This window comes from Thamnophis sirtalis, unplaced genomic scaffold, assembly GCF_051295495.1.
Source record: "Thamnophis sirtalis isolate CommonGarterSnake01/CBP01778 unplaced genomic scaffold, rThaSir2_p1.2 scaffold_13, whole genome shotgun sequence".
Lineage (NCBI taxonomy): Eukaryota > Metazoa > Chordata > Lepidosauria > Squamata > Natricidae > Thamnophis > Thamnophis sirtalis.
In genome coordinates this window covers 25,167,569-25,399,943 of record NW_028261393.1, presented here as the reverse complement: position 1 = coordinate 25,399,943, position 232,375 = coordinate 25,167,569, and the positions used below count along the sequence as shown (strand labels likewise).

Below are 232,375 nucleotides of genomic sequence, written 5' to 3'. Positions count from 1 at the left end.
TAAATGACTCCTAAATGGATCAGAACTCAAAGAAGAATAGAAGGACAGATCCCAAAACAATGAGGGTGTATATAATTTTTTTCTGGGTTTTAAATGGCTTGCTGAGTAGTCGCCTGCCCAAACATAGTGCCACTGATATCAAGTAAACGGCATTTATATTCCTGTTTCAGGAATTGTTTGGAGGGTGTGCTGCAGCGATGGGCTCCTACTGGTTTGGACTGGTTCGGCTGAATCGGTAGTGGTTTGGCAGGCTGGATTGCTGGAACCGTCCATAACCCAGCCCTGCCACGCCCTCAAACCGGTTCTCCGTGCGGAGCCATAGGTGCCGCCATCTTGTTTTTCAGTTCTGCCCATGCGCAGAACAATTTTAATTGCACACATTTAATTCCTCTGCCCATTTTTAAACTTTTTGCACATGCCCAGACCTATTTATGGTCAACTGTGCGCACGCGCGGAGCGCAACAAAATTATGAGCACACGGAACCGGCAGTCACGCTGGCAGCAACCCACCCCTGAGGTGCTGCCTACAACTATCCAGTTCTGTTTCAGAGGCCCTAATCTCTAAAACAGGGGTTCTCAAACTTTTTAAACAGGGGGCCAAGTCACGGTTCCTCAGAGTGTTGGGGGGGGGGACATATCGGCTGGGTGGGTGTGGCTAGGTGGTCATGTGACTGGGTGCATGTGGCTAAATATAGTAGTCTATTTAACAATAGACTAAGGTGACCAGATTTTCAGATTGGAAAAGAGGGACGCCCTTGACCAGGGGGGGGGGGGGGGCCTTGATTAAAAAAAAATTTTTTTTTTGTCAAAAGGTCACCCCAGGACACTGAAACCAGCATAAATACGAATCTGTTGCCAAACAAAATTTTGATCACGTGACCATGAGGATGCTGCAACGGTCGCTAAGTGTGAAAAATGGTCGCAACGGTCGCTAAGTGTGAAAAATGGTCATCAGTCACTTTTTTCAATGCCATTGTATCTTCCTGATTATTAAAAGTGCAAATTCACTCAGTGTCAATCATGACTCCTGAGTCCATTTCAAAGTATTGTGCATAGAAATTTTAAAAATGGCTTGTTTCAATTTATTTTGGATAGAATCTTTTTTTAAATAGTTTAAGACAATTTAAAAAAAGAATCAACACAGAATAACACTATTTTTAAAAATCATATGCACAATAAATAAAATATTATTTTAAAATACATTAAAAAAATAAAAGAAAAAACCCAGCTCACTTACCAGCAGGCAGGCAGAGTCAGCAGATCTTCGTAGGGATGGATGGAAGCACACAGGGAGCCTATATATACGCAACTGCAGTAACAATGACAATGATGAAGGACTGGATTGAGTTAAAGAATAAAAGAATTCTGATCTTAGAAGGCCATGACCTGCAGGCAGGCTGGCATAATTTCTTATGGAATGAATGACAAACATAAAACGCACAAATACTTTCAAAATCATTTAATTAGAACTTTACTTGCAACAATGGCTCAAAATAAAAAAAATCCACTATGTGAAAACCCCAAATTGGCTATCACCAACAGAAAGAACGACACACCCAAATTTTACAGATTGGAACAAAATTCTAAGATACAGAGATCTAATTGACAGACAGGGAAATTTAAAAACAATTGAAGAATTGGCAGATCAGAATATGAAAGGTGATTGGCTAACCTACCTCCAAATTAAAACTAAATACAATAAAGACACTAAAATATATGGTATTGAAACAGAACCACACAAATTGAATAAAATTATTCAAAGTCTGGACAGAAAGATGATAGGGAAAATATACAAATTCCTCTTGAAGTATCAAATGGAAGAGGAAATTGGAAACTGTAAAAGAACCAATGATAAAATGGGCACAGAACTTTGGCTATAACATTGAACTGGACAAATGGGAAAAATTTTGGGGAATAAATTTAAGAATGACACTATCAATCCCATACAAGGAAAACCTTGTTCTTTCAATCCTTCCAATATTTTTTTCCTTCATTCCCTTGTCTGTTTCAATATTAAGTACATTTCTTCCTTTCTTCCTATAATTTTTTCCATTTTCTTCCTTATATTCTTTTCCATTTCAACATTGTCTTCCTTTTTTCCTTCCTTCCTTCCTTCCTATACGTCTTTCCATTTTCTTCCTTATATTATCTTTTCTGTTTCAACAGTCTTTGTTTCTTCCTTCCTTCCCTTCCTTCCTATACTTCTTCTTTCATTCATTATATTTTCTTTTCCATTTCAATATTAAGTGTAATTCTTTGTTCCTCCTTCCTTCTTTCAATCCTTCCAATACTTTTTCCTTCATTCTCTTTTCCTTCAATATTAAGTGCAATTCATTCCTTCCTTCCTTCCTTCCTTCCTTCCTTCCTTCCTTCCTTCCTTCCTTCCTTCCTTCCTTCCTTCCTTCCTTCCTAAGTTATTTCCATTTTCTTCCTTATATAATATTTTCTGTTTCAACATAAAGTGCCTTCCTTCCTTCCCTCCCTCCCATCCCTTTCTTTGTTTTCTTCATGCTTTCTTTTCTTTTTCCTCTGCTCTTTTTAAATCCCCCCCCTTCTTCTCCTCCTCTACATTTAGGTTGGATTAGTTTGTACAACGGTCATCAAACTTCTGAAGTAAAAATAAATAAATAAATCATATTTAAGAAGAAGAAGAAAAAGGAAGACGTTTTTAGTTAAGTCAAACGTTTTAATAAAAGTTTCATCTTTTAAGATTCGTCCAACACATCCAATTGTAACCTTAACAGAATCCCATTGATTCACGAACGGACTCCACGGAAGGAGGAGAGGTTGGGACAGCAGCGGGAGCCCCAGAAGCCAGAGGACGTTCTCTGCTGGCGTCTGCCGCTCCCCCGACCTCTCTTCCTTCCGCAGCGAATCCCATTGATTCACGAACGGACTCCACGGAAGGAGGAGAGGTCTGGGCAGCAGCGGGAGCCCCAGAAGCCAGAGGACGTTCTCTGCTGGCGTCTGCCGCTGCCACGACCTCTCTTCCTTCCGCGGCGAATCCCATTGATTCACGAACGGACTCCACGGAAGGAGGAGAGGTTGGGACAGCAGCGGGAGCCCCAGAAGCCAGAGGACGTTCTCTGCTGGCGTCTGCCGCTGCCACGACCTCTCTTCCTTCCGCGGCGAATCCCATTGATTCACGAACGGACTCCACGGAAGGAGGAGAGGTTGGGACAGCAGCGGGAGCCCCAGAAGCCAGAGGACATTCTCTGCTGGCGTCTGCCGCTGCCATGACCTCTCTTCCTTCCGCGGCGAATCCCATTGATTCACGAACGGACTCCACGGAAGGAGGAGAGGTCGGGACAGCAGCGGGAGCCCCAGAAGCCAGAGGACGTTCTCTGCTGGCGTCTGCCGCTGCCACGACCTCTCTTCCTTCCGTGGCGAATCCCATTGATTCACGAACGGACTCCACGGAAGGAGGAGAGGTTGGGACAGCAGCGGGAGCCCCAGAAGCGAGAGGACGTTCTCTGCTGGCGTCTGCCGCTGCCACGACCTCTCCTCCTTCCACGGCGAATCCCATTGATTCACGAACGGACTCCACGGAAGGAGGAGAGGTTGGGACAGCAGCGGAAGCCCCAGAAGCGAGAGGACGTTCTCTGCTGGCGTCTGCCGCTGCCACGACCTCTCCTTCTTCCGCGGCGAATCCCATTGATTCACGAACGGACTCCACGGAAGGAGGAGAGGTCGGGACAGCAGCGGGAGCCCCAGAAGTGAGAGGACGTTCTCTGCTGGTGTCTGCCGCTGCCACGACCTCTCCTCCTTCCGTGGCGAATCACATTGATTCACGAACGGACTCCACGGAAGGAGGAGAGGTCGGGGCAGCGGCAGACGCCAGCAGAGAACTTCTGCCTGGCGGCTGCCAGCGCTCCCACCCTCTCCTCCTGCCGCGGCGAGCGGAAAATTCTCTGATTAGATTAGATTATCATTACTCACCAACAAGCGCAGCTGCAACCCCAAAAGATGAAAGGAAAATGGAGACTCGCGCAGGCGTCCTCAGGCTAAGGAGTCCAGCCAATCAGTGAGCTGGTTGGGATGGAAAATTTTCCATCCCAGCCAGCTCACTGATTGGCTGGAGTCCTGGCCAATTAAATCAGTGAGCGGCAGGCTGGGCTGGCTTAAATTTGTAGGTAGCAGATAGAACAGAACGATGAGCCAGCCCAGCAAGCTAGCAGCTGATGGGCGGGAGCTGCGAGCGCCAAAAAAAGCGTGCTTTTTAAAAAAGCATGCGGGACGCGGGAAAATGCATTAAAAAGCGGGGGTGTCCCGCCAAAAGCGGGACGTCTGGTCACCTTACAATAGACGCAAATTAAACTTTAATTTGTTATGCTCCTTGGGGTGGAAAGCAGGTTAGTTAAGAGATGTGGCTGCTTTTTTTGGGGGGGGGCTGTGAGGGACTTCTGTTTGTGTCTGTCTGTCTGTCTCTCTCTCTCCCTCCCTCCCTCCATCTATCTGTATCTCTGGAGGCAGGGAGCAAGGGTGAAATCCAGCAAGTTCTGACAGGTTCTTGAGAACCAGTAGCGGAAATTTTGAGTAGTTTGGAGAACCAGCAAAGGCCATTGCTGGCTGGCCCCAGAGTGGAGTAGGAATGAAGATTTTTGCAGTATCCTTCCCCTGCCATGCCTGTTGAGGACTCATAAAGTCCTCGTAGTTACGACCGGGAGGCCAGCAACAGACCAGGCTGCGCCCTGATTGGCTGGGGCGCAGCATAGCCTTTGGCTAGCCGCCCGAGCCATCCTGATTGGTCGGGGCGCAGCGTCAGCAGTTGCCAGACGCTTGCTGAGCGCCCATTGGTCCGTCTGTTCTTGTTGCCTGTATAAATACAATGTCAAGCGGAGGATACATTTGAATCGCTGTCAAACTAGTTTACAATAAACCTGTTCTGTTGAAGTCCTGGCTCTCGCGTCTTCTCTACCCTTGATCTTCTAAAATGCCCACCAAGCCATGTCCACTAAGCCACACCATGCCCACCAAGCCATGTCCACAGAACCTGTAGTAAAAATAATTCAATTTCATCACTGGCAGGGAGGCCAAAAACAGGCTTCCTGAAGGTGGGGTGATGTGAGTGGGGCAGCCTCGTGGTCCCACACGGGCCGGATGAATGACTTTGGCAGGCCATATCCGGCCCCCGGGCCTTAGTTTGAGGACCCCTGCTCTAAAACAAGATTGAGGAATGAGGGTTACCAGGAGATAAATAAAGGCCCATTGGTAAAATAATGTCAGCTTTCAGGACCAAGGAAGGATGCTTTCCCTGTTGCAGCAGCTGCCTTCTGGAACAGCCTCCCCCAAGAGACGTGGCTGGCTCCCACCCTAATGATGCTCATACTGGCTGTTCTCTCAGCCCTTCAGGCAGAGTGTTGGGTGACCTCCTGATGCCAGAGGCTGTTATACAGAGTTTGCCTTCTGGGTTGTCATTGTGGTGTCGTCCTCCTTGCAATGTTTTTTTCTTTTCATGCAACCTGCCCAGAGTTATCTGGAGTCAGAGAGCCTCTGACTTGGATATACGTAAATAATTAGGAGGCAACTAACTTGATGAAAGTAGGGAGAGGCATTTCATTAAAGTGGGACAGGGCTTGGTTTTCCAGATTTGGGGGGTTGACTCGGAAGGAAGGAAAGAAGTCCCCGTGGATTTTATTCCACTGGTCATTTCTGATTATAGAGGTGTTTTTTTTTACTCATCTCTGTTTTAAGGCCATTGAGCCTGCACTGTCCAAAGATGTTCCTATGGTCATTGGCCAGTAATGTTTCCACCCCATTGAAGTGATACCTATTTATTCACATTTGCATGCTTTCAAGCTGCTAGATGGGCAGAAGCCGGGCAAAGACAGGTGCGCACCCTGTTGCATGATGCTTGGGGCTCAAAGTGGTTAAGTATCTTAACCGCTGAGCCATCACGCCACTACTTGGAAATTTGTTTTTATAATCATCATCATCATCATCTTGGTCGATACCTCGGATGCTGGCATCAACCCGTACCCATTAGCACCAGTCAATGGTATTTGTGTCATATTTTTAAATGTTCAGTTGACAGCTTCATGTTTAATGAATAAAATATATACTATAATAATATGGCATACCTATATCTAAAAAGTCATGGGAGCACAAAGTAGAAAAAGTTACCAAAAATGAGAAGGTGAAGATCTTGTGGGACTTTCGAATACAGACAGTTCATCATTTGGAATGTGACACGTCAGATATCACAGTTGTTGAAAACTGAAGTGTACAGTTTATTGATATCACTGTACCAGGAGATGCCAGAGTGGAAGAAAAAGAACTGGAAAGAATCACAAAATATTGCAATCTGGCCCTCAAAACTACAGTACATGGCTATGGATGAAGCGTGTAACAGTGATACTCATTGTCATTGGGGCACTTGGTATCATGTCCAAGAATTTTATAAAACACATAAAGAAATTGCAGCTTCCTGCAATAACACCAGTGGAACTGCAAAAAACTGTGCTACTAGGAACATCATATATTTTAAGAAGATATCTGGTTGATACCTAAGATGCTGGCAGCAACCCGTATCACCATTAGCATCAGTCAATGGTATTTGTGATGCATTTTTGAATGTTCAGTTGACTGAGTTTCATGTTTAATGAATAAATGAAATAATAATAATAACAAGAAGAAGCTTCTTTCAGTGCATGCATAATCATTTGTAGGAAGATAAGTGGGAAGCCGTGCTACCCATGTCTACAGGAATCTCTGGGTGATGTCCAAAGAAGGAGCCCCTGGAACCCCAAATGGACAACAGCTCTAAGGCTCATTTTTGAAAGCACATCGCTTCTGTAATACCACATCTAAACAGAAGGACATCCCTAAGGTGCTTTGTTTTTGTTGTGCAATTCGGAGCATCCTAAATGCTTCAAATAAGAGCCAGTTGGGTGTAGTGGTTAGGGCAGTGTTTCACAAACTTGGCATCTTGAAGATGGCTGGCTAGGGAATTCTGGGAGTTGAAGTCCACACATCTTCAAGTTGCCAAAGTTGAGAAATACTGGGCTAAGGCATCAGGCTAGAAACTGGGAGACTGTGAGTTCTAGTCCCACCTTGGGCACAAAGCCAGCTGGGTGACCTTGAGCCAGTCACTTTCTGTCAGCCCAAGGAAGGAGACAATAACAAACCCTTCTGAAAAACCTTTGTCAAGAAGTTTGCAGGAAATTATCCAGGTCGCCTCTGAAAAATTGACATATAACTAACAGAAGGGGGGAATGCTTCAGACAGAAGATGCTTGACACAGTCAAAAGATTTTTCATGTTTTTCTTCTAAATGGATTTAGGTGTATTTTTGTTTCTGCTAAGGAAAATAAAAATTGAAACACAGAGGGTTTCGGGTAGAAGATGACATCTTCTGGCACCGTCAGAAAAATACTGTGAATCAGTAGCGCAATGGCTTAAAAAACTTCTCTGGATGCCCAAATCCTGATAAATCATGGTCTATTTAAGCTGGTGGATGGTTGAACAAGGCACAAACAGAAGGGCTGAATTTGCACGCCACACTGAGCCCAAACTAACTTCTTCGTGGTCAGTGAGATGAGTGACTTTCCTTTTTGACTTTCAAGGTGGGTTCAGACAACAATATCAGCCCAAGGGTGATTTTCCCCCTGCAGCTGATCACTTGCATCTCTGACCCCCAGGCACAAGCCTACCTCCCCTATACCAAGAAGAAAAGAAAGTGGCACTGGGTTGGTGTGCCAGGCTGAATCAGGTGGTCACTTAGCATGCCCATCAGCTACAGACACAGACTTCAGTGGATAATCAGAACTGCAGAAAAAACAATGGCTACCAACCTGCCTTCCATTGAGGACCTGGACACTGCACAAGTCAAAAAGGGGGCTGTGAAAATATTTACAGACCCCTCACATCCTGAACATAAAGTATTTCAACTTCTACCCTCAAAATGATGCTATAGAGCACTGCACACCAAGACAGCTAGACACAAGGACAGTTTTTTTCTCTAAAACCATCACTCTGCTAAACAAAAAAATCCCTCAAAAATGTCAAACTATTCATTAAGGCTGCATTACTATTACTATTAGTCTTCCCATCGTTCCTATCACCCATCTCCTCCCACTTATGACTGCAGGACTGTAACTTTGTTGCTTGTATCCTTATGATTTATATTGATATTATTTCCTAATTGTTTATTTGTACCCTATGACTTATCATTAACTGTTGTACCTTATGATTCTTGATGAATGTAGCTTGTATTTTGAGAGCATCTGCACCAAAGACAAATTCCTTGTGTGTCCAATCACACTTTTCCAATAAAGAATTCTATTCCATTCCATTCCAATTCCAATTCCAATTCCAATTCCAATTCCAATTCTATTCTGTTCTATTCTATTCACATAACATCCTAAAAACGCAGCGCGAAGTGTCAACCTGGGCTTCGCATCTGGTCTGAGGCGCGGCGCAGAGCCCTTTCCCGGGTCCGCTCCAGCCAGCCGCGGGAGGGCAGCTCAGGTGCGGGTGGGCACCGGAGTTGCAGCCGCCCCCACTTCCCCTCCCCGGCGTGGCCCAGCCCTTCTCCAGCCCGGCTTCTCTGGCCGCCGCCCCGGCTGCGGAGGCTGGGCCGCCTGCGGGAGAGGCCAGGGTCGGTCCCCACCCCGCGCGCTTAAAGCTGCCAGCCGAGCGCCTAGCAGCATCTTTCTCCGCGGCTGGCCAGGGCGCCGGGTGGGCGGATGCAGGAGGCCGCGGGGAGCAGCTCGGCGCCGCTGCCGCCGGCGGGAGCCCAGCGGCGGGAGGTGAGTCAGCGGCTCCGGCCGTTCTCCAGGAAGGCAGCCGCTCGGTCCGTCTCGGGGCACCAGCTTGGCCGGGAAGCGGGAAGAAGCAGCTCTTGGTTGGAAGCCTTCCCTGACCCCCCTGAAAGAGCTAAAGCCCCTCTCCAACCCAGCGCCTTCTCGGGACCCCCGAGCCCATCGCCCATAGCGCGCGAAGGCTAGTCTGGGGTGCGATGCGCTACGATTTCGCCCGGGGGAGGGGGCGGGGGGCTAAAGCCGGTTAAGACTGACGGGCTTTTTCCTCCGTTATGCTCCCTTCTCCCCGTTTCCCGCTGGCTCGGGCGATCCGTGTCATTCGCACTGAAACGACCGGGGAGCCGCCAATCATACTTTAGTTCAGCGGGTTGTGTGTGGATGCTGCACATCTGTTCCATTTAGTGCCCTCTCCCTCGCGCCGACCCTAAAAAGAAAATGGCAATCATTTTTTTAGGAACCCTGGCTGAATTCAAACTGGGTGTGCGCTTTGGACAATCGCAGACCTCTCGCTCTTCTTTTTTTCTTGACTGGGCTTTTATCACTTTCGCAGCAGAAAGAAGCGAGTGCACAATTGCAGCCTCACACGTAATTAGCGGGACCCTCGTTTATTCTATTAGCCTTTATTTGCTGGTTCTGCCTTAAGCCGGCTCTTCCATAAGTGAACGGCTCGCCTGAATTTGCTTGGAATTGGCTAAGATGAAATAAGGTCGATCGGTTTATGCAAGATTTACCGAGCTGGTTACACATCTTTTTATGGCATTCATCTACTGAGTTGAGCTAACATTTTACCTGGGGTTGATTTCGGGTGACTTAAACTGTTGAGTGACCCACAGTTTGCTTAGATAGTTTAGGGCTCAATGTAATGTGCAAGATGGCTTCATACAATAACCAAGTTAAAACTGTTGTGTGAATGTTGTCTACTTTTAGCTATGTACCCTATTTTTATTGTGCCTGAAAAAAATGCTTTAGCTAGGCTTTTCAGGGTGGGGGTCTGTGGCGATTGTTGCAAGTACTGAATTGGACACAACTTAAATATAGTCCAATCATAATTAGCTATTCTGGAGCTCTAAATCCCCTTTAATTTTCCAAGATAAGAATAATCAATCATGGTACTTAACTCAGTATTTACAACATTAAATATTGAATTGCATTTTCCTGTTTCAACAATAAACAAGTTAATGTTCAGAGTAAAAGGTAGTGATTTCATGGGAATGTGGTTAGAGAGGATGGCTGAATTGAGGGGTGGGGTTTTAAGTTCATTGGTCAGTCTTAAATAAAGGCCTGGATTTCACCTGTTTCTTGTCCAAAACTCCAGCAATACCTTCTGTTTAATTTTCTTGTCTTGACTGTTAAGAATTGTGATCGTTATATTTATGTAGCTCATTATCTTTGCTAGGAGCATGACTTTTAAACACCATTGAATGCTAATTGGTTTTAAAAGTAGTTGAAAAGTGGTGTGTTTTTTTTAAATGCCCCAGATTCTGTAAATTCAGTGTAATCTAGTTTTACATGTATCACTACTGTGTAACTGTTTATTTTATTTGACTTGGATGTCTGGGGAACTCAGTCTGAAAAAAACAAAAACAAATATACAATAAAAAATAGAGCATTCCCCTGCTGTCATTACAAAATGCTTGTTCAGATTCTGATCAAGTTCTAAGCCTAGGTAGATATACTCTTTTTAAGAAGAGATAAGCATAATTTAAATAAATAAAACAGTAAAGATCTCGGTAGTGAAAAGGTTCAACCTTCCATTTATTGTAGCTTCTATTAAGGACTAAAGGAGAAGGCTTTTTATTTATTTTAATCCCATCTTTATTATTTTTTTAATAAATAACTCAAGTTGGCAAACATATCTAATCCTCCTTCCTCCTCTTATTTTTTCCACAACAACCCTGTGAGGTAGGTTGGGCTGAGAGAGAGGGGGGGACTGGCCCAAAATCACCCAACCAGCTTTCACTCTAAGGCGGGACTAGAATTCACCGTCTCCTAGTGATTGGCCCAAAGACTCCCAGCCAGCCTAAGGTGGGACTAGAACTCTTGGTTTTCTGGTTTCTAGCATGGTGTTTTAATCACAAATCCAAACTGGCTGAATCATGGATTCAGTAGTGCTTTCTTATGTGGCACCTTCCAGATGAGCTGGGAAACAGTTATGAATTCCCAGCTATGGGAAGACAAGTGATCCTTGATTTACAACCACAACTGAGCCCAACATTTCCACTGATGAACACAACAGTTGTTAAGTGAATTCCCCCCTCCCTTACTTTACGGTCTTTCTTGCCACAGTTGTTAAGTGAATCATTGCAGCTATTAAATTAGTATCACGGTTGTTAATGGATCTGGCTTCCTCATTGATTTTGCTTGTCAGAAAGTGGCAAAAGGTGGATGCAAGTCATTAAGTGTGAAAAATAGTCATGTCACTTTTTTTCGGCACTGTGTGAACTTTGAACAGTCACTACACAATTGGCTGTAAGTGGATAAATATCTCTGGCATCCCAGCTAGAGAAGTGGAAAATATCTTTGCAGGATTCAAATCGGCACTGGAGAAAAATACTTTTTCAAATCATCCCTGGATTTGAATCCTATATTAAAAGAACTGCCCAACTCACACACAGTGATTCTGGATAACTTACACTGGCGGTCTCCAAACTTTCTGGTTTGGCAGACTGCTGCTGCAGCAGTGGGAGCGGGGGAGAGAAAAGGGATGGTTTTGTGCATGTGTGTGTTCACCCATCACTTCCATGGCCCAGTTTTGAACAGGCTGCACCTGGCACTGGGCTGCGGCCTAGCAGTTGGAGACCTCTGGCTTACACTATTTCACAATATAAAAAATAACCTACTTCCCCCCTCCACTGCCACCTCAGCGATGGCAGCAAACACAATCATACTACTCACTTGATGGCCTTTCTGTTAATCTGGGGTCCTCAGCAGAGGTGGTATTCAGCAGGTTCTGACCAGTTCTGGAGTTGGGAGGGAATAGAGATTTTGCAGTATCCTTCCCCTGGAGTTGGGAGGGAATAGAGATTTTGCAGTATCCTTCCCCTGGAGTTGGGAGGGAATAGAGATTTTGCAGTATCCTTCCCCTCGAGTGGGGAGGGAATGGGGATTTTGCAGTATCTTTTCTCTGGAGTGGGGAGGGAATGGAGATATTGCAGTATCCTTCCTCTGCGACGCCCACCAAGCCACACCCACAGAACAAGTAGTAAAAGATTTTGAAACCCACCGCTGGTCCTTAGGCTCGTTGGCAGAACCATGTATTCAGGGCTTTCTGGAAAAATATCCATGCAGGGACCATTCTTATATCTTGGGAGAATGATTTTCCAGAGGAAGGGAGCCACCACATAGAAGGCCTTTCTTTTAGTTCTCACTGGTTAGATGACACCTGTAACCTATCCCGCCTGTCCTCTCTGATGGGCCAGGTAGCTGTACCTGGGGCAAGGGGTCCTTCATACAACTTGGCCACAAGCCATGTAGGCCTTTAAAAGTAATAACCAGCGCACTGAATGGCACCCAGAAGCAAACCCATCATTGCAAATGAAGCAGTGGTGGGATTGAATTTTTTTTACTACCGGTTCTGTAGGCGTGGCTTGGTGAGTGTAGCTTGGTGAAAGATACTGCAAAATCCCCATTTCTTCCCGATCAGCTGGGACTCAGGAGGCAGAGAATAGATGGGGCGGGGCCAGCCAGAGATGGTATTTGCCGGTTCTCCAAACTACTCAAAATTTCCACTACCGGTTTTCCAGAAATGGTCCAAACCGGCTGAATCCCACCTCTACAAGCGAAGTCATGAGCTTCAGAAGGGCAATGTTCAGTCAATGCACTCAATTCGGTTCCTGAATTAATCCATTTTTTAAATGGCTTCGCCCAATGTGTGGAACCAGGCAAGGGGTGGGTTTACACAATGCATCAATCCTGACAACTAAATTGAATCAAAGGTCTTTTTTATATACCCTGGTGCACAAAATGCAACTGCTCAGTTTCCAACTGACTTGGTTAAACATGTTGAGCGAATGCAACCAGTGTGTTTTCTGGAAAATGTGTTACCAGACTGAGGTTGTCTGCCTTTGTCCAAGGGAGGGTGTGGCATGCAACAGGCCAGGATTGTCAGGGAAAAATGAAAAGCGAGGCTCTTTTGCAAAAGCCTGGCCAGCCAAGGGTTAACATGTTACCTTTAGACACCAGAAGTTCCCTTCCAATTAGCTGTAATAAGGCTGTGGCAGGAGTCCCTTTGGGGATATGTGGCCAGAACTATCTGATGGCAAGCTGAAACGGTTTGCCCTGTTGCTGGGATCTTAAAACCAAACTGGAAGGAGGGACGGAAGAAGGAAGGAAAGAAAATGTTGGAAGAAAGAGCCAAGAATGAATGCTGGAAGGTTTCTGTGCTCTAACTGGCACCTTCTTTCTCTGGCAGGGTTTTTGAGGCCTGCAAACGGTTGCATAAATGGCAAGAATCCAATAGGTTGAGCTGTCACCTCTCCAGCGCTTCCTGGACTGTTGCACATCTTGCCTAAGAATGTGTCTTTCTAGGTTTAATTGCTCGAAAGAGAAATGCTGGAAAATTTAGCCTCACTGAGTGGTTGGTAGGGAAAGCAAAAGCGTTCCATATATTTTAGAGTTAGTAGAGCATAAACCCTCTGTACAGGGGTGAAATTCAGCAGGTTCTGACAGGTACTGAAGAACCGCTAGCGGAAACTTTGAGTAGTTTGGAGAACCGGCAAATACCACCTCTGGCTGGCCCCAGAGTGGGGAGGGAATGGAGATTTTGCAAAATTCTTCCTCTGCCATGCCCAACCAAATTTTTGATTTTCACCACTGCCTCTGTATATTCTCCAGGAGGGACACGGTAACTCAGTGGCTAAGACGCTGAGCTTGTCGATCAGAAAGATCGGCAGTATGGCAGTTTGAATTCTTAGCACCTCATAACGGAGTGAGCTCCCTCTACTTGTCCCAGCTTCTGCCAATCTAGCCGTTCGAAAGCACTTTAAAAATGCAAGTAGAAAAATAGGAACCACCTTTGGTGGGAAGATCACACCGTTCCATGCGCCTTCAGCATTGAGTCATGCCGGCCACATGACCACGGAGATGTCTTCGGACAGCGCTGGCTCTTCAGCTTTGAAACGGAGATGAGCACTGCCCCCGAGAGTTGGGAACGAGTAGCACATATGTGTGAATGGAACCTTATCTTTATCTTTATATTCTCCAGGGCACTGCTGGCTGAGCTTTACACGTTCCAACATGGGCCATATAGGTCTGAATTTCGGAGTTCAGGATCTTAAGCCATGCAACCCTTTCAAGGGTGTTCCTCTTTAGATACTTGACTCACTCGGCCAGAACAGCTGCCCTGTGTCAGCCTCCGCGTTGCCTCTTTCAGACATTGAGTGAGTATTCAGGAAATGAATGCAATTCTGGTCGATTAATGTTGAGCAGGCTTGGTGAAAGCTGTATCTTTTGCTCAAACGGCAGGGAAGATTCACTTGCTGTGAGCCTCCTTGCCTATGTTTTGAAATGCATGGAGACCCTTGGAAAATGGATCTTGCTGAAAAGGGTCTTCTTCAGCGTGTGTCCTCCAAGGGGGTTGGGCTTCAGGAGGGCCTGCCCTCTCCCCAGCCACTCTTAATGGCTGGCTGTGAAGTGATGGGAATCAGTCCCGGGGAGGCAGATAGATTTGCAATGCTTCTTCCAAGCTCTGCTAAACAAGCAATTAGCCGAGTGCTGGCTTACATCACCCGCTGCCCTGGGAGAGGATCTTGTGAGTCCAGAGTGGCTGATTTCATTAGCAGCAGAGCAAGGTTGTGGCATGACATCTCCCAGTTATGCTGCTGCCGCTGCTGCTGCTGCTTTCTTTTCTTTCAAAGCTAACCTATCCAGTTCAGCAGATACAAATGGAAGTAGAAAAAAGCCAGAATCTGGGTGACACAATGTCTGAAATTCTGATTTACTTAACCGCAATTTGTTCAGTGAGCCAGAAGTATTACTTACTGTACAATGAACTACTTAAGAACTACTTACTGTTGCTTCATAGAGCAACAAGCTCTGGATTACAGATCAGTCTGGTTGGGTTGATACAAGAAGCTACACCAGAACTGATCAAGTGGAATCCAGTTGGTGGAATCCAATTCAGAAGAAAACGCCAGAAACAGGAATAAATAATTTGTACTGAAGATCATTAGAAGCCTGTAAATTATTTCAGCAATGGAAGCAGCTCAAAAACATGTACAATTCATAGAAATAGGGTTGAAAAACCTTTATTTCACTGTCATTCCTGCCAAATGTAAAACAAAAAAAAATTACTTGCACCCTTTTTAGAAGAGGGTGTACCCATTCTAATGGTGTGAGATCTCTTGCGGGAAAGCCAGGATCTTCTGTAGAATAGTCACCTTTAGATGGTCCCTCATAGGATAGGTGAACCACTACACAGCGGGGGTGAAATGCTACTGGTTTGGGCCAGTTCGCCTGAACCGGTAGTAAAAAATACTAAAAAAAGTTTTTTTTAAAAACGTTCTGACGCACAGCTGATTTTCAGAACTTTTTTTAAAAAACGTTTTAAGCATTTTTTTTTTTTACTACAGGTTCTCCAGAAACACGGGGGTGGGGGGGTGTGGAGAAAGAAAGAAAGGAAAAAAAAGAAAGAAGAAAGGAAGGAAGGAAGGAAGGAAGGAAGGAAGGAAGGAAGGAAAGAAAGAAAGAAAGAAAGAAAGAAAGAAAGAAAGAAAGAAAGAAAGAAAGAGGGAGGAAAAAAGGAGAGGAAGGAAGGATTACAAACCTGGCACTAGATGCAGGTTCAGAGGATAATCCAGGGCTGGAAGGTATCTGGAGGTCATCTAGTCCAACCCTGCTCCAGCAGGACATTGTTAAAGTGGGTTTCTGTCTTTTGAGCCACAGTAACATGACTACATAGCCACACCCACCCAGTCACATGACACCCACCAAGCCACACCCATGAAGCCACGCCCACCGAACCAGTGGTAAAAAAAAATAGGTTTCACCACTGCTACACAGGATCCTAATTTGCCCGAACCTCTGACATCCGTTGCTTTGGAAGCCTTCAGGTGATAGTTTACCTATTAAGACATGAACCTTTTCCTCCATTGTTGAGGCTGATGTTCTTTTCTTGGATTTGAGCTTCTGTCACTAGGCCTCCACCTGCTGGGTACAAGCAAGTTCTTGCCCACTGCCCAGTGTCTTTCTTAGCCATTTTTTTTTAAACTGAATTGCATGCCTTCTTGCTGGGGAAATCCAGCCTCGTAGGGTTTTGTGCTAAGCCAAAATGGGTTTTGGCTTTATGCGGTTCATGAAGACTACAGCTAGTCTTCAACGTACAACCACAGTTGTAACCAGAATGCAGTGGTCAAGTGAGCTGTGCCTAATTTTATGACCTTTTTGCCAGGGTTGGTAAGTGAATCACCCGGATGTTAAGTAAATCTGGCTTCCCCTGTTGAAAGAAATGCCCATCTGGGTTCAGTTCCAAGTGGGGAGAAAGACACTGGAAACATGGAGGGATGGTTTAATGGTGGACAGGATCACATGGTTTGAGATCCTGGGGAAAAATGGGGATCACATACCTTGAAGATCTTGAAGAAAAAAAGGGCAGAGATGCTTAGAATCCCTTGGTTTTATACCCCCCCCCCCTTGGAGTTTCCTGTTCCTGTGTAAGAAATGTATTCTGATTGGTGGTCAGACTCCACCAATCAGAATCAGGGGTCTTAGCTAACTATAGGCTGTCTGTCTCCCAGTCTTGGTTGAGCTGTTGCTGGGTGATGGTGTAATGAAAGGGCTTTGGGATTCCTACTATGGCTCTGCTTGAAGGAGGTAGATCTTTGTTATGCAGAATAGATTGGCTCAGGCCTTAATGGTCCATTGACAAAGGTGGGGGAGCTATTAAGAGTGAGTCTGTTTCCTGCCTAAAAACATGTTTCTCTGGCTCAGGCCTTAATGGCCCTTTGACAAAGGTGGGGGAATAAGTTTCTGCCTCCCTTTTAGAGGGAATATTCTGTCCTTTTTAATATTTCCTAAAATATTTCATTTTTCTAGGAGAGGGGTGGGTGCTAACTTCCTACACCCCCATGGACTTTGCTTGTCGGAAGCTGGCTGGGAAGGTCGCAAATGAGGGTCATGTGACCCCGTGATGCTGCCGGCTGCCAAGTGCTCAAATCACAATCAAGTGATCATGGGGATGCTACGGATGGCCATATTAAGTACAAGGACGAGTTACAAGTTACTTTTTTCAGTGCTGTCTTATCTTTGAATGGTTTCTAAATGAATGATTGTAAAACAAGGACTACACATAATCCAGGATTAATGATAGTATATGCATTTTGTATTTTTGTATTTTATTGTCACTTATAGGCCGCCCTTTTCCCTGAGGGGACTCAGGGCGGCTTACAACTCATGGGAAGGGGGTGCAAGACAGAACGTAAAATAATATGTGAGTACAAATAATAATAGCAATAAAACACAACATTCATTCAACATTCGGGTGGGGTGTATGAAGATCTTATCCCCAGGCCTGACGGGATAGCCAGATCTTAAGGGCTGTGCGGAAGCTCTGGACTGTGGTGAGGGTGCGAATCTCTACGGGGAGATCGTTCCAAAGGGTCGGAGCTGCTACTGAGAAGGCTCTCCTCCGCGTAGTTGCCAGTCGGCACTGACTGGCGGATGGAACTCGGAGGAGGCCCACTCTGTGCGATCTGATGGGACGAAGGGAGGTAATCGGCAGAAGGCGGTCTCTCAAGTACTCAGATCCACTACCATGAAGGGCTTTATGGGTGGTAAGTAGCACCTTGAAGCGCACCCGGAGATAGCAATAGCAATAGCAGTAGACTTATATACCGCTTCATAGGGCTTTCAGCCCTCTCTAAGCGGTTTACAGAGAGTCAGCATATTGCCCCCAACAATCCGGGTCCTCATTTTACCCACCTCGGAAGGATGGAAGGCTGAGTCAACCCTGAGCCGGTGAGATTTGAACCGCTGAACTGCTGATCTAGCAGTAGCCTGCAGTGCTGCACTTAACCACTGCGCCACCTCGGATCAACAGGTAGCCAGCGCAGCTCGCGGAGGATGGGTGTTATGTGGGCGTACCGCGGTGCGCCCACTATCACTCGCGCGGCCGCATTCTGGACTAGCTGAAGTCACCGGATGCTCTTCAAGGGCAGCCCCATGTAGAGCACATTGCAGTATTCCAGCCTGGAGATCACAAGGGCTCGAGTGACTGTTGTGAGAGCCTCCCGGTTCAGGTAGGGTCGCAACTGGCGTACCAGGCGAACCTGGGCAAATGCCCCCCTGGTCACAGCCGACAGATGATGGTCAAAAGTCAGCTGTGGGTCCAGGAGGACTCCCAAGTTGCGAACCCTATCTGAGGGGTGTAGAATTTGACCCCCCAGCCTGAGCGATGGAACACTGGCCAAATTATTGGGAGGGAAACACAACAGCCATTCGGTCTTGTCTGGGTTGAGTACCAGTTTGTTAGCTCTCATCCAGTTCTTAACGGCCTCAAGACCCTGGCTCATCACGTCCACCGCTTCATTGAGTTGGCACGGGGCGGACAGATACAACTGCATATCGTCCGCGTATTGATGGTATCTTATCCCGTGCCTCCGAATGATCTCGCCCAGCGGTTTCATGTATATGTTAAATAGTAAGGGGGATAAGACCGAACCCTGCGTCACCCCACAAGTTAGGGGCCTCAGGGACGATCTCTGCCCCCCAACCAACACCGACTGCGACCTGTCCGAGAGGTAGGAGGAGAACCACCGCAGAACAGTGCCTCCCACTCCCACCTCCCGCAGTCGTCGCAGAAGGATACCATGGTCGATGGTATCGAAAGCCGCCGAGAGGTCAAGGAGAACCAGGATGGACGCATGGCCTCCATCCCTGGCTCTCCAGAGATCATCGGTCAATGCGACCAAAGCGGTTTCTGTGCTGTAACCAGGTCTGAAGCCGGACTGGAAGGGGTCAAGATAACTTGCTTCCTCCAAGGTCCGTTGGAGCTGGAAGGCCACCACCTTCTCAACAACCTTCCCAAGAAAGAGGAGGTTGGAGACTGGACGGTAGTTGTTAAGAACGGCTGGATCCAAAGATGGTTTCTTCAGGAGGGGTCTCACCACCGCCGCTTTAAGTGCGGCGGGGAAGTGCCCCTCCCGAAGGGAGGCGGTTACAACCGCCTGGATCCAGCCTCGTGTCACCTCACTGCTGTTGGCAACCAGCCAGGAGGGACATGGGTCCAGTATACAGGTGGAGGCACTCACAGCTCGTATGGCCTTGTCCACATCCCCAGAGGCAACATCCTGAAACTCAACCCAGAGATGGTCTGCCAAGCTCTCCCCCTGTGTCTCGGCTGGATCTGCAGAGATGGAGTCCAAGTCCGACCGAAACCGAGCAATTTTGTCCGCCAAGAATTGGACATATTCCTCAGCCTTACCCTGTAGGGGTTCGCCCGCGTCCCTCCTATTTAGGAGGGAGCGGGTTATCCTAAACAGGGCGGCTGGGCGTGACTCGGCGGACGCAACCAAGGTGGCAATATGTGATCTTTTAGCTGTCCTTAATGCCCTGATATATTCCTTGGTGCATGTTGTCAGGAGTGCTCGGTTCGATTCGGACTTATCGGACCTCCATAGGTGCTCTAGGCGTCTCCTCCGGCGCTTCTTCTCCCGGAGCTCCTCGGTGAACCAAGGAGGTCTCTGGGATCCGCTGACCCGGAGGGGCCGTAGTGGCGCAATTCGGTCAAGGGACTCCGATGCCGCCGAGTGCCAGGCAGCAACCAGAGTCTCCGCCGAACTGTGGGTGAGAGTATCAGGAATAACCCCAAGCTCTGTCTGGAACCTTAAGGGGTCCATGAGATGCCTGGGGCGGAAACACCTGGTCGGTTCCTCCTCCCTACAGTGGGGGTTTGGCCTCCGGAAGTCTAGCCTCAGTAGGCAGTGGTCTGACCACGACAGGGGTATGATCTCACTTCCCCTCAGACCAAGATCACAAGTCCACTGCTCCGAGAGGAATATGAGGTCGAGCGTGTGACCCGCTAAGTGGGTTGGGCCCCGAATTACCTGGGTCAAGCCCATGGCTGTCATGGAAGCCATGAACTCCTGCGCTCCATCAGAGTGTTCACCGAGCGATGGCAAATTGAAGTCCCCCAGAACCATGAGCCTGGGGAACTCAATTGCCAGCTCGGCTACCGACTCGAGGAGCAAGGGGAGGGCTGCTGCAACGCTGTTGGGAGGCAGGTACGTTAGCAGCAGACCCACTTGACCCTTGAGGTCCAGCTTCACCAGCAGGGACTCACACCCGACAAGCTCCGGAGCAGGGATCCTACGAGGTGCTAAAGACTCCCGGATAACAATAGCCACACCGCCACCCCTTCTCTGGGCTCTCGGCTGATGCAGCACCTGAAACCCGTCTGGGCACATCTCAACAAGGGGGACTCCTCCCTCCGTGCCCAGCCATGTCTCAGTAATACATGCCAGGTCAAAGGCAGTCCTGTTTGGCTCCTGAATATTAATGTGTTTTCCCCAAAATAAGACAGGGTCTTATATTCTTTTGAGCCCCGAAATAAACTCTTGGCCTTATTTTTGGGGAGGTCTTATTATTTTTGAGGTACAGGAGGCCCCTTAACCTCAGTCTGTGGTCCACGGATCCAGAGATGGCCAGACGCTCAGTTTCTGTTTCTGGCACATTCTTGCCAGCCCTAGCGTCGCTGGGCACGCCACTCTTTTTTCAGCTGCCACTAAGAAAAGGGGCGCGGTAGCCGGGGTGTCAGGCCGCAGCCATATTCCTTTTGGATCTTTGGCCTGCCACATTTTCTATTATTCTATTATGCCATTTCTATTGTGGGAAAATGGGAGGGAGGATTGTAGGAGTGAGATGCGATTTAGCCATAACAAAATTCTTTCTAGGAAGCTAAGGTCATCCCTTGTCTCTGCATCTCTGCACCTGACTGGAATTGCCAGCATGGCAGTGGAAGATTGGGCCATGTAATGGACTTCTGTGTGTGGGGGCAAGATCTTGAACTTTCAACTGGGTGGGGAAAACCAGGAAGCTTCCGATTCAGATTTTCCCAGATGTGCCAACATGGCTCTCTTAATAAATTGGAACTTTGAGAAATACTCTGCCTTGGACTCTGATTTAATTTTGAATGCTATTTGGAACCCTGACACAGGTTTTGCAGGAGCGGCCTCTAAGAGGCCATTCCGCGTGAATGATAGGTGCATGCAGGGCATGTGGGGCATGTCCCCCCCCCAGGAAATGGCGGGGACCGGCTGTGCATGCGTTTAAATATTTTTGGGGAGGGCTTATTTTCAAGGAAGGGCTTATTTTAGTGCATGTGCTCAAAAGCCCGATTGGACTTATTGTCTGGGAAGGTCTTATTTTCAGGGAAACAGGGTAGCGATATTTGGCAGTAAATCTCCTGTATTCTCCATCCAGCACAACCATTGATCTGGGCTAGTTGCAGTATCGCATATCAGGATGTAAAGCAATTAGTGGCACTAATTGCCTCTGGATTGTGGTGGGAGGTGTCCCCTGGAGCTCTTTCTTTTTAATGCTTTCATATGATCCTGATCACCAGAGTGTTTCCTGGCAGAGCTTTTCTTGGCCTCATTCAAAACATTTTAGAAGGGGAAACTCAGATAGCGAGCTCTTCTCTTCGTAGCCTACTCAATTTTCCCATAATCACTTCTGGCTCCCCCTCCCCCACTAATATAAATAATCCATTAAGCAGAAGAAGATGAAAAAAGCCTGTAATACCTGCTGGTATGGAAACACCTTTCAGCGTCTAATCCATTAAACAGCAGCAATCAATTAAGGCTGGAGAGATCCATCCCCCTGTACGAATATTCTTTTTTTTCCTGTACCAGTTCTTGTGAATGCGAAGGAAACCTCTCATCCACGCATTCTTTCCAATGAGAGGGAGGGGAGGTTCTTTCAGGTGTGCTGCAAAAAATTCTCTGGTGCATAATTCGTAACCAAAGTGGCCAAAAAAGGTTATGAAAATCTTGCTTTACCTTGAAGAATTGGTTTTTCCTGTGGTCTTCGGCCTCCTTAGATGTCCACACTCAAAAGACTTCTAGGGAAAAAAAATGATTTCCACAAATTTGAGAGAGGATTTTGAAAGGCTGTTTGTGGCTAGCGGTAACTGGAACTGAATGAGAATAACAGAGTAATTGAGTTGGAAGGGACCTTCGAGGCCTTCAAATCCAACCCTTGCTCAAGCAGCAGACCCTATTCCAGTGATGGGGAACCTTTTCCTTATAGCGTGCCAAAATTATGTGTGTGTGCTCTATCATGCGCGCACGTGTGACCACACCAATTCAACCCTCCCTGCCCACCTGTGCATGTGTGCGCCATCCCCCCAGCGCATGTGCACACGACCCCTTTCCTAAGTTCTGGAAGCTTTCCTGAAGCCTGGGAGAGGGAAAACACCCCCGCCCTTCGGAAGGCCAAAAATCAGCCAGCCAGCGTGCGCATGTGTGCCGGAGCTAACTGCTGTTGTGCCCACAAATATGGCTCTGCATGCATGCATGCCATAGATTCCCCATCATAGCCCTATACAATTTCGGGCAAGTGGCTGTCCAGTCTCTTCTTAAAGTGGCGCAGTGGTTAGAGTGCAGTACTACAGGATACTCCAGCTGACTGCTAGCTGCAGTTCAGCAGTTCAAATCCCACCAGGCTCAAGGTTGACTCAGCCTTCCATCCTTTCGAGGTGGGTAAAATGAGGACCCAGATTGTTGAGGGCAAGAGGCTGACTCTGTAAACCACTTAGAGAGGGCTGTAAAGCACTGTGAAGTGGTATATGTCTAGGTGCTAATGCTATTAATAGCTCCCATTGATGGAGCACCAACAACGTCAGAAGCAAGCTGTTCCATTGGTTAATTGTTCTCATTGTTAGCAAATTTCTTCTTTGTTCTAAGTTGTCTCTCTCTTTTATTAGTTTCCATCCATTGCTTCTTATTCTGCCTTCTGGTCTTTTGGAAATCCAGTTGACCCCCCTCTTCTTTGCGGTAGCCATTCAAACATTGGGACACTGCTATCATGTCACCTCTGGTCCTTCTTTTCATTCGACTAGACATACAAATTTCTGTAACCGTTCTTCGTATGTTTTAGCCTTTAGGCCCCAGTCATCTTCGTTGCTTGTCACAACCCAGTGCACTTTGGTATTAAAATGAGGATCAGATCTATGCCACTGAAAGGTACTCTGCAACAGAAAAATTAAGAGGCACAGTTTTGCCATGTGTACAGCCTGCCAGAAGAATTTAATTATCATATTTTTCAGAGTTTAAGTGCTCCGGAATATAAGACACACCTTAATTTGGGGGGAGGAAAATAAGAAAAAGTAAATTCTGCCTCCGCCTACCAAGATCCATTGGTATTCATCTGCCTAGCGTCCTTGCAGCAAATGGCTTGGTCAGCTTCATCACATTAGCCTGATTCAGCACTAGCAGTTTGAGAGGCTGCCTTTGCAAATGGAGCTTTTGGAGGCTGTTTGAGAGGCTCTCTGTTCGAGCGGCTGCCTTTGCAGCCTCCAAAAGCACCATTTGAGAGGACATGTGGAGGCCGAAGGGTGGGGAACGGTGGGTGGATGGTCAGGGCTACATTTGTAGTATAAGACGCACCCAAATTTTCACCCTCTTTTCGGGGGGAAGTGTGTCTTATACTCTGAAAAATATGGTATATCTTTCAGGGTTTCCACCTAGCCAAGCCATGGAGAATAAGGGGAGTTATATTCTGGCAAATGTCCAAGAATTGAAGCTTCTGCAGAATGTGAATCGGGTAATTGGCACTTAATTTGGAAGCAGAAGTTTCTGTAAAAATGTATTAAAAGAAAGTGTCCCCTACCTCTTTGAAGAAGTAGACTTAGTGCACTGTGCTAAACCGTGTATTGGTTTCTCTGATTTTGGGTTAGCATGATATGTGAAACTATAGATATATCCTGAAGAATGATTGATTATATGACTGCTGCACTTTTCTTGACTTATAAAGTCACTGCTTCAGTTCATTCAATCCCTAAGCTGTACTGTGGCTGATTACATTGCACTCTCTTGTGTGTTGTATGAATCCAGGCAATTAGGAGAAGTCAAACTAGGAGTAAGCATGTTGCGTGAACCAATTTATGTCTCTCTCTCACCCACAAACACACCGACCTTTCTATTGTTTGTAATACACACCATCTCCTCTAGGGTTTTGTGCCAATCTCTTTAGAGGCCTCCCAAAGGAAAGATTTCACTCTCATTGGTGAGGTTGCATTGGCCTAATGAAACTTGGGAAAGTTTTTTTTTTTTTAGAAGATCAGCCAGATGCTTCAGAAGTAGGCATCAAACAACAAAAATACTGATTGAAAATCTCGTGCAGGACCTAATCCGGCTTTCTGGACTGTCCAGTAGATCCACAGTTTGATAGATGAGGCTCTGTAATGGAGATGAGCACTGCTCTCTAGATTTGGGAATAACTAGCACATACGTGGGAGGGGAACCTTTACCTTATGATGAAAACAGTTTGGGTTGAATTAGGAATTCGTGGAGTTGTACTCAACATCCCTGACAGATTCTGTTTTGGCGAAAATTGTTTATTCATGGATGAATTTCATCTTCCGCTATATAGGGAGAGTGACAGCTTGGGTGAGTAAGTCTTGCCATCCGTGCCAAACAGAAAGTCAAATATGACCATTTAGATGCATACAAGGATGTGCATGTAAGTGGAAAACCAAGGAAATCCAAGTATTCTTTTTTTGCGATAAGCCGATGGACAAATAACATCCTATCCTCCAAGCACACATTAAGATATTGATAGACCTCATTTTCTTCTCATTTTTCTGTGTCCCTCTCTTCCTTTTTCTCCCCCTGAAAATAAGACCCCCAGAGGCCCCCTCTTTACACCTTGTAAAAATGTTTCCCTTTGAGCAGCAGTGGGGTTCACTTATTTTTACCACTGGTTCACCGAACGCGCATAGCTTCCACACATGCACCCAGCTCTCTGTGTATGCACTTTGCTCACGCAAGTGCCCGGTCTCAAAAACATGGCTAAATAGGCAGTCTCACCCACGATCTCCGCTACTGGTTTGCTTGAACGGGTTCAAACCAGTTGAATACTACCTCTGCCTTTGAGACAGTAGAGAAGATCAGATGGTATGATGATCCAACATGGCCAGAACAACAAAGGCCTTGTAAAAGTAATTCAGTTATCTGGAAGTCCCCAATTCTTGTTGTTAGTTGCGAAGTTGTGTCCGACCCATCCTGACCCCATGGACAACATTCCTCCAGGCCTTCTTGTCCTCTACTATCCTCTGGAGTCCATTTAAGCTCACACCTACTGGCTTAATTGCTCGAGCTGCACTTTTGACTGGGTTCCTGATAGACCCTTCCAATTCCAGTAATAAAATCAGCCAATTCTCAGAATTTGTGCTCAAACCTTCTCTTCTGTTGGTCTTAAGCCATCTGATTCATGAAGTGGAGGTGCAGGATGGTGGCCAAGCCTCATAGCATGTTCCCAACATAGTTGAATGTCATTGGCACACTAGAGCCAGGGAGTTAGAACAACCTGATACCTCCCTGCCTTCCCCTTTTCTATTCCCCAAATATTATTGCAACAATATAAAATGCAGCCTCATGAAAGTGCCATCATCTGAATTAAGGGTGGAATCACCTGATGTATGGATGATAGTCAAGCAAGCCGCTGGCTGCCTCTTCCCCTCCCTTCTTTCCCCTCCCACGAAATTTGGGGGCATGCCCCCCCTGCTTTCAAAACCTCCCTCATTTGCATGCTTCTCTGTGATTGGGCATCCGATGCTGCAGAGTACGAGCAGATGGCAGTTCGGTGAGAGCCGGTCAATTGCAGCATCTATTCTGGTTCCCATGTCCAAATTTTCCCACCTTCTTTATGTACCTCCCAGTTGGAGTGTCCAAGACCTCTTTGAGCATGTACATCCCAGAGAAATTGCTTCTGGCTGTCGTTTCTGTTGTTAACTGGATTAGGAAAGTTAATCAGCCATTTCATAAAAGCCTCTGCCTTTTCTGCTCCTGGGATTAAGGAAACTACTGGCAGAGATGGCAATCCCTGCTCGGACATCACAACTGTTGTTTAGCTGCAGTTCTTCCAATCTCTTTCTCTTATTTTTTACTTTCCTTTCTGTCTTCCTTCTGGTGGGAACAATTTCATTTCTGGAGGGAGAAAGAACCATGGAAGAAATTATATTGTTTCAGGGGTATTCAGTGACGGATTAGTATTCTTGTTTGACTGTATTGTGTTGGGCTGCCATTTTTAATTGGATTGATAAAATCACTGCTATTTAATGTTTGAGAGGCTGAAATCTGGAACCTGACCAATGTACAAATGTATATAAATAATAAATTTATAAACAGATTTAACAGACTAACAGAGTTTCAAGGGACTTTACAGGTCATTTAGTCCAATGGTGGGTTGCAGGCGGTACGCCCCGGTACGAGCATACCAGTGCCTGCCCGGAGCACTGGGTACTGTTCCAGTATGGTGCTCTGGAGTGCCTGCCTGCATGCCCGAGCTCCTTACCTGTATTTCAGCTTTTCGGAGCTTTCGCGCATGGAGTGCATGGCACCTGCACGATGCTCTGCTGAGCAGTTGGAGCATCATGGAGGTGTTGCAAGAGGTAACAATACATGCATGCGCTGTGCACGTGTGCGCGGGCACTACGCCCGTTCATGTGGTGGACACCGGGCCCCATTGCAACGGGGCTAAAATATGAAGAACAGTTTCAGGAACTGGGCATGGCTAGTCTAATGAAGAGAAGGACCAGGGGAGACAGGATAGCAGTCTTCCAATATTTGAGGGGCTGCCACAGAGAGGAGAGGGGTCAAACTATTTTTCCAAAGCATGTGAAGTCCAGACACGAAATAATGGATGGAAACTGACCAAGGAGAGATTCAACCTGGAAACAAGGAGGAACTTTCTGACAGTGAGAACAATCAATCAATGGAACAGAAGTTGCCTTCAGAAGTTATGGGAGCTCCATCACTTGAGACTTTCAAAAAAGATTGGACTGCCATCGGTCAGAAATGGTGTAGGATCTCCTGCTTGGGCAGGGGGAGGGGGTTGGACTAGATGATCTATAAGGTCCCTTTCAACTCTGTTAGTCTGTTAAATCTGTTTATAAATTTATTATTTATATACATTTGTACACCGTCCAAGTTCTAAGATTTCAGTCTGTCAAACATTAAATACCAGTGATATTATCAATGCAATTAAAAATGGCAGGCCAATACAATACAGTCGAACAAGAATATTAATTAGGTTGAATGTCTCCTTGTTCAGTTTCCATCCATTATTCCTTGTCTGGCCTTCATGTGCTTTGTAAGATAGCTTGACCCCCTCCTCTCTGTGGCAGCTCCTCAAATATTGGAAGACTGCTCTCATGTTTTCCCTGGTCCTTCTCTTCACTAGACAAGCCATGCCCAATTCCTGCAACCATTCAGGTCTTGTTTGTCCAATGAAATTCACATCTAGTGTCTCATTGATTTTTTATTTGGGGGTGTTTTTGAGCTGCTGGCTGGCTCTGTTTGCCAAATCAGTTACAAATTTAATGTCTCCATTTACACAACAGAACTACACACAGAGAGTTTCTTGTGGCTTAATATGTTGCCCGAAACCAACCTGTTTGGTTAGTTTATTGTGCAAACTGAGAAAAATGGGTCAGTTCAGGACATAGCAAGAATTAAAGCAACAACTTTCCACTTTACTGAATAAGCTCAAAAGACTCCAACATTTTGCTAAGCTTTTTTTTATTTTTAAGCGTTTTGTGTGAACTCAGCTTTGTAAACTACGGTTTAGATCTTAAAACTTTATGTAAGGCAAGAAAATTTAGTGGGTTCAGTAAATTATTGCTAAAAGAACCAAATGTCTTAGTAATGTGCAAAATCAGCCATTTTGTGCAATGATTAAAACATTGTACTCTCTGAGTAGGGATACAATGGACGATCATCAGTATTTTGCTTCAGGTTGCTTGATTTCATTAACACAGAGAAAGAATGCAGAATCTCATGCACCTGGTGTCCCCCAAAACTTCCCTTTGATGCAGTGGTGGGATTCAAATTTTTTTACTACCATTTCTGTGGGCGTGGCTTGGTGGGTGTGGCGTGGCTTGGTGGGTGTGGGAGGGGAAAGGATACTGCAAAATCTCCATTCCCTCCCCACTTCAGGGGAAAGATACTGTAAAATGTCCATTTCTTCCCCAATCCAGGGGAAGGATCCTGCAAAATCTCCATTCCTTCCCCTCTTCAGGCGAAGAATACTGCAAAATCCCCATTCTCTCCCCACTCCAGGGGAAAGACACTGGAAAATCTCCATTCCTTCCCGACTCCAGGGGAAAGATTCTGTAAAATGTCCATTTCTTCCCCAATCCAGGGGAAGGATACTGCAAAATTCCCATTCCCTCCCCACTCCAGGGGAAGGATACTGCAAAATCCCCATTCCCTCCCCACTCCAGGGGAAGGATACTGCAAAATCCCCATTCCTTCCCTACTCCAGGGGAAGGATCCTGCAAAATCTCCATTCCTTCCCTACTCCAGGGGAAGGATCCTGCAAAATCTCCATTCCTTCCCCACTCCAGGGGAAGAATAGTGTAAAATCTCCCCACTCCAGGGGAAGAATACTGCAAAATTCCAATTCCCTCCTGATCAGCTGGGACTCGGGAGGCAGAGAATAGATCGGGTGGGGCCCATCAGAGGTGGCATTTGCTTCGTAGTCTATAAGCTTAAATTTAAGGAAAGATACAAGATGTGATCAAAACTAGCAGCAAACAGTGCCTTCAAAATGGACTTTTAGCAGTTGCTGGAGTCGAATGCGAAGAGCCTAAGAAAAGAGGGTGCAGAAAGGATCAGGCACAGAAGAAGAGAGGGGTCTGATTTTTCTTCTCCAGGGAACAAAGTGTGCTTGAGTTACTGAGAGATTATGTCAGTCCAAAAACTCTGTCCCTGGCATTGAACCTGTCATTCTTGGTTCATACCCAAGAAATCTGCCTGATGTAGTCATAGTTAAAAGATGCACATTTATGAATCAAAGCAATTTGTCCATTTGACCCAGGCGTGGCTGTCATGGTGGCATCTCTCCAGGGTTTCAGGAGCCAAGATTTCCCTTCTAGGAGAGGACAGGCTTTCCGCAGACATTTTCCTTACCCCAAATTCTAGGTATAACTCCACACCAATAGTACTTAGTGTTGTAGATTCCTTGGTGCTCTCTTGGTTACTCCCTTGCTGAGGCTTCATTACCCAACTAGGTAACGTCATCAGTTACCTTGGTAACTTGAGCACTGATGATATTACTTAGTTGGGTAATGACACATCCACAAGAAAACAACGAAGATTAGGGAGCATCAAGGACTCCACAGTTCAAGCTACAAATATTCTCTTCTATTGGTACTTAATGCTCTGTTTGGAAACTGACTTGAAATATGCCCCTTTATTTTTGAAACATCTGGCCTGATGTGTGAGCTTCTTGATTCTTCCCATCTCTGGCTTTTGGTTATCATTGTGCATGGCCAAGAATTCTGGAGAACTCAGAAACATGCAGGCTCTTTTAGAATATAGAATAACAGAGTTGGAAAGGACCTTGAAGGTCTTCTAGTCCAACCCTCTGCTTAGGTAGGAAACTTCAGACAAATGGTTATCCAAAATTTTCTTTAAAACATGCAGTGTTGGAGTATTCACAACTTCTGGAGGCAAGTTGTTCCACTGATTAATTGTTCTGTCAGGAAATTTCTCCTTAGTTCTAAGTTGCTTCTCTCTTTGATTAGTTTCCACCCATTGCTTTTTGTCCTACCCTCAGGTGCCTTGGAGAATAGTTTGATTCCCTCTTCTTTGTGGCAACCCCTGAGATATTGGAACACTGCTATCATGTATTCCTTGTCCTTCTTTTCATCAAACTTGACATACCCAGTTCCTGCAACTGTTCTTCATCTGTTTTAGCCTCCAGTCCCCTAATCATCTCGGTTGCTCTTCTCTGCTCTCTTTCTAGAATCTCAACATCTTTTTTACATTGTGGCAACCAAAACTGGATGCAGTATTCTAAGTGTGGCCTTACCAAGGCATTCTTTCTCTTTCATTAGTTCTAATGAAAGTCTCACCCTATGGATTTCGGGGGTGGAAGCTTCCCCTCTTGAGGATCACAATTCCTATGATTACATTATTATGCTGTAATTTAATCAAGAAATTATTCCTAATACCGGAAGCCAGACTAAGCTTCTCTTTCAGATATAATGGCGATGTTGCCGTACTCGTTCCAATTTCCTGGAATTGCCCTCCAAATTAGTTGACCGGACCTCTTGTTATTCCCTCCAGTGGGGCCCTAAAGACTCGACACATTTGGAGGACATTAGACTGTGCAAGATGGCTGTCTATTCCTTCCCCCTCAACTCAGAGGAAGGGCCACTGGGCACCATGGAAGAAAGCTTTGTTTGCTTGCTCCTGGATGCTGCTTCTTCCGCCGTGCCCACTCTGTTCTTCCTGTCTGTCTTATTTTCTGCCACTTCTATGTCCTCCCTCCCCATCTCTCTGCTTTTGGGTGTGAGAAAAACTGGGTCAGGGAAGTAACCATGGCAATGCTTAAGCAAAGACAGTCTCCCTTATCATCCACTCCCCCCCCCACCCGTTCGCCTGCCTGCTTTCTCTCCCTGCTCTCGCCATCCAGAAGAAACCTTGATTGTTGCAGATGAAACTAGAGTCATCAGGCTGAAGATCTGAGTCCCAGTCCTGGGTGTAGGAGCAAAGCACTGCCTGACTGCTTCAGCCTGGGAGGTGTGTCGGTGGTGGAGGCCTGGTGGATGAGTCCATTCCATGCCTCCTCGGCTGCTGCGTGTCTTGGTAAGGAGAAACTTCCTTCTCTCGTAGCAGTGGTTGATCTTCTCCAGGGTTGGGTGAATGATGGAGGGGGGGGGGAGGAGGCAAAGGACCCATACTCTGGGTCTTCATCCTTGCCAGAAACCTTCCTGGACTGACAGGACATGGTGAAAATAACAGGTTTATCACGCAAGGATCAATTAAGTTGTTTCTTGTTGCTAAAGCCTTGCATTCTTGCCAGAGCATTACGTTCTTGTTGCTAGAGCATTGTTGTTTGTGTGCTGCATGTTGCTATCACGATGAGGAGGGAGGAGAATTTCTGTGCACCCCCCTTTCTCTCTCTCTACTTTTTAGAAGAATATCCAAGTGACTCCCACCGATGTAAAGACAGGTTTAATATCATCATATTTCCAAAAGAATATCTGGCATTACCATCTTCAACCTTGTTTAAGCATCCAGGAATGTGTCCCCCAGAGGGACGCGGTGACTCAGTGGCTGACACTGAGCTTGTCGATCAGAAAAGTCAGCATTTTGGCGGTTCGAATCCCTAGTGCCACGTAACAGAGTGAGCTCCCATTACTTGTCCCAGCTTCTGCAGTTTGAAAGCATGTAAAAATGCAAGTAAAAAAAGGAATAGCATTCCGTGCACCTTCGGCATTTAGTCATGCTGGCCACATGACTACGGTGAGCGCTGGCTTTTCAGCTTTGAAACGGAGATGAGCACCGCCTTCTAGAGTCGGGAACTACTAGCACATATATGCGAGGAGAACCTTTACCTTTACCTTACCTTTAGTCCCAGGAAGGTTACTCAATGGGGGATAATCTCAGGCATTTATATAGGATGAAATTAATCATTGGAAATGTAGGCAAATCAAAGAACGTATTACCATATGTGGTGGTTATGCCCAAGGCTAAACAATATTGGAATAGAATAAGCAAATGACTCGAAGAAATTACTAAACAGCAAATAGATATGGAACCAGAATTATTTCTATTGGAAATACCTACTTGATAGGATGAAATTAGTCGTTTAGCCATTTGTGAACCCAGCTGTGAATCCATTGCCTCCTCCACTCCTGAAATAAGATCTTAGCTGCTGGCAAGATGATGTCCTCCAGATGTGTTGGATGGCTATTCCCACCATGTTACAGCTTCGGCCATCCTGCCTGGGGCTGATGGGGATTGTCCTCAAGCACATCTAATGAGGAACAAATCGGAAAAGGCTTAGTGTTGCACCACAGAAATGGACAGATGGTACTACCTGGAGGAAGAAACAGACACAGAACTGAGACCGTGCTGAATTTACCAACTCTCACCTTCTACCTGGAGCAATCTCAATCTTGTGGACTTTGATGTGTGTGGACTTCAACTCCCAGAATTCCCTAGTCATTGAATACTGGGAATTGAAGTCTGTACATCTTCAAGTGGCCGAGGTTGAGAAACACAGCACAGATGGATGGATTCCTACTTTGATACACCTCTACTGCAATCTAGCTGATGCATATTCCCAATTTTGACTGCATTCATAATTTAATATTATTAATAATCTAGCTTGTAATTAAATTTCACCATTAAATAATAATTTTATTCATAATTAAGCAGGCAGGGAAGTCTAGGACTTAGAGTCCACATAACTTCAACTGCCAAAGTTGAGAAATACTTCTCCAAAGACACCCATCCAATGTTACTTTGTTGAACACAGCTTGTACACTGCAAAAATTCATGCACATTGGCGTGAGCAATATCTTTAAGCATTTGAAGCTTATCTTAAGTTCACATCTAAAGTTGGGTGACATGTCAAGCTCATTTCCCCTTAAAAACATGCAGGGAAAAATCTAGTTTTCTCCAGGAATATTGTTCACACAACCCTGTGATTCTCTTGAAAACGGTATAGGGCCCAGAGGTGGGTTGCTTCTGGTTCGGCCCTGTGAAGGGTGGGCAAAGCAAACCAGTAGTAAAACCGGGAGAAACCCACCTCTGATAGGGCTGTATTGGTGAACCTATGGCACGCATGCCACAGATGGCACACGGAGTCATCTCTGCAGGCATGCAAACTGATATCCTATGTTAGCTCCATTGCGCATGCGCGTGCCAAACAGCTGGTTTTCAACCTCTCCGGAGGGCCGGGGGAGGCCGTTTTTGTCTTCTCCAGGCTCCAGGAAAGCCTCTGGAGCTTCTGGTAGGTCCCTTTTTCACCCTCTCCAGGCTCCAGAGGCTTTTCTGGATCCTGGGGAGGGTGAAAACATCCTCCCCTGGTCCCCCAGAGGTAATACCAAGCTCAGCTTGGTATTGGTGAGCAGTGCACCAGCAGTGTGTCGCGCGTGGGGGAGAAGTGTGTGTGTGGTGTTGTGCACGCTTTGCATTATGGGTGCTGGCACATGCGCACATTATCTCCTGCGCGTGCTGACATTTTTGGCACCCAACAACAAAAAGGTTAGCAATCAGTGGTATAGGGCAATGGTGTTTAATCTTGGAAGCTTTAAGACTTCGGTGTCCACAATTTCCTAGCCAGCTTGGGGAATTCTTGGCTGGCTGGGCAATACTGGGAATTGAAATCCACAAGTCTTAAAGTTGCCAAGTTTGGACACCCCGATACAGAGGGAGAATATCTCTATTGCTGCTTCCTGGATATATTCTTTAACTTCCCAGTATTGCCTACAACCCAGGGATTTTCTGATAGCTTCTTGTTCAAATGCTAACTAGATCTGATCTGACCATATGTAAGTTTTCAAGCTGAACCAAGATTGGTGCTAACTCCTCGAAATGATTCATGGCTTAAATTCCCTTTGTGTATAAAAGCTGCTAAAAGGTTTGCACTTTTAAAATCCGCTCAAGAGCTTTTTCTCCCTAAAGGACTTCAGACACTATAGCTCTGAGATGGGATAAAGGACTTGCTAACAGAGAATCCTCCATGCTTTTTCTAAGCTAAAATATCTACCTCTGTCTCTGCAACTACAGCAGGCAAAAGCCCTGCAAAACCAATGGATGCATATGTGACGGAACAACGATTAAGGCAGTGCTGGCTGGGGAATTCTGGGAGTTGAAGTCCAGACGGTCACCAAGATTGAGCCCGCTGATGTAAGGGGCAACTATAGATGGGGGGGTGCAGGTCATGTTAAGTGGTTGAGCTTGGATATAGGAAATTTGGGCTCAAATTCTCACTTGATGATAGAGTTCCTTGGGTGATCTTGAGCCAGTCATTCATTCACTCTGTCCCACTTACCGTATTTTTGGAGTATAAGATGCACCTTTTTCCTTTAAAAAGGGTGAAAATCTGGGTGCGTCTTATACACTGAATACATCATTTTTGGCCTCCCAAAACCCCACCCCCTTTGCAAAAATGGCCATTCATAGCCTTTAGGAGGCTTTCAGAGTGCTCCTGGGGAAGGCGTTTTTGCCCCACCACCCAGTAGCACTCTACAAGCCTCCTAAAGGCTATGCATGGCCATTTTTGCAAAGGGGGTGGGGTTTCAGAAGGCCAAACATCCCATTTTTGTGAAAAAGGCCCATTTTTGGGAGGTCTGCAGAGTGCAAAACTTTTTTATTTTATTTTGCCTCTTCAAAATCTTGGTGCATCTTATACTCTGGTGCATCTTATACTCTGAAAAATATGGTACATTATAGGCTTTTGCTGTAGGGAAACCTGGTTATAAACGGAGGAAGTCATCCATGGATTGCTGCCACATCCTGAAAAGATATTTGGACTTTGTTGTTCCATCACTAAGTCGTGTCTGACTCTTCATGACCCGATAGATATAGCCCAGACAGGCCCCCCTATCCTCCACTGTCTCCTGGAGTCTGCCCAAATTCATGCTCATTGCGTCAATGATGCTATCTAATCATCTCAGCCTCTGCCGTCCCCTTCTCTTCAGTATGCTTGGAGCAAAGTTCTTCCATTTGTTTATTTATTTATAGAAATTTCATATTGCCGTCTACTTGCACACAGTGACTCAAGGTGGCTAAACAAAGATATAAAAACAGCATGTAAAAGAAATGAGAAATAATAAAAAGAAAAATAATGAAATAACCCTCCACCACCACCACCTACCCTGGTGACAAGACACATTCATACTAACCATTGAATGGGCTTCATCCTGCTCTGGGTTCCCCAGGCCAATTGACAGAACCACATCTTCAAGGGCCTTCCGAAAGAGGGGGGGGGAGCCATTCTAATCTCTGGGGAAATGATGTTCCAGAAACAGGGAGCCACCACGGAGAAGGCCTTTCTTCTGGGTCCCGCTAGATGTATCTCACAGGACCTGCAATGTTCCTTTCCTCCCTGCTCTAGTGGGTTATTGTTTTGGTTTAACTTGTACTCAGTGGTGAAATTCATTTTTTTTTACTACCGGTTCTGTGGGCATGGCTTGGTGGGCGTGGTGTGGCTTGGTGGGCATGGCAGGGGAAGGATACTGTACAACCCCCATTCCCTCCCCTCTCCAGGGGAAGGTTACTGCAAAATCTCCATTCCCTCCTGATCAGCTGGGGCTTGGGAGGCAGAGAATAGTTGCGGGTGGGCCAGCCAGAGGTGGTATTTATCAGTTCTCCGAACTACTCAAAATTTCCTCTACTGGTTCTCCAGAACCTGTCAGAATCTGCTGGATTTCACCCCTGCTTGTACTTAATCCTTCTATCTTATACACCTTTGTTGATATTTTAGCATGGGAAGCTAATTTAGACATGGTAGATTAATCAAAAACCAATAATATTCTCACCAGCTGTGGTTTCTTCATTTTTTTTAAACATGCCCTTGTATCAGTGTTGCCTTCTGGCATGGATGAGTCTCTGCAGTTTTCTTAGCAAGTGTTTTTTGGGAGGGTGGGGAGTCGTTTGCCCTTGCCTCCTTTGTAAGGTTGCAAGAAAACGATTGGCCCAAGATCATCTAGTTGGCTTTGGGCTTAAGGTAGGAGTAGAATTCAGGGTCTCTTGCTCTCTAGCCTGATGCCTTAATCACTACGCCAAACTAGCGATGGTTGAATAAGCTGTGGTATGAGCCAGGTTTCCAAAGGGATATGGTGGCTCAGCGGCTAAGACACTGAGTTTGTTGATTAGAAAGGTCGGCAGTTCAGAATGAGCTCCCGTTACTTGTCCCAGCTTCTGCCAAACCTAGCAGTTCGAAAGCACATAAAAAATGCAAGTAGAAAAATAGGAACCACCTTTGGTGGGAAGGTAACAGCGTTCTGTGCACCTTTGGTGTTTGGTCATGCCAGCCAAATGACCACGAGATGTCTTTGAATAGTGCTGGCTCTTCGGCTTTGAAACGGAGATGAGCACTGCCCCCTAGAATCAGGAATGACTAGCACATGTGTGCGAGGGGAACCATTACATTTACCTTTATGAACCAGGTCTATGTTTTCCTGTTATTGTTTTGTACAGAAGATGCCTTCTTGATTTAACCACAGCCTTATTGAGCTTGACTGCTGTCAAAAGTGTAGACTACAACTCCCATCACGCCATGCTAGTTGTGGTTCTTGAGAACTGAAATTTACTAATGGGGTAGTTCAGTCTGAGGAAACCTATTTCACACCTTCCTACTTGTCTGTGCCTTTAAACCCACTTTGCTGAATGGCTAAGTGGCCCGGGGGAATGAGATGGATGCCAAAAATCTGCCAATTACGTTTAAATGAAAACCAACATACTTCTTTCAACACAGAGCAGGCAGAAAAGTGAAGGGCCTTATTATTTGTGTTACTCTTTAATTTGTACCACTGTGCTAAGTATTGCTTTGACATTTGCCATTGGTGTGGTGAAAGAAACCCCTGCCTTGTGGTTTTTCAGAGAAAAGAAACAGTGCCTGCTAACCTATTTTGTTGCTGCTTAACCCTCTGAAGTCTTTTGTTTAAAAGCCTGGCAGGAAAGGTCTGTTGGTACAGATTTCCTGGAGAACGGCTGATTTGCCAGCTTAATTGAGGCTGGGGTGGCATTGGCAAGGATGGCATTTCCACATAGGCAGTGGTGGGTTTCAAAAAATTTTAGAACCTCTTCTGTAGGTATGGCCTGTTTTGTGGGAGTGGCTTGCCAGCCATGTGACTGGGTGGGAGTGGCTTGCCAGCCATGTGACTGAGTGGGAGTGGCTTGGCAGTCATGTGACTGGGTGGGCGTGACCAACTAGTAAAATGTGGTGAAACTCACTTAACAACGCTCTTGCTTAGCAACCAAAATGTTGGCTCAGAAACTCTGGCATTGAAGTGTGCAAGTCTTAAAGCTGTCAACTTACAAGACCCTTGCACCCCTAACCCTTTAGAAAAAAACCCCCAGGGGTGTTCAAACTTGACAGCTTTAAGACTTTAAGGTTTAGATAGGACTCTTAGAGGAGGGTGGGGCGATTGGTGAGCCAGCCAATCAGTGAGCGGCAGGTGGGGCAAGCGTGGTGTGGACAGGTAGGGGGATGGAGCTGGAACCAGTTCTAAATGGCACAGTAGATTTGTGGAACCTCTTCTATAGAAGAGGTTAGAACTGGCAGAAACCCACCCCTGCACATAGGTTTTCCTAATCCTTTTAGGAAAAGGGAAAAAAGATTGTTAGCCCACAATGTGGAGCCAGTGCAGGCAAGCGACAAAGGACATGTTCTGACCGAGGCTTCCTGATACAGTTAAAAGCACATGCTTAATCCCCAAAATCCTCTTTTTATTTCAAAGGCTGTGAATTATGCTCATTCACAGCCCGCAATGAGTCACAAATAGTTTGTAAAGAGTCTGACAGTAGGCTGCCAAAGTCTTTTCGGATAAAGCTGATAAGCACCCACCTTTATCTTCCTTGAAACACTGCCAAAGACAATTGGCAATTAGCTTGGCAAGGCCACATGGAGCAAAGAGTCAAAACGGAGTTTCAGAAGGTAAAGTGACCAGCATGAACAAAGTTGCTTCCTGCAAAGACTCACGTGCCTTTGCTCCTCCTTTATGTCCTTTGGCAGAGGCCAATCACCTCCAAGCCTTACTCCCAAGTCCTCCCTTTTGTCTTGCCTTCTGGCAGCTCTGCGCATGGGCGCACTGGGAACAGGGTCCCCCTGTTTCTCTGCCTTGCTGATGTTCAACTCTGGAGATTCCAGAGGCAGCACATGACTCCTAGATGGCCCTGCCCCCCCCTCTCTGCCTCCGACACAGAGCCCTCATTCCCCAGACTCCAGGATTGGCCCATGCTCCTCCCGAACCACCTCACTGTTCAACTCTGCTGACAGCTCCACAGGCCACCGCCGGACCACAACAGGACATTCTAGTTTTATGTCCCAAGTGAAGAAAATATTAATTCTGTATCTTGGATAAAGGATGCCAATCAGGTAAAATGGATTTGCCTCAAATAGCGGGGGAAGGAAAGATCCCGTGGCCCCAATGCTGGGGGCAGTCACGGCCAACTTTCCAAAAGCATTTGCCAAGCATAATTTGAACTGCTGCCTAAAGTGACTTGATGCAGAATTTATTTCTAACAGAAAAATCATTTCTGGCTTTTTAAACAAGATTGTATTAAAATTTATTATAGGATAAACTACAAATAACAGATAGTCCTTGACTTACAACCATTTGTTTAGAGACTCTTCAAAGTTATAATGGCACTAACAAAAGTGACTTATGACCAGTTTTCAAACTCAATGACCTTTGTAACATTCCCATGGTCACATGATCAAAATTCAGGGATTTGTGGGTGCTTCACAGTGGTGGGATTCAAATAATATAACAACCGGTCAAGTTACCTTGACCCCTTCCAGTCGGGCTTCAGACCTGGTTACAGCACAGAAACCGCTTTGGTCGCATTGACCGATGATCTCTGGAGAGCCAGAGATGGAGGCCATGCGTCCATCCTGGTTCTCCTTGACCTCTCGGCGGCTTTCGATACCATCGACCATGGTATCCTTCTGCGACGACTGCGGGAGGTGGGGGTGGGAGGCACTGTTTTGCAGTGGTTCTCCTCCTATCTCTCGGACAGGTCGCAGTCGGTGTTAGTTGGGGGGCAGAGATCGACCCCTAGGCCCCTAACATACGGGGTGCCGCAGGGTTCGGTCTTATCCCCCCTACTATTTAACATCTACATGAAACTGCTGGGCGAGATCATTCGGAGGCACGGGATAAGATACCATCAATATGCGGACGATACCCAGCTGTATCTGTCCGCCCCGTGCCAACTCAATGAAGCGGTGGACGTGATGAACCGGGGTCTTGAAGCCGTTAGGGACTGGATGAGGGCTAACAAGCTTGTACTCAACCCGGAGAAGACCGAGTGGCTGTTGTGTTTCCCTCCCAATAATTCGGCTAGTATTCCAACACTCAGGCTGGGGGGTCAAATTTTACACCCCTCAGACAGGGTTCGCAACTTGGGAGTCCTCCTGGACCCACAGCTGACCTTCGACCATCATCTGACGGCTGTGACCAGGGGGGCATTTGCCCAGGTTCGCCTGGTGCGCCAGTTGCGACCCTACCTGAACCGGGAGGCCCTCACAACAGTCACTCGGGCCCTTGTGACCTCTAGGCTGGAATACTGCAACGTGCTCTACATGGGGCTGCCCTTGAAGAGCATCCGGTGACTTCAGCTAGTCCAGAATGCGGCCGCGCGAGTGATTGTGGGTGCACCTCGGTTTGCCCACATAACACCTATCCTCCGCGAGCTGCGCTGGCTACCTGTTGATCTCCGGCTGCGCTTCAAGGTGCTACTTACCACCCATAAAGCCCTTCATGGTAGTGGATCTGCGTACTTGAGAGACCGCCTCCTGCCAATTACCTCCCTGCGACCTATTAGATCGCATAGATTAGGCCTCCTCCGAGTTCCATCTGCCAGTCAGTGTCAGTGTCGACTGGCAACAGTGTCAGTGTCGACTGGCAACCACGCGGAGGAGAGCCTTTTCAGTAGTAGCTCCGACCCTTTGGAACGACCTCCCCGTGGAGATTCGTACCCTCACCACCGTCCAGACCTTCCGCACAGCCCTCAAGTCCTGGCTATCCCGTCAGGCCTGGGGATAAAGATTGTAATCTGTCCCCACCCGAATGATGAATGAATGTTGTGTATTATTTTTACTCATGTATTGTTTCATGTTTACTGTTTTGTACCCCCTTCCCTATATTTTGTAAGCCGCCCTGAGTCCCCTCAGGGAAAAGGGCGGCCTATAAATAATAATAAAACTCTAAACTCTAAACTCTAAACCGGTTCTGTGCCCTAATGACCAGCTGGATAGGTGGGGCTCGGTAGTCATGTGCCTGTGTGGGGGTGGCCAACTCAATAGCACTCAGGTCGATGGGTGCTTTACCTTAGCTGTTACAATGTAATAAAGGTTAACCAGAGAGGCAGTTTCTGTAAGCAGATCAATAAAGATCAGGCTAGAAGCAACACCAAAATGTTTCCTTCCTGCTTTCCTTACAGGATTAGCCCTGGAAAGTGGGGAAAAACCAAAAGGAGATTTCTTCCAACAACTGATTCTCCCAACTATTTAGAATGTTAACAACCGGTTCTCCTGGATAAGTGCGAACTGGCTGAATCCCACCACTGGTGCTTGGAGAAGAGGAGATTGGACATCTATTGGTCTGAAATGGTATAGGATTGGACTAGAAGACCTCCAAGGTCCCTTCCAGCTCTGTTGTTCTATTATTTAGCCTTGGCCAATTAAAGATGCATGTATCAGGCCTGGAAGCCATCTTTTGCATTGGGCCTTCCAGCCTGCCACATCCAATGCTGTGGGAAAATGGGAGGGGGGATTATATGGAGTAGGGGAGATACATAGTCATAATAACATTCCTTTTTCAAAGAGTCAAGGACATCTTGCCCTGCACCTGGAGGGGTGTGACTGGGAGGCATCTCCAGTTGGGATGGTGCCTGATTGGGCCATGTGATGGATATGTGGGTGATGGACAGGGAGTTGGACTTTCACTTGGTGGGGAAAACCTGGAAGTTTTCAGATTCGGGTTTTCCCAGATGTGCCAATATGACATTTCTAATAAAATGGAACTTCAAGGAACTTCAAGCCCCGGAGTTTTATTTCATTGGGGGTGTTACTTGGGACCCTGATAGCATGGCCTTCAACTCCCAGCAAGCTGGCTGGAGAATTCTGGGAGTTGAAGTCTACACATCTTCAAGTTGCCAAGGTTGAGAAACACAGATCTATTGGAAAAGATTTATTGCATAAGCTCATGTAAAATAGATGGGAGAAATTCATGCCCTCAACTGAACTGTTGCTGTTAGATTCAGCAGCTAATGAGAAGGATATTTGTCCTTCATTCACAGTTCGGTTTAGAACCAGAACTTTTCCTCTTAGGATGAATAGACCAAAAAAAAAAAAAAGGAAGATTATTTCAATATAGGCTTACTGGAAAGCAATTCAGTGATGGAAAGGTTGACACTACCCACTATGGAGGAATGGTCAGTGAAACTGACTAATTTTGCTGAAATTGAAAGTTAGATTAGAGAAATAATAGATTATAGAAACAAGATTAGTATATAACTTTAGAGAGGTTAAATATTTGTACTTATAATTGCTATGAAGACTATCATAAGCCACTTCTTTATATCTTTTTTCTTTTTGCACTCTGCTTTTCTTTGCTCTCTTTCTCTGTCTTCTTTCTTTATTTTATATTAGTTTGTAAAAAGTCTCTTTTTAAACATTTAATTATGCAAGACACACATGTCAGGTTAGTGTTTTTTACCATGCTGTGAAAATAAACACAATTGAGATGGCACTGACACCACACACAATAAATGAAGTTATCTGGAGTTCTGAAAGGCTGTTTGGCTTTCTTTCTAGAATCTCATTGGAGCAGGTCTGCAAAGAGAAGCTGGCTGTTTTGTACCCAAGTAAAACAAACGGGGGATTTTCTCGCTTCATATTTATTTATGTGTTTGTAAAATTTATTAGCCAACCATCTTGGCATACAGTAACCCTGGGCAGCGTACTATATTTTCTTTCTAAAACCTTTCTCTACAATCAGAATCTTTTGAGGCAACTTCCTTGTGTGTTGAATCACACTTGGCCAGTAAGTAGCTGTTCTGTTCTGTTCTGTTCTATTCCTGGCAAAGCAGTTAATAGGAATATTATATTTTGATAAAATTAATAAAATTTGATATAAAAAACAGGAATAATATAATAGTAATAACAAAAAAACAACCACCATAGGCATTGACAAATTTGCCATCAGTCAATTGCAGAAGGCAGCTTTACTTTGAACTGCTTCCATCCTGCAACAATATCTGTAACACCACCCAACATCCAAATTTGCCTATCCCTGACTGATGGTGATTTTGTCAATTTTTAACTGTTTTAAATGTAATTCCAGTGCTTTTGGAATAGCACCCAGCGTGCCAATTACCACTGGAATTACCACTGCTGGTTTGTGCCATAGTCGTTGAATTTCAATTTTTAAGTCCTGGTATCTTGCAATTTTTTCATGTTCCTTCTCGGCGACCCTGCTATCATCTGGTATTGCGATGTCTATGATTGTGACCTTATTTTTCTCAACCAGTGTGATGTCTGGTGTATTATGCGCCAGTATTTTGTCTGTTTGTATGCGAAAATCCCACAAGATCTTGACCATCTGATTTTCGGTGACTTTTTCAGGCTGATGTTCCCACCAGTTTGTTGCTGTTTTAATATTGTAATTTTTGCACAAATTCCAATGGATCATTTGTGCTACTGAATTGTGCTGCAATTTATAATCAGTCTGCGTGATTTTTTTACAGCAGCTGAGTATGTGATCAACATTATTATTATTAATAATAATAATAATAAAAAAATTTCAGCTGCTGTAAAAAATCACGCAGACTGATTATAAATTGCGGCACAATTCAGTAGCACAAATGATCCATTGGAATTTGTGCAAAAATTATAATATTACAACAGCAACAAACTGGTGGGAACATCAGCCTGAAAAAGTCACCAAAAATCAGATGGTCAAGATGGAGAGTTGGCAGAACAAAGCACTGCATGGCCAATTTCTGGAAAAAATAATAGATAAAGTGGACAGTGAAAAAACTTGGTTATGGTTAAGAGCAGGTACATTAAAGAAAGAAACAGAGTCACTAATCCTGGCTGCGCAAGAACAAGCTATCCGCACAAATGCCATTAAGGCCAAAATAAAAAATGCACAAATGCCATTAAGGCCAAAATAAAAAATCCTCTGATGATGCCAAATGCAGAGTTTGCAAAGAAGCTGATGAAACTGTTGATCACATACTCAGCTGCTGTAAAAAAATTGTGCAGACTGATTATAAATTGCGGCACAATTCAGTAACACAAATTATCCATTGGAATTCGTGTAAAAAATTATAATATTAAAACAGCAACAAACTGGTGGGAACATAAGCCTGAAAAAGTCACTGAAAATCAGATGGTCAAGGTCTTGTGGGATTTTTGCATACAAACAGATGAAATCCTGGCTCATAATACACCAGACATCACACTGGTTGAGAAAAATAAGGTTACAATCATAGACATCGCAATCAGGCTGGGGGGGCAAAATTTATACCCCTCAGACAGGGTCCGCAACTTGGGAGTCCTCCTGGATCCACAGCTGAGTTTTGACCATCACTTATCGGCTGTGACCAGGGGGGCATTTGCCCAGGTTCGCCTGGTGCGCCAGTTGCGGCCCTACCTGGACCGGGAGGCTCTCACAACAGTCACTCGAGCCCTTGTGATCTCTAGGCTGGAATACTGCAATGTGCTCTACATGGGGCTGCCCTTGAAGAGCATCCGGCGACTTCAGCTAGTTCAGAACGCGGCCGCGCGAGTGATCATGGGCGCACCACGGTTCGCCCATATAACACCAATCCTCCGTGAGCTGCGCTGGCTACCTGTTGATCGTCGGGTGCACTTCAAGGTCTTACTTACCACCTATAAAGCGCTCCATGGTAGTGGATCTGACTATTTGAGAGACCGCCTTCTGCCAATTACCTCCCTGCGTCCCATCAGATCGCACAGAGTAGGCCTCCTCCGTATTCCATCCGCCAGTCAGTGCCGACTGGCGATTACGCGGAGGAGAGCCTTCTCAGTTGCAGCTCCGACATTATGGAACAACCTCCCCGTGGAGATCCGTACCCTCGCCACAGTCCAGGCCTTCCGCACAGCCCTCAAGATCTGGCTATCCCGTCAGGCCTGGGGATAGGATTACTCTCACCCCGCCCGAATGTTGAGTGAATGTTGTGTTTTATGGATAATTTTCTTTTATTCACGATTCTTTTTCTTTTTAAGTCTTGTCTTGCACTCCCTTCCCCTGATTGTTGTGAGCCGCCCTGAGTCCCCTTAGGGAAAAGGGCGGCATACAAATACTCAATAAATACAAATAAATACAAAATACAATACCAGGTGATAGCAGGGTCGACAAGAAGGAATATGAAAACATCACGAAATACCAGGACTTAAAAATCAAAAATCAACGACTATGGCACCAACCAGCAGTGGTAATTCCAGTGGTAATTGGCACACTGGGTGCTATTCCAAAAGCACTGGAATTACATTTAAAACAGTTAAAAATTGACAAAATCACCATCAGTCAAATGCAAAAAGCCGCACTGCTTGGATCTGCACGCATATTACGAAAATACGTTACAACCTCCTAGGCCCCTGGGTGGGCCCGACTAGTAACCAATGCCAAATCCGGTGAAACAACTGGCCGCTGTGATACAATTGTATAATAATAATAATAATAATACAAAAGCAAAACAAAGTGCTTTTTCTAAAAAAGGGGGGGACAACAAAGAAGTGGATTGTGGAACAAATGTGTTCCTCGCATGATACACGTAAGAAGTCCCACCTATGAAAAATGGTCTTTCTCTTTAGAAATGGAGAGAGCTCTTCCGACACTTGTGATTCAGAATGGGCATCCTGAGACTTTGGCGGGGGAAACAGCTGTGGTCTGATTTCTACTGATGGCTCTCAATTGACCCATCTCTGACTTGGACACTTTGGCTTGGCTTGGAGAAATGAATTGATTTCCCCAGCCGCTACTTGGAGATCAAAATAACATCCGTTCCCTAAAAGAAAAGCCCTAGAAGTTGCAAGGGAAGAGAAGGAAAAGTTGCTCCCTGTTTCATTCTGACCCTCTACAGTTTGCTGAATGCCACTGTTTGGTTCTCGTTTGACAAGCTGGTGTAAAGTGTGCCATTTACTGCTCAGCAGCCAAGAGGGGTGATTTTTCTCTCTTCTTTTCCTTTTTCCTCTCTGCTTCCTCCATCTCTTTTTGTCTCTCTCTTCCTTTTTCATCTCAGTGGTGTTCCGGGAAACATTTTCCCAGGTGTTGCCAATACTGTTTCCCTCCATTGTTGCAAAGTGGCTGGGAATGAATAATTTAGCTTCCTCAGGAAGAAGGAGGTGTCCATCGCCCTGGAAGGCTGAATTATTCATAGCAAGGGGGGGGGGCGGACCCAAAGCTAGTAAGTAATCCAGCTGGGCATTTCACACCTTTTCTGGCAGTGCCCCAAATCAGAAGTCTGTTTTGAAAGACCAAGGTCCTAGGCTGACCCAAAAGCAGAAATGGTCCAAGGAATGCTCTGATTTTGGAATCTGGAGGTGGGGGAGGAAGGGGGCAAGTTTCCTCAAGGTCCCAAGATGCAACTTGTAGCATCTGCACTCTGCCAAGGTACCAGATAGAGAAGTTGAAATCTAAGGAACAAAGGAAGATGTAGGGATGCTTTAACATTCCTGTTCTCCAAGCAAATACAAATATTTGAAAAAGCAGTGTATGCATTTTGTAATGATGTCTTTGTTTTTATTCTTGACCTTAAAGATATACCTAAATAACTATCACTTGATTATTCAAAAAGGATACAAAAAGTTGTTGCATTACATTAAAGGCTGATGTTGTTAGTTGTGAAGTTGTGTCTGACCCATCATGACCCCTGGACAACGTTCCTCCAGGCCTTCCTGTCCTCTACCATCCCCCATGGTCTATTTAAGTTCACACCTACTGCTTCGGTGACTCCATCCAGCCACCTCGTTCTCTGCTGTCCCCTTCTTCTTTTGCCTTCAGTCTTTCCCAGCATTAGGCTCTTCTCAGGGAGTCCTTCCTTCTCATTAGGTGGCCAAAGTACTTGAGTTTCCTCTTCAGGCTCTGGCCTTTTAAAGAGCAGTCAGGGTTGATCTCCTCTAGGACCAATCGGTTGCATCGCCCTGCAGTCCAATAGACTAGCAGGAGTCTTCTCCAGTACCATAGCTCAAAGGCTTCCATTCTTTGGCGCTTAGCCTTTCTTATGGTTCAGCCTCCATAGCCATACATTGCAATTGAGAAAACCATAGTCTTGACTATGTGCATTTTGGTTGGCAGGATGACTCTCTGCTTTTTTGTGTGCTGTCTAGAAGGGTAACTTTTAGTTAAAGGCTAAGTTAAAGGCTTACTTTTGGGAAATCTTTCCAAAGGTGCTTTTTCAAAAGACAACTGGACTTTGTTTTTCCTTAAAGATGTTTTGCTTCCCATCCAAGAACTGAAGAAGCTTCTTGGATGAGAAGTGAAACATCTTCAAGGAAAAACAAAGAAAGTCCACTTACCTTTTGGAAAAGCATCTTTGGGACAACCATGTCCTGGATGACTGAGTATCTCCATAGACTTCCAAGAAATATGAATCTTTTAAAAAAATCTCAATAGTTGACTGCGGAATTCTGCAAGTTGAAATTCACCCAGCTGAAAATTGCTGAGATTAAGAAACACTGGTTATAAGATTTCATGAAAATTTATTCTGGAAGATTCATAGAACATCTACAGAATGCCAATTTTGCACTGGAAATAGAAATGTTGCAACTCTCTCCATTTTGCCATTTTCCAGCAAACATTTTAATAATATTGAGGCATCTTGGGAGAATGCTTGTAGCATGACGTTGGTGTTGTTTTGAAAAAAAAAAGCAGCTTTGGCTTCACAATTAAGAAGTGAATAATGCGGGAAATATGATGTTTGAGTTTTCTTCCTTTCAGTTGCCTTTGATCACATACATACCTTGTCAAAAAATGCCCCGCTGAGCTGCTTTTGTGATGTTTTCTCAATCAAAGTCTGGGTTTAGCTAATATGTAACTCCTTTTTCAGCCAGTCTATACAAGTTGAACTATGAATCTGGATTCACATAACATGCTAAAGGATAAAATAAAAAAGAAATGCAGGTTAACCTTAGCTGGACTGTGGGTAATGTGATTCTGCAGCTAACAGAAGTAGAACTGACCTGATTTAAGTGTATCATGTGAATCAATCGGTATATATTTCTTGAATAGATTTTGCCCTCTACGTGATCTCTAGTTGTGTTGGGATACAAGTCTCAGAACTTGTACATTTAAAGCAGTGTTTTTCAACCTTGGTAACTTGAAGATGTGTGGACTTCAACTCCCAGAATTCCCTTGCCAGCTATGCTGGCTGGAGAAATCTGGGAGTCGAAGTCCACATATCTTCAAGCTGCCAAGATTGAGAAAGTCTTGAGAAAGGAGATATTAGTAAAGCATCATTTGTTGTTGTTAGTTGCGAAGTCATGTCTGACCCATCGTGACCCCATGGACAATGTTCCTCCAGGCCTTCCTGTCCTCTACCATCTTCTGGAGTCCATTTACTCTCACGCCTACTGCTTTGGTGACTCCATCCAGCCACCTCATTCTCTGCCACCCTCTTCTTTTGCCCTCAGTCTTTCCCAGCATTCGGCTCTTCTCCAGTGAATCTTTCCTTCTGATTAGGTGGCCAAAGTATTTGAGTTTCCTCTTCAGGCTCTGGCTTTCTAAAGAGCAGTCAGGGTTGATCTCCTCTAAGGCTGACTAGTTTGATTGCCTTGCGATCCAAGGGACTCACAGGAGTCTTCTTCAGCACCAGAGTTCAAAGGCCTCCATTTTTTGGCGCTCAATCTTTCTTATGGTACATTGCAATTGGGAAAACCATAGCCAAAGCATCCGTAATGAAGGAAAATATGGACAAGATTGAGAAGATAAATACTTACATTAAATGCTTTTGAAGGGAGGGAAGATGTTTCTTAGAAAAAATGTAATCAGACCCAAAATTGTGACAGAGGAATATACAGAAATAGGGGCATTTTTAGCTCTAGATCTAGCAAAGCTGCACCAAATGCATTTATGGCAATGTTACTGCTTGTTATCTCAATAACTGAGTCATCTGGATATGCTAGCTCTGTTAGTTTTCGGTTTCAGGCTGCCTGGCTAAGTTTGCATAATATTTGAAGTTCAAAGCTTTTAACAAAATGAACAAATTTATTGCTCCTGCTAGCAGGATTCATTTCTCCAAAGCCACAAAAACAGCAATCGTTGAGACAAAAAAAGTAGGGTCACTCAGAGAATGAGATAGCCAGTACCTAAATTTGATAAATAATTAAACAAACAATGCAACAAAATAAGTCTTTTTCAGCTAAAGCAGGGGTGTCAAATTCAAGTCCAAGGGATATTTTAAGGCTGAGATTGTTTTTCCACCCATCCTCTTAATACCAAGAGAATTAAGGTGGAACCAATTTAAGTTTCTAATATTCTCTTCCTGTCCCAGGCTTAACTGAGGTAAGATACTCCCAGGAAAGAAGGAGTGCATTTCAGAGGAACAAGAGACAACTCAGATAGCTTGTGTGAGAGACAGAGGATGAAGACAGCTCCTCCGTAATAGTGTAGAAGGCTGGTAATTTGCTTTAGTTTGGCAAGATTCTGTCTATAAGTGAGGAACAATAAAGAAACCTGCTTCGAAGAATAGCAATAGTACTTACACTTCTATACCACTTTATAGTGCTTAACAGCCTTCTCTAAGCAGTTTACAGAGTGAGCCTCTTGCCCCCAACAATCGGAGTCTTCGCCTTGGAAGGATGGAAGGATGAGTCAACGTTGAGCCTGGTGAGATTTGAACTACAGGCAGCCAACAGTCAGCAGAAGTAGCCTGCAGTACTGCACTCTAACCACTGTGCCACCATGGCTCATAGAATAACAGTGTGTTTTTCTTAGTTTGTGGAGGCTGATAACAAGCGTTCTGGGATTAGAAGAACTGATTCTGGAGTACATATTATGACTTCCAGGAAGGTATTCTGCCACCCACTGAGCTGTTACAAGACAGGTCCTCCTGAATTCATTCTGAGAATTTTGGATGTCAATCACTTCTTCCTGAAGCAGTGCAGAATATTTACCGTTTCTACTCTTGCATCCTAGAAAGCCCCCTTTGAACATTAAATATCGTTTAGATCTCCAGCAGGGCAAGGATTGGCTTTCACTGTATCCAGGGGTGGGCTGCTGGAGGTCTGCACTGGTTTAGTTAGTTGGTTTACTTTATTGTCATTGCACCTTGTACAACGAAATTAAATGCAATCTTCAGTGTACAATGACAGTTGGGCAATCCTCTAGCTAGGATTCTGCCCAGTTCGGCAAACCCCCAAATGCCACCCTTGGCTGACCACGCCTGCCATTCCCCTCTTACCCCTCCACCCCAGGAATCTCCACACAGCCCTTTCACCATGCCAGATAAGTGCAGGGCCCCATGCAGAGACTCAGGGAGTGGGGAAATGAGCCTACCGGAGGTTCTGGAAATTCAAAAACGGGCCTGCTTCTGGCCTCTGGAGAGCTTCTGGAGCCTGGGGGAAGCAGTTTTCGCCCTTCCAGAGGCTCGAGGAAAGCCTCTGGAGCCTGGGGAGGGTGAAAAACACCTTCCTCCTGATAGGCCACACCCACCATGGCCACGCCCACCCAGCAACGGGGCAGCAAACCCATTGCTGCTATTTTTGAAGCCCACCCCTGACTGTATCTGGTGGTTGGTATTGGTCATCCAACAGTACAAATAGAACGCTCTGACATGAACTTTAACAAGCAGAAAGGGTTGGCATTTATAAACCCTAATTATTTTTAATGAAACAAAAAACAAACAAACCAATAAAAATTCACCAGCAAAAGCATCCAGGATGTATCTTCAGTAATGGGCATTTTGACCTTTTCTAAAATTCAGGCAATCCCTTGTTCATTTTATCCTTCTGGAACAGAACAGAAAGCAACAGACACCTTCCTGCCAGGCAGAGTCAACTTCTGGGGGAAATAATTGTATTATAAACATTGTGTGCCAGTTTATTGTGGTGTAATGCCATTGTGGTGTGGTGGTACAGGGGTTGAACCAGGAGTGGAGAGACCAAGATGCATGTCAAACTCGTAAAGCATCTCCATGTCTGTTATTGAGTTGCCATGTGAGGAAAGGGGGGGGGGAGCACATTCCACACATACCTTTGGCTAGAGTCAGATTTCAGATTACCACAGCAGGCTTGTGAGGCGTGGAATTCCTCAGCCTGCTGGAGCACTTGGTTGGATAATGTGATTTATGACACAGACTGAAGGGAGGGGGAAAACAGGGGCAAAGTTCAGCTGTAACTTACATGAGGTCAGATCTGACTCCACTTGGGTATTGCCGAAATGTTGTTCCTAATAAATGGCTGAATTTCTTTCGAAACTTGGCTCGAGGCTCATGAATTAATTAGGGCATCTTTTGGAAACCTCCCTCAACCATGAAAACTCCCTAGAAAAGTTGGCATTAGTTACACATTACTGGGTTGTCGTTGTAAGAATAAAAAAATGGGAAATGTCCCTTGCTTCCTCCTCTCCCAACTTATCTACAAAGCTTCCATGAGGAATAGTCTAGTCTTCCGCTGGATAAAGACACTTGGATCTCATCTAAATTAGGCTCTGACTGGGCAGGTTCAGTTGAGTTGGTTTTTTCCTGTTGCCTGGAAAGTGTCTTACAGAAGTGGACAGGATCTTCACAATTGTTACTTGGTCCACCTCCTTATTAGATCCATGACCCTCCTGGTTAATTAAGGCCTCCCAGGTGATGATGTATGATGCATCCATGATGGTAAATTCATGCCCAAGAGATGAAATGATTCTTCCTCCAGCACTGCAAGGGTGTTGGTGGTGGAACCTCAAGAAAGCATTGCTGGATCTAACAGTTCTGGAGAATTTTCATTCAGTCTCCATTCCTCCTTGTCCAGGTATATATTAAGAACCATGGTGGCACAGTGGTTAGAACGCAGTACTGCAGACTATTTCTTCTGATCACTGGCTGCCAGCAGTTCGGCAGTTCGGGTCTCACTGGCTCAAGGTTGACTCATCCTTCCATCCTTCCAAGGTGGGTAAAATAAGGACCCCGATTGTTGGGGGCAATACAGTAGAACCTCTAGTCACAACCATAATTTGTTCCATAACTTTGGTCGCAAACCAATTAGGTTGTGAACTGAACCTAATTTTGGAAATTTGGCACTTACAAAAAAAATGGCACAGAAGGGGAAATCAGTTGCAGGAAAAAAATTGTGAATTTTTTAGTCAGAACCCAATTTGGTCGTGGTCAGAAGCGTTCATGATCAGAGGTTCTACTGTATGCTAATTCTGTAAACCATTTAGAGAGGGCTGTAAAGCACTGTGAAGTATATAAGTCCAAGTGCTATGGCTGTAGTTCCAGGGAGTTAGCTGGACCCATGTTGATACGGCTTCAGGTCAGAGCATATAGTATATAGTAATATATACTATAAGTATATAGCAATAGCACTTAGACCAGTGATGGCTAACCTTTTTGGCATGGAGTGCCGAAAGCGCATGTGCACCCATAATGAAATGCATGTGTGATGCCCCCGTGCATGTGCGCATGACCCACACACACTCCTGCACCCGCACATGCATGCATGACCCCCTGCATATGCCTCCCCATGCATGCACTCTCCCTCTCCGCATGCACATGCATTTCCCGCATGCGTGGCAGAGACCCAAAAACCAGTTGGCCAGCAGGAGGCATGCACGCATGCGCAGCAGAGCTGAGCTAGGGCAACAGTTTGTGGGCCTGCAGAGGGGGCTCTGCATGCCACCTGTGGCACACGTGCCATAGGTTCACCATCACAGAGTTAGACTTATATACCGCTTCACAGTGCTTTACAGCCCTTCTCTAAGTGGTTTACAGAGTTAGCATTTTGCCTCCAACAATCTGGGTCCTCATTTGACCCACCTCAGAAGGATGGAAGGCTGAGTCAACTTTGAGCCTGGTGAGACTTGAACTGCTGAACTGCAGCTAGCAGGCAGCTGGAGTATCCTACAGTACTGCACTCTAACCACTGCAGCCACTGCGGCTCAGAGAGATCTCAGTATAGAGAGTACTGATCACATTATTTTTCAGCCCAAAGCACTTTCCCTGCCTCTGTTGTTAACAGAGGGACCAACTTCTCCTCCTTCATGTCTCCTGCTCTTCTCTTGCAGCTTCTCCCATCTGGTCCGCAGCCAGTGAGGTCTACCCAGGTGGCCATGCTGAATGGGGAGACGAGCAGCTCTGCAGCCAGGAATGTGGTCCGCAGCTCCAGCATCAGTGGAGAAATGTACAACATAGAGAAGAGCAATGGTGGCAATTCCGATTCGGCCAGTCTCTCCTCCACTAAGAAGCGGCGATCCAGCCTGGGGGCCAAGATGGTGGCTATTGTGGGGCTGTCCCAGTGGAGCAAGAGTACTATGCAGCTCAATCACCCTGGTAAGAAACGTCATGATATGACTGAGCCTTCCTTGTACTGCTCTGCAACTGTCACTTGGTTGCTCCGCAAGTCTTTGGTTGGGTTGGTTGACCCAAGAACTGGAATCCCATGTAAACTCCAGCCATAATGACCTTGGCTTGGCTTTGGCTTTGGCCAAAGTTAATGAAGCTTTGATTAACTTGGTCAAGCTTTGACCAAGTTAATCTGGGATGTAAATTCTGGAACCTCTGAAGCAGAGGTGGGTTGCTCCCAGTTCGGGAGAAGCAGTAGTGGTAATTGGGCGTGGCTGGCCATGCCCCTGAACTGGCTTGCTCCGACGCTTGCCCTGCCTCGTCTTCGCCATGTGCATCCACACAACTGCCTCCTAATGCCTACACACAGCTAAGCAGCATGGGCTGCTTAGGGAGCCCTGAGACTTCGCAACCACCGCTTCCTAAGTGGGATCAAGCCTCCCCACCACGTCGATGCACAGAGGCAGGTGGCAGCAGTTTCGTTTGCTGCCTGCGAGCTCTGGGGGGGGTGTGGATGGGTGGGTGAGCAGCCAAACAAGCATGCCAAGATCTGCCGGCTGCCTCTAATCTGCAGTTTGCTCGTGAGCAAGTTTACTCATCAGCAGGGTACTGTCAGCTGTCAGATTTCTGGCTTGCTTGATCAGCTGCTGCCCCCCTTCCTCCTGCAGCTGACAGGCAGTGAACAAAACCACACACTCTTCAGACCCTCCAGTTCTCCTGTGTTCAACTCAGCGTGGCTCAGGTTGCTGCTTTCTTTGGCCTTTTTTTAAAAAAAGTTTTACAGTATATTTTATTTCCCATCTCCAATCTGAAACATAAATTTGCCAAGCCATGCCCACAAAATAAGCCACGCCCACAGAACTGCTAGTAAAAAACAATTTTTATTTATTTATTTCTACATCAAACTTTTAAACTTTTTCATTTAATTTTGACTCCTGTACTTCACTCTCTGATATAAAAGAAAAAGAAAAAAAATGAGCAAGAGAATGCTCGATTCACATCAAAAGGTTTTAGGCAGAAAGGCTGAATAAATGTAATGGGTTTTGAACACATCTCAATTGTTAATTGATAAGGTACTTATAATCTGTCTCATGTGCATCCTGTATCTGTATAAACATTCTTCTCTTCATTTCCTCCCTTCCCCCCTTTAAATCCTACATCAGTTTAGCCACTTTATACATGTGATCAAATGAGCTGCAGCTCAAGAAAGCTTTAACCCATTTAATGAGTTAGCTGGAAAAGGGGCTACGCTCTGATATTTTTTTGTCCCCATAGACCAACTAAGTTCTCCTCCTACAAGGCAAACATAAACTCCTATTCTCCAAAGCACCTGGGATATGACAGGAAGCAATGGATGGAAATTTCCTGACAGTTAGAAACAATTGACCAGTGGAACAACTTGCCTCCAGAAGTTGTGAACGCTCCAACACTGGACGTTTTTAAGAAGATGTTGGATAATTATTTGTCTGAAGTGGTGTAGGGTTTCCTGCCTAAGCAGGGGGTTGGACTAGAAGACCTCTAAGGTCCTTCCAACTCTGTTATTGTATTCTCTTCTCTTCTCTTCTAAATTCTATTCTACTCTACTCTAATCGTATGATTTTAAAGGTAAATTATTATTAAAGGGAGAAAAGCTTTCTTTCTTTGAAGTAACTCCTCTATAAGCAATGGATTCTACAGGTGAAATGACAGTGAGATTCAGAAGATATTTGGTTATTAAACTCATTAAGTTTTTAATGGTCTCATTTGTATTGCTTATGGCCAGAGATTGTATTGTTTGGTTTATGACAGTACAATTATTTTTGGTATTTGGGTCTTGATTACAGTTGAGAGCAGACCTTTCAATCTAACTCCCAATACTGGCCATAAAAATAGTGCCCCATTTGAAAAGCTAGGATAATGCAGAATCAACAATGAAAGCCACCAGCAGCACATTGGAGGAGAGAAGAGGACGACTCGAATGAAAAGAGAAATATCTTTACATTTCCCAGGAAAATCACTCCAGAAGCAGAAATACCTCGGCCTGGATCAGGGGTGTCAAAGGGGTGTTAAGATCTGGCCCACAGGATCGCCCGGAAACAGTGCGTGTGGCCCTCCCGAGCTGTGTTTTCGCTGGCAGGGGGTTGCAGGCAGCCAAAGATGGAGCTTGGGTGCCCTTTTTTTACTGGCAGAGCACTAGGGCCACCACAGTAGAGGTGGTATTCAGCAGGTTCTGACCAGTTCTGGAGAACCGGTAGCGGAAATTTTGAGTAGCTTGGAGAACCAGCAAACCCCACCTCTGGCTGGCCCCACCCCCATCTATTCTCTGCCTCCTGAGTCCTGGCTGATTGGAAGGAAATGGGGATTTTGCAGTATCCTTCCCCTGCTACATCCACAGAACCGGTAGTAAAAAAATGTGAATTCCACCACTGGTAGTGCCCATTATTTGCATTGGAGGGATGCCAAACTCACCACACCAAATATAATTTTAAAAATCACATAATTATTGGTAGAAAAGAGGCAGCCAACATATACAAAACAGTTGATCTTTAGGCTTGGAAATGAGATGAGACATACCGTATATTAATGCAATTCTGTACGATAGAATTTGTATTTGTATTTTGTATTTCCTTTTCATACTAACAGAACATTCTTTGCATGTTTGGGTCAAATACAAATTTTGGGGCCATGGCTCAGGTTTCACACTCTGACGGGCCAACCTATCACATTCTGCTGCTCTACAACTCATCTGTCCTTTTCTTAACTCTGTTTGCATTTTGTCCCCTTTCCCTCCCCCCACGTGCAATGATTCTCCTTGAGAAAAAAAAATCCATCCTGCTGTTTTCTATCCAGCAGACCCTGAAGGTGTTTTTGTTCTTGCTGAGTGGTGAGCATCGGGATCAACTGACGCTAGTTGGCACCTTGCTTGGCAAGCCACTGCTTTCTCCCAGGGTATTTGGAAGAGTTGGAAGGTTAATTGACACCTCATGTTCCCTCCATCACCTGCACTTCTCTTGCCAGAAGAGCGATCAAATTATGATCATCCAAGGAATGGGATCCCATTGCTCTTGTAGCCACCAGAATTTGATAGTTAACCTCCAAAAACAATATTTCTATGGCTGATTTTGTGTGTTTAACCAGTTGTCACCTGCCCATCCTGAAGAGGAAACTCAAGTACTTTGGCCACCTAATGAGAAGAACCTGGAGAAGAGCCTCATGCTGGGAAAGACTGAGGGCAAAAGTACAAGGAGACAACAGAGAATAAGGTGGCTGGGTGGAGTTACCGAAGCAGTTGGTGTGAGCTTAAATGGACTCCAGAGGATGGTAGAGGAGAGGAAGGCCTGGAGGAACATTATCCATGTGGTCGTGATGGGTCCGATGCAACTTCGCGATTAACAACAACAACCACCTGCCCAAAGTTTTTGTGGCTAGGCAGGCAAAAAACACAAATAAAATGAATTTCAGAGCAGGAATAGGGGCAGTGTAATTACACAACTATCCTGAATGATTTATTAAGAGAAACAGAAGGCCTCTCATGCACCCAAAAAGGTACATCACTGTCCAAATCGGCTACCGGCTCTGCTGGCTGCTGGCAGGCCACAACAGCTGTTTACCTCATGACTGGGGTATTCCCTTAGTAACTGGGGTGTTTGTACTTATGACTGTGGCATTCATATATATGACCACAGCATTGTAAAATTGAGTCAGTCACATGTTTTATGAGGGTCACATGACATACAACCATAATGGGCAGGCTCCATTATGACCATTGTATGTTGAGGACTATAAAAAAAAAGAATAGCCAATATTCTTTTGTGAATCAGTCTTCCATACAGGTAGGCCTTGACCAGTGGTTGGTTCCGGATGCTGTTCCAACCGGTACGGTTGGAATGGGCCCAGCATCACCCAATGGACAAGCATGACGCATACGTCATACTTGCCTGCAACACCTCCTCATGCCTCCGCAATGCTCCAGCTGCTCGGTAGAACGTTGCACAGGCGCCGTACGTGCCATGCACATGCATGGAAGTGCCAAAGGCTTCAAGGACAGGTAAAGAGCGAGGGCAGGCGGCAGAGGTGGGTTCCTGCCAGTTCTTACCTCTTCTATAGAAGAAATTCCACAAATCTACAGTGCCGTTTAGAACCGGTTCCAGCTCCCTCCCTCCGCCCGTCTGCACATCATCAAGATGAAGAGCGAGAGGAGAAATTCTGGGAGTTGAAGTCCACAAGTCTTAAAGCTGCCAAGTTTGAACACCCCTGAATTTTTTTTCTAAAGGGTTAGGGGTGCAAAGGTCTTATAACATGACAGCTTTAAGACTTGCGTGCTTCAAATGCCAGAGGTCCTGAGCCAACATTTTGGTTGCTAAGCAAGAGCATTGTTAAGTGAGTTTCACCACATTTTACAAGTTGGCCATGCCCACCCAGTCACATGACTGCAAAGCCACTCCCACTCGGTCACATGGCTGGCAAGCCACTCCCACCCGGTCACATGGCCAGCAAGCCACTCCAACCCAGTCACATGGCTGGCAAGCCACTCCCACAAAGCAGGCCACACCTACAGAAGAGGTTCTAAAAATTTTTGAAACCCACCACTGATGGGCAGGTTGGCCTCCGGAGCATTATACCAGAACGGTACCCGGTGCTCCGGGCAGGCTCCAGTATGACTGTACCGGGGCGTACCCCCTGCAACCCACCACTGGCCTTGACTTACAGCAGTTCATTCTGTGACTGCTCAAAGTTACAACGGCACTGAAAAAAGTTACATGACCATTTTTCACACATGACCATTGCACCATCCCCGTCACAGTTTTTGTGACCTTCTGAAAATCAACGGGGAAGCCAGATTTGCTTAACAATCGTGTTACTTACTTAAAAACTGCAATGATTCACTTAACCACAGTGGCAAGAAAAGTCGCAAAACCCACTTAACAAATGTTTTACTCGGTAACATACATTTTGGGCTCAAGTGTGGTGATAAGTCGAGGACTACTTATATTTCATATTATTAATCTACAAAAGAAATCTTTAAATAGAACTACTGAAGGGGTTTGGGAAATGCTTTTCCAAAACTAAAAAGGTTTGTCAGCTGTGGATGCTGGAGGAAAAATTTATGTGCCCAAGGGGGGAAAAAAAACCTCCTCAGTATGAAGAGACAATTATAATCTTGGTGACTCGCCTTGCATTATTTTGTTCTGGTTCTGGTAGGCATTTTATGGCTCAGCTGCTATTTGAAAAGAAGTTTATTTGGAGCCCTATTAGACTCTTGCGTTTGAGATGTTCCAAAAAGGTTGTAATTATGTTCAGAAAAGCTAAGAAAAGAAATAGGGGGAAATCATAAATAGAGAGGTGGGAAATAATAAGAATCCATGCTAATTCAGCTATATAATAACACTGGAGAAGATTTTGGGATATTAACAAACAAATAAAAAAAACCCTTTGAACCATCGTGACTGCACAGAAGAAAGAACAGAGAAGGCTGCTATTTTTCATGTATAGAGATTTTATTAAAAGTTTTAAAGGGAACATAAAATGTAACAAAACTCTATGTAGAATAAAGAAAGAAAAAGAGGGAGAGAAAGGAAAAAGTGCAGAGAGAAAAGATAAAAAGAAATAGAAAAAAGCTTCCAATTTTCTTTGTGGGAAAGTATGATTGTAAAGGTTCCTTACTGTGTGAATACAAAAACCCTCACTTTTTCTATTATGTATTTTTTTCTAATAATCAAAACCACAAGTTTTGTTCCATCTTGAAAGTCTGGAATAGTTATAAAGTAAGAATGGCTCCTAAAATTCCTTTATGTTTGCAGGCCTGAAAATAATTTCTATAAAAAAGGCATTTTTAGAACAGAAATGACACAAACTTGGTTTATGTATTCTGATTTATTGACTTTCTCTGAAAGTAAACCTTAACATGATTGTTAAGTTGTATAAATTCCTCTTGCAAATGAATATGGAGGAGAACGGAGGAGATGATTAGGCTGATGTTTGATCAATAGGAGTATATGTTGGGTAAAAACTGAAATTTACATTGAAGTATAACTTAAAAGAGAATTTTGAAAAAATGATGTACCACTGGCATATAGCACCTGATAAAGGTGATTATACTAGGGATGCGGTGGCTGTGACTAAGACGCTGAGCTTGTTGATCAGAAAGGTCAGCAGTTTGGTGGTTTGAATCCCTAGTGAGCTCCCATTACTTGTCCCAGTTTCTGCCAACCTAGCAGTTCAAAAACATGTAAAAATGCAAGTAGAAAAATAGGAACCACTTTGGTGGGAAGGTAACAGCGTTTCATGTGCCTTCAGCATCTAGTCATGCCGGCCACATGACCATGGGGACGTCTTCAGACAGTGCTGGCTCTTTGGCTTTGAAACGGAGATGATCACCGCCCCCTAGAGACGAGAACGACTAGCACATATATGCGAGAGGAATCTTTACCTTTAAATTGTCAGAGCTGTATGCAGATGTGTCAAATGTATGTTGGAAAGATATACAGTCTGAAGGGTGTTTTTATCTAGTGGACATATAAGAAAGACTCACACATATTCACAATGCAAGAATGGATGGTGAAAATGAATGGAGTTTGGGTGGAGGTGGCAAAATTGACTCTTTTGATTAAAAAAAAAGACTTCATCCAGCTTCGTTTCTATTTGCAAACATTTTTGGAACTGGAATAAATGAAATTTTCACCTTGTTTACGATGATAGAAAGGCTGTTTGTTATAGTTTATTCCAGTTCAAAGGGTTGTTGATTTTTAGATTTCTATCTGTACGGAAGAAAGTCAAGGTTATTTTTTTCAATAACTTCCCCCCTTTTTTGTTTGCTGTTGCTTTTTTCCTACCTCTTTCTTTTTTCCATTTAATTTTTTTTCTGTGCCTTTTTGCATTTTATTCTCTTTTTTTGAAAAATCTGAAAGGGGTTTCCAGGCAGCCATAAATGTGGAAATTGTCTTTTCTTTAATCAAGGAAAACCATTTAGCCATCTTGGCAAGCTTTATCAACTTCACCAACCATTCCTGTATTGTGGGTTGTGTTGAACTTTTCCACTTTTGAACATATTGTAATTGCGGTTGTCATATATAAAAACAGAATTTTGCCTGTCCATTAATCCCAACAGAAAAATCTCTGATTTTGTTCATCCTCAAAAGGATTATAATTAGGGCATAATCATCCATCTGGTCCATCCACCTTTCCTGTTTACTCTTTTTAATAGCTTTCAAAATTTCTTGTTATAGTTCATTGTTTGTCTTGTATTTCTGTAAACCTTGGTAGATTGTGTTTTCTGAGATATTGCTCTCTCCCCCCCCCCCCGAAATATCATGCCCTCTGTATAAATTAGACTGATGATAAAATATTTAATATACCCACATCAGGTGTTAGTTTACTATTTCCCTCTGGTAATTTCAATATGATTTTCTTTTTGTAATTTATAAGTGGGCCACTTAAATGGTTTATTAGAAAATTCAAAACCAATTTGTTTCGCATAATTCAATTTTGTTCCTATTTTTCTTATTGTCGTTGATAGCTGTTGCTGTAAAATCTTAATTTGTTGAGAATACTTGTGTTCCCTGCAAAGTCTTTAATTCTTCTTTTCTTTTTATCTCAGCCAAGGAAGCTTTTTACTATCTGATGTATATTTTGCAGCTAGTGCTTTTTACAACAGACATGTATTCATTACAGCAAGTAGAAACCCCTACAGTAACTGAAAAAGCTAGAGGAGGCTGCTTAAAAAAAATCAGAAAATCCAGGGCTTTACGCTGAAGAGAAGAATTGCGGAGTGGGGGGAAGAGAAATGCAGAATAATACAATGGTAAACCAGTTCCATACTGTAGAGTTACGGTAGAACTGTTAGCAGAGTTGTTAAGACATAATAAAAGAGAAATAAAAATGATAATAATAAAATTATATTAAATTAATAAATATTTTTAATTTTTATAATTAGAGATGTTAAGACTATTGTAGTGCCAATAAGAGACAAGAAACATATGTCATACATTGAATGACATAAACAAGTAGCTGGCACTGTGCACAGGATATGGTCTATAGAGTCTACTAAATACAAATAGGAGATTCCACAGAAGGTTGTGGAACAAAGGTGGGCTAAGATCCTGTGGGATTTCTAGATCCAGATGGACAGGTGGGTAACTAGCCAATCAACCAGACATTGTAGTAGTAGATAAAGAGCAGAAGACAGCAGTGGTAATAGCTGTAGCAGAGCCAAGCAAAAGCAACATCAGGAAGATGATATATGAGAACCTGGAGAAGGTTATCAACTGCTGTGATTCACTTAACAACTGTGGCACAAAAAGGCATAACATGTGGCAATGTTCACTTAACAAATGTTTTGCTTAGCAACAACAATTTTGGCCTTGTAAGTTGAGGACTATCTAAATATACTTGGGACTCAATGGAACTCTTCTGATCCCTTAACTGTGTCAATTGATCCATTTTAATATTCTCATGACACGTCTCTACTTGAGTCAGCTAAGGAGGTCTGGGAAAAGGGCCAGAGTCTCTCAGAAAGCTTGCCAAACAGGTAATGTTCATACAACACAGTCAACTTGGTGATTGATTGATTGATTGATTGATTGATTGAATGACTAGATTGAATCAGTCCAATTTCTTGTTCATAATGAGCTGATTAGTCCAATGTTAATAGTTGCCAAGTTTGGCATGTTAAAGCTTTCTCAGTGTACATCAGTCCTTGAGGCTACTCCACCTTATATACAGAATCAGGGTGAAGAATCCAAGGCCTTCAGGCTGGTAAGCCCCCCCCCCCCACCAAACACTTCACTGCATCCTCTATTCATTTTCCCATTATGTGCTTTTTAACAAATGGTTAAACCTCAGCAGAATACTTTCCCACCTTCTAATATCTCATTTTAATTTTCAGTTGTAGATGGATTAATTCACGGATCCCTTATAGCTCCCCAGCTCCAATTTGGTGACTTCAGAGACCCTCTAGATTGCTTTGCTAAAACTCAGTAGCCAAATTGCTGATTTTCAGCTGCCCAGCTCAGCAATCTGTCTTGGGGAGAAGAGGCGTACAAGGTCCCAAATAAGTGGCAATAACATATTTTGTGGCGATGTGGTAGAATTCAGTTGGAAGGAAGAGAACGGAGAAGAATCCGGGTTCAAGCAATATCCAAAAGGACTGTTGTAATGAACACAGAAGGTCTTAATTAGCAATAGCACTTATATGCAATCCCATATCTCCTTATAACACTCTCTGAGTCCTCATTTTACCAGCCTTGGAAGGATGGAAGGATGAGTCAACCTTGAGCCAGTCAAGACAAACTCTGGGCTGTGGGCAGAATTAGCCTGCAAAACTGCATCCCAACCACTGTGTCACCAGGGCTCTTGGCAATTAATCTTCCAGCTCTACCCCAATGTTCGTATACCTCCATTTGGGATGTTCAGCACCATGGACAGGGCAGTAGACAGCCCAATTGAAAAATGACTGGGGAGATGAGTAAAAAATGCATAAGATGATGGGAGTTCAAAACTGTTGTCTGGCTCCATCTCAAAGGGACCCCCACCCCTCACCTTCACAGCCCACTGAATTGGCAGATTCAAAATATCTGCAGCTTATAGGCACAGCGGGAACTGAATGATATCATAGATCTTATCCAGAGGTTTGGTAACTGACGTACAGTAGTACATGAGAATAAAGATTGAATATACATGATACTAAGCATCCAGGGATTTTACTTCCAAACTGAGCTTTCAAATCTGTCTAAGCTATAGCCATCTTTTTTCATGACAGCAGAAGAATTATGTATTACAAAATCTCCTTTGGTATTTATATATATTCTTGTTGAAGGCAGCAGTTTTGCTGTTGAACGGCATAACCCCATAAAAGATTGTTGTTGTTAGTTGCGAAGTTGTGTCCGACCCATCATCACCCCATGGACAACGTTCCTCCAGGCCTTCCTGTCTTCTACCATCCTCCGGAGTCCATTTAAACTCACACCGACTGCTTCAGTGACTCCATCCAGCCACCTCATTCTCTGTCGCTCCCTTCTTCTTTTGCCCTCAATCTTTTCCAGCATGAGGCTCTTCTCCAGTGAGTCCTTCCTTCTCATTAGGTGGCCAAAGTATTTGAGTTTCATCTTCAGGATCTGGCCTTCTAAAGAGCATTCAGGGTTGATCTCCTCTAGGATGGACCGATTTGATTGTCTTGCAGTCCAAGGGACTCGCAGGATCTTCTCCAGCACCAGAGTCCAAAGGCCTCCATTCTTTGGCGCTCAGCCTTCCTTATGGTCCAACTTTCACAGCCATCCATTACAACTGGGAAAACCATAGCCTTGACTATGCGCACTTTTGTTGGCAGGGCGATGTCTCTGCTTTTTCGTGTGTTGCCTAGCTTTCCCATAAAAGAAGCAGCCCACCAATCCAGGACCAAATGAAGGCTGATTTCCCCCCGAGATTAAAAAAAAAACCCACAAAGAAAGCCTCGTGTACTTTAGGGCAAGTGGTTGATTAGAAGACACAGTGATGCTCGGCAAGGTTGAGGGAAGTCAAAGAAAAGCAAGGCAGGTGAATGGACAGGATCAAAGAGATGATGAGAATGTCTTTGGAAAGAACTGTGAGTTATTATCAAAGGAAGGTCAAGAAGGTGAGCGTTGATCTTTGCAGTCACTGAGTGTCAAGTACAATGCCATGGCATCGAAGCCAAACAGATCAAGTTGGTTTGCTGCCTTTGAGAGACATTCTGTGTTTATTGTTTTTTTAAACCCTTGTTTTAGAGAGCCAGTTTGATATAGTGGGTAAGGCTTCAGGCTAGAAGCCAGGAGACTCTGCGTTCTAGTCCTGCCTCAGGCGTGAAAGCCAGCTGGGTGACTGTGGGCCAGTCCCTTTCTTTCAGCCCAATCCACGTCACAAGGTTATTGTTATTGAGGGCGGAAATAGGATCAGAAAGGAGTATTAATTACGTTCACCACCTTGAGTTATTTATAAAAATAATAAAAGGTGGGATTAAACATGAATGAATTTATCACCTAGGACAGTGATGGCCAACCTTTTAGGCACCGAGTGCCCAAACTGTGCATGCATGCCCAAACTGAAAGGTGCATGTGCGAACGCGTGCATGCATGAATGTCTGCCCACATGTGCAGACATGAGTGAACATGCACATGCACGGACATGGATGGTGCATGTGTGGACCTGCACATATGTGCATGCACGCGTAGACATGTGCGCATCCACAGCAGAGACCCAAAGACCCGCTGGCTGGTGGCAGGTGGTACATCTCAACACCAGCAGCGTGGCAAGAGGTAAGATCTTTTTCTTTTGTGAGCTTCTGTTTCGTCGTTTGCATGGAAACAGAAGCTCACGAAAGAAACACCATGGAGATCTGACCTGGGGCGACAGCGCATGTGCCATAGGTTGGCCATCATAGACTGAGAATGTCTCTCTCCTTGGCTGTAAAAATATTTTTAAAAAACGTACAATATTGATTGCTGTATTTCTGTTATCTCCCAAACTGCTCCCTTATTTCTGTGAATTGTCCCCAATAAATATCTAATGGGTTATTATAGCTTACTCAGTGAGTTATATTATGCTGTTGTAAACTGCACTGTATTTATAAAATTTAAAAGAATGAACATTGGGTGCAGACAGAGGCGGAGTACAGGAGGAGAAGTTAAATCTGCTTATCAGAATTTTGCTTTGCTTCTGTGTATTTTGATATAGGTTATACGGATGCATTGGTCCAGTGATGGCTTCTGAATTTTTAAAAAACAGAATTCTGTGCCTATTTATTTATTTTGTTTTAGGCACTGCCCAATTCCCAAGCAACTCTGGCCAACTTGTATGATCAATATTCTTGGCAGGCCTACCATTCCCAAAATAAGCATTTTTGCAGGTTACCTGTGTAGTATATAAATGAACTAACTAGTCTGCCATTGCCTTAGCATTCTCTTTGCAGTGTGACTCACAGTCTGAAGGGCACTGTTGTTCAGTGTACGATCAATGAAGATGAGTCACCATTCAGAAAGCTGGAGGAGATGCCATGTCAGATTAGTCTACTGGCCTCTCTTGTGGTCTTCATAGACATTTGCTTTAGGATCAACAAAACTGTTGTTGCTGTTCCATAGAGCTGTTTGCTTTAGTGCTATAAAAAGTAGAGTGAAACTGATCCACTGCCAGCAGGTCCCTACTTGACCTTCAAACCCATCAAAAGCCTGACCTGCTGTGATGTTCTAGCTGGACATTTTCCAAAAATGTTCTTCACAGGACTGTAGATCCAACCAGGGAAAGAAACAAGAACATGAATTTTGGACATGAGGTATTATGCTTGAGGATTCACATGACCATAGCTACTATTTTGTGCAAAACAAAAGTTTCTGTCTATAGGTCAGTGACCCCCAATTTGGAATCCCCAGGGAAATTCAGCTACAGCCAATGTCATCTGCATAGGCCTTTTGCAACCATGTCAGATTGAGACAAAGGATTTTCATTTTGGTTGACAATGCTTATCGCGTAGAAGAACATCAAATGGCTTCTGGAGACCTCCTGAATGGGTCAAACTGTGGAATGATATTGTGAAGGCAGCTTTATGTAACAAGACATTGAAAAAGAGGATCTTTTTTAAAAAAGTGTTAATTAACTGGGATGTTAATGTCCTTATTCATAAATTATGATTGAACAGCATTATATGAAAGCTTGGATGGACCACAGCCAAGATGACCAAGGTATAAATAATTCATAGGCCTGCAAATAATCGGGAGCCAATGAGACCTGTGTTGTTAAAGCGGCATATAAATTTAATAAATAATAATAATAATAAAAATAATAACAGTTGTCAAGATTTTATTGTAAACACCACTGACGGACTAAAATGTCTCTGCTACTTATCAGGCCAGGTCAGGAAACAGCCAGGATTACAGGAATTCTACTTTATTGTTATAGGGTATGATAAAAGAAATGTAAAAGCTCACCAGTAATTCCAAGGGTGAGCTTCAAAAATTTCAGCAACAGGTTGTCTGCCTGGTTGCTGGGTGGGCGTGGCCATGGTGGGTGTGGCCTAGGTGGGTGTGTCCTAGTCAGCCTCCTGCACCACATGGGGGTGCTGTTTTTGCCCTCCAGAGGCTCCAGAGCTTTCCAGAGGGGGGGAACTGCCTCCACTGGGCTCTGGAGGCCCTCTGGAGGCTGGAAATGGGCCTGTTTCCAGCCTTCTGAAACTTCTGGGAGGCCCATTTTTCCCCCTCCCCAATCCTCCACGCAGGCCCTGCATTTACCTCGCATCAAAAACGGATCACATGGAGACTCCTGGGAGAGGTGGGAGGGGTGGGGCAGAATGGGTGGGGCCAGCCAGGGGTGGAATTTGAAGGTTCTCTGAGCCGGCCATAATGTTAGCTATGGATTCTCCTGAACTCAGGTGAACCCATAGCAGCCAACAGCTCCCCCATCCCTTGAGTGTTTCCTCAAGCCCAGTCCCCCTCTTATGCCAGACAAAATCAAGCTGGGTCTATTTTGAGTTTCATCTCATGTTTTCCCAGAACAGAGTTATTGTTTTTTTCCTTAATGGTTTATCCATTCTTTCTCCAAGGTTATCGCCATATTTCCCTCCCCCAAAATATGGATGAACCATTGAATATGGAATGTTTTTGCCATCTTCTTGAGAGTTAGCAGTGGCCTTGGTCTGCTTTATCATGATTTATTGAAATGGCTCTTCAGAAACCATGGTTCTGAATTAACAGTTCGGTCGGGACTCTCACATGAAGGTTTCATATGAACCTGAATCCTGAGAAGTTGAAAAGGAAGGAGGATGTTTTGTAGATGTTAAGAGTTGCAATAGATTTTAGATTAGAAAGCTGATGAATTGGACAGACTTAAGTCAGCTTGAATCCCTCTATCTTTGAGTAGTCAGCTGCCGCTTCTGTAGCTCCCACTCCTAATCTATGGCTTATCTTCAAATGTCGTGATTTCTGACCATTTCAGTAGATCAGTGTTTCTCAACTTTGGCAAAGTTTGAGTAGATTTCAACATGCTGGTTGGGGAATTCTGGGATTGAAGTCCAGTCCTTTAAAAGTCCTTGTGGTTGACAAAAAATACAGTAGGTAGATGTTATAGGTACGTGATGGCGACCTATGGCACGTGGAGCCATATCTGAGGGCACCTGAGGCATTGCCTTATGTCAGCTCCAGCGCGCATGCGCACGCTGCCCAGCTGATTTTTGGCCTTCTGGAGGGCAGGGAGAGGCCGTTTTCATCATTCCCAGGCTTCAGGGCCATGGCCCAATGGGCTACCGGAGGTCCAGAGGCTTCAGTGAGGCCTGCGCTCATGTTGGGGGGGAGTGCAGGGGGGTTGTGTGTGCATGCACAGGGGATAGGGCGTTGCATTATGGGTGTAGGCACGCACACGCACCCGAGCAGAAAAACATTTGCCATCACTTTTATAGGGACTCCTCAACTTATGACTGGTTGATTAATGACTGTTTGAGGTTATGATGGACAAACCCAAAAGGTACCGTACTTGTGACCTGGTTCCAAAGTTCTGACAGCTGCTCCCTCCCTGCAGTCACATGACTGCATTTTGGGCACTGGGCCTGTGTCTACGGACCCTCAGCAGTCTCCTGCCCTTATAGGACAATTTATGGTATTTTTGTCGAAAACCAGTATTTCCTCCCAGGTTTTAGCAAAAGCACTGCACCCCTTAGAGAAGGATGGGTTGACTTGTCAATTGCAGCAGTTGTCTACCGTATTTTTCGGGGTATAAGATGCACCTTTTTCCCTCAAAAAAAGGCTGAAAATCTGGGTGTGTCTTATACACTGAATACAGCATTTTTTTGCCTCCCGAAACCTCAACCCCTTCACAAAAATGGCCGTACATAGCAGTTAGGGGGCTTTCAGAGTGCTCCTGGGGGCTGGGGAGGGCAGAAATGAGTGAAAAACGGACCGTTTTTTGCTCAATTCCCCCCCCAAGCCCACAGGAGCACTCTATAAGCCTCCTAAAGGCTATCCATGCCCCTTTTTTGACAAAAAATGGGCCAATTTTTGCAAAAAGCGGGCCGTTTTGGGAGGTCTGCAGAGCGCAAAAACTTTTTTTTTAAAATTTGCCTCTTCAAAACCTTGGTGCGTCTTATACTCCGGTACATCTTATACTATGAAAAATACAGTAATTGGCATGGATTCACTTCTCAATCATGTTGATTTCTTAATGATCACCACAAAAAGGTTGTAAAATCCCGAGTGAAAAACAATAAAGGAAACTATTCTTAAGTACCGTATTTTTCAGAGTATAAGATCACCTTCCCCCCCCCCGCAAAAAAGAGCGTGGAAATGTGTGTATTATACACCAAATACAGCCATTTTTGGCCTCCTGAAGCCCCGCCCCCGCATCCCATTTTTGCAAAAAAAATCAGCTGATTTTTGCAAAAGCTGAGGCTTTTTTGCCTTCCTTCAGCCCCTAGCAGCCCTCTGCAGGCTTTAGCAGGACTGGAGGAAGGCAAATATGCCCCCGTTTTTATAAAAAAATGGGCAGTTTTTCACAAAAACAGAGGCTTCTTTTGCCTTCCCTCAGCCCCCCCCCCCAGCAGCACTCTGCGGGCTTCAGCAAGGCTGGGGCAAGGCAGAAACGGGGGCGTGTTTGCCTCCCCCCAGTCCTGCTGAAGCCTGCAGAGGGCTGCTGGGGGCTGAGGGAAGGCAACATCTTTTTTTCTTACTTACCTTTTCAAAATCTTGGTGCGTCTTATACACCGGTGCATCTTATAGTCTGAAAAATATGGTAACTCCATGTGTCATTCTTGGTTCTTGGGGCCTGACAATCCAGGAGTGAAGGAATAAATATAAGGTTTCCTTCCAGCAGAATCCCATATTTTCCATGCTTCTCTCTTCAGATTCCAGGTTGATCCCCCTTGCTTTGTTTCTCCTCATCCACTTCCTTGCTTTTTAGAGTCAGATGTGATTTCATAAATTGAAGGTCTGTCGTTGATGTCGCTCTCTCTCTCTCTTTCTCTCTCTCTTTCTCTCTCTCCTCTCCCTCTCCCTCCCTCTCTCTCTCTCTCTCTCTGGGTGGTATCTGGCCCTTCAAATCTGCAGCCCACGCCCTCTCTCTGGGCAGTAGGAGCTCTGCCAGATCTCTTTCCTGTCCCTGGGGTCTGACCTGCTGGAGGATGCAGGCACACAAATTAGTATAAGTGATGGGAAGACAAAGCTCAAGGCTGGTTTTGCAAAAAGGACAGAAAGAAGATATGGTTTTGGGAGAAGGGGAGGGAAGAGGAGGAAGAGTTGCCATGGTGACCTGTGAATGAGACACCATGGCGCATGTGAAGCGTTGATTAGGAAAGAAATTGAGTGCTGAAAGGAGCTAAAATGATATTACCAATTGCTTTCTTTAAGGCTATATCGCTTTCTTTCTTTCAAAGTTGTTCCACATTGGACGGCATGTGTGAAGTCTTGTGCCTTTGGAAATCAACCAAAAATGCTCAACTTCACCTGCTAAATTCTTAACGAAGTAATGCTCAGGAATGAGTCTGTATGTGTGTAAAAGAAGGGCCATGGGGAATCAACCCACCTGGCCAGATCTCCCAGGGACCTTTTTTAATTCTAAGCTAGGTAGTACTATGCATGCCAAATATGGAGTGTAAATCTCAGAGAAGGTTTGTTAGTGTAAGAAGGGTGCCGAAAGTCATGGAATGGATGCTTCGATTGGTGGAAGATTGACAAGATTGTGCCCCTGAAAACCATAAGACTCGCTGCTTGAGAGAATGCACTGGTTGGGAAGGAATGGTAGCAATGCACAGATGAGTTCTAGATAATTGATGGTTCTAATTTATCTATTTTTTTAATTGCTGTAATCCTGAAGGGGAAATTTGTATGCATCTTCAAGTCAGTTTTTGACTCCTGATGACTGTCTGGACATGTGACTGGGTGGGGTGAGTGGGCGGGGCAAGCAGAGAGCGGGCAGGGCCAGCAGGGGGCAGGGCCAGCCAGTGGTGAGATTTGCCACTACTCCGAACTGCTTAACATTTTTACTACCGGTTTGCCCAAACCAGATGAATCCACCTCTGAAGGTGGGATTACAACTCACATCTCTTGGTTTCTAGTCTGATGCCTTATCCATTACACAAATTGGCTCTCGCAATACATTGTAGGATAAATTAAATATGTTTACTTAATCATTATTCTTTAATTAATCATTCTTTAATTCTTTAATTAATCATTATTTAATTAATCGTTGCTTCTTAAAATACTTGGACTTTAATGCAAGTTGAAGTCACAGAAAGTGGTCACACCAAGTTATCCCAGTAGAATCTTAAAAAGTGCAAAAAAAATAAAAATTAAAATGGCAAAATAAGATTTTTATTTAATTATCCAATTTCTATGCTGCCCATTTCACCTAAGCAATTCTGGGCATTTTACAAACAATTGTGTGTTGCTATTCATTGTAGCATTAAATTTTGAGGACAGAATGTGGTAGATATGTCAGATATCTGGCTTTTTGTACTTTGCATGCCTTTTGCAGCTGTAGATTCATGCTAGCCAATTGGCAAACATAGACTTCCTTCTACGTTTATGAAGTCTTCTCTCTGTGTGTGTGTGTGTGTACGCGTGCGCGCGCGCCTATTTAGAGCAGTTGTTTGCATGAATTAGTCTCATTTGGAATTTGTTTGATATCGAACCCTGTGATTAATGGAATGATTCTTAGAGCCACCTAGTGAGCATCTGGCAAGATGTAATTTCATCTGGTAATTTTCCCCTGCCTAAAAATTAGCCATTGTTTCTGCTGCTACGAAGGGTGGATTTGCTGACTTAGAAAAGAGCCCTTCGTTCGAGACTCCCACTTTATGTAAATTATAACCTCAGAAGCTGAGTTTATATTTCAAAAATAAGTTTTGAATTGGATACACAGCTCATGTCATGTCTAGCATTGCACTTGTTCTAAAGGTCAATGGAAGTATGTTATTTTTAGGGTTTTAAAAATATATACATATAGTCTTTTTTGGAACATTGGTTCATCTCAGTGAATTTGGAACAATGGGATGGCCTGGGGACTAGAAACACCTTTGGAACTGCTCTTTTATCAAATGCTGATCTCCCTTCTTCTCCTAACCCTTGTTCTGCAGAGAAAAGTACATTTCGGGGTGGAGTGTCAGTCTTACGAGATAGTCCAGGAGCAAAAGCACACCCCAAAATACTAATTCTATCTTAATTGTAAGGTTACTTCAGTCTTTCTGAACCTTGGTGACTTGAAGAAGTCCCATAATTTCACACCCAGCATGTTTTCTGCATTTCTTCAAGTCCATAACTCTTCAAGTTGCCAAGCTTGAGATACATTGGTTTCGTTAACAAAATCTTGCAAAGTCTGAAAACATCTTTCTCCCCCTCATCACCTTTACAGTCCAAAAAACTAGTGAGGGTCCCACCTGAGGCATTTGCTCCACCCTCATTCATTCTGCGAGCTCAGCTGCCTCTTATCTCTTATCTAAACACCTTTTATTAATTTACTGTGAATTCTGCTCTTTCACATCCAGCAAAGTCTTTCAAGGGAGGATTTACAGTCACAGACCTTATCTGGCTTTGAGAGTTGACAAGTCAATATCTGCAAAACTTGGCAAGGAGTCTCGGAGAGTCACGAACCAATGAAGCGAACTAATTGTCTCCTGCAAACTCCACTCCCCCTTCGCTCCTCTTTTATTTCCTCTGGGAGGGGCCATTCATCGTCTGGCCTTACTCCCAAGTCGACACCTGTTCTTTAACTGTTCCTTTTGTCTGGCAACTCTGCGCATGCACACACTGGGAACAGGCTCCAGCTGTTCATCTGCCTCACTGATGTCTGACTCAAAAGGCAGTTGATAGCTCACATATGGCTCTGGTCCCCTCTCTGCCTCTGACGCAGAGCCCTCATCAGAGCCTTTCCCAGACTCCAGGACTGGCCCAGGTTCCTCCCCAACCTCCACACTGTTCAAATCTGCTGCCAGCTCCGCTAGCCGCTGGCACGCCACAACAGATAGATACTTAGCTTCAGCTTTCCTCCTATCTCCCAAGGTCATTCTCATATACCATTAAGGGGATTGGCCAACTGGGGTTCCTATGACCTTTATCAGAGGAAAAGATCACGTCTCATGCTTGATCTCTGAACAATAAAACCGAAGCACAGAGGGGTTGTTTCCTTTCCTGTCTGATCAGGAGGATATGAGTTCCTGTGCAGCTCTGCAAATTAGACCCAGGAGCTGGAGAAAGTCTTGAGCAGAGACAGTTTTATTGCTCCAGATTCACTGTTGTGAATTCTGAAGTTGGCTCTTTGTATAGGACAATCAAGTTGTCTTTGGCATGTCGGATTACCCACCAGGCATGGCAAGATCAGCCTTGGCTTTCCAGAAAATGAAATGTGCACCAAGGAGCTAAATGATGATAAATCAGTTGCTTTGGATGGGTTTCCCACAGCAAGTAGGAATTAAGCCAGTGGTGAAATTCAAATTTTTTTACCTCTGGTTCTGTGGATATGGCTTGGTGGGCGTGGCAGAGGAAGGATACTGCAAAATCCCCATTCCCTCCCCACTCCAAGGGAAGGATACTGTAAAATCTCCATTCCCTCACTACTCCAGAGAAAGGATACTACAAAATCTCCATTCCCTCACCACTCCAGGGGAAGCATACTGCAAAATCCCACCCCACTCCAGGGGAAGGATACTGTAAAATCCCCATTCCTTTCACACTCCAGGGGAAGGATACTGCAAAATCTCCATTCTCACCCCACTCCAGGGTAAGGATACTGTAAAATCTCCATTCCCTCACCACTCCAGAGAAAGGATACTACAAAATCCCCATTCCTTCCCCACTCCAGGGGAAGGATGTTGCAAAATCCCTATTCCCACCCCACTCGAGGAGAAGGATACTGTAAAATCTCCATTCCCTCCCCACTCCAGGGGAAAGATACTGCAAAATCTCCATTCCCACCCCACTCCAGGGGAAGGATACTGCAAAATCCCCATTTCCACCCCACTCTAGAGCCAGTCAGAGGTGGCATTTGCCAGTTCTCTGAACTACTCAAAATATCCACTACCAGTTCTCCAGAACCTGTCAGAATCTGCTGGATTTTACCCCATCTGGCTACCACCTGGGGGAGGGCCTTCTCTGTAGCAGCTCCGGCCCTTTGGAATGAACTCCCCGCGGAGATTTGGACCCTCACCTCTCTCCAGGCCTTCCGGAAAGCCGTGAAAACCTGGCCGTGCTGGCAGGCCTGGGGTTGATGAGTTCCCCTCCCCTCTCGACTTGTATGGCTGTATGACTCTTGTGTATTTTAATTACGTGTATTGTGTTTGTATCCCCTTTTCCCCTTTTGAGTTGTTCGCCGCCCTGAGTCCCTCCTGGAGAAGGGCGGCATACAAATAAACTAAATCTTAATCTTAATCTTAATATGCAAGTGGCGAGTGAGTAGGTAGATGTAGGCATCAGGGTTTGAATCCTAATCCCTTTCTTTCACTCTTTATTCAGTAGACTTCTTTTAGCTGTTGTTTTCTTGACTGTGGGAGTCAGAGATACCTCTTCCATGTTTATATAATATTCCGCCTGACCTGAGAATTGTGGCTTTGCCCATGTCAGCTTTTACAGCAGCACAGCCTGTATCTTATAAAGCAACCTGACAGCAACAATCAGGAGCAGTCATCTTTATGTCAGAGCCATGAAGAACATTCTTCTTCCCTCAATAGGCAGAAGAGAAGGTGTTTTTCTGTAGGCACACCTGTGTGAAGACAGTGGAGCTGTGAGCCAGGAGGAGAACGTACTATATGAACCTGAAAAACTCAGTCAATAGGCTTTGAAGTGGTATTGGTTTTATGTGTGGGGTGTGTGAGTAGGATGGTCTACTTGGGGGCATCAGGTCCCTTGATCACCAGGTGGCAGTATGTGACCTGTTTCATTCTGATTGGTGGTCAGAAAGAGTTTGCAACTTTGCTGGATCATATGACAGACCCACGGTCTTTTTTCATTGGCTGCATTTTAATTTGCTACTTATGTAAACTGAGTAAGTTGCACTTTACTTTACCACAAGCTGAAATATAGGGATGATAATGATGATTCACTTCCATTGTTATTTTTATGGCAAAGTCTGTTCACTTTAGTGTCAGAATGTTCTTTTTTTCAAACATCTCTTATAAATGGATTGTTAACAGATTAACAGAGTTGGAAGTGACCTTATAGATCTTCTAGTCCAACATCAACACTCCCGCTCAAGCAGGAGACCCTACACCAATGGTGGGTTTCAAAAATTGTTGGAACCTATTCTGCAGGTGTGGCCTCCTTTGTGGGCTTGCCACCCATGTGACCATATGGGAGTGGCTTGCCGCCCATGTGACCGGATATGAAATTATGAATTAGTCCTTAGGTCGGTCCAAGAAGCACGCAAGTCTTAAAGCTGCCAGGTTACAAAATCCTTGCACCCCTAACCCTTTAGAAAAAAACTAGGGGTCTTCAAACCTGACAGCTTTAAGACTCGTGGATTTCAACTCCCAGAATTCCTCCTCCTGTCATGTTGCGGTGACGTCGTCTATGCAGATCTGCTCCATCTTCGTTTTTTTCACAGGGGGCAAGGTTGCCGCTGAAGATGCCGACGAGCCCCTGCCGCCACCAGAATAACTGCTACTGCCTCCTCCTCCTCCAACACCACCACATTTGCTGTCCTGTGCTGCGGCTGAGATGAAGCTGCCAAAGCTCCCACTGGTGCCACCGCCCGTGGCAGCAGCGGTGGCACCTCCCCCTCTGCTTGGAGCACCTGAGCTGGGCCCCATGTTACCCCTGCTGCCGCCTCCTCCTCCTCTGCCGCCGTGCTTTTGAGAAACTATGAGGCCTTTTTTTCCTGCTCCCGCCCCCTCCACCGCCTTCCTACTGGCTCCCGCGGCCTCATGGCTCCTCAAAAGCATGGTGGAGGAGGAGAGGGGGAGGGATAACGCGGGGCCCAGCTCAGATGCTCCGAGCGGAGGGGGAGGCACCACTGCCATGGGCGGGGGTGCCGGCAGGAGTTTTGGCAGCTTCACCTCAGCCACAGCGTCGGGCGGCAAATCTGACAGTGCTGTTGGAAGAGGAGGAGGCGGCAGCAGATATTGTGGTGGTGGCAGGGGCTTTGGGGGTTCACTTCAGCCACAGCGCCGGGCGAAAGCAGCTAGGATTGGCCACCCACAAAGGATCTCCCCGGGCTTGCTTTGCTGAAAACGGGGCGACTGATGCTAGTTTGAGTGGCCGCGGCTGGTGCAAACTACTGTCAGTCACCCAGTGCTCAACAAAACAAGTCTGGGGAGGTCCTTTGCGGGTGGCCAGTTCTAGCCGCCTGCAAAGGACTTCCCCGTGCTTGCTTTGCTGAAAACGGGGTGACTGACGGTAATGAGCAGTGCAGCCGGCGCCTAGGAGGAACATTGCCGGAGTTCCCGGAAGTTAATTATTTCCGGGTTCACCGACCAACCAGTCTGCAAGGACCAGCAAGGACCGGTAGGAACCCACCCCTGCCCTACACCATTTCTGACAAATGGCAGTCCAGTCTCTTCTTGAAAGTCTCAAGTGATGATGCTCCCACAACTTCGGAAGGCAACTTCTGTTCCGTGGGTTGATTGTTCTCTCTGTCAGAAAGTTCCTCCTTATTTCTAGGTTGAATCTGCCCTTGGTCAGTTTTCATACATTATTCCTTGTCTGGCTTTCAGGTGCTTTGTAAAATAGCTGGACCCCCTCCTCTCTGTGGCAGCCCCTCAAATACTGGAAGACTGCTATAATGTGTCCCCTGGTCCTTCTCTTCACCAGACTAACCATGCCCAGTTCCTGCAATCATTCTTCATGTTTTAGTCTCCAGTCCCCTAATCATCTTTGTTGCTCTTCTCTGCACTTTTTCTAGAGTCTCAACATCTTTTGTTATAGTGTGGTGACCAAAACTGGATGCAGTACTCTAGGTATAGTCTTACTAGGGCTTTATAGAGTGGTATTAGTACATCATTTTATCTTGATTGTATCCCTCTGATAATTGTAATATACAATCCACATTACCTGGTTCCTGGATTGATGACTTTCTGGGCTTAAAATGACAACTGGCTCACCTCTTGCCTCTCTGTCATCATCACTCCTGATGGAAAGAAACATGCAAGGTCTTTCTGTTGGTTCTTCTCAGATAGCTAGATGGTTTATGTGGAAGAGATGGTCTCACAAATACACAGATCCTATCCGTGCCATAGAATAAGGCACTAACAATGCACTGAATTGCATCTGGAAGCCAACTGGCAAACTCTCAGAGGTGGAATTATGAGGCAAAACCAGGATTGAATTATTGCCATGCAGACAGCTGTGAATGGCCTTCACAATCAGCCCATGCAAAGTCATTTTCAGTAGCCTGGTTGTGAGGTGATAAGCATATGAATAAACATAAATAAAGCCTCCTGTTCCAGGAAACACCTGAAACATTAGCCAAAATCAGACTAAAGCCATGATGACAAAACTATGGCATACGTGTCAGAGGTGACACACAGAGCCTTCTCTGTGGGCACGCCCACCATGGCCAGCCGCTCTTCTGGTTTCCAGCATGCACATGCGTGCTTGCCAGCTGGTCTTCCCGTGAGCTGGAGGACCAGAAAACGCCCTCAAAAACAGCCAAAAGACAGGCATGCACACACCAGCCAGTTGGCCTTCACGTTTCTGGTGCTCTGGCATGCATGAAGATCCTCTGGCCGGTGTGCATGCGCGTGCCAGAAACCTGAAGACCAGCTGGCTGGCGTGCACATGTGCACCAGCCAGCTGGTCTTCAGGTTTCCGGCACTCCGACGTGCACATGCACGCATGTTCCGGTTTGGGCACTTGGTGCCAAAAAGGTTCACCATTACTGGAGTAAAGCTTTCCTGACCATCTACCAAGAGAGAGATACGTCCAGGGGATTGCCAGGGAGTGCATCATCTTCATGGAGAGACAATTTTTTCTTGGATTTTTTCTAGAGTCGAAGGACTTCAGAATCAACAGAATCAACTGTAACCTTGCTATGATTAATACCAAGCCCAAATGGTAACCATTCAGGCAACATTCTAAACTACAAAAAAGCACTAACCAAGGTGAAAACTAATCAAACTTAGTATATTGTCCAAATAAAGCTGTTAGGGTTGTAAGTAACCTGGGCGAGCTTGTCCTGTGAATCACAAAACCTGATCCTATGGCCTGCAGAATAGTCAGACAGGGGTTATTTGAAACTTTGTTCTAGAATGTAGGTCCCTTAATGTATTTGTAACCAACTGATTGATTGACTAAATGTTGAGAAATAGATTGACTGACTAAATGTTGAGAAACCTTCTGTGCTAGAAAGCATACAGGCAAAAGCAGCAATGATTTATCATCTTGTCTGTACTCTTTCTATCATCTCAACAGATCTAGAGGCTAAATCATAGGGTGAATGATAGAGGGAACTAGATATGTCCAGCCTAAGGCAGAGAAGGACTAGGGGTGACATAGAATAGAATTCTTTATTGGCCAAATGTGATTGGACATACAAGGAATTTGTCTTTGGTGCAGATGCTCTCAGGGGACATAAAAAGACGATACATTCGTCAAGAATAAGAAGATACAGCACTTAATGAAAGTCATGGGGTACAAATAAGAAATCAGGAAACAATCAATATCAATAAAAAATCATAAGGATACAAGTAACAAAGTTACAGTCCTACAGTCATAAGTGGGAGGATAGGATAGGATGAGAAGGCTAACAGTGATAGCTGTCTTCCAATATTTGAGAGCCTGTTAAAAACAAAAGAGGTTTGACCTATTCTCCAAACACCTGAGGTCAGGACAAGAAAGAATGGGATGAAGGTCATTAAAGAAAGATTCAACCTATAATCAAGGAGAAATTTCATGTCAGAGGAATGGCTTTCCTCCAGAAGTGGTGGGTACTCCAGGGGTGGGTTTCAACCGGTTCGCGGCGGTCCCCGCGATCCGGTTGGTCGCCGAACCCGGAAGTAAGTAACTTCCGGGAATGGCGAAGGCCCCCCCGCGCCCGCTCCTTACCCGGTTTTGCCGAATTCTGCACTTCCACGCATGCGCAGGATGCATACAACACCTGCGCGATCCTCCAGGAGCAGCTGGAGCATCGCACAGACGCTAGTAAGCATGCGTGCAGTGCGCACCTGCACGCGCACACCGCACGCATGCGCGAGGACGCCGCCAGCCTCGTTCCAACCAAACCAGTTGGAACGGGGCGAGAAACCCACCCCTAGGGTACTCCCATCACCGGAGGTTTTCAAGAGACTGGACAGCCATTTGGGGTTGGACTAAAAGATCTCCAAAGTCCCTTCCAACCCTATTGTGGTATGATTTTTATTCTAAATATCCTGGCGACTTATATACCTATAGTATTTCTATTTCACTGAAGTGGTCAGTCTAGCCAAACCAAACCATAAATCACAAACAGAATGTCAGGCCTGCAGCCATCTTTTCTTGTGGATTTCAGGCCTGTCACCCTTTCTATTATTCTACTGTGCATTTTCTAATGTGGGGAAATGGGAGGGGGGATTGTATGGAGTTAGATGATGTGTAGCCATAACAAAATTCTTTCTAGAAAGCCAAGGCTTTGCACCTCTGTATCTGGAACTGGATGGGTGGAACTGCCAACATGGCAGTGGAAGATTAGACCATGTGATGGATTTGTGGGTGTGGGGGCAAGATCTTGAACTTTCAACTGGGTGGGAAAACCAAGAAACTTTCCGATTCACGTTTCCCCAGATGGGCCAACATGGCTCTCATAATAAATTGGAACTTTGAGGAATCCTTTGCCTCGGACTGATTTAATTTTGGATGCTATTTGGAACCCTGACACAAAAACCAACTGCATACAAGTATTTCATCAGATCAGGAGTGAAAACATTTTTAAAAAGGTTATATGGAAGCCTGCAGAGACCTTCAGCGCTGGTCCCTGGGTTTGGGAAGCCCAGGGGTGAGATGTTTCTATGGGTCCCACTCCCAAGGGCAGCCATTCCCCCAGCTTGCCAGTGTTTCTGTCACAGTATTTGCTTTTCTCTCCTTCTGGGTCTAATCTGCTCAGCCTCCCAGAGGTAAAAACATGTGGTGGTGACTACTCATCCTTGCTTCATTGTTTGCTTGCAAACAGAAGACTTCTGGAGTTGTCCCTTATTGGGACACGGGCTTTGCAGATACCCAATAACACCATCTGTGGGTGTTAATCCTAAAGCAGACATAACTGCCCAGGACAACTGTTCAGATTCAATCTTTGATGGCTGTCCAAAGAGAAAAGGAGGAGGGGAGGAAAATCAGTATTTCTGCTTCACTCAAAAGGGCTTACTTTCAGTGGGGAACGCAGAGGAGTGGAACCCTTTGCATCTATCCAAAGGCCAGGGGTAAGCAGGAAAGAAACAAACCAGGATCAGCATGGATCTCCCTGGATGTATTGTAGGACAAGTCCTATCCTTTCCTGGCTGTGAGATGATACCCCTGGACTGCCTCACCCTTCATTTATGTGATTTCTCTCTCCCTCCCTCCCCAGATGGTGGCTTAAAGAAACTTCGAAGTAATATCCGTCGCAGCACCGAAACTGGGATTGCCGTGGAGATGAGAAACAGGGTCACCCGTCAAGGCAGTCGAGAGTCAACTGATGGAAGTACTAACAGCAACAGCTCTGATGGCACGTAAGTCCTGCTGTTGGTTAATGCAAGCATTGAATAAAGAGTAGACGTTACACAGAGAATACAAAAACAAGTGTTCAAATTTTTTTTAAAGGAAAATGTCCTGCTAATATTAGCTGATAGATAGGATTCCCCCCCCCCCCCATCCTGAAATGTCTTTCAGATGCTTTATTGGCCCTTCTCATGTGAAGGCAGGAAGAATGCTCTGGGACAAAATGTTAGGTGGAGAAGGATGAATCTCTTTTCTGCATGTTCTTTCAGGCTGTGTCTTCGTTTTCTCTCATACTGTCTTTCTTACCCTTTCCTTCAGATTTATTTTCCCCACAACCAAGCTGGGAGTTGAAAGCCAGTTCAGTGACTTCCTAGATGGTCTGGGACCAGCGCAAATTGTAGGGCGACAAACCTTGGCTACTCCACCAATGGGTGAGTGAACCTTTGGTGACCATCTCAGCTCCTTTGAGGTTCAGGGTCACTTGATGGAGGAGGAAGAGCTCGACTGGATCTTTCTTAATTGACAGTCTCCTTGGGTTCATGTTTTGTGAGGGACTGTGTAGTGTGCACACCCACACCCACCCACAAACACACCCACACCCACACACTGGGCCTTAAATTGTGTTTTGCCCCTGTAGTTTACAAATCATGGTTTATGGCTGAGTGTTTTTTTGAACCTATCTAATTGTGATTTTAGTGGGACAGTGGTGGCTCAGTGGCTAAGACGTTGAGCTTGTCTATCAGAACGATCGGTGGTTCAAATCCCTAGTGCTGTGTAATGGAGTGAGCTCCCATTACTTGTCCCAGCTTTTGCCAACCTAGCAGTTCGAAAGCACATACAAAATGCAAGTAGAAAAATAGGAACCACCTTTGGTGGGAAGATAATAGCTTTCCATGCACCTTCTGTGTTTAATCATGCCAGCCACATGACCATGGAGACGTTTTCAGACAGTGCTGGCTCTTCGGCTTAGAAACGGAGATGAGTACCACCTCCTAGAGTCAGGAACAACTAGCACATATGTGCGAGGGGAACCTTTACCTTTTACCTTTAATTGTGATTTACTTAATAAAATCTTCTTCAATGTAAGCATGATTCCTGATATTAGCTGGCTGGGGAATTCTGAAAGTTGAAGTCATACATCTTAATCTGCCATGGTTGAGAAACACTCCTTCCTACTATACATTTTTGTAGCAAATCCCCAAGTATTTGAGTATTTGAAAATTTATTTATAGGCCGCCCTTTTCCCTGGTATTGCATGAAATTTGGGACCATGAAGATGATAAGTCATAATAGAACGTGTATAGCAATAAGTCCTTGAAAATCTTCCTACCTAATTGAATAAATTTGACATGAGTCACGTTTGGCCATTGCAAATTTTTAGAATGGGAGTGGGATTCAGGTTGTTAAAGTTGCTTCATGATAGGCCCAATATTCTAGGACTATTTTTGATTCATTCTTCTATGTGACCGGATCAAGGTAAGTTGTAATTAATTTTCCATGTTGGTTTAAGGACATTAACATTAAGATGAGGCAAGACACCGCAGTCACACATGGAAATGGGGCAAGATGTTGGTGTGAAGGACAAAAGGCTATTCTTCATTATATCAAAAAAATCCCACTAAATTTTGAAAGAACTTTTTCTCAAGGCGATAATATTAATCAAACAGCTTATTAAAGATGGATGCACACCAACTGTTTTGGACTTCTAAAAATCTAAAGGATACTTTTCCTTCCCTTCATGTGTTTCTTCTTCTTCTTGCATAATTACATGTGGATAGCACAAAGCTCTTGAGTTGTGTCCATGCTGACATTACTGCTGCTTCCTAGGTGATGTCCACGTTTCAATGATTGACCGGAATGGACAGCTAGAAGTGGAAGTGATAGAAGCCCGAGGTCTCACGCCCAAACTAGCAGCCAAATCTTTTCCTTGTAAGTAATTCCTTCCCGGATAAGACTGAATAGAGTTAAGATGAAAAGCTGCCTGGAATAATTTTGAGTATTTATGGGAAAGTCGGTTTTCTAGTTTGTGTCTGTTCTTTAAAATACCACAGATGTATATTCATCCAATTGACCTAGAAAGGGTCTAAGCAAATTAAGATGTTTTGAAGTCAAGTCAAACTTTTAAAAAACTAACTGGGTTAGGAGTAGATTGAAAATTCCTTCCGTGCCAAGAGAGATTCACTTCTAGTCCTTTACACAGTGCAGGCAGGAGAAACTGGCAAAGTAATTTGAAGATTTGAAGATCGCAATAGCAGAAGTGGCATTCAGCAGGTTCTGACTGATTCTGGAGAACCGGTAGCGGAAATTTTGAGTAGTTGGGGGAACCGGTAAATATCACCTCTGACTGGCCCGTGCCCCCATCTATTCTCTGCCTCCCGAGTCCCAGCTGATCAGGAGGAAATGAGGATTTTGCAGTATCCTTCCCCTGCCATGCCCACCAAGCCACACCACGCCCACCAAGTGATGCCCACAGAACAGGTGGTAAAAAAATTTGAATCTCACCACTGTGCAATAGCAATAGCACTTAGACTTATATACCACTTCACAGTGCTTAACAGCCCCTCTCTAAGCGGTTTACAGAGACTCCAATAATCTGGGTCCTCATTTTACCGACCTCGGAAGGATGGAAGGCTGGGCCAACCTTGAGCTGCTCAGAATCGAACTGCTGGATATAAACGGAGTTCCCCTTTTAACGCACAGAAGTAATTGAAATCCTTTCCTAATGATTTGCAGGCTTTTCTACAATAAATCAGAAATGTTTGTATCTTTGTGTATCCACTTAACCGTTGTATTCCTGTTTACTGGGTTGAAGCCCCATATATAGCTATCGGTATATCCATATTATATTAAATCTGGTTACTGGGTTAACTTGGCATTTATTATATTGCATTAAAATATATTTAATCACATATTTTATTAATAAAATATCTGTAGCCTAGGCTAGGACTGAGAACACTCTTAAATCCAATAAATTTGATTTGAGTTTCTTGGTACATGCAGGTAGTCCTTGAGATATAACCGTAATTGAATCTAGTAATTACAATTATAAATCAGGATTGTCATAAAATGGGTCACCATGTTACCAAGCCCAATTTTATGACCTTTTTTGCAGTGGTCATTAAGCAAGCCCATTTTTTTTCATTACGGGGAATCTTTTTTTTGCCAGAAACCAGAAGTAAAGACCAATTTCTGGTGAAATCATTGCAAATCACAGTCTTGTGACCAAGGGGTGCTGCAAATGGCCAAGCACTCCAAGTGAGGTCAAAGGATTGCAAGGCAGGCCCAACATCAGAATTTTGAAACTGGGTCTGTGTAACTGTGTAAGAATGGTTGCTAAGCACCGTTATATGTTGAGGAATACCTGATAAAAGATAAGAGGAGAAACTGATTAGTATTTGATTTGGAACCTATAGTACAACTACCATATTTTTCGGAATGTAAGTTGCACCTTTTCCCCCCCTAAAAGAGGGTGAAAATTTGGGTGCATCTTATACACTGAATGTAGCCCCACCCACCCACTATCACCCACCCTTTGGCCTCTGCCTCCCAGCAATTTACCTCCTTGCAGCAAACAGGGAAAATTGGGCTTGCAGAGGCTGCAATAGGCTATAGAGCAATCCCTGTAGCCTGAAACAGTTGATGATCAGGAGGCCCCAGCTTAAACTGAAAGTGAAACTTGCTGTTTGCTCCGGCAAATTGTTGGGAAGTAGATGCAGATTTTTTTCCCCAGGCAACTGTTTGCTGCTTGCTGCAAGGAGGTAAGTCAATAACTATAAATGGCCTATAGAGTGTTCAAATTATTACACTTATTATTTAAAGACTGCTTTATTATTGTTCTAGACAGCTTAACAAAATGCAGAAGCTTTTTAAAATTAATGCTTGCTCTGAAGCGGCCCAGTACTATTGTATTGTCTTTTAAATAGCCGAGAATAACATATACTTCCAGAAAGCACATCAGTCTTAACAACATCTGTACAAGTATAGTCTGAAATGTAACACTACAAACAGTGCATATTGTCTGTACTGTTTGCTGTTTGTTGCAAGGAGGCAAATTGCTGGGAGGCAGAGGCAGATTTCCCCCCCTTGTTTTCCTCCCCCAAAGCTAAGTGCATCTAATACTTTGGAGCATCTTATACTCCAAAAATACAGTAGTTAAAGAAAAGAGAAAATAGAAGCAAAGATTAAGAACGTTAAAGTATGATAAGATTTGATAAAAATGTAATGTATATGCCTATATAACAATAATAGCTGTACGGTGGGTAAATCAGTATTTGTTGCTAATTTTTAATTGGTAGTTATAAAGGAATATGTATAGAAAAAGGGAAGAAAAAAATCTGTATGTACATATGAGATATACTGATACTGAAGGGGCTGTAAAGATGAAAACCGTGATATAAAATGAAAAAAATTGCTCAATAAAAAGCACTGGGGAAAAAAGATTGATGAATATCTGTAGAGGGTTTTGACAGCCAAAAATGTTATTGCAAGAATGAAAGCTTGGTGCTCTCTGAGCATAGTTGTTTTCTTGCGGATGTTTCATTTCCCAAATTAGATAACATCTTCAGTAACTACCATAGCACTTACGATGTTATCTAGTCAAATAATGAAACATCTATAAGGAAACAACCAAGCTCAGAGAGCACCAAGCCTGCAGCTCACAGTTGAAAGGAGACTTCAACCCTGAGCTACAAATTTTATCCTTTCTTGGCAAAGCATCTTTGCCATTGCCAGGCACGAATGCGCAAGTATACTTCTACAGATGCATTTGGTAGAATGTCGAAAACATCCCAGCCTGGGGTGGAACAACTATTATTAAGCTCCCTGCTTCTATTCCCCCCCCCCCCCTCTCTCAGCTACGTACGTTAAAGTGTATCTGCTGGAAAACGGGGCTTGCTTGGCCAAGAAGAAAACAAAGACTGTCAAGAAGAACTATGATCCACTCTACCAGCAGACACTTCTGTTTGATGAGGGCCCTCAGGGCAAAATGCTACAGGTGAATGCTTTCCTCCTCTTTGAAGGGTAAGAAGAGCCTCCTTCTGCCCATATGTGTTTTAGATCCATAATTCAGCCACAGGCAGGGGTGGGCTGCTACGGGTTTGGCTGGGTTCGGGAGAACCTGTAGCTAACGCTATGGCTGGTTCGGAGAATCTCCAAATCCCACCCCTGGTGGCCCTGCCCCGCCCACCCTACCCCACCCTTCTCACTCACCCCTCCCCTCCCAGGAGTCTCCACGCGGCCTGTTAGGGATGTGAGGTAAGTGCAGGGCCTGTGCGAAAGCTCTGGGAGGGGATAAACAGGCCACCTGGAAGTTCCGGAAGGCTGGAAAAGGGCCCATTTCTGACCTCTGGAGCCCGGGGGAGGCAGTTTTCGCCCTCCCAGAGGATTGAGGAAAGCCTCTGGAGCCTGGGGAGGACAAAAATGGGGCCCCTACCATGGTGCAGGAGGCTGATTAGGCCATGCCCACCATGGCCATGCCCACCTAGCAACTGGGCAGAGAACCCTTTGCTGAAATTTTTGAAGGCCACCCCTGGTCACAGGCCTACTGAGATGCCCTCACAGCTGTCCCCTGGTACCACGTGGGAGAGAACCTCCTACTAGGTTTTAGACATGCAACCTATATAGGTGCAATATAAATTCTAGTGAGTTTGTCTGTGGCCTTTGTGGGAAAGTGATTCTGGTAGCTATTAAGTAGACAACCTGTATGGCTACAGTAGAGATTCTTGTTGTGTTGTCTCTGGTATCCTCATTAGACTTAAGATCCTAGCTCAGAGGTCTTCAAACTTGGCAACTTTAAGACTTGTGGACTTCAACTCCCAGAATTCTCCAGCCAGCTATACTTATGAAATCCACAAGTCTTAAAGTTGCTAAGTTTGAAGACCTCTTTCCTAGCTGCTTTCAGCTGGGGACCTTGTATAGTTCCCATGAGAGGTTCTGAAGGCCTCGGTAGGGAGCTTGAATGCTATGAAGTTACTTGAAATTGAAGAAGGTTATCATGAATTGCCTCAACTATTGACTTTAAAATCTAATTTTCAGTGAAGTCCCAATTTAGATAAAAATGGAGATGTTTGCCTTCAGAAAGATGCCGAGTTCAAAGTTCAATTCAGGAGTTAGAAAGTAAGGAACAAATGGCCTTTCAGATATTGCTAAGGAAATCTTCCAGAAATCAAGGGAAGTATTGTTCAGTGCTAAACATGGAAAAACACAGGTTCCACAATATTGAAGGAAATAATAGTTTGATGGAGAATCAGGAAGTATTTCCCTGAAAGTATTTCCCCTTAATTGAGATCTTGGTGTAAGCAAGATTTTTTTTATTTTGAGCAATAGGATTTCATAGGGTTGGTTGTATGGTGCCGAGAGTCTCCTTATGTGAGATGAGTGGCCATGCAAATGTGATTATTAAATAAGTAAAATAAATAAAAGGTAACTTTCCGCAAATGATGAGTTGTTAAAGGATGGGAGTTAAAAAGTATTGACTCATTTTTAGTTGAAAGATCAATTTATAATATCCCTATTTTCCATCTCCCGCTTTTCAGGATCTCAATTAGGGAAAGCCAAGAATTACAGATCTGATTCTAGATTTCAGAGGCGAGCAAAGGGCAGATTCCCAATAAGTCCCACTGTTGGATAGTTGTAAGATAATATTAAAAAGGTACCAGAACCAAGGTGCTTCTCAATTTACCAATTTTAATTATCCTTCTGGTTTTGCACACTGACTAAAAACTGATAATAAGGGGGTAAATGTTGCAACTAACTGTACTTGGTGAGGTTATGTGGATGCATTCACACAGATGTTTAACTAAATGGAAGAAGCACGTCAGGGTAATTTCAAAACATTGGGTATTTTTAAATAGCCCCTAGGACTACCAATCAAAAGGCATTTTAATATCTCCTAATGTATAAACTGGGATCTACATCAGTTAAGCAAGAGCATATATTTCCCCATTTCCAGGATAGTAAATGATCGACAAAATGCAAAACTCACTTTTTAAAGGCTGCAAGATTGATACTAATTAGTTTAAAGGACTATCTTTGAGATGCAAAGTAGACCACTCCTACCTTATCTAGGAATAGGTTCTGGAACCCAAAGAAAGGTTGGTTTAGAGTCAACAGAAGTAGGACTAGGCTGTTAATGATTTATAATAGTATGAAGAACCAAGGTGTTAGCTAAAAACAGAAGCACCCCAAGGGTTAATTATGGGGTGTTGGTAATGGTCTCCTGCTTTCTACCTGACCTTCTGAAGGACTTCTAGTCTTCTGATTTTCTTGGATTCTCTTGGTAATTCAGCTTGACCTCCTTTTTCCCTTTAGGTGATTGTCTGGGGAGATTATGGTCGCATGGACCACAAGTGCTTCATGGGGATGGCTCAGATTGTCCTAGATGAGCTGGACCTGTCCAGTGTAGTGACAGGTTGGTATAAGCTCTTTCCCACTTCCTCGTTGGCAGACTCCACCATTGGACCCCTTACTCGTCGCCTTTCTCAGTCTTCACTAGAGAGTTCAATAAGCCCTTCATGTCCTTAAAGAAGACACAACACAACAACAGGGAATGCCTTGTTCTACCACGGCTTCCGATAGCATGGTTTGTAAATATTCCATGTCTTTTCCTCCCATCACCCTTTCTCCTCCTCCTCCTCCTCCTCCTCCTAAGAAGAGAAAACTGTTCTGGTGACTTTAAACATGTCTGACCCTCCTTCTCGGGAGGGAAAAATAGGAGAAATCCAGAAGGTGATGGGGGAGGAATTGAAAGGGAAAGAAAAGAAACACGTATTAAGGGGAAAAAATGACAACAACCCAATAAAAAAACTGCCAGTTTCAAGACTGTTACATCACCCCAAAGAAAATGTCCTGTGAGAAGGGGTAAACCGTTTCTAATGTTTGAAACATCTTAAGACAGCATCTCAACGTTAAACCCACTTCAAAAGAGCATGTTAGGTTTTCTTTCTTTCTCAGTCCTGTTTTCTTTTGGCATCTCTGGAGAAGTTTTGGCTTGTTCTCCTCGTGTTTCTTTAAAAACAAAAACAAAAGAAGGAGAAAAAATGGAATGCGGCACTGCTAACTTTTTTTTTAAAGGAATGTAGCATTTTCAGACATTATGTAGCTTGCCACGTGCTTACGGATTCCTCTGCAATATTTGTACAGTATGGCCATCTTCCAACCTGGCAGGAGCCGTCAGCATTTCACTTCCTGCTTAATTGCTGGGTTTGGAATCCTGGAGAAAGCAAGTCCGTTTGTGTTGCATATCTGGAGAAGAAGCATAGGAGGATCTGCCAAAGGTGCGGAAGAAGAAAGATCTCCAAAGGGTGCATTTGACTGTTAAGTTCAAAGAACACTAAGACTCATGTTTTGCTTTGTCATGCTTAGAGAAATTTAATTGTGTCTCCTCCTTCAGACACTCCTGCGTTAGATACCGGATCTTTGATGCTACTTTAGCAAGGCATATGCAAAGAACACTCTTACTGAAATGGGCCCTTTGTTCAGTTTTGTCCTCATGGTGTCTGGACCGAATTTGCAGCCCGAATGACAAGACACCAAACCAACCAATTTTCAAACAGAAGATGAAACGTAACAAGAAGAGATGTACGTGGCCAACATGGAAGCCTTCAAAAGTTCATAGGAGAGCCCCTGGGTTACTCAAAAAGATGAGTGTGGAGTCTCTCCATTTTATTAACTGTTTTCAGTTTAATCCAATCTGGCTGGAATTCTACAACTAATTTGTTAAAAAAATCGAACATTTGATGGAATTTGCTTCTGTGTAAACCTGCATAGGCTGGATTGTTAGTTGTATGAATATGTGTTTTATGTAGCATTCTGGTCTCTCAGTGATGACCAGTTCCCGTAGCAAAATTGAGAATTGCAGAAGTTTTTCATGAAGGTGCCTATTAAAATTTGTTGCAAATACTCAGGGGAGATACTGCTGAAAAATCACATTTTCTTTATTGTTCCTGTTATTTTTTAAAATTTCCCATGGACTATGGGGACAGTAAAAGGGGACAGTAAAAGTGGACAGATTGAGCGTCAAAGCGGCAGCAGCCTAAAAGCTACTTGTTAGTTTCTGAATAGTAGACAGCCTTGGGAAGTGGCTCTTAAATTGAAATGCTAAGGTTGGCAAAGAACTCACTTTAGCTATCCATGCTTGAATATGAAGGCCAAGAAACTGTTTTACTTCTTACTTCTTAGTGTATTATATAAGTAAAATAAACATCGGCTCTTCTGTGACTCCAGCTAGGATGAAACACAAGGGAAGTTCTCAAGAAGAAAAATGAAGGGGAAATAAATCTGACAGCATTTGATCTTCTCCCTTACAAGGATGACAAGTTTCCAGAGTATGTGTTGATGGGATCCTGTGACACCCTTCAAAAAAGCATATGTAAATATATTAGTAACCTGTTTCAGCAACGTTAACCTGCAACGATTCTTTGATATGGGATTTCTGTAGCCCTACAATTTCACCAAGACCAAACCCATCTACAGATTTCAAAGCAGGGCATTGATGATGTTATCTTGGCCTTGTTCTTCTTGAACACCACAACGTTGTGTTGCTCTCTACATGTATGGACGGTTGTGACATTTTCCAGAATAAGCAATATATTGGTTTTGAGTTTCACACCTGAGGCACGCTGTCTTGTTTGTTTTGGAAAGTCTTTTCTTGGCAAAAAGACGAAAACAGTGTGTCATCTGCCATTCACCTCTAAAGCAACTAATGTTGCCTGGTTTCACGGCATCCTGAATCTGACTTTGAATAAATGCAATTCGCAAAAAGGTTTTATTTTAAAAATGCAAAGCAGGACTAACTCAAAGTTTGCCTCGAATGACAAAAATGTGGCCCATCACTCAGTTGCCTGATTTGCAGAAAACCCGAGGTCTGCTCCAAAGTAGAAAAATATGGATTATGAAAGCCTTGTGATGGGTTTGTCTCGTTGAGTCAGCACAATTTGCCCTCTCAGATGCGATTTTGAGGGAATAGCAGGACTGTAGCCTCCCTCAAGTTATGTCGCTGAGATTTGAGGAGCCATGGCGACAGTTCTTCTAAACCAGGATACCACTTAGCACAACAATTGTTTAAAACATAAGCAAGGAAGGCAGTCAAGATTTTGTGCAACTGATGACAGGCTTCTCCATTGAAGAAGTGGCAGAACATGAGTCCGTGAAGTGCCTGAAGAACATACAACCGTCAGTAGAAGCTGGCCCTGGTCCAAGAAGAGCAGCTACTGTCAATGAACTGCACGACTCCCCTCTTCTTCCGGTTCCTAAATCAAGAAGAGTCCTTAAAAAAACTAACCACATTTTGCTTATCCAAGGATCCTTGCACATTTCCCTAGATAGTTGGCAATTCTGCCAGTATAGCTATCCTCTTTTCTAAAGCATAGAAGCTTCGTTTGAACAATCCCCCAGTGCTCCGGACAATTGCTCTACAGCTCCCCCTCCAAGGGTTTCTGAACTTTCCTACCTCGACCTTAGACCATTCTGGATATCTGTATCATCTCTTTGGCTTCATCACCTGACGTTTCCAGTATCTTGATTGCTGACCCCCAAAACGGTATGTGCTTTGTAAGATCTTGAATTGTGTTTCATCTTAGCTAAGCAGCTCCTGGGAAATATTTCGTTGCCAGCTTTGAGCCAGGGTCTACACTGAACAGCGCCCCGGCTTGCTTAGCAAGTAACACTAGTTATAGGAATACACCTGGCATCTTTTGGCGGCAGATAGGCAAGACGATGCCTTGTTTATCCATGGAAGGGTCTGTATAATAATGCCCATGGTGTAAAAGAACAACCACATCTGGAGACATCTCACCTAGTTTAGAAAAGGCACCATCCATCCGAAAGACTGGAACAAGATAGCAGGTAAATAGAAATCAAATTAATTCTGTTCCCATATGGTGAAGTTACTAGGGATTTCTAAACAGCTTCAGTATTTTTATAACGGTTCAGACAAGAGTGATATGATGTGATTCTAAGAACAGCATGCATGCTATTGCAGTCAGACAGATATTGGAAGTATAGTTGGACCACTAAGACATTTCACCTGCTTTTATAAATTCAGCACTGGAGGAAAGAGATATAAGATCTACTGTATGTCCCAACGTAAGAACTGCAAATCTAGATGCGATATGGCATTAGTGGCACTTCCATCTCAACAGAAATTTTGGATTTCACCAGTTTGATAAAAGTCTTTATTTTATTTAAAAACAACCCCCCCCCCCAAACTATTATCACAGTCAGGAGCTTACATTAAAGAGATGACGAGGCTTCAAATAAGAGTTTCATGTCTAAAAAACCCTCCCAAAAAACTATAATGCATTTCATGGGAACGAAAAAAAAAGGCAACTAATTCCAGGCCATTAAAGGAGCTTTGGGTTTTTATTTCATAAACATCAATTGTCTCTTTTGTGCCAGAGCTGATGGTATCTCTCACTCAGAGGATTTGATGAAAGCAAAAATCCCAGTGAGGAATCGCAAAGACCTTGGAATGTGCTAAGAAAGAATGCACTGTATCTCGTTTTTTCTACCGTTTTCCCCAAAATAAGACCTCCCCAGATAATAAGCCCAATTGGTCTGTTGAGCGCATCCACTAAAATAAGCCCTCCCCTGAAAATAAGCCCTCCCCAAAAATATTGCCATACAGCAGCCGCCGTAAGGTGACCACACTCGCCACCTCATGCACCTCAAAAATAATAATACCTCTCTGAAAATCCCCTTATTTCGGGGATTAAAAGGGTCTTATTTTCAGCAAAACACAATATTTGGGCTTTAACCTCCTTTTTTTAAAAAAGAAAATGAATTGTCTGCACAAAATAAATAAAAAATCCCAATAATAAAATATAAAAACTTTCCTGTTGAAATGCTTTTTTTTTTTCAAAAATAGGGGGGAAATAGTTGTACCCCAAGATCATGATATTGGCTTCAAAATTGGGTAGATCCAGAGGACATTAATACACTATATTGCCAAAAGTATTCACTCACCCATCCACATAATCAGAAGCAGTTGTGAGCGAATACTTTTGGCAATATAGTGTATCTCATAATCTGCATTTTGAAGTGGACCACTGCCATTGCCACATTTCAAGAGGATGTTGCTTTTTGCCCTCTAATATTGCTTCCTTGTCTCCTTTCTTTATCTGACGGGAATCACTGAAATCCTGTTTTATTTATCTGGCATATTTATATCCCATTTTTCATCCTGCGTGGAATTCAAAGTGGCATATATAAGTTTGCCAAGCCCCAACAAATCTTCCATTTTATCAAATCGGCTGTTTCATATACATTACTGTTGAGAAATGGCAGGAAAGTTTAGAAAACAGGTCCTGTTTCCATTCAAGGTTTGCCTCTGAGCACAATTATTGAATGGATGGAACCTGATCCAAAATGAACAAGACCTCTGGTGAATTGTACACTTTGAATCTTAAACTACGCTTAATTCAGTGCAGAATAAGAGTTAACAATAACACACGCCAGCTAAAATGGAGAAATGAGCTAAGCAATATCGTGATCCAGACAGAATTTGTTGACAGTTTAAAGAAACAGCTCATCTTTACACAGAGAAAAAAAATGCCTCTGGACTTCTTCCAGCACAAAAGATCATTTGATCCAATTTGCAAAGGAGATAGATGCATGATAGATTCAATACTGCCATCTGCTGGTTGGAGAGAGCCCACGAACAACTTCAGTAAAGACAAGGCTAAAAACGAGCACTAAAGCAGCATCTCCCTCCAGGGGATCCAACTGCAGAAATCTTGACTCATGCAACCTGAGGCTTCCCGTTAAGTAGAGTTAAAGAATGAAGAAACTGATCGTTTTTCTGCACAGTCCATGAACTGAAGTATATGAAGATGGGAACAATGGCTAAAATTTCTTTTACCAAACTATTTCTACTGGAATGGCAATTAAGGGTGCAAGACAAGCTGCCCGAGTGAAGTGCAAATTGTTGGTTGTATACCTCATGATTTTATAACTATAATATGTTGTGATTTGTTTTGTCTGTTAGTCTAGTAGAAGCAGCAACAGATGGAAAGGGACAGGGATGGTATGACTGTATTAGCACATCTCTTTTCTTTTTGCCTTCTCCTTCGGCGTGCAAAGGAATTATGCTTCTCCAGTATTGGGTATTTATTTTAATAATGCATATCTCACCTTAAAAAGGAAATATCCAAAGTTGCTTTGCAAACTCAAATGCAGAAATAAAGCAAAATCATAGTAAGAACAGCGTTAGACTGTTAAAGATACAGTATGAAGAGAAGAAAATACAACAGCTTATTGATTTTCAGCTGTTCAAATAATTAAGTTGGATTTTTTCTATGAGAATCTTTCCCACCCTGTACCTGTAGTCTCAATACCACTGGGATTCTCCAGGGTACAGGTAGTTCTAATTGATAACTTGATAGCCTTGACTGTTTGTTTTCTCCCAGCATTTCCCATATATATGTGTTTTTCAACCAGAACTCAACTGTTCCCTGAATATGAAAGCTTCCTTCAGGGTGGGTGTTTTTTTTTTACATCACCAGTACAATGAATATAGAAAACAATCATAACTGGGATGTTGCATCAATCTGGCTCTTCTGATGCCTTCCTACCAAAGTAACCTTTCAAAGTGGAGAGGCTGCTACAGAGCTTACACAACTCATGCGGTTGTCCTTGCACCAGGATTCAGGAAAAGTGAGCATAGTTATCAAATATATCTTGAGGTCTGCTGTTCTCAGGGGACACAATATTGTTGCGCTCTCAAAGGTGCGTGATTAAAATGAGAGTACAAGAGGACTGAAATGCAATAGAGAAAGGGATCCTGGGCTGAGCTTTTGAATGCCCCTCACTTGAAATCAGCCATTGTTAGTGGAAACTGGGACCCCCGACTACAGGATCTCTTGCAGTGGTGGGTTCCTACCGGTTTGGCTGAACCGGTAGTGATTTGGCGGCTTGGGTCACTGGAACTGGCAGCGACCCAGGCCTGCCACGCCCCTGAACTGGTTCTCCTACGCACCGCCATCTTGGTTTTTGCTTCCGCGCATGTGCAGAACAATTTTTATTGTATTGCGCATGTAGCATGCATCAAGCACACACATGCTCAAGCGCCCAGCATGGCCACAAGCGAACCGGCAATAGTGTCTGCCGGAACCCACCTCTGATCTGTTGCCTGTTGTGTAGCTTTTAAAGGGAAAAAATTAGTATATTTTAAATAAAAAAAGCTTTGGAGATGGTAGCTGAGGAAAGAGATGTGCGTGGAGATGATGCTGATTTTATGTCACGAGTTAAGCAGGGGTCGGGGAAGAGTAGGGTGTTTGTCTCACTGGACAATCTTGTCTCTGTTTCTGGTTCTTGGGATATGCTGATATTCTGTCAATCATGCTGATTCGGAATTCCAGTCCTAAGACACCAATGGGATAAATTTGGGGAACATTAGACTAACCATTCCAGTTACTGCTGGTATGAAGGATCTGTTACTTGTAATTGTGGTGAAGATGTTAAAGCAATGCTCTTTTGATGCCAGAGTACTTCTCCCTTGGAGTGTGGGTGCAATAGGTTGCCTTGAGTTGGGACTATCCGGCTCATTGGGTAGCAAACCCCTCTGGATCGTAGCACTTTTGATGTTGGTGGCCTTGTTGGTGTTTTCCTTTTAAAATATAAGGGCTTATATGTGTTCATGTTAACGATGGATAACTTTCTTCTCCCCACCAATTAGTTCTTCCAATGCCCTCCTTTCCCCCGAAAAAGAATATTGAACAGCTTATTGTTCACTGTGACATTGTGAAAATAATCCCCCGAGATGGTCATTAGAAACTGGAGGCAATGCTACCTCTAAATTTTGTTTGGCCTGGAGCCATTCTGGAACTGAACTCTTAGTAGGAGCTTAAAATGTATTTGTATTTATTTATTGGGGTAATTTATATCTAGCCTTTCTCCTAAAAACAGGGTTGATAAGGCAGCGAGCAAAAGCTTTATAGAATGAAATGAAAATATTGATGTGCAGTACAAGTAGAATTTAAACTTGACCTGGAAACTTAAGTTCAATCTCCTGTTTTAAAAAGGTCTACCCGACAGGAGGAATCGAACACTTCAGCTATGATTGGCTGAAAGGGAATGTTTTCATTTACACATTGAAAATACATCTTTATAGCAGCCATTCGGCACAGAGGGCCCCAAATGATACAGAATACAAATCAGACCATACAGTAGTTTAAAAAAAAATCAGTTAAGTAACATCAATGAAAGGACAGGCATGAAGGAAAAAAAAACCCTGAATCTATAGAACTGCATGGAACCATTGTACAAATAGCTTCTAAAAGGATTGTGAAAAAGAAACCCTGCAGATAGTATGGCAAGATTTGAAAAGGTATGGCGGCTTCTCTGTTTTTTGTTAGCAAGGCTTAAAATCTGGGGGGTCATCCCAAAGGTGCTTTTCCAAAAGGCAAGTAGGCTTTCTTTTTCTCTTTGAAAATGTTTTGTTTCTCATCCAAGAACCTTCTTTGGTTCTAACTAGTGTCTTGAATGAAAAGCAAAACATTTAAACTCTATCTATCTATCTATCTATCTATCTATCTATCTATCTATCTATCTATCTATCTATCTATCTATCTATCTATTTCCCTCTCTCTGTCTGTCTCTCTCTGTCTGTCTCTGTATGTTTGTTTCTCTTTCTCTGTCTGTCTATATATCAAGAAAGCCCAGTTACCTTTGGGAAAGCATTCTTGGAAAAACCTTGATCTGGATGATTGAGAATCTCCACAGACAATCTGGGTGGTCAGTCATATAAAAGGAGATTTCCCAGAAAGAAAAGACCCATTCATTGTGGCTTCTCGGATTAAAACCAGCATTCTTGAGAAGAGTTTGAGAAAGTGGCAGGGAAGGTAGACGGCCCCATTCTAGATCCTTGAAATAGCTTTACTTGCTAAGTTATCTTCAAGGCTTGTTCTAGTATGGGGCTGGGGGTGCCTAAACATGCTACCCATCTGACTCACTTTTATTTAGAAGCAAATTCTAGCTAAACTAATAATCTCTCTGTTCCTCTCTGTAAACAGCGTAAGCGGGGATCTTGCCACGCTGAGGAATATCAACATATTTGTAGCTCAAGGTTGAACTGTGGAGTCCTTGGTGGTCTCTGAATTTAGTTGTTTTCTTGCAGATATTTAATTTATGCAACTAGGTAACATCTTCAGTGTTGTTCATTGAAGATGCTACCAAAGTAAGTTAACGGAATGTCTACAAGAAAACAACCAAGCACAGAGACCACCAAGGGCTCCACAGAAGAATATGACAAGGGGTGAAGTAATCCTAGAAGAAAAAAAAAGGAGTCATTGTAAAACAGTAATTAGGTGTTGTGATAAGCTTGATCAAAGCATAGCTAAGGTTTCTGAACTAGGGTTTTGTTTAAAGCAGGGCTCTCCAAACTTGTGGACTTTAAGACTTATGGACTTTAACTCCCATTCTGGGAGTTGAAGTCCACTAGTCTTAAAGTTCCTAAGTTTGGAGACCCCAGCTTTAAAAGATTAAATCGTTGTCCAAGCCAACCAATTATTTGTATTAGCCTGCCTTCTTACTTGGCTTCCAAGATTATAGCATGACCTTGGTCTTAAGTAGCAGATTTTCTGAGAGAAATATGAATGGGGATCAGAATAAGAATTTCAAAACCTCCGGTCACATTGAGCACAAGGGGATGTCTTGCAATGGGCAGTGGAGAGAAGTTACTAATGGACCAACACACACACACACACAAAGACAATTTTATACCCGTGCTCTGTAATGTTTTCTATGTGATGTGGTCTTTCCTAAATGTAAATCTCTTGTATTTTTCTGTGGATTTATATATGCAGCAGGACTGACAGCTTTGAGAGTGCACGCTGAATTTTGTAAATTATTCTTGACAAGATTCCCCCCCCCCCTCTTTCCAAAGGAGACGAGATGGATTTTCAAAAAAAAAAAAAAAAAAGAAGAAGAAGAAGAAAAAAATGTTAATGTTACTCCATTTGGCTTGTTAACTGCATGTACAGTATTTGGACAGCAAGTAAAGAAAATTAAAGTCAGTTTTGAAAACTGTTTTGATTGTTTTCAGATAAGTGTTACTGTCACTGGTTTTTAAACCAGTGATGTTTCATGCACACATACACAACACGCAAGTGTACTATAGATGAGTGTCTGTTGGGTGTATGCGTACTTGATTTTGATGTGAGTGCATCTTGTTTGCATCATTCCTCTGAACACAGGGAGGAGAATGATTTATTATCCAGGACAATCACGTTCCTTCTCTAACCACTAAAAGTATATTTAGCAGCTTGTTGAAGGTCTGAAATGTCAACAGATCTTGACTATGGATTTGCCGCAGCTGCAAGACCCAGAAATTTTAACTTAATTTTCAGCCAGAGCTGTCTCTCCCACAAAGCTGCATTTGGCACAGGGAACTGATTTACTTCGGGTTACATTGGTCATTCTCAACCTGGTCCACATTAAAATGTGTGGACTTCAACTCTCAAATTCCCCAGCCAGCATGGGGAAGACTGGGAGTTGAAGTCCACACATCTTAAAAGTGGATCAAATTGAGAAATCCTGGGCTATGTGAATAAGACTACTCTTAAAATAGTTCTGTGGGACTATTGCTGTGGATGGTACGTATGCAGGGTGAGATTCAGCCGGTTTGGACCAATTCAGGCGAACCAAATGCTAATTTTACATCTGGTTCGCCGTAGCAGTAGTTGCAAGGACTGGTTGGCCCCGCCCACCCCTCCCCCACCCTCCAAGGAGTCTCCACGCAGCCCATTTTGGATGCCAGGTTAAGTGCAGGGCCCACACGGAGGCTCTGGGAGGGTGAAAAATGGGCCTCCCAGAAGTACCGGAAGTGGGCCCGTTACCGGCCTCCAAGGGAGGCCGTTTTCACCCTCCCAGAGACTCAAGGAAAGCTTCCAGAGCCTGGGGAGGGCAAAAACGCCCCTCCCCGCCATGGTGCAGGAGGCCAAGTAGGCCACGCCGCCACACTCATCCAGCAACTGGGCAGGGAACCAGTTGCTAAAACTTTTGAATCCCATCCCTGTAATGTATGTGTATGCTCAGTTAATTTTCCTGTCCCCGCATGCCACCCATTCCCAGAGATTCTGGGTGCCTAACAGTGTCAACATACCCAAGACTCAAAATACATATTAAAAAATTGACATAATAACCGACCATAGAAATGCCACGCACAAGAACCTCACCTTCAGTTTACCATTTCCCTCTATTTCAAGAAGGATGAAGTGGACCAAATGTAGAGAGTTCCAAAAAAGAAAGGAATCTGGTTCTGAAAGCCTCATCAGTTGGCTATCTCAAAGAGACAGTGTCTGCAGGGGATTGGTCCTATTTGATCTGGTTGGGCAGATAAATACAAAAGGCAGGGCCTCAAGTAACCAGGCCTAGAGTCACAGGAGGCCTTAAAATTGACACTCGGCATCTTGAATCATCTCTAGAAGCCAACTGGCAACTTGAAACAATGGAAGGGGTGTATGTGTTTGCGTGTCACCCAAGTATATTGGGAAAAATGATCCTGAGAATATTGCTGCTGCATACATTCTTGGTATGCCCTCACTGCTGGTAAGACAAAGGGAATGGAGGCAGGTAGAGCTATGTAGGGCATGAGAGGAAACCAACTCACTTAGAAGGAACCGCAAAATGAAATCCAAAAAGTACTGCAACACCCCTTCCTTTTGCTAGGAAAACTGTATGTCTATGTTAAACATTTAAACTATTTGTGAAACCCCAGTTCTGAAGGTACTTCAGTTACTATGGAAGAACGTCATATACTTTGATAAGTAGATCAGACTGTGATGGCATGGCCAGCTTAAAGCTGCAGAAAAGTCTGATCACAGATGGTGCCATTCCTGAGAAGTCCCTTGTTTTGCACCTGGAAGAGGGGTGTGAGAAACATTAGTTGGGGGGAGGGGGGAAGCTGAAATTGACATGGTGAAGATGAAATAAACCAAACTAGATATCTTAGTGAATAAATGTACATAGTCACTTTGCCATTTTTGAAAGAAATGGAGTGGCAATCATACTCCAAAAGGGAGTACCCAGTATGTGCTCACAGCTGTAGCTCAATAAACAGGATTATGTCTGTTGGAATGAGTGGATATCCAGGAAGCAATAAAATCTTGCACAAGGTTGTGCAATGGAAGATGACATTGAAGAATTTTCTATAAAATTGCAAAAGAAAGCATATAGTAGTATTGATCAGTATTTGGAATGCAAGTGTTCAAACGGAAGGATGAACTTGGAATTGCAAAAAAAATATTGTATTGAGTAAATACAATAATGCAGGAGATAAGTTAGTGGTGTTTTCTGGAGAAAAATAGTGTTTAGGCATAGAGATCAGATATGAGCTGGAAAATATATAATCGGAATGCAAGACTAACGTAAACATGTTTTTTTCTAAATTTAACTTACATGAAATAAAACCTGGGAAATTATGAGAAAAGATAATGCATCGGGCATATAAATGAAAAAATAGCATTGCCAGCCTATATATCATAGGAACAAATTCCTCTTTTTTAACCATTTCAGTCTTACACCTGCAATTTTCAACCAGACAAATGTATGTGTTAAAACATGCCTCTATAATCTTTATAACGAAGTATCTCATTCTGGGATTTTCCTATTTTTGTACAATTGGAGACTGATGGATGACATGCAAGTTTAATAAATTATCAGTTTAACCCAGGAGACACGATGGTTATTACTGAGAAACCTCATGTCTCTTCCTCATATTATGCCATCCAGTGCAGAATGCCCTGTTTTTCTTCGTATAGCAGCAAAAGGATTCACTAGCGTCGAATAGTGGAGGTAGATCACTTAGTACCATGTCTTTAAATCAGGGGTGAAATCCAGCAGGTTCTGGAGAACCGGTAGCAGAAATCTTGAGTAGTTCGGAGAACTGGTAGCGGAAATTTTGAGTAGTTTGGCGAACTGGCAAATGTCACCTCTGGTTGGCCCCAGAGTAAGGAGGGAATGGAGATTTTTCAGTATCTTTCCCCTGCCACGCCCACCAAGCCACACCCACAGAAACGGTAGTAAAAAAAATTGAATTTCACCACTGCTTTGAATCCTACAACTTCTAAGTGTTATTCAGCAGGCAGAGATTCAGAGAGGTAGCATTGCAAACAACATACTGGATTAGTCCTGTAGCAATAAGTTGAAACCTAATGGCATTCACGATAAGCCTTTCAATAAATTTGAGAAAAAAGTTATCTCCATTTGTTTTAAACATGAGTATTTATACGAGGACAAAGAAGGTAAGAGTTTCACGGCAGCATTTTATTAACGAATTTACATATACACAAGATAAAGTAGGTTGCCTGGTTCTTATTTGTGCTACAAAATCTTTCAAAATTGTGGATTTGGGTGATCACGGTCTTTGTGAAGTGACTGAGATGGGAGATTGGCTCCCATCTCTGAAAATTTTGGTTTTTCTCCCTCTGACAAAGTCATCATGCGGGCCAGTTGAGCGTTTGTAGGAGCTACACAGGGGAGGACAAATCCAAACGAAAACTTGCCAGTGCTCTGGACCTTTATCCATTAAATGCAGTGTTTCTGAACCTTAAGAAGTTCAAGATATGGACTTCAACTCCCAGAATCCTCCAGCAAGCACTGGAATTCTGGGAGTTGAGAGTCCCACATTTTGAAGTCGCCAAGATGGAGAAACGTTAGGCTAAATCTTTCAAAGGTTAAAATAGGGAGAAAGGAAATAAAAGCATTTAAGTGTGCCAGGACTAAATGAGCAGCAGCTGCTTTTTAAGAGGTATGTTTCCTCCCAACTCACTTTCAGAAAAGAAGCAGAATTGTGCTTGAAGGCTGATGGGCTAACGCGTTTGAAGTAGTTTTGGAAAACACCACAGAAATCATGGAATGTATTGGTGGAATAAAAAAAACCCAAGAGTATTTGGTGCCAAAGTCCTAAAATACAAAGTGCCTTGAGGTGAAGCCACAACTAAAGATGCAAAGGTCACATGAGCCATCATGACCATTCCTTTTGCAATCCCAGAACAGGCTTTGAAACGATGGTTGCATTGACCAGAATGACCACCTGCCATCTTCGGTCCACCCTGTTAAAAAAAAAAAAAATGCTCGCCTATGGACAAGGTGAGCCAAAGTAGCAACGATTCCGTCAGTGCTTTGAACACGAGGTGGGAAATTGGCCGAGTAGATCTCCCTTCACAAGTGGAATATCCGTCTGAGACTCACCAGCAAGGGAAGTCAAAAACATAACATCAGGGAGTAACTGATGCTTAATACAGAACTGGGGGAAAAAACCCAAAAGAGCCGAAGCTAAAAATGAACGAGAAAATGGTCCAGATCCGGGGCGTGCGTGTCTGTGTGCACTATTTCCACACCTGGGAACTGAGGGCTTGATTGGTTTCTGGGGCACCCCCTCTGCCCATTGACTGTCCATAGCGCATCACCCCATTTGTGCCACAGAAGTTCATCCCTGCCATTTGCTGCGTCACCTGAAGGAGAAGGCAAGGAGGAGTCAGCTCTTCTTACACCCATCGCTCACGTTTTCCCTGCTGCAGAGGCATTTTCCATTTGTTTTCTATACCCAGTGAGAACTTTCATGCCCCTACTGTATCAGGGTTTATCATCCACCTGGTGCTTAGAACCTTGAAAGTACCTCATGTTCTTATCCTTGATAGGCATGGCACAATTGCTATGGGAGGAAAAAGCTTGACTTTTTTTTTTTTTAATCCAGCCTGCGGGCTGGGAGTTTAGACATTCTACTCCCCCTCCCCGCCTGAAAAATGCTCTGATGCTATGGAGTTAGACTGAGGGAGAGAAGGGGATAAGATAGGAGAGGCCTCTGTGGGGCAAGCCAGAGGGAAAGAAGGGGATAGGAGAGGATCAATGGGGCCAGCCTGCAGGGGAGAAGGGGAGAGGAGAGGCCTCTGTGTGGCAAACCTGAGGGAGAGAAGGGAATAAGATAGGAGAGGCCTCTATGGGGCAAGCCTGAGGGAGAGAAGGGGATAGGAGAGGATCGGTGGGGCCAGCCTGAGGGAGAGAAGGAGAGAGGAGAGGCCTCTGTGGTGCAAACATGAGGGAGAGAAGGAGAGAAGAGAGGCCGATTAGTAACTACTCATTAATTTTCAAGCAAAATGTTGATTTATCAAGCCCAATCACAGTTTCGTAGTGGAGCACGAGTATCCAGCTGCCACTACATAGTATTGAAAACAACCATCCATGCCAACAAGAGGTGTAAAACGGTGAAGAACATGGCTGGCTGTGATTAATGAGAGCTGAAACATCTACAAGGCATGAGGTGCTAGAAGGACTGAGAATCTGATTATATCTATCAGGATTCAAAAATGAAGATAACATCAAGGCTTATGTTGGCAGATGTAAAAAGAAAGCCAGATATGTGCACAATAAACATTCTCCCTTCCTACAAAGAACTGAGGTGGAAAAAGATTTGAAAAAAATACACAATGAATCCTAATTAATCCGAATCATCCCCATGTCCATTATAGGATACACTGACTTCATGTGCTGCTTTGTCATATTCACATGCCTGTGTTTCCCCGAAAATAAGACTGGATCTTATTTCCTTTTGGGCATCAAAATATGTACTAGGGCTTGTTTTTGGTGGGTGGCTTAGTTTTTTCCCATGTACGGGAGGCCAACTCCTGCTTGCTTCCGGCAGGGCAGAAGGCCACGTGATGTGCTAATGCCACCACCACGAGGCAGGCATGGAACTGCCCATGTGCCCCACACCAGCTTATCTCAGGGTCCCTGCAGCCAGGCCACCCACATCCCGACCCTTGCCTCACCTCGCAGCCATGGCACCAGCATACTGTTCGGCCTCCTACTCCCTTGCAGCCACAACCAAGCAGAAGAAGTGGGCTGGCAGTCATGTGGGCTTCTGCTGCACAAGGCTGCTGGTGCTGCCACTACGAGGCAAGTGTTGAGGCGTGGATGGCCTGGCTGCAGGGGCCCTGAGGTAAGCCATTGTGGGGCATGTGGGGCAGCTCCACTCTCCCCCCCCCCCGCCTTGAGGTCACGGCACTGCGAGCAACCAGACGAAATGGGTGTGTGGCTGGCTCTTAAGTAGGGTGTCAACTCATAAAGTTGCCATGGTAAGGAAATGGGGGGAATGCATTCCATGCATAATTTCGGCAAGAGTCGGATCTCAGATTACTACATCAGGCTTGTGAGGGGTGCACCTCATTGGAGAATGTGATTTATGACATAGATTGAGGGGAGGGGAGGAACAGGGGTAAAGTTCAGCCATAATTCAAGTGAGGCTTAGATTTGAGAAATGGTGCTCCTAATAAATGACTGGTTTTCTTTTGAAACTTGGCTTGAGGCTCATGAATCAATTAGGGCATCTTTCGGAAACTTGACTTAGGGCTCATTTGGGGGGGGGCAGGGCTTATATTAGGTGCACATGTACAAAACATGCCAGATCTCATTTTTGGGGTAGGTCTTATTTTCAGGGAAACTGTAACATTTTGAACCAGTTCACCAATTTACCAGAAAATAAGAGTTCCCTCGCATCCCACTGAGCTTTGAAATGCTCTTTTTGGAAATGAACTGAGCCTTATGCACTTGTTGGAAATACTGAGATTTGATTGGAGTTTGGGATTTAGGGTACTTAGGAGAGAGGGCCATAACTATATATATATATAATTGTGTGTGTGTGTGTGTGTGTGTGTGTGTGTGTGTGTATATATATATACACACACACATACATACATACATACATACATACGTATATATTTATATTTATATTTATATTTATATTTATATTTATATTTATATTAGGATGATTAAAGAACGAGTTTCATTTATAAGATCTGTCCTTGAATCCAATCCATATGCAAGCCACAACAGTATCATTATATAATACTGTGTAAGTGATATTGTGTAATGAAATAAATTGGTGTGATGAACTTAAACCATTGTGTATTTAACTTGAATCGCTGTGTATTTAATTGGAATTTTGCTACAATAGGCTCTGTGGACCATCCTTGAATTGGGCTTCTCTTAACCCAGGAACTTGCTGTACTATAGGAAACAATGGATTTTCCAGCTGACTCAATCATTCTGGAAGCTTATGAAGCCATAGCAGCAATGCAGGTTTTATGTGCTGTGGTTGCCACAGAAAGTAGCTCTAAGGATGTGGAATTTAGAGGACATCAGAGAAGAGGGCTGTGGAAATACTGGTACCTATAGGCATCATGTTAAAATTAAGCCCATCTGCATATTATCCTCTACAGGGAGATTTCTGAAAGGGAAGGACACTATATTTTTCTACTTCCATTATTTCAGTTAATTTATGGGCTTCATCATGAAAAACTGCTGATATGCCGAGAATATAAACACGATAGGAATTCAGAAAATATTCACCAGAGTCTCAAAGTGGCTTATAAAGAATTTTGGAAAGAGTTTTATGATTGTTGCTGTTCATTCAGTATCTACCATATTTATTACCGTCACTTATTGTGACAATTGTATTTTCCCGAAAATAAGACCTCCCTGGATAATAAGCCCAATTGGGCTTTGAGGGCATGCGCTAAAATAAGCTCTCCCCAAAAATATTGCAACACAGCAGCAGCCATGAGCTGACCACGCTCTCTGACTCCTGTATCTCAAAAATAATAAGACCTCCCCGAAAAGAAGAAGGCCAAGCGCTTATTTCGGGGGTGGGGGGTGGGGGTGGGTGTCAAAAGAAAATAAGACCCTGGCCTATTTTCGGGGACACACGGCATCAGATCAAACTCTTTGAGAAAAAGAATGGAGTAGAAACTTGTACATTAGGACTAGCAACTTGATGCCAATGTTTTTTCAGTATATCGCTACCTCATATCCTCAAGTTCATTGCCCAGCCAGGTGGAGTTGGAAGGCATGAGATTGTCTGCCTGTAATCTGTAAATGCACATTTTCCTTTGCCCCAAGGTCTGAAAGAGATCTCACTCAGACACACACCTGAGTTCTCACTGTTGACTCTTACCTGAGCAAGGTTCCACTGTAATTGGTGAGCTGGTTGTACAACATACATTGGTGGTGGCACAGGTGCCATGCCAGGCATGTACCCCGCTTGCTGCGTTGCCATCATCCCATTGGGGACCCCAATTACTGCAGTCTGCATGCCGCCTACATAACCTGCTGGGATCGCCATAGGTGTTGCCATGCCTGCGGCCGCTCCTGGCTGCGCCATCACCCCCACTGGTGGTGCCAACATGCCAGTAGGTGGTGCTATGCCTGGGAAATTGGGATAGGCGGCCGGATAGCCCATTTGGGTAGGCGCTAGGAACACAGCTCCTGCAGAGATGTCAAGAAGGGAGAGAGGCAAATGAAGATGTTACCTTCTGCCATAAAAGCTCTCTTAATCTACTGTATGGGTCTCACTGAGAGGAACTCAGACGTACTGTTGTGGGGAACAACAGAGGTGAGGTCCCCCCCACCCCCAAAATAGCAATTTGGGCTGAACTTTAGGAAAAGACACCAGACCACTTCCTGCACAGGGACCACAGAGAGCTATTCCAGAATGCTATCCACCTCCCCATCTGCGCTTAAGAGCTAAGGCTATTTCTGCACTTTCTCTGATCCCTGAAAAGCAATTTGAAACCATTCCAGGATGTCTTCTTGACAACTTGACAAGGATTAGAACAATAAGCAAAAATCTGCCCCACTCTGATTTATTACAGATCTTGTAGTAACAAAGTCATCTTATCCTCAGTCATGCAAAATGAAAATTAAATATAATACTTGAAAATTCCAGCCACCCCCCTCATTTTTTTTAACTCTCTGATGTTACATATTTTCCTGGGAGGAAACCAATCCCTCCTCACCCCAACTCAGTTTCAGATCCTTATTCACAGGGAAGTGCAAAGGCATCACACCTATTTTACCCTTGAAAAATGAGCTATGGAAGTGGACCTATTGGAGCAGGGGTGAGATGCTCTGAAGTCTGCTACCGGTTTGTGAACAGGTGCTTCCTGTGCATGCATACTGCAGGCGCTAATAAGCTTTTTCTGAGTCTGCAAAGGTAAGTAGAACAGTGAGGGGGGTGGAACAGCTGTGACACACGATTTACATTTGCCAGAAAGCCAGAGTTTTGACGATCAGCTGGGCGACGATCAGCTGTGCCGTGTCATCGTCAGAACTTTTTTAAAAACATTTTTGAAACTACTCTTTCGCCGAAACTGGTAGTAAAAAATTGCTAAAAGTAAAAAAAAAAATCCCAACAATCAGCTGTGCTGTGTGATTTATAGTGAATATAAATCGTGCAGCACAGCTGACTGTCATACAGCTGGCTACTGGTTCACCCGAACCAGCAGAATTTTTTACTACCGGTTCGGGCGAACTGGCCCTAACTGGTAGCATTTCACCCCTGTATTGGAGTCCACAATGTTTGCTTGCTTATTTTAAAAGTTTTACTGCAATTCCAGATACATTGATGGTTCACCAGAATTAAATCAGTTCCGCTTTTAAGTCTGGAGTGCTTTTGAACTAAAATTCTTGCATGCCAGTGTCCCACAATAACCAGGTTATTTTTCTGATGTATTCCTAGCATACTAGAAAAATCAAAGAGAGCATTCATGAAAACTCCACCAACAAATCCACATATCTAAATCAGATCTCTCAATAAGAATCTGCTATCCTGGAATGGCTACTCACCTATTGCTCCACATAATACAACTTTATGTTGCCAACGTCTTACTTATAAAGCAGTGAGCATATTATGAATTTAATCTTGAGTATTAAAAGCCCAACAGGTGTGTCTCCCATGACAGGTGGGGTGCATACCTTGTGTGGGGATCTGTGGGGTGTGGGAGCCATATAAAGAGAGGATGGAATCCTTGGAGAGCTGCTTCTTCCCCGTCTCTTCAGCCTTGCTGTCCGGCTCAGGGAACAGGTTCAGCTTTTCAGGAACAGATCCAGCACTTCCAGCTGTGGGCATTGAGCCAACAACCTGGTGAGAGAATAGACTGTACTTATTTCCAAAGGTGGAGGCCAGAGAACTGACGCAGCATTTTTCTTAAAGGTTCCAGTTCAGGTTTTCCATTTTTCAAAAGTACTGCATAAACTAATTTACCACCTTAGGAGGATTCCGCAAGATAGGCAGAATCTGTCTCCTGACCCTCAAATGGGAGATAAAGCCAAATCAATATGAACCAACCCAATCAGAGACAGATAAGCAAAGGCTCAGGGGATGAAAAAGGAAAAATAGTCAAGATTTATGTGGGAACTCTCTACAGCCCCAGTAAATAATGAATGCTTCACATCTTGCTAAATCAAAAATGAAAAAGTACATCATCTTGATACTAATGTTAGGGTTCCAAAAAACACCCCCAACAAAAGAAAATTTCCAAGGCTTGTGTTTCCTCAAAGTTACAATTTATTAGAGATGTAATGTTGAACATCTGGGAAAACCCGAATCTGAAAGCTTCCAGGTTTTTCCATCCAGTTGAAAGTTCAAGATCCTGCCTCAACACCCACAAGTCCATCACATGGTCCAATCCTTCATCGCCACGAAGAGAGATTCCTCCCATTCAGTTCCGGCCAGGTGCAGAGACAAAGATTACCTTGGCTTTCTATGAAGAATGTTATTATGGACACATATCGCCCAACTCCATATAAGTCCCCCCTCTCATTTTCCCACAATAGAAAGTAGACAGTAGAAAGTGTGGCAGACCTGAAGTCCAAAAGAAAAGATGGCTTGCAGGCATGACAACTATTTTACATAATTATCTGTAAACTCGGCTGCTGAATCTCTCATTGACTGAAAGTTTAAGCATGACTTGCACATTACTGAACATTTCAATTAAAATTTAGAACTCTTTACTTTTTTTTTATCATACTTGTGCTTACATCCAAGTGTAGTTTTAGACTTATTTTCCCTAGAATATTCCTGTGAGATAGCGATGCTCCAGCTCAAGGTCCCCGCCATTAATGTAACTTTCTCACCTTTCTCTCGGTACCCAGGGATCCAAATAGGTCCAAGTCTTTCTCCAAACAACTGCTGGCTCTTCCATTGGGGAGGGCAGTTGAAACAGGAACATCTGGGAGAAAAGGGGGGGGGGGAGTTGGTATCAACTGGCTTCTTGAGATCACCCAAGGGATCGCCTTCCCTGAATTTCTTCCCTCCAATGAGTTGGATCTCCACACCCAGAGTCGAAGGCTAAATTTGATAAGCCCAAATATGACATTGTGAAGTCCAAACCAAGTCCAATTCTTTATCTGCTTATAACCAGTGGTGGGATTCAGGCAGTTTGGGTCAGTTTGGGCGAACCAGTTGTTAAATTGCTGGTTGGCCCTGCCCCTTCCTGCCCTGTCCCTTCCAGCAGTCCCCCCACGCTCCGTTTTGGCTCCTAAGTAAGTGTAGGGAGGTCTAGTAGGTCTAAAATGGGGCTCAGGGGGGAGGGTGCTGCAGCCCCTTGTGGCTCGTTTTGGCTTCCAGGGTGGTGCAGGAGGCCGAGTGCTGCCTGTCACAACCCCTGGCTATGCCCATGATAGCCACGCCCACCTAGCCGGTCATTTAGGCAGAGAACCGGTTTTTAAATTATTTGAATCCCACCACTGCTTACACCTAACAGACGGAATCTTGCCAGACTAAAGTTGTAACCTTCAATCTAACCAAATAGATATCCCTTGGGAGAATCTAGGCTGTGGATACTCCAAAGTTTTTCCTCCCCCAACCAATTCAGTTTAGGAATCTACGGTCTGTTGTCTTGGGCCTCTCTCTGGAATGTGCTGCCTTCTTCCTGAGAAGCTGTGGTGTGATTCCCAAGACACCCACCCCCCCAAAATCTTTTATCCAGTTGTACATTCCATCACAGCCTTCTATATTGGACCGTCCCCAGATATTGTGGAAATAAATATGTAACTGCTAGGGTAGATTTGGACAGCAGAGAAAGATCTAACTTTTCAATTTTCGGTTCTACTTTTCTCACCAACGCCAGCTTCCCCATAGTGGGCTGTATGCATTCTATTGCTAATATAGATCACATTGATTCTCTTCAAGCTGTATAAATTGCAATGCTATTCTCCTGTTTTACATTTTTTTGCTTGTATTACTGGCACGGAGGACAAGAAGCTGTACTGAGTAGTACGAAGTCTCATCATTCTCCCCCTGAATCCTTATTCGGCCACAACTCCTCGTTTTTGAGATTTCATCATATCTTATAAGTGTGACTTGGCAGCCATCACCGTCACACCTGGCAAGCCGCTTTGGGTTTGGTGGAAAAGACGAGATTCCTGGAAAGCTACATCATTGCCAATATCACATGGACACGGCTGTGCCCTGATGCTGAGGTGGAATTTGCTCATTTTCATTTTTATATGCAGAATTCAGCTCCTAAACTATAATATAGAGATTATCCCTTACCCTTGCCCTTTTCATACCAGCTGAGATGTCACCGGCCTTTAACGGCAATCATTCTGGTGGCCTATTTTCCCTTTTTTAGATTCAATTTTTCACCACATTTCTTTTGCACAGGAAATACTCAGCCCTCCAAACGCAACTGTGAGCGAGCTGCCTCCCGATGAAAGAGGAACTGAAAAGCTTTCCAGCCCATGTCTATCCTCTGCCACTGGTATGTTATGCAACTTTAGGTTAGGAAATTTGGGACTGCTATTTGCAAAGTTTCTGTTTTGGAAATGTTGCAGTACTGCATTTTCAGTGGGCCTGGCGGGAAAAAGACGTTATAAAAAGGATTCCACTCTGGAAATCTATCTGCCCTGTCATTTTAACTGCAACCTTGGACTAACCTGATCCATGAACTGACGAAAAACACTGGGCCGAACCATGGCATTCTAAATTACTGCAAAGCATTCTGGGATGTTGGCAGGAGTACAGGTAAAATTGGCAGGAGTACAGGTAAAAAGGTAAAGTTTGCCTCGCACATATGTGCTAGTTGTTCCCGACTCTAGGGGGGAGGTGCTCATCTCTGTTTCAAAGCCAAAGAGCCAGTGCTGTCTGAAGACGTCTCCGTGGTCATGTGGCTGGCATGACTCAATGCTGAAGGCGCACGGAATGGTGTGACCTTCCCACCAAAGGTGGTCCATATTTTTCTACTTGCATTTTTTACATGCTTTCGAACTGCTAGGTTGGCAGAAGCTGCGACAATAACATGACCTCGTTCCATTATGCGGCACTAGGGATTCGAACTGCCGACCTTTCTGATCGACAAGCTCAGCGTCTTAGCCACTGAGTCACCACATCCCTTAGGAGTACAAGTAGTCCTCACTTAACAACAAGTGACGTAGTGACCATTCAAAGTTACAATGGACCACCTAAAGGGTACTTGCAAACCAACTTCAAAGTTACAATGCCCACCCGTCCTTTGGTCACATCATTGCATTCTGGGCACTTTGCAACCAGCTTCTGCAGCATCCTGAGAGACCGCCTCCTGCCATTTACCTCCCAGAGACCTATAAGATCGCACAGATTAGGCCTCCTCCAGATTCCATCTGCCGGTCAATGTTGGCTGGCGACTCCCCGGGGGAGGGCCTTCTCTGTAGCTGCTCCGGCCCTATGGAACGATCTCCCCTTGGAGATCCGGACCCTTACTACCCTTCCGGCCTTCCGCAAAGCGACCAAGACCTGGCTGTTCCGGCAGGTCTGGGGCTGTTGATTTATCCAGCCCCATCCGAAGCTATGAATGTTGTGGAATTTTAATGTTTTTTATTTTTTATTTTTGTATGTTCCCCCTTCCTTTCTGTCTGTAAGCCGCCTTGAGTCTCTCGAGAGTGGGCGGCATACAAACCCTATAAATAAATAAATAAATAAATAAATAAATAAATAAATAAATAAATGAATGAATGAATGAATGAATGAATGAATGAATGAATGAATGAATGAATGAATAAATAAATCCATATGACTGTTTTTTTTTACTGGTTTTTTTTGCTACCTTCTTGTGTTTACTTCTGGTTCTGGCAAAAATCTCTCACTGGATAAAACAGATCCAGTTAATGAATGCCATGTTCACTATTTCAAAAAAGGGCACCTGTTGTGACCTGCTCAAAGACCACAACAACTTACAACCGTTAATTCCAGGTTTAATTATGATTGCTAAGTTGGGGACTACTGGTAGTTCTGGGCCTCCTTGTCCTTCCAATACAAAATTAGGCTCAACATTTCCCTGCATCTACCATAACTGAAAAAATCTTACTACACAACAAACAATTATTTGTTATTAATGACCTCCGTGATGAACCTCCATGTTCAAGAAACACAAATAACCGATTTAGCAGAAAATAGTGAAATCACAGCCAGTATTTTGGGCTTCGACTCTTCACACCTCTCCTCCCCCAGATGGAAAAAGACATGCTTACTACTGTATTTTTCAGATTATAAGACGCATCTTTTCCCCCCACAAAAAAGAGGGTGAAAATTTGCGTGTGTCTTATACACTGAATGTAGCCTCATCCACCGTCCCCCACTCTTTGGCCTCTGCCTCCCAGCAATTTACCTCCTTGCAGCAAACAGGGAAAATGGGACTTGCAGAGGCTGTAATAGGCTATAGCAGCGATGGCAAACCTTTTTTTGGCTCGTGTGCCATAAGCGGAGGAGCACAGAGGGGCTGTGCGCAGGCGTGCTGCACCCATGATGCAATGTGCTCCCCCCCAGCGTGCATGCACACATGACAGGAGCTCCCCCCCCCCATTTTTTACATGCTTTTGTTGCCCTCCCCAGGCTTCCGGAGACTTCCTTGACAGCTCTGGAAGGCAAAAAACGACCCTATGAGCAAACCAGAAGTCACTTCCAGTTTGCTCGTAGGGTCGTTTTTCGTCCTCTGGAACCTTCAGGGAAGCCTCCGGAAGGCCCTGAAGGCTCTGGAGGGCTTAAACTGGCCCTATGAGCAAACCGGAAGTCCATTCCCGAACTTCCAGTTTGCCCGTAGGTCCAGTTTTTGCACTCCGGAGCCTTCAGGGAAGCTCCTGAAGCCTCCGGAGGGCCTGGGGGGAGGCTGTTTTCACCCTCCCCAGGCTCCTATAAAGCCTCTGGAGTCTGGGGAGGGCAAAAAATGGCTTTAAAAAAGGCTGAACTCAGCTAGCCAGTCCGCGCATGCCCAGTGGCCAGCTGACAGGGCGATGCCTTGCATGCCCTGACAAATGGCTCCACGTGCCACCTGTGGCACGCGTGCCATAGGTTCGCCATCACGGGGCTATAGCAATCCCTGCAGCCTGAAACAGCTGATTGGGAGGTGCTTAAACTGAAAGTGAAACTTGCTGTTTGCGCCACAAGGCAAATTACTGGGAGGTAGATGCAGATTTTTTTTTCTTGTGCTAATCAGGCTGTTTGCTGTTTGCTGTAAGGAGGTAAGTTAATAACTATAAATGCCTATAGAATGTTCAAATTTTTAGACTTATTTTTTAAAGACTGCTTTATTATTGTTCTAGACAGCTTAACAAAATGAAGAAGCTTTTTAAAATAAATGCTTGATCTGAAGAGGGCCAGTGCTATTGTATCTTCTTTTAAATAGCAGAGAATAATGTATACTTCCAGAAAGCACATCAATTTTTACACCATCTGTACAAACATAGTCTAAAATGTAACACTACAAACAATGTATATTGTCTGTACTGTTTGTTGCAAGGAGGCAAATTGCTGGGAGGCAGAGGCAGATTTTTTCTCCTTGTTTCCCAAAAGCTAGGTGTGTCTTATACTCTGAAAAATACGGTACTTATTCAGCAACAATGCAACAGATATTTAGAAAAGAAAGATGCGTGCTAGCAGTGCTCTTACCAAGTCCCAGCAGGTCTATGACTGGCTCCGAGGGTCTGGAAAGGCTTTTTGTAGTTTGAAGATCTTCTTTCTTCTGAGGCTGAAGGAAGCAGAAACCACCAAAATCCTTTGATGCATATTCCATGAAAAAAGAGCAATTTTCTCTCTTTTATATCTTCAGAAAATGTTTCAGGAATGCTCATGGATTTTGAAACTCATTCTCATCCCAATGTTTCATCTAGCCAACTTAAGGCAATTGGGCTTTGTCTCTCTAAGAAAAGTATTTCTCAACTTTTGCCAACTTGAAGATAGATGGGCTTCAATTCCCAGAATTGCCCTGCCAGCATATGTTGAACCAGGGAATTCTGGGAATTGAAGTCCACCCGTCTTCAAGCTGCCAAGGTTGAAAAGACGGTCCTAGATTATTCTGTGGATGTTGGCAATTCATGCAGTTGACAATTGTTAGCATTGAGGGGTGTAAAGTTTGTAGCATCTGCACAAACCTGCCCTGAAAGCTCCCTAATATCTGGATAAGAATTAGCCTCCTGATGCTCTCATTCACACAATGAATCGCTCCATCTAGTCTCTCTTCAAAAGTCAGCAGGTGGCAAATATGTGAGGTTCCACTGTGTCATTCACAAAATCAAATCTGCTAGATAAATAGCTACCGAGTGCTGAGTGCTGGTAATAAGATTTACTTGGCTTTCTTCCTACCTGCCAAATGAAATGGACGCAGGAGGGGTGCATCTCATTTCAGATCAGTCTATTGCTCAAGGGTGAATCTCCCACTGAATAATATCTCTAGCTCCCTTCCTCCCCACAAGACGCCAGAAAGAAGCCAGAAATAACCGTAGCCACACTTTACCATTTTGACTTTCTCAAAGATAACTGGCTCCATTTTTTTCCCAGTGGCTGCTTCCTTCTTCCATTTTTCATCCTTTTCTCTCTATGAACAAAAACACTCAAAATGGTGAGAAGGCAAGCCAATTAATTCATCAGAACAATTTTCTTTCTAGGTCAAAGGGAAACCTCCCCTGCTAAACTTCATGGGACTCTCAGTGCAAAAGACTTCCCAACCCAACAGTGTGGTTTGCACAATCTTTTTAATTTGAATTAACACTTTTTTTTGGGGGGGGGGGGGTTCACATAGTACCTTCAACCAGCATCTCTCAGACATGGTAATTTTAAAATGCATGGATTTTTATCTCCCAGAATTCTGGGAGCCGAAGTCCATGGATCCTAAAAGTTGCTATGGTTGAAAAAGACTCTCCTAAACCCTAAATTAACCAAAAGGGCTGGTTTTTCCACAATATGCTAAATCCTTCCTTCAACAGAGTGATTAAAGTTAAAACCAGGCAAATCTCATGAAAATGCATTGCCAGGACTTTCTTTAACCTGGTAGAACTATCTGTCTGTCTGTCCATCTAAAAAGCTCTTTTTTGACTGCTTCAATCTGTTTCTTCTGTGTACAGTAAGTAATTCATATCTCTTTTTTCAACAGCATCCTTCTTAGAAGAAACTGAAGATGATATCAGATTCAAAGAAGAGGAGGACAAAACAGAGTGTCAGAGAGATATGGGTATTTTTTTAAACCTGTTATGGGCTCTGTCCCATTCACTATTTCCTATATCCCTTCCCATAGAACCTTGAAATAATGGGATCATTCACAGAATAAAATTGTTCAACCTGCCAGTCAAAATACTGGATGGAAACAGAAGAGCAAAAGCATGTATGCATTTATAACCAACCAACCAACCCGTAGCATGTTGATGTCGAGACTTCTGTCCAGGTACTTCTTCTTTTCATATTTGTCTCTGATAAAGCTCTCCACTGCTCTGGGAGGAAGCTGGATAAGGATTAATAAATCAAGAGCAGGTAGTTTCGCTACTAAATTAGATGCTGCAATAATTTTGGAGGTAACCATCAGACTGTAGTTACATTAACCAGAACTGGCCAACGGGGTGAGGTGGGGAATTGTTGTTTCCACTGTGATAAATAAAAAATCTGGACTGCCATTAGATTGCGGCACAAGTTATAGAAAACTCTTAAGCATCTGCTGCCATCTACCGCTTTTTGTGGATTTGCAGCCCAAATAATGGTAAATCTGCAGTTGTGCTCCAATCCAGAAAATATGGTAGTTTTGCTTCTAATATGCAAAGATTGACAACAAATTATAGGATAGGATAGATTAGGACTGTCAATATCAATCTGTGGCCATGGGCAGATAAATTGTTCCTGTCAGCATAGATGTGCTGATTTTATGAGTTACCTGCCTCCATATAGAGCAGTGCCCAAACTTCACAATATTAAGATGTATGGATTTTATCTCCCAGAAGTCCCAAACTTGGCAACTTTAAGATGTATGGACTTCAGCTCTCAGAATTCTCCAGACAGACAACCTGGCTGGGGAATTCTGAGAGCTGAAGCCTCCCAGAATTCTAAGTTGCCAAGTTTGAAAACACTGATCTAGAGCAACCCTTTTTGTTCCATGCAAAACTGTTTTAAAAGTTACCTCCAGCAAATCCCAGTGGTATTGACTTAAGTGAGGGGGAAAACCCCCATCCTAGACAAAGGCAACAGCAATTCCCATTCATATTGTTGCCAAAAAAACAATATGCAGCCTCCAGGATTGCGTAGACTAGAGGGAGAACACTGCAGACTGCATCTCCAAGTCGGGGTTAACCTCTGAGGTTTGGTTTTCCAGAAGATCCTCACTAACAGGGAAATTCAAAATTCATCACATCAAAATCCCTCAAAAAGGCTGTAGACTCCAAAAGGGTTCATGCAGAAACTGATATGGAGATATCCCCTTCCCACACTCCCTCCAGTGATGCTAAGTCCTCCATCTTCCCATGGGGACAACAGGCAGAGAAAGGATGCTGGTCTGTCTGGGGTCGTCTGAAGTTCTCTGGCAGGTAACCTTCGTAAAGGCGATTTGCTTTCCCATTTCCCATTTCTTGCATGCACTGGAATACAAAATAGAAAGTCTCTGTGATGTTGTAGAATTAATTAGGCTTTCCTTGCATTTGTTTCATTTGTTTGAATTAACTCCAGGAAGTAAACTTTTTTTATATTTTTGAACTTTAAAAACTAAAGCATCAGGGGGGAAGGGAAATTAATATTATTGTTTGCCAAAATATTTATAGAATGGTGTTTGGCCATCAACTTGCAGGTATCAAGTGGACGATTATGATGACTTTGATGACTTGGTTATGATGACTTGGTGGTTAAATGGATTCTCAGTTTCTATCAGATCAGCAGAAAACTGCATTTGGATCTACTGGAAGGAACAGTTACAGTATATTCCCTCATCAATCATGGTGATTTTATTTGATAAAATGGCAGGTCTAACGTAGCATTCTGAAATGATTGTAGTTAACTCTAAATCAGCTTCTCCGAGCCTTAGAGGAATGGTGAAGAAAGCAAGGGGTCTTTATGAGCCCCATGAATGTGTCTCCTTAGTCATTAGAAAGAAGGCGAAATGAGATCAGAAATGGAGATGCCAAATATCTCAGGATATGTGAGACGGGATAGGGAGGAGAAAATAAAAACTGTTCAAATAATTTACATTAAACCCTGGGGTTACTATTGGATATGAGGCAACCCTATTCTCCAAGGCACCTGAGGGTAGAACAAGAAGCAATGGGTGGAAACTAATCAAGGAGAGAAGCAACTTAGAACTGAGGAGAAATTTCCTGACATAGAACAATTAATCAGTGGAACAGCTTGCCTCCAGAAGTTGTGAATGCCCCAATACTGGAAGTCTTTAAGAAGATGTTGGATAGCCATGTGTCTGAAACAGTATAGGTTTTCCTGCCTAGGCAGGGGGTTGGACTAGAACAGTGTTTCTCAACCTTGGCAACTTGAAGATGTCCGGACTTCAACTCCCAGAATTCCCCAGCCAGCATTTGCTGGCTGGGGAATTCTGGGAGTTGAAGTCCGGACATCTTCAAGTTGCCAAGATTGACAAACGCTGGACTAGAAGACCTCCAAGGTCCCTTCCAACTCTGCTATTGTATTGTATTGTATTATGACTACAATATTATTTCTTTTAATATTTTAATGTAATAATGACTAAGGCATAGAAAATGGGAGATCATGAATTCCAGTCCCATCTTAGATACAAAGCTAGCTGGGTGATCCTGGGCTAGACATTTTTTCTCAGCCTCAGGAACAGTCTTTCTCAACCTTTCTCAAGATACTGTGTTTCCCCCCAAATAAGTCTTCTTTTGTTTTGACCCCCGATATAAGCTCTTGGCCTTATTTTCGGGGAGGTCTTATTATTTTTGAGATGCAGGAGGCGGTGAACATGGTCACCTCATGGCTGCTGCTGTGTTGCAATATTTTTGGGGAGGGCTTAATATCTGGGAAGGTCTTGTTTTCAGGAAAACAGGACACGTGGACTTCAAATCCTAGGAGTTGAAGTCCACACCTTTTAAATCTGTCAAGGTTGAGAAACACTGACTAAGAAAGACTCAACGACAAAACCAGTTCTGAAAAATCTTGCAAGAAAACTGCAGATACTGTCCGGGCAATCTCCGAACCTCAGAAACAATTTCTGAAGAATGCTAAATGTGTATACAGATTACTCCAGATTGGTTTTGTGGGGAAGTCTCTGGAAAGTAGAAAAATGAGAATCTAACATTAGTTGACAACTGGATTCTCTACAACTCGCATTGTCTAGTGGCAGGATGTTTATTTGAGGACAGAAGAGCATTCCACTAATTTTAGAATTGCACTCACACCTATAACTTTTCTCTTATGCTGCTGGCAAAAATCTATACTGACCTGTATCTGTTCTTGTGTCCATTGGTCCAGATTGACAGATTTTACTCGAGAGATATGGACTCCCAGGTTCCTGTGTATTCCAGCACAGCGGATGCAAATGAAGACACCAATGTTCCAGGAGGCCCATCTTGGCCCTGTGAAAGTACAAGGGAAACGGTCACGAGAGTGGCTGTGAGCTTCTGGGCAAGATCTCTCTTCCAAGAAGCTGCTACAGATAGAACAAGTCACTTAGCAACACTTAGAGGTTATGATGGACATTTGTGGGGGCATTAAGAGCCAAGGTGGCGCAGTGGTTAAATGCAGCACTGCAGGCTACTGCTAGATCAGCAGTTCAGCGGTTCAAATCTCACTGGCTCAGGGTTGACTCATCCTTCCATCCTTCCGAGGTGGGTAAAATGAGGACCCAGATTGTTGGGGGCAATATGCTGACTCTCTGTAAACCGCTTAGAGAGGGCTGAAAGCCCTATGAAGCGGTATATAAGTCTACTGCTATTCTACTGCTATTAATGACTGGGATTGAAGTTCTGATAGCCACTTCCACCAGTCATACGATCGTATGTTTGGAGCTTGGCAACTGGCCTGAATTTACAGCTGCTTGCAGCATCTCGTGGTCATATGGATGCAATTTATGATGTTTTTACCTGGAAACTGACATTTACTTTTGGTTTCTGGAAAAACAATGTCCATTGTGGACAATGGATTCAATAAACAATCAGTGATTCACTTAATGAACTGTGGTGGTGCAGTGGTTCGAATGCAGGACTGCAGGCTACTTCTGCTGACTGCCGGCTGCCAGCAGTTTCAGCAGTTCGAGTCTTGACTGGCTGAAGATTGACTTAGCCTTCCATCATTCTAAGGTGGGTCAAATGAGGCCCCAGATTGTTTTGGGGGCAATGTGCTGACTCTGTAAACCGCTTAGAGAGGGCTGTAAAGCACACTGAAGCAGTATATAAATCTAAGTGGTATTGCTAATGACCTCTGCAATAAAAGTTGTAAAAATTGGGTGCAGTCACATGGTCACCTGCTTAATGACATACAGCTATCACTCTTGGTTCAATTACGGTCTTAAGTTGAGGACTACCTGTACTGTATAAGTGAAAGAGGCTGGAGCTTTCAACTATGGTACAAAACTGGCTTTTAATATTCATACTAAGAAACAAACTCATCATCTTGTTGAAAAAGTAAGGATGGAGACACAATCTACCTAGCAGTGGTGAAATTCAAATATTTTTACTACCGGTTCTGTGGGCGTTGCTCGGTGGGCATGGTAGGGAAAGGATACTGCAAAATCTCCATTCCTACCCCACTCTGGGGCCAGCCAGAAGTGGTATTTGCCAGTTCTCTGAACTAATCAAAATTTGTGCTACCGGTTCTCCAGAACCTGTCAAAACCTGCTGGATTTCACCCGATTCAAAGATAAGGTATTAAGCGATCCACCTCCACTATTCAACCTGCTGAATTTCATCCCTGCTACCTAGGTTACTGTTCTAAAGCCCAGGAGCGGGGGGGGGGAATCAAAAACAGGAGAGCAGAGAGGGGAAGGAAAAAAACTATAGCTGCTAATTGTCTTTTTCAATATTGGGTACAAAATCTGCTCATGAATAGATCATCACTACGTGTACCAATATTACTTAATCCGTTATTTGAGGCATGACCTTCAGAGCTTCAGTTTAGTTTGAACAAGAAGAGGCATCATTCAACCAGGGCAAAATTAGAGCTCTTATTGAAAGGGCTGACAGTTTTAAAAATGTCAAAAGGTGGGCACAGGATGACACCCAGAAAGACTATTATCCTTTTCGTACTTAAGTGGAGTTTTCGCGGCTGGGTGAGAGGCTGAACAGTGTGTGTACCCCTTGCAGATTGCAGGCAGATGAATGCTCTTGACTTACACTCTCACACACACACTTGTAAATCTGGTTATTTTGGGGCAGAGGGAAAGGAAAATCGCCTTTGTTGTTGGCATTCTTCCTCGTGCGCTAGCCAGGAACAGTGGTGCAGATGGAATGAAACAGCGACATGAAGCCACAAGGTGCCATCATCCCCTTGGCTTTGAATGCTCTTGAAAGAGAACATTTCATGGTTTGGCTGCCGCCATAAGATGCAATGCAGCTCCCGGAGAGGCTTTCCTGGGCTGCCAAGTTCTTGAAGGACCGGAGTCAGTTCTTCAAGTCCACAGAGAACCAATCTATGTGTAGGAGTGGGGGATTAGGATGCAGAGAATCCCAAATATTCCGTGCCAATCTGGGTTGTAAATGTCACTGACATTCTTTGTTAACTTTCAGTTTGGAAAAACTTAACTTAAAATTCTGGGTTTTGGAGGCCCACAGAAAGCTCCAAGAAGAGGAAACTACCATGTTTTCCTGAAAATAAGACAGGGTCTTATTTTCTTTTGACCCCCCAAAATAAACACTTGGCCTATTTTTGGGGAGGTTTTATTATTTTTGAGGTGCAGAAGATGGAGAGCGCAGTCACCTCATGGCTGCTGTTGTGTTGCGCATCGCTGGGCCTGCCACTCTTTTTGCGGCGGCCATTACCATGACAGAAAGAGCACGGTGGCTAGGGTTGGGGGAGCAGCCATTAGGTAAGGGTGGGAGGGCATAGGGCATGTCCCGCCCTTTGACCTCACCTCACCTCGTGTTTTTTGCGCAGCAACCAACCAGAGGAAATGGCAGGGACTGACTGTGCATGTGTTTAAATATTTTTGGGGAGGGCTTATTTTTGGGGGAGGGATTATTTTAGGGCATACGCTCATAATCCTAATTGATCTTATTATCCAGGGAGGTCTTATTTTGAGGTAAACAGAATAGTTAAGAAATATGACTTGTTCACAGACAAGCCAGATTCAAATCAGAGACAAAAGATCTAATGGGATACGAGACTTCTTGAAAACCGCTACTTCGATGCCCTCTCCAGTGGACTAGAAGCACACCTGAAGGGCAAAGGAGTTCAGTTTGGAGAAAGCTGCAATACCCAATGGAACCTAAAGGCGAATTACTGGAATTGGCCAATTGTGGCATTTCCAGGCCTGACTTTGCTGTAGGAAACAAGTCTGGCAGGACTGGAGTAAGGATTACATCATCATCTGTGAAGCACAATGAATGCAAATGTCAGAAGAGAAGACCTGCAGTGTAGGAGTGGTTCAGTCAGTGCAAGAGTCACTTCTGTGTTCTGTAATCTTATCTCACTCACACGGCACCATTTCAGTTTCTGCCTCTTTCAAAGAGCTGCTCTTTAGGGATCATCTGACAATGTCAATCCAACTGCAGAGCAGCAGAGAGGAAGTGCCAAAAAGGAAAACCTCAAAGCAGATCGCATTCCAAGGGAGCTCTTATATCAGATCCGGCAGGTCAAAGAAACAAAAGAGGAAAAGAGAGACTCAGATTTAACACACCGAAGTTGTACTTCCAGCTTCAAGAGCCAGCCAGGAATCACAAGGATGGTATAATTCAGATTGACACTTTAAAGATTAGCAGCAGAGATTAAACTCTGATGCGGGGACTCCTGCCAGCTCTTTTAAACTAGGATACCAGGTTCTTCCCAAATTTAAATACCCCCTCTCACCACATTTTAGCAGACTGGATTCATTACCCTTTCAGTGAGGAATTTCAGGCTGGTTGCCAACATTTCTCTGCCCGCCTCTGATATGCACAGATCTTGCAGCATGATTAAATCACCTTGCACTCCTGCAGCATGCCGTTATGCACTTATTCTCTAAGTGCCTCTGCCCATTCCAAGCCCTCTGAGCATTCTGCAAGGCCAGGTCAAAATTCCCGAGGGACAGTGGGGATCGTGTGAAGGAAGGGAGGGGCTGCCCCTACCATAAAGTCCTACCGTGATAGGTATGGAAGATCCAGCCCATCTCAAGGCAGTCTTAATATGGTCCTACCAGCCCATCTTCTATTTATCTTCTTTTTAAAGGGGGGGTGGGAGTAGACAATCCAGCATATTTCCAAAGAAATTCTGCATTGCAGCCACTCTCTGCTTTTATTTTCCACAAATGCCTGCGAGGTGTAGAGGTGACCCAAGGATATTGCTGCAGGGAAGTCCGGTTCTAGAGTAGCTTTTCTCATCCTTGACTGGGCTTAGCTTAAAGGAGATGTGGACCTCAACTCCCAGAACTCCCCAGTCAGTTTTGTTGATTGGGGAATTCTGGGAGTTGAAGTCCTCACCTCTACAAGTCCCCATGGCTGAGAAACACTGTTCAAGAGACTCATGCTTTATCATGTAGCAGCCCTTCTGGTGTGTGTTTTGCAGAATTTCATTTTATTTTACTGGTGAGTGTCTGGGCTCCCATCTTGTTTATTTATTTTGTATTGTGATATATGTTATATGTCTTGTTGTATTCGGGTCTTTTCCCGTGTAAGATTGAGATTGTCTTGGCAACGTTTCGGCAAGTTCTCACGAGGTGATGGGATTGTGCGTTTAAGTAGCAGCTGGTGTGTTTTTTTCCCCGGTAGATGGTGTGTCCTAGGGAGCCATTGGGTTTTTTTGTAGATTAGGACATCCAGAAAGGGAAGTTGATTGTTTGCTTCAATTTCCATATTGAATTGTATTTTGGGGTGTAGGCTGTTGAGATGTGTGAGGAAGTTGTCCAATGGCTCCCTAGGACACACCAATCATTCCACTTATTGAAACAAAGCCAGCACTCCACACACACACACCAACATTTATAGAAAGACGGCAGCTCCGATCACACTTTAAGCCTAAAACCCAGCCTGAAGATGGCAAGTGAGACCTCGCCGAAACGTTGCCAAGATATGTATGTATGTATGTATGTATGTATGTATGTATGTATGTATGTATGTATGGCTAAGACACTGAGCTTATCGATCAGAAAGGTCGGCAGTTCAGTGATTCAGATCCCTATTGCTGCATAACGGAGTGAGCTCCCGTGACTTGTCCCAGTTTCTGCCAACCTAGCAGTTTGAAAGCATGTAAAAAATGCAAGTAGAAAAATAGGGATCACCTTTGGGGGAAGGGAACATCGTTCCATTCACCTTTGGCGTTTAGTCATGCTGGCCACATGACCACGGAGACCTCTTCGGACAGCGCTGGCTCTTTGGTTTTGAAACGGAGATGAGCACCGCCCCCTAGAGCCGGAAATGACTAGTATGCATGTGTGGGGGAACCTTTACCTTATTGTGTTATTTGTGTTTATCATTTTCAGTATTCATTATATGCTAAATTGTAAGCCATACAAAATTGTCTGGGAGTTGGGCACCACCTATAAAATACATACATATCAACATACCTGGGTAGCAAGAAGCAAGAAAATGTATGATGACATGAAAAGACAACAAGATGGATAAAAAAAATAGTCAGGTATAATTTTTAAAAAATGTTGGCAACCCTGTCTTTATTGAAATTCACTGTCACTAAACTACACTCAACTAGGGCTCATACACAATGTTAAAGAGACTTATCTTCATCTCAGATTGATTTTTGGGCTTTCCAACGACACCCAACTCATAATCACCAAGAAAAGTCCCTATTGCCTGTAGCTGCTTCTCTTGACGAATTATACCTTGGTTTCCATTATGCAAATTTTCTATGCTTTAAAACGTCAAGAGAGACCAAATGCAAAACAAAAGCAGGAAATTCTTGATGTGCTTCTCTAAAAAAGGAGAAAAAACGCTTGTCACGTAACTTCACTAGAAACATGATACACAGGGAGAAAGTTTCAATTTTGCTGTAGCCGAAATGGGCCCACAAGAGATCTTCAGAGAATATCTGGAATGCAGGCACTCACCTGATGCTTTCTTGCTACTTGAAAACAGGGACGATATTATGGGACTTTTACAATGCTCTTCCCAAGAATTCTATAAAAGTCCCAAATGTCCTTTTGTTCATGTTTTAAGATATTCAGAGGCGGATGCTATCCTATGTTTGTTTGCTGTTGGAGCACAGGAAATAAGTTACCTTCGGGCCTGGTTGTGTGCCCCATCTTTAGGAAGGTCCACTGACTCCATTACTAACACTGTGTTCTGTCCGAGGCTTCCCAAGAGCATGAAGCAAACTCCTTGTCCCAACAATTCCCCCCCCCTTTTTAATTTACTGTGAATTTTGCCAAAGTCTTTCAAGGGAGGATTTACAGTCACAGACCTTCTCTGTGGCAGCTCTGGCCCTCTGGAATGAACTCCCCGCAGGGATTCGGACCCTCACCTTTCTCCAGGCCTTCCGAAAAGCCGTCAAAACCTAGCTTTGCCGGCAGGCCTGGGGGTGATGAGTTCCCTCCCCTCTCGACATGTATGGTTGTGCGACTGTTGTCTACTTTTATTATTTGTATTTTGTCTTTTTATGTTCCCCCTTTTTCCCCCCTTGAATTGTTCGCCGCCCTGAGTCCTCCTGGAGAAGGGCGGCATACAAATAATAAAATACAAATACAAATACATTATTTTCAACAACTGCTACAAAAAATGTCAAAAAAATCAGGTCCGGTTATGTGATGCCCGGACTCCTGACCACAACAACTTATGGCTTTAATTCCAGATCACAGTCATATGTCAAGGACCATCTGCATTTTATTACCAGAAGTTATTGATGCTGGCTTGTGTATTTTTGAGTAGTGCCTGAAGAGCGGCTTGTGCTCCATGGAGCTTGCCATGCGCACTCTCAGCCGGATTCTCTTCCTCCTGCCTCTTCTCCGATGCCGCTGTGGCCAGGAATGGCTTCTTCGGCTTCCTCATGATCCTCTGGCCACGTGGAGGCAGCGCGGGCGCTCCGGGGCATTTGGAAACCCCGGTTCGTCGCTCAACCCCTGAGGTGAGCAACGGAGCGCTCCAGCGACTTACAAGCCTCAGCGGTTAGGGCTGCCTGCTAGAGGCTTTTGCCCGTCCTCCTGCTGCCCGGCCAAGGTCCTCACTGAGTGTCTTCAGATGTGCTCAGTGGCCAGGGCAGCGTGCCGCCCCAGGGGGCTAATGGCAGTCCCAATCCTGAAGGAGGAGGCTGTGCGTGGAGCAGGGAGGCAAAGCTCGACGGGTCCAACTGACTTTCCCTTAGATCTTAGTAAATTGCTGGAGATCCAGAATGAGCAACCTTTCACGATCGATTGAGTCAGAAAAACTGGGGATTCCTGGTGCCAGGGGGCATTGCCCAAAGAGCTTATCTGACTCAATCCAATCACGAGAGGATAAGGTCAACCCATTCTGGATACTCCTCCCCCCTCACTATGGAGAATTAAGCATTTTACAGGTTAGCTGCTTTCAATAAAGCTAGCCAGACATTACTGAGCAGGAGTAGCATTTAATTATCTTGCATACTTGATTACAGATGTCGCTAGAGTAAACGTTGGTCTGCAAAGTAGATGATTAAGAGCCGTACAAATGGAAAGAAATAGCCACTTCCATACACCGTGTTTATTTTTTTAAAAATGGCCTCCATGTTAGCATCAGAGGATTTTCTCAAGAAACTGTGCATCCTAAACAGGATGGCGAGAAGTACAGGGAGTCCTCGATTTATAACCATTTGTTTAGTGACTGTTTGAAGTTATGATTTTGAACGGACTTATGACTGGTCCTTGCACTATGATTGATTATTGATTATTGAAGCATCCCCACAGATATACGATTGTCAAGGTGGGTGCTTGACAATCGGCATATATTTATGTCTGCTGCAGTCACATGTTTGCCATTTGAGGCCTTCCCAGCCAGCTTCTGACCAGTAAAATCAATTGGGAAACTCAGATTTACTTAACAACCACATGATTCACTTAATAACTTGCAAACCAATATTAAAATCAGGCACAACTCATTTAACAACCAACTTGCTTAATAATGAAAATTGTGGTTCTCATCATAAGTCAAGGACTGTTGTTGTTAGTCACGAAGTCATGTCCGATCCATCGCGACCCCATGGACAACATTCCTCCAGGCCTTCCTGTCCTCTACTATCCTCTGGAGTCCATTTAAGCTCATGCCTACTGCTTCAAATCAAGGACTACTTGGATCCTAAAATGTACTTTTAAACTTGGACGCAATTTTTATTTGGTACTCTTAAGATTAACATTAAAGAAGTTTTGAAGAACAGTAAAGATCTGGATTGGTTTTTTTTTTTTTTGTGGGATGCCTGGTGCTCTCTGAACATGGTTGTTTTCTTGCAGACATCTTATTATCCAACGTTTCACATCTGAAAGAAAATAAGAGTTCAGGGACCGCAGCGTTCATACCGGAGCTAGAAATATTTTCTTCTGTTAGATCAATTTCTTGTTCATCCTCCTCCTCCTTTTGGGAAATTATTTTGGCATCTGCTATGATTTTAGTTGAAGGAAGAAAACTCACTGTAATAGAAAGGCAGTCCTCGACTTACAACAGCTTATTTAGTGACCGTTCAAAGTTACAAGGGCAAAGAGAAAATTGACTTGTGACTGTTTTTCACAATTGCAACCAGGTGCTTGGCAACTGCTTTATACTTACGACTGTTGCAGCATCCCCAATCATGTGATCACTTTTTACAAGCAAAGTCAATGGGGAAAGTCAGATTCACTTAACAACCAGTTTACTAATTTATCAACTGCAATAATTCACTTAACAACTGTAGTAAGAAATGTCATAAAAAAAGGCACAACTCACTTATCAACCTAAATTTTGTTGGGCTCAACTGTGGTCATATGCTACCTATACCGATATTTGTGCTCTTGAGACTCTGCATACAGGATGCACACCATCCTTGACACAGTAACAAAGCAAAATCAACATTGCCATGACTGATGCTGGGGCTACCCAGAAGGAACAATAGATTAGAAACAGAATACAACTGCATTGCTACTTGATCCAGCAAGCCAGGAGTTGTGCCTCTTGTAAAGCAATTAAACAAAAAGCAGCAGCGTGCTCTGCAGTGGCAGCTGAAAGGTTGATTTTTAAAAATGTAGAAGGCTGGAGCTGAGAATTAGCAAATGGCTCAGAATCCATTTGGAATCACTAGAAATGTGAAAGGATCTTTGGGGCTAAAGCAATACAATTAAAAAAACCCAGAAACAGAGAACAAGATAAAAGAAGTAGATAGACCTAAAGCCTATTTTTCACAAGAATAATTGTGTAACAACTGAAGAATAATTTAGTAACAACTGAACTAAAATTGGAAATTCATGTGTAGGAACTGTATATCTTGGATATAAGCAGTAGATGAAACAGTTTGGCTATTAACAGCATTATTCAAAAAAGTCACCCATATGATGTGCTAGTTTCACAAGGCCCCAAAACATTATCCACATCACATTTGCAAGAATAACAAGGCAGAAAATTCAGAAAACAATTTTCTAGTGGTGTAATTCTGCAATGAATAGTAATATCAGTGTCAGGCCTGCAGTCGTCTTTTATTTTGGATCTTTGGCCTGTCACCCTTTCTATTATTTATGCATTTTCTATTGTGGGAAATGGGAGGGGGATTGTATGGAGTTAACTGATATGTAGCCATAACAAAATTCTTTCTAGAAAGCCAAGGTTATCCTTTGTCTCTGCACCTCTGCACCTGACTGGAACTGGATGGATGGAACTGCCAGCATGGCAGTGGGAGATTGGAGCATGTGATGGACTTGTGGATGTGGGGGCAAGATCTTGAACTTTCAACTGGGTGGGGAAAACCGGGAAGCTTTCAGATTCAGGTTTTCCCAGGTGTGCCAACATGGCTCTCTTAATAAATTGGAACTTTGAGGAATGTTTTGCCTCGGACTCTGATTTAATTTTGGATGCTATTTGAAACCCTGAAAATCAGCTACAGTATATAGGCTGTAGAGACAGATTTCAGAAATAATTTTGTTAAAACTCTGACCTTTCCCTTAATAGCTTTAATTCTACCCTTATCATTATTTACAATTAGAAAACCTTGCTCCCTGAATCTTAAATAACAGAGACAAGGCAGACGAGTAATTGCTCCCCTAATATTGACCTAATATTAGGTCTAATATTGATGTCTTAGCCCAAGCAGGGTACTAGATGTTCTCCACAGGACATGTGTTGAAGCTACTTGATGTGAAAAGGTGACAATTTCTGCCAGCTAGCAAACTGAAGGAGAGGATGGTTCTAGAAACTGTAATTTTTTTAATCTTTTAATCTTTGAAGCCAATTCTCTAAGGCAGCCTTCCTCCTCCTTTTTTTCTTTACTGGCTGAGGCTAAAGAAAAGATATAGCTAGCTCTTTTTGTTTGAAGTTAAGAGGTTATTGAAAAAAAATCTTTGCACTCATGACCACTAACACTCAATGCCTTTTCACTTATGCCCAAGTCATCTCTTGGTTGGATTGCTGCAATATGCTGCACACGGGGCTACTACTGAAGGTATTTGGAAGTTACAGCTGGTACAGAATGCTGTAGCACAGACAGTTCTGGAGGTCCTTCAGGTGGTACATGCTACATGGCTCTTATGCAAGCTGTCAGTTTCTCCTAGGCGCACTTCAAGGTGTTGGTTATCATCCGTCAAGCCCTTCATGGTATGGGACCAGGCTCTCTGAAGAACTTTCTTGCATCAATGGGATTGGTCCACCCCACTCACTTTGGCTGAAGGGCTTGCTAAAGATCCTGTCAGCCAAGAAATTTCAGCTAATGGGGTCTAGGAGAGACCCCCCCCCATTCTGTGACCCTTGCCCTCTCGAACACCTTGTAACTGGAAGCCAGATCTGCCCTCACCTTTCTGGCTTTAAAACGTAGCTCTGCTGGTTGGCTAACCCAATGGGTGTGTGTTGGAGATGGCTGATTGAGAGACACAAAAGCACACGCCTATACCCTTCGTGCTCTTGGTTTTTCATCACTTATTCAATTTTATTAATTCTAATGTTTTAATGCTTTTATGTTTATGCTTTTATGCTGTTAAAAGCCGCCCAAAGTCACTCTGGATAGCGAGGCAGGAAGCATAAACGAACAAGCAAAAAGGAAAGAAATGTCCTATAAGTGCATGTTACAAAACGCCAACATGGACCCAAAGCATCACAGCTCATTACACATTTTTAGCGGTCTTCCTCAGCCTGCAAGAATCACCCTTCTTAGTCAGGATTTGGGGAAATAATTCTAGGACTTGCAGTTGATTACATCTGAAGGAGACCAGGTTCTCAGGCTATCCCACTGCTCTGAATTGCTGGGATGCTAAAATATAATTGAGGGACAACATTAAATGCCACAATAGAGGAATAATTAATATAAAAAAGCCACCCAGAAATCCAAGGTCTTCCTTTGGCGGCAGTCGAATGGCACAGCGTTTTGCATTTATTTCACCATCTCTCATTGTAAACGGGAGAGCCTGACCTGTCAATGAGCCTGCTGAAAGCCAATTTATTTGTACTGTATTTATGAAAACCCAGCCTTGTTTCTGTCAGAAGTCCAGATTCCGTCAATTCAGTCTCTGCTAAAATCCCAGGCAGATTCTGTTCCAAGAGAAAATGGCATTCCCGCTTTAGATCGGCATGTGGGTTTCATGAAGGCTTTCTGACATCTCCCAAATGCATTTTATAAGCCAGTTACCATAGCAACCAGCAGTCGTTGCATTGTTTAAAAAAATAAATTGAAAGTTCAGTTTTCTATAGCAAAAAGCTGTCTTTCTTGTACACAAACCGGCAGGCTCTGATTTTGTAATTCAACATAGGTGCTTGTGCCACGAACCAGGCATAAAAAAGTGCAAGAAATGCCATTGTCCATCTGTAGGTAATTTAAGTGTGCTGGCCTCTAAGTGGTAAAAAAAGAAGTCTTGATTAAGGCATCAAATGATTTTTTACCAATACAATATTTAAAACACATGGACGTTCAGAATTAGTTGACTTCTATAATTGCTTGGAATTGTAGACAATGCTTGGAATTAGGCTTCTACAATTGTTTCTAGAGTGCCAGTTTGGTCTAGTGCCGTGATGGCGAACATGCCACAGGTTGCACATGGAACCCTCTCTGCGGGCACACAAGCCATCACCCAATAAAGCCAGCTCTACCGCACATACGCGTACGCCTCCCGCCAGCCAGCTTATTTTCTGGTCTATGCCACACATGCAGGAGATGTGTGTACATGCACAGGGGGAGGAGGGAGCATGGGAGAATGCAGCACACTCCCCCTGCTCCATTTCTTTTTGCTGGGAGGCTACTGGAAGGGAGCCCGGGGCAGTCCGTTTTTGCCCCCAGAGAGTCTCGAGGAAAGCCTCTGGAGTCTGGAGAGGGCGAAAACGCCCTCTCCCGCCCTCACCATGGTGCAAGAGGGAGGATGCATTGCATTGTTGGAATTGGAATTGGAATTGATTTTATTTGTAGGCCGCCCTTTTCCCTGAGGGGACTCAGGGCGGCTCACAGAAACCAGGGAGAGGGGAATACCATACAATACAATACTAAGACAACAACACATAATAAAATAATACGCAACATGCATACAACATTCGGGCGGGGTAATGGTCCTTATCATTGGCATGCATGTACACACGATAGCATACACATACGTGATTTTGGCACATGAGGAGAAAAAGGTTAGCCATCACTGGTCTAGTGATTAAACCATCAGGTTAGGAACTGGGAGACTGTGAGTTCTACTCCTCCCTTGGCATGAAGCCAGTTGAGTGACCTTGGGCCAGTCACTTTTTCTCAGCCCTAGGAAGGAGGCAATGGCAAACCATTTCTGAAAAACCTTGCCTTTAACTGAAATACTGAAGTTCTCAAAATTTCTCAATTGCTACTGTTTGCTAAGGCTACTATCAAATTCAACACTGATCTAGAGAAACATATAGCCATGTCTTCCAAACTGCCATTTGAAAGTTGGAGAGGAACACAGCTTGCTGCAGAAATACAGAGCTAAAGTATTGCCCGGAAATAGCATTGCAGCCTTGGCACCAAAATGTTCAGTTACTCTTGAGATAGAAGCTAACTAAATTGACAAATAGGCTTTCGAGAAGCTTGTTTATGTTCACTCCAAATATATTTCAGCGTTGGAATAACTCTTTGTCTGATATCCCCTCAGCACGACTCAGTCTACAAAATGGGCTCTATTCACGAATTCTTAACTTCTCTTTTACAAACTGTAGTTTTCTAAAATAAAACAATGTAGGAAGCTGGCTTGCTGTAAAGCAATGGTTTCTACTGTCACTTTTCTTGCAAAAAAGCTTCTATGAATTGTATCATTTCTACTGTTGGCAAGGAGAAATGGAAAGTGAAAAAGAGGAGAAAGTAGACAATTCTTGTTTGTTTGTGGCTCCAAGTATGTTTATGTACTGGTAACTTTTTTTGTTGTTTTGTGTATTTTTGTACTGCTTGCATGGGTTTCATCTAATATTTTAAGGGGAGCAAGGTGTATACCAGTGGTGGGATTCAAAATTTTGTACTACTGGTTCTGTGGGCGTGGCTTGGTGGGCATGGCATGGCTTGGTAGACATGGCAGGGGAAAGATACTATAAAATCCTCATTTCTTCCCAATCAGCTGGGACTTGGGAGGCAGAGAATAGATGGGGGTGGGGGACAGTCAGAGGTGGTATTTGCCAGTGCTACGAACTACTCAAAATTTCTGCTACCGGTTCTCCAGAAATGGTCAGAACCTGCTGAATACCACTTCTGGTGTATACCTTATGTCTGTCTATATTATTAAGGCAGGCATTTTTCTGCACATGTATCTGCGGATTTTTTGTTTTCTGTTTTGAAAAATCTCACTGTATGGTAGCTGTTTTATTATAATACCCATTTACACATTCAAAATTACAAACAGGGCTCCACCAATCCAAATGGTAATTTTATCTTGTTCGGATGAATCCATAATTTCAAACGCATAGATCCAATCTTAAGGGCTATATCTGCCCAAAACAAATTTTACCCAAACCAATGTTAAGGTTTCCATTTGTCATGTAATTCTCAGGGCACTTTCATATCCATCCATGACAGCTCAGAAAGATCTGAGGAGGCTTTCTGAAATTAATAGATACCACTTAAGGAGGAATTACATTGTGAACAATTAAGCGATGGAATATCTTGCCTCCCAGAATTGTGGTTGCTCCATCGCTGGAGGTTTTCAAGAAAAGATTGCACAACCATTTGTCCAGGATTGTATAAGGACTCCTGCTTTGAGTAGGGGTATGGACTAGAAGACCTCAAAGGTCCCTTCCAGAACCATGATTCTATATGCAATATCCAACGCTTTTTCTATAAACCAACAACGTACTGTATACATACACAACTCTATACCCTTTTAAAAAATGTTCATTTAAAACAGCCTTTTAAAGAATCAGGCAAGGGAGGAGACAAACTTGGGAAGGAACATTTCTGAATTGGATATTGTTCCAATCTTGGTTGGCTATATCTGAAAGAACATTGGTCTTACCTGAATGTGTCTTTTAAGAGGAAGAGAGGGAGTGGTCACGTGTGGGTATTCTCAAAGCCTGATTGGTCCAAAGACTGAGAGCAAACTCTTAAATACTGATGCCTTCCAATCCTAGCCCAGTTTCCTCGAAGGTGAACGGTAGAACTGAAAACAACAAACACAACAACAACAACCCCCTCTTCCCGGGAAACACCCGGGCCCTCCCCTTGACCCAAAAGGAAAACCTCAGGGCAGGTCGTGACCACTCCCTCTCTTCCTCTTAAAAGACACGTTCAGGTAAGACCAACGTTCTTTTTCCAGAGGAAGAGAGGGAGTGGTCACGTGTGGGACATACCCAAGCTTTAGTCCCAGGGAGGGAGCACAACAGACCCCTAAGGTCCAAGGGGAGCATCGGCAGCCACCCTCTGCAAGACCTTCTGACCAAAGGATGCGTCTGCCGAGGCAAAGGTATCCAGGCGATAATGTCGGATGAAGGACGTCGGAGAAGCCCAAGTGGCTGCTCGACAAATGTCCTCAAAGGGGGCCCTTGTGGCCCAAGCCGCGGTGGTCGCGGCACTTCTACTAGAATGGGCCATTATCCCCGACGGGGCTGGATGACCATCCGCCCCATAGGCCTCCACAATGGCCTAACGCAGCCAACGGCCAATGGTTGCCGAAGACACCCTAGACCCTAACGTTCCTAGCTGGAACGAAACAAACAAGCCTTCCGTCCTACGGATCCCCGCGGTTCGTCAGAGATAAATTCGCAGCATGTGGCGCACGTCCAACCGATGCCAGAGCCTCTCCCTAGCGTTGGACGGGCCTGGACAAAAATCAGGCAGGACGATCTATTGCACTCTATGGAAAGGAGTGTTTACCTTCGGGATGAAGGCAGGTTCAAGGCGAAGCACCACCCTGTCCTGGTGAAAATGACAAAGGTTGTCCCTGGAAGACAGGGCGCCCAGTTCTGAAATGCGCCTGGCTGGTGTAACCGCTACCAGAAAAGCCACTTTTAGGGACAACAACCTTAGATGAACAGACCGGATAGGTTCGAAAGGAGGCCCCATCAAGGCCCTGAGAACTAGGGGAAGATCCCACATAGGGAACCTATGGATGGAGGGAGGCCTGAGATTAGCTGCCCCCTTCAGAAAATGCTTGATCAGGGGAACATGAAAAAGGGAAGAAGAACCCCTCCCCAAGACCGAAGACAAAGGCGTCACCTGGCGGGGCAAAGTATTCTGTGACAGCCTGTCGTCAAGACCCTTCTGCAGGAAGTCCAAGACATTGGGAATAGTGGCCCTGTCGGGGGAAATGCCAAGAGGGAAGCACCACCGGACAAAAGCCGCCCAGGTGGAGTTGTAGATGCGGGTCATCAAAGGACGGCTAGACGCCTCAATGGTACAAATGACTCCGGAGGACAGGTTAGCCCCCCTTAGTATCTGCTGTTCAAGAGCCAGGCGGTCAGATGGAGCCACTGGGGCTCCAGGTGAACCAGGACCCCCTGCTGCAAGACTACCTCCTCCTGCGGAATCCTCCACGGAGGGGCCACCAACAACTGGACTAGGTCCGCAAACCAGGGCCTCCTGGGCCAATAAGGGGCCACCACTATGACTAGTGCCTTCTCCGCTACCACCTTCTTGATGGTCCCCGGGACGAAAGGCATATAGAAGTGAAAAATCGGGGGAGCTGTGAGTTCGCAGGAGAGGCGAACAGATCCACCAGCGGAGTGCCAAACCTCCGACATCCTCCGAAACAACAACGGATGGAGCTGCCACTCGCCATTGTCCAGAGTCGCCCGGCTCAGCCAATCCACCTGGTGGTTGGAGAGCCCAGAGATGTGCTCCGACACTAAGGACAACAGGTGCCTCTCCGCCCAGGCACCCAGCCTCAGAGCCTCCAGTCAGAAAGCTCGAGAATGAGTCCCCCCCTGATATTTTATGTGAGCCTTGGTAGCCACATTGTCCGTCAGGAGGAGCACATGACGCTTCTCCACTGAGGTCCGAAAGTGCAGCAGAGACAGGCGGACTGCCTTCAGCTCCAACCAATTTATGTTGTGGCAGAGATCCGAGGCCGTCCACCTGCCCTGAGCCAATCGGGAACCCACCAGGGCCCCCCAACCGAACAGACTCGCGTCCGTGGTGATGGTCACCCTGTCCGGCTCCCAGAAGCAGCAACCCTGCTGAATGGCTGGGGAGAGCCACCACCCCAGCGAGGACTGGACCCCCACCGGGAGGCAGAGAATCCGAAGAGAATTGCTCAATTGCCCCCTCTGGAATGGGATGAGTTCCCACTGGAGGGGCCGAAGGTGGAGTCGGGCCCACGGGACTATCCCTATACAAGAGACTATCTTGCCCAACAACTGCGATAACGTGAGAATCGAAACTAACTGACTTCCACGAACGTTTCCCGTCAGTTGGCGCAGACTGCTCTGGCGCTCCTGAGACAGACGTACCACCCCCGACACGGAGTCTATGACCGTCCCCAAGTGCAGAATGCGTGTGGAAGGGGAGAGGTGGCTCTTGGGAAAGTTTACAGAAAACCCTAGATTCTGAAGACTCCGGATGGTGAGCTGAAGGTCCGATATGGCCTGAGGAAGAGACCCCGCCTGAACAAGATTGTCTAAATAACATTGGAGCCGCACCGGGATGGAGCGCAGATGAGCCGCCAGAAACTTCATGAACGCCCGGGGGGCCGAGGCCAGGCCGAAGGGAAGAGCCCGGTACTGGTAGTGGCGGGCCCCGTGCGAGAATCTCAGAAACTTGCAATGACCGGGCAGAATTGTAATGTGAAGGTAGGCCTCCGTGAGGTCCACCGAAGCCAAAAAGTCCCCCTTTCGGATGCCCTGAAGGATAGATTTGAGGGAGGACATCCTGAATCGCCTATACACCAGAAAACGGTTCAGGCGGTTGAGGTCCAGAATTGCCCTCCAGCCCCCCGAGCTCTTCGGAACCACGAACTGGTTGGAGTAGTGGCCCAGGCCTCGTTCCACTAGGGGAACTGCCTCCAACGCCTGAATGTCGAGAAGGTGGGCGATAGCCTGATCCATCAGGCAGCGGCGCTCCAGACTGTGGGATGGAGGGGACGACCTGAAGAGATTCGGAGGGGTGGAGAGAAATTCTAACCTGAGACTGTGTCGAACCATGGCCCGGCTTCGCTAACCATGGAAGGAGAGGAAGCCCAATACTGGGCACGCCCCAGACCCCCATGCCTGGAAGAGTGGGAGCTTCTATCCCGCTGGGCAATGCCCTGCAAAATGGCAGCAGAAATAAGCTTTTTAAGATCCTCAGGGAGTTGATCCAAATCCTCTATATCACCATAAGTAGAACTAGGCCTCTGGGGAGCCAACCTGCACGAAGGGCAGGGTCCCCTAGATGTACCCTCTAAAGGATCTCTTGAAGGGGAGGGAGAGGGAAACCCCCTCCTCCTGGAATAGGAATGAGGCCTGTCGGGAGAGACCGAGGGAGAAGAAGGGCTAAACCCCCTAGGAGAAGAGCGTGCAGAGAGAGGCCCGAGAGGGGACCAGGATCTATCCCTGGATGAGGGCCCAGATGACTTGGCCTGCCTCCCTGCCCTGGCAAATGTTTTTTCAATCGCCCTGTGCCTCCTGGCCTCCTCCCTGGTGGAGGACCTAGACGGGTGCTGGGCAGTCAAAGAACCCGGGGGGGGGGGAAAACCCTGGCTCCACCCCTTGCACAAGCCTTCCCCACCCCACATCGGGCCCACCACCTGGCCCTGGGGGATCTCTGAATCCTCATCCATTGTTTACTCACATGTCAGTCGCATGGAGGAGGATTCCAAGCCTCTGTACGCCCCACCGGGACCTGGGCCTGCTAGCTCCTGCGCAGAATTAGGCCCAAGCTGCCGTACGCCGAAGCGTGCTCCTCGCGCACGTGGCAGCAAATAAAAATGGCCGCTGGAACCCTCCGCACCATGCGGAAGCCAAAGACCAGTCTCAGCAGCTCAGGCGATAAATTTTTTGAATCTGCCAATCAAAGTTAAATCCCGGACTTCCCACCGAACGTCTGAAAGCCTCAAAAAAGGTCTGTTTCAAATTCTCCTGTTCCTTTTCACCCAATCCTCTGACTCTTATTGCAAATGCAGTCTTATTGTAATTTATCATAACGAGTTGTTTTTGAGCATTTTCAACTTCCTGTTGTAACGTTTGAATTTTAGATGTCAAATTAGAATTATTTTCCAAAAGTTCCAATTTGTCCTCCATTTCAGAAACATAGTCTGTCATAACAGTCATAACTCTGATCGTATCTTCCCTTGTTTGAGCAATCTTGGCGTCCAGTTTATCATATGTCCGATAAAAGTTGTTTAATTTCCTGTCTGAACTCTTTAAGGGTTTCAAAAAGAAATTCTTGCGTTAAGAGATCTCCAGTAGAGGGCGTGGGAGGCAAGGGCAGCGATTTTGTAACAATTTCTTGAGATGTATTATTAAGGAAACGCTTAGACTGCTTCGATTTGGGAGCCATTATAAAAAACGCACAAACAAACAAAGTCTCTGCTCCCCTCGGTTTTAAATGGGATACTATTTATAGACTTTTAACAGTTAATAAGGAGAAGTCTTCAGGAGAATAGAGCTGATTGAGTGTGTCATATATCAAACGCAGAAGCTATAAAATCGCCATCTTGTAACGCAGCTGGATAAGAAAGCCTTTTACAAAATTGAAGCTGGTATTTTGAATAGTAATAAGAAAAAAATTTACAACTTCAAGTTAATATTTGGTTTTGAAGCCATTTCAAAATTTATCTGCCTGCAGTTAATAAAACTCTATTGCCTGAATATGCAGCTTTAAGTAAAGAGGCTGAGTTCCCCTTTTATTTTGAAGTTTAAGGCTTGGCAAAACTTTCAGTGAGTAAACATTGTAACAAGACCGTTCAGCAGATTCATCACCATTTAACTTCCAGATAAGCAAAGTTAATGAAGGAGTAAAATTCTTGTAGAAATGAAACTAATTAAAAAGCTTCTGCTGGCCTATTGTGAAACCAAAACATATGATAAGCAATCTCTTTTGTTTTGAATTCTTGTGAATTCTTGTGAGAATTAACAAAAAGTGTTCATTATTACCGGAGAAACCAGCCTGCTCGGCGCCATTTTAAAAGCCTCTAAGTAAATAATTTTTCGGAGGAGAAAAAGAAAAGAAGCTAAAATGTTGGTAAACAATTATTGTCCACGGAAACGGATTCAGCTCGTGATAAGATTAAATCAAACAAAACTTTGAACTGAGTGGGGGAGACCTACTTTGTCCTGCACAAGGCAGTTTGAAATTCCCAGCACGGACAGCCATTCTGCCTTGGGCTAGCCCCCCTTTCCCTGCAAGCACAAAAGCTGCAAAAATCGAAGAGCATTTGCCAGCAAAACAATTTCTTCTTTCCTTCTTGCCTGAAGGATAAGAAAACCTGATAAGACGTCAGATGGAAGATCCTCTAAACAGGTACGTAAACAGGTATGCCGCTTCCAGCAAAGTCGGGGGAGGCCATGCGGCGTCCAGGCACGCACCTCCCTCCCCCAAAGGCCACTTGCAGAAGGCAAAGGTAAAGAAAGAAGTGTGGCAGCCGCCTGGATCGATCGGCGGCTCCGCGGACGGCTTGTGCACACCTCGTGGCGCCACAGTCGCTTCCCTCGGCTTCACAAGCAATTAAAGCTGCCGCTTCAGCAGTTGAATGAGGAGCTGGAACCCCCGTAATCCTGGGGAAAGGGCTGAGGCTCCAGGCCCGCGGGGGGGGGGGGGCAAAATGCCCTACAAGGCCCTCCCCAACCGCCTGAGGCAGAGAACTGTCCCTTGGGGCCGCAGCTGCAAAATTTAGAATTTAGGAAACTTTAAATGCCCAATTAAACCCAATGAAAAATCATATTGGAATAAACAGAAATCCTACCAGAAATAGTCTCAACAGTGCTTGAACCAAGAAGACTGAGAGGAAATTGGGCTAGGATTGGAAGGCACCAGTATTTAAAAGTTTGCTCTCAGTCTTTGGACCAATCAGGCTTTGAGAATACCCACACATGACCACTCCCTCTCTTCCTCTGGAAAACAAGACAGCTAATATGCTAGTATAGTGATTAATGTGTCCCATTTGAACTGGGAAGGTCCAGGTTCAAATCCACCCTCAGCTATGGAAACTCACTAGGCAATGGGCTGTGAGGATAACCTCGAGGAAGAGCTGCATCCAAGACAATAGGCAGAGTAATCCCAGCTCAAAGCAGAAAAGGAAAACATTTCAATTGTGACCCCCCTAATTCTCTTTAGGATAAAGGCCAGTGCGGATGCAGATTCAGATCCTGGTGGTGTAGCCATATAATAAAAGTAATGTTAGTGTTAATGATTTTGGTGATTACATCTAGCATTCCTTGAAGGACTGGCATCAGATACTTGTGTACTAGTTGTTATCTCTCAGTGTAATGTACCTCACAAAGTTGTTTTTAAGGGGAATAGTTGGTAGAGAAAGAGATGCATGTTGCCTTCAGCTTCTGGAGGAAAGACAGGTTAAAACTCCAAGGAATTAATAAAGTTGTGCCCCTTGCTTAAGATGTCAAATCTCCTGTGCCCAACGTAATAAAGAAAGAAAAAGAGACAGTTTAACAGATTTAACAGATTAACAGAGTTGGAAGGGACCTTGTAGGTCATCTAGTCTAACCCGCCCTCAAGCAGAAAGACCTTACACCATTTCTGACAAATGGCAATCCAAACTCTTCTTGAAAGCCTCCAGTGATGAAGCTCCCACAACTTCCAAAGGCAACTTCTGTTCCATGGGTTGATTGTTCTCACCCGTCAGAAAGTTCCTCCTTGTTTCTAGGTTGAATCTCTCTTTGGTCAGTTTCCATCCATTATTCCTTGTCTGGCCTTCAGGTGCTTTGGAGAATAGCTTGATCCCCTCCTCTCTGTGGCAGCCCCTCAAATATTGAAATGCTGTTATCATGTCTCCCCTGGTCCTTCTCTTCACTAGACTAGCCATGCCCAGTTCTTCACATGTTTTAGTCTTCAGTCCCCTAATCATCTTTGTTGCTCTTCTCTGCACTTTTTCTAGAGTCTCAACATCTTTTTTATAGTGTAGTGACCAAAACTGGATACGGTACTTTAGGTGTGGTCTTACTAAGGCTTTGGGGAGTTGCTAACTTGTAATCACTTCCTAATCTTTTTGAAAAGGAAGTTTCAGTTTCTAAAAACTGTTTTGACTACTGGCTTTCACGATATTCCTAGAAGCTACTTCTATGTCACTCTCTCACATGAACTGAAACCAAAGCCTTGAAATGATTATGGAACTGTTCTTATTGTCCACAATGGAAACAAAGCTAAAACATTTCCAATTCTAGCTGAGTCTGACCTGGAAACAAAATGTAAACAAGTTACATTTTGAAAGCACAGAAAACATAAAAGTGTACAAAACAAAACAAAAATAGAAATTTAAGGCAATAGCTTGGATCAGTGACGGCTAACCTTTTGGATGCCGAGTGCCCAAAGCACGTATGCACAACTCCCACACATGTGCGTGCATCCCCCACACATGCGCCCTCACCCATTTTTGGCTTCCAGGTTGGTGTAGGGGGGCTCCCAGGCCCAGAACGGGGTGCGGGGGAGGGGTGGGAGAAGCACGCACATACGCAAATCCTCAAAATGAAGGATGCCATAGGATTGCCATCACGGCCTAGACCATCTGAAAACCCCCAATGCAGTTTCCATGAGCTAAAAGGGCCACTGGAATTCTAATGGACATGACTGCACTCAACCACAGTTTGATCCATACAATTGGAAACTGTTGTGTCCATGGGCCATGATGGAATGAAAACCACCAAGTATGGAGAAGTCTGAAGTTGACATCCAGAGGTTTTGATGGTGGCCGGGCTTACCAAGAACCTAGAAACTTTTCTGATTGGAGTCAAGGTGTTTTAACTTCAAACTCTCAACCTTACTCACAGGAAGTGCTTGATATTACAAAGTGAAATAAAATGTTACGATTAAGTACTGAGAATAAAGATCATAAGGTGGGTTGGTTCGAAGCAAAAACTTTTCTATCTGCTACCAAAAGAGGAATCTTTGTTTAAATGAAAAACTCAACAGACTCTTCATTAAACTCCACTCAACCCCTGCCTGCTATTTAACAGCATCTATCGTAGTCCTACAATCTGAACCATTTCATTTGTGTATCTCAGTGCTAAATCTTAGGGGATTCAGTTGTATGTAATCATGTTTCCAGCTGTGATTTTCCCACAAGCACATCTGGTCTTTTTCTACATGCAAAGACTACCTTGACTCAGTTTTACCATGGGCTCCTTGAAAAAACAAAACAAAACATGTTATCCTTTCTCCAAGTCATCACTGGACATTAATGCAACAGGATCTTTGAATATAACAGGAAACAAAGAGTACAGGTAGCCATTGACTTATGGCCATAATGAAGCCGGGAACTATGATTGTAAGTTGAGATGGTCATTAAGGGAGCTTGTCGATCAGAAAGGTCGGCAGTTGGGTGGTTTGAATCCCTAGTGCCACGTAATGGAGTGAGCTCCCGTTGCTTGTCCCAGCTTCTGCCAACCTAACAGTTCAAAAGCACGTAAAAATGCAAATAGAAAAAAAGGAACCACCTTTGGTGGGAAGGGAACAGTGTTCCGTGTGGCTTCGACCTTTAGTCATGCAGGCCACATGACCATGTCTTCGGACAGCGCTGGCTCTTCGGCTTTGAAATGGAGATGAACACCGCTTCTAGAGTCGGGAACGACTAGCACATACTGTGTGTGTGAGGAGAACCTTTACCATTACCTTATGCTTGTTAAGTAAACCTGTTTCTTTTAACGAGTGTGTTTTGCTAGAAACCAGAAGTAAAGGCTGGAAACCTACAAATTATATCAAAAACTATGGTCAAATGTGATCACATGACCACAGGATGGTTTTGTACAGCTTTCAGAATTCTGGACCAAGTCATAAGAAGTTCTAGAGGGGTCTGTCATAACTTCGAACAGTCACTAAGCAATCAGTCGTTAAGCAAAGACTACCTGTAGATAAGGGACGTGTGGCTCAGTGGCTAAGATGCTGAGCTTGTTGATCAGAAGGTGGGTAGTTCAGTGGTTTGAATCCCTAGCGACGCGTGAGCTCCCGTTATTTGTCCCAGCTTTAGCCAACCTAACAGTTTGAAAGCATGTAAAAATGCAAGTAGAAAATACGGACGTCCTTTGGTGGGAAGATAACAGCGTTCCATGCGCCTTCGGCATTCAGTCATGCAGCCACATGACCACAGAGATACCTTCAGACAGCGCTGGCTCTATGGCTTAAAAATAGAGATGACCACCACCCCCTAGAGTCAGGAACAACTAGCACACATGTGCAAGGGAACCTTTACCTTTATCTGTAGATGTGCTTGAAGCCAGGGAAATAGACTGTTTTTTTTTAACCTAAGCCATCTTCTCTTCCCTGATACAGTCTGACGTTCATGAGTTCTCATTCAACACAACCAACAGCATAATTTAGTGTAACTGGAGTGCAGCTGGACATAAAAGTGACCTTAATTCTCACTTCTTATATATAGCTGCAAATAACTGGGGGGGGGGGGGAATTGCCTCAGTGAATTTACTTTGTTGTAGCACCATGTCAAGTTTTTACCATATTAAGCATGTCGTTGGTTGCTAGAGAATCATTTCGGTGGTGCAATCAGCCCAAGCAGGTTCTCACATAGCAGGCAGCAAACTGGCACAAGGGGCATTTCTTTTCTAAGAAAGTTGCCTTCCACGGAGACATGCTTGAAAAATTTACCCCTGATTCAACCATGATTTATTCATTCTTATAAGCAGGTTTGGAAGATGCCTCTTTTTTATTTCTGCCTGTGGGATGATGGAAATATATACAGCAGGACGGACAATTTGCAATCCTAGAACTACTCATTTTCCCAGCTTGGTTTTTCTCAGCCTAATTGGCAGCACCCTGAAAGATGTTTTCAAGTCTACCTTTACCTTTCCTGCAGCCTGTTCCAGGGTGGGGGTGGCGATATCAGAAAGAGGAAGGGAGGGAGGAGATGAGTGCAGAGAGTAAGGAGGATGACCTTGATGGAAATATGCAAAAACTGTCAAAGAGGCTGAAACTGTCAGGCCTACAACCGAGAGTGACACATGGTGATTCTTGCAAATTGGGTTCTTTGTGGTGTAACACCTAGAGAGAAATGCTCGCCAGAAAATTTATCACTCTAGTATCTGCATCTACAATATACAGGTAGTCCTCGAATTTATGACTTTTCTTGCCAGAGTTGTTACGTGAACCAATGCATTTGTTAAGTTAATCACACAGTTGTTAAGTGAATCTGGATTCCGCATTGATTTTGCTTCTCAGAAAGTTGCAAAAGCTGATCAGTTGGGACATTGGGACACGGCAGCGGTCATAAATATGAACCACTTGCCTAGCATCTGAAATTTGGCCACGTGACCAGAGGGATGCTGAAAGGGTTCTAAGTGTGAAACACGGTCATAAGTCACATTTTTCAGTGCCATAATTTCACTAAATGAATTGTTGTATGTCAAGGACTCCCTGCATTCTGAGAACTATTAGGAACTATTATTTCCTTCCAAGAAATTAAAAGACGCTTGTTCCTGGGGAGGGAAGCTGTGGCAAATCTAGACAGCATACTAAAAAGCAGAGGCAGCAAACAAAAGTACATATAGTTAAGGCTCTGGTTTTCCCAGTTGCAATGGATGGCTGTGAAAGCTGGACCATAAGACAGGCTGAGGGCCAAAGAATGGAGGCCTTTGAACTCTGGTGTTGGAGGAGACTCCTGTGAGACTCCAATCAGTCCTAGAGGAGATCAACCCTCTTTAGAAGGCCAGATCCTGAAGAGGAAATTCAAATACTTTGGCCACCTAATGAGAAGGAAGGACTCACTGGGGAAGAGCCTGATGCTGGGAACGATGGAGAGCAAAAGAAGAAGGGGACAACAGAGAATGAGGTGGCTGGATGGAGTCACCGAAGCAGCAGGCATGAGCTTAAATGGACTCAAGAGGATGGTAGAGGACAGGAAGGGCTGGAGTTGTCCATGGGGTCGCGATCGGTCGGACATGATTTCGCAACTAACAAAAATTATTTCCTTCACATAAAATATCTGGGCTAAGTTGCTTCTTACTCCTCTAGAATCCTCCCTCCTGAGACTCCACCTCCTCACAACATTTCATCACATCAACCTTGTTTTAAGTCTTGAGAAGTGAGCTAGTACCGGGAAGTGACTCGGGCAGATGCCTTCCTGTTTCACTGTGGAGCAAAAGGGGAAGGAGGAGCAGCCCAGTCAGGAGTTGCGAGATTCTGCTTTAACAGCCAATCTATATGAAGCACGTTTTAGCTTTCTGGTGAAATTTGTTTCCTGCTCAGGTCTGTGGGAGGCCGGCAGGCGACAGAGAAAAAGTGTGTATCCCCAGCTTTTGCTGTGCCCCCCCCCCCTCATTCTTTGCTTCTACCATGTAGTCCAAGCTGCATTACGGATTATCCTCAGCTTGCGACCACAACTGAGAACAGAATTTCAACTGCTAAGCAAGGCAGTTGTTAAGTGCATTGTCCCCAATTCTGTGACTATTTTTTTGTTGGGGTTGTTAATCAAATCACAGCAGTTGTTAAGTGAATCATATGATTTTCAAGCCAATATGGCTTCCCACATTGACTCTGTTGGAAGCCAGCTGGAAAGGTCGCAAATGGCAATTGCGTGAACTCAGATGCTTAAACACAGGCCGGTTGTCACGTGCCCAAATTTTGTCTTGGGGGTGTGGGTGGCTACAATGGCCTTAAGTGCAAGGACCAATTACAAGTTACTTTTTTTAGTGCCATTGTAACTTTGAACCTACACTAAATGAATGGCTATAAGTCGAGGAGTACCTGTATATTTTCTACAGAAAAGGAAGGCTGCTTCTGATTACGGCATCCAGAGCACATTTGTCATGAAATAACCTATTACAACACGGCAAATCAGGTCAGACAATTTTCTTTCACTTGGACTTGAGCCATGCAGCAGAGCAAGGCCCCCATGGCTCAATAGGAGACAAAACAATGTCAGAAAAAGAAGCAACTATACACAAGCACTCGCTTTGCAAATCAGTGTCTGTAGATGGAAGCTGATAATTTGCTGTAAAAGTGACTCTCATTAAATATCAGGATTATTACCTGTCTTCTAAACCAAGAGGTCCCCAAACTCTGGTCTGTAGCCCACTACCAAGCTGTGGCTTATTTGGAATGGGGCTGCGTGAGGGGCTGGCTGGAGCCTGCATGCAGCTCAACTTACATGAGCGGCCGGCCGGTGGGCAATTGTGTGTGTGCGCATTGGCCTGCCGCTCCTGAATGGAGTAGTTCCCTTCTCCCCTGGAACCAGGTCGCCAAGACGCAAAGGTTGGGGACTTGCTGCTCTAAACCAGGGGTCACCAACCTTTCGGACCTCAGGGACCACTAAATTCATAATTTTAAATCTTGCGCACCACTAATATGATCTGCCTAATGACCAGCTGGATGGGCATGACAAGGTGGTCATGTGACTCAGTGGGCATGGCCAACTTGATGTCACTCACGTCGAGGGGTGCCTTGCCGGCCTCTACTCGCCTGCCCACCCAGTCTGCTTAGGGCTCCAACAGGAAGCAGTTGCTGGAGCTAAGCAGCCACCATGAGAAAGAATTGGCAAAACAGCTCAGTTCAAATTGGATCTGACTGAGAAGGAGGCTCAGCAGAAGCACCTCACTGAGGACTACAAGCATAGGTTTTCCAAGCAGAGGGAAGACCTGTGGGAGTGCAAGGCCAGGTATTGGTGACTGGAGGCTCAGCGGGCTGAGATGGTCAGCCAGTTCCAGGCCATGATACAGTCCCACTGGAACGAGGCCCTCCGGCTCTTCACCACCAGAGGCACTTCCCTCCAGCCTTCGCCCTAAGCCCCACACCAGGAGGCTGAAGCAGACCCCAAGTTGGAATTTCTGCCTTCCTCCAACCCACACAAAAGACCCTGCAACACAAACGTTCATTTCATGTATCCGGCGCAGGGGCTGTAGTTTGAGGACCCTTGATTTAGTGCAATATAAAAAATGCAAATATTTTTTTCTGCGGCCCACCAACATTTTCTCACGAACCACCAGTGGTCCATGGAGCACCAGTTGATGACCACTGCTCTAAACTAACCTTCATCATCATCCCAATTCTGCAAGACACATTTGGCCTCACAAGGTTATTGAGGCCCACTGCACTAGTCCAGAGATATTATAATCACTTATAATGAGATTATAATGATTATAATCATTATTCACTACCCTGGCACATTTTAGACGGAAAATGCAGCCCTTTCCCAAATAAAGCAGGTCTCTTGATACACAAAAAACCCATCCTATTTCTCGAGATGATACAGACCTAGTGGAGAAGGGACAACATGCCTCTTAACTTCAGCAAAGAAGCTTGTATTTTTTACTCAGAATATCTAGTAGTTTATAGTGATATATCTCAATTGGGAAAAAAATAAAATTATCCATTTTTTTTTTAATGGAGAAACATCTGACAGAATTGATGCACAGATTCTATGAGAACAAGCACGAAGCATCCAGCTAACTAACTAATGTCTAATAACTGAGATGTTTATATTTAGGATTTGAAGCAGCTTGTATTCTCGGCCTTCCTCAAGAGATGCATTAGGGAAGGATTGACCTGGACTCAAGTTGATCCTCTGATCAACACACACAGAGGCAAAACATACACACAGAATGAGGATGCAACACAAAGGGGAGAGATTTCTCAGAAAAAGATGAGTAACACAGTACAAATTTGTGGTCAGGGGAAAAAATCTTTCCATATAAAAGTCTTTCCAGTTAAGTATAAAATGAAAGAGAAGTGGGTTTATAACAGCTCTTATTCTGAGAATCCATACATGGAACAACAGAAAAGAAAGCATTACAGAAAAGACAATTAAAAGACACAATTGGGTAGGTGTAAAACAAAACAAAACAGGGAATATAATAGTTTTCTCTCTCCATCCATGGGAAGAAAGAGGAGACGGCACCCAACCTCAGGCACAGATCTTTGCCATCTTGAAGAAGTGGCAGGTGTGTCAGCCATGCCTCTCTAGCAACTGAATCTCCAGGTACCAGGGAAAACAGAGGGCATCCCACTGAGTAAATACTCATTACCCATAACGTGTCTTATATTTAACTCTCCCACATGAACTGAAACCGAAATGGTTGACTGATACGAGGTGAAATGGTTACTGAACTGTTACTGTCCACAACTGGAAAAAAAAGCAAAATAATTTCTCTAACAGCTGAGCCTAAACCAAACAAGCAAAATGGCCTGTTCGTTCACCATTCGTTTAGTGACAGTTCAAAGTTATCATACTTACAATCATCTTCACGTCCCTACAATCGCATGATCAAAATTTGGGGGCTTGGCAACTGGCATATATTCAGGACAGTTGCAGTGTCCTGGGCTCATGTGATTGCCATTTGTGACTTTCAACAAGCACTCAATGGAGGAAGTCAGATTTGCTTGAACAATTTTGCAAACAATCGCCACCAAAGGGGTTGCAAAATTATGTGTCTCACTTAACAACCACTTCATTTAGTAATGGGATGCTCCAAGTCCAATTGTGGCTGTGAGCTGGAGACTGCCTGTTTATTTATCAGAACAAACAAGTTTTTCAGATTCTGAATCATATAGGAATCCATCCAATTTACCAAAATTTCATGAAAGATGCAAAATAAACCATAATATAAGGAATAAACTTTGAAACACTAAAGAGGAGTTTAAAAAGACAGAGTACATTCAAATTAGATTAGGTAGTCCTCGACTTGCAACCATTTGTTTAGTGACAACAGCACTGAAAAAGCCACTAAATGACCATTTTGTACACTTATGACTGTTGCCACATCCCCATGGCCACATGATCAAAATCCAGACATTTGGCAACTGGCAGGTATTTATGACAGTTGCAATGTCTGGAGATCGTGTGGTCCCCTTTTGAGACAAGCGAAGCCAATGGGGAAGCCAGATTCACTTAACAATCGGGTTACTAACTCAACAACTGCTGTGATTCACTTAACAACTGTGACAAGAAAGATTGTAAAATTGGGCAAGACTCACTAAACAACTATCTTGCTTAGCAATGGAAATTTGGGACTCAATTGTAGTCGTAAATCAAGGAGTACCTCTAAAGCAAGGAAGAAAAGCTTTGCTTAATACAATGGAAAGTTTTTGCCTAATCTTATCAACCAGTAAATGTGAGATATGACAAGGGAAGGTAACACTTAATGTCTGCCAATGAAAAGAATATCTAAATCATGCCTGCTTCCAGGCATATCCTTCTCCAGCCCAATTATCAGACATGAAATCATTTCAATGTAAAAAAAAAGATGCTGGCAACTGTTTCATTGATGATTACAAGGAAAACGAAGGATGGTTCAAGATAGTACCCAAGTATTTTTCCCCAACTCTCCTTCCAATTTTTTCCCCTCTTCCCTTCAATCATGTCTGATTATCAGAGACTGCCTAGAAAGCAGTGGTGGGATTCAAAAAATTTTATTGCTGGTTCTGGGGCGTGGGTTACTACAAAATCCCCATTCCCTCCCGATCAGCTGGGACTCGGGAGGCAGAGAATACAGTAGATGGGGGCGGGACCAGTCAGAGGTGGTATTTGCCAGTTCTCCGAACTACTCAAAATTTCTGCTACAGGTTTTCCAGAACTGGTCAGAACCTGCTGAAGACCATCTCTGCTGGAAAGCCCTTGATGTTTTCTTGATAAGATTTTCCAGAAATGTTTTGCCACTGACTCCTTCCTAGGGCTGAGAGAGTGATTGGCCCCCGGTGGGACTAGAATTCATAATTCCTGGTTTCTAAGCCTGATGCCTTTAGCTGGTAAAATACCAAACTGGCTCTCAAAACATAAACTCTGAAAACTATTTTTATATTAGCAAAGGGCTGTAATGTAGCAGGAGTTTGGATTTCTGCAGTTTCCACTGTGAATTAATTGATGTGGAATGGAGGAAACATGTCATATTTTATATCAACATTATATAATTTTCCAACTGAAGTTTAATGATTAACTCTTTAACCCAGATGTTTTCAAATCTCATGAAATGGACTACAAGGATATCCAGAACAATGCAACCGTTTACAGAGTATTTGAGGTGACAAACTCTGGCTACCGGAAGTATTGGCTAAGCTGTTCAGTTTCACTATTATTGTGCAACTAGAAACAAACAAATCCACTTGATGGATCCCTGGAATGCTCAAAACTCATTGCAAAGAATCGCTGATAAACCAACCTAAGAAATCAAAACTTCAATGACCTCCCTCTCCCCCCCCCTCTCTCTGTCATTCTTGACTGTGTCAGAACTACCTTAAAGGACTCAACACCGTAGGTTATATTTAGCTAATATTGTTCTTTTTATTATTTCCCATTTAATTTAATTTTAATGTAAAATATGCATCTGAGATAAAGTACCATATAAATTGTTTAAATAAATGGATAAAACATATCCAAAGAAACGGCCCTGTTCTAAAGGAATTATAAAAACAAAGCTTATAACATAAAACTCAAAAACATTTATTGGAGCTTATTCTAAATTGTTAGTGAAAGACTAGCGATACTCAGAAATCATTTTATTTGATTAAATGAATGCAGAATTTAAACAGGACAATTTGCATGCTGTAATTGGAATGGCGCTAGTACTTAAATGTACTGCAGATATTATCCCTAAGGAAAAATGGAATAAGATGTTTTATACTGGCATTTTATTCCTCCACCATTTGCTAAAACAAATACAACAACTCAAAATACATAATAACCAAGTTGGAAGGGACTTTGGAGGTCTTCTAGTCCAACCCCCTGTCCAAGCAGGAAACCTGGCCTATCTCATTCCGTACAAGTGGCTATCCAATCTCTTCTTTAAAATCTCCAGTGATGGAGCATCCACAATTTCTGAAGGCAAGCTGGTCCATTGATTAATTGTTCTCAGTATCAGTAAATTTCTCCTTAGTTCTATGTTGGGCCTCTCTGATAAGTTTCCGTTTGTTACTTCTGGTCTTCCTCTCAGGTGCTTTTTTTTTTTTTTTTAAAGAAAACTCATTTTCTTAAAGAAGAATTGAAAATACATAATTGTTTCATATTTGGTGGCAATGCTGTAGAGTTCAAAAATTCTGGAAGACGATTTATCATAATTTTCTTTAAGTTAAATTCTCTTTCCAACCAGCTATTTTTCTATTAAATATTACCAAAACTTATATTCTCATGAAGAATGATAATAAGCTGATTTTTTTATATTTTAACATTGACCCAGATGCTGTATGCTCACATATAGTCCCCTCTGCAGCAAAATGGCAAATTAAGTTCTAGAATAGACACAACGTAAAAATAAAGCAAAAAGATACAATATTTGAATAGGAAATTTGATACAGAATTTAATTTAACTTGAACATTATTCATGAATAATTCTGCATATGGGCTTGTACCACCTCTGAGTTTGAATTTCTCTTAACATAAGACTTTTAATGCCTATTTTTTCTAAATAAGGGTAGATTTTTTGGCTTAGACTAAATTTTTATCTATGATTCACAGTATACATTCTTTGATGGGTATTTGTTGCATGTTTACTCAATTTTAATATTGTTCTATAGTTTTAAATATAGGATATTTTAATATCCAGCACTATACTTTGTATTTTTCCCCTCCAATTCATCATTCTCCATTAAATTATTTAAGAACATTGACCCCACCTTCAGCTTGAACATGGATAGGTAGGTGCTTTCATAGCTGACTGATTTACCGTTTACCATATCTTTATTTTTATTCACTCTTCTGCTGGTAAATCACTTTTTAAAAAGTTTTTGTTTGTTTTCCAGTGTTCCTTGATTATGCTCTTAAATATCTGCTGCGAAAAAAGTATAATTTGTACACTCTGGATAGTTTGGATTTAAAATTATGACCTATTTTTATTTCTCATTTTAATAACATAGACAGTTTTACATTAAATTAAAAGTGCAATTCCAGACTCACTATGGTTTTAAAATAAACTTCAGGAAATATTTAGAAAGCATTTCTAGCTAAGTGTCACAAAAGCAAGTCAAAGTTTGGCTTCCCAGGGAAGCATCATAGAAATCCGGTCTAAGGGAGAGATGGACTAGGGTTGACATGATAGCAGTTTTCCAATTTTTGAGGGGCTGTCACAGACAAAAGCGGGTTTACCTATTCTCCAAAGCACCTGAGGGAAGGACAAGAAATAAGGGATGGATGTTTATCAAAGAGTGATCCAACCTAGAATTACAGAGAAATTTCCTGGCAGTTAGAACAATTAATCAGAGGAATGGCTGGCTTCTAGAAGTTGGGAGGGTTCATCACTGGAGGTTTTTAAGAAGAAACCAGACAGCCATTCATCCCAAATGCTATAGGGCCGTGATGGTGAACCAAGGTACGTGTAGCGCCCCCTCTGTGGGCACATGAGCCATTGGCCCAGCTCACCTCTGCCGCACATGCATGCGCTCCTCCCACCAGCCAGCTGGTCTTCAGGTCTCTGCCACATGTGCGCAAGGGGCAGGGGCATATGGGTGTACATGTACAGGAGGGTGGGGTGCATGTGGGGCCACGCACGGATGGCATTTTGGGGGTTCATGCATGCATTTGTGTGCGCGCTTTGGGCACTCGGTCCGGAAAAGGTTAGCCATCTCTGCTATAGGGTCTCCTGCTTGTGCAGAACACTTCCAACTCTGCTATTCTATATTCTGCAAATATCGTCCAACCTTCCAGCAGAGGAAGGCTAGAATAGTCAGCACCACAAATACACAGGAAAACATGCAAACAAAGTCAAGAAACTTTTTTCCAGGAATGGGACCCTTTGATAAAAAGAACAGGAAGAGGAAGATGGAATGGCAAATGAGCCATCAAAAACAAAGCATTCCGCAATGCTGGCATTTAGAGTCTCTCTAGTACTGTAGTGCTGACCTATCCATAAAGAAATCTGCCTTTTTTAAAAACAAAATTATTCCTTTAATGGGGTAATATAAGCTTATTCCTACCAGAAACTAAAATCTGGTATCTCTTGTACCTAATCCTGCAATTCAACTACTAAAGCTATTTGCTCTACCATTTGCAACCTATTGTAGGAGGAAAGCCTATAGTAGCAAAAAACAAAAAAACAAAACAAAACCCAAAGAAGTCAGGGACAGCATCTTTTCTAACAAATTTTTATTCAATTATTAAAAGGCTAAAGCTTTGGTGAGCCTTGGCTCATCTTATCAGATGGCTAGAGTATCTATGAGGTATTCTAGAAGACACACACACAGTTACTGAATTCCTATGTACGCCTATCTCAAGCATTTGACTCTACATAATCACAACCTGTATCTACAATCCATTTAGGCATCTCATAAAGTGAGCTGCAGCTCAAAAGAAAAAAGAAAAACTTAGGTGGTTTAATAACATTTTCTGGCTGGTTGAAACAGGAGCTACTAGATTTTTTCTAGATCATTTGAAACCTAGCAACTGATAACAAGAAAATGGCCCTGAAGAGAGTAGGAAGTTTATTTGTTTCTTCCCAGTTCCCTTTTAGGACAAAAGATGAAAACAGCATTATATGGGGAGCCAGAGATATATATTGTGGAAGTTTAGTTAAAAATTGACTTAAGGTAAGACTTAAAACCAATTATTTGCCATGTTCAAAAGCAGGTATTGCTTTGTAAACTGAATTCATAGAGTTTGCATAGCGTTTTTAATGTGCTACTTGACTTCCAAGTAAGTGTGCTCGAATATACATTTAATTTTACTGGACTTTGAACTGCTGTACGTCGCCTATATTTTTCTTCATAGATGGAAGCAAAAATCTCTGTATTTGGCCTTCTGAGTCACAAACCTGACCATGAGTATGGAGACAAGAGTCACTAGCAAGGAGCAGGTGTGCCTCCCTAAACAGTAAATGCAAAAGCAAGCCATCACCAGCCAACTCAAGCAAACAAGCCAATATATGCAAGAAGCAAAATAAACCAACCAACTAACAAACAACAACATTCCATTCTTCAAATGTTTCATTCTTCTGACCCTGGGGTAGAGCAATTATATCATGACTAAACTCTTCTGACGCATCTTCTAAAAAACTGCTTAGGGTCAGTATCTTTAATTGGCCTTCCTGAGACTCTCTTCATATACATTTTGAAAATCACAATTAGTTTGAAAACAATAAAGCCAACCCTTTTTAGGTGTAAAGTTTCCCAACTTGCCTGCAACCATATCAACTAGAAAAGTATGCCATTTCTGGATAGGAAGCTGGATTTTTTTTAAAGCAAAGACAGACAGCTATAGGCAAAAAAAAAAAAAAGAAAGTTTGAAACCCAAAGCTGATTTTGCTTTTTGATTGAATCAAATATTTGCTACCTTCAACCTACCCATTTCTTTTCTGATGCTTCTCTACATGTGAACCAAAGGTAAACCCAAGTATTCAATTCCAATTTGCTTTCTCTGGGTAGAATACCTGTAACCATGACTGCTGCCAACTTTTGACGGCATTATGTAAGAAACTGCAAGCAAGCATCCCCTAAATTACAAACAGGTTCCTTCAGGAAAGCCAGCAACCTTCCTATTTCGCTGCCCGCTCTAATTCTCAACCCCAACCTGCCCAGCCACAGATCCTTCACAGCAAATATTTCCCAGGAAGGAACCTGCATTGCATACTATTGCAGTAGAGGTTTGGAACAGACCTTGACTGGGTTCAAGGAAGACAACCTGAAATGCACAATGCTTGCTGGCGGCTAGAACCAACGCTACGGTGCTGCTTATACAAAGCAAAAGCTTACCTGTGTGGGAGTTTGCGTTATTTCTTACTACTGGCAAATGCTCACCTTTCAACACACAAAAAAATATGCCAGCCAGTATACATACACATGCTCAGTCACCTCTATCTTTCTATAGGGAAGACCATATTCAAGGACCATTCTGGCCCCAAAGACAGTCAGATACACACACACACACACACACACACACACACACACACATGCCGCACACACTCCCAACATTTACAAACCACGCAGGTTACCTTTCGCCTGACAGTCTGCACAGTATTTGTTCTCTTCTTCCAGCAGCAGGTTGGTAAGGACAGCCTGGTATCTGTCCACATCCCGTACGGATTTCCCTGTCATTGCGGATCAAAGCTGGCTCCGTAGAAGTGGAAAGAAATAAAGGAGGGGGTGGGGGAGATTTAAAGGGAGGAAGACCCTTTCCTTCCTCAGTGCTTGAAAGGAGCCTCTCTGGCCATGCGACTGGGGAGGGAGAGAAGAGCCAAGTGCAGCCACCCAGCCAGGGCTTCCCTACTCCCTCTTCTACATAACCAGGAGCGGCTGACTTGAGAAGATAACCTCCAGGCAGGACTTCCTCTTTCGTTCTCAGCAGATACCCTGCTCCACCTCCTCCTCCTTCAAGGTTGTCCCACAGCTTTGAAAGAAGCGTTTCTCCATTTGCCTGGATGTCAATGCCGGACAAGGCACCAGTTGGTTGGCCCAAGGCAGGTTGGCAAAGGTTACACCTGCAAAGCCCCCCCTCCCCCGGCAGCTTCTTCTTGGATCCCAGATGGCACGCTGCTTAATCCAGGCACCTTGAGGGCAAGGCCAGAGGCCGAGAGCAACCTTGGAGCTGGAGGATGGGGATGCCCACTGTGAGGTGGGGGTGGTCTGCAGGCTCAGGATCTCCCACCCCTTTGGGCTTCTTTTCCAGAAGGACTTAGAGCCCCACCCCCACCCCGGCAAACCCAGGCAGCACCCCCCTTGCTCCCTCCACCCTCCCCCAGGCCTGTGGGGGAACCCCCAAATCAGTGGGGGCTTACCAACAGGGATGTGAGCCCCTTCCTCTTAAGAGAAGCCCCCTTCTGAGACTCCCCAAGTCTTAACTTGGGACCCCAGCCTTTGATCCTCACCCCAGCAGGACAAAAGGAGGAAAGCGAAACCCCCACAAGCAACGAAGGGGTTGCCCCCACACACACCACCTTTCCCTAAATACTGACCCCCCAAGGCAGAGTCCCCCCCTCAAATTGGCCTCTCCCAACCCCCTCCCACAGCCCTTCAGGCACCCCCACCCCAGCCCCGTTTGGTTCAGCCTTGGGGGGGGTCTACATAAAAGAGGAAAGAAGCCTCCCCCACTCTCAACTCCTGTGTGCGGGGGAAGGAAGGAAAGAGAGGGAGAAAGGAGGGAGGTGGAAAGAAGAGGAGAAGAAGGGAGGAGCATGAGCGCGCCCGCCCGCCTACCCGCCCGCGTCTCCAAGCAGCGGCCGACGAGAGGCTCCTCCCCACCCTCTTGCCGCCTGGCACCGCCCACAGGCAGGCGCATGCGCCTCTTTCCCCACCTAGCTCTGCTGCGGAACGCGGGCGTGTGGGGAGGGGGAAGTTGAGGGCGTGGTTGCCCGTGAAGACCCGCCTCCTCCCCTGAGGCGAGAGTGCCCTCCCGCGCCCGCCCGCCCTGCAGCCAAGGAAGGCGAATAGCCAATCGGAAGAGCAGGCGGAGAGCGAGGGACGGAGCGACATAGGCCCGGTGGACCCCTGGCTTGCCGTCTGGCACCGCCCACAGCCAGGCGCAACGCTTCTTCTCTTCTGCGGAACGCGGCCGTAGGGTGGGGGGGGAGGAGGGAAGGGCGTGGCTGCCCGTGAAGACCGCCTCCTTACCTGAGTCGCGCGCCCGCCAGTCAAGAAGAGCGAATAGCCAATCCGAGGAGCAGGAGAGAGAGCGGGGGGCGGAGCGAAATAGGCCCGGCGGGTGACAGGGCGTTAATGGAGGAAAGGATGAATGAAAGAAAGCGAGGCGGGGGCCCGGGGGGCAGCGTAGCGAGGAAAAGCGCGGGATTGGGGCGGGGGTGCTGGAAGGGAAAAGGGAATGAATGAATGAATGAAGAAATGAATGAATGAATGAATGAATGAATGAATGAATGAATAGGTCATGCTTGAGAAATGGCTGGATTCTGAGCGCCTGGCCTCTGCAGGTACGGCCGGGAAAGCCCCTGCTGGACGGTGCCTCACAGGATGAATGGAAAGCGGCTGATCGCTTGCAGAAGAGCCCTGCCTGGAGGCAAATGAAAACCTCATTTCTGGGAAATTGTATCGGCCGTGAATGATGGGGAATCTGTAGCCCTTCGGAGCATTGGTATTTCTCAAAACTTCATAGCTTCAGGATAGGGGAGACATGATTAGGGGTGTCCTATAGTTGAGGGGCTTCTACGAATGGAATAATAGAGTTGGAAGGGACCTTGGAGGTCTTCTAGTCCAACCCCCTGCTTAGGCAGGAAACCCTAGACCAATTCAGACAAATGGTTGTCCAACATATTTTTAAAAACTTCCAGTGTTGGAGTACCCACAACTTCTGGAGGAAAACCATTCCACTGGTTAACAGAATAACAGAATGAAATTATACCCATAACACAGACAGGTAAGCAGAACTACAGAATTTAATAGAATAGAATAGAATAGAATAGAATAACAGAGTTGAAAGGGACCTTGGAGGTCTTCTAATCCAACCCCCTGCTTTAGGCAGGAAATCCTGTACTATTTCAGACAAATGGTTGTCCAGTCTCTTCTTAAAAACTTCCAGTGTTGGAGCATTCACAACTTCTGGAGGTGCCAGAATTGGTTGCACCAATTCATTGTAGATCCATGCAGGCCCATCGTAACTTTGAACCGCCAATATATGACTGGTTGTAAGTCAAGGACTGCCTACAGTTCCTGGAGAGGCCTTTGGCTTGCCCCTGCGTTTCCTCGGACTGTAAAGTACGGACTCCCAGAAATGCTGTGTATTAAATCTCAATCAATTGAGTCGTGGCATTGTGTAATTGGATCAGAGAAAGCACCGATTGCAGAGCCAGCTCTGCGATGACAAACAACCGATCCTCGTTTTAGAATTCTTTTTTCCCAATTTCATCTGGAAAGGTTAAAGCTTTGTTCTCTGCAGTTCACTCTGCTGAGATAGGTACAGGTACTACTCCTCTTACGACCACAGTTGAGCCCAAAATGTATGTGGCCGAGTGAGACATTTGTTAAGTAAGTTTTGCCTCGTTTTATGACTTTTCTTGGCCACGTTGGTTTAAGTGAATCGCTGCAGTTGTTAACACTAGTAAGACTATTGTGGAGTGAATCTAGTTTCCCCCTGGACTTTGCTTGTCAAAACGGGATTGTGAAACCCCGGGACACGGCCACCGTCATAAATGTCATAAGACAAAGGGGGTCCAAGTATTTTACAAAACACCAAAAGGCAAGATAAGAAACAATGAATGAAAACTAACCAAGGAGAGAAGCAACCTAGACAAAGGAGAAATTTTCTAACAGTGAGAGCAATCAACCAATGGAACAACTCAACTTGTTGAGAAGTTGTGGGTGTTCCATTACTCGAGGCATTTCGGAGGAAACGAAAGCCTGAAATGCAGGGGTGAAATTCAGCAGGTTCTGACAGGTTCTGGAGAACCACTAGCGGAAATTTAGAGTAGTTCAGAGAACCGGCAAATGTCACCTCTGGCTCGCCCCAGGAGTGGGGAGGGAATGCGGATTTTGCAGTATCCTTCTCCTGCCATGCCCACCAAGTCATGCCCACAGAACTGGTGGGTTAGTAAAAAAATTTGAATTTCACCACTGCTGAAATGGTATAGCCGCTATACCGACCGGTTTGCTCATTGGGCTGTTTTTCACCCTCTGGAGGGAGAAAAATGGCACAACATGCAAACCGGAAGTTTGGGAATTGACTTCCATTGGTTGCCCATTGGACTGTTTTTCTCCCTCCAGTTTGCGCATTGGGCAGTTTTTCGCTCTCCAGAGGCTTTGGGGAAGCCTCTGGAAGGCGAAAAAAGGCGAAAAACCAAGGCCAAAATCATCTGCTGACAGAGCAACGCCTTGCATGCCCCCAGAAATGGCTCTGCGTGCCACATGTGGCATATGTACCATAGATTCACCATCACTGGTATAGTGTCTCCTGCCTGAGCAGGAGATTGGACTAGATGACCTTCAAGAGATTGGACTAGATGACCTCCAACTCTTATTGTTTCACGTTCTAAGACAGATGGCTTGATTCTCATAATCCCCCAGCCAGCAGATGGCAATACTGTGAAGAAACTGAGAGCAAGCAAAACTTTGCAAGCCCCAATAATAAAATGTGCCCCTTTTAAACAGAAGAATCTTAAAATGGTCGTGGAATTACGTTGGGCTACATTTGCCTGATAAGAGAAATCTGCACTCTCAAGATAAACCTGCAACAGCACTGCAAGGTATTTCTATACCTGCTCTGTTGGGGTACCATTAATTTGCCATTTATATAACATTTTTTGTGTTGTGCAAACACTAGCACTTTCATTTCACTAGCACTACAAATTGCCTGTCAACTCTCAGGCTGCCATCCAGGGGGACCCTGTCCATCACCATGCCCGCTCGGCCATGCTTACATGCCACTAACGCTGCCACGTTGATGTTGCCTCTATGATGTCGATTGAGCCTGTAGCTGCATGTGGTTCTTCTGCTCGGGTGCAACTGCCTACTCGGATGTAACTCTTTTGCTTGGATGCAGCTAACCAGAAAGAGGCTATGATGACACAGAGGGTGGGGGGCTGAGGGTATGGGTCATGGTGATTGGTGATGGTGGGTGGGTGTCATCTGGGTGGAGTTGTGGGTAGAGCTGGGTGGGGTAATGGTATATATATATATACATATACATACATACATATAATATATATATATATTATATATTATATATTATATATTATATATTATATATTATATATATATTAATTATATATTATATATTATATATTATATATTATATATTATTATATATTATATATTATATATTATATATTATATATTATATATTATATATTATATATTATATATTATATATTATATATTATATATTATATATTATATATTATATATTATATATTATATATTATATATTATATATTATATATTATATATTATATATATGGGTGATGGTGTTAACTTGGTTAGAACTGACTTGGATTTGATTACTTTTGTATCATTGTCATTAAGTGCTGGTTATCACGTAGTTTCTTAGTGAGAGATAAAAAGTTTTTCACGAAACAAACTGAATCTCTGTTTGTATGCAATGTGAACGCCGGAATGTGACATTGCCCTTTTCAGCAAAAGGACATCAGTGTCCTCTGTGCCTGTCTCTTTCCCACCTGGGAGTCAAATGAAACTATTACATGATTTGCTGTGCTGTGCCTCATTGCCTAACATGCCTTTTTTTGTGTGTGTATTTTCTTCTCTCTCCTCTCTTGCAGAGGGGACAGATTGCTTGGACAAGCTGCCTCTTCCTAAACTGCTTTGCTTTCCCCCATTAGTTAGTTAGCACTTTTGAAAGCTTGTCCTGCTGCTTGAAACTGGCATGATCCTCATCAGTTTTGCACCAAAGTCTATGGAGATTCTCAGACATCCAAGTCATGGCTGTTCCAAAGATGCTTTTTCAAAAGGAAACTGGACTTCTTGGTTTTTCTTTGAAGACCTTAATGAAATTATACCCATAACACAGACAGGTAAGCAGAGCTACAGAATTTAATAGAATTTAGAATAGAATAGTGTTCTGTCCCCCCTTCCTCGCTCATTAACAGACGACAGGCAGACAAACTTAAAAGGGAATAACTTTATCAGTCCTCGGCTCAGACTGGCTGCGAGCCCCAAAATAAACATAAATAAAGTCTCTAACAAGAAGATAACAGAATGCAAAACAAAACTCTTACAAAGCAATTCACTTCTCCAAGTGTCTCCTTGAATCAGGGTTACATAAAGCAAATCACTTCTCCAAGTGTCTCTCACAAACAAACCACGACCGCTGAACAATGAATGATGAACGTTGACTCCTGCAACCAGGGCGTGGCACCATCCGTCCTTTTATCACCAGATGCATCCAGACCACTAACGAGCCCCAGCTGCATTGTTAATCTTGCATCTCAACTCAACTCACAGCAAACTTCTGCTGAGTCACAACACTATCCCCCACCGCAGGACCCTTTCCCCGGGTTCCGATGGTCTGGATGCGGTCGGAATGACTTGTCCACAAGATGGCCCGCACCCATTTCCCGTGGTGCCTTTTTCATGAGTCCCAAACCTCTGCAGGAATAGCCCCCTTGAGCCGGAACTCCCTAGGTATCCAGTGGCCACCATGTTTCCTTCCGTGGCACAACAAAACCGCGGTGCACTAAAGCGCGCCTGATTAAAGCGTGTTGCTGACGTCATCAGCGCGACAACAGCGACCACGGAGAAAAAAGGGCGCTTTAAAAAGCGCTTTGAAAGCAAGCCGATTCAAGGTAAGGTAAGGGTTAGGGTTAGGTTAAGGGTTAGGTTTAGGGTTAGGTTAAGGGTTAGGGTTAGGTTTAGCGTTAGGTTAAGGGTTAGGGTTAGGGTTAGGTTAAGGGTTAGGTTTAGGGTTAGGTTTCAGGGGGTTAGGTTTAGGGGTTAATTTTAGCTTCAGCGCTCAGCATGCTTTTTTCGTCGCGCTGTGATGACGTCAGGTATGCGGTTTCATCGAGCGCGCTTTAGTCGAACGCGGTTTTGTGGTGGAACTGTTTCCTTCTGCCCTTCATGGCGTCGACACCCCGTCCAGGGTCCTTCACCCTCTGCAAGGTCGACCCACCAGCCCCCCTACTGTCGGAGGTTGACGGCAGCTCTAACAGCTTCGGTCGAGCCCTAACACCCTGTCCAGGGTTGTACCGGAGCCGGGCGTGCACCACGGGCACGCGTGCTGTGAGTGCATGCGCACCCACTGCCTGTGACTCTCCAACTGCTCGGTGGAGCATTGTGCAGGCGCCGTTTGCTACGCGGGCATGCACAGATGGCCTATTTCCTTCAAATACCAGTAAGGAACGAGGGCGGGCGGGCCCTCCAAAGCACCGTTCCGGTACGGTGGCTGCTGCTTCCGCCTGCAACCCACCACTAGTGTACACATAAAGCTAATGCGTAAAGCATTTGCTGTGCTTGCTTAATGCACTTAGCTTGCTCAGTTATAAACCTAATAGTTGCACTCACACAATGCCCTATTGAACTCATTTTGCTTTTTGATTGGTGCATGTTTTATATCTTGTGTGAATACAGGCTGTTTTCGTGTCAATGTCTTATGAGACTCACAATTTGCTTTCTGCCAGCTGTCTGCCCTTGCAAAAAGAGACAGATCCATCACATCTGGAAAAGAAAAGGTTTGATCTCAGATGGAAGATATGTATGTATTTATTTGTATCCCACCTTTATTATGCTTGCACAGCGATCATATCAGTGGTGGGATTCAACATTTTTTTTACTACCGGTTCTGTGGCCGTGGCTTGGTGGCCGTGGCAGGGGGAAGGATGCTGTAAAATCTCCATTCCTTCCCCACTCCAGGGGAAGGATACTGCAAAATCCCCATTCGCTGCCGATTCGCTGGGACTGGAGAGGCAGAGAATAGATGGGGGCGAGGCCAGTCAGAGGTGGTATTTACCTGTTCTCCGAACTACTCAAAATTTCTGCTATTGGATATCCAGAGCTGGTCAGATCCTGCTGAATACCACCTCTGGATCATATCCAACACACCTAATGTCAACCGTTCCACTCACTCATCCAGTAAAGAAAGACTCCTGGCCATTTGTGTTTGCCAAGAGTCTATTTTACTGAAGCTTAAATGGTTACAGAAGTAGCGTAAGCCGAATCTGAGGATTTCCCATGCAAACAAGACAAAGGAAAGGTCCCCCTTCCCTTGTTATCTGTAAATATTCAAGTAGGTGCTTGTATATTGTTTAGGAAACAGGTTCTTGGTTCCCAGCTCTGCATACCGATGGTTGACCTTGACTGGCTGAAGCTTCTTGCCAGGCTCAGCTGGGCTTCCATCCCCCCTTCTTCCTCCTTACATTTCAATCTTTCCCTCTCTACCCCCCCCCCCTTGCTAATATCAGGCTGTCAGCTCATGAAGCTTAGAGAGGAGAGATGCAGCCATGACACCTTCCTCCTCTTGCTATTTTCCCTACAACAATCCTGTGAGGTGAATTGGGCTGAGAGAGAGGGGCTGGCCCATTGCCATCCCGCTGGGCTTCATGGCTAAAGCAAAACTAGAAGCCACAGTTTCCTGTTTCCTAGCTTGATGCCTTAACCATAAAACCAATATGGCTCAAATAGGAATAGTATTAATAGGAATTGTTGTTAGTTGCAAAGTTGTGTCCGACCCATCGCGACCCCATGGACAATGTTATACACCAACAATAATAGAAAAAGAGAGGGAGAGTTGAGGAGAGAAAGAAAGGAAGACAGGGGAAAGAAGAAAGAGGTAAGGAGAGGAGGATGGAAGGGGGAGAAAGAGAAGGAGAGAAGGTAGGAAGGGGAAGAGGAAGAGCAGGAGTAGGAGAAAGGTAAGGGAAGAAGGGAGGAGAAGGAGAGGAGGATGGAAGAAAGTAGAGAAGGGAGGGAGGGAGAAAAGAAAGGGAAAACAGGGAGGTGTTACAAAAGGAGGAAGGGATGGTAAATAAAGCAACCCAAATGGTACATTATAACTTATTAAATGAAATAATAAATGTATAAGAATGATAAATGTAGAGAGGAATACCAATTATGTGAATGTATACTTAAAATGGTATGTAAGAAAATAAAAAAATAAAAATTCTTTGAAAAAAATATAAATAAATAAATAAATAAGGAATTGTTGTTATTAGTTGCAAAGTCGTGTCCGGCCCATCACGACCCCATGGACAACGTTCCTCCAGGCCTTCCTGTCCTCTACCATCCCCCGGAGTCCACTTAAGCTCACATCGACTACTTCAGTGACTCCCTCCAGCCACCTCATTTTCCGTCGTCCCTTCTTCTTTTGCTCTCCATCTTTCCCAGCATGAGGCTCTTCTCCAGGGAGTCCTTCCTTCTCATTAGGTGGTCAAAGTATTTGAATTTCCTCTTCAGGATCTGGACTTCTAAAGAGCAGTCAGGGTTGATCTCCTCTAGGACTGACCAGTTTGATCGCCTTGCAGTCCAAGGGACTCGCAGGAGTCTTCTCCAGCACCAGAGTTCAAAGACCTCTATTCTTTAATAGGAATTGTATCCTGTTACAGAGAAAATTGACTATGAATGGAATATGATAGCCATTATATTGGCTGTAGTTATGCTCATTCAATGTATTAGTATTCTTTAGCCACAGCTTGTTGAATAAGCTATCAGTGGCTAAGTTCATGCAGTACCATACAGTAAATGAACCACACTGAGGCTTAATGCATTGGGTGAACATACATTAAAAAAAACCATTTCCTTAAATAATAGTAAATGTATGATATTTGGCATTGCTTATGTGATTATCCAAATGATGTAAGTTACATCCTTCGCGCAGTGCAAACACTGCATGCATGATGATGGTTGATGAAATGATGTAATGCATACACGTGTCCTTATCTTAAAGAACTAATTTAGGCTATTTGATTTACCTGTCTGGCTTCAGAACATCTGCTGTTTCTCAGCCTCAGTTTCACCTGCTAACAGCATCCCTAATAGGGATGCTGGGGTGGTTATAATGTTACTTTAAAGAGCCAGTTTGGTCCAGTGGTTAAGATATCAGGCTAGAAATGAGGGGGCCCTGAGTTCTAGTCCTGGCCTCAGACAAAAAGCCAGCTGGATGACCTTGGGCAGGAATGGCGAACCTTTTTATTATGGGGTGCCAAAATGGTCCGCGTTTATGGTATTGCGCACGCAAGTGTGCCCAAACCAATTCTCCCCGCTCACCTGTGCATGCACGCACGACCCCCCCCCCACCTCCTGTGCATGCACACACACACCCTCCCCAGGCTCTGGAGGCTTTCCTGAAGCCTGGGGAGGCTAAAACAGCATCCCTGGTCCTCTGGAAGGCCGAAAATCAGCTGGCCGGTATGCTGACGGCTGGCGTGCCAGCAAATATGGCTCCGCGTGCCACCTGTGGCACACAATCCCTAGGTTCACCATCACAGACCTTGGGTGTTCTCCCAGCACTGGGGAAGCAGGCAAGGGGAAACCACTTCTTAAAAAATCTTGCCAAGAAAACTGCAGGTCGATGCCAGGAGTCAACACTGACTTGAAGGGAGAGAAAGGAAGACTGTAGCAGTCATGTTAAATAGTACAGGAATAATTAGCTCTTTAAAAGAAAAGTCTAATCTTCCAGCTTCAAATCTCTCTAATGCCAATCGCTGTGACCAATTTGCCTTAGCTCTGGAATTTGATACCTGGCTGCTTCACACTTTCCCACCTAGCCCTCCCTCCCTTCTCTGTTTCTAAATATTTGTCTGCTTCAACTCCTGTGTGCAGTCTGTGAGAAGACCTGGGTGATAGAATAGCCTCAGTTAGTGGTAAGGGTGGGCGTTTCAGTCCCAATGTTTTCCTCCCCTTTTCCCCAAGTGCTAAATATTAATGTTCCCACTCCCTCCCTGACTTTCTCAGCTTCTCTCAGCTCATTCAAAGGCTGGCTGTGTCCTAGCTTGAAGCTTCTTGATATGGCTAGATTTCTGAATCTGTGCTTCCTTCTCCAAAGCTTTCTCTTCACCTTAGGCCAATTGGTAAGTCCCCCCCCCCCATATTATTTCTGGAAATAATGTATATATGTCAACATCCTTATCTGCATGCCTTAGAATCAGTATTGTGTAATTGGAAAGCCCTGGGGATTTTCAGACTCTGATTTTTGGTTTGTGTAGGTGTGTGTTTCAGAATCAGAGGAGAAAATTGTTTGACTTTGTATTCCTTCTGTAGATCTAGTCATTCTTGGAAGTTAGTTACTTCTAACTTAACTTAAGTTTTATCTTTATATGCATTTGAAATAGTTTCTTTAAGCTGCAGTCTTTATGTGTCCTTGGTTGGGAATAAATCACATTGAACTCTACTAAGTTTGCTTCTAAGTGGGTGTGCAAAATCGCACTGCTATGGTGAGACTTTCACTCATTTGGATGGATAAACTATTCCTCATTTAGTGGATAAACTCTATGGAGCATTTTTGGGGTTCCTAAAATACATGCATAATCCTGAGCAGAATCTAGGTCGGTAAGACAGGTCTCCATCCAAACTCTGGGATTCACAATCACACCCATCAGAGGCTGGAAGGGTAGTGGCAGTGGTGGGAGGTAAAATCAAGATGATCTTAATTTGGAAACCCATTAAAAAAATCACTTTTGGAACATGATATAAACTTGCTTACCTGTTCCCAAAAGACAGAACAGGCAGCGAGAAGACACAATTACAATAGAAGACTACAGCATCCATTCCCCTGTCCCCAATATCTCCTGTGCATAACCTTCTGTTATTCACCAAGGACAGGGATGCTCTGTCTAGTGAAATAACTGTCTTCTGACTGGAGTTTAGAAATGAGTTGGCTGTTGTCTTGATAGCAGCCAAGAGGTTGAACAGAATCATATAAAGATTGCGTTTCATTTGAGTTCAAAAGCAATCTTGAGCCTGCTGCTCAATCCATGAGCAGTAAGGATTATGATTGTTATTGCTTTTAAGAAGGAGAAAGTTGCTTTCAGGATATTCTGTGCTCCTTTATACGATGCCTTCAGTCCCTTCTAGAGTTGGGTGCTGCTTTCTAAAAAGAATAAAGTACTACTGTTCGGTAGCCTCAGAAGGACAAAGAGGACCATTCACTCATCAAATACCTGCTGGAAGCCTTTGCTGCAAAGGTGGTATTTTAAGTTCAGTAGCCCTCACACACATTTTTTTCTTCTTTGAACTTGCAAACATTTCCAGACGCAAAATATCACCCTTAAATATATTTATTCATTTGAAACATTTATATAGCTACCCAACTTCCAACCAACTCCGGGCAGTTCCCAATCAAAAGTGGAAACATGAAGACCGTAGCCTCAACTTTTTGATGCAACTAGGAATTAGGTGTTCCTTTGAATTGATAGGATTTTGATTCTCCTTGAAAGCAATTGCTCTGCGATGCATGGTATTGATTAAGAGATTGAACTAATCATTGTAGCTGATGAATTCACAAAGTGAAGCTTGGGAGAGATCTGTGTTCTTTTATTTTATAACATCTTGGACTCCATTTAAGCAATTTTGCTGTCCCCCCATCTATATATAGAATAGAATAGAATAGAATAGAATAGAATTGAATTCTTTATTGGCCAAGTGTGATTAGACAAACAAGGAATTTATCTTTGATGCATATGCTCTCAGTGTACATAAAAAGAAAAGATACATTCGTCAGGGATCATAAGATACAACATTTAATGATAGTCGTAAGGTACAAATAAGCAATCAAATCATACTAGGAAACAATATAAATCGTAAGGATACAAGTAACAAAGTTACAGTCATACAGTCATAACTGGGAGGAGATGGGTGATAGGAATGATGAGAAGATTAATAGTAATGCAGACTCAGTAAATAGTTTGACAGTCTTGAGGGAATTATTTGTTTAGCAGACTGATGGTATGCAGGAAAAAACTGTCAGTGTGTCTTGTTGTTCTGGTGTGCAGTGCTCTATAGCGTCGTTTTGAGGGTAGGAGTTGAAACAATTTATGCCCAGAATGTGAGGGGTCTTAAATTTAAATTTTCAGATTTAATTTAACTTAAATTCTGTTGGGGTCAGAGGTAGGCATTGGCAGTGCAGCCATATAGAGAGGGCCACAGTCATGCCTTGTTTGCTGCTCATTTCTGACTTAGTAACACATTTGTAGACCACAGACACACAAGCATCTTTTCAAATCAAGAGTCAAGTAGAGACAATCATACCTTGTTTTGAAAACCTTGTCCAAAAACAATTGAGACTCATAACAGTCCCCTCTCCTCTTTATTCTGCAAACAAGTTAAAGCTGAAAGACATCAACCTTCCAAGCAGGCTTTCTGTTTGAATAGATTTGCTGTTGTTATTTGTGAAGAAATAGATTTTGTCCACATATCTACAGAAACTCTAGAAAACTGTTAATGATGGAGCAGACCAGGGGTGGGAGCCTGTCTTTTTGAGATCTTTTGACAGAGGCTGGATTTCCTCTTTTGACAGAGATTGTAAAAGCAAATCCAGCATTGAACAGGGAAGAGGATCCCCGACAACCTTAAAATCTCTTTCTTAATCTCTGTGGAAGTAGTTCCCACTGAGCCTTCACGAGAGTAAGCGTGATATGCCCAGAATGTAATAAGAACTCTTTGAATTTTCTTTCACCCTTCCAATGGTATTTATGTGGCACCATTGATTTCTTCCTTTGTCTGCCCTTCTGAGTAGGTAAGGTCAGGAAGCAGAGAGAGCAAAGATTTCAAGAATGCTACTTTTCTGTCATGGGATCCAACTTCAAAATCTTGAAAGCCTATCAGAATATCAGTCTACCTGCTCTTATACAAAATAGAATCAAAGTGGGGTTATTTTGTGTTTCTTTCTTGTGTCTTCTTTCCTGAGATTGAGTTTTCATTTAGTTTTTCATACATGTCTTGTATTTCTTCACTGGTGTTATCTGCCTACACTCCTGCCCCTAAAGAGTCTCTTTTAAAAAGAGATATGAAGCTATTCATACCCTTGCACTAGAAAATATTAAGTAGGAATTTACCCATCAAGAGGCCTTTTGGATGCCCATGAACAAGGGGTTAAGATTTAACACTTACCGTATTTTTCGGCGTATAAGGCACACCTTTTGCCTTAAAAAAGAGGCTGAAAATCTGGGTGCGTCTTATACATCGAATATAGCATTTTTTTGCCTCTCAAAGCCCTGCCCTTCACCAAAATGGCCTTGCATAGCCTTATGGAGGCTTTTAGAGAGCTCCTGGGGACTGGGGAGGGCAGAAATGAGTGAAAAATGGTTTGTTTTTTTGCCACCCCAGCCCCCAGTAGCACTCTATAAGCTTCCTAAAGGCTATGCATGCATTTTTTTTGACAAAAAGGGCCTGTTTTTGCAAAAAAACGGGCGGGGTTTTTTGCTCATTTTTGTCCCCCCCCCCCCCCCCCAGGAGCACTCTGCAAGCCCCCTAAAGACTATTCATGCCTTTAAAAAACAGGCCCATTTTTGCGAAAAATAGGCCATTTGGGGGAGGTTTGCAGAGTGCAAAAACTTTTCTCCCCACCTTTCGGAAAGGTCTTTAGTTAGAGCGGTTGATGAGAATTATATTGATCAAGTACTGTGCCAGCAGAAACAAAGTCTTAGATGCTGCAGGTTATCAGCCATCTCCTTCTCCAGCACATGGATAAATACACCTGGAAATATCTACCTACCTACTTACTCTCTCTCTCCCTACCTACCTACTGTATCTCTCTCTCTCTCTCTCTCCCCCTCCCTCTATCTACCTACCTACTTTGTCTCCATACCTACCTACTGTATCTCTCTCTCTCCCCTCTACCTGCCTACCTACCTACTCTCTCTCTCTCCTCCTACCTATCTACTGTATTTCTCTCTCTCTCTGCAGTATTTCTCTCTCTCTCTTTCTCTCTCTCTCTCTACCTACCTAACTACTCACTTTCCCTACCTACCTACTGTATTTCTCTCTCTTTCCCTCTCTCTCTAGCTACCTACCTACTTTTTTTAAAAAAATTGCCTCTTCAAAACCTTGGTTCGTCTTATACTCCAAAATACAGTACATTAAAGGACTCGGCCTGTCTTTACATCCCTTTAAAAGTCCTGCTAACAGAAATCTGGCCCGTTTCCATGTTGTGGTATTTGGAGCAGCCTTTTTTCAATTGGGTGTCATCCTTCAGCCCCCAATATATTGGGCTGCAACACTCAGAACTGCAAAATTAAGAAAAAACTGCCTAAATGTAAAGAAGAAATATCTAATTGATTTGCAAAGACTTAAAAGCTGACTAGTTCCATACTTTAAGAGTTATCTATTTTAGAAGCTGCTTTACAGCTTAAAAAAAATAGGCCCCATGTTCACTTTAGCTCTTTAATGGAGTATAATATATATATATATATATATATATATATATATATATATATATATATATATATATATATATATATATATATATATATATATATATATATATATATATATATATATATATGTAATTATTCATAAGTACTAATCCTATTTTAGAAAACTATAACTTCTGTGACATGCTTAAATTCCTGTATTACTTTTTTCATGTTCTCTCCGGACCTTGTTATAAAAATACTAAAAAAATGTTAGCTCTGCATGAGAAATAGGTAACTCAAGCAAATAAGTCAAGCTGCATGCCACTGGGGGGAAGTCGCTTGTTTTTAGAACTATAATTTAGAGAAAACATATGTCCATTTCACAATAGGTCCCAAGTGTAGCACTGTACATCCAGGACCCAAAAGGGTTTTTCCTCCTCAAAGTGAGATACAACTCCAATCTTTGGGGGCTTAAAGGGGAGTTGCAATGCAAAGTAACAATTGAAATATTACTGTCAATCTTCTTTTTTCTCTTTTGCTGTTGGAACGATTGAGTGTTTCAAAACTAAAATGTATTTTAACCTTTCAATCAATTGGATAATATTGCATTGTGCATTTTTTGGATTTGGATTTGGACTGAATGCTGCCCAGGTTTTTCCAGTGGGGGGCCTGGGGAGTGCTCCTTAAGTCTGCTTGTGCCCCTGGAGTCACCATTGTCCCTTCTTGGCATCTCCCTCTGATTTTCAGTGGTAAGCAAGATTTCTCCAGCCTGTTCTCAGCTACGGTGGGTCTTGAGAGTTGGTGATCCTCTAGAGTCTCTCCTGTCTTCCAACTTCTGCAATATGATCCCCAAATATGGATCGTTCTTCCAAAGGTTCTGTTTTCCAAGCCAATTCCCAGGGTGCTTCAGTTTGGATTGATTGAAGGCTTGTTTTAGCGATCCAACCAGATTCCGAAGAGCTTCAGACCTGTAGTGCCGCATCAAATGTTAGGGTTATGCTGAGCTCTCAATTCAGAATATATTTGGCCTAACAGACACGTGGTTAAGATGCTGAGCTTGTCGATCAGAAAGATCGGCAGTTCGAATCCCCAGAGCCGCATAACAGAGTGAGCTCCCGTTACTTGTCCCAGCTTTGCCACCTAGCAGTTCGAAAGCATGTTAAAAAATACAAGTTGAAAAATAGGGACCACCTTTGATGGGAAGGCCACAGCGTTCCATGTACCTTCGGCATTTAGTCATGCCAGCCACATGACCATGGGGACGCCTTTGGACAGTGCTGGCTCTTCAGCTTTGAAACAGAGATGCGCACTGCCCCCTAGAGTCAGGAATGACTAGCATGCATCTGCAGGGGAATCTTTACCTTTAACAGATGGTGGTGTGCATCCTCTGCCCTGCTCTGGTTTGCCCTCTACGTCCCGATCCTTGCACAGCCCAATAGATTCCAACCCCTTCCATGGAAGAAGGTCCCAGTGATTGTAATCCAAAGATCATTCCCACCACCCATGTCTTTTTCTTTTCCCTCTTGCCTTGCAATTGTGGAAAAAATGCAACCGGTTCAGCTCTTCTGTTTTCCTGGGGTTCTTTCCTCCACTAAATAACTTTTTCCTTTCTTTCCTTAGCAAGGTCCACCAGGAGAACCTGGGCCACGGGGCCCCCCAGGTCCACCCGGTGTGCCAGGAGCGGATGGGATTGATGTGAGTCCACTGCTGAGCTCAGGAACCAAAGCAGGCAGGCAGGGAGTGCACCTCTGCGCACAAAGACGAGCATTGTATCTAGAAGGAAACTCGAGGCTGTGTCCTTCCAATGTGGCCCAAGGTTGCAGGAGGGGAGGAGGAACTGCTGCTGGCTCTCACACACACACCCTCCACCTAACAGGCTTCAGCTGTAAAATTCTTCAAGGCCAGGATTCCCTCCCCCATGTGGGGTTTTTGCAGGGAATTTTGCAGCAAACATGAGAGTGGCAGAAGTTTGCAGTTGGCCCTTGGCAGCCTTAATTCATTCACTGGCTTTTAAGCAGAAGTGTTAACTCCCTACCCTCCACCCCCAATAAAGGTAGAAAGGATTTGGTGAGTATGGGAAATGTTCCTGCTGGTTACTTTTGGAAGATGGGCTGGGGAGGGAGAAATGGGATGGGGGAATAAAACTGAACCAGTTTGTTAACTTGGAGATGAAATTTGCAACCTGTGCCCCCCCATCTTAAAGAGGGTTATATTAGAACTATAATTTAGAGAAAATATGCTGTGTGCCCATTTCACAATAGGTCCCAAGGTTACAGTACATCCAGGACTCAAAAAAATTTTTTTTCAAAGATTTTTTTTTTTATTCTTTTACATACCATTTTAAGTATACATTCACATGATTGTTATTCTTCTTTACATTTGTCATTCTTATACATTTATTATATATTCAAGGTCACAAAAAAATTTAAGGAGGAAAATGGATTTTTCCTCCTCTGAATGAGATATAATTCCAATCTCTGGGGGCCAAAGGGGAGTTGCAACACAATTATGTTGCCTATCTTGGGTAATGAAATGTCTGCAAGAAAACCACCAAGCTCAGAGAGCATCAAGGACCCCCCCATTTCCACCCCCAGCTACAAATGTTTTCCTTTATGGCTAGGGTGAGTTTGGACTTAACGAGGATTATTGCTATTGTTTGGATTTATTGCTATCTTCTTAGAAGTGGAGAAAGCCTAAATTTGGCCTTAGTGTGTTCTCTGATGAGGCATCCTGAAGCTCAGGCCCTGGTTTGGATCAGTTTAGTCGAATAGGTAGTAACTTGGCGGCCTGGGTCACTGGAACCGTCAGTGACCCAGGCCTGCCACGCACCCAAACCGGTACTCCTACGGTGCCGCCATCTTGTTTTTCTGTTCTGCGCATGCGCAGAACAATTTTCAATGCAAAATCCCCCCCCTTTTAAACATTTTGCGCATGCGCAGACCTTTTTATTTGCAAATGTGCACCCACCGAACTGGCAGTAATGCCGGCAGCAACTCACTCCTGAACTCAGGATAGTCTCCCTGGTTGCTTAGCTTTCCACTCTCACCAGAAGAGACCTTCCCTTGGGATTGAATGGAAAGATGAGAAGCCAAGGAAGCTGGAGACAAAACTGTGCCATTAAAGACAGGACTTTCGCCCTCCTACTCTTCACTAAGCCAGTAGAAGAACTTCTAACCTCCAGACAATTTATCCTGGATTCTTTATTCCAAAGGACACTTTGCAATCTTTTTTTTTTTTTTAATTTTTTAAAAAAGATTTTATTGGTAAAAAGAAAATACAACATCCATAACTTGTAGAAAACAATACAACTACATTTCGAGATATTCCCATACTATCAAATCATTATAAACATCAAAGGTTAGGTATCTTATTCCTTCCCTCCCTCTTCTCTTCCCCCATTTCTTCTTTTCCATACCCTTTTCTTCCCTCCCCCCTTACTTCCTTTTCCCCTGCCTTCCCTCCTTTCTTTTCTCCTTTCCTCCTTTCCTCCCCCCTCCTTTCCCTCCCTCGATCCCCCCCTCCTTCACACATACCTTCCCTCCTTCCCTTCCTCTTTCCCTCCTCCTTTCTTTTCTCTTAACCTCCCTCCTTTCCTCCCTCCTTCCTTCCTTCCTTTCAACACTCCTTCTCTCTTTCTTTCCCTCCCTCTTTCCCTCTTTACTACCCTCTCTTCTTCCCTCCCTCCTTCCTCCCCCAATCTTAGTATTATCTCAGAACTTTGAGAGTAAGATGGGCGGTCTATAAATTTGATAAATAAAGAAAACATCCAGTGGTGGGATTCAGCCTGTTCACACCTATTTGGGAGAACTGGTTGTTAACTTACTAAGCAGTTCCGAGAACCGGTTGTTGGAATAAATCTCCTTTTGTTTTTTTCCCCACTTTCCAGGGCTAATCCTGTAAGGAAGGCAGGAAGGAAACATGTTGGCACTATTTCTAGCCTAATCTTTATTGCCCTGCTTATAGAAACTGTCTCTCCGGTTAACCCTTATTCGATTGTAACAGCTAAGGCGAAGTGTCCATCAATGTGAATGATGTTGAGTTGGCCATGCCCACAGCCAGTCACATGACCACTGAGCACCGCTTACCCAGCTGGTCATTAGGGCAGAGAACCAGGTTGTTAAATTATTTGAATCCCATCACTGAAAACATCCCTGCTCTACCAGATGCTTTGTATTTGCCTTGAAAGGATGACTTAAAAGGGGACTGGAAATTTATCAAACCCATCAATAATGACCATTCTTTCTTTTTCTTTTTTTTGTCTCCATAGGGCGATAAAGGTCCACCCGGTGCAGCAGGCGTTCCTGTAAGTATGCTGACTTTGCAAGCCACAGTCTGCCTAATTTTGTTGTATACATGATATACAATGACAATAAAGGCTGTACTCATGATGGTGAACCAATGGCACGCGTGCCACCTGTGGCATGTGGAGCCCTCTCTGCGGGCACGCGAGCCGTCCCCCAGCTCAGCTTCTCCGTGCATGTGCCAGCCACCTGATTTTCAGGTCTCTGCCGTGTATGCAAGAGACACGAATACGTGTGCATGCGTGGGGGGTGGGGGGTAGAGCGGGGGGGGTGGTACGCCCCCCATGCCTCATTTTTGGTTCCAGGAGACTTCAGGGAGGCCTGGTAGGCCCAACATGGGGCATGGGGGGTCGTGTGCATGTTTAAGGGGAGCACATGCATATTGCATTATGAGTGTGAGAATGTGCACGCTGTTGTGCGTGCGATTTTTCCACACAAGGAGAAAAAGGTTAGCCATCACTGGGCTATATTGTACATTAATGTAGAAGGTTCAGAATCTGGGGCAGAACACCAGAGGGAGTCCTGCAGCTATTTTCAGGCTATAAGTCTTTGCTAGGTATTGCTAAAAAAGCCTGTTTGAAGTATGCTCTTGATGGACAACTAGTGTGTAAGTAGTCCTTGACTTATGACCAGTTGCTTAGCAACCATTCCAAGCTATGGCGCACTTATCTTGAGCTACGTCTGACCCAATTCAAACGAACAGGCGGCTTCTACGGTCACGTGTCCTAAACTTCAGGCATTCAGCAACACAGTTGTGTTTAGGAGCATTTTCAGCATCCTGCAGTCATGTGACGATGTTTTATTTGGTCACATGACTGCAGAGCCACGCCCATAATAAACCATGGGTTTTCTTTATTACTATAGTGTTTGTTTTACAGCTACTGTGGCCACGTAGGAACTGTTGCAAAAAGGGTCCCATGACTGATCTGTTTTACGACCGTCCCAACTTGCAACCCCAATGAACAGGCTCCATTACAGTCACATGTCAAGGACTACCTGTACTATACAGGTAGCCCTTGGCTTGCAACCATTCATTTAGTGACCATTCAAAGTTACAACAGCATTGAAAAAAAGCAACATGACCACTGTTGCAGTCTCCATGAGGTCACATGATCAAAATTCGGGCACTTGGCAATGGGCCTGTACCTATGACAGTTGCAGTGACCTGGGGCCACATGAATAACATGGCCAGCTGGCTTCCGACAAGCAAAAGTCAAGGAGGAAAACCAGCTTTGCTTAATAACTGCATGATTCACTTAGCGACTGTGGTGATTTGCTTAACACCTGGGGCAAAAGAGGTCATTAAATGGGGCATAATTGAACTTTCTTGCCTAGCAGTGAAAATTTTGGGCCCAGTTGTTGTCATACATTAAGGATTAAAGGTAAAGGTTCCCCTTGCATACAGAAAGCTGTTACCTTCCCACCAAAGGTGGTTCCTATTTGTCTACTTGCATTTTTACGTGCTTTCAAACTGCTAGGTTGGCAGAAGCCGGGACAAGTAACGGGAGCTCATTCTGTTACGCAGCGCTAGGGATTCGAACTGCCAAATTGCCGACCGTTCTGATCTTAGCCACTGAGCCACTGCATCCCTCTTACATCAAGGATTACTTGAGCTTTAATTTGGGGAATGTGGGAGTTTTGGACAGTCTTAACTTGCCCTTCTCAGATGGTCATTCCCCAGATTAGTTGGGACTACTAATTCCATCACTCTCTGCCAGCATGGCTAAATTCAGGATTGGATGTCCAAATGTATCTAGAGGGCATTAAATTGAAGAACAGCAGCATAAATCTTTTGAGAAGGGCTAGATGTGAGGCACCTGCTCCTCCTTGATTTTTTTGAAAAATTAATGTCCCCGTCCTTTCTTTGTGACAGGGGACCAAAGGAGTTCCAGGCCTCCCAGGACCAGATGGAGCTGCAGGAAAACCCGGAATTGATGTGAGTAGTTGCTCAGCCCAGAATCTGAACTGCACTTCCGCATATCTACAGGGCTCTGTAGGTTCTTAATTTGGAATATTATTTTGCTTCCTATAAGTATGCAAATGTATGCAAACATGCTTCCTTTGGATTGTGTTCCATTCTCCCCCTCAAACGTTAATTTGTCCCTAGCCGATTCCTTGATCATTCCTGGATGATCTTCAGGGCTTCAGCCAAACTTATTGCTTCTCTCTACAAATGCTGGTTGATACCATCAAATTGATTCCTGTCATTCTCCTTCTTATCCTTTTTCTTTTTTTAAATTACATTTTTAATTTTAAACACTTAAACACATTGACAAAAACATACAAAAAACTTACAAACAACACCGGAATTGCACATTCCTTCTTACAGCAGATATCTATTGGTATATCTTTACAAGTATTGTTTCCCTCCCCCCCCCCCACTATACATTCCAATTTTATACTTATAGTCATTTTATTTCTTACTCCTTTACTTAATACTCTGTGTTTGGTCATTTGTATCAGACAGCCGTTGTTACCCTTATTCTATTATATGTCTTTTTCTACTTTTGTAAATCCTACTTTTCCTACTTTCTTATCACTGTTTCCTAATTCTACTACGATACACTTTACATTTCCCAATTTCTTATTTCTGTCATCTAACCACTTATATCATTTCTCCCAAACTATCCTTTTTATTATTTCTTGTTCTTCTTCTTTTGTAGGGCCTTACGGGAGCTAAAGGAGAGCCAGGCCGTGTTGGAAGACAAGGTCCCAAAGTGGGTAACTTTTTTTCTGCCTGGGGGAGAGATTTTGATGCATGTTGAGATTTTGATCCATGTTGAAGTCACCAAAGCATCCTTCCTCAGCTTGTTGTTCCACATGTACTGGGACTGCAACTCCAGATACCCTCAAGAAGCTGTGATCTCACATGGGGAGAGGAGGGCACAGTTTAGAGAAAAGTATCCCAGGATCCATGATTGACTTCAGCTTTTGATCCTGCTTTCTAATGCCATGACTGTTATTACTACTGCTGAAGAATGAATGGGAAAGGTCTGTGCTGACCTAGGCTTCCTGAGACAGTAAAAATTGCACGCTTAGTTCCCAAAACCCTTTTTTTTATTTAAACGGCTGTGAATTATGTTCATTCACAGCCTGTAATGACTCACAACCACTCTGACACAGTCTTTCAGGGTAATGCAGTAGGTCTCTGGAAGTGCTTCAAGGGAGATAAAGGTGGATGCTTATCAGTATTATTTATTTATTTATTTATTTATTTATTTATTTATTTATTTATTTAATGGGATTTATGGGCGGCATATAAATCCCATTAATAAATAAATAAACAAACAAATAAAATAAATAATGCTGATAAGCACCCACCTTTATCTCTCTTGAAGCACTTCCAGAGACCTGTATTTTTCGGACTATAAGTTGCACCTTTTTGACTCCCAAAAGGGGGTGAAATAGACCGAATATTGCCGAAGCCCCGCCAACCTGCCAGTCATTTTTGTGGCTCTGCATGCCCCATTTTCAGGCCTTTTTATGGCCCATTTTCAGGCCTTTTTTTTGGCCCGTTTTCAAGCCTTTTTTCAGCCAGTTTTCAGGCCTTTTTTCGGGGCTTTTTTCAGCCTGTTTTTGAGGCTTTTTTCAGGCTGAAAAAAGCCTTTTTCAGGGCCTTTTTGTTTTTGGAAAAAACAAAAAGGGTCATCCGAGTGGTGCAAATGGGTGTGGAGCCTTCTTGGAACTGCTGAAAGGACTATGTTGTAGACTGGAGATAGATGATGTCGTATCCCTACCCATCTGTTGAGAAAGGGCTGTTCAATTTTGACATAGATGGCCTCTTTGACCCCTCTTTCCAACCAGCGGTCCTCTCTGTCCAAAATGTGGACTTTGCTGTCTTCAAAAGAGTGGACTTTGTCTTTTAGATGGAGATGGACTGCTGTATCTAGTCCTGATGGGTTTGTTCTCCTATGTTGTGCCTTGCATTTATGAAGTGGTTTTTGTTTTTTTGTCTAGCTCATCTACAACACGGTCCTTTCAGCAGTTCCAAGAAAACTCCATACCCATTTGTACATCTTCAAAGAAAAAAAATAAATAAGAAAATCCAGTTGCCTCTTGGAAAAAAAAGAGCACCCTTGAGACAACCATGACCTGGATGACCGAGAATCTCCATAGACAAATAAGTCTTTGGGGAAACCTCTAAAATTGGAAGTTGAATCAAAGTCTTGTTTTGTGGCTCCTGCTACATCAAAATTCTCTCTTCTCTTGCAGGGCCAGCCTGGACTTCCTGGACCACTGGGGCTCCCAGTAAGTGTCTGCTTTTCTTTGCACATGCTGGATAAGCAAATACCTCCATTGTCCAAAGTAATGACATGTAACTTTAATGCAACTGGGGGAAACGTTTTCCAAATGTGGCCTGAGTTTTGATCTACCCAGGGCTTCTCTAGCATAAGCCAAAACCAAACCTTTGTTTATGATCTTAGATTATTAACAATGCATCCTGCAAGAATGCAAATTTCTCTGAACCCGGAGACAATCAGAATTTTCAGATTCATTTGGCAGCGGGATCTCGAAATGGAGCACTAGAAATGGGATCAGGCTTTTCTCAAACATTTTTGGGCCTCAGAACTGTTCTGACCTAGGCTTCCTGATAAAGCATAAATCACACGCTTAGTCCCCAAAAACCCTCTTTTATTTAAACGACTGTGTATTATGGTCATTCACAGCCCATAATGATTCACAAACAGTCTGTGAAGAGTCCGACAGACATCTGTCACAGTCTTTCAGGGTAATGCTGATAAGCACCACCTTTATCTTCCTTGAAATGCTTCTAGAGACCTAATTGTCAATTAGTTTTGCAAGGCCAAATGAAGCACAGAGTCAAACGGAGCTTCAGAATTTGAACCGACCAGAATGAACAAATTGCTTCCTGCAAAGGCTCATGTGCCTTTGTTCCTCCTTTATGTCTAATGGGAGGAGCCAATCATCTCCAAGCCTTTCTCCCAAGTCGCCCCTTTTGTCTTAACTGTTCTTGTCTTCTGGCTGCTCTGTGCATGCGCACATTGGGAACAGGCTCACACTGTTCTTCTGCCTCACTGATGTCTGACTCTGGAGGCTCCGGAGGCAGCATGTAACTCCCAGATGGCCCTGGCCCACTCTCTGCCTCTGATGCAGAGCCCTCGTCTGAGTCTTCCCCAGACTCCTGGACTGGACCATGTTTCTCCCCAACCTCCTCACCATCCAAACTTTGCTGCCAGCTCCGCAGGCCAATGGCGGGCCACAACAAGAACATTCCAACATTCCACCCTAAATATTCACATGATCCATATTTAATGCAGAGCCACTGTACCCAACTTAGATCCCACAGCTGGTCTTAAAAATAAATCATGGGTGGCTGCAGCCAGGGAATTAAATTCTCCCCTGCCATAGTTTTTTTTTTTTCATGATTGGCCACATCCAGCAGGATGATAGTTTTGTGAGGATTTCTCTAATATGTTCTCAAATTCTAAATGTGCACCATGGTTGAAAAAATTATAATCCCCCAATGCAGTGAATTCTGACTAGAGAAAAGCAAGATGTTTTCTAACTCTTAGAAATGTTGGTGCCAGTGCTACAGCACTTAATTTTTCAACAGTTGACCTGCATTGAAGAATAACAACCTATTGTATCTGTCTGTTTCAGGGACCCAGATTTCCAGGCCTTCCTGTAAGTGTGACTTGTGACATGTTGGGTTACACTGGTGGTAGGTAGTGTGCTTGATGACAATAAAGAAGACATTTGCTTGGTTCTCATTTAAATGCAAAATAATTGGATACTCCTGATGAACTTTCAGATTCCGGTTAATGTTAGGGTTCCAAGTAAAAACCTCCAATGAAAGAAGACTCTGAGGCTTGAGTTTCCTCAAAGTTCCATTTTATTTGAGATGTCATATTGGCACATCTGGGAAAACCCAAATCTGAACGCTTTCAGGTTTTCCCCACCCAAAAGAAAGTTCAAGTCCCTGTCCAGCACCCACATGTCCATCACATGGCCCAAACAGGAACCATCCAAAACTGGAGATGCCTCCCACTCCAGGTGCAGGGCCAGATGGCCTTGACTTTCTGAGAAAGAATGTTATTTTGACTGAATATCTCCCACACTTTGTATAATTCCCCCCTCCCATTTCCCCTCAGTAGAAAATGTGGCATGCCTGAAGTTCCAAAGATAAACGATGGCTTGCAGGTCTGACACCCGGAGTCCATTCATTTGATGACCATTCGTTATGGCAATGGTGCTGGAAAATGTGGCTTATTTTCAGTTCTCGACTGTCATGGTAATCTGATTACATGAACCAGGGATTTGGCAGCTAGCATGCATTTATGACAGTTGCCGTGTCCCAGGATCACTTGATCACCATTTTTGATCTTTCCAGCCAGCTTCTGACAAGTAAAACTAGTGTGGGAAGCTGGACTTGTTTAACGACTGCATGATTCACTTAACAAGTGCAGTGATGCGCTTAACAATAGTGGCCAAAAAAGGTCGTAAAATCAGGCACGACTCACTTAAAATTGCCTTAATTAACAATGGAAATTCTGAGCCCATTTGTAGCCATAAGTCAACGACTTATCAGTATTCAGAGTCAGAAATTGAATAAGAAGATGTAATCCAATGACGTGGTGGCTTAGTGTCTAAGACACTGAGCTTGTCGATCAGAAAGGTCAGCAGTTCAGCGGTTCGAATCCCTAGCGCCGTGTAACCGAGTGAGCTCCTGTTACTTGTCCCAGCTTCTGCCAACCTAACTGTTCGAAAGCATGTAAAAATGCAAGTAGAAAAATAGGAACCACCTTTGATGGGAAGGTAATAGTGTTCCATGCGCCTTTGGCGTTTAGTCATGCAAGACGTCTTCAGACAGCGCTGGCTCTTCGGCTTCGAAACGGAGATGAGCACCGCTCCCTAGTATTGGGAACAACTAGCACATATGTGCGAGGGGAATCTTTAATTCAATCAATGCAGCAAGTACAGATAGTCCTCAATTGAGCCCAAAATTCCTCCTGCTAAGTGTGACATTTGTCAAGTGAGTTTCCCCCAGTTTTATGACCTTTCTTGCCACACGTGGTAAGTGAATCACTGCAGTTGTTAAGTTGGCAGCACGGTTGTTAAATGAATCTGGCTTCCCCACTGACTTTGCTTGTCAGAAGGTCACAAAAGATGATCACATCATCATCGGCGCCCTGCCACCGTCATAAATATGAGTCTATTGCCAAGCATCTCAGTTTTGATCGTGTGACCATGGGGATGCGGCAAGGGTCATAAATGTGAAAAATGGTCCTAAGTCATTTTCCCCCCAGTGCCGATGTAAATTCGAATGGTCACTAAGCGAACTGCTGTATGTCGAGGACTACCTGTAGTTAAACTGATTTTCATGCATGGAATCCATATGTGCAGCCCTTCTTTTTTCCTACTGGAATATGATGTTTTGAAATCAAAAGCAAGGGAGGTTTGCAAATCTGCATGCTTTCCTTTAACACAGAAAGAGTGGGAGGAAAAAGTGCTTCCTTTTCTGCCTGAGATTTTAGGCACCTTATTAGTCACGCCGACAATCTGATTCAGCATCAGAGAATTTGGTATGTGCTGCTAAATGCCCAGAACTTTGCTGACCCAGGCAAAATCCAGTGCTCTTGGCCTGTGATCAGAAACTGAAGTAGCAAACCAGGTGATCGCCCCACTCTTCCCTGTACAAAAGGAGCACATGGTAATTTTTTTTAAAAGATACTTTCCAATTTTTAAAAGAAGTTAATAGGAGTTCTCCAGGTAGCACCAAAAAACATCACACTGAAACCCTCAAGAATTACTAGGCTAAGTGAAATGAAGCTCTGATATGATATAAGGCAGTTTGCAGTCTTCCTATCAGTTAGAAGAGCCATCTAGTCTTGGTTTTGGAGAGCTTCCAAAATTTGTCTTTCATTTTTTAACCAAGCAAATCTTTTCTGCAAAGGAGGACGTCCAGCTCAAATAAATCCTCCTTAATGTCCTCCATTCTCTTATTCTTTCATCTAGAATTCATATGGTGAAAATAAAAACCCCTCCCTCTCTTTTTTCATGTCTCAGGGCCCCCCAGGTCAAGTTGGGCTTCCTGGAGAAATGGGACCTTTGGGACTGAAGGTAAGGGTTCAATTGAGATGTGTACCGATTCCTTGAGGTTACTGAGTTGTCTAAAAGTGTTCTGGAATCAGTTCCTGGGTATACATTGCAGAATGATGATATGATGAGGGTCCTTATAGGCAAAAAGAAAGATGGATATAGGGTAGATGGATGGATAGATACCCTGTTTCCCTGAAAATAAGACCTCCCCATATAATAAGCCCAATCGGGCATTTGAGCACATGCACGAAAATAACCCCCCCCCAAATAAGCCATCCCCAAAAATATTGTAACACAGCAGCAGCCATAAGGTGACCACGCTTCCTTCCTCCTGCACCTCAAAAATAATAAGACCTCCCTGAAAATAAGGCCAAGTGTTTATTTCGGGGATCAAAAGAAAATAAGACCTTGTCTTATTTTCGGGGAAACACAGCACAATATTGGAGGAATCGATGGATGGATACAATGTTGGAGGGATGGATGAATGGATATGATATTGGATGGATGGAGAGATAGGGGGGGGAGGGATACAATATGGGTGGATGGATGAATACTGTATATTAGATGGATGGAGCAATGTATAGATGGAGGAATTGAGGTGTCAGGGTTCCAAATAGCATCCAAAAGTAAATCAGAGTCTGAAGCAAAGTTCCAATTTATTAAGAGAGCCATGTTGGTACATCTGGAAAAACCCAAATCTGAAGGCTTCCTGGTTCTCCCCACCCAGTTGAAAGTTCAAGATCTTGCCCCCACACCCACAAGTCCATCACATGGTCCAATCATCCACTGCCATGCTGGCAGTTCCACCTATCCAGATCCGATCAGGTGCAGAGGTGCAAAGACACAGGATGACCTTGGCTTCCTAGAAAGAATTTTGTTATGGCTACATAGTATATGACTCCTTACAATCCCCTCTCCCATTTTCCCACAATAGAAAATGCATAGCAGAATAATCGAAAGGGTGGCAGGCCAAAGACGCAAAAGAAAAGATGGCTGCAGGCCTGACCTAAGGGATGAATGGATATGATATTGAACGGATGGATGGATGGCAGCCATTCAGAGACTTCTCTGGAACTCTTCATTGGACAGAATGTTCTAGGCAGAAAAACAAAGTTTGCCAGAATGAGAGAACAAACAAGGAACACCTCTCCTTCAGAGGTGAAATCAATTTCCATGCATGCGCAGGACCTTCGATTTCCAACAATCAGCTGTGATGCACAATTTAAATTAGCTAGAAAGCAGGAAATGCGGCGATTCTAGCTAATACAATAGCAGAGTTGGAAGGGACCTTGGAGGTCTTCTAGTTCAACCACCTGCCTAGGCAGGAAACCCTATACCGTTTCAGACAAATGGCTATCCAACATCTTCTTAAAGATTTCCAGTTGGGGTATTCACAGCTTCTGGAGACAAGTTGATCCACTGATTAATTGTTCTAACTGTCAGGAAATTTCTCCTCAGTTCTAAGTTGCTTCTCTCCTTGATTAGTTTCCACCCATTGCTTCTTGTTCTACACTCAGGTGCCTTGGAGAATAGTTTGACTCCCTCTTCTTTGTAGCAATCTCTGAGATATTGGAACACTGCTATCATGTCTCCCCTAGTCGTTCTTTTCATACCCAGTTCCTGCAACCGCTCTTCATATGTTTTAGTTTCTAGTCCCCTAATCATCTTCACTGGTCTTCTCTGCACTCTTTCTAGAGTCTCCACATCTTTTCTACATTGTGGTGACCAAAACTGAATGCAGTATTTCTAGTGTGGCCTTACCAAGGCCTTATAATGTGGTATTAACACTTCACATGATCTTGATTCTATCCCTCTGTTTATGCAGCCTAGAACTGTGTTGGCTTTTTTGGCAGCTGCTGCACACTGCTGGCTCATATTTAAATGGTTGTCCACTAGGACTCCAAGATCCCTCTCACACTTACTACTATTGAGCAAGATACCACCTATACTAATATAAATCATGCGTCACAGCTGATTCTTTGAAATACCAGTTTGCACAAATCAGTAGCACTTTTTTTTATTATTGGTTCAGGGAAACTGGGACGAACTGGTAGCATTTCACCCCTCCTCTCCTTCCAATTTCCCAAGTCTTTCAGCCATGAAATTTAAAGTTGGTCTCAAGATGGACATTGTCAGCTTCAATGTCTTATTCTATGGCGAATATTGCACACACTTGATTATATTAAACAGAGCTAACAATAATGATGGCTAATGTACTTTATTCCAGGTCTGGAAGTAGGTTTACTTGCTTTTTATCCATAGAAAAGATATATGTGTCATGAGACATGTATCAGGATATTTGTAGAAATTGTCCAGGAAATACTATAAATAAAATGATATAAAAATGTAATCTGGAGGCAACATTTCTATGTGAACCTATATCTAACTAATTTTTATATATAGTTACTGCTGCCATATGGCTGAGGATACTTGCATCTTTGAGACTAACTCAATAAATAAGGAGAAAGAGAATGAAAGATTCGGAAAGAGACCCAAATTAGGAATTAAAAAATGAAAGCTGCCCAATCACTCCCTCTTTCTTTTCCTAGGATCAGGCCTATGCTTGCTAAGTGAGTTAAATTAAATTAGATAATGTGAATCTTGTGTTCAGAATAGGTTGGTTTTGCATCCTGCATAATTTACATCCTCATTTCAATATTCTAAAAATAAATATTGCACAAGTAATTCTGTTGTATTTTAAAATAAACCAACCATTTGGCAAAACCTTGCTCCATTTTGGCCGGAAGGAGGCAAAAATAAAGTAGAATTGAAGATCACCTCCAGAAATCATTCGTTTCCCCACTCCAAATTGCCTAATAATTCCATTTTTCCTTCCTTATCGCTTCATTCTGTGCACTCCTGGTTGCTTCCTTGGCTATCTACTTCATTGTATGGCTTCCATAGCTCAGATGGCAATAGGAGAGCCATCCTAAGCAGTATATCTCAATGTTGGCAACCTGAAGATGGGTGGACTTCAGCACTCAACCTTCATCCTTGCCAAGGTTGAAAAATGATGATTCTAAGAAATTTGGATATTACTCCTGATGCCCATTCTTAAAGACTGTGGATGTTAGAATAGAATAAAATTAACAGAGTTGGAAGGGACCTTGGAGTTCTTTTAGTCCAATCCCTTGCTTAGGCAGGAAACCCTACACCGTTTCATACAAATGGTTATCCAACATCGTCTTAAAAACTTCCAGTGTTGGAGCATTCATAACTTCTGGAGACTGATTAATTGTTATAACTGTCAGGAAATTTCTCCTTAGTTCTAAGTTGCTTTTCTCCTTGATTAGTTTCCACCCATTGCTTCTTGTCCTACCCTCAGGTGTTTTGAGTTCACAATGGAAGTCTTGGTGGAGAAGTCATTAGTGGTAGATTGTCTTTTGGACTTTGCTGCTGGGATGGTTTTATGATTCTTCTTGTGTTTTTTAGGGGGAACGCGGACCAGATGGACCACAAGGGCCTCCAGGGCCTCCTGGAATGCCAGTAAGTTCTTGTCAGGCTCCAAAAACCAAGAAAAGGACAGTGAGGTTCTTCCAAGCAGATTACTTTATTGTTCCTCACCCACAGACAAAATCTTGATAAATTAAAGCATGCTAGCATCCCCTAAAAGCATATACTCTGGGAACTATCTGAACTGAGTTGTCTCTTGCTCCTCTGGAATGCAGCCCCTCCCTCCTGGGAATCCAGACTACATTCCTTCACAGCTCTGTTGCTATTGATTTGGGTGCTTTACACAGTAGTATGAAGGCAAGTCATTTATAGATTTGAGAGTAACATCTAGTGAAACAACTCAAATATCAGCACCCATGAAAGAACTAAATTCACTCAACGTGTTGACCCTAAAAGCCTTCAGTCTGGATAGTCATTGCCACAAAAACTTTTCTTTCAGTTAAAAATGAAAAGTAACTGCCACCCACGCACTTTTTTTTAATAAGTGAGAGAATGTTTTCCATTTTTGATGGCTTTATGCTTTTTCATGCTTTCTAAGGGCCCAATTGGTCGTCTACAAGGAGCCGAAGGCAGTGCTGATTTCGTGGTAAGAAGGACTACATTTAATTCCCATTTCATAACAAAGCCCGTCTTGGGCTGGTTGAAAAATAATAAGATGCAAAGAAACTCTTTCTTTTCCTCCCATGGTTGGTTTTTCTTCCACTTCATGATTGTTATTAAGACTTTCATTTTTCAAAGCGTTACCATGCTAGATGCTCAAGAAACGTCCTCTGACCTTTATCTGAGGCATAGCAAATGTCCTGAACCAGTCACAGGCTACAATATTTGGAGCATAAAGTGCACAATGTACTAATGTAGCTTTCATCGGTTTGAATTCACATTCACACTTTAATAGAAGTAAAATTAAGGTGGGAGAGGAAAAGGGAGCACAATCAGACTAGCAAGTTTATCTTATTTTAGCCAATTTCAATAAAAAATAGTTTCAACCCTTATGTGGTGTTGATTTCCTGACCTGGTCTACCTAGTGAGGGTGAGATCAGTTTTGCTTGTTTGATTGTGCCGTATCTCCTCCCTATTTTTATATTTCTAAGAATTATTAGCCTTTTTAAGCCTCTTTGGTATCGAATTCCGAGTGCCACATAACGGAGGGAGCTCCTGTGACTTGTCCCAGCTTCTGCCAACCTAGCAGTTCGAAAGGACGCAAAAATGCAAGTAGAAAAATAGGAACCACTTTTGGTGGGAAGGTAACAGCGTTCTGTGCACCTTCGGTGTTTAGTCATGCCAGCCACATGACCACGGAGATGTTTTTGGACAGCCCTGGCTCTTTGGCTTTGGAAAGGAGATGAGCATTGCGCCCTAGAGTCGGGGGCAGCACATATGTGTGAGGGGAACCTTTAAGCCTCTTTGGTATTTCCTGTGTATTGTGGACTTAAATATGCTTCACCTCTCCTCACTTTGGTAATGGATGTAATATATTTCCTGTTGCCTTCCTTAGCTCTACAAAAAAGGTGGCTAGGTCAGTTAGACTTCTAGTCCAATCCACCTTCTGGGCATCATTTAGATTCTTCTGGTTCGAGATTTTTTCCTTCTCAAGTAACATAAAGCCAGTGAATTTCCCAATCACCCAGAATGGCATCTGTATAAGGTTCCAACAATTTCATCTTAATTGAACATCTTAGGCAACCAAGCCATTGGTGTTTTGGAGGGTTGGCTATGTCTCTCTCTCCCTCCCTCCCTCCCTCCCTCCCTCCCTCCCTCCCTCCCTCTCCCTCTCTCCCTCTCTCTCTCTTTCTCCCTCCCTCCCTCTCTCCTTCCTTCTTTCTTTCCTTTCCTTTCCTGTCCTTTCTCTCGTGTTCTCCCTCTTTTTCTTTCTCTCCCTCCCTCTCCTTCCTTCCTTCTTCCACTATTCCTTCCTCCACTCACTTAGCCACTTTTCTTCCTCCCTCCTGTCACCTTCTTTCCCCAAATCCCTTCTATTTCTCTTCTCCCTCCCTCCCTTCCCCCTCTCTCTTTCCTTCCTCCTTTCCTTCCCTTTCTCATTCTCTCTTTTTCATTCTCCTTCCCTCCCTCCCTGTCCTTCCTTCCTTCTTCCACTATTCCTTCCTGCACCCACTCAGCCACTTTTCTTCCTCCCTCCTCTCACTTTCTTTCTCCCAATCCCTTCTATTTCTCTCCTCCCTCCCTTCCCCTCTCTCTTTCCTTCCTCCTTTCCTTTCTCTCTCATTCTCTCTTTTTCATTCTCCCTCCCTCCCTATCCTTCCTTCCTTCTTCCACTATTCCTTCCTGCACTCACTCAGCCACTTTTCTTCCTCCCTCCTCTCACCTTCTTTCCCCCAATCCCTTCTATTTCTCTCCTTCCTTCCTTCCTTCCTTCCTTCCTTCCTTCCCTCCCCCCCTCCCTCCCTCCCTCCCTCCCTTCCCCCCTCCCTTTTTCTATAGCCACCCAACTTAACCAAGTGACTCTTGCAGTTATTGCTGTCCAAATTGCAACTTGGATGAACGATATCTCAGATGCTTTTCTTCTTCTCCTTTCCCTTCATGGCTTGCAGTGTCCAACCAACTGCCCACCTGGACTCAAAGGACCTCCAGGTTTACAGGGGTTGAAGGTAAGGATTTCTCTCCTCCATGATCTGTGGAGGTTGCTTTGTTAGCGATAATTGCCATACAGACTTCAGAATCATGAAGATTTTCTCTAGGTTAAGCACCCATGGATGTCACATTGGTTAATCTTAATTGGCCCCGACCCCTAATTCTGGCTCTTGAACAGCGGGAAATATTAATCTACATGACTGGAACTGCCAGTAATATAGATTAATATTTCCTGCTGTTCAAGGGTTAGCAGAAAAACTCTTGGCTATATCATGATGGAAACAAGCAAGGGTCATTAGTTAATTTTATTAGTACTGGAGATGGACAGACTGACAGATAATTTTTTTATTGAAACATTTAAACAAGATAAAAAGTAACATAAACAAATATAACATAAGGAAGAAAAAAGAAATTAAAGAAAAGGCAAAACGTAAGAAAAAAAATCAGAGATAGATAGGGAAAGAAGAAAAGGGAAAAATGGGTGCAAAAAGAAAAAAAAACAATACATTAAAATGTGGCTTCCGATATTTTTCATAGTAGTTATAAGAAGAAATATATTTTAACCTCTCTCTCTAAAGTTACATCGTGACTCTCTTCTTTCCAAAATCTATCTTGTCTCATCTTTAAAACCATAAATCACAAGTTCATTCTTTCCCCCCTTTTCGCAAAATATCTGTAAGAGACTTCCAGTCACCAGTAAACATAGATAATGTTTTTTTCTCTAATGAAAGAAGTCAAATTTAATTTTATTAGTATTGTATTGTACAGGTGACGGAACCTTTTCCTTTTTATGTCACTCTTTCTCTCCTCTTTCGCTATTGCTAGCTAGAGGTCAGTTTCCATTCTGATTAAAGGGGCCCTGTATAGCTTTATTTTTGCATTTTTATTTGTTTCTATATTTCTATTTCTTTATCTGTTTCTACATTACATTTAAAAAGGACGCGGTGGCTCAGTGGCTAAGATGCTGAGCTTGTCAATCAGAAAGGTTGATTGACATTTGTTTTGAAAGTTTGATTCGCTTTCCTTTTAGGGACATAGAGGCCGACCAGGAGCCTCCGGAGAGCCTGGAAGACAAGGCCGGCTGGTGAGAATGGAGATGCTTCATCCTCCTTTCATTTTGCTCTTTTACTGATTGAACATTAAGCTATGAAAGATTAAGGGGTTTTGTTCAAATCCTCTACTGTTTTCTCACAGCTCCATCCCAAACTTTATTGCCAACCAAGCTGGTGGATGAGCATATAAGAAAGGCTCAGCCAATGCCACCAGGTTTGCCAGCTGAAGAAATCTCAATCATGTAGCCCAGTGTTTCTCAACTTTGGCTAGTTTAAGATGTGTGGACTTCAATTCCCAGAATTTCCAAGCCATCAGTTCCGGGAATTGAAGTCCACAGATCTTAATCTGGCTGAGGTTGAGGTTGAGAAGCACTAATAGAATAGAATAGAATAGAATAGAATAGAAGATGAATGGAATGGAATGGAATGGAATGGAATATGAATGAAATGGAATGGAATGGAATGGAATAGAATAGAATTCTTTATTGGCCAAGTGTGATTGGACACACAAGGAATTTGTCTTTGGTGCAGATGCTCTCAGTGTACATAAAAAGACAAGATACATTCGCCAAGAATCATAAGGTTCAGCACTTAATGATAGTCATAGGGTACAAATAAGCAATCAGGAAACAATCAATATCAATCAAGACGCCATTACTCCGGAGAGACAACGAGCTGGCAGCTTGGACTCCCCCCAGTGGCCACTATTGCAACTGCAGCCCTCGGATTTTTATATGTATGAACGTACTACACCCGTTCAATCAGTGTCACCTCTCTCTGCCCCAGTGTCACTACTGCAGCCACTCAGACTCTGCCTTTTACTACACGTTTGGCAGTCCGGACTTAACATCTTTGGCAGGCCCCTAAATCATCTAGACTCCTGGGACTTTTCAATCCTACCAGAGGGAGGGAGGCACCATCCTCCCCCCTCTATATATCTTCAGTGGATTGGAACTGGGCCTTTAACCATCTTGCCAATTAATTGCCATAGGAAGGGAGAGGAGTGGAGTACCTTTCCCCCCCCTCCCCCCCTAGGGGAGGGTGGAGGACGCCTTGGACTATCACAAGCTTAGCACGGACTTGCCAACTTGCGCAACTTTTAATTTTTAATTTTTAATTTTTAAACTGGTATGTTGAGTGCATGGGATTGTCTGGGATGGTGTGAATGATCTCACTTTTATTATTATTATCATTGTAATTTGTGTTTTTTAATTACTCGTGAGGACTGCTTGTGTGAGAGCTTGGGTATGATTGACTCGGAGGACCTGCCGGGGTTCGCGGGGGTCACCGGGGTGGTCGGGGGGACTATGGCCACGGGAGAGGGTCGGAGCATTGCGGTCATAACAGGGAGGGGCAGATATGGCGGGGACTTTAGGGCAAGCCATTACCAGGGAAGGAGGGTTCGCTACATTGCAGAGATCCCTCCTTCTGGCCCTATGAGTCCCACTCCAAGACCAGATGGCGCGAGTAGTCAGGACCCTGGTCTCAGGCTGCTGTTGCTAAATGCCAGGTCTGTTGTTCACAAAGCTCCCCTCGTCCGGGACTTAATTGTTGACGAGAGGGCAGACCTGGCATGTATTACTGAAACCTGGCTGGGCACAGAAGGAGGAGTCCCCCTTGTAGAGATGTGCCCAGAGGGATTTCAGGTGCTTCATCAGCCAAGAGCCCAGGGAAGGGGTGGCGGTGTGGCTATTATTATCCGGGAGTCTCTGTTACCTCGTAGGGTCCCTGCTCCGGAGCTTGCCGGGTGTGAGTCCCTGCTGATAAAGTTGGACCTCAAGGGTCAAGTGGGTTTGCTGCTAACGTACCTGCCTCCCAACTGCGTTGCAGCATCCCTCCCCTCGCTCCTCGAGTCAGTAGCCGAGCTGGCAGTTGAGCTCCCCAGGCTTATAGTTCTGGGGGACTTTAACCTGCCATCGCTCGGTGAACGCTCTGACGGGGCGCAGGAGTTCATGGCTTCCATGACAGCCATGGGCTTGACCCAGGTAATTCGGGGCCCAACTCATACAGCGGGTCACATGCTCGACCTCGTATTCCTCTCGGAGCAGTGGATGCGTGATCTTGGTCTGAGGGGTAATGAGATCATACCCCTGTCGTGGTCAGACCACTGCCTACTGAGGCTTGACTTCCGGAGGCCAAACCCCCACCATAGGGAGGAGGAACCGACCAGGTGGTTCCGCCCCAGGCGACTTATGGACCCTTTGAGGTTCCAGACGGAGCTTGGGGTAATTCCTGACACTCTCGCCCACAGTTCGGCGGAGACTCTGGTTGCCGCCTGGCATTCGGCGGCGTCGGAGTCTCTTGACCGGATTGCGCCACTACGGCCCCTCCGGGTCAGCGGATCCCGGAGACCTCCTTGGTTCACCGAGGAGCTCCGGGAGAAGAAGCACCGGAGGAGACGCCTAGAGCACCTGTGGAGGTCCGATAAGTCCGAGGAGAACCGAGCACTTTTGACTACCTGCACCAAGGATTACATCCGGGCACTAAGAGTTGCCAAAAGAACGCATATCTCCGCCTTGGTAGCGTCCGCCGAGTCACGCCCAGCCGCCCTGTTTAGGATCACCCGCTCCCTCCTCAATAGGAGGGATGCGGGAGACCCCTTGCAGGGTAGGGCTGAGGACTATGCCCAGTTCTTGGCGGACAAAGTTGCTCGGTTTCGTTCGGACTTGGACTCCACCGCCGTAGATCCAGCCGAGACACAGGGGGATTACTTGGTAAACCATCTCTGGGTTAAGTTCCAGGATGTTGCCTCTGGGGATGTGGACAAGGCCATTCGAGCTGTAAGCGCCTCCACCTGCATTTTGGACCCGTGTCCCTCCTGGCTGGTTGCCAACAGCAGGGAGGTGACACATGGCTGGATCCAGGCGGTCGTGACCGCCTCCCTTCGGGAGGGGCACTTCCCCGCCACACTTAAGATGGCGGTGGTGAGACCCCTCCTGAAGAAACCATCCTTGGATCCAGCCATTTTAAACAACTATCGTCCTGTCTCCAACCTCCCCTTTATTGGGAAGGTTGTCGAGAAGGTGGTGGCCTTCCAGCTTCAACGGGCCTTGGAGGAAGCTAGCTACCTTGACCCCTTCCAGTCCGGCTTCAGACCCGGTTACAGCACTGAAACCACTTTGGTCGCATTGACCGATGATCTCTGGAGGGCCAGAGATGGAGGCCATGCGTCCATCCTGGTTCTCCTTGACCTCTCGGCGGCTTTCGATACCATCGACCATGGTATCCTTCTGCGACGACTGCGGGAGGTGGGGGTGGGAGGCACTGTTTTGCAGTGGTTCTCCTCCTACCTCTCGGACAGGTCGCAGTCGGTGTTGGTCGGGGGGCAGAGATCGTCCCTGAGGCCCCTAACATATGGGGTGCCGCAGGGTTCGGTCTTATCCCCCCTACTATTTAACATTTACATGAAACCGCTGGGCGAGATCATCCGGAGGCACGGGATAAAATACCATCAATATGCGGACGATACACAACTGTATCTGTCCGCCCCGTGCCAACTCAATGAAGCGGTGGACGTGATGAACCAGGGCCTTGAGGCCGTTAAGAACTGGATGAGCGCTAACAAACTGGTACTCAACCCGGACAAGACCGAGTGGCTGTTGTGTTTCCCTCCCAACAATTTGGCCGACATTCCAACACTCAGGCTGGGGGGTCAAATTTTATACCCCTCAGATAGGGTCCGTAATCTGGGAGTCCTCCTGGATCCACAGCTGACTTTTGACCATCAGTTGTCGGCTGTGACCAGGGGGGCGTTTGCCCAGGTTCGCCTGGTCCGCCAGTTACGGCCCTACCTGAACCGGGAGGCTCTCACAACAGTCACTCGAGCCCTTGTGATCTCTAGGCTGGAATACTGCAATGGGCTCTACATGGGGTTGCCCTTGAAGTGCATCCGGCGACTGCAGTTAGTCCAGAATGCAGCCGCGCGAGTGATAGTGGGCGCACCGCGGTTCACCCACATTACACCCATCCTCCGCGAGCTGCACTGGCTACCTGTCGATCTCCGGGTGCGCTTCAGGGTATTGATGACCACCTTTAAAGCACTCCATGGTAGTGGATCTGGGTACTTGAGAGACCGCCTTCTGCCGATTACCTCCCTTCGACCGATTAGATCGCACAGATTGGGCCTCCTCCGGATCCCATCTGCCAGTCAATGTCGACTGGCGACTACACGGAGGAGAGCCTTTTCTGTTGCAGCTCCGACCCTGTGGAACGATCTCCCCGTTGAGATTCGTACCCTCACCACCATCCAGACCTTCCGCACGGCCCTTAAGACCTGGCTCTCCCAGCAGGCCTGGGGATAAGTTCTTAAATTACCCGCCCGAGTGTTGACTGTTGAATGCAAGTTGGTGTTTTATTATTTATCTTGTTTACTCACTGTTTGTCTTTTATTATTGCACCCCCTTCCCGTGATTGTAAGCCGCCCTGAGTCCCCTCAGGGAGAAGGGCGGCCTATACATCTTAATAAATGTCTAAAATGTCTAAAATGTCAATATAAATCGTAAGGATACAAGCAACAAAGTTGCAATCATAAGTGGGAGGAGATGGGTGATAGGAACAATGGGAGGACTAATAGTAACATAACACTTAGTGCAGACTTAGTGAATTGTTTGACAGTGTTGAGGGAATTATTTGTTTAGCAGAGTGATGAACAGAAAAAACTGTTCTTGTGTCTAGCTGTCTTGGTGTGTAATGCTCTATAGCATCGTTTTGAGAGTAGGAGTTGAAACAATTTATGTCCAGGATGTGAGGGGTCTGTAAATATTTTCATGGCCCTCTTTTTGACTTGTGTAATATACAGATTCTCAATGGAAGGCAGGTTGGTAGCAATTGTTTTTCTGCAGTTCTAATTATCCTCTGAAGTCCCTTGTTGGGTTGCAGAACCAAATCAGACAGTTATAGAGGTGCAGATGAGAAGACTCAGTAATTCCTCTGTAGAACTGAATCAACAGCTCTTTGGGCAGTTTGAGCTTCCTGAGTCGGCACAGAAAGAACATTCTTTGTTGTGATTTTTTGATGACGTTTTTGATGCTAGGTGTCTGTTCTGACCCCCCTCGTTCCACACCAAAGCACACTCCGAGCCAGAGATAAATTACAGCATTTAATTAACAGACAAACAGGTCCTTGGCAGCAACCCAGCACAGACAAGCTTGGGCAGCAATAAACACAGATAAGGCTTGGCAGCAATCCAGCCTGCCAAGCTCATACAAAGTTCTCCGACATTTGATTCTGTGTTGACTTCTACAAAGAGGGTGTGTGCACAAGTAGCTTTTTTATAGTCTGGAGAGGAGCCTAATGACCATCAGCTGAGTGCAATTACCTCCTGTAATTGCGTAATCGTTCCTGACGCCTAGTAGCTCTTCGATGGCGTGCATCCAGGAACAACTCACTACTGACCTCCGGCTCACTCTCCCTTGTCTCCTCCCTACTGATCCAAGGCTCAGGTGCCTCCTGGTGGCCAACCAGCCTCTCTGCGCCCTGCTCGGAGTCGGAACCTTGTCCAGGGTCCTCCACATCCTTCAGAGCCGACTCAGAGGGCCCCTCGCTGTCGGAGTCTGGTGGCAGCTCCAACGGCACCTGCTGGGCCACAACAGGTGTCCATTTTAGGTCTTGGGATATGATAGAACCTAAAAATCTGAAGGTTTCTACTGTTGATACTGTGTTGTCTAGTGTTGTAAGAGGTGGTGATATGGGAGGGTTTCTCCTAAAGTCTACCATGTATGTAGCTAACCCTGCCTGCCTGTTCAACTTTTAGAGTATGGTATATGTTAGCCTTCCTTAAATTGGTGTCCTCTGGGTACAGAGCACCTGGCACCCCCAAATTCATTACCAACAGTACCTCTGGCTCCATTTCACTGATAAAGTGGTATAATTCTGACAATGTGTAGGAAGGATGTGTAGGAAAATCAGGAAGATTTTCCAACCTGGAAACCTAAATTGGTGTGATAGTAGTTGACAGTTTGCACATGCAGTCAGTCTGATTTCTAATTCTCTTGATGTAAAGCTCATCTCTAGATGTTTGTCCTTTCTACAGTTTTGATACTCGTCTCTTTTTATTTCCTAGGGTCCAAGGGGTGACGTGGGCCTTTCTGGAGAACAAGGCATTCAGGGTCCCCCTGTAATGTATTTCATTATTTCTACTTCTTAATCTCATTCCCTTTGCTCCAGAGATTTTATTACTCTTGTGCCAGACACCCTTGTAGCCTTATTCCCTTTTTCCAGTCTGTCTCCAAGGCTTGATAAGGAAAAACAAGAAATGGAACAAGCTGGAGATGTATTATTTTACTCTAGGAGCCTGACAAGCAAGCATAATTATTCAACTTTCTGACAATTTCTAAGCTTCCATATCTGATCATCTAGTCAGGGTCATTACTTACAATAGAGGTCATCTCTCTACATAAGTAGGTACTGAGAGCTCATAAATCCAAGTAATATAATTTTTATTATACCATATATCAGTGTTTCTCAAGATTGGTAACTTTAAGGCGTGGATTTCAACTGCCAGAATTGCCCAGCCAGCCTGTTGATATTTTTTTGATGTTCCATTTCAAAATAGAACAAACAGGGTCAAAGCAGGAGGGTCCTTTTATGGGGAGAAGTTTAGTGGAAGTCAGGATGGTGGTCATGATCAACCCATCGGAGCCCAATCCTTTTTTACGTGCATGGCACATTTTAAAATATCCCTTCAAAGACCGCTTCTGGGCCGTGGATGATGATGGTTTGTGTGATATGATCATCCCAGTTTGCAGATTATATAATCCAGTTTTGGTTTATCTTTCTTTCCCAGGGCCCAGAAGGTCCCAGGGGACATCCAGGAAAGGCAGGACCAAAAGGAGAGATGGTAAGTGAATTAAACACTAGGGATTTGGGGATTGATGTTACAATAATCCCACACCAGTACCATGCAAGTCCTGGTCCTTCTTTTGGCCTGAAAGTCATCTCGGTGACTGGTGGTGAAATTCATTTTTTTTTACTACTGGTTCTGTGGGCGTGGCTTGGTAAGCGTGGTGTGGCTTGGTGTGCATGGCAGGGGAAAGATCCTGCAAAATCTCCATTCCCACCCCATTCTGGGGCCAGACAGAGGTGGTATTTACTGGTTCTCCAAACTACTCAAAAATTTCAACCAGTCAGAACCTGCTGGATTTCACCCCTGTCGGTGACTTTGGGCTTGTTGTTCTCTCCCAGCTCAACCTACCTCGTATATTGTTGTTGTGGGGAAAGTAGGAGGAGGAAAGAATATTAATAGCAATAGCACTTAGACTTATATACTGCTTTGCAGTGCTTTTACAGCTGTTTCTAAGCGGTTACAGAGTCAGCCTCTTGCCCCCAACAATTTGGCTCCTCAATTTACCGACCTCCAGAAGTTGGAAAGCTGAGTCAACCTTGAGCTGGGGAGAATTGAACTCCCCGAACTGCTGGAAGTAGGCAGTCAGCAAAAGTAGCTTGCAGTACTGCACTCTAACCAATGCGCACCACAAATGTATGGAGTAGAAGGCTCTGAGCCTTGTGTGTGTGTGTCTCAGTAAGGCATGGTAAGATCCAGTTCATCCATCCATCCATCCATCCATCCATCCATCCATCCATCCATCCATCCATCCATCTATCCATCTATCCATCTATCCATCTATCCATCTATCCATCACATTTCTACACCACCCAAGTGACTGGGCAGCTAACACTTAACCAAGTCAAAAATAGAATTAAAAGGTAGGATTATGGTATTAAAATTTAAAATGATGGAGAGAACATCTTACAACATTAACCTTTCCTGGGATTGCCTAACACTCTGTGCCAATTGGCAGAGCCAGGGGGTGACACTCTTTCTGAAGGTTAAAAGAATAGAGGCCCGCCTCACCTCTCGTGGTAAGGGAACACTAACAGAGTTGGAAGGGACCTTGGAGATCATCTAGTCCAAGCTCCTGCTCTCTCAGGAGAGCTATACTATTTCTGATAAATGGCTGTCCAGTCTCTTCTCAAAAGCCTCAACTTCCGAAGGCAATTTGTTTCACTGGTTAATTGTCCTCATTGTTAGGAATTTTCTCCTTAGTTCTAGGTTGCTTCTCTCTGTGGTTAGTTTCCATCCATTGTTTCCTGTCCAGACTACAGGCGATGGGGAAGAAGACAAATTACATGAATTGCAACAGTTGTGTTTTAACTGCATAACTGTGTTGGAATCTGGCAATGGTTTGCAAGAGGGAACGGTAAAAGAACTAATAATCCTCCCTAAAATCTGGCAAGGTTCTTGGCCTCTAGGCCAGGAGTCAGCAACCATAAACACTCAAAGAGCCATTTGGACCCGTTTCCCACAGAAAAGAAAACACCGGGAGCCACAAAACTCTTCGTGTGCCTGACTATTTCCTGAGCGGCCACAGTACTAGCATATGTAGTTGAATTAAATGTTCTGTTTTCTTCTGAAACTTTTCTTTTCTTGGATTTATCCATGGTTTGCCTACTGGGGGTTGAAAAACTCAATAAATTGCATGTCGGCAGGTGTCGCACATTGGCGGTTGTGATGCATATTTTGAGCGACAGGGAGCCGCAGCAGAGGGATGAAAGAGCCACATGCGGCTCCAGAGCCACAGGTTGCTGATCCCTGCTCTAGGCGAACAGCAATAAGGAACCTATGCTCCATTGGGCTCTTCTTGGTTCCTTGAGCCTGACATTAACAATGCTAGACTAAAGCAGACTTAGATAAAATTCTGAGAAGCTTTTAGGGAAGATCTCTTCTGGATGGATGCATTTCTGAGGAGCTGTCCGTCCTCCCGGTTTGAAACTGATATTCAGCAAGATGAGATTCTGCTTTTACTCTTGGTTTGTTTTCTTTTTAGGGTTCTCAAGGTTACAAAGGCATGACTGGGAGTATTGGAGCTGTTGGTCCCCGGGTAATTTGTTTCTCTTTTATATTCATTTCTAATTTCTTCCATTAATCACCTGGCCCCATGGGCTAGTCATGCTCAGGGAAGAGAGCTGCCTCTCTGGTTTTCCTGGGCAAAATTCTTTGGATGAGGAGGAAAAAAATAGCAAGATGTGACATTTTCCTGGAAAGAAATGGGGTTCATGTACTTTTCCCTGTGTTCTGCCTGGTTTGCTGTAAGGTTGACTGCCAAGAAGAACTTCTTAGGTGGATTCACAAGGGATGCTAAAGGTGATTTTTGGTCATTTGTTCCAACCTGTGATCCTTGGAAGAGGAAAGAAAAGGCAGAAAGACAAAGAAAGAAAGAGAAAAGAAAGAAAAAGAAAGAAAGAAAAGAAAGAAAGAAGGAAAGAGAAATGAAAGATAGAAAGAAAAAGAAAGAAAAATAAAGTAACGAAAGAAAAGTTTCCTATCTATTTTGGAAAGGGAGGTAAATGGAGGGAGGAAGAATGGAGGGAGGAAGGAGGAACATGAATGGAAGTAGGAAGGAAGGAAAGGAAGGAAGAAGAGGGAAGGAAAGAAGGAGAGGGAGGGAGGAAGGAATCCTTTCATGATGACATTTTCAATTTGGGGGTGATTCTGATTCCGAGAATTTCCATCCTAAAAACCCTTCAATACCCACAATAAAACCTGATAGTCAACATTCATGACATCCTAGAGATGTGACTCTTAGAGAATATTGGATGCTTAAGCAATTTTAAGATGAAGGTAAGATTGGAGCAATGGATTTCTTGATCTGCAGCTCTCAAGGTTATAGCTCCCGAAATTAACTGGCCCTTTCTCCAATGCTACTCATGCCTTAGCCATGCATTTTCTCACACTTTCAGGATTTAAGAGTAATGAGGCTCCTGATTGCTCCCATTTTTCCCTCACCTGGCAGCTTTTTCAGATGCTCTGGGATTATTCAGTGGAGGCCCCAGGAACCCCAATTCCTACATTACAAGAAGCCCCAAAGAACGCACCTGTGCTTAACTGGTGTGTTATGCAAAAGTAGCCACTGGTTTGCAATTAGCCCATGAATATGCATATTGAGGTGCTACAGCCAAGATGGATTTGCTCAGGCTAATCCCGTTGCATAAACATTTTTACTCATTGCTTTCTCTGTAACCATGGTTTAGGGTGAAGATGGTCCCAGGGGACCCCCAGGACAAGTTGGAGAGAAGGGAGAAATTGTGAGTATCCCCCCCCCCCCGAAGCATTGCATTAAATATTTGAAAAGAGGAGCACCGTATCAAAAGGACTAATGGCACTCTACAGGGGGTCCTTGAGTTGACCCAAAAAGGAGTGACACAGACTGAGGGGAGGGAAGTTACAGGGGCAAAGTTCAGAAGAAAAATAAACAAAGCAAAGGCTTGACTGCAAACAAATCTTGCCTAATGAAGCTATTAATAAATCATTGGTTTTTGTATTAAAACATTGGCTCGATTATTATGAATCAATTAAGGCATCATTAGGAAACTTGACAAGGAGCTTAAGACCCGGTTCCAAAGTTCTGATGCTCCACATTCACATGACTGAAATTTGGGCTCTTAGCAACATGGGCTGCTGTGGGATTGTTTACAATGTCGCACAGTCTTGAGGCTGCATTTTAGGACCATTTTAAGAAAAAACGACACACTTCAATTTTTGGCAAAACTGTTCCTATGCACAGGTAAGCAAACCATTGGTTCGCTTAATGACCACTGTGTTCACTTAACAACCACAGTGGCTGCTTTGTGACTATTGCATTTGTTTAACTACCAACTGCAAAAACGGTCATCAAGTCAAGTTACTCACGTGGTAACTCTTATGTCAAGGACAACCTGTGTATATTTAATGCATTTGTTTCTTCCCCATTCCTGGGCGAGAACTGAATAACTCCCACCACTTGGTGGATTAATATGTGCGGGCATTAGATACGCAAATTCTACTTCTTCCTCCTTTCAAGGAACTCGAAGCAAAGGAGGAGGAAGTAAAATTGGTGCATCTCATTGTTGTTGTTAGTTGCGAAGTTGTGTCCGACCCATCGCGACCCCATGGACAACATTCCTCCAGGTCTTCCTGTCCTCTGTCACCCTCTGGAGTCCATTGAAGCTCACGCCGACTGCTTTGGTGACTCCATCCAGCCACCTCATTCTCTGTCATCCCCTTCTTCTTTTGCCCTCCATTTTTCCCAGCATGAGGCTCTTCTCCAGTGAGTCCTTCCTTCTCATTAGGTGGCCAAAGTATTTGAGTTTCCTCTTCAGGATCTGGCCTTCTAAAGAGCAGTCAGGGTTGATCTCCTCCAGGACTGACTGATTTGATAACCTTGCAGTCCAAGGGACTCACATGAGTCTCCTCCAGCACCAAAGTTCAAAGGCCTCAATTTTTTGCCGCTCAGCCTTTCTTATGGTCCAACTTTCACAGCCATACATTGCAACTGGGAAAACCATAGCCTTGACTAGATGCACTGCATCTAATACCCACACATATTAATCCACCAAATCCAGCAGCTTTATTTATTTCAACAAGTAACTCCAAAAATAAATGGAGAAAAGTTTTTCTTGCAGAAAACTATTTCTTGAATACTCTTCTGCAAGAAATAATCTTCCCCATGTATTTTTGGAGTTACTTGTTGACATAAATAAAGCTGAAAAATGAGGTTACAGTTTCAGATCTGAGGCTTCTTTGACTTCCCAAGCTGCATTTAAAGTCCTGGGATGTCTGAGTGGTCTCCCATCCAAGAATTAGCCCAACCCAGCCTTGCTTATATGTTCTGTGGCCTTGATTCATGAAGCAACCTTTGGTTTTCTTAAAGCTCTGAACTTGAGAGGTTAGTGTTCAGTTCAGAGGTCACTAACCATTGGTTCATGAGAAAATTTTGGTGGGCCGTGGCACACCCGGATGGAGGAGTTGCTCCAGGATAACCAATGGGCCAGTCCTGTGATTAGAGCTCTGAAATATGGGACTGGCTAGGCAGCTCGTGGTGGGGCTGGAAATCTGTGCCATAGAGGGAGGTACGTGCAACTTGCAACTTTGCAGGAGGGGCAATGTGCAAGGAGTAGCGCAGCCCTCCCTGGCCGGAACTGGTACTGTTGCAGCAAGGGGGGGGGTGGGGGAGGTGGCAGCACAGGCGGGCTGAAGCAACTGGTGTCGGCAATTGCACGCTGGATTCATATTAGTGATCCACAGGATTTAAAATTAGGCATTTAGTGGTCCCTGAGGTCCGAAATGTTGGTGACGCTTGGTTCAGTTGATCTCCTGGACTTAGTACTTCTCATGTGCTTGTTAGTACTTGTCAATGGCATAGGGGTTCCTGCTTGAACAGGAGGTTGGAGGAGAAGACCGCTAAGGTCCCTTTCCAATCTGTTATTCTGTTATTCATGACAGTATATTATTCATAATGGTGTATTGGTATGTATCCCAATAACAGAGCCTTTGCTTTCTTCTTTTTGAGGGGCCTCGTGGATTCAGTGGTGCTCAGGGCGAAATGGGCCCCAAAGGAACACGGGTGAGGAATCGAGTAATTTATTTCCAGCCCAGCGAGATTTTGGAAATAATCACGTTGGGAAGCTGGCTTTATTTTCCCATTAGAACTCAGATATAATGCCTCACTCTTCCCTCTCCCCTTTCTAGGGTCTTCCTGGGATTGATGGCAAAGACGGATTTCCTGGCATTCCTGGAGTGAAGGTAAGAAGATGCCCTCAGGAAGTGCAACATTTGGCTATTCATGATTGATCTCAAAAAGTGAGCAGGGTCAATAGCAGCACATCTGGATGGAGAACCACCATGACCATGTTGGTATGCCTGCTGTCTTGACTTTTTTGGCAAGCCCTTCCATCAGCCTATCTTCACCTAGGCTAGGGCAGTGTTGGCGAACTTTTTCGGCACCGAGTGCCGAAATGGGAGCATGTGCCAGAAACCGGAAGAGCAACTGCTCGATGCGCATGCACATACAGGGAAGATGATCTTTTGGTTTCCAGCATGCACATGCGCACCTGGCACCTGGCCTTTCAGTTTCTGGTACGCATGCCCGCAAGAAGACCAGCTAACTAGTGCACCTGCCCCTGCCAGAAACCGGAGGATAATCTTCCTGGTGCATGCATGTACGTTGGGTGATTGTTCTTCTGGTTTTTGGAGCTCCCACATATGTGAAGACCAGCTGGCCGGCATGCCACAACCCAGAATAGCAAAGGGTGACAGCTCACGTGCCTGGAGAGACAGCTCTGTGTGCCACTTCCGGCATGCGTGCCATGGGTTTGCCGTCACGGGCCTAGGGCAAAATATATCCAGAGATGAAATGAGGGAAGTCCCTTTTTTTTAGGGCCACCAGAACTGGGGCTGCAAGTTTAGAGTCTGGAACAGATTTTCTTTAGTTCCCCTGAGCAGGCAGCCATTCCTTGACCTGGGAAACACAGATGTTCTCCCACTTTACCTCCCTGGAGATGGATCAGTCATTCTCTGGTCCAGTTTGATTCCTGATGACTTCAGGGCAGTGGTGGGCTCCAGATCCCATTGCAACCGGTACAGTGCAACCGGGCCTGGTGGCCACTACATGAACATGTGCAGCACGTACACGCATACAGCGCACGCATGCATCCTTACCTCCTGCGACACTCCGTGATGCCTCCCTGACGCTCCAGCTGCTCGGCAGAGCGTTGCACAGACGCTCTGCATGTGTGGAAGTGCCCAAGATCTCAAATACAGGTAAGGAGGGTGGGTGGGCCCTCCGGAACACCGTACCAGAACGGGACCCAGTGCTCCCGGCAGGCAGCGGTATGCTCGTATTGGTACGCCCGTACTAGGGTGTACCGCCTGCAACCCACCACTGCTTCTTGGAGATGGTCATCTATGATGTTTTCTTGGAAATGATTCTGAAGTGGGTTGCCATACCATTTTCCTAAGATCAGTGGTGGGATTCAAATTTTTTTACTACCGGATCTGTGGGCGTGGCTTGGTGGGCGTGGCTTGGTGGGCGTGGCAGAGGAAGGATACTGCAAAATCCCCATTTCCTCCCAATCAGCTGGAACTTGGGAGGCAGAGACTAGATAGGGGCGGGGCCAGTCAGAGGTGGTATTTGCTGGTTCTCCAAACTACTCAAAATTTCTGCTACTGGTTCTCCAGAACTGGCCAGAACCTGCTGAATGCCACCTCTGCCTAAGATGCTTTACAACTTCCCATTATACTCCTGTAATCCTCCAGAAGTGTGACACTGCTAAGCTTTTTGAAATCAACCAGGAATATCCTGACATGTTTTAGATGTCTTAAGACTTACAAGGCAATGTAACTCTAATTATGGAACTAATGTGACCATAACCCTATTAAAATTAATATTTTTAATGCAATTGTTAGTGGGGCTGAATACTGTAGATGGCAAGAGAGGATGAGGAGATAAAAGAAACATAATTCTAGGCCAACATTTGTCCCGGGGTGCAGTTTCTCCTTTTCACACGGTCAACATTTCTATTAACACCTTGGTTGATGAGGTTGGTGGATTGTTTATTGATCTGGAGAGGAGATATGTTTGGTGGATTAGATCATCTGTTAGACGCTAGAAATGGAATTTGATTCAAAACAGTGTTGATAGATGAATGAAATGGTCTGTAAAGCACAGAATGAAGTCATGCACTTAGGAAACAGAAATCCAATGTATAGGTGGTGGGAAAAAACACTTGGAATCATGGTTGATAACAAACCATGAGCGGACTAGATAACCTATAAGGTCCCTTCCAGCTCTGTTAATCTGTTAAAATGTGCTGTCCCATTCACTCACACATACATGTAAGTGTGGTTTAGAGAGTTCATTGATGTTCCACAGCAGTTCCCTTCACCCAGCCTCAGAACTGTACGAAATAAATCCAGCCACAAGTAGGCCAAGATTACTCCACAAAACGATAGCCAATAGTCCATAAAACGATAGAAAGTTGCTCCAACAAATAAGTCCACCCAAAAACTTAAATCCACCAGGCCAAACTGAATTACACCCACAAGAGCTCTTGGCAAAATAAATTCAGAGTCTCCAGGGCGCAAAGTCAGGCAGGAAACAAACACGCAGTCATAAATCAAACACGTTCTCAGCAACACCTCCCTCTACCTGCCGTGATAAATAGCTTTCTGGTGCAGCCCATCGAGATGAGTAGGGCCTTCTCATGAATAATCTGGCAGATCTCCATTGCTCTTGTCTTTTCTCTGCCCTGTGTGCTCTCGGATCCACCACAGAAGGTCACCTCTTCGCTGACCATCCACCCCTGCAAGCTCTCCCCAGCCGAAGCCCCTCATAAATCTCTTTCGGCTGGCTATTCAGTGTCATTGATTAATCCAGGGCCTGACGTGCCAGGAATGAGCTCATTCTCCCTTGACTAAGTATAGTGTCCAAAGCATGGAAGGAATCTATCCACTTGACAGGTACTCCTCAGCTTACGAACAGAATTGTGACTAAAGTTTCTGTCACTAAGTGATGTGGTCCTTAAGTGAGTCACCACTTGACTGCACCCAATTTTACAACCTTTTCCAATGCAGTTGTTAAACAAATCTGGCTTCCCTCATTGACTTGGCTTGTTAGAAGTCTCCCCGGAAGGTTGCAAATGGGGACCACATGACCCTGGGATGCTGCAATTGATATAAATGCATGCCGGTTTGATCATGTGACTTTGTGGGTGCTGCAATGGTTGTAAGTGCGAGGACCAATTGTTAGTCATTTTTTTCATTGTATCTTTGTTTCTTTTAAAAAATTATTTTCATTGTACATTTTTCTTCATTTATATCACAATTTCAACTTTGCAACACTTTTTAAAATGTACATGATGTCATATATCCTAATTACATCTATTTTTCTTCTATATATACAATATTCAACATAGAATTTTTTTAAAAAAAATAGGAACTTGATATTATACGACATACTTGCATCTATTGTTTCCATAGTTCTAACATAGTTCTCTATACATTTTATCATTCTATATATTTTAATTTACACTTTTGTACATTCTGGTAATGATATTGCTTGCAATGCATATTCTTCTATATAACTTTATACCTGTATTTATTTCTGGTTTATTAATCACCTTTCATCATTCAATTTCTAATCTTTGCATCTGTTATCTAACCAATTGTACCAGCCGTCCCATATTAAATAATACTCTGTTTCTCTTTTGTCTTTAATTTCCATCCTTAACCTGTCATCGTATCTTTGAATGGTCACTCAACAAATGGTCATACATTGAGGACTACCTGTATTCTGGTTTAGTCAGGTTGGGATATTCCATTTCAAACTTAGTTTAATTAAGTTCTTTCTGTTTTTAAAAAAGGAAATAAAGCATCCCATCCATCTGGTAGCTAATATAGGGGGTCATTGCCTTACGCCCACAACTGAGCCCCAAATTTGCACAGAGTTTTGTCCCATTTTATGACCTTTCTTGCCACAGTGGTTGAGTGAATCCCCACAGTGGTTAAGTGAATTTGGCTTCCCCATTGATTTTACTTATCAGAAGATGACAAAAAGGGATGGCTGTAAGGTTTCCTAAAAATGCCCTAATTGATTCATGTGTATCGAACCAAGTTTCAATACAAAATGAGTCATTTATTAGGAGCACCATAGGCAAGATCTTTTCGCAGTCAGGTGCACTTTATCCCTGTTCCTTCCTGCCCCTCAGTCTGTGTCATAAATCACATTCCCCTATGAGATGCACCCCTCCCAAGCCTGCTGCAGTGATCTGAGATCCAACTTCACCCGACAGTATGCATTGAATGCAGCCCACCCCCCGTGGTGGGTTGCAGGCAGTACGCCCCGGTACAGGTGTACTAGTGCCTGCTGGGACCCCACCCGCCCGCCCACCCTCCTTACCTGTATTTGAGTTCTTAGACGCTTCCACACACGTGCACGGAGTGTACAGCACCTGGTTGCCAACCAACTGGAGCGTCGCGGAGGCGTTGCGCAGCGTCATAGGAAGTAAGGACACATGCACGCATGTGCATGCGTGCTGCATGGGTTCATGTGGTGGACATCGAGCCCCGTTGCTCCGTATCGGTTGCAATGGGATCCGGAATTCACCACTGCCCCTCCCCCCTTTGGACTTACTTGGACTTAATCTTCGTAAATGTCAACGTCCACAAGGCAGTGACCGTTGCATTGTGAAGGCCAAAGGCAGAACGTCACGGATTACAGAGTTGTTTATCCATGTGTTGTCCTGCCATTGGATTCTCAGCTTGTTTCACGGTTCCGTCGCCACGGGAACCAACACTCCCCATTTATCCGGGCTTGTGACCGGCTATGGTTTCCTATAGGCTGGGTCCTCCCCCCTCCCCCTCCTGACAACATTGGGAGTTGACAATGACGTGTCCCTAGGACACTGCAATCATCACAAATATGAATCAGTTGCCAAGGCTCCGGATTCTGATCATGTGATGTGGGGATGTTGCACCGGTCGTCAGTGTGAAAAATAAGTTACTTTTTAGTGCCGTTGTCACTTTGAACGGTCACTAAATGAGTAAGTAGAAAACTACCTGTATTTGCCAATCTCTTTGCATCTTTCCTAATTTCCTTATTCCTTCCCTTTTTGTTCATATAGGGAAGTGTGGGTCAACCAGGCCTTCCAGGGCCTTTGGGACACAGTGGAGTGGCCGTAAGTATTGTGTTGTTCCCAAACAGAACAAATTAGGTCCCATCATCACCCAAAACTAAACTTGCATTCTGCCAGTGTTTAAAATTGAACACCTGCTGCTTGATTTTCCTCCAAGCCACAAAATAAATCCCAGGCCAAACTCCCAATAACCCTGGAAGCCTCCTTTAAAATGAAATCACCAGGTTTTTGTTTAAAAACGGGCTGGTACCTGCCCAAATTGTAATTGCCGTCAATTGGAAATCGAATGGAAAATTATGTATTATGGACAGGTTCAGGAAACCTTTTGCCAAAAGTGGAAAGGACAGGAATTGCTACAGAAATGGATTCCTTCCAACAGAACAAGAGAGGCACTTATGTTCAGAGAAATAATTGTGTCTGTAATTGTTGCTGAATTTCAAAACATCACCTATTTTCCCAGGCTGGCAGAGCTTCTAAAATGATGCCAGGGCGTTATGAGAGGGCAGTTGGTGGAGTAATTAAAGACACCAGACTAGGTGGCTCAGTGGCAAAGACACTGAGCTTGTCGATCAGAAAGGTTGGCAGTTTGGCGGTTCAAATCCCTAGTACAGATCTCCTGCGTCAGCAGGGAGTTGGACTAGATGACCCTAATGCCCCTTCCAACTCTGTTACTGTTAGGACACTGAAATTTAAAAAAAATCCCTTTTGTCTTAGACATGGAAAACATGCAGATGACTTCAGCCAGTTCCTCTCTCTCACACCCCTGGAAGAGAAAAAGACTTTCTGAAAATGTTGCCAAGAAAACTACAGGATTTTGTTCCTGTAGACCAAGGATGTCCTACCTTGACAACTTTAAGACTTAGGAACTTCAACTTCCAGGATTCCCCAGGGGAATCTGGGACTTGAACTCCATAAGTCTTTAAGTTGCCATGGTTGGACACCCTCACAGTGTAGACACCAGAAGTCAAGATTGACTTGAAGGCTAGGACAGCCAGTTTGCGGTAGTGATGGTGATCCTGGACTAGAAACCAGGAGACCATAAGGTCTTCTCCGGCCTTAGGCACAAAGCCAGTTGGATGGCTTCAGGCCAATCTCTCTCTCTCAGTCGTAAGAAGGAAATAATGGCAAACCGCTTTGAATTCCATACCCTACAATGAGCATCTCTGCGTTTGTGGAGCGGCAGAGGTAGAAGACCTGGCTCACATCCTATTTGATTGTTGCTTGTATAAGGAGGGTGGGAGGCAGGTACCTTGGTCTATATACCAAACGAAGGACCCATTGGGATCCCCATATCAAAACAACTTTCCTTGTGTGCAGCCAGAACCGGAAAATAACATTGGACACAGCACAGTCCTTAAACAAAATGGTTCGATTGAGATCTGCATATGTGGGACTGATTGGAGTAGATTGTAAGGGTGACACCAAAATATAATTTTATGTCATTTTATTCTATTTAACATTTATGCATTAAATTATATTGTATCTTATCCTATAACTATTGTATTTTACCATACTCTTATTTTAAATTGTTTGTATAGGATTTTATTGCTGATTAGCCTATAGCCGGGATGGCGAACGTATGGCATGCATGCCACAGGTGGCACACGGAGCCATTTGTCAGGGCATGTGAGGCGTTGCTTTTGTGGATTGAAGGTGGATGGAATCAATCAGGAAGCATTAGCTGGCTAGCAACAGGCTATGCTGCGTCCCAGCCAATCAGGGCGCAGCATAGACTGTTGCTGGCCCTTTAGGAATATTTAAGAATATTCTACAGTTGCCATGTCAGCTGCGCTGGCCAGCTGAGTTCAGCCTTTTTTAAAAGTCATTTTTCACCCTCCCCAGGCTCCAGAGGCTTTATAGGAGCCTGGGGAGGGCATAAAGAGCCTCCCTCCCCCGGAAGCCCTCTGGAGACTTCAGGAGCTTCCCTCAAGCCTTCGGAGCGCAAAAAACTGACCCTATGGGCAAACCGGAAGTTCGGGAAGTCACTTCCGGTTTGTTTGTAGGGTCGGTTTAAGCCCTCTGGAGACTTCACGGACCTTTAAGAGGCTTCCCTGAAGCTTCTGAAGGGCTAAATCGCCCCTACGAGCAAACTGGAAGGTCCCTGAAGCCTCTGGAGGGCCTCCGGGGGAGTGAGGGAGGCTTTTTTCGCCCTCCCCAGGCTCCTATAAAGCCTCTGGAGCCTGGGGAGGGCAAAAAAGCATGCAAAAAATGGGGGGGGTGCCTCTCATGCGTGCATGCGCACGGGGTGGTGGTGTCACACGTTGCATTATGGGTGCGACACGCCTGCAAATGCCCCCCCTGTGCTCCCCCCACTTATGGTACGCGAGCCAAAAAAGGTTTGCCATCGCTGGCCTATAGGCTAATCAATAAAGCTATAGATGTAGATCCACTTTGAAAATCTTGCCAAGAAAACTTCAGGGACTTGTCCAGGTGGTTCCCAGGAGTCAAGTCTGGCTTGAAGTGAGCTTCCCATCTAATGCCATTTTGCAACAGTGCCCCACTCTCAAAGAAAATGGTTCCGGAGCTTACAATTGGCTTCTCTGCAACCAGATCATTGAAGGAATCATCCTATAGCGGTGATGGTGAACCTTTTAGCCACTGAGTGCCCAAAAAGCGCACACACACATGCCCAAACTGAAAGATGTGTGCACGTATGCATGCATGCATGCGCCAACCTGCACATATGCACACGTGTAGATATGTGCACATACATGTGTGGGTATGCGCACATGTGCAGCAGAGAACCGAAGACCAGCTGGCCAGCAGGAGGCAGGGCATCCCAACACTGGGAGCTAGGGAAGAGGTGAGATCTTTTTCTTTCGTGAGCTTCTGTTTTGTTGTTTGCAGGGAAACAGAAGCTCACAAAAGAAACCCCATGGGTATCTGGCCTGGGGCGATGGTGCATGTGCCAGCAGAGAGGGCTCTGTGTGCATCTTTAGCACATGTGCCATAGGTTCACATCACCATCCTATTGGTATGCTTGGTGTAGACCAAATAAATTGGATTTTTCCAAATTACGGAAGGACATAATTAAGCAGTATTCTAGTATTTGAGTGGTTGCCCTCCTCAAAGAGGAGGGGGTCAATTTATTTTCAAAAGCACTGGAGGTCAGGACAAGAAACAATGGTTGGAAACTAATCAAAGAGAGAAGCAACCTGGAATTAAGGAGAAACTTCCTAACAGTGAGGACAATTAACCCATGGAACAGCTAGCCTCTAGAAATTGTAGGTGCTCCATCACTGGAGGTTTTACTAAACAGACACCTATCTGAAGTTGTATAGGATCTCCTGCTTGAGCAGGGGGCTGGACTAGAAGACCTCCAAGGTCCCTTCTAGCTCCATTCTAATTCTGATATATTCTTGTCTCCCCAAAGGGTTTGCCAGGCACTCCTGGGAGCAAAGGTGGTCCTGGACAGAAGGTAGGAACTTCAGCTTCTTCCTCTTCCTGTCACTTGAATTATTAGCTCATTTTACCTCCTCCAAGCACTTCTGATGAGTTGGGAATGGATTGTATGCATTTTCTTCTTCATGTCTTCCTAGGGCGAATCAGGGACCCGTGGCCCGTCGGGCTTACCTGGGCCATCTGGGAAAATTGTAAGTAAAAGAAGGTTTTCGTCTCTCTCTTCTCTACATCTCAGTTTGGAGAGCATTGGAAAAAAATGTTATTTTCATCGCTTTTCTTGTTTCCTATATCTTCCCCTCCCTTTTTTTGTATGGCATCATTCATCTTTTTTTTTTAAACCAAGATGATTCCCAAACCAATTCATTGGTTGCCCTTCCATCTCACTGTTTCCAGGTTTCATAGTCATGAAAGCCAAGATTGTGTCTGTTGGTGCAGGGGTAGCTCAGAGGGCCCTGCAGAAGGAGACCTGCCCTCCCCCAACCCCAAATCTCAGGCTTCCTGCCTTCTCAGAGGGCATCATTGCCCAGATCTGCCATAAAGCTTTAGGGAAGCCAGAGGGCTTTGGGGTTCTGAACCCCTGGAAGGGATTAAAATCAGCGGTCACCAATTGTTGGCCCTTGGACCACTGGTGGTCCACAAGAAAATGTTGGTAATCCGCAGAAAAATTATTTGCATTCTTTATATTGCACTAAATCACAGATCCTCAAACTACCTGGGCCAGATATGTGAAATGAATGTTTGTGTTGCTGCAGAGTCGGGGTCTTCGGGGTCTTTTTGTGCGGGTCAGAGGGGGGCAAAAATTCCGACTTGGGGTCTGCTTCAGCCTCCTGGTGGGGGGCTTTGGCCGAAGGCTGGAGGGAAGCACTGCTGGTGGCGAAGAGCGGGAGGGCCTTGTTCTAGTGGGACTGCATCATGGCCTGGAACTGGCTGACCATTTCGGTGCGCTGAGCTTCTAGGCGCTGGCAAAAACGAGTAAAAAAACAGCCTGGGTTTTGTTTGCAAAAGACTGGGCGTGCATAGGCTTTGTGAGGTTTGTGGAGTGCTCCTGGGGGGCAAAAACGAGCAAAGAATGGCCCCAGTGCCCAGGAGCACTTTGCAGGCCTCCCAACCCCTCTGCACCAGTGGTGGATTGCAGATGGTATGCCCCGGTATGGGCGTGCCGGAGCCTGCCCAAAGCACCAGATACCATTCTGGTACAATGCTCCGGATGGTCCCACTGCCCGCCCGAGCTCCTTACCTGTCTTTTAAGGCTTCTGCGCTTCTGCGCATGGTGCGTCTACCGCCTGTGCGACACTCCGCTTAACAGCTGAAGCATTGCGGAGGCTCACAGAAGCAGTAAGACACATGTGTGTGCTGTGGATGCCACTGGGCCCGTTTCAACTGTACCGGTTGGAACGGGATCCAGAACCCACCACTGTTCTGCATGTTCATTTTTCCAAAGGGGGAGGGGTTTTGGGAGGCCAAATGCTGTATTCAGTGTATAAGACGCACCCAGATTTTCACCCTCTTTTTGCGGGGGGAAAGGTGCGTCTTATAGTTCGAAAAATACGGTAGCTTCCTTTTTCAGTGGATTCTACAACCTGTTGGTGTCTCATTAAGAACTTCTATTCAGATCATTTAGCCTGAGCCAGCTAAATGTTTACTTTCCAAACACATCTTCATGTCATCTTTCTTGTCTATAAAGATTTATTCTCTGGAGAGAAAGTCCCAGACTCTACCTGGTATTTGCTGGTTGTTTCAAATCCCCCCCTCCAAGAAATTAATGATTGTGATGCCTGCACTTCCAGTCACCACCAGAAGGGGGAAGCATTGTCCTATGAAATAATGCAAGCAAGCCAGCAAAGGCCACCAGCTGTGCTGAGCTGAACAAATCACATGTAAATAACTCTGACTTACTGTCATAGCATGCATGTTTTTTCTTTGATTCAGTATTTATTTCTCCTGCCGCAGGTTTTTCCAGCAAAATGCTACATATTTTTTCTTTTGTTCTTCATTGCCTCTTTTAGGGGGAGCCCGGTCCACCAGGAGCAGTTGGTCTCCAAGGCATCGCTGGTGTGAAAGTGAGTCTGCAAAGAATTATAGACTTACAATATTTACAACTCTACTAGTTTAATATTCCAAAATTTCCCCTGTGAAGTAAAGACTTTCTTCCATCATGGGGTGGATGTCAGTTGTCCATTTAATTTTCCAAAGATTGATTTTTTTCCCCTAAGACTTCTGTGAGGTGTTCCATCCACCTCCTCTTAAGAGGCAATGCTCTTTTTGGAAATCTTGATCTTCTATTTAGGCTGGAGTTACTATGAGTTATAATGGTCCTTCAAGGATGGAATAGCAACTTTTGGCCTCTCTCATCATGGCTCATGTTGGCTGGGGCTTCTGGAAGGTATAGTTCCACCCTTTTTGAGCTCAACCCTGACTGCTCTTTAGAAGGCCAGATCCTGAAGATGAAACTCAAATACTTTGGCCACCTAATGAGAAGGAAGGACTCCCTGGAGAAGAGCCTCATGCTGAGAATGATCGAGGGCAAAAGAAAAAGGGGACGACAGAGAATGAGGAGGCTGGATGGAGTCACAGAAGCAGTCGGCATGAGATTAAATGGACTTCGGCGGATGGTAGAGAACAGGAAGGCCTGGAGGAACATGGTCTATGGGGTCGCGATGGGTCAAACACGACTTTTCAACTAACAACAACAACATATTTCTGAACCTTTGTTTTATGTGGAAAACTGAGAGTGAATGGCGAATTGGATCTCCTGATTCAGTCTTTCAATGTAGACTCAACTAGGAAGTCATGCCTGCTGTATTTTTTTTAAGTCAAATAACGTTTAATTTCCGAATCCAAGGTTACTTTGGAGATTCCATATAAGAACTGAAAGTCCAGAGTGAAAAGTACAAGTGTAATACATTAAAAGCCATTTTATGATGATCAAATTCAACACCACCTTCTAGCTCATGTAATCAGATTATAATAGCTATTCCTTAAACTATAAAACACAGTGTTGGAATTCCATTACATAAAGTGAAAAGAAAAGAAAAAGTAAATTTCAGCATCCCAGAAAAGTTCAGGTCAAATAAGAGGAGTAAATATAATATTAAAACAAAGTTTTTTTTTTAAAAAAAAACCTACTATAATGAAAAAAAACGTAAATAAGGAGAAGACATTTTTAAAAAGTTTGTTAGCAATATATAACAAAACACATAAGAAAAGCAGAGAATGATTTTTAAGGAAGATATTTAGGAAAGGTTTTCTGATGGAGGCTGCAACAAAGCAGCCTTAGAAAGTGTTTTCTAGTAAGGTAAAGGTTCCCCACGGACATATGTGCTAGTCATTCCCCGCTCTAGAGGGCGGTGCTCATCTCCATTTCTAAGTGTTCCCCCTGTCTTGTCAATAAATCAAAGGTTGATCTGCAATTAATAAGAACAGCTTAAACTTTTTCCAAAGATTGGTAATACTCTGTCAGCACAGTCCATGCTTTGGGAGCCATGAAACCTTCCAGAGGATTTTGACCTTCTTGAGCCAGTTTCTGCATGCGAGTTCTTGCAATGAAATCAAAATCTTCATGGTGTTCTGAGTCGTAGTAATCCATGCACTTCTTTTTCTTATTATACGCTGCCACTCTGAAAGGTACAATTTCCAATGTTATCAAGCCTGGTGCCGTAGTCAGAACTTTGGCACCATGGGTTGGAAGCCATGCCTGTTAATAACGGCTTTTATTACCAAGTTATAGAAAGAGAACCTTGCAAGGCTGAATATGGTTCTCTCTCTGTCTTTGAGGGCCAAGGAGGAGCTTGTCTGAGTCTCTTATGTAGATCACAGTTCTAGCCCTATTCAGATTTTTCCTTATCTGACTGTTGTCTTGGTTGCAGCTCTCTCTCCTGTTCCTCAAGGTTATTCCTTCTGCCCATGACCATCTAATATCTTCCCTCCGCTCTTTTGCAGGGCGATCGGGGTGACAGGGGGCCTACGGGACCTCCAGGTCCTCAGGGAAAAGTGGTGAGTATGACCCCTTGTTTCCAAACAGATCCCCCTTTTTCTTCCTGCCAAGAAGGAAACAGAGATCCTGGGAAACCTCAGCTCCTTAAGCAATTGGATGGGCATTTTTTCTGTGCCTTTTCTTTTCAGCATGAATGAAATGTTTTTGTAAATAAGGTGGATGCAGCCTTTGTCAATCATCTGGGCCAAATTACCTGCTAGTAAGGTAAAGGTTCCCCACGGACATATGTGCTAGTCATTCCCCGCTCTAGAGGGCGGTGCTCATCTCCATTTCTAAGCCAAAGAGCCAGCGCTGTCCAAAGACGTCTCCATGGTCATGTGGCCGGCATGGCTAAACGCCAAAGGTGCATGGAACGCTGTTCCCTTCCCACCAAAGGTGGTTCCTATTTTTCTACTTGCATTTTTACATGCCTGATAGTAGGGCCAGCTATATTTAAGGCAAGAACACTTAACATTGCTAATTGTTTAGGTTTCTCTAACCCTATGAAAAGAGCCTGTTTTGTGTAGTGGTGAAGGCATCGTCAGAAACTGGGATTCTCTGAGTTCTAGTTCTGCCTTAGACACATATCTAGCTGGGTGACCTTGGGCATGCCACTCACTTTCTCTCAGCCCAAGGAAGAAAGCAATGGCAAACTAATTCTGAAAGTCCTTGCCAAGAAAACTATGGAAACTTGTCCAATCTCTCCAAAACTGGACACAACTGAATGGAACAAAAATTTACAAATATCATCTTACTCTTGGAGAACACCCTTATATTTGGGAAAAAATGAAACTGGCCCAGATCAATAGCTAATGCAAAGATTCATATTGAATTTAATGAATTTAATCTAAAGAATTTAGATCCTTTACATCAGCGGTCACCAACTGGTTTCAGTTTCAGTTTCAGTTGCGTTTATTTATAGGCCGCCCTTTTCCCTGAGGGGACTCAGGGCGGCTAACAACTTATGGGAGGGGATGGTGGTGAGCCAGAGGGCCTCGTTCCAGTGGGACTGAATCATGATCTGGAACTGGCTGACCATCTCAGCCCACTGAGCCTCCAGGCGCCGATACCTGGCCTTGCACTCCCACAGGCCTTCCCTCTGCTTGGAAAGCCTATGCTCATAGTCCTTAGTGAGGTGCTTCTGCTGAGCTGCCTCCTCAGTCAGATCCAATTTGAACTGAGCCAGCTGTTTTGCCAACTCTTTCTCGTGGTGGCTGCTTAGCTCCAACAACTGCTTCCTGTTGGGGCCCTTAGGAGCCCAGCTGGGGAGGCGAGGAGTAGCTGGGAGAGGAGGGGTGAGTAAAGGCTGATGATGCACCCCTTGACGTGAGTGACATGACCACCTAGCCACGCCCACCCAGCTGGTCATTAGGCAGATCATATTAGTGGTCTGCGGGATTTAAAATTATGAATTTAGTGGTCCCTGAGGTCCGAAAGGTTGGTGACCCCTGCTCTACATCATTCAAGATGCAAAGCAGAGGGGCTATGGGCCACATCAGACTTCAGAGTTATCTCCCCCACCCTCCATTTATGGCTTTAGCATGTATCCACCAGGCAGGGTAGAAGTTATTGCTATTTAATTAACAACACTTTGCTTTTATGAATTGTATATCTTTCAGACAGCCTGTGAAAGTAGCTAAGCTATGTCGCATAAAATCTTGGCCAGCTATTCTTTTGTGGCCTGCAGATACTGTAAACCTTTGATTTTATGACCCAACTGGGAGGAAAGGATGCATTAAATCCAAATACACACAATCTACAGACATTATCTGGACTGATTCACCAAAAAATTTTCTTTGGCAAATTCAATTTTGTCCCTGCCATCCTATTCCATCCCCTCAAAACATATTGAGCGGGTCCCTTGGTGCTATCTGAGCTTACCATATTTGTCGGACTATAAGATGCACCGGTGTATAAGACACACCAAGATTTTGAAGAGGTAAGTAAGACAAAAGGGTTTTGTCCTCCCCGGCCCCCAGAAGGACTCTGCAGGATTCAGCAAGACTGGGGGAAGGCAAAAACGGCTCAGTTTTTGGGAAAAATGGCCTGTTTTTCACCCGTTTCTCACAAAAAACGGGGCGGGGCTTCAGAAGGCCAAAAACGGCTGCATTTGGTATATAAGATGCACCAACATTTCCACGCTCTTTTAGGGGGGGAATTCCGGTGCATCTTATACTCCAAAAAATACGGTAGTTGTTTTCTTGCAGCAATTTCATTGCCCAAACTAAGCAAGATCATCAGTGCTAGAAGGGAGTGGGGTTTGCTCTCTATATGCAAGGGCACTGATGATGTTATCTAGTTGGATCATGAAACATCTGCAAGAAAACAAGCAAGCTCAGAGAGCTCCAAGGACCCCTCAGTTCAACCCTGAGCTTCAAATAATCTCTTTTATTGATTAAAACCCATTGAGTGAAAAATTCAGGCTTTATTGTAGAAGCAAGAGATTGTTTGGGTGTGTGTGTCTGTCTTTGTTCTTGTCTTCTTTTTTCTGCCTCCCATTTCCTCCTTCTCTCTTCCCTTTCAGGGCCCTAAAGGAGACCAGGGCACCCCTGGAATTCTAGGGCCACAGGGACTCCCAGGAGTTAAAGGCAGCAAGGTAATATTTTGATCTTCCTGACCTGAAGTGAAAATACTGTGATCAGCAATGGTCATTTGAAAGCTCTGATTTTTTTTTTTTTTTTAAAAAACAAAATGCTTTGCAAGATTTTTGTCTTTGCAATCCCCATTTTTCCTGGCAGCCAGATTTTTCCAGCAGTGTTCCATGATTTCACGTAGCATCACAAAGCACCCAGAAGCTTAAAATGTTAACCGATTCATGAAAACAGGGGGGGGGGGGGAAACAGATTTGATAATAGCTTGTATGTCCTAACAGAACAGATTAGATGCAGCAATGTAATGAGAATTTGGCCACTTTAAATATTTAATTAAAATGTTTAATTGTGAAGATCTTTGAGTGCCATTCAGAAGAGTTATTGTGGTCATAGCACTCCTATGTGTTATATTACTGATTTTCAGAATGTAGGTGCCACTCCAAAAGGTTGTTTGTGTGTGTGTGTGTGTGTGTGTGTGTGAGAGAGAGAGAGAGAGAGAGAGAGAGAGAGAGACAGAGACAGAGACAGAGAGAGAGGGTGGAAGGGAGAGAGAGAAACAGAGAGAGGCAGAGACAGAGAAAGAGAGAATGGTGACCTTGCCCACTTCTAATGGCATGTGAGAATGACTTTGACAGACAGAAGGGAGGAGTTGCTGCTTAGAGAACAGATTTATTTTTTATTTTAACAACCCTGTAATCCCTTGCATTAGAGTGGAGGCGGGGCTACTGAATGGAGCTCCAGTAACACACAATTACTCATTGCACTCAAAGACAGAAATATCTGCCGCTACCTAGGATCGAACTCTCAGCCTCCTGATTGGGAGGCGAGAGCTCCACCTCTAAGCCACCATACTGCTTGGCCTAGAGAACAGATAAGAGAGCCTTATGGGTGCCTAATGGGTGGAGAAAGAGAGTCAGAAAGGACCTTCCCTAAGTTCTCAGGCTTTCAAGGTGGTTTGTGCTTGTAATATTCTGTTTATGCAGCCTTATAGTAAAGTAGAATTAGCTCATCTGGTTGTGGTTGAGGGTTCATTCTCCAAGCTTGTGGGTTGGTTTCCATTTCATTACCAGGCTAGGTAACATCTTCAGAGGAAGGTCAGTGCCATTTTCTTATGCTTATAAGGGCTTCAGACCATAGTGCAATTCAACCAGTTCCATCCGGTTTGAGCGAACCGGTGGCGGCAGGAGATTCTCCCCATCATTGCTGCCGGCATTACTGCCGGTTCGGTGCACATGCACATTTGCAAATAAAAAGATTTTTGCATGCGCAAAACCTTAAAAAATGAAAAAAAATTGCAATGAAAATTGTTCTGCAACTGAAAAACAAGATGGCACCACCATAGGAGAACTGGTTTGGGGGTATGGCAGGCCTGGGTCACTACCGGTGCCAGCAACCCAGGCCGCCAAGGTACTACCTATTTGGCCAAACCAGTCTGAACCGGTAGGAGCCCACATCTGCTGCCCACCTGCCCAGAAGTCATCATGTTCCAGAAGGTCCTGCGCATACGCGGAGGTGGCACACATGCTCACATTTGTGAACTGGTACTGAAAGTAAGTTGATTTCACCCTTGGCTTCAGGTGTGGGTGTGTCAAGTGTGGGTCTTGTGGTGAGTCCTCAGTGAGTCTCGTGATAGAGAGGTTAGATCAGGTCAGGGCCGTTGGGAGGTGCTGGTGGTGGGGATTGCGTGGGTTGGTTGAAGGTCGGTGCTGTCTCTGGTTGACTGTGATTGATTTGGATTCTCAGGGGTTCGTAGGCTGGTTGTAGGTCAGTGTGACCTGATGCAATCTCCTTATCACAAGACACTTTACAAAACCCATCACAAGACTCACTGAGGACTCACAGCTGACCTGTCACAAGACCCTCACTTGACATACCCACATCTGAGGTCCTTATAAACAGAAGATCACCGACACCCTCTAACCTCCATTGAAGATGTTACCTAGTCTGGTAACGGAATATTTGGAAACCAACTCACAGGCTCGGAGAAAGCCACCCTCCTCCTAAACCTGGGTTACAGATATTTGTCATCTGTTGTTTCTTCTTACCTGGTCTAAGTGGGAAGGCTTACCTCTTTCATTATGCAGCTGTGGGCTATGCCCTCTCTTATCTGACCATTCTCTAGGCAGCATCTCTTACCTCCAAGGTCATTCTCCTATAGCATTATATCACTTTGGGTGATAGCTCTGCCCACTCCTTTATTCAGCCCTACCACCATCGGCCCACAAGGCAGTTCTTAGCACTCTTAGTCCTCATTGAGACCCCGAATAAGTCAAAAGGTGACTTGTCCTAATCCGGATAACATTGAAGTTGATGGCCCGGAATAGAGACTTGGATTGTTAATTTGTTTGCCGCCAGTAAGAACAATATAAGAACTATCAGAATTATTTGGTTTTCTATAGTTGCCAACCAGGTATCCATTAGAATCCCTTAACTGGCATAATCTAAGGTAAAGGTAGGTGCTAGTCGTTCCTGACTCTAGGGGGCGGTGCTCATCTCCATTTCAAAGCTGAAGAGCCAGCGCTGTCTGAAGACATCTCCGTGGCCATGTGGCCGGCATGACTCAATGGAAGGTGCATGGAACGCTGTTATCTTCCCACCAAAGGTGGTTCCTATTTTTCTACTTGCATTTTTACATGCTTTCGAACTGCTAGGTTGGCAGAAGCTGGGACAAGTAACAGGAGCTCACTCCGTTACGCGGCACTATGGATGCGAACCACTGAACTGCCAACCTTTTTGATCAACAAGCTCAGCATCTTAGCCACTGAGCCACCACATCCCGCTTGACTATATCACCGCTGGATGCGGTAGCCTAGTCTAGTCATTCCCAAATTATATTAGATGATCTGATTTTCCTGGATATTCAATTTGGGAATTGTGTAATCCCAAACCATCTGGAATAAACCTGTTGAAAATCTTCTCAGAGTGCTGCAATAGATTCCACATCTTCTAATTTTCATATTTTCCCCTTTTCCTCTCTGTAGGGCTTCCCGGGGAAAAGTGGATCCAAAGGCGATATCGTAAGTACATCTGTTGCATATTTTTCCCTTTTAATCATCGTTCCTACACAGCTACCCTGGTGAAGCAACCAGCAATTTATTGCCTACTCTTTTGATCATATTTTATTCCTTTAAGTTTTGTTCTGCCAGTGCTTTCAGCATAAAATATTCCCTAGATGGCTAACAAAGCATATAAAGAGTTGTACAATTAATCAATAGAAATCAATGGAGAAACAAAAGCAGATGCAGCCTAGTCAATAACTATGGAATAAATAAGGAAAACCAGAAAGATTTCCTTTAGCTCAGAAAGCCTCGGCACATGTGGGCAAGTGGGAAGATTACATGGGTTGGGATAATGGAAAAAAACGGGTATCGGACTCTCTCCACTGCAGTACATGGATGTAAGATTCACACGGACTTCTTTTTAGGAGCTTTAAGACCAACAATTTGGGGTTAGAATACAAAATGTGGGGAAGTGAGATAAGAACCGTCCAGCTTTCTTTTATTAATGCACTAGCTGATGACCTGCCGTTGCCTGGGTATTTATAGACGTTGAAGCGTTTGTCTGACAGGGAGCCATTGAGAGGGGCTTTTCTTCCCCCTACTCCCATGCCCATCATTCCTGCCCTCTCCCTTCCCCCTCCCATGCACTCCTCTTTCCCGCCTTGTCTACAATCCTGGCACTTTGCAGGCCTACTGTATGAGGGAAGCCTAGACCTGAGTTAGGGCGAAGGATGATCCTGGGAACATAGGCCGAAGCTGTTTCCTGCGAGATTGGGCCGCCATAGTGAGTTGGGGGTGGGTGATCTGCTTAGGCCATGGCGCGCTCAGTCAAAGGCCTCTGTACTGGCCTAATCAGGCTCCCTTCACCCTCCCATGACATCACAAACAATTGCCGCAGTAGGGCACTGCACTTGCTCTCCTTAAAGGCCCAGGCTTTCCAGAGTTATGCTGGAACACACATGCACATACAGACACAGATACCCCCCCCCCTTTCAGGGGTGTCTTACCCCCACAGTGTTTGTCTCCAGAGGGTAAGTCATCTGTGTACCAAGTTTGGTCGAAATTGCTCGAGACGTTCCAGAGTTATGCTTGAACAGACAGACAGACAGACAGACAGACATCCTTTTTTATACAGTATAAACAATAAAACAATAATATAATAGATATATAGATATAGATTTATTAAGGCAGAATTTCTCTGAAGCTTTTAAATGTCTTTTCCCCATGCAATCTGCATGATGAGCTAAGAATCTGTTTTTGCAAAAAATCAACAGCGCTCTCTCTCCGATCAGCTGATTATTTGAGTCAGCTGCAGCTCAAATGGGCTTCTAGGATATGGATTAGAGGGGCTTCTTGCAGCCCCACCCCCAGTTGCTGCTTCCACCCCAGGATCCTGAAATTACATTGCTGGTTTACAATAAAATGGCTAAATTTCAGAGGTTGCAGTTGATTCATCTTCAGATAGGGGAGGAATTGAAGCAGGAGGGAGCACCCTTCTACGTAGCCACCCCTTGATCCCCAAAAGGGCTGAATGAGCTTAACCCTATCAATTCCACCAACAGATCTGAAGACTGATATGTATAAAAGGGGAGCAATCAATCATTGCAATGCCCACAATGTTATTTTCATTCTGTTGACTTGAAGCCTCAGATCCTGTGGATGTGTCTGTCCAGAGGTCAAACTATCTCCAAACTTAAAAGTTAAGAAGCATCTTCTCTCTGCTCCAATAGCTAGCGGGCCCCTCTTCATCTAAGACCTTCTAGATCAGACTTGGGCATTTTACAGTCCCAGGGCCACATCTGGCCCTCTGATTGTCTGGCCTGTGTGAGGTCAATTAGAAATAAAAAATAAATATGGCAAGATTGGCATAAATGTTTAAAAGTATGCCTGCCAAATGTTGGAAATGTAACCAGACACCACGAACGTATTATCATATGTGGTGGACATGTGTAAAAGCAAAGAAATATTGGACAGAAATACTTACATGATTGGAGAAAACGTATAGATTATAATCCAGAAATATTCTTGGTAGGCATAATACCTGAAAAGTATGATAAAGGGAACCTATACTTAATATTACATGTCTTGATAGCAGCAAGAATTGTATTTGCACAATATTGGAAAAATAAGGAAATGCCCATAATGGATGATATAATTTAAAAAAAAATTAGATTGTGCAGAAATGGATAGATTGACATCAAAAGAAAAAGAAGAGGCAGAGTATTTTCATACATGGGACTTGTTTTATAAATACGTAGTTGGTCAGTAAAGTTAAAAATTGGGATGGGGAAAAGTATTACTGTATAAAAATAAATTGATCCAGACAAGCACTTACGTATGTAATGTGAAAATATATAAACAAACTGTTAAAAAAGAAATCAGAAATAAACAAGTTTATTTCCTGCAGGGGGCAGGAGAAGAAGCTGAGTTAGGTCCAGTTCTCCATAGTCACAATGTGCTCCTTGCTGTACCTGCGCAATGCTGTCCCCTTACCTGGAGCAGCCTGACGAGGCAGTGGCAGTGGTGAAAGGACTGTTATAATGCCTGATCCTTCTTTTCTTATAGGGGAATCCTGGTGTTGGAGGCCTTTCTGGAGGAAAGGGGCAGAAGGTGAGATGATCTGAAGCCGTGATGGTAAACCTATGGCATGCGTGGCATGCAGAGCCATCTCTTCGGGCATGTCAGCCGTCGCCTGTTGCTGTTCTGGGTTCTGACACGCACGTGCGTGTCAGCCAGCTGGTCTTCACATGGGTGGGAGCACCGGGAACCAGAAGAACATTTTCCTGGTGCACACGCACATGCTGGAAAACTGAGCTTCCGGTTTCCAGCACGCACGTGCTTGCTGATCAGCTGGTCTTCACGCACGCATGAGGGCCAGAAACCGGAAGATCAGCTTCCCGGTGCGTGCCTGCCCGCCAGAGAGCTGCTCTTCCAGTTTCTGGAACTCTCCCGCATGCACACACTCGCTTTCATTTTGGCACTCGGGGCTGATCTACAGCAAAGTTTCTTAATCTCAGCCCCTTTAACAGGTTTGGACTTCAACACCCAGAATTCTCCAGCCAGCAGGCGGAAGTTGAAGTTCATCCCTCTTAATTATTAACCAGCAATTTCCAGAAGTGACTAAGAAAGGAAATAGGTGACTCCAGTATCCTTTCAAACGGGCTGACTGGCGTTAGAGTGAAGATGGCTATTCCCTTGGCTCCCGGAGTTCTAAACCTGCTGGAGATCATGTCTAACAGTCTCCCGTCTGGAGTGAATGTGGGTGAACCGGTGTCCTCTCCCTGCCTAGAGAGGAATTCCGAGAAGCTGGTTAATTTGCCAGCTCTTTGATAGAATAACAGAATAACAGAGTTGAAAGGGACCTTGGAAGTCTTCTAGGCCAGCCTCCTCAAGCAGTGGGCCCTATACCAGTGATGGCAACCCTTTTTCTTATGGCGTGCCAAAATTGTGTGCATGCCAATACCAATTCAATCCTCCCTGCCCACCTCCGCATGTGCGTGCGACCCCCCCCCTTGGCACATGCATGCACAACCCTTCCCCAGCCTTTGGAGGCTTTGCTGAAGCCTGGGGAGGGTGAAAACAGCCCCCCCCAACATACATACACCCCGGAGGCTCTCCGGGAGCTGGAAACAGATCATTTCCAAACTTCCGGTTGGCCTGTTGGGCCTGTTTTTTGCCCTGCCCAGCCCCCAGAGACTTTCCTGAAGCCTGGGGTGGGCAAAAATGGCCTTCCCTGGCCCTCCAGAAGGCCGAAAATTAGCTGGCCAGCGTGCTCATGCATGCTGGAGCTGACATCTGGCGTGCCAGCAAATATGGCTTTGCATGCCACCTGTGGCATGGGTGCCATAGGTTCGCCATCATGGCCCTATACCATTTCAAACAAGTGACTGTCCAGTCTCTTCTTAAAAGCTCCCAGTGATGGCGCACCCACAACTACTGAAGGCAAGCCGTTCCACCGGTTAATTGTTCTTCTCCAGAAGTCTCAAAACCTCTTACCTATTTGGAGCCATCAGCTAAACGTTTCTCTTTGTTCTTTATTTTTAGGGTGAATTGGGGGAACCTGGACCAAAGGGGCAGGTAATTATTTGCTATTATATCATATTTTGAACAGTGTAGTTAGTTGGATCTATCTATCTATCTATCTATCTATCTATCTATCTATCTATCTATCTATCTATCTATCTATCTATCTATAAATATGGGAAAATATATAATAACTTTTATGATTAGGGATGAGAAATATTTGTTCTTATGGGGAAAAAGGCTTGAATAACGGGTTATTTAGGCTAAGAACAAAATGATAATTTTGGTGGATCTGTAACTTTATATAAAAATAGTTTTTAATATTTCTGTAGCTTATCCCTTGCATATACTATATAATTACACTATTTTACATTTTTAACACCTTCAAATAGCAAAGAATAAAAAAAAGATAATAAACGTTAAGGCAAACATCAGGCAATTTTCTTTAACATAATACAAAGCTTCGTTTGTTACTCACTGGAAGATTTTTGCATCAATGGCTTTTAAAATAGCTAGATTTTTCCCCACTTTCCTCTCAGGACCCTTCTCACTTTTAAAAATTTTTGGGAGATCCCAAAAGAGCTTTTGCTTATAGGAGTTATATTTTTGGATATTTACCAGATTAAAAATTTAAATGGATGCATCTGTTTCTACTTCTGCTTCTCACCGTTTGGTGGGATTTTAATACAGGTGGTGCTCGGTTAAGGACTGTAATTGGGCCCAGCAACTTGTTTGCTAAGTGACACGGCTGTAAAGCGAAAAATTCCATGACTATGTCAACTTACAATGACACTTTCAGCCATTCCACTTCCGATTGTGAATTGAATCATGGGTGCACCCCCTGGGGAATTCTGGGAATTGAAGTCTACACATCTTAAAGTTGCTGAAGTTAAGAAACACTGCTTGTGTCCTTTTGCAGCAAGGCATCTGTGGAGAGCCTGGTTTTCCTGGACCTCCTGGAGACATCGGGGCACCTGGAGTTAGAGGTTTCCCGGGATCTCCTGGCCCTCGAGGACCGAATGGGGAACGTGGTGTACCTGGAATGCCTGGGTTGCGAGGTGGCCCAGTAAGTAAATGTCATAAAAGTTCAATGTTATGGTCGGATCTGCTGCTGCCTTCGGAGTCAGATATGAGTGGGGCAGAAGAGCAGCTGCAGCCTCTTCCCAATGTGCACATGCGCAGAGCTGCCAGGAGAAGGGAACAGCTAAGGAACAAGGGCCGACTTGGGAGTAAAGCCACAGGTGGACGGAGAATGGCTCCTCCCATAGGGAATAAAGAGGAGCGAAAGGGAAGTGGAATTTGCAGGAGACAATTACTTTAATTCATTAGAATGAAGATCTGTTCCTGACTTCTTGCCAAGTAATTGCTGTTACAGCGTGGTGTTTGGAAGATATCGGCCTGGCAACTCGCCAAGCTTGATAAAGGTCTGTTGTTGTGAAATCTCATGAAAGACTGTTTGCCAGGACTTTGCTGGAGAGGAATTCACTTTAACCTAAATAAAGGTTTTATCAGGATGAGGAATCGGCTTTGTGCTCTTGGGAAGCCTAGGTCAGAACACAAATGTACAGACGCCAAGTTCAGAATTCTCTCTCCTGTGTGGCCATTCAGGAGAATTTTAGAGGTTCATTTCCACACCTCTGAAGGATGATGTCAACCTGGTATATATACCTCACTACAGAAGAGGTGATCTTAGAGAAAAAAGATCTCTAAGATCTTTCTCTCTCTTAAGAGCTATTGAGGAGGTTTTATTACGGGTCTGTACTATGGGTGAAATCCAGCAGGTTCTAACAGATTCTGGAGAACCGGTAGCGGAAATATTTAGTAGTTTGGAGAATCGGCAAATGCCACCTTTGGCTGGCTGAATGGAGATTTTGCAGTATCCTTCCTCTGAAATGGAGTGGGAATTGAGATTTTGCAGTATCCTTCCCCTCGAGTGGCGAGGGAATGGAGATTGTGCAGTATCCTTCCCCTGGAATGGGGTGGGAATGGAGATTTTGCAGTATCCTTCCCCTGGAGTGGGGATGGAATGGAGATTTTGCAATATCCTTCTGAAGTGGGGAGAGAATGGAGATTTTGCAGTATCCTTCCCCTGACACGCCCACCAAGCCACATGCACCAACCCATACTATGCCCACTAAGCCACGCCCACAGAACCGGTAGTAAAAACATTTGAATTTCACCACTGGTCTGTACATGTGAGTTCTGTCTTCTGATTAAGTATTTATTTATTTGTTTGTCAAACATGTACAAGACAACAAGCATAGGTATGAAGATAAACATGAACAAAGGAAGTAAATACAGATAAATGGGGACAGTAAGACAGGGACAGTGGGCACGCTGGTGCGCTTATGCAAGTATCACCTTAAGCAGGATTTTTCTGGTGTGGAATTAGATCAGTGATCCTTCCTGGAACAAAAGGGGGATTACTGACCTTCTTTCTTTCTTTCTTTCTTCCTTCCTTCCTTCCTTCCTTCCTTCCTTCCTTCCTTCCTTCCTTCCTTCCTTCCTTCCTTCCTTTTTCCAAATGTTTTTATTGAACATATTTTGTCATTTATACCACATTTTCAATTTTTTACAGCATTCTAGTATTGGCAACACTTATAGTTACATAATGGTTGCTTCATTATTCTTCTCATCCAATTCTTTTTTTTTTAACAAAAAATAATTTTTATTATTTTTTAAACATTGGAAAACAAAACACAAATTTCCACTCATTACAGAAAATCCATATCATCACTTAAAATATAATAATATTTACAAATTTATACTGTGTTATCATGTTTGTTGTAAATAATATTTAGTTCTTATACAGTATCTTGCATCTATTGTCCAACCATTTATACCAGGGTTGTCCAAACTTGGGAACTTTAAGACTTGTGGACTTCAACTCCCAGAATTCCCCAGCTTGTGAAGTCCACAAGTCTTAAACTTCCCAAGTTTGGACACCCCTGATTTATACCATCTCTTCCACACTTTATAATACTCCAATTCTTCTTTATTCTTCAGTTCCACAGTCAACCTATTCATCTCTGCACACATCTGCTTATCCAATTCTATACATCACTGTTCTATGTATTATCTGATTATTGCATGGAGTCTTTCTCATTGGGTCACTCAAGCATTCCCCCTTCAGAGGTTCAGTCTTAGAGGAGGCTTGGAACAAATCCCCTAAAATGAGTTTGCTTTTGGAGAACTTGGATCCTTGACTTTTGAGAGCCATTTTCGTTATTGTGGAAAACAGACTGTCTGTCAGGTCTCTTCTAAAGGGCCTCTTCTCACTGAGATCATCTGCTACACGCAGAGACTCTCCTCTTAGACGGTCACATTTAAATGCAATTTCACTTTCATGGAAGACCTTCTGGTGAAGCACCAGCACTACAGCGATGTAAGTGAAGGACCTTCAGGAGTAGGAAAATATGGCTCTCAGATTCCTCTTGGAACCATGGAAGCAGAAGTCAAGGACCTTCAGCTTACATGGTTGCAAGTGGAATTCTAAGAATCATAACTTCCTACTCCTGATTGTTTTGGAATGTTTTAATTAAGCTATAGCAATATCTCTCCCTCTCTTCCTCTCTCTCTCTGTCTCTCTCTCTTCCCCCTTTCTCTTTCTCTTTCTCTCTCCCTCCCTCCCTATCTCTGTCTCAATCATCTCTATCATCTCTGTCTCTATACATACAATATAGACAGATACAGATGCATCAGTGGTGGGATTCAAATTTTTTTTACTACTGGTTCGGTGGGTGTGGCATGGCTTGATGGGTGTGGCTTGGTGGGTGTCATAGGGAAGGATATTGTAAAATGCCCATTCCCTCTCCACTCCAGGGGAAGGTTACTGCAAAATCCCCATTTCCTCCCAATCTGCTGGCACTCGGGAGGCAGAGAATAGATGGAGGCAGGGCCAGCCAGAGGTGGTATTTACCGGTTCTCCGAACTACTCCAAATTTTCACTACCAGTTCTTCAGAACTGGTCAGAACCTGCTGAATACCACCTCTGGGATGCATATGCATTTACATATAAATATACATATACATGTAACTTTTGAGACGGTGTTGACACCTGGAATGTGGCCCCTGCTATTTCTTGGCAAGAGTTTAGAAGCATTTTCCTATTCTTTCCTTTCCAGGGCTGAGAGAGAGTGACTGGTCCAAGATCACCCACTTGGCTTCAGTGCTTAAAGCAGGACTAGAATTCACTATCTCCAGCTTGGCGCCTTCACCACTCTTCTTCACTCTGCTGGACTTGATATTGGCAGGAGCATTCAATACCAGTCCATTTGTTCTGACCCAGGCTTCCTTAGAAAGCAAGAAGCAAAGTGTTGGTCCCGACAAAAACCTCTTTTATTTACACAACTGTGAATTCCTTTCATTCACAGTCAGCAAGGCTTTAGCAAACAATCTTTCAGAGGAATGCTTAACCACACACATCTTATCTCATTTGGAGTGCTGTCAGATGAGGGGCCAAACACCTCTAAGGTGTGGTTTTACTCTTGAGTCGACCCTGCTTTCTTAGTTGTTCTTGTCTTCTGACAGCTCTGAGCATTCACACACTGCAAACAGGCTCCAGCTGTTCTTCTGCATCACTGCTCTGTAGCTCCCTCTCTGCGTCTGATGCAGAGCCCTCGTCTGAGCTTCAGCCCCCAGGACTACCCCATGTTCCTCCCCAACCTCCTCACTGTCCGACTCTGCTGCCGGCTCAGCTGGCCGCCTAGCCACAACACCATTTTCCTTCCAGCCAACCAATAGGAAAGGGAAGAATAGATTGTTCAGCCACGGCCTTCTTCAGGGGAAGATCTTCCCTACAGAAAGGAGGAAAAAAATAAAGGAATGTCTTCCTTCTTGTTTTAATACACATTAAATGTGTATTAATACAAATGTACACATTTCTCCAGGCATTATCTATCCAGCCTATACATTTCCACTAAAAAGCATCTGTGGCTCAAGATTTCTCTGTATTAGTGTCTCTCTGCGTGTGTGTCTGTCTGTGTGAGTGTGTCTCTGTGTATGTCTTGTGTGTTCTCTGTGTGTGTGTGTGTCTGTCTGTCTGCGTGTGTGTGTGTCTGTGTGTGTGTCTGTGTGTGCGTATGTCCGTGCGTGCACTTGGGGGTGGGGAAAGGAAGCCCAGATGCTGGTAGGCAAGTGAAGATTGCAGGAGAAGTGAAGCAGACCAGTTGTTTACAGACACTGCTTGAGTATAATAACTGGAAGCCTCCCTGGGGGAATTTCCGGTCCTGACAAAATTGATTTTAGACTCTTGTGGTTGCTGGCCTTGTGATGCAGGAGAAGATCACAACCCACAGCTTCTCTTCCATTCCCCAGGGCAGGGACACTGGAGATCAGCACATTGTTGATGTCGTGATCAAGATGCTACAAGGTCAGTGTATCAAAAGGGGCACCTCCGGCCAAGCCACATGCCAGCCAGTGCCATGGCCCAGGGAACAAGTGGAAATTAAAGCTCATGAATCAAACACCACAAACTTGGCAGTGATTTATCCCCGTGGGCCTGGCATTCATCTGGAGACACATTTGGGGGCTGCAGCTGGGTTTCCTGATTGACGTCGTGTGACATCCCTCGAAATGTGTGTCTTTTTTAGTATGTTTCATTGAAATGGGCTGTGTGAACACCCATCCTCGTGCTTAAAATCCTTCCCCAACTCTCCCTAACGTCAGCGTGAACATTGAAATTCTGCTGGCCAGTTTTTACTACAGGGAGTCCTTAACTTATGACTACAATTGAGCCCAAAATGGATGTGGCTAAGTGAGACATTTGCTCAATGGGTTTTGCCCCATTTTATGACTTTTCCGGCCACAGTTGCTAAGTGAATTGCTGCAGTTGTTAAGTTAGTCACCTGATCATTAAGTGAATCCGGCTTCCCCATTGACTTTGAGGGTCGCAAAAGTTGATCTGGGACACATCAGCGGTCATAAGTATGAACCAGTTGCCAAGCATCTAAATTTTGATCACATGACTGTGGGATGCTACAATGGTTGTAAATGTGAAAAATGGTGATAAGTCACTTTTTTCAGCATCGTCACTTTGAATGGTGAGTAAACTAATTGTAAGTCGAGGACTACTTGTAGTGTGAAGTAGGGTGATTGGAGATGGAAACAAGGGGCAGATGGCCTTTGGTGGTCAGACATGCAAGTTCCATTTAATGGCAGTTCATTAACCCATGTTCAGTAAACCATCTAAGGCAGGGATGAGGAACAATGGCCCCTGGTGGACTTCAACTCCCAGAATTCCTGACCCAGCCATTTTAATATATAAGGATCTAAGGCAGAGATGGGGAACAGTGGCCCTTTTATGACTTGTGGACTTCAACTCCCAGAATTCCTGAGCCAGCATGACTGGCTCAGGAATTCTGGGAGTTGAAGTCCACAAGTCATAAAAGGGCCATCATTCCCCATCTCTGATCTAAGCAGAGGCAATCCCTAGTCAATATTGCCTGGGCGCAGAAGTTAAGAAGATGATCAATTTCTGATCAATTCCTGAAGGAAGAACACCAGGGAATACCAAGGCTGTATTGGCTAGATTGGGAGGTTGAAAAAAGATATCTACAAGTGTTCCATGTTCATATCTTCAAAGTCCCCAGGAATCAAGCAGCAGTTACAGAATACATTTTACTTGGTTATGATTTAATCCATTTTTCTGAATATCTATAGTTCAGTAACTTGAATCATAAGCTTAACAAACTAGCCGGGTTCGTATAAAACATTAATCTAGAAAGCATTGAACCAAATGAAAACTAATCCAGCTCATCATGTTGTGCAAATACAGCTGCTAGGATGGTAATTAACGCAGTTGAGTAAACACAGCTGTTGAGGAGCAGAGTACATTTGTGGAGAAACATGTCCTCTCTCACTGTCTGTCTTGACCCTCCTGAATTTGGGAAGGATGGCGGAGGACACCTGGGAGATGAAGCACTGCTTTTCTTTTCATCTTTGCCTTCCAGAGCAACTGGCCGAGTTAGCAGTGAGTGCGAAAAGAGAAACTGTGGGTGGAAGTGGCATGATGGGGCCACCTGGCCCTCCGGGGCCTCCTGGGTCACCTGGCTCCCAAGGCCCCCATGGACATCCTGGTTCCCGTGGTCCTCCAGGAATCCTAGGAGCGGTTGGACAGATAGGCAACACTGGACCCAAAGGTAGGAAGAGGTCTTTGCATGGAAACTTCATGTCAGCTTTTGTTATCTCATGAGGGTTTAGAAGGCATGAATAGACACCTGCAAATTTATTCCTGATCAACATGAAGAGCTTTATCCTTGAAGTTCCCAAAGAAGCCATTAGAAAGAAATTACGAAATTAAAGGTAAAGGTTCCCCATGCACATATGTGCAAGTCGATCCCGACTCTAGGGGGCGGTGTTCATCTCCGTTACAAAGCCGAAGAGCCACGTCTCTGTGGTCATGTGGCCAGCATGACTAAAAGCCGAAGGAACATGGAACACTGTTACTTTCCCACCAAAGGTGGTCCCTGCTTTTCAGTGGCTAAGATGCTGAGCTTGTCAGAAAGTTCAGCAGTTCAGCGGTTCGAATCCCTAATACCCTGTAAAGGAGTGAGCTCCCATTACTTGTCCCAGCTTCTGCCAAACTAGCAGTTTGAAAGCACGTAAAAAGAAAAATGGGGACCACCTTTGGTGGGAAGGTAACATCATTCTGTGTGCCTTTGGTATTTAATCATGCCAACCATATGAGCACGAAGACATCTTCGGACAGCGCTGGCTCTTTGGCTTTGAAACGGAGATGAGCACCGCTCCCTAGAGTCGGGAACAACTAGTACATATGTGCGAGGGGAAACTTTACCTTTTTGCCTTTGTTTTTGAAATCCGTGGGTCAGTGTTCCAAATAGCATCCAAAAGTAAATCAGAGGCCAAGCCAAAATATTGCTCAAAGTTCCGATTTATTAAGAGAGGCATATTGGCACATTTGGAAAAACCTGAAACTGAAAGATTCCCGGTTTTCCCCACCTAGTTGAAAGTTCAAGATCTTGCCCCCACACCCACAAGTCCATCACATGGTTCAATCTCCCACTGCCATGCTGGCAGTTCCACCCATCCAGTTCCGGTCAGGTGCAGAGGTGCAGAAACAAAGGATGACCTTGGCTTTCTAGAAATAATTTTGTTATGGCTACATATCATCTAACTCCTTACAATTCCCCCCTCCCATTTTCCCACAATAGAAAATGCATAGTAGAATAATAGAAAGTGTGGCAGGCCAAAGATCCAAAAGAAAAGATGTCTGCAGGCCTGATACCCTGTGGCTGTCTTTAACTGGAAAGATGCTCCAGTCAAACAGTGGGCCTACAAAATGTGAATCTAATAAGGGTTAACTTTTGTGATTCCCTTATCCTACAGGAAAGAGGGGTGAGAAAGGAGACCAGGGAGAACCTGGCCATGGACATCAAGGAATGCCAGGGCCTCCAGGCCTACCAGGTGAGAAGATCTTTTGAGTTACCTTGAGAGAAACAGACCTATACGTTTGGGTTCCACCTCCAAGTGTGGAATAGCTTCTGGAATTCCAGAGTCATTTTAGCTAATCACCACACAGGATATCTTTGGAGGACATTCAGGGCCACTCAGGGTCACCTTTAAGGGGAGACCGGTGGCATAAAAATTAATAAATAAAATAAATCGTTGTGGAAGGTTCCATCTCCAGACACTGCACAAAATAAACCACAGGTGAATCTTTTGCAGTTTTAGAGATATGTTTGGATTTGAGGTCATAAAACAAGTGCAGTGTAAACTCTCTGTTTACAGTATGGCAGTTTCCCTTGAGAAAGATTTCGTTTTCTCTTTACTGGGAATTGTTCAATCATTTTTCATGGTGGGAGGGATGAAGGAGTGGCTGTCACAAAAGGTCTGGGGGAGATGACTTTGGGGGAATGATATACATCTTCATTTAGTTATGGATACGATAGATTTTGCACTTACAAGTAAGAAGCGAAAGATCTATATCTGGAGAAGTAAAACAGTGGTAAGAAGAAGCAATGGCAGAAGAGACCTTGGGCTAGAGAGATTCTTTGGTGACGCCTAGCTTCACCACTATGTCTTCTGCCCCACCACTGCTTTCTGAACAATTGATATCAAGGTCTAACTCAGGTCTAGTTCTTTTAGAAACTGGGAGCTCTTTCGCGGGTGAAAGAGTGGGTCAATCTGAGAAATATAAGGCTATTAACATTGGAAGGCCATGATCTGCAACTGGGATGGCATGCCTTCTTAAGGTATGAGAAGGGCAAGATACACAGCTACTTCCAGAGGTATCACATTAGAAATTCACTATTGCTAGCATGGACTAAAATTAAACAACAACACTATTTGAAAGTGCCAGTATGCTTATTTATAATGAAGGCATGGATACCGGATTTTTCAGAGTATAAGATGCACCTTCCCCCCCCAAAAAAGAGGGTGAAAATCTGGGTGCAACTTATTCACTGAATACAACATTTTTGGCTAACCAAACCCCCTCCCCCTTTGCAAAAATGGACGTGCAGAGGGTTTGGGAGACCTGCAAAGTGCTCCTGGGGGCTGGGAAAGGCAAAAACAAGGAAAAAGCAGGCTGGTTTTGCTCACTTTTGCCTCTCCCCAGCCCCCAAGAGCACTCTACAAACCCCCAAAAGCTCTGCATACCCTTTTTTCTGCAAAAATGCCCCCTTTTTTTGTGAAAAAGGGGCCAATTGTTGCTTCTTTTTGCCCCCCCCCCAGTCCCCAGGAGCACTCAAAAAGCCTCTGCATGTTCCCCCCTCCTTTTTTTTCTTCCAAAACAAGGGTTTGGGAGGGTTGAAGAGTGCAAAAACTTTTAAAACTTTTTTTTACCTCTTCAAAATCATGGTGCGTCTTATATGCCGGTGCATCTTATACTCTGAAAAATATGGTATATCCCAATGTCATAAATAAATAAATAAATAAATATTTATTTATTTATTTATTTATTTATTAATTATAAGATATAATGACTTATTAACTGAAAGAGGAGAACTAAAAACAAAACAAGAATTAAAAGATGAGGGATTGACCTATTACGGTGGCCACAGTTGCAAATAAAATCCAGGTATGAAAAAGACAGGCAGGGAGATGGGTTTTGCAACGAATCTTCTTCACCAGATCTGAAGCATTGGTCATTAGCAACTAGCTGGCCTCCAGTTTATGTCATCTTGGATGTTAGATTTTGTTTGTTGCATGTACAAGTCCTATTGTTCAGGCCTTCTTTCCTGAAAGGTGATGGCACCTGATGGTACCTGGCTAATAGAACATGAATTTTGAGACTCCACCCAAGTTTCTTTTAGTGGTGATGGGGTCTTTAGAACTTTGAGAAGCAATAGTGGTTGTGGACCCTTGGACTGCAAGCTCATTCCTAGCGGAGATCAACCCTGACTGCTCTTTAGAAGGCCAGATCCTGAAGAGAAAACTCAAAGACTATGGACACCTAATGAGAAGGAAGGACTCCCTGGAGAAGAGCCTGATGCTGGGAAAGATTCAGGCAAAAGAAGAAGGAGACAGCAGAGAATGAGGTGTCTGGATGGGGTCACCAAAGCCATAGGCATGCACTTAAATGGACTACAGAGGATGGTAGAGGACAGGAAGGACTGGAGGAACGTGGTCCATGGGGTCGCGATGGGTCGGACATGACTTCTCAACTAACAACAACAAAAATGGTTGTGGAAGGGGATGTGGCACACAATTATAAACTGTACCTTATTTCATTTTTCCAGGTCCCCCTGGTCAACCTGGTCAAGCTCTCAATGGCAAACACGGAGAGCGAGGTGTTCCAGGTGCCCCAGGAGAAGCAGGCCGTCCTGGTTTACCTGGGCCTTCTGGCCTTCCTGGGTTTTGCGAGGCAGTTGTCTGCCTTGGTGCCTCTGCCTCAGCTCAACTAACCGAAGTAGGTTCTGTCAAAGGACCTTCCTACTGAATGCTGTCAAGTGAAAGGGCTCCATGGTTGACCTCGCTGATTCGTCAGAAGCTTCACTACTTTGCATTAAGCAATGAACACACAAGGATTGGGCCCAAAGAGATGTGAAGGCCACCAATCGAAAACCTCCTGACCGATGAGAAACCTTTGCTTGGACCTGAGCATCCATGCATAACTAGTCCACCTTTGATGGTGAGAAGGCACTTGGACATTCTGAGTGGCACCAAATAGAGATTCACATACCGTATTTTTCGGCCTATAAGACGCATCAGAGTATTAGACACACTATGATTTTGAAGAGGTAATTTTTTTAAAAAAAAAGTTTTGCACTCTGCAGGCCTCCCAAACCTTCTGCACGCCTTGTTTTTTTGCAAAAAGGAGGCATGCAGAGCTTCGGGAGGCTTGTAGAGTGCTCCTGGGGGCTGGGAGAAGGCAAAAGTGAGCAAAAAAATCCTGTTGTTTGCTCATTTTTGCCCTCCCCAGCCCCCAGGAGCACTCTACAAGTCTCCTACATCCAATTTTGCAAAGGGGGCTTCAGTAGGCCAAAAAGGCTGTATTCAGTGTAAAAGGCGCACCCAGATTTTCACCCTTTTCTGGAGGAAAAAGGTGCGTCTTATACTCCGAAAAATACGGTACATGCAAAAATTGCTGCCAACTTGGATCAAACTTGAGTTTCTCATTGAAGGATTGCTTCTTTTTTATTGATAAGAAATTGTAGAATTCCTCCCTTCCTCCCCCCACAAATGTTATATACTATCTTGAGGAAATGAGGGAAAATTCTCATTTTGGGCCCCAATAATTTTTTTGAGTTCCACACGGTAGCTTTTAAAAAATTTTATGCGGGTCCTTGGTGCTCTTTGGGCATGGTTATTTTCTTGCAGACGTTTCATTACCCATCTAGGTAACACCATCAGTTCTAAAAGAGAGTGGGGCAAACCCACTTTGTAACAAAGTTTGGTAATGAAACATCCTTAAGAAAACAACAAAGCCCAAAGAGCACCAAGGGACCCATAGTTCAGCCTTGAGCTACAAATAGCCTCTTCTAAAGTTTCTAATCCAGAGGTCTTCAAACTTGGCAACTTTAAGACTTGTGGACTTCAACTCCTAGAATTCTGAGAGTTGAAGTCCACAAGTCTTACAGTTGCCAAGTTTGGGGACCTCTGTTCTAATCTGTTAAGATATTTATATGATCTATGGGCTATGTGGGAGAAATTAAAAATTCAAGACAGAAAAAAATCCTTCAAAAATGGTATCATTTTTACGTCAGTGAGTTTTTTAAAAAAAAAATCACTTGAAGTTTACTTCTTATAAACACCTCGTCATTGTAAAATATATTACAAGATGTCTCTCTCAAGCAAAATCTCATGAGTGAATTGAGATCATTTTTTATTTACTGCCTCCCCCTCCCATACTCCCATCATTTCAGCTGCTTTTGTACTATCTTAATTTGTTAATGTTTTGGTCAATTATATATTATTATATCAAGTTGGTTGATGAGATTGATCTGTCCAAATTAATGGCATTTTTAATTACAAAATTAGCCTTTATGACCTCCCTTTTCTATTATAGTTATTATTTAATGATATACAATGCTCCGTCTGAGTCATCTTCCCAGAGT

The 232,375-nt window shown here is 44.2% G+C and overlaps 3 protein-coding genes across 5 annotated transcripts; 2 read left to right on the top strand and 1 right to left on the bottom strand.

The window, feature by feature from the left end:
* Positions 1-8,594: 8,594 nt before the first annotated feature.
* RIMS3 (regulating synaptic membrane exocytosis 3) lies at positions 8,595-86,539 on the top strand. The gene is made up of 7 exons (XM_087727705.1): positions 8,595-8,749; positions 51,681-51,945; positions 78,385-78,526; positions 78,834-78,946; positions 80,343-80,444; positions 83,369-83,508; positions 85,824-86,539. The coding sequence occupies exons 1-7, from the start codon at positions 8,687-8,689 to the stop codon at positions 86,034-86,036; spliced, it is 1,038 nt and encodes a 345-aa protein (XP_087583831.1). The 5' UTR covers positions 8,595-8,686; the 3' UTR covers positions 86,037-86,539.
* A 579-nt stretch (positions 86,540-87,118) lies between these two features.
* On the bottom strand, positions 87,119-152,172 carry SMAP2 (small ArfGAP2). Of its 3 annotated transcripts, none has more exons than XM_087727704.1 (10): positions 151,218-152,172; positions 115,975-116,108; positions 114,067-114,152; positions 112,943-113,021; positions 112,052-112,132; positions 111,208-111,286; positions 106,422-106,516; positions 105,261-105,426; positions 103,462-103,772; positions 87,119-88,762 (listed from the first exon to the last, which is right to left on the bottom strand). In XM_087727704.1, exons 1-10 carry the CDS (start codon positions 151,318-151,320, stop codon positions 88,727-88,729), a joined length of 1,170 nt encoding a protein of 389 aa, XP_087583830.1. In that variant the 5' UTR covers positions 151,321-152,172; the 3' UTR covers positions 87,119-88,726. The 3 variants fall into 3 exon arrangements, with proteins under 3 accessions (XP_087583830.1, XP_087583827.1, XP_087583828.1); XM_087727701.1 differs by lacking the exon at positions 87,119-88,762 and adding an exon at positions 98,754-99,964 and having other exon boundaries at positions 151,218-152,169; XM_087727702.1 differs by lacking the exons at positions 87,119-88,762; positions 112,052-112,132 and adding an exon at positions 98,754-99,964 and having other exon boundaries at positions 151,218-152,169.
* A 9,210-nt stretch (positions 152,173-161,382) lies between these two features.
* On the top strand, positions 161,383-231,123 carry COL9A2 (collagen type IX alpha 2 chain). The gene is made up of 32 exons (XM_087728378.1): positions 161,383-161,684; positions 167,586-167,660; positions 170,233-170,268; positions 172,140-172,202; positions 172,930-172,983; positions 174,479-174,514; positions 175,889-175,912; positions 178,295-178,348; positions 181,760-181,813; positions 182,319-182,366; positions 184,330-184,386; positions 185,400-185,453; positions 191,483-191,536; positions 192,206-192,259; positions 194,247-194,300; positions 195,451-195,504; positions 197,748-197,801; positions 197,927-197,980; positions 202,858-202,911; positions 206,243-206,287; positions 206,409-206,462; positions 208,278-208,331; positions 210,211-210,264; positions 212,769-212,840; positions 215,817-215,852; positions 218,400-218,444; positions 219,879-219,911; positions 220,777-220,923; positions 225,174-225,228; positions 226,808-226,996; positions 228,204-228,281; positions 230,558-231,123. The coding sequence occupies exons 1-32, from the start codon at positions 161,502-161,504 to the stop codon at positions 230,755-230,757; spliced, it is 2,178 nt and encodes a 725-aa protein (XP_087584504.1). The 5' UTR covers positions 161,383-161,501; the 3' UTR covers positions 230,758-231,123.
* The last annotated feature ends 1,252 nt before the right edge of the window (positions 231,124-232,375 follow it).

What these genes read in the sequence shown, in the direction of transcription:
- COL9A2 (XM_087728378.1), top strand. Translation starts at nt 161,502, where the DNA reads ATGTTTTCCTCCCCTTTTCCCCAAGTGCTAAATATTAATGTTCCCACT. An exon ending in TGGGCCCCAAAGGAACACGG is followed by an intron (nt 197,802 to 197,926) that starts GTGAGGAATCGA and finishes TCCCCTTTCTAG; the next exon opens with GGTCTTCCTGGGATTGATGG. An exon ending in AGGCAACACTGGACCCAAAG is followed by an intron (nt 226,997 to 228,203) that starts GTAGGAAGAGGT and finishes CTTATCCTACAG; the next exon opens with GAAAGAGGGGTGAGAAAGGA.
- SMAP2 (XM_087727701.1), bottom strand. Translation starts at nt 151,320, where the DNA reads ATGACAGGGAAATCCGTACGGGATGTGGACAGATACCAGGCTGTCCTT. An exon ending in GGACACAAGAACAGATACAG is followed by an intron (nt 114,153 to 115,974) that starts GTCAGTATAGAT and finishes TTTGTATTCCAG; the next exon opens with TGCATGCAAGAAATGGGAAA. An exon ending in CCCTGGGTACCGAGAGAAAG is followed by an intron (nt 105,427 to 106,421) that starts GTGAGAAAGTTA and finishes TTCTCTCACCAG; the next exon opens with GTTGTTGGCTCAATGCCCAC.
- RIMS3 (XM_087727705.1), top strand. Translation starts at nt 8,687, where the DNA reads ATGCAGGAGGCCGCGGGGAGCAGCTCGGCGCCGCTGCCGCCGGCGGGA. An exon ending in CTTGGCTACTCCACCAATGG is followed by an intron (nt 78,947 to 80,342) that starts GTGAGTGAACCT and finishes GCTGCTTCCTAG; the next exon opens with GTGATGTCCACGTTTCAATG. An exon ending in AGCAGCCAAATCTTTTCCTT is followed by an intron (nt 80,445 to 83,368) that starts GTAAGTAATTCC and finishes CCCCTCTCTCAG; the next exon opens with CTACGTACGTTAAAGTGTAT.